General features: G+C 41.7%; 1 protein-coding gene, 1 long non-coding RNA gene and 2 pseudogenes across 2 annotated transcripts; 1 reads left to right on the top strand and 3 right to left on the bottom strand.

Moving 5' to 3' along the window:
• Window positions 1–74399: 74399 nt before the first annotated feature.
• CAP2 (cyclase associated actin cytoskeleton regulatory protein 2) lies at window positions 74400–236798 on the top strand. The gene is made up of 13 exons (XM_054492451.2): window positions 74400–75026; window positions 102822–102943; window positions 107873–107973; window positions 143089–143166; window positions 187063–187206; window positions 187536–187621; window positions 193729–193834; window positions 220055–220244; window positions 221747–221922; window positions 223602–223725; window positions 223827–223909; window positions 230530–230670; window positions 235380–236798. Exons 2-13 carry the CDS (start codon window positions 102823–102825, stop codon window positions 235461–235463), a joined length of 1434 nt encoding a protein of 477 aa, XP_054348426.1. The 5' UTR covers window positions 74400–75026; window position 102822; the 3' UTR covers window positions 235464–236798.
• Window positions 181079–181183, bottom strand: LOC129039639 (U2 spliceosomal RNA; annotated as a pseudogene).
• LOC129038921 (uncharacterized) lies at window positions 181235–191167 on the bottom strand. Its single transcript, XR_008503253.2, has 4 exons — window positions 191007–191167; window positions 188470–188588; window positions 183086–183224; window positions 181235–181862 (listed from the first exon to the last, which is right to left on the bottom strand). It is a non-coding gene; the product is annotated as an uncharacterized LOC129038921 (long non-coding RNA).
• Window positions 211715–212459, bottom strand: LOC129038920 (large ribosomal subunit protein uL30-like; annotated as a pseudogene).
• Window positions 236799–243793: the final 6995 nt, after the last annotated feature.

Below are 243793 nucleotides of genomic sequence, written 5' to 3' on the forward strand. Positions count from 1 at the left end.
TGACCATAAGAAATTGTGTTATTATTTACCTATTTATTTGCTTGTTGTCTGTCTTCCTCTTTAAAAGAATGTAAATTCTATGAGAGCAGACACTGTTTCTTTCATTTCACTGCTGTTTCCCCAGTACCTAAAATTGCACTTGTAACTTAGAAAGGACTCGATGAACAGTTGTTAAATGAATGAAAGAATGAATGAATTCTGTAGCAACTAACCTTGCACACATATATAGCATATATTTATGAACTGTAAGTGTAGTCATGCCTGAATATGTAAATATTAATTAATTTTTTTTTTTTTTTGAGACAGACTTGCTCTGTTGCCCAGGCTGGAGTGCAGTGGTGCAATCTCAGCTCACTGCGAGCTCCGCCTCCCAGGTTCACGCCATTCTCCTGCCTCAGCCTCCCAAGTAGCTGGGACTACAGGTGCCCGCCACCACGGCTGGCTAATTTTTTTTTTTTTTTTTTTTTTTTAGCAGAGATAGGGTTTCACCGTGTTAGCCAGGATGGTCTTGATCTCCTGATCTCATGATCCGCCTGCCTCAGCCTCCCAAAGTGCTGGGATTACAGGCATGAGCCACCACGCCTGGCCTAAATTTTTATCTTAAAGAATAAATTGCCTACGTTTATGTGTCCTTTACATGGTATTATTGGAATTCTTAAAGAATTTATATGTGTATAGGCATATCTCGAAGATGTTGCAGGCTCAGTTCCAGACCTCTGCAATAAAGATATCACAATAAAGGAAATATTGCAATAAAGCAAGAGTCACACACATTTTTTCTTTTCCAGTGCATATAAGTTATGTTTACACTATACCATAGTCTGTTAAGTGTGTAATAGTATTATGTCTAAAAAAACCCAATGTGGGCCAGGCACGGTGGCTCACGCCTGTAATCTCAGCACTCTGGGAGGCCGAGGCTGGTGGATCACCTGAGGTCAGAAGTTCAAGACCAGCCTGGTCAAACAGTGAAACCCCGTCTCTACCAAATATACAAAAATTAGCCAGGTGTGGTGCGGGGCACCTGTAATCCCAGCTACTTGGGAGGCTGAGGCAGGAGAATGGTGTGAACCCGGGAGGCAGAGGTTGCAGTGAGCCGAGATCGCGCCATTGGGCTTCAGCCTGGGCAACAAGGCCGAAACTTCATCTCAAAAAAACAAAATAAAACAAAAAATAATGTACATACCTTAATTTAATAATGCTTTGCTGCTAGAAAAATCTGGCACAGAGACATAAAATGAGCACATGCTGTTGGAAAAATAGCATTGATAGGCTTGCTCAACACAGGTTTTCCACAGTCCTTCAATTTGTAAAAAGTGCAGTATCGCAAAGCACAATAAAGCGAAGTGCAATGAAACAAGGTGTGGCTGCATATTACCTATACATTGCAGAAGTGATACTAAGTATTTATTTTAAAAGGAAATGCTGGTTTTCAAAGGGTTGAGAACCACTGTCCTAAGTGCTGATGAGTCTCTATCCTCCAAGCATCAACTCATATTTGTCTGACATTCTACTGAACAGCCTACCCTCAGCTATTGCACGACATTCAAAGTTCAACACCTCCAAAACAAAACTCATCATCTGACTCCACAAAACTTCCTCCTTGTGCTTGGCTCCCAGGTGTTATGCTTTTGCCTACTATCTCCATGCCCAGCATCATTTAATCAGTTGTCAAATACTATCTTTGTACCTGCTTGACACCACTTGCAATTATCTATTCCTTTTCTTCCCCGTTACCATGTTGTAGTTTACATGCTCATCATCTTGCCCCGGTACCTTGCAACGTTTTCCTCTGGAGTCTTCTGCTGCCTTTGTGCCACTCTTATTTACTCTCTAAATAGCATTTATAGTATGTATATCAAATAACGCACAGCCTGTTGTGGGACTTTTCAGCCTCAATAGTCGCATGAGCCAATTCCCCTAATAAATCTCCTATCTATCTATCTATCTATCTATCTAATCTATCAATCATCTATCATCTGTCATCTCTCCATCCATCTTTCTATTTATGTCCTACTGGTTCCGTCTCTCGAAAGGACCATTACTAATACAGATTTTGTTATCAGGAGTGGTACTAGACGAACAGAATTTTCTTTTTTTTTGAGATGGAGTTTCACTCTTCTTGCCCAGGCTGGAGTGCAATGGCGCAATCTCTGCTCACTGCAACCTTCGCCTCCCAGGTTCAAGCGATTCTCCTGCCTCAGCCTCCCAGCTAGCTGGGATTACAGACTGCACCACTGCACCTGGCTAATCTTGTATTTTTAGTGGAGGTGGGGTTTCTCCATGTTGGTCAGGCTGGTCTCAAACTCCCGACCTCAGGTGATCCACTCGCCTTGGCCTCCCAAAGTCCTGGGATTACAGGCGTGAGCCACCATGCCCGGCCGAGGAACAGAATTTTAAGGTAAATTTCCTTAATTGGTTCTGGGGTTTCTGGAAGTGGCTTGTTAATTTGATTAAACCTAAAAATGCTGGGGACTCTACTTCTAGTAGTACAGAGGGCACTGATAGTCCATGGCCTGAACTGTTTTAGAGATATGCAAAATAAATGCATTTGATACTTGTAATTTACTACTTATAAGAGGCAAAGAATTTAATGACGCTATACATAATATTCTCAAACATTTGTGGAAAACCAAGAAATATAATTGTGTCCAGAATTGATTCCTTCCGGTGGGTTCTTGGTCTCACTGATTTCAAGAATGAAGCTGCAGACCCTCGTGGTGAGTTTTACAGTTCTTAAAGATGGTATGTCTAGAGTTTGTTCCTTCAGATGTGTCCGGAGATTCTTCCTTCTGGTGGGTTGATGGTCTTACTGACTTCAGGAGTGAAGCTGCAGACCTTCAGAGTGAGTGTTACAGTTCTTAAAAGTGGCGCATCTGGAGTTGTTCGTTTCTCCTGGTGGGTTCATGGTCTCACTGGCTTCAGGAGTGAAGCTGCAGACCTTTATGGTGAGTGTTACAGCTCATAAAGCTAGTGTGGACCCAAAGAGTGAGCAGCAGCCAGATTTATTGCTAAGAGCAAAAGAACGAAGCTTCCAAAGCACAGAAGTGGACCCAAGCGGGAGCGGGTTGCCACTGCTGGCTCAAATGGCCAGCTTTTATTCCCTTATTTGGCCCCACCTACATCCTGCTGATTGGTCCATTTTTACAGAATGCTGATTGGTGCATTTACAAACCTTTAGCTAGACACAGAGCGCTAATTGGTTCATTTTTACAGAGTGCTGATTGGTGTATTTACAAACCTTTAGCTAGACACAGTGCTGATTTGTGCATTTATGATCGTTTAGCTGGACAGAAAAGTTCTCCAAGACCCCACTCGACCCAGAAGCCCAGCAGGCTTTACCTCTCATGATGATGTTGGTTGGTTGGTCCTAGTGTCACTGGATAGAGTGATGAAGGAAATGGATGATCTCCCGGATTGGATTTCCTGACTCCCAGTCCGTGAAAGTGACTTAAGAGTTTCTAGGTGTGTCCTGAGTCAGAATCTTCTCTACTGTAACTACAAGTCTGAAATTGCTAAAAATCAAACACAAACCCTCATCACATGACTGGTTGAATTGCAAGAAAAGCTGAACTCTTAGCCTCACAGACTATCTACTGTTAAAGTGAGGGCATTGATTCAGTAAACAGTGGAATTCTGCAAATTGTGATGAAGACGTGTAGTAAGACCCTGATGAACCTGATGAGTCTCACTGGCCAGAAGTGACCTCCCCATTTCTACTCCCACCCTCAGAGGCAGCAGTGTCCCCACACACGTGGTATCAACCTTTCTGCTCCCTCTGAGGGGATTAACCGGAAATAGTAATGGCTTCCCCTGAGGCAGTAGCCATACAGGATAATGCTGATTCTCCCCAGGACGCAACCCCACCACCCTTTTTTGCTTCTAGAACTGTAACTAGACTCAAGTTTCATCAGGACCCTAAAGGCGAAATACCAAGTGTGAGTCAAGAAGAGGTGTGCTACACTCCAAAAGGGCTACTTAAGTTTTCTAATTTATAAAGCAGAAATACGGAGAACACGTGTGGGAATGGATATTAAGGGTGTGGCATAACGGTGGAGGGAACCCACAGTTGGATCGGGCTGAAATTTATTAATATGGACCCACTAAGCAGAGATTCTGCATTTAATGCTGCAGCTCAGGAGTAAGAAAGGTGCTAACAGTTTGTTTGGCTGAAACATGGATCAAAAGACATCCCATCAACAGCAAGTTAGAAATGGCTGATGTCCTATGGTTTACCGTAGAGGAAGGGATTCAAAGGTTGATAATGCTAGAGTGAATTTGCCATGAGAAACCTCACCCACACTAGGAGGGCCCAGAAGACATACCTTTCACCAATGCCTTGAGAAATAGATTTGTAAGGAGAGCCCCCGAATCCCTGAAGAGCTCTGTGACTGCTCTTCTCTGTAGACCATACCTTACAGTGGGAACTGTAGTCACTTAATTGAAAAACATAAATGCAATGGTAATAATTAGATTCCAAGATGGCAGGTCCCAAGTGCTGGCACTCAGTGGTCAAAGGCAATGTAGGGGTGGTTACTGTAAAAACAGCAGAGGCAAGGCAACAATTGCTACCCTACCTACCTTTCTCTCTCTTAGATGGGCAGAGATGACTCATGTAGTTCCTTTTATGAAAGAATCCACGGCTGGGCGTGGTGGCTCATGCCTGTAATCCCAGCACTTTGGGAGGCCGAGGCAGGCGGATCACGAGGTCAGGAGATCGAGACCATCCTGGTTAACTGGGTGAAACTCCGTCTCTACTAAAAATACAAAAAAAAAGTAGCCGAACGTCGTGCTTGTACTAAAAATACAAAAAAAAAAAGTAGCCGAACCTGTAGTCCCAGCTACTTGGGACGCTGAGGCAGGAGAACGATGTGAACCTGGGAGGCAAAGCTTGCAGTGAGCCAAGATCAAGCACTGCACTCCAGCCTGGGCGACAGAGCGAGACTTCGTCTCCAAAAAAAAACAAGAATCCACGATCCCACTTCACTTTACCATCGTAACCTAATCACCCCCTCATTAGGCCCCACCTCCCAACACTGTTGCATTGGAGATTAAGTTTCCAACACATGCTTTTGGAGGGACATTCAAACCTTAGCTCAGACTTAATGGAATCACTGCATATCTGTCATGGGCTGAGTAATTTAAGCTTGGAAAACCCCCCAAAACACTACAATCCCTACTTAGCGTTGTGAAGCTCACAATCTTGTGCGAAAATGATGGTATCACAGAAAGTTAGAGCTGGAAGAGACTTTTGAACTTTAATCCAGTCCATCATTTTACAGAAGAGGAAACGGAATAGAGGATACACCCTGAAGGCAAGTTGTAGTAGAACAGGACTAGAACCTAAATTCCCTGGTAGGAACACTAGAACACATACACACACACACACACAAACACACACACTTGTGCCTGCACACACACAGAGAGTAAGAGAGTGCAATAAGTGCATGCAGCCTTACTGGTTAGCCAGTAAATGAAACCCTATTTAAAAACGGAAATACAGCTGGGTGCAGTGGCTCACACCTGTAATCCCAGCACATCAGGAGGCTGAGACGGGCAGATCTCTTGAGGTCAGGAGTTCGAGACCAGCCTGGCCAACATGGTGAAACCCCATCTCTACTAAAAATACAAAAATTAGCTGGGTGTGGTGGTGCACACCTGTGGTCCCAGCTATTCGGGAGGCTTAGGCAGGATAATTGCTTGAACCTAGGAAGCGGAGGCAGTGGTGAGGTGAGATTGCACTCCAGCCTGGGTGACAGAGTGAGACTTCGTCTCAAGATAAATAAATAAAATAATAAAAGCTGGGAAATACCAGTGAAGTAATTGAGATCAATGTGCAGCCTTGGATAAGTAACTTAAATTATTTCTGCCTCTGTTTCCTCACTTATAAAATAGGGATGATAATGGCTACCTTTCAGGGTGTTCTGGGAAAGATCAATGATGTATGTAAAACACCCTATCAGCTAGGGATGCTTTTGGCTGCAAGGGACACAAAATCCAACTGATAGTGTTCTAAACAAATAAAGGTTGATTTTTGTCCTATTAAGAGCATGGAGGGGTCAGGCGCGGTGGCTCACGCCTGTAATCCCAGCACTTTGGGAGGCCGAGTCGTGCGGATCACGAGGTCAGGAGATGGAGACCAGCCTGGCTAACACAGTGAAACCCGGTCTCTACTAAAAATACAAAAAAAATTAGCCAGGCATTGTGGCAGGCGCCTGTAGTCCCAGCTATTCAATGGCGTGAACCTGGGAGGCAGAGCTTGCAGTAAGCTGAGATCACACCACTGCACTCCAGCCTGGGCGACAAAGCGAGACTCTGTCTCAAAAAAAAAAAAAAAAAAGAGCATGGAGGTAGGTAGCTGCTGGCATTTATTAGTCCAGTGGCATGGGTCCCTGAAAGTTTCTTGGCCTTTCCTTTATGCTTGTGGCTTCATGATGTCCAAATAATATGAAAGTTCCAGATGTCATGTTTGCATTCAAAGTAGGAATAAGAGGAAACGAAGAAAGACTCTCCTAGGCACATCTATCCCTTGTCCTGGGGACAGTAGTTTCACCTAGATATGCCCCAACAGGATTCTGCTTATGTCTCATGGACCTAGTGCCATCATGTCATTACCCTAGCTAGATGAAAAGCTATAGGAAGCTAAATGTTTGGCTGTTAAGCCTCCGGAGTGGGGATGGCAAGGGAAAGGGGGTTGGGAATAGCTTTTTAGTAGCCAATGAATGGGACCTGCCATAAGAAACTATAATATAAGAGGCCTATTAAAGGGCAGTTTTTGGAATTTTTAGTAAACCTTTGAGGCTTGCCATGAACCTATCCAGGCATTTTGACTTTCAACAATGAACTTTCATTGCAAAGAGTTAGTAAGAAAACATGAGCTTGTTTTGGTGTGCAGTTTGCAGCTCTATCTCATCACTTACTTTTCACATTTTATGGATTTCTTGAAATTGCCCTGGGATTATGGGAATTTGGTGACTCAGGTCATGAAGTCCATTATTTTGGCTTTAGCCTTCAAGGTAAAGATCTGATATTAAGCTGGTCTTTACATCTATTTTTAACATCTTGGATTTGGAGGTAAAGGCGATTGTATGGAACCCCAAAACACATTCAAGATTGTGAAATAATGAAAATGTAAGTGGAGGCATGAAGAGTCAATGTGTTCTTTATCATCCTTCGCAGCTTAAGTAAATGACTGACTATTCTCAGAGTCAAAAATAATTCAGGATTTAATTGGCAAAGGTATTTTAAGGTTCTGTCTTTTTCTATTTTTCTCCTGCCTTGGTAAAGCTATGAGTTATGTTGTAAGCACTGAGCATCTTGAAATAGTAGTTACTAAGACAACGTATTAAATTAAGAATTAATTGGATTTGTAAAAAGTCTCCTGTGTGTACATACAAATCATTCTCATTTTACCTTGGCATAATATCCTCCTAAAGAGAAGCCCATATATCTTTGGATTCTGAAAATTATCATTTTCATACCTCCATAAGCAAATAGAATCCTTTTAACATATAAAGGATCTCCTTCCTAGGGAAAAGTTACTTATTATATACTCGTTAGTAGGTCTCCAGGCTGGCTTCCACCAAATTGTAATAAATCATTGCGTTTTCTATAAGTTGATTCCCCAGTTCCCATGATTATTTGCCGATAATGTCCAGGCATGTTTTCCGTATGCTTTCCTTAATTCATTGTGAACACATGAGATTCCTCTAAAGTGGTAAATTATGCATCTCAAATCTGAGCTCTGTAAGGGCTGGCAAGTGCTACTGATGATATGAACTATGTAGTCCAGTATGTTGTTGCAGTTGTCTATGGAAACAAACGTAAACTTTCCTGTCAATGCAGAAGGTTAGGGTCAGAAGGCATCTTAAAGAGCGCACAACACATCCTATTTATGTTATAAAGAATCAAAAGCATAGATTTTTGTGGGGTTTTTGTTTTGTTTTTTGTTTGTTTAGGGGGACAAGGTCTCGCTCCGTCACCCAGGCTGGAGTGTATGATCTCAGCTCATTGCAGTCTCAACCTCCCCGGCTCAAGCAATCCTCCTACCTCAGCCTCTCGAGTAGCTGGGACCACAGGCACAGGCTACTACACCTGACTAATTTTTGTACTTTTTGTAGACATGGAGTTTCACCTTGTTGCCCAGGCTGGTCTTGAACTCCTGGGCTCAAGCAATCTGCCCACCTTGGCCTCCCAAAGTGCTGGGATTACAGGCATAAGCCACCGCGCGCCCAGCCTGCATATCTTTCAGTAGAGATAGTATGGCAATACGCTTCTCCCCATAGGCTTCATTCCCTACCTCTGCTGGAATGTGAGGCACTATGCTAGATCTTAGGGATACAAAAAGGACTCAGATACAACCTTTCCCTAAAGAGCTCATGATCTTAGGAATCTGCAAGAGGAATGAGAAAGGTGAAGGGCCCTGATTTAGGTAGATGTCAACTCTGCCCATCTAAGGGAGAGAAAGGTAGGGAGGGTGGTGATTTAAATTAAATGAAGCCTCTTCTCTTGTTCATTCTGTCTTCTCTAAACAATCTTTAGCAGAAGGCAAAGTGATAGCTTTATATTCAGAAGACTGAGAAAACAAATTTTGACTCAGCTATTTACCCCTTTGCATCTCAATTTCTTTATCTGTAAAAAGGATGATAGTAATACCCATTCTCTAGAATTATGACAAGATACATAGAAAAATAGAGCCCCTAACGTGCATTTTAGGGAGAGGAGAATGTACTATTCTTCAGGTGGACTTCAGTAAATTTTATTTTCCTTATGTTTATCCAGCCTAGTTTTTCTCCCTCAAATAATTTGTCCTTCAAGGCTAAGATAAAACTTCCATCAACACTCTTCCTCTTGTGCCTCTCAGATCTGGTGGCTTCCAGGGCTGCTGGCAACACAAACCCCTTAGAAATCACAAGAGTGAAGCATAGGTTAGGGGTGTGGGGTTGGGGTAGCTCAGTAGGGTGTGTGGAGTAGGGAGATGGAAAGAAGGTTGTAGCTGCAATCATTGCAGGCTCCTCAGCTGTGATTAGGATGTGGCTTCCAGCTCTTCTGTCTCTAAAACAGACGATGAATAGAGAGCCTTCAGACTCAGCACTCGGTTTTCACTCCATCCTCACTTCTCATCTCCCACCACGAGGGCACAAACCAGGGCTTCTTTAGCATGGTTTAGGCAAGTGCCATGCCCTCCCCTTAGAATAACTGGGCACTTCATAATTCTTTTTTATTATAAATAATGATGATTTTCTTCATTATAGAAAGAATACATGTTATTTTTAATCAAAAAAATCGAAATACACTTTTTATGATTTTGAAGCTTCACCATCTTTTAAATGCAAGCACATAAGTGAATTGTTGAAAAAAGTTTTGATTTTTTTTTTTTTTTTTTTTTTGAGATGAAGTCTCGCTCTGTTGCCAGGCTGGAGTGCGGTGGCACGATCTTGGCTCACTGCAACCTCCACCTCCCAGGTTCAAGCGATTCTCCTGCCTCAGCCTCCTGGGTAGCTAGGACTACAGGCGCCTGCCACCACATCCAGCTAACTTTTTGTATTTTTAGTAGAGACGGTGTTTCACCATGTTGGCCAGGATGGCCTTGATCTCTTGACCTCGTGATCAGCCTGCTTTGGCCTCCCAAAGTGCTGGGATTACAGGCATGAGCCAACGCGCCCAGCCGAAATATATATATTTTTAATTAGCTTAGTGCAGTGGTGTGTGCCTGTAGTCCCAGCTACTTGGGAGACTGAGGCAGGAGGATTGCTTGAGCCCAGACGTTCGAGGCTACAATGAACTATGTTCATGCCACTGTACTCTAGACTGGACGACAAACTGAGACCCTGTCTCTGAAAATAAAACATAAAAATAAAGAAAAAATTAACAAAAGCAAAAAGTTTTTAGTTTAATGATTTGCTAAAATTAAATCGATAAATATCAATATTTCATCACCACTGTCTCATGAAAACTTTTTTTTTTTGGCTTAAGCTTTTAAGCATCACAATAATAATAGTTGTATTCAGAAGATTCATTTGCATCATTTCAGGTATGTTGGTTGGATATATATATTGTGTATATTTAGTGTGACATTATTTTTAATACTCACAAAGTTGGGAAACAATGAATAAACATTATGTCAAGGACATTTTTTTTTTTTTTGAGACAGAGTCTCCCTCTGTCGCCCAGGCTAGAGTGCAGTGGTGGGATCTCGGCTCACTGCAACCTCCACCTCCCGGATTCAAGGGATTCTCCTGCCTCAGCCTCCCGAGTAGCTGGGAATATAGGTGCTTGCTACCACGCCTGGCTAATATTTTGTATTTTTAGTAGAGACGGGGTTTCACCATGTTAGCCAGGATGATCTCAATCTCCTGACGTTGTGATCCACCTGCCTTGGCCACCCATAGTGCTGGGATAACAGGCGTGAGCCACCATGCCTGGCAGGTCCAAGATTTTTTTTAAAAGACATCTTTGGCCGGGTGCGGTGGCTCATGCCTGTAATCCCAGCACTTTGGCAGGCTGAGGCAGGTGGATGACGAGGTCGGGAGATTGAGACCATCCTGGCTAACACGGTGAAACCCCGTCTGTACTAAAAATACAAAAAATTAGCCGGGCGTGGTGGCGGGCACCTGTAGTCCCAGCTACTTGGGAGGCTGAGGTGGGAGAATGGCGTGAACCCAGGAGGCGGAGCTTGCAGTGAGAGGAGATCATGCCACTGCACTCCAGCCTGGACGACAGAGAGAGACTCTATCTCAAAAAAAAAAAAGACATCTTGGCCTGGCACAAGGGCTCATGCCTCTAATCTCAGCACTTTGGGAGGCCGAGGCAGGAGAATTGCTTGAGGCCAGGAGTTTGAGACCAGCCTAGGCAACATAGTGAGACTCAGTCTCTAAAAATATTAAAAAACTAGCCGGGCGTGCTGGCACACACCATGGCCCCAGCGACTCAGGAGGCTGAGGAGGGGGGATCGCTTTAGCCTGGGAGGTCAAAGCTGCAGTAAGCTATGATCACACCAGTGCACTCCAGCATGGGTGACAGCGTGAGACTAGTCTCAAAAAAAAAAAAAATCTGAACTCACAAATCAACTCCATTGTGGAGGTGATCAAATTATAGAAGAAACAGTAGCACACTTACCACTAGTTCTGTGGTCTTCTTTGTCTGTCTCTGGTGCTCCACCATATATCACTTTCTCAAGGATAAATGTGCACAGCTGAGACTTTGTCCCGCTCACACACTGAGATGTAGAATAGAGGAAATTATTCACATGGGTCACCCATTTGGGGCTTTTAAATGATCAGATTATTTATCTATAGAAAATTTTACTCTGAATTACCTAAATATCTGCCTTGGTGCTTTGATTCATTTTATAAGTGTACCCACAGGGGAAGATTGAGTCATAGTTAAAAGAATGTTTGTTTATCTACTTATGTGGTACACTAAAACAGGGAGGCATCTTTATCCAAATCTGAGTTGCTTGGCAACTGAATCAGCTTTCCATTTCTAGTTTACCAGCTGTGAATGGAGCCTTATAGAGTCCAAGAATCACACTAATACTCACATATTCATGGGAGGCCTAGACCCAAGGTCAGTAACTGAGCTACAATCTCAATAGAATCTATATTTCCTGCATTTATTATTTATAAGTCACAGCCTCCCAGATTTGAAAGACGTCTTAAATGTATTGGAAGAGGCCTTACTTTTTTTTGAGATGGAGTCTTGCTCTTCCACCCAGGCTGGAGTGCGGTTGCGCGATCTCGGCTCACTGCAACCTCTGCCCCCCGAGTTCAAGTGATTTTCCTGCCTCAGCCTCCCGAGTAGCTGAGATTGCAGGTGCCCATTACCACGCCTGGCTAATTTTTGTATTTTTAGTAAAGACGGGGTTTCACCATGTTGGTCAGGCTGATCTCGAACTCCTGACCTCGTGATCTGCCCGCTTCGGCCTCCCAAAGTGCTGGGATTACAGGAGTGTGCCACCGTGCCCAGCCAGAAGAGGCCTTACATATTAATCTAAGTGCCATCCTGTAGTTAACTTCACTGTGGAGTTATGGGCCAACCTCAGCATGGACATCTGCCAATTTTAGTTCTAGCATACTCGAATTTTAACAGATGATGAGGTTTCATACTATTAACCATGTGCCTATTTCAACATTTTTTTGTTTTCTGATTTTTTAAAAGGACATCCATTATGTTTTCAATGAAGAAAATCACTATTGCTTATTCCATCTTTGGACAGTTTTTACTCTTAAAAATTATTCCTTATAATGGGACAAAATCTGTCTATTAATTCTCCCAGACAATCATAGTTTATCTCTTGGTGCCTTATAGATCAAATGTAATACCTTTCCCATAAGACAGGTTAGCAATATGTTATCCTCATCTAAGTTTTTCCTTCAGGCTAAATTTTCCCAATTTCTTCAATCAAACCTCATACATAGCGTCAAGTCCCTTCACTACTCTGATCAGTCATCTCTCAACTCAAATTCATTTTTGCGTATTGTTTTTGAACCAGGACTCTGGAAGTAGAATGCAACCTTCCAGAAATGACAGAGTGAATTGGGACCATGCCCTAACTTGAATAATACCATTCTCTTGTGAATGCAACTCAAGATTGCATGACCTGCTTGATACAAACAATCTCTAAAGTTGATAGGTATTGGATTTATTGAAGATGAAAACCTCTGTCACTTAAACGTAGTCTCCTCCACCATGTTCATACACTTTGGGATTTTTTTGGACTCAAAACAAGACCTTAAATTTATCCTGCTAAATTCCATTCTATTTAATTCTGTCCCTCATATCAATATATCAAAATCTCTAGATTCTTTCCTACATATATCCTTTCTTTCAGCTCAGTGTCTTGCAAATAAATATATGATGTGCCACACCTTTTATACATTTACCCAAGTAGATGACAAAAAAATTTAAGTAGATAACAAGGATAGAGTCTTATGCTAAGCCTTGAAACTCAATGCTAGTGATCCATTAATCTACCCCTTGATTATTGCCATTGAAGCGGTTGCAAATCCTTACGTCTAGCCCATAATCCTCTACCTTCATGAGGAACAAACTATGAAGAACCTTATCAAATACCTTGCAGGAACTAGAAAAAGAGAAATAAAATATATCGGCTACCTCCTGCATTCAGTTATCTTTATATCACCTCATTTAATTAATTTGTGTTTTTTAAACAAAGATTTAGTGAGTACATATTATATGTCAGGTGCTATTTTAGGCTCTGGGTATATGCAGCAAAACTTCTTTTTTTTGGTATTATCATACATTCAAGTATTATCCTCATTTTGCAGAGTAAGAAAATGAGACTCAGAAATGTGAACTACCTCACAAGTGAATATATACTGTAATAGCATCAGAGCCAGGATCCACACTTAACCATGTAAATTTCTTTTTCACTGATGGATCTCATCTCTGAAGTACACACCCACTGTAGCTACCTAATCCTCAACAACTTCAGTTTTTCAGCTTTTGCCTTCTATGCATAATACTTTTTTCTTTTTCTTTTTTTTCAGATGGAGTCTCGCTCTGTCACCCAGGCTGGAGTGCAGTGGTGCGATCTCGGCTCACTGCAAGCTCCATCTCCTGGGTTCAAGCAATTCTCCTGCCTCAGCCTCCCGAGTAGCTGGGACTATAGGTACGTGCCACTGCGCCCAGCTAATTTTTGTATTTTTAGTGGAGACGGGGTTTCACCATGTTGGCCAGGCTGGGTCTTGAACTCCTGACCTCGTGATCTGTCCGCCTAGGCCTCCCAAAGTGCTGGGATTACAGGCGTGGGCCACCGCGCTCGGCCCAATTTTTTCTTTTTTATAATCTTTGTCCACAAAGTTTATATCTTAACCCTAAGTAGTGAATAATGATGGGAATTATATGCATCACAGTAAATTGATAGGAAAAATATTTGGGACAACCAGGCTACTAGTTTATACGGAATCACTAGTCTTCCGTGTTTTCCTTGATGCAACTCATTTTCTGGTTCTATTGTTATCCTCTTACCGTGCATCCACCTCCCTCAAAATGAACAAAATCTCCCAAGGCAGGGACAGGTAAGGTGAAGCATATTCAATTTCATATCTAGAAGGAATAAAATGTGCCTCAATTATAGTGAGTTATTGTCTATATCATAATCCAAAGTCATGCCTTGGAGAAGAGGATGAAGGTTAAGGATTTCCAGGGCTACTTTTAGTTCCCAAAGAAACACTAAAGTTGTGTTTAATGCCAAAGATACCAGCAAAGCAGTTCAGAATCTCATCTATCTCTTTATTCTTTTATAAACAATTGTAGAGACAGGATCTCACTCTGTTGTCCAGGCTGGAATGCAGTGGTGTGATCACGACTCACTGCAGCTTCCAACTCCTGGTCTCAAGTGGTCTGTCCACCTCAGCCTCCCTGGGACTGCAGGCACATGCCACCAAGTCCAGCTAATTTTATTTATTTAAACTTTTTCTAGAGATGGTGGTCTAACTAGGTTGTTCAGGCTATTCTCATACTCCTGATCTCAAGCAATCCTCCTGCCTCAGCCTCCCAAAGTGCTGGGATTATAGGTGTGAGCCACTGTGTGTAGCCTTATTTGTCTTTATTCTTTTAGGTGACAAAATTCAGTTTATGTCCTTCATCTTTCTCAATTATTCTTTTTTCCCTGACAAAAATCATAATTAACTGGATTTTTTTTTTTTTTTTTTTTTTTTGATGGAGTCTTGCTGTGTCACCAGGCTGGAGTGCAATGGTGTGATCTCGGCTCACTGCAACCTCCACCTCCCAGGTTCAAGCGATTCTCCTGCCTCAGCCTCCTGAGTAGCTGGGACTACAGGTGCACACCACCACACCCAGCTAATTTTTGTATTTTTAGTAGAGATGGGGGTTTCACCATGTTGGCCAGGATGGTCTTGATCTATTGACCTCGTGATCCGCCCACCTCGGCCTCCCGAAGTGCTGGGATTACAGGTGCCCAGCCTAACTGGATTTTTTAAAAGTAACTAAAATTTGGGTCATTTTTTTTTGTAAAAGTAAAAGGCATAACAAAAAGGGAGCCTCCCAACCTTTCAAGTCTCTTTGTGCCTCTCAGAAACAATTGTAGATAATAGTTATCTGCATGCTCTCCACACCTAATTCTCTATGCACATACGTATATGTATGTGTATATTTTTTGGACAACTTTCCATATTAGGGCAACTTGTCACATTCTTTTTAATGTGTGCATTATATACTCCTGTACAAATGTAGTACTATATTTGATTTAACCAGATTCCTACTGATGGATATTTAGCTCTTTTCCAAATCTTCACAATGAAAAGCAATTATTTTAACTTAACTGATCAATTCAAAGTATACTTATAAGGCACATACTAAATGCCAAGCTGTGTTCTAAGCACTTTATAAAAGTGCATTTATTTAATCTCTAAAATAACTCATTGAGGTAGGTTTTAATATTATCATCCCTGTTATACAGATGAGAACACCGAGGATAGAGTGAAGTAACTTGTTACTGGTCACACTGCTAGTAAAAGTCAGAATTCAACCTTGTTCTGGCTCAAGACTCCATGCCAACCTTTGGTAGGCTTTGATGCCTCTCTGTTGCTGCAACACAATTGTCTATTCCCAAAGTAGATCAGCTGCTTAGGCATAAGGAATGAAAGATGCTTTTAGTAGCCAGCATTAGCAATGCTGTGAAAAAAAACTAGGAAAGAAGATTTAAAAATTGACAGAATGGATCAAGACAGCCACTCCTATTCCACCCTACCACACCCATTCCAACAACCTCTGCAAAGATTTTTAAAAGGTTAGACAGACCAAATTCCCCTGCAAATGTGACAAATTTCCCTGCAAACATGAAATTGCTTCTACCAGACACATTGAGGGAGTGGAGGTGGCAGCTCAAAGAACTCTGGTTTTTAAATTCTGCAGAAAGACAGTACAGACAAGGAATGCAATTTTGTACAAAGCTTCACTGGAGTCCATGATTTTAAGTTAAGGGTAAACACAATCTAATCAAGGCCTTTTAAAATAATTTGTTTCAAGAAATCTTTTTATCAGAGCTGTTTTCAGTCAGAGGAGAAACAGTTTTGTTGCTGAAAAGCTCAAAAGCCAAATGCATTAAATCCTTTTTCCCAGATGCAAAGCAATTGGTTCTCTGGTGCCAATTTTTATATTTCTTAAGAACGTGGCCGGGTGTGGTGGCTCACACTTGTAATCCCAGCACTTTGGGAGGCCAAGGCGGGCAGATCACGAGGTCAGGAGATCGAGACCATCCTGGCTAACACAGTGAAACCCCGTCTCTACTGAAAATACAAAAAATTAGCCGGGCGTAGTGGCGGACGCCTGTAGTCCCAGATACTCGGGAGGCTGAGACAGGAGAATGGCGTGAACCCGGGAGGCGGAGCTTGCAGTGAGCGGAGATCGCGCCACTGCACTCCAGCCTGGGCGACAGAGCGAGACTCTGTCTCAAAAACAAAAACAAACAAAAAACAAGAATGGCATTGCATGCTGCCAGTGGTAACACTGTTTGAATACTGTTTGAATCTCAGTACTGGCAATACTGTTTGAATCTCAAAAGACTTGAGAACCCTGCCAATGTTTTGGGTTTTAAACTTGAGAAAGCCCACCTTCCCATTCCCAAGGGGTAAATATGAAACATAACTTTCAGTTCCTCTTTGTACATTCAATGCTAATTAGCTCAGTGCTCTAATTTTATTTCTGGCCTTTGGTACAGCTGAAGCTTTGCTGGTGTATTAGTAACGACATAAATGTTTGCACATTTCTGAGAGTCTGCGGATATGAATCACCTTGAGAGAAATAGCTTTGATCACAGCATGAGAGCTACATTTCAACAGTTTCTTTACTGTGTTGATGTTATTGGTGGTAAAAAGGGAATTTGAACTTTAGAATGAAAAAAATAGAAGATAAATAAAAGAGAGGGAGCTCCTGCAAAGTATATTAACTCTTAGATCAGGCAGTCCAAAGAGAAAAAATTCAGAAAATTAATGGCTCATTTGGGAGACACAAATTAATTTGATGATCTGATAAAAGAAAAAAATAACATTTTCCTAGGTTTAGAAGAATTTGCAAATAAATATTCAGAAATGTCGAAAATCTTTGAAATGTTTCTTGACATTTCGTTTGACAACCCCAGAGGTCAGACCCACTGAGGGTTCAAAGGCTGTTGGCCTCCCACTTCCATCTGATGGTCCCTCATATCTGATATGTCCCCTCCCATCTAGTGTGCTCTCATTATACCACATGAGACACACACTCCAGGAGGGGATTTGAGCTCTCAATAGCCATTTTGTTCTTCTGCTCTTGCAAGTGAAAGATGAATCTTCACATCCAAAAATTAAATATACATCATTGCTCTGTTTGGAATGACATTTCATAAGTCTACATCTACATCAGAAATACAAACTAAGAGAATAATTACCAAGGCCTGGGAAGAGTGGTGGGGTGGAGATGAAGAGAGTTTGGTTAATGGGTACAAACATACAGTTAGATAGAAAGAATAAGTTCCAGTGGTCGACAGCACAGTAGGATAAGTCTAGTTAATAATTCATTGTGTATTTCAAAATAGCTAGAAGAGAAGATGTGAAATGTTCTCAACACAAAGAAATGATAAATGTTTCAGGCAAGAGATCCTGAATACTCTGATTTGATCATTACACATTGTATGCATGTATCAAAATGTCACATTTACCCATAAATATGCACAATTATATATCAATGAAAATATTTTTTTGCCTGGGGGTAGTGGTTCACACCTGTAAGCCCAGCACTTTGTAAGCCGAGGTGGGAGGATCGCTTGAGCTTAGGAGTTCGAGACCACCCTGGGCGAAATGGTGAAATCCCATCTCTACAAAAAATACAAAAATTAACCGGGCTTGGTGGCATGTGCCTGTAGTTTCAGCTAACCAAGAGGTTGACGTGGGAGGATCATGGGTCACCTGAGCCCAGGAGGTCGAGGCTGGAGTGAGCCATGGTGGCACCACTGCAGCCAAGCCTGAGTGACAGAGCCAGACCCTGTCTTAAAAAAAAAGACAAAAGAAGCATTTGTTTTTTCTTGGTTTTATATCATCTATGTAGAAAACATGTTTGTGAAAGACTTTGAAATGTACCACAAGATTACTGAGTGACTTCAATGGAAAACAGTGTTCTGCTTATGGTGTGCCCTTGGGTTATCTGGTTCTATGGAGCATGTGTCTTTCATTGTCTTTGAGCTATCTTACAATTATGCAAGTTACAGATAAAAGATTTTGCAAACATTTTTGTCAATAAACCTGCAAATAAATTCCACCTGGTGGAGACACAATTGATTTATCCACCCTCAGAAATAGCCAGTTTTGCATCTATTTGCAAATTTATTTCATGGCTTATGTATATATCTCCTCTTTTCAAATTCCCTTTGGAATCAGTTATAAAAAATCTTATTTTTCATTGAATTGATTTCATTTTGAGGCTTCTTTTAAAATTTCAATCAGTACATCCTTGAAGTAAGTGGAAACATTTGTGTCATCCTTGTAATATTTGAATATCCAGAACAGACAGAAGACCAGAAGTTTATAGGAATAGAATTTGTTAACTTCTTACAGAAACTACAGCTAATGGGAAATAGAAGGGAGAGACTCAGGGAGAAGGATGAAGGTTTGTTCAGCCTAATGGTGAACCACAGCATACCCTGCCTCCACAGCAATCTCTTTACCTCTGACTTTTATAACAGAAAAAAAAAAAAGATATTTCATTAAATTTTCAAACAACGTGAAGCTAGAAAAAAATAGTTAATTGTTTGGATGATAAAACTGGGCATTCAAAAATATTTTGACTGTCTGGAAACATTGAATCACATCTCAAAGAATGAATATCACTTGGCATAAATGTAAAGTCCTACCTTTATGTTTAAAAATTCAATTACATGAGTAAAAAATGGGGGAAAATATGGTTTTTTTGCTTGTTTATTTTTTGTTTTGTATTTTTGCTTTTTTTTTTTTTTTTTTTTGAGATGGAGTCTTGCTCTGTCGCCAGGCTGGATTGCAGTGACGTGATCTCGGCTCACCGCAACCTCTACCTCCTGGGTTCAAGCGATTCTACTGCCTCAGGCTCCCAAGTAGGTGGGACTACAGGCGCGCGCCACCACGCCCAGCTAATTTTTGTATATTTGGTAGAGGCGGGGTTTCACCATGTTGGCCAGGATGGTCTCGATCTCTTGACCTTGTGATGTGCCCTCCTTGGCCTCCCAAAGTGCTGGGATTACAGGTGTGAGCCACTGCGTCCGGCCGAAAATATGGTTTAATAAAATCCCATTTGATAAGAGAGATTTTAGCTGAATGACACTCCAAATGATCTAATAATATAATTTGGTTGCCATAGATTTTTTTTTTTTTTTTAATGGAGACGGAGTCTCACTCTTGCCCAGTCTTGCCCAGGCTGGTCTTGAACTCCTGAGCTCAGGCAGTCCGCTTGCCTCGGCCTCCCAAAGTGCTAGGATTACAGGTGTGAGCCACCGCGCCCAACTTTTTTTTTTTTTTTTGAGACGGAGTCTCTCTGTTGCCCAGGCTGGAGTGCAGTGGTGCCATCTCCCTCACTGCAACCTCTGCCTCCCGGGTTCAAGCAATTCTCCTGCCTCAGCCTCCTGAGTAGCTGGGATTACAGGTGCCCGCCACCACGCTGGGCTAATTTTTGTATTTTTAGTAGAGACAGGGTTTCACCATGTTGGTCAGGCTGGTCTTGAACTCCTGACCTCAGGTGATCCGCCCGCCTCGGCCTCCCAAAGTGCTGGGATTACAAGCATGAGCCACCGCGCCCGGCCACCATAGATATTTGGTTACAAACTCCACCCAAGCACAGCATTAGCTCCTGGTCAATCAAAACCCATGTGTTTTGTTGCATTCTGTACTGAACAATTTAAGGATATACTGGTAAATAGACAACATCCAGATAAGTGCAACCAAGATATGGAAAGGGCTTTATAAACCATATCATATGAGAGTGATTGTGGAAGAAATTTTGAGTTATTGGGTTGCAAGAGATTTAGGGGAGAGAGGTAGGTTGCCAATTGAAAGAAGATTCCTACAGATCTAAACTAGGACCAAGCAGTGGAATAAATAAATTTTAGGTCAATATAAGGAAAAATACGGAGTTGGAGCTCCTGCAGAGAGTCCCCACCAGGGCACTGCCTAGTAGAGCTGTGGGAACAGGGATAGTGCTCTCCAGACCCCAGAATTATAGAGCAACCAGCAGCGTTTAATCTCAGCCTGGAAAAAACACAAGCATTGGACTGTAATCACGAGAGCAGCCCATGGGCTGTGCCCAGCAAAACCATGCGAACTGGGCTGCCCAAAACCGTGGGAGCCTACCTCTCATACAAGTGTGCCCAGGATGTGGAGTGTGGAGTCAAGCTAGATCATTTTGCAGCTTTAAGATTTAATATCTACCCTGCTGAGTTTCAGACTTGCATGGGGCCTGTGTTACCTCTTTCTTTTGGCTGATTTCTCCCTTTGGAATAGGAATCGTTATCCAATGCCTGTATAATCATTGTATCTTAGAAGTAAATAACTTGTTTTTTATTTTACAGGCTCACAGCTATAAGAAACTTGGCCTTGAGTCTCAGATGAGACTTTGGACTTCAGACTTTGAGTTGATGCTGGAACAAGTTGACTTTTGGGGACTATCAGGGTGGAATGATTATATTTTGCAATGAGAGAAGAACATGAGTTTTGGGAGGGCCAGGGGTGAAATGCTATGGTTTGGATATTTGAGGCTTCCAAATCTCGTGTTGAAATTTGATCTCCAGTGTTGGAGGTGGGGCCTAATAGGGTGTGTTTGAGTCATGGGGGCAGATATCTCTGAATGGCTTGGTGCAATCCTTGTGGTAATGAGTTGAGTTCTTACTCTATCAGTTCCCATGGGAGCCGATTATTAAAACGTCTGTCACTTCCCTCTCTTTCTCTCTCACCATGTGGTCTCTGCACACATGCTGCCTCCCCTTCTCCTTCCACCATGAGTGGAAGCAGCCTGAGGTCCTCACCAGAAGCTGATGCTGGTGCCATGCTTCTTGTACAGCCTGCAGAACCATAGGCCAAATAAACCTCTTTTCTTATAAATTACCAGCCTCAGATAGTCCTTTATAGCAACACAAATGAACTAAGACAAAAGCCAATACTGGGATCCTAAATATGTACATTTGTATAACGTGAATTCATAATTTACTTGTGATTTTTAATGTTTAAAACCCATATATGATATCATTTCTCTAACAAATTATTTTAGTTATTTGAATAATTCAACCAAGAATGATAGTCTTTTGGTAGGCACAGGAGGTACAATAGGTGGCCCAAGGGCTTTCTGCCTCACTGAACATGGTACATGTATCTTTATTAAAGGTACCTCCCCAAATTCCAAGCCTGAAAAAGATGATGAACTTCTAGTCAAGAATAATGTGATTGAAGATAAAATAGAATTGTTTACCTGAAGAAGATCGGATTCTTGTGTCCAACCTCACTCTCAATCTAGTGGGGACTCATTCTACTCAATCTACTCTGCACTCATTCACATTTCTACCTTTGCCACAATTATTCAAGGGTACCTAGCGTCAGGATGACTGATACCATTTGGGATACTGATAATAGTGGTATAGCAATTCCTCTACAACACTTGTATACCCTGACAGTAATTTCTGGTACTGTTGAGGAAATAAAAGTCCTCACCTCCTAGGCAATAAAGACTGGAGCTGTAGAAACATTTTCTGCCCTGGACCTTACCCCACAGTGAAGGCCTTTACTTTGCCCTATACCAGCCACTAATGTCAATGGGAGCTTTCCTGCCAAAGACTTTCTTCTATGTCGCCCTGGCTCCAAAGTACTGTGCCAAGAATTTATTCTTGTTTTGTTTTGTTTTTGAGACAGAGTTTCACTCTCACCCCGACTGAAGTTCAGTGGTGTGATCTTGTCTCACTGCAACCTCCGCCTCCCAGGTTCAAGTGATTCTCCTGCCTCAGCCTCACGTGTAACTGGGACTACCGGTCCCCGCCACCACGCCCAGCTAATTTTTTGTACTTTTTAGTAGAGATGGGGTTTCACCGTGTTAGCCAGGATGGTCTTGATCTCCTGACCTCGTGATCCACCTGCATTGGCCTCCCACAGTGCTGAGATTACAGGCGTGAGCCACTGTGCACAGCCAAATATATTCTTAACCCCTCCATCAGATTACTCATGCCAATATTTTCACAGCTTAATTTTTTTAAGCTGTAAAAATTGCTACTGTCTACCTTGATTTTGGTGGTGGTGGTGGTGGTGGTGGTGGTGGTTGTGGTGGTGTTAAATTAGGGAGAAAAACGACATGCAAGTGAAAAAGCAAATGGATCCATTGCAGCGTTCATGTTGAGTATGAAATGGGGGAAATTTGTTTCTAGGTGTGTAATGTAGTCAACTCTAAAAATTGATGCAAATGGTCAGAAGTATGCTAGTAGTTATTTAAGTACTCTCCAGAAAAATAAAAAAATAACTGATTTGCAACCTAGGTGCCCATCAACAGAGGATTAGATAAAGAAAATGTACATATACATCATGGAATACTAAGCAACTGTAAGCAAAAATGAAATCATGTCCTTTACAGCAATATGGATGCAGCTGGAGGCCATTACCCTAAGCAAATTAACACAGGGACAGAAAACCAAATACCACATGTTCTAACTCATAAGTGAGAGTTGAACACTGGGTATACACAGACACAAAGATGGCAACAATAGACACTGGGGACTACTAGACAGGGAGGGAGGGAGGTGGGGACTGAAAAACTACGTTGGGTACTATGCTAACTCCCTAGGTGATGGGATCAGTCATGCCTCAAACATCAGCATCAGTCAATGTACCAGTGTAACAAACATGCACATGTACCACTTGAATCTAAAATAAAATTTGACATTTTTAAAAACTAAGAAAATAAGTGATTTGTAACATTTTCCAATTTCTGTGGTAAAAATACTTCCACGGTGGTCAATTTCAAGCTACTAAAATGAACATCATTGAACCTGGGGTTGAGAAGAGACGTGCTAATAGGCCCTTATGAGTCAAGTGAGCCCCCTCAATTGGAAGTGAGGGCACCAATTTTGGCCGGTACTTAGGGGAAAAAAATGCCTATGACATTTGACTCCTGGAGTGAATCATTTTTCATAAAAGATTTTATAGAGTTATTTAAGGCTGGTTTGGACCTGGCACATTAAAATAAAGCAGTATTTGTTTATTTTTCCTGTCTTCTTGCCAACTATTTTGATCAGCTGTCCAAATTTGCTTTCTTTCTAAAAAGCATTTTAAGAATGAGAATTGCATCTATTCTAATATTTATCTTGAAGTGCTTCCCATCATTGTGAAGTTTAATCTGTATTTTTATATCAGGAAGAAACTTTAATAACAAAGCTATGTGGTTGTAAGAAGAAATATAATTTTATATCTTTTTTTTGAGACGGAGTCTTGCTCTTTCACCCAGGCTGGAGTGCAACGGCGTGATCTTGGCTCACTGCAACCTCCACCTCCATTCTCCTGCCTCAGCCTCCCAAGTAGTTGGGATTACAGGCCCGCACCACCACGTCCTGCTAGTTTTTGTCTTTTTAGTAGAGACGGAGTTTCACCATGTTGGTAAGGCTGATCTCAAACTCCTAACCTCAGGTGATCTGCCCGCCTCATCCTCTCAAAATGCTGGGATTACAGGTGTGAACTACCATGCCCGGCCAATTTTGACTTTAGAATTATTCAAATACCAGTGATACTCCTTCTTCCATAAATACACACATAGTTTGATCCCATTTAATATAATGACATCTGTTGTTTAAGGTTGGTAATAATTCGGAGGTAAAGAAAAGAGTGGCAAAATCTCTTGGCTCAATATTCCATTCCCAACCACTTCTTCCTTGCCTTCCTGAAAAGAAGCTGGAAAACTAAACTTTCCAAGAATCCTCTGTAGCTAGACTGGACAATTCCATGTTTAACAGGCCTGTCCAATACCATGCAAGTTGAAGCCTACTTAGGGATTATGAGAATGTTTTCCTGGCAAAAAAGAACTGATACAACTGTCAGCATCTTCTCTCTACCTTCTCCTTTTTTTCTGAGTTGAATGTGAGGATAATGCCTAGATCGGTGTCAGCTTAGATCATGGGGCAACTAGCATGATGATAAAAGCCAACACCATAGGATGGTAAATTAGAAAGAGAGATTAGTTGAATCCCGATAACACTGTCAAATCATTGACCAAAATAGAGTGTCTACATCTAGATATTTCATTATGTGAAAAAACACACCTGTTTCCCCTATGTTAAAACACAGCTGTTTCCTGTTTTAACACCCTATGTTAAAACACACCTGTTTCCCCTATGTTATCCTCGAAGTATAATATTAATTAATTAATTTATTTATTTATTTATTTTGAGACGGAATCTCGCTCTGTCGCCCAGGTTGGAGTGCAATGGCGGGATCTCGGCTCACTACAACCTCCGTCTCCTGGGTTCATGCCATTCTCCTGCCTCAGCCTCTCGATTAGCTGGGACTACAGGGACTCGCCACCAGGCCCAGCTAATTTTTCATATTTTTAGTAGAGATGGGTTTCACCGTGTTAAATGGTCAGGATGGTCTCGATCTCCTGACCCGGTAATCCACCTGCTTCAGCCTCCCAAAGTGCTGGGATTACAGGTTTGAGCCACCGCGCCCAACCAATTTATATTTCATAAAATTCACCTACTGTTAAGTATACAAAGTCAATGAGGTTTTTTGTTGTTGTTGTGGATTTTTTTTTTTTTTTTTTGAGGCAGTCTCGCTCTGTCTCCCAGGCTGGAGTGCAGTGGAGCAATCTCGGCTCACTGCAAGCTCCGCCTCCCGGGTTCACGCCATTCTCCTGCTTCAGCCTCCCTAGTAGCTGGGATTATAGGCGCCCGCCACCACGTCCGGCTAGTTTGTTTGTTTTTTTTTTTTAATAGAGACGGGGTTTTACCGTGTTAACCAGGATGGTCTCGATCTCCTGACCTCGCGATCCGCCCACCTCGGCCTCCCAAAGTGCTGGGATTACAGGCATGAGCCACCACGCCCGACCACAAAGTCAATGAGTTTTATAATTTTTTTTTTTTTTTTTTGAGATGGAGTCTGACTCTGTCGCCCAGGCTGGAGTGCAGTGACATGATCTTGGTGCGCTGCAACCTCTGCCTCCTGGGCTCAAGCAATTCTCCCACCTCAGCCTTCTGAGTAGCTAAGACCACACGCGTGAGCCACCACACCGGGCTAACTTTTGCATTTTTTGTAGAGACAATGTTTCACCATGTTGGCCAGGCTGGTCTTGAACTCCTGGCCTCAAGTGATCCACCCACCTTGGCCTCCCAAAGTGCTGGGATTACAGGCGTAAGCCACCGTGCCTGGTTAAGTTGCATAAATTTATAAAGTTGTGCAACCATCATGATCCACTTTTTCCTTCAAGTTAATTTTCAGTCAAGCCCCATTACTACCACTGGCCCTTGGCAAACACTGATCAGCTTTGTGTCTCTAAACTTGCCTTTTCTGGAGATTCCATATAAATAGAATCATACAGCATTTAGTCTAACATCTGGTTTCTTTCATTTACAGTAATGCTTTTGAGGTTTACCTATGCTGTGACATGTACCAGTATTTTACTCCTTTTTAATGTGGAATACTATTTTATTTGTATAGATATAGCTTAATATTTTTTAGCCATTTGTCTATTAATTGATAATTGTGTTGTTTTCAGCTTGGGTCTATTACCAAAAATGCTGATATAAACATTCATGTATAAGTCTTGATGTGAACTTATGTTTGCATTTCTCTTGGAGAGATTCCTAGGAGTAAAATAGGGGAATCACATGGTACATTTATGTCTAACTTTTACAGAAATTGACAAACTTTTACAGAAATTGACAAACTTTTCCAAAATGACTGTAGTATTTTATATTCCCACCAGCAATGTATGAGAGTTGCAGTCTTTCCACATATTTGCCAATATTTCATATTATTTGTCTTTTTAAATATAGCCATTCTTAGTAAGTATATAGTGGCTTTTTTTTCTTTTTTTTTTGAGACAGAGTCTCTATCACCCAGGTTGGAGTGCAGTGGCTCAATCTTGGCTCACTGCAACCTCCGCCTCCTGGGTTCAAGTGATCCTCCCAACTCAGCCTCCCAAGTATCTGTGACCACAGATGTGCACCACCACACCTGACTAATTTTTTGTATTTTTGGTACAGAGAGGCATTTGCCACGTGGCCCAGGCTGGTCCTAAGCTCCTGAGGTCAAGCGATCCGCCTACCTTGGCCTCCCAAAGTGCTAAGATTACAGGCATGAGCCATGGCCCCAGCCTAGTGGCATCTTACTATACTTTCAATTTTCATTTCCCTAATAACTAATGATGTTAAACACTTTTCCATGTGCTTATTAGCCATTCAAATGTCTTCTTTGGTAAAATGTCTGTTCAAGTCTTTTGTCCATTTTTACTTTAAAACTTTTGTATTGATTTTTATTTTTTGAGATTGGGTATCACTCTGTCACCCAGACTGGAGTCTAGTGGCGTGATCATTGCTCACTTCAGCCCCGACCTACCAGACTCAAGTGATCCTCCCACCCTCAGCCTCCCGAGTAGCTGGAACTGCAGGCATGCGCCACACATGCCCAGCTAATTTTTTAAAAAATGTTTTGTTGATTTTTGTACATTGACTTTGTATCCTGAGACTTTGCTGAAGTTGCTTATCAGCTTAAGGAGATTTTGGACTGAGACAAAGGGGTTATCTAGATATACAATCATGTCATCTGCAAACAGAGACAATTTGACTTCCTCTTTTCCTAATTGAATACCCTTTATTTCCTTCTCCTGCCTAATTGCCCTTGCCAGAACTTCCAACACTATGTTGAATAGGAGTGGTGAGAGAGGGCATCCCTGTCTTGTGCCAGTTTTCAAAGGGAATGCTTCAAGTTTTTGCCCATTCAGTATGATATTGGCTGTGGGTTTGTCATAGACAGCTCTTATTATTTTGAGATACGTCCCATCAATACCTAATTTATTGAGAGTTTTTAGCATGAAGGGTTGTTGAATTTTGTCAAAGGCCTTTTCTGCATCTATTGAGATAATCATGTGGTTTTTGTCTTTGGTTCTGTTTATATGCTGGATTACATTTATTGATTTGTGTATATTGAACCAGCCTTGCATCCCAGGGATGAAGCCTACTTGATCATGGTGGATAAGCTTTTTGATGTGCTGCTGGATTCGGTTTGCCAGAAATCACAAGCATTCTTATACACCAATAACAGACAAACAGAGAGCCAAATCATGAGTGAACTCCCATTCACAATTGCTTCAGAGAGAATAAAATACCTAGGAATCCAACTTACAAGGGATGTGAAGGACCTCTTCAAGGAGAACTACAAACCACTGCTCAAGGAAATAAAAGAGGGTACAAACAAATGGAAGAACATTCCATGCTCATGGGTAGGAAGAATCAATATCGTGAAAATGGCCATACTGCCCGAGGTCATTTATAGATTCAATGCAATCCCCATCAAGCTACCAATGACTTTCTTCACAGAATTGGAAAAAACTACTTTAAAGTTCATATGGAACCAAAAAAGAGCCTGCATCGCCAAGTCAATCCTAAGCCAAAAGAACAAAGCTGGAGGCATCACGCTACCTGACTTCAAATTATACTACAAGGCTACAGTAACCAAAACAGCATGGTACTGGTACCAAAACAGAGAGATAGATCAATGGAACAGAACAGAGCCCTCAGAAATAACGCCACATATCTACAAATATCTGATCTTTGACAAACCTGAGAAAAACAAGCAATGGGGAAAGGATTCCCTATTTAATTAATGGTGCTGGGAAAACTTGCTAGCCATATGTAGAAAGTGGAAACTGGATCCCTTCCTTACACCTTATACAAAAATTAATTCAAGATGGATTAAAGTCTTAAACGTTAGACCTAAAACCATAAAACCCTAGAAGAAAACCTAGGCATTACCATTCAGGACATAGGCATGGGCAAGGACTTCATGTCTAAAACACCAAAAGCAATGGCAACAAAAGCCAAAATTGACAAATGGGATCTAATTAAACTAAAGAGCTTCTGCACTGCAAAAGAAACTACCATCAGAGTGAACAGGCAACCTACAAAATGGGAGAAACTTTTCGCAACCTACTCATCTGACAAAGAGCTGATATCCAGAATCTACAATGAACTCAAACAAATTTACAAGAAAAAAACAACCCCATCAAAAAGTGGGCAAAGGATATGAACAGACACTTCTGAAAAGAAGATATTTATGCAGCCAAAAGACACATGAAAAAATGCTCACCATCACTGGCCATCAGAGAAACGCAAATCAAAACCACAATGAGATACCATCTCACACCAGTTAGAATGGCAATCATTAAAAAGTCAGGAAACAACAGGTGCTGGAGAGGATGTGGAGAAATAGGAACACTTTTACACTGTTGGTGGGACTGTAAACTAGTTCAACCCTTGTGGAAGTCAGTGTGGCGATTCCTCAGGGATCTAGAACTAGAAATAACATTTGACCCAGCCATCCCATTACTGGGTATATACCCAAAGGACTATAAATCATGCTGCTATAAAGACACATGCACACGTATGTTTATTGTGGCACTATTCACAATAGCAAAGACTTGGAACCAACCCAAATGTCCAACAATGATAGACTGGATTAAGAAAATGTGGCACATATACACCATGGAATACTATGCAGCCATAAAAAAGGATGAGTTCATGTCCTTTGTAGGCACATGGATGAAGCTGGAAATCATCATTCTCAGTAAACTATCACAAGGACAAAAAACCAAACACTGCATGTTCTCACTCATAGATGGGAATTGAACAATGAGAACACATGGACACAGGAAGGGGAACACCACACTCTGGGGACTGTTGTGGGGCGGGGGGAAGGGGGAGGGATAGCATTAGGAGATATACCTAATGCTAAATGACGAGTTAATGGGTGCAGCACACCAACATGGCACATGTATACATATGTAACTAACCTGCACATTGTGCACATGTACCCTAAAACTTAAAGTATAATAATTAAAAAAAAAATGTTTTGTTGAGACAGGGTTTCCCTATGATGCCCAGGATGGTCTCAGACACTCTTGGACTCACGCAGTCCTCCTGCCTTGGACTCCCAAAGTGTTGGGATTACAGATGTGAGCCACCATACCTTGCCCAGTCCATTTTTAATTGAGTTGTTTGTCATATGTTTGAGCTGTAAGAGGTTTTTGTTTGTTTTTGAGACAAAGTCTTGCACTGTCGCCCAGGCTGGAGTGCCATGGTGCAATCTCGGCTCACTGCAACCTCTGCCTCCTGGGTTCAAGTGATTCTCCTGCCTCAGCCTCCCGAGAGGCTGGGATTACAGGTGCCCGCCACCACGCCTGGCTAATTTTTTGTATGAGAGACGCGGTTTCACTATGTTGGCCAGGCTGGTCTTGAACTCCTGACCTCACGATCCGCCCACCTCAGCCTCCCAAAGTGTTGGGATTACAGGCGTGAGCCACTGTGCCTGGCCACTGTATGAGTTTTTTATAGATTCTAGGTACACGTCCATGAGATATATGATTTGCAAATGTTTCTCTGTGGCTTATCTTTTTATTTTCTTAATGTTGTTTTGGAGGCAAAAGTTTTTTATTTTAATGAAATCCAATTTATTGATTTATTATTTTATGGCTTGGGCTCTGTGTCATATCTGAACTCTTTGCTAACCCAAAGACATGGAGATTTACCCCCTTATTTATTTTTTTTTTCTTGAGACGGAGTTTTACTCTGTCACCTCGGCTCACTGCAACCTCCGCCTCCCAGGTTCAAGAGATTCTTCTGCCTCAGCCTCCTGAGTAGCTGGGATTACAGGTGCCCACCACCACGCCTGGCTAATTTTTGGATTTTTAGTAGAGACGGGGTTTTGCTATGTTGGCCAGGATGGTCTTGAACTTCTGACCTCAAGAGATCCACCCACCTCAGCCTCCCAAAGCGCTGGAAATACAGGCATGAGCAACCACGCCTGGCCCCCTACGTGTTTTTATAGAGGTTGTACCACTTCAATTCTTTTAAGGCTATGATGTCTTTTGAGCTAATTTTTGAGTATAGTGTGAGATAAGATTCCATGTTTGTTGATTTAGATGTATATGTATAATCTATTGAGGTATTGCTTTTTTTTTGTAGTGGATATCCAGTAAGCCTCATCACTATTTGACAAAAAGACTTTCCTTTCTCCATTTGTCGTGACACTTTTGTTGACACCTTCATTTCTGCATTCTCAATTCTATTTCATTGGTCTATGGCAGAGATCACAAAATATGGCCAGTGGCCTAAATCCAGCCTACTACCTTTTTGTTTTTTTGTAACATTTTAATAACATAGCCATTCCCATGTGTTTCCATGTGTCTGGGCTGCTTTTGCACTATAATGGCAGAGTTGAGAAATTGTAGCAGAGACCACAATGCCTCAAATATTTACTCTACAGCCCTTAAATAAAGTGTGCCAACTCCTGATTTATGAACTTATCATTATGTAAATACCATACTGTCTTTGTTACTGTAGCTTTATAAGTCATGACATCAGATAGTGTAAATCCTCCAACTTTGTTTTTAATCAAAAGTGTTTTGGTCATCCTAGATGATACTTTGTATTCCCATATAAATTTTAAGATCAGCCTGTCAGTGTCTACAAAATAGCATGCTAAGATTTTGATAGGGATTGTGTAGAATCTATAGCTTAATTAGAGGAGAATGACTATCTTGACAATACTGCTGCCCCTCTGTATTCATGGGGGATTGGTTCCACAACAACACCCATCCCCCACTCGGCAACCCCTGAAACCCTCACATCCCCCAGCTTTTTTCCCCTGCTACCAAAATCCATGGATGCTCAAGTCCATATAAAATGCCATACTATTTGCATATAACCTCTGCAATCCTCCCCTATAGTTTAGATCATCTCTAGATTACTTATAATACCTAATAAAATCTAAATGCTATGTAAATAGTTGCTATACTGTGTTGAGGGTTTTTTGTTTTGTTTTGTTTTGTTTATTTGTTTGTTTGTATTTTAAGAGATGGTGTCTTGCTCTGTTGCCCAGGCTGGAGTGCAGTGGTGAGATCATAGCTTACTGCAGCCTCAAACTCCTGGACTCAAGCAATCCTCCCACCTTAGCCTCCTAAAGTGCTGGGATACAGGCGTGACCCATTGTGCCCAGTTGTATTATTTTTTATTTGTATTATTTTATTGTTGTATTATTTTTAATCATTTTTTCTGAATATTTTCCATCTATGGTTGGTTGAATCATGGATGTGGAACAGGCAGATATGGAGGGCTAACTGCATCTTCCAGTTCATGAGTATGCAGTCTCTCTGTTTATTTAAAGTTTTAGTTTTTCTCAACCATGTTTACTTTTCAGTATACAAGACTTTGACGTTTTTTGTTAAATGTATTTGTAAGTATTTTATTATTTGTGACGTTATTTAAAAAGAAATTGTTGACTGGGAGCAGTGGCTCACGCCTGTAATCCCAGAACTTTGGGAGGCTGAGGTGGGGAGATCACGAGGTCAGAAGATCAAGACCATCCTGGCTAACAGGGTAAAACCCCATCTCTACTAAAAATAGAAAAAAATTAGCCGGGCGTGGTGGCGAGTGCCTGTAGTCCCAGCTACTTGGGAGGCTGAGGCAGGAGAATGGTGTGAACTTGGGAGGCAGAGCTTTCAGTGAGCTGGGATCGTGCCACTACACTTCAGCCTGGGTGACAGAGCGAGACTCTGTCAAAAAAAATAAATAAATAAAATTAAAAAAAGAAGAAGAAATTATTTTCTTAATTTCATTTTCAGGTTTTTTATTTACTTCTACTATATGGATACACGATTGATTTTTATATATTGATCGTGTATCCTGCAAACTAGCTAACATAGTTTATTACTTCTCTTTTTTCGTGGATTTTAAAGGATTTTCTACATAGAGAAATAAACACAAATAAACAGTTTTACTTCTTTCTTTTCAGCCTAGACTGGATGCATTTTTTGTTTTTGTTTGTTTGCTTTTTAACTTGCTGCAGTGACTAGAGAATATATTGACGAATATATTGAAGAATATATTGTTGAACAAAAGCAGTGAGAGTGGACATCCCTGCTTTCCCCCTGATTTTAGGGGGAATGTTTTCAGTCTTTCACTATTTAATATGATTTTAGCCATAGGTTTATCATAGATCCCTGTTATCATGTTGAGGAAATTCCCTTCTATTTCTAGTTTGTTGAGATTTTTAAATTTATGTATGGGTATTGGATATTTTTCACATGTTTTTCTTCATCAATTGAGATAGTCGTGATTTTTTCTATTTATTATTCTATTAATATGGTATATTACATTAATTTATTTTTTTAGGTGTTGAACCAAGCTTGCATTCCTGAAATACATCACACTTGTTCATGATATATAACCTTTTTAATACACTTGAATTCTGTTCTTGAATTCATTTTTCTAATATTTTGCGAATTTTTTTTTCATGTATGTACATGATACTGACTAATCGTCTTTTCTTGTGATTGTGCTATCTGGCTTTGCTGTCAGGGTAATATTGGTCTCATAGCATGAGTTTAAAGGTGTTCCCTCCCTCTCTATTTTCTAATAGTTTGGTGAAAACTGGTATTACTTTAAGTATTTAATAAAATTCACCAATGAAGCCACTTGGACCTGAGCATTTTTTTATAGGAATACAGTATTTCTAATTGCTAATTAGATTTCTACTAGAAATTACTGGCTCAATTTCTCTTTTTGTTTTAGGTATACTCAGATTTTCTATTTCTTCCTCAATTAATTTTTGGAATTTGTGTCTTTCTGCAACTCTCTCCCCATCTGCCCAATTTCAAAGTTTGTCTTATTAGTTAGCATAATATTGCTTATAATATTGTTTACACTCTTTCAAATTTTGATAGAATCATTAGTGATAGCCTCTCTTTTGTTCTCAATTTTGGTAATTTGTGTTTTCTGTCTTATTTTCTTTGTCAATCTACCTAAGGGTTTGTTAGTTTTATTGTATTTTTGATTTTATCTATTTTCTCTATTTTGTGGGGGCAGTTTTCTGTGTCAGTGATTTTCGTTCTAATCTTTATTATTTCCTTCTTACACTTGCTCTGGGTTTAGTTTTCTCTTATTTTTCTAGTTTTTTAAGTTGGAAGCTTAAGTTATAGATTTGTGCACTTTCTTCTTTTCTGATACTAGCTTTGCTGCAGATTTGATGATATTTCTTAATGAATTCAATTTAAAACTACCAGGTAAAACAGTACTTATATGTAAAGTTTATACCATGGTAAGATCATTTTGACAGCTAATGTTTAAATTACAAATAATATTAAAATGCTTTGCATATCTTCTGTGCTGGCAAAAGCTAAAATAAGAAGGAAGATTTGCATTAATATGCTAATTTTCAGCAGATGTATTTTCTGATCTTAAACTATGAGATAAGACTCTGATAGGATTCTATAAATGCCTTTCAAGCAATGAATATGGTCTGTGTTTGTTATTTGATACCAATATTTGGCAGTACCTGTCTGCGTAAAAAGCCATTTTCAAACATGAAATACAGAAAGTCTCATTACAGATCAGCATAAACATAAGAACATTTGCAGTTGACTGATGTTAGGGAATACTAAATTTGAACCCTAATTAAGCAAAATGTCATCTCAGAAAAAGAATTGCAATCTTGTGATTAGACCTGTATTACAAAATGTTCTTAATTATTATGATTATATTTTGAATTTCATCAATGAAAAATGCATGAAAATTTATTTTCTCATGTTATATAGATAACATCATACATAAGATCCTTGATTGCTTCTTGGCCTGCAAAACCTAAAATATTTATGATTTGGCACCTGACAACAAGAGTTTGCCAGCCCCTGTCTAAGATAATATCTGCCTAACAAATTAAAGGTTTACCCCATCTGGGAAATGATAACATCTCTAGCACCTCTAGAATTTTTCATACACAGTGTCTGGCATTCAAAGAAAAATTACTAAGTATTTTTAGCAATAAAATCAAACTACTAAAAGCCAAGAGAAAAAAAGAGACAATAGAAACAGAAAGATATGTATTATAGATACTGGAGTTATCCAATAAAAATTTTGTTCAGGCAAGTATATATATTATATATAACATATTTATACTAATATAGATTATATAATAATATAATATATAATATAATATAGTTTATAATACTACTTATTAATTTATAATACAATTTATATTTATTAATTTATAATACAATATAAATTATATCCCAATTATACAATAATTTATAATATGATTTATTAATATAAATATAACAATTATATCATAATATAATAATATATAATATATATTAGCAGAATCTTTTAAAGTTTATTTCAATAATTTTGGAGAACAAGTGGTTTTTGGTTACATAAATAAATTCTTTGGTGGTGATTTCTGAGAGATTTTGGTGCACCCATCACGCAAGCAATGTACACTGTACCCACTATGTAGTCTTTTTTTTTTGAGACAGAGTCTCCTGTCACTCAGGATGGAGTGCAGTGGCGCAATCTCGGCTCACTGCAATCTCCGCCTCCCGGGTTCAAGCGATTCTCCTGCCTCAGCCTCCTGAGTAGCTGGGACTACAGGTGCCCGCCACCATGCCCGGCTAATTTTTTTGTATTTTTAGTAGAGGTGGGGTTTCACCGTGTTAGCCAGGCTGGTCTCGATCTTCTGACCTCATGATCCACCTGCCTCAGCCTCCCAAAGTGATGGGATTACAGGCGTGAGCCACCGTGCCCAGCATATGTAGTCTTTTATTCCTCGTCCCCATCCCACCCTTCCTCCTGAGTCCCCAAAGCCCATTATATCATTCTTATGCCTTTGCTTTTTCATAGCTTAGCTCCCACTTACAAGTGAGAACACACGATATTTGGTTTTCCATTCCTGAGTTATTACACTTAGAATAATGGGCTCCAGCTCCATCCAATTTGCTATGAATGTCATTATTTCATTCCTTTTTATGGTTGAGTAGTATTCCATGATGTATATATACCACTTTTTTTTTTTTTTTTTTTTTTGAGACAGAGTTTCGCTCTTGTTGCCCAGGCTGGAGTGCAATGGCATGATCTTGGCTCACTACAACTTCCACCTCCCAGGTTCAAGCAATTCTCCTGCCTCTGCCTCCCGAGTAGCTAGGATTACAGGCACCTGCCACCATGCCTGGCTAATTTTTGTATTTTTAGTAGAGGTGGGATTTCACCACGTTGGCCAGGCTGGTCTTGAACTTCTGACTTCAGGCGACCTGCCCACCTTGGCCTCCCAAAGTGCTGGGATTATAGGCATGAGCCACCGCCCTTGGCCTATACCACATTTTTTTAATCCCCTTGTTGGTTAATGGGCATTAGGCTGTTTCCATATTTTTGTAATTGTGAATTGTGCTGCTATAAACATGCATGTGCAAGTGTCTTTTTCAAACAAGTCATATAATGACTTGTTTCCTGTGGGTAGATACCCAGTGGTGGGATTGCTGAATTGAACGGTAGTTCTACTTTAAGTTCTTTAAGGAATCTTCATACTATTTTTCATCGTGGTTGTACTAGTTCACAGTGCTAACAGCAGGGTAAAAATGTTCCCTTTTCACCCCATCCATGTCAACATCTATTTTTTTTTAATTTCTTAATTATAGCCATTGCTGAAGGAGTAAGGTGCTATCTCATTGTGATTTTAATTTGCATTTCCCTGATAATTGGTGATGTTGAGCATTTTTTCTTATGTTTGTTGGCCTTTTGTATATCTTCTCTTGAGAATTGTCTGTTCATGTCCTTTGCCTACTTTTTGACGGGATTATTTGTTTTTTTCTTGCTGATCTGTTTGAGTTCCTTGTAGATTCTGGATATTAGTTCTTTGCTTAATGCATAGTTTGTGAATATTTTTTCCCATAAGAATATATTTTCGAAAAACAGTGAAAAATAGAGAATTTTCTTCAGATAATTGGAATATATGAGAAAATTTCCCAACCATCACAAAATCTAGAAGAAAGAATAATACTTCTGTTAGTAATTTGTGATATAACACCATAATGCTCTTTTCCAACTTTTTGATCTGCTTACTCTTTCATTATTTCTTTGCATGAGAATAATTGATAATATTATTATATATGTAGACAATAGTTGGATTATTCAGTCTTTCCTCTAACGTGATTGTTCATTTCCCACATTAATAGTAATTTTGGGTGCCATTTCCTCAGAAAGCATCAGACTTTGTCAGGGTAAACTGCGTAAAATACATTAAAATACGATTGAGTACAGGGGCCGGGTGCTGTGGCTCACACCTGTAATCCCAGCACTTTGGGAGGCCAAGACGGGCGGATTACCTGAGGTCAGGAGTTCGAGACCAGCCTGACCAAGGTGGTGAAACCCCGTCTCTACTAAAAATACAATAAGTAGCCGGGCATGGTTGTAGGCACCTGTAGTCCCCGCTACTCAGGAGGCTGAGGCAGGAGAATTGCTTGAACCCAGGAGGAGGAGGAGGTTGCAGTGAGCCGAGATTGCACCATTGCCCTCCAGCCTGGGTGGCAGAGCAAGACTCTGTCTCAACAAAAAAAAAAAAAAAAAAAAGAAAGAAAAAAATACAGCTGAGTACATTGGGATACATAAAAATTTGTGACTTCTTACACAGACATACTTGCTCTTTATGGCACTGCTATTGGTTTGTGTTCTACAAATGCAGAAATTCTTGATAAATTTTATTTTACACAATTTCCATTAGAGAAAAAAATCCATAGTTGTATGCACTGTGTAACTGAGTATATGCATGACAGGAGAGAACTTTAATATGGATTAGATGTTCATGGGAACCAAATCTTCCATTTATAATTTTTATTTTATTTATTTTATTTAAGTTTATTTTGAGATGGGGTCTCACTCTATCGCCAGGCTGGAATACAGTGGCATGATCATGGCTCACTGCAGCCTTGACCTCCTGGGCTCAGGTGATGCTCCCACTTCAGCCTCCCATGTAGCTGAGACTACAGGTGCACACCACCACACCCAGCTAATTTTTTTTTTCATTTTGGTAAGGACAAGGTTTCACCATGTTGCCTAGTCCGGCGTCGAACTCCTGAACTCAAGCAATCTACCCACCTTGACATCCCAAAGTGTTAGGATTACAGGAGTGAGCCACCATGCCTGGCCTCATTTATAATTTTTAAATGTTTGATATTTGGAAGAACTTTCCACAGATTGTTTTTGCCTCTCTACATTTCAATCTTTATTTTTCCTCCACTATATATTTGCTCCGAGTGTTGTCTAAACTATGATATGTTCATGTAGTGATACAATCTCTGCCTCTGCACCTCTCATGTGTCACGAGAAAGGATGATTTAGCAGAGTGAACAGTAGAAATATTCCTAAAATCTATTCCCACATCAGAACAGCTACCAATAATTTATATATAAATGAAAGTGACTATAAATCACATAAATATATCCTTCTAAACCTAAATTTAATGTATCCCTAGGTCAACTTCTTCTTGGCTAGATCCCAAAATTGAATATCATCACCCTTCCTTCCTTGATAAAGTTGGCACAGGTGTGTCAAGTGATGATTTCATCAGTCCTACAAACTAGAAAAGTAGAGGAAATATGCCTTTAGAGCAGCATTGTCAAAGAGAAATGTAATGTGAACCATGTATGTACATTTAATTTTGAAGTAGCCACATTTTAAATAAAACAGGAAAAAGAAATTAATTTTAGTATGCTTTATTTAGCCTAGTACATTCTAAATATTATTTCAACATGTAATCAAATTAATTTTTTGTGAAACTGATTTTTGAGATGACTTTTTTGTGCAAAATCTTCGAAGGAAGTTGTAATGGAGAGAAAGTTGGAATGGAAAGAGGCAATGAACTTAACTTATTGTTATTGAAAATATCTTATTTTTAAAAGGTTACAAAAATATATTTCTTTGGGAGTACATTGTCTGCAACCCCAGCCAGGGACTTGGAAGGAACTGAGGCAAATGAAATGTCCTTAAGCTTAAGCTTCATTAGCTAGAAGGATAAAGGAGAAACAAATATTATTGGCAAAACCGCAATTACTTTTGCACCAACCTAATAACAACAGGTATGCACTGGAGACTAGGGAGCTGAGAAGACAGAGGACAAGGATAAGAAAGAAACACTCTACCATTTGCATTTTATCATTCTGATGTTTGTGTCACCTATTAAAAATTAAATTTGGGCTGGGCGCAGTGGCTCACATTTGGGAGGCTGAGGCAGGTGGATCACCTGAGGTCAAGAGTTCGACACCAGTCTGGCCAACGTGGTGAAACCCCATCTCTACTAAAATACAATGATTAGCTGGGCATGGTGGTGGGTGCCTGTAACCCCAGCTACTTGGGAGGCTGAGGCAGGAGAATCACTTGAACCCGGGATGCAGAAGCTGCAGTGAGTGGAGATTGTGCCACTGCACCCCAGCCTGGGCGACAAGAGCGAAACTCAGTCTCAAAGGATAAAAAATATAGGCTGGGCGTGGTGGCTCACTCCTGTAATCCCAGCACTTAAGAAGGTCAAGGTGAGTGGATCACGAGGTCAGGAGTTCGAGACCAGCCTGGCCAGCATGGTGAAACCTCGTCTGTACTAAAAAAATTTTTTTTAATTTTTTTTTATAATTTTGGGCATGGTGGGGTGTGCCTGTAATCCCTGCTACTCAGGAGACTGAGTCAGTAGAATTGTTTGAACCCAGGAGGCGGAGGTTGCAGTGAGCAGAGATCATGCCACTGCACTCCAGCCTGGGCAACAGAGCAAGACTCTGTCTCAAAAATAATAATAATAATGATAATAATAAAAGTAAATGTTTTAATTGAGGTCAAATATTACAAATTGGAAATGAGTGGCAAATACATTAGGCACTAAGTGAACACTGCTAGAAGCCTAACTGAAAAAAAAAAGTTGACAACCAGTGAATAAAGCATCTATCCAAGAATTCTGAGGGCTATCCATAGACCCTAAATGCCAAACAAGTAGTAGGATAATCATTCCATTTATTATCAACCCTCAGTCTCTCTCTCCTTCACAAATATTACACTGAAATATATCTAAGTATTGCATAATTCAATTCTTAATTTAATTACATGGATACAAAAATTCTGCTAATATTAATTCAGAAAGTGGAGAACTTTAAAGTTGCGCTATGGCCCTAGCCTCATTTGTCTACTAAGCAGGTAAAACGTGCCTAGTACAAATTGAGATGTGCTATAGGTGTAAAATACCTACTGTATTCAAAGATTTTGTAAAAAATTGATCTCAAAAATTAATTTCACAAAAAATTAATTTGATTACATGTTGATATAATGTTTAGAATGTACTAGGCTAAATAAAGTATATTAAAATTAATTTTCTTCTTTTTCCTGGGTTTTTTTTTTTTTTTTGGAGACAGAGCCTCACTCTGTCGCCAGGCTAGAGTGCAGTGGTGCAATCTCGGCTCACTACAACCTCCATCTCCCTAGTTCAAGTAATCAAGTAATTCTCCTGCCTCACCCTCCCGAGCAGCTGGGACTACAGGTGCACGCCACGACGCCCAGCAAATTTTTGTATTTTTAGTAGAGATGGGGTTTCACCATATTGGCAAGGCTGATCTCAAACTCCTGACCTCAGCTAATCTGCCCTTCTCGGCCTCCCAAAGTGCTGGGATTACAGGTGTGAGCTACCGCACCCAGCCTCTTTTTCCTGTTTTATTTAAAACGTAGCTACTTCAAAAATTAAAGGTACATGCATGGCTCACGTTACATTTCTATTTGACAATGCTACTCTAAAGGCACATTTCCTCTACTTTTCTAGTTTGTAGGACTGATGAAGACATCACTTGACACTCCTGTGCCAGCTTTATCACTTTTCAAGAGAAAGTTAAATTCCAAAATACCAAGAGCAAAAAAACTCCCAGAATGAGAAAATTACATATCTATCACTATAATTGAATAGATCTATTAAAGTGTTATACAATTACATTGTTTCACAAGTTTGAAATCATCTCAAGAATTCTCTTTAAAGTAATAAGTAGTTTCTCCAAATAGTTCATTCTAGTTTTTTTTATTACCAACACACTTTATGCCTCTCTTAAATATCTTAAATTATATAAAATGAGAATGATGAATTTTTATAATCTTTAGAAAATAATCTTATAAGGAAAAATTTATAAGCAAGCAAAAAAAAAAGACATACAAAATCTGATTTTTTAAGGAGTCAAATTCATTTATAACAGTAAGTAGTGTACTGGCTTACCCTTCAATATCAGTCTACAGATAAAAAACTTGGCTGGGTGCGGTGGCTCACACCTGTAATCACAGCACTTTGGGAGGCCGAGGTGGGTGGATCACGAGGTCAGGAGTTCGAAACCAGCCTGACCAACATGGTGAAACTCCATCTCTACTAAAAATACAAAAATTAGCCAGGCGTGATAGCGTGTGCCTGAATTCCAGCTACTCAGGAGGCTGCAGCAGGAGAATTGCTTAAACCTGGGAGTTGGAGATTGCAGTGAGCCGAGATCGCACCACTGCACTCCAGCCTGGGTGACAAAGCGAGACTCCATCTCAAAAACAAACAAACAAACCCTTAAGGCAAGGTGCTTCAACATATAAAAATTATGATAATATACTACATTAACAGAATGAAGGAAAAAAGCTACATGGTCATCTCAATTGATGTAGCAAAAGAATTCTCGACAAATTCAGCACCCTTTCATGACAAAAATACACTCAACTAATTAGAAATAGAAGAAAATGGCCGAGCGCGTTGGCTCACGCCTGTAATCCCAGCACTTTGGGAGGCCGAGGCGGGCAGATCACGAGGTCAGGTGATCGAGACCATCCTGGCTAACACGGTGAAACCCTGTCTTTACTAAAAATACAAAAAAAATTAGCTGGGCGTGGTGGCAGGTGCCTGTAGTCCCAGTTACTCGGGAGGCTGAGGCAGGAGAATGGTGGGAACCCAGAAGGCAGAGATTGCAGTGAGCCGAGATTGTGCCACTGTACTCCAGCCTGGGCGACAGTAAGACTCTGTCTCAAAAAATAAATAAATAAATAAGTAGAAGAAAACTAGATGCTGGGCATGGAGGCTTATACCTATAATCTTAGCACTTTGGGAGGCTAATGAGGGAGGATCACTTGAGCCCAGGAGTCTGAGACCAGCCTAGGCAACATAGTGAGACCCCATCTCTACAAAAAGTAAAAAAAAAAAAAAAAAAAAAAAAAAATCAACCACATTTGGTGGTGTGCATCTGTAGTCCCAGCTACTTGGAAAACTGAAGCGGGAGGATCTCTTGAGCCTGGGAGGTCGAGGCTGCAGTGAGCAATGATGCTGCCACTGCACTCCAGCCTGGGCGACAGAGCTAGACCCTGTTTCAAAAACCAACCAACCAAACAAAAAAAAAAAACAAAGAAAATTACCTCAAAATAATAAAGCCTATATATAAAAAACCAACAGCCAACATCACAGTCAATGGGGAAAGTCTGAAAACTTTAAGATCAGGAAAAAGACAAGGATACCCACTTTTGTCATTTGTATTAAATATGGTGCCAGTAGTTCTAGCCAGAGCAATTTGGGAAGAAAAAGAAACAAAAGGCATTCAAATAATGAAGAAGTAAAATTCTCTCTGTTCACAGACAACATGATCTTATATGTGTAAAACCCTAAATGTTTCATCAAAAAAACCTATTAGAACTAATAAATGAGTTTAGTAAAGTTGCAGGATACAAGTTCAACACTCAAAAATTGGTTGCATTTCTATACCTTAGCAATGAATAATCTGAAAAGAAAATTTAGAAAATAATTCCATTTATAATAGCATTGAAAAGAATAGAATACTCAGGAATAAACTTAACAAAGGAGACAAAAGATGTGTACCCTTAAAAACTACAAAATGTTACTGAAAGAAATCAAAGAAGACACCAATAAATAGAAAGACATTCCATGTTCATGGACTGGAAGACTTAATATTGATAAGATCTCTACCTGAAGTGGTCTACAGGTTCAATGCAGTCTCAACAGAAATCTCAGCATTGTTTTTCCAAAAATAAAAAATCCTAAAATTCATACAGAAATCTCAAGAGACCCAGAATAGCCAAAAAATCCTAAAAAATACAAAGTTGAAGTTTCCCTACTTCACTATTTCAAAACTTACTACAAACCTACAGTAATCAAAACAGTGTGATACTGGCATAAAAACAGATATCTAAACCAATGGAATAGAATAAAGAGCCAAGAGATAAACCCTTGCATATATGGCCAAATGACTTTTGACAAGGGTGCCATTTAATGGGGAGAAGATTTTTTTTTCAGCAAATGCTGGAAAAACAGAATATCCAGAAAAAAAATAGTTACACTATCCCATATACAGAAATCAACTCGAAATAAACTAAAAACCTAACAGCAGAAGCTAAAATGATAAAACTCTTAGAAAAAAATATATAGGGGGAAAGCTTAGTGACATTGGATATGATAATGATTTTTTAGATATGACAAAAAAACCACAGGCAACAAAAGAAAAAATAGGTAAGATGGACTTTATCAAAATTCAGAATTTCATGCATAAAAGGACACTACTAGCAGAGTAAAAAGGAAACCCACAGAAAGAGAGAAAATATGTGCAAATCATGTATCTGGTAAAGGATATCTGGACTAGTAAAGAACCTCTACAACTCAACAACAATAATGAAAAACGACCCAGTAAAAAAATAGGCCAAGGACTTCGGTACATATTTCTCCGAAGAAGATATGCTAATGGCCAATAAGCACATGAAAAGTTGTTCAACAGCACTAATCAATAGGGAAATACAAATTAAAACCACAATGAGATGTCACTTCACAAACATTAGCATGGTCACTATTAATAAGAAAGAAAACAACAAAGGTTGATGAGGATATGTAGAAGCTGAAACTCTTATGCACTGTTAGTGGGAACGTAAAATTGTGCAGCCATTCTAGAAAATGGTATGGCTATTTCTTTAAAAAATTAAACATAGAAATACCATATAATCCAGCAATTCCACTTCTGTATATATAGCCAACATAAATGAAAGCAGGGACTCAAACAGATAGATGTACACCATGTTCATAGCAGTATTATTCTTTTTTTGTGTGTGTGACAGTCTCAGTCTGTCACCCAGGCTAGAGTGAAATTGCACGATCTTGGCTCTTTGCAACCTCCGCCTCCCAGGTTCAAGCAATTCTCCTGCCTCAGCCTCCCTAGTAGCTGGGACTACAGGTGCACACCACCACGCCCAGCTAATTTTTGTAATTTAGTAGAGACAGGGTTTCACCATGTTGGCCAGGATGGTCTCAATCTCCTGACCTCGTGATCCACCCGCCTTGGCCTCCCAAAGTGCTGGGATTACAGGCATGAGCCACCGCGCCCAGCAAGCAGTATTATTCTTAACAGCCAAAAGGTGGAAGCGACCAAGTGTCAATGGATGAATGAATAAACAAAATATTATATATACATACAATGAAATATTATTCAGCCTTAAAAGGAAATTATGGCACATGCTACAATACAGATGAAACTTGAAGACATTATGTTAAGTAAAATAAGTCCATCACAAAAGGACAAATATTGTATGATTCCATTCATATGAGGTACCCAGGGTAGTCCTATTCATGGAGACCGAAAGTAGTATGGTGGTTGCCAGGGGCTGGGGGAGGAGAGAACAAGGAGTTAGTGTTTAACAGATAAGAATCTCAGTTGGAGAAATGAGAAAGTTCTGGAGATTGATGCTGGTGATGGTTGCACAATGTGAATGTACTTAATTGTACACTTAAAATTGTTAGCCTGATAAAATTTATATTTTGTGTATTTTACCACAAAAAAACTTAAATGGGGAAAAATTGTAGGCTTTTAAGAAATTCTAGTATCTTTCATTTTAAATTGTCTGAATCTACTTTTAAACAAAAGTAAAGCACTAATTTCAAACTTCATTTTAAAAAAATTCATTCTAAGCCCTGGCGATACTAACAATTGCTTATTTCGTGAGCGCAACCAATTTAGAACACGATTTCAGTTACCTGCTTAAAGACCTGATTAGGAAAGTGGAAGGGATCATGACAAACTCAGCAGAAACCCCTCAAACATTCTTTTCTTGGTATGGTAATGGCAAGAGTCACATGACCAGCATACTTCAGCGTGGCAAGACCAATCACTTGTTGAGAGCTTGCCTGAAAATTGTGTAAGGCTCTCTTAGAAATTAGCATTACCTACTTCTGCTTGGTGGCATATTTTTTTCATGTACTTAGGAGCTTCATTTGGGTGCATTTATCGAAACTGGAAAAACTGGAAACTGGAAAAAGTAGCAGTTAAAAAACATTTGACTGGGCGTGGTGGTTTGCGCCTGTAATCCCAGCACTTTGGGAGGTGGATCACCTGAGGTCAGGAGTTCAAGACCAGCCTGACCAAAATGGTGAAACCCCATCTCTTAGCCTGGCGTGGTGGCAGATGCCTGTAGTCCCAGTTACTCGGGAGGCTGAGGCAGTAGAATTGCTTGAAACTGGGAGGCAGAGGTTGCAGTGAGCCAAGATCATGCCACTGCACTCCAGCCTGGGCAACAAGAGTGAAACTCCATGTCATAAATAAATAAATAAATAAATAAGATGGTTACACTTTTAGTGAGTTAAAGAGCTAAGATTTTTTTTCCAGGCTACATTGTGTTTTCTTCTTCAGATAAACTTTTTAAAATTGAAATACAATTCATATATCATAAAACAAACCTACTGAGTGTACAATTCAGAAGTCTTTATTATATTCAGAAAATGGTGCGTCACCACTGTCCAATTCCAGGACATTTTCATCAAACCCAAAAGAAACTCCATACCCATTAACAGTCATTTAATTTTCTCCCACCCTCAGCCCCAGGGAACTACCAATATTCTTTCTGTCTGTATGGATTTGCCTACTATGGACATTTTACATAATTGGAATCATACAAATGTGGTCTTTTGTGCCTGACTTCTTTCACTTAGCATCATGCTTTCAAGGTTCATCTGTGTTGTATTCTATATTAGCACTTCATTTCTTTCCAGGGCTGAATAATAATATATTGTTGTATGACTATATCGCAATTTGTTTATCTACTCACCCATGGTTAGATATTTGGGTTGTTTTGGATATTATGAATAATGTTGCTATGAAAATTAGCATACAAGGTTTTTTTTGTTTTTTGTTTTTTGTTTTTGAGATGGAGTCTTGCTCTGTCACCCAGGCTGGAGTGCAGTGGTGTGATCTCGGGTCACTGCAACCTCCACCTCCCAGGTTCAAGCGGTTCTCCTGCCCCAGCCTCCTGAGTAACTGGGATTATAGGTGCATGCCACCATGCCTGGCCAGTTTTTGTGTTTTTAGTAGAGAAGGGGTTTCACCATTTTATCAGGCTGGTCTCAAACTCCTGACCTCGTGACCTGCCCTCCTCAACCTCCCAAAGTGCTGGGATTACAGGCATGAGCTCCCATGCCCAGCCAGCATACAAGTTTTTATCTGGTCATATGTCTTCACTTCTCTTCAGTAGATACCTAGGAGTGGAATGACTTGGTCATGGGGCAAATCTATGTTTAACATTTTGAGGAACTGCCAAACTGTTTCCAAAAGTGATTAGACCATTTTACATTCCCAACAGCAATGTATGAGATTTCTAATTTTTTATATTTTCACCAACACTTGTTATTGTCTGTCTTTTTATTTTAGCCATCCTAGTGGGTGCATAGTGGCATTCCGTTGTGGTTTGATTTGAATTTCCTTAAAGACTGATGATATTGGGTATCCTTCCATGAGCTTATGGACAATTGATGTATCTTCTTTAGAGAAATACCTTTTCAAATCCTTTGCCCCATTTTAAATTATTTTATTTGTCTTTTTAGTGTTGGATTATAAGATTTTTTTGTATGTAGATACTAGACCTTTAATATATATATGACTTGCAGATATTTTTTGCTATTCTTTGTGTTCTTTTCACTTTCTCATTAGTGTTCTTTGAAGGTTTTAATTTTGATAGTCTAATTTATCTATTTTTGCTTTGGTTGCTTGTACTTTTGGTGTCAAAAGTAAGAAACTTGCCTAATCCAAGGTCAGAAAGATTTACACTTACTATTTTGTAAGCAAAACTGCAGGGGTTCGGTCTAGGTTTGACTGCTTGCTGCACAGAAGGCCAATCACTGAGACAAGGAGTATTGCCAGGGAAGAAGACTTCCCTGCATCAGGTGATGCAGTTGAGGAGATGGGAGATCAGTCTCAAATTCACCTCTTTAACCAATTAAAATCAGAGGTTTATATAGCAGGGAAGAAATGTAACTATATGCCGGAAAACAAGAATAAAGGAAGGGTAAGGAAGAGGAGTTGGTCAACAGGAAGTAGGCAGTTGCTTAGGCAATCATGATGGGTGAGGGGTCTGGGCTCTCATTGTCCAAATGCAGTGATATGGTAAGTTTCATTTCCTTGATACTATCTGGGAGGCCTGATGTTTGGTTTCCTAAGAAAGGAACTCAGATAAGGAAAATGTAACTTTCTCAGGTTCCAAGACTGGGATGGTCAATTTCTATGTTTATTCAAAAGAAATCATAACATCTGTTTTATGGGACAATTGGGTCAGTTTCGTTTTCTTTTTTTTTTTTTTTTTTTTTTTTTGAGGTAGAGTTTTGCTCTGTCACCCAGGCACCCAGGTTGGAGTGCAGTGGCACGATCTCAGCTCACTGCAACCTCCACCTCCTGAGTTCAAGCAATTCTCCTGCCTCAGCCTCCCAAGTAGCTGGGATTACAGGTGCCTGCTACCATGCCCCACTAATTGTTTTATTTTTTAGTAGAGACAGGGTTTCACCATGTTGGCCAGGCTGGTCTTGAACTCCCAACTTCAGGTGATCTGCCCACCTTGGCCTCCCAAAGTGCTGGGATTACAGGCACAAGCCACAGTTTCATTTTCTTCTAAGAGTTGTATAGTTTTACATCTTACATTTAGGTCTTTGATCTATTTTGAGTTAATTTTTGTATATAGTGTGAGTTTTTTAAGTCCAAATTCATTCTTTTGCATATGTTTATCCAGATATTTCAGTACCATTTGTTGAAAAGACTATTCTTTCTCCATTGAATTGTCAAAAATCAATTGTCCCCAGCCTGGGCAACACAGTGAGATCCTGTCTCTAAAAAACAAAGAAACAAACAAACAAACAAACAAAATCTTTTTAAATTAGCCAAGTGTGGTGGTTGTAGTCCCAGCTACTCAGGAGGAAGAGGTGGGAGGGTTACTTGAGCTGGGGAGTTCAAGGCTGCAGTGAGCTGAGATTGCACCACTGTGCTCCAGCCTGGGTGACAGAGCAAGACTCTGTCTCAAAACAATAAAAATAAAAATAAATTGTCCATAAATGTAATGCTTTATTTCTGGACTTGGAATTCCAATCCATTGATTTATTTTCTAGCCTTATGCCAGTACCACACTGTCTTGATTTCTGTCACTTTTTAGTAAGTTTTGAAATCAAAAAGTGTATGTAATCCAACTTTGTTCTTCTTTTCTAAGATTGTTTTGACTATTCTGAGTCCATTGCAATTCCAGAAGAATTTTAGAATCAGCTTGTCAATTTCTCCAAAGAAGAGAGTTGACATTCTGATAAGGGCTGTGTTCAATCTGTAAATCTATTTGTGGAGTCTTGCTATCCCAACAATATTAAGTCTTTTGATCTGTGAATATCATATGTCTTTCCATTTCTTTTTTTTCTTTTTCTTTCTTTTTTTTTTTTTGACGTAGGGTCTCACTGTGATGCCCAGGCTGGAGTGCAGTGGTGCGATCATAACTCATTCTAGCCTCAACTTCCCAGGCTCAAGGGATCCTCCTGCCTCAGTCTCCTATGCAATTTCTTTCAATAATGTTTTGTAGTTTTCACTGTACAAGTATTGCACTTTTTTGTTAAACTTACTCCTAAGTATTTGATTTTTGATGCTATTTAAGTTGAATTATTTTCTTAATTTTATTTTCAGATTTTCCATTGCTAGAAATAAAATAGCCGTGCCCGGTGGCTCACGCCTGTAATCCCAGCACTTTGGGAGGCCAAGGCAGGCGGATCACAAGGTCAGGAGATCGAGACCATCCTGGCCAACACGGTGAAACCCTGTCTCTACTAAAAATACAAAAAATTAGCCGGGCATGGTGGCAGGTGCCTGTAGTCCCAGCTACTTGGGAGGCTGAGGCAGGAGAATGGCGTGAACCCGGGAGGCGGAGATTGTAGTGAGCCGAGATCGTGCCACTGCACTCCAGCCTGGGCAACAGAGCAAGACTCCGTCTCATAAAAAAAAAAGAAATAAAATAGAAATAAAATTTACTTTTTATATGTTAATACTGTATCCTTCAACCTTGCTAAAATGCATTAGCTCTAGTAGTTTTTTGTGCGTATCTCTAGGTTTTTTTATGTACAACATCATGTCATCTTCAAGTAGAGATAGGTTTACTTTTTTTTCATCTAGATGTCATTTTTTTGGCCTAATTGTCCTAGTTATAATCTTCAATACAATGTTGAACAGAAGTGGTGAGAACTGACATCTTTTTTTTCCCCCTGATCTTAGGGAGAAAGCTTTTAGTCTTTCACCATTATGTATGATGCCAGCTGTGATTCTTATAAGGTGAGAATGTTTCCTTCTATTTCTAGTTCTTAAAATGTTTTTCTAAAATCATTAAAGTCAGTTGGATTTAGCCAAATGCTTTTTCTGTATCTGTGGGGATGATTGTGTTCTTTTTGCCCTTTGTTCTATTCATGTTGGTCTATTACATATTTTTTTTTATGTTTAATCAAGTTTAGATACCTGGGATAAATAACCCATGGTTATATATGTTGGTAGATTCAGTTTGCTAGTATTGGTTGGGGATATTGGTCTGTAGTTCTCTTTTTCTGTGTGTGATGTCTTTGTCTGCTTCTCTATTTCATTGATTTCTGCTCCACATTATTTTCTTCCTTCTCTTCGCTTTGCATAAAGGAAGGACTCCTCCTTCCTAGGCCTCCCAAAGTGTTGGCTTACAGGCATGAGCCACTGCACCTAGCCACTGTTCAAGTCTTCTATTTCCTTTCTGTTTCCTTGCAGTTGTTCTCTTCATTATTGAAAGTGGAGTATTGAATTCTCCAACCAAGATTTGTTGAATTATCTTTCTCCCTTACATTCTGTCAGATTTTGCCTCATATATTTTGGGAGTCTATTGCTAGGTGTAATATGTTTATAATTGTTATATCTGCTTGATAATTGACATTTTCGTTATTATGAAATACCCTCCTTTTTCTTTTCTTTTTTTTTTTTTTGAGATGGAGTCTTGCTCTGTCACCTAGGCTGGAGTGCAGTGGTGTGATCTCAGCTCACTGCAACCTCCGCCTCCCAGGTTTAAGGAATTCTCTGCTTCAGCCTCCCGAATAGCTGGGATTACAGGAGCGTGCCACCACACCCAGCTAATTTTTTTGTATTTTTAGTAGAGACGAAGTTTCACCATCTTGGCCAGGCTGGTCTTGAACTCCTGACCTCGTGATCCACCCGCCTCAGCCTCCCAAAGTGCTGGAATTACAGGCGTGAGCCACCACGCCCAGCTGGTCCTCCTTTTTCTTTAGTAATCATTTTTGCCTTAAATCTACTTTGTCTGTTATTAGCATAGTCCTGACAGCTGCCATACTATTCATGCTATACTATGCATAACATATTATGCTATGCTATACACAAATATATACATATTATATGTATATATATGCAATACCTTACGCTACACATAACATGTACATATACCTTACGCTACACATAACATGTGTATATACATAAATATACACCTATATACATACATATATATTATGCTATGCTATAAACAGCTGGTTACTGTCTGCACAGAATTTCTTCCCTATCCTTTTATTTTCAAACTATTTGTATATTTAGATCCTGTTTTACAAGAAAGTATATAGTTGGATCACTTAAAAAATCTATTTTGCCAATATCTGCCTTTGATTGGAGTGTTTAATCCATATACATTTAATGTAATTACTGATAATATAGAATTTATGTCGTTAATTTGCCTTTGTATCTACACATTTTTTGTGCTTTTTTATTCCTCTATTCATCCATCACTGACTTCCTTTGCATTAAATAGATATTTTTTGTGTTGCATTTTACTTCCCCTTCACTATGTATTTTTTAGTTATTTTCTTAGTACTTACTCTACGACTTATCATTAACCTCTCATTTTATCCAAATCTAGTTTGGTTTAATACCAACTTAATTTCAACAGCCTAAACAAGTTTTGCTCCTATATAGATCCATGCCTTCTTTGTGCTGTTTTTACAACAGCATATCTCTATATATTATAGATCCACCAACACACACAAATTTATGATTATTGCTTTACACAGTTGTCTTTTAAATCAAATAAAAGAGTGTTAAAAAAATCAAAAAAGTTGTCTTTTATATTTACCTATGCAGTTACCTTTCTTGGAGACCTTTATTTCTTCATGTGGATTTGAATCACTTAACTGTCTGGTGTCCTTTCATCATCTCAGTCTGAAGGATTCCCTTTAGCATCTTTTTTTTTTTTTTTTTTGAGACTGAGTCTTGCTCTGTCACCCAGGCTGGAGTGCAGTGGTACAGTCTCGGCTCACTGCAAACTCCACCTCCTGGGTTTACACCATTCTCCTGCCTCAGCCTCCCAAGTAGCTGGGACTACAGGCGCCTGCCACCACGCCTGGCTAATTTTTTTGTATTTTTAGTAGAGACAGGGTTTCACTGTGTTAGCCAGGATGGTCTTGATCTCCTGATCTCGTGATCCGCCCACCTCAGCCTCCCAAAGTGCTGGGATTACAGGCTTGAACCAGCATGCCCGGCCCCCTTTAGCATCTCTTGTAGGGCAGGTCTACTAGTGATGAACTCCCTTCACTTTGATTTATCTGGGAATGTTCTATTTTTTTTCATTTTTGAAAGACATATAATTCTTGGTTTACTGCCTTTCTTTCACAACTTTAAATGTATCATCTCATTGCCTCCTAGCCTTCATGGTTTTTGATGAGAAATCAACTGTTTTCTGATGTGAAATCTCATTGAGGATCCCTTGTGTGTGATGAGTAATTCTTTCATGCTGCTTTCAAAATTCTTTGTCTTTTGCTTTAGATACTTTAAATGTAATGTGACCAGGTTTGGATCTCTTTGAGTCTATCTATGTGGAGCTTCAAGCATGTGTAGTTAATGTTTTTTCTTAAATTTGGGAGGTTTTCACCCATTATTTCTTCAGATATTTTTTCTGTTCCTTTTTCTCTTTCTCCTCTCTTTCTGGACCTCACATTATATGTGTGTCAGTTCACTTCAAGGTATCCCACAGGTCTCTAAGAATCTTTATTTTTAGTCATTCTTATTTTCTTTTTGTTTCTCACTGTATAATCTCATTTGTCCTATCTTCAAATTTGCTGCTTGCTCAAATCTGCTGTTGAGATCCTTTAGTGAATTTTTTATTTTAGCTAGTGTACTTTCAACTCTGAAATTGCTATTTAATTCTTTTTTACTTTATTTCTTTTTTTCTCATCCCCCCCAACAGCTGCACTCCAGTGAGGTGGTTTGTGGGGACTTTAGGGCTGGTGTGAGGTGGTAAGCATGGCAGGGGGTGAGAGCTGCATGGGGGAGGTAGAGGGATGCTGGCAGCAGCAGCAATCTAGTTTTTAAAAATATATTTTCTGTCTCTTTATTGATACTCTCTAATGAGACATTATTCTCATACTTTCCTTTTAGTCCCTTAGATATGGCTCCCTTTAGTTCTTTGACAACATACTTAAAATAGTAACTGAAAGTCTGCATAGTAATTCCAAAATTTGGGCTTTCTCAGTGACCATTTATTTTGACTACTTTTTTTCCTGTGTATGGGCCACACTTTTCTGTTTTTTGTTTGTTTGTTTTTGTATTATGTAATTTTCTATTGAAAACTGGACATTTAAAATAATATAACATGGGGCCGGGTGAGTGGCTCACACTTGTAATCCCAGCACTTTGGGAAGGGGAAGCTGAGGTTGGCAGATCACCTGAAGTCGGGAGTTTGAGACCAGCCTGGCTAACATGGTGAAACTCTGTCTCTACTGAAAATACAAAAATTAGCTGGGCATGGTGGTGCATGTCTGTAATCCCAGCTACTCGGGAGGCTGAGGCAGGAGAAGTGCTTGAACCCGGGAGGTGGAGGTTGCAGTGAGCCGAGATCATGCCACTGTACTCCAGCCTGGGCAATAGATTGAGACTCAATCTCAATAATAATAATAATAATAAAACATGGCAACTCCAGACATTAGGTTCTCTCCATTTCCCAGGTTTGTTATTGTTGCTCACTATGGGTTTTTTGTTTGCATGTTTATTGACTTTTCTAAATTAATTTCGTAAAGTCTGGATTCTTTGTCATGTGTGGCCACTGAAGTTTGTTCTTGGTCCACTTAGTAGCAGCTAATGATTCTACATGGATTTCCTAAATGCCAAGAACCAACAAGTCTCCCCGTCTTTGCTGGGGGAGGCCTCTCCATGTGAACATTGTAGCATACCTTCTTCATGTCCTGCTTGCACGGAGCCTCACGTGCAGCCATAGGTGAGAGCTTAGGGCCTTCTCAGGTCTTTCCTGAGTGCGCACAGAGCTCTGAGCATGTTCAGTGTTTCCTATGCAGGTATATGGCCTTCTAGATTCCCAAGACTATGTCAGAGCTTTCCAAAGTGTCCATAGACAGCTCATTCTCCAGTTTTTCCTTTTAAACTTTTGGTTACCCTGTCGTTCACCCCAACAGTTATCTACCATCTCAGGCAGCTGCTATTTTAAACAATTGCTGCTGATTGCTTTTGTCAAATAACTTTAGGAAAAACTATGTTCTCTCTGGGAAAGTTCCAAATCAGGTCAAATAAAGACAAGATTTGTGAGTGGGATCTTGAGAGAATCACCAGACAGGTTAAATAATGACAGTTCTCTAGGAACAGAGCTTTGATGGTGCACCAATCCCATTTTGTCCGTCCAGTGCCTGCCAAGCACTGTTTTCACTGTGAGTTTGGGCTGTTGGTTTTTAAGATTGCCACAGAGCTGAAGTAGGGAAAGTGGGAATAGAGAAAATTAAATTGCCACAAAGCTCAGTATTTTTACCAGATGTGGCCACTTTTCTTGAAGAAAAACTCCCCTCTGATTGCTGCAAGCCTTCAGTTACAGTTAATTTCAAGTTCTGAAAAAGTTGATTCTGAATTTTTTCCCAGGGTTCTAATTACTTTTATTGATGGGAGGATTTTTAGAGGTCCTTACTCTGCCATTACCACCAGTATTCAATTCATGTTTTACTGTACTACAAAATTAGTTAACCAATGACAAACATTTCAATTAGAAACCAATATTTTGTATATTTGGCTCTAAATTAACTCCTCAAGTTGCTAAAGTACTACATAAACCCCCTTAGAACTAAGATAACAAATAGACATTCCCTACATATATTTTTCTCTAATGGAAATTTATTTCTAGATCTTTAATTTCTTAGTTTTTATCTTTTTTAAAATATTTATTTATTTATTTATTTATTTATTTATTTAGTGACAGGGTTTCACTATGTTGCCCAGACTGGCCTCGAACTCCAGGGCTCAAGTGATCCTCCCACATCAGCCTCCTGAGTAGCTGGAACTGTACAGGTGTGTGCCACCATCCCCAGCTAGATCTTTAATTTTAAAGTTTAATGACACTTCACTAAAATTTAAATATTTCTGAATGGCAGCATTGATGTGCATTCACTTGATTTAGATAATCCCCTTCTTCCATTTGTTGGACCTCAGTAGTCTAGGTCTTAGCTCTCACCTCCGTGGCTTCATCATTCCCATTCTTGTCCCTGAACAAGACATAAATGAGCTAAGGCTCTGAGCTGACCCACAGTGGGAAAGATATCATTGTTCTGGGAAGGATCCCTGATTCTGGGCTAAGAATCAAGTGCCCATTCTATTTATCTCTTTTTGGAGTTCTTTTTACCTACTGTCAACCATTTTTTAAATTGTCTAAAGGTTGAATTTCCATAACCCCTTACAGGTTGCATTCCACCACCTCCTCTTCTCCCCTTTAACAGTGAATTAAAAGTGTGACTTGTTAATTAACAAATTGCAGGAATTTTTCCTCTCTTAGCCTTCCTTGTCCTTGCCTCCTCAGTAGAGCTCTTTTATTATGAAGCAATTGCTCTTTCATCCATCACTGGATTGGCTTAGTTATAAGGAAGGCATGTTTAACTTTCTCATTCTGAGAGCTGCTCTTTCTAAGGTGCTTGGACCACTTCTTTTTCCATGAAATTTTTTCTTTTCTTGGTTTTTATAACATTGCTCTGCTCTCCTGGTTCTTTTTTATCATAATATTGTATTTCCCTTTCCTTTCCTCGTTGACCTTCCAAACTTGAAAGAAGGACTTTCCCAAGGTCCAGTCTTCCGTTATTTACCTTGCCTCCCTTTGTGCTTAAAGAGCTCACTGACTCCAGAGATCCAGACTTCAGATATCTTATATGGTGTCATGCCAATTACCATTTTTTCAGCAATATCTTAAGGAACCTCCATTTCTGTCCCAGAACATGCTCCTGAGCTCAGATTTATACTTCTAATTGCCTGTTACACATGTCCACTTGGCTGTTCTCCATTCCTTTCAAATTCAGCAGAGCTAAGTCAACTCATCACCTTGTCCTCTTCTCCACTAATCCTATCTCATCACAGTTTCCCTCTTGATTTTTCTGTTTCTGTTAACGATGTCATAATTTTCTCAATCCTTTGGATTTCAGAGCTAGAAAAATATAAAAAAATTATTTTTTAAATCTCTGGCTATTGGTCTTTAATACATAGTATTTTAGTTTGCTTGATTCTTCTTACAAAGTTTATTTTTTGTTTCATCTTTTTGCTGGGAGATTGGCAGTATTTAATACAAATTGTAATGCACACATTTTTTGACTCAACAGTTATATTTAAACTAATTTATCAAACAACTTTATACAGCTGGGAAAAGATTTATACATACAGGTGTGTTAATTTCAACATTAGTGAAATAGGAAAAGTTTGGAAATAAAAATATCTATAAATGAGTGACTGGGTCTGTATGTACCAATATGATATCTAAGACATTCTGTTGCATTAAAAAAATCAAGTAATAGGCCGGGCGCGGTGGCTCACGCCTGTAATTCCAGCACTTTGGGAGGCCGAGGGGGGCAGATCACGAGGTCAGGAGATCGAGACTATCCTGACTAACACGGTGAAACCCCGTCTCTACTAAAAATACAAAAAAATTAGCCAGGCATGGCAGCATGCACCTGTAATTCCAGCTACTCTGGAGGCTGAGACAGGAGAATGGCGTGAACCCGGGAGGCAGAGCTTGCAGTGAGCCCAGATCGTGCCACTGCACTCCAGCCTGGGCGACAGAGCTAGACTCCATCTCAAAAAAAAAAATCAAGTAATAATACTACATGCATGCTATTATTTCATTTTGTAAAACAAACAAAAAAAAAGATGTACACATAGCATGCATACATACTTGTATATGCATAGGCATTTTTTGTGTAATGTATTTTTCCACATATTTATTTATTTATTTATTTTGAGATGGAGTCTCGCTCTGTCACCAGGCTGGAGTGCAGTGGCACGATCTCGGCTCACTGCAATCTCCGCCTCCCGGGTTCTAGCCATTCTCCTGTCTCAGCCTCCCGAGTAGCTGGAATTACAGGTGCATGCTGCCACGCCCGGCTAATTTTTTTTTTGTATTTTAGTAGAGGCAGTGTTTCACCGTGTTGCTTCGGCTGGTCTCGAACTCCTGAGCTCAGGCAATCCACCTGCTTTGGCCTCCCGAAGTGCTAAGATTACAGGCATGAGCCACTGCGCCTGGCCTATTTTTCCCCATTTAAAAAATTAAGGTAGTCAGCAGGGTACGGTGGCTCACGCCTGTAATCCCAGCACTTTGAGAGGCCGAGGCGGGTGGATCACGAGGTCAGGAGATTGAGACCATCCTGGCCAACATGGTGAAACCCCGTCCCTGCTAAAAATACAAAAATTAGCCGGGTGTGATGGCGGGCACCTGTAGTCCCAGCTACTCGGGAGGGTGAGGCAGGAGAATCTTTTGAACCCGGGAGGCAGAGGCTGCAGTGTGCCGAGGTTGTGCCACTGCACTCCAGCCTGGCAACAGAGTGAGACTCCATTTCAGAAATAATAACAATAATAAGGTAGTCCAGGCATGGTGGCTCATACCTGTAATCCCAGCACTTTGATAGGCAAAGTAGGAGGGTTGCCTGAGCTCACGATTTCGCGACTGGCCTGGGCAATAAAGCAAGACCCCCATCTCTACTTAAAAAAGAAAAAAATTAGCTGGGCATAGTGGTGCCCACTTGCAGTCCCAGCTACTTGGGATGCTGAGGTGACAGGATCACTGGAGCTGGGGAAGTTGAGGCTGCAGTGAGCCCTGATCGTGTGCCACTGCACACAATTGTGTGCACACTGAAAAAGGTATAATTTATATACAAGAACATCCACCTATTAGTGTACAGTTTTGAGTGTTTTCACAAATGCATCCATGTGCAATCACCTTCACAATCAACACACAGTACAGTTACATCTCTCCAGAAAACTGCCTTGTGCAACTTTGTGGTCTACTCCAGTCCTCATCCTCAACCCAGGGAAGCCTTTGATGTGTTTTTTGTCCTATATATAGTCATGCTTTGCTTAGCAACAGGGATACAGTCTGAGAAATGCGACTAGGCGACTCTGTCATTGTATGATCGTCATAGAATGTACTTACACAAACGTAGATGGTATATTACACACTTACGCTATACGGTATAGCCCATTGCTCCTAGGCTACAAACCTGTACAACATGCTACTGTACTTAATACTATAGGCAATTGTAACATGATGGCAAGCAATTGTGTCTCTAAACAAATTTAAACATACGAAAGATACAGTAAAAACATGGTATAAAGGATAAAAAATGACACACCTATATAGCGCACTTACCAATGGAGCTTGCAGGCCTGGAGGTTGCTCTGGGTGAATCAGTGAGTGAGAGGTGAGTGAACGTGAAGGCCTAGGACATTACTGTGCACTACTTTAGACTTTAGAAACACTGTACACTTACATTATACTAAATTTATAAACAATATTTTTCTTTTTACCACAATGAATTAACTTTAGCTTACTGTAACTCTTTTAATTTATAAACTTTTAGATTTTTTAAAACTTGTTAACTCTGGCTGGGTGTGGTGGCTCAGGCCTGTAATCCCAGCATTTTGGGAGGCTGAGGTGGGCAGATCACAAGGTCAGGAGATGGAGACCCTCCTGGCCAACATGGTGAAACCCTGTCTCTACTAAAAATACAAAAAATTAGCCGGCTGAGGTGGTGGGCACCTGTAGTCCCAGCTACTCGGGAGGCTGAGGCAGGAGAATGGCCCGAACCCAGGAGGCAGAGGTTGCAGCGAGCTGAGATTGCGCCACTGCACTCCAGCCTGGGCAACAGAGCGAGACTCCATCTCAAAAACAAAAACAAACAAAAAAACAAACAACTTGTTAACTGTTTTTAACTAACACCGTTTAAAACACAAACACATTGTACAGCTGTATAAAAATATTTTCAGCCGGGCACTGTGGCTTACGCTTGTAATCCTAGCACTTTGGAAGGCCGAGGCAGGCGGATCATGAGGTCAGGAGATTGAGACCATCCTGGCTAACATGGTGAAACCCCATGTTACCCATGGGGTTTCTACTAAAAATACAAACAAAATTAGCCAGGCGTAATGGCGCATGCCTGTAGTCCCAGCTATTCGGGAGGCTGAGGCAGGAGGATTGCTTGAATAGTGGAGGCGGAGGTTGCAGTGAGCCGAGATTGCACCACGGCACTCCAGCCTGAACGACAGAGCGAGACTCCGTCTCAAAAAAAAAAAAAAAATTTCTAGGCTGAGCATGATGGCTCACACTTATAATACCAGCACTTTGGGAGGCCAAGGCAGGTGGATTGCTTGAGTCCAGGAGTTCAAAACCAGCCTGGGTGACCTGGCAAAACTCTGTTTTTACAAAAAATAAAAAAAATTAGCTGGGCATGGTGGTGCGTGCCTGTAGTCCCAGCTACTCAAGAGGCTGAGGCGAGGAGGCTGTGGTGAGAGGATTGCTTAAGCCCAGGAGGTGGAGGCTGCAATTCAGCCTGGGTGACAGACTGAGACCCCATCTCAAAATAAATAAATCATATTTTCTTTCATTATATCCTTATTTTATAAGCTTTTTTCTATTTAAAAAATTTATTTTGCGAACATTATGTATCAATAAAAAATAAATATTTTTTCTTTTACTTTTTAAACTTTTTTGTTAGAAACTAAGATATAAAACACATACATAAGGCTAGGCCTACACAGGGTCAGGATCATCAGTATCACTGTCTTCCACGTCCACTTGTCCCCCTGGAAGATCTTCTGGGGCAAAAAAAAATGCGTGGAGCTGTCATCCCCTATGAGAACAATGCCTTCTTCTGGAATCCCACGTGAAGGACCTCCCTGAAGCTCTTCTTGAGGAGTAGGTTTGTTAACACCAGCATCATGCTGTTGTGCTAAATTGCAGCTGCTACAAAGTCACTAGTAACTTTTCAGCTCCATTATAATTTCAGGGACCATTATCATGTATGAGGCCTGTCTTTGATAGAAATGTTATGCCAACCACGACTGTAGATTTTGTTTACCAGAATGTCATAGAAATGGAATACAGTAGACAGCCTTGTAAGTCTAGCTTCTTCAAGTTAGCATATTTAGGCTCATCCCTCTCATTGGCTGTATCAGTAGTTTATTTTAATCACACGGTAGCATTTCATCTTATAGATATACCACAGTTTATTCCCCAGTTGAGGGAAATTTGTGTGATTTTCAAATTATAGCCATTTTGAATAAAGTCACTGTAAACATTTGTGTACAGGTTTCTGTGTAAACAAGTTTTTGTTCCACTTGGGTAAATATTGAGGGGTAGGATTAATGAGTCATATTAAGTATATAAGAAACTTGCCAAACTTCTTCCTGAAGAGGCTGTACTAGTTTGCTTTCTCACCATCAGTGTTTGTAAGTTCTAGTTATTTCACATCTTCTCCAGCAGTTACTATTTTCAGTTTTTTTAATTTATATTTATTTATTTATTTATTTATTTATTGAGCTGGAATCTCACTCTGTTGCCCAGGCTGGAGTGCAGTCGTGCGATCTTTGCTCACTGCAAGCTCCGCCTCCCAGGTTCACGCCATTCTCCTGCCTCAAACTCCCGAGTAGCTGGGACTACAGGCGCCCGCAACCATGCCCGGCTAATTTTTTATATTTTTAGTAGAGACGGGGTTTCACCATGTTGGCCAGGATGGTCTCGATCTCCTGACCTCGTGATCCGCCCGCCTCGACCTCCCAAAGTGCTGGGATTACAGCCGTGAGCCACCGCGCCCGGCCTTTTTTTTTTTTTTTTTTTTAATTTCAGCCATTCTAAAGGGTGACGTCTCACTGTGGTTGTAATTTACATTTCCCTAATGGCAGATGTGGAGCATCTTTACTTGTGCTTCATTTATGCATAGGCATCCTTAAGACACACACACACACACATACAATTATGATTGTGTACAGTGTCACCATGGGAAGTATTTGCAGTAGCTGGGGATGGAAGACTTTTACATTGCACCTTCTACTCTTCTTTATGTGCCATTGAAATTTTGTCAAAAGCATGTTAATTTTGAATTTTTAAAACAAGGTAACTTTTTAAAAAATTTCCTCGCATAGATAAAACCATCTCTGTGCTTTGTGAATTCTCTAATAGGGCTTCATATGCAAAATATAAGGAGAGTAGATTACTCAGATAACCACAGGGTAATCTAGGATTCAAAGGCCGTTGTGTTCAATTCTAGAAAAAGTTCTCTCCTATCCATCTCTTCTTTGTAACTCCCCTAGTTCAGACGTCATCATAAGATAAGACAATGTTATTTATTTCACCTATTTCAAAAATCCATAACCCACCACTTTGATAACTTTAATAAGAAAAATGTCTGGGCGCGGTGGCTCACGCCTGTAATCACAGCACTTTGGAAGGCCGAGGTGCAGATCCCCTGAAGTCAGGAGTTCCAGACCAGCTTGGCCAACACGGCAAAACCTCTTCTCTGCTAAAGATACAAAAATTATCTGGGTATGGTGGCACATGCCTATGGTTCCAGCCACTTGGGAGGGTGAAGCAGGAGAATTGGTTGGACCTGGGAGGTGGAGGTTGCGGTGAGACAAGATGGTGCTGCTGCACTCCAGCCTAGGTAACAGCACAAGATTCTGTCTCAAAATAAAAAAAAAAAAAAAAACCATAGAAGGGGAGCAATATAAACTTTTAATTTTAATTTCAAAATTCAACCCTCACCACAAAGAGATACCATAACACACCTATTAGAATGTCTGACATCGGAACACTTGAACATACCAAGCGTGGGTGAGGATACAGAACAACTGGAACTCACATACAAGACTGGTGGGAATCCAAAATTGTACAACCAATTTGGAAAGCTTTTTGGCAGTTTCTTTAAAAGTTTCAGCCAGGTGCAGTGTCTCACACCTGTAATCACAGCTACTCGGGAGGCTAAGACAGGAGGATCACTTGAACCTGGGAGGTGGAAGTTGCAGTGAGCCGAGATCACACCATTGCACTCCAGCCTGGGTGACAGAGCGAGTCTCTGTCTCGAAGATAAAAAAAAAAAAAACAGTTTCAAAATACTCCTACCATATGACCCAGTTATTCCACTCCTAGGTATTTACTTGAGAGAAAGAAAGCATACGTCCAAATACTTGTTCACAAAAGTTGATAGCAGCCTTATTTGTAGTAGCTCCGGACTGGAACAATTCGCCGTCGACATGTGGATGAATAAACAATATGAGATACAGCCATAAAATGGAATACTACTCAGCAACTTAAAATAATGAATATGGATAAATCTCGAAATAATAATGTGGAGTGAAAGAAGTCAGCCAAAATATGAATACAAACAGTATGGTTCCCCATATCTAAAATTAGAGAACGTGAAAACTAATCTATAATGACAGAAACTGCATCAGTGGGTGCCTGGGGATGGGAGAGGGGCCACAAAGGGCATGGGAACACGATTACAAAGAGGCTCAAGGAAACTTTTGGGGACAATGGATGTATTCATTATCATGATGCTGGTGATGGTTTTCTAGGTGCATACAGATGTCAACACTTAAATTATCTAATTTAAATATGCACAGTTTATTTTATGACAATTGTGCTTTAATAAAACCTGCTATCAAATTATGCTTTACTCATGCCTGTAATCCCAGCACTTTGGGAGGCCGAGACGGGCGGATCATGAGGTCAGGTGATCGAGACCATCCTATCTAACATGGTGAAACCCCGTCTCCACTAAAAATAAAAAAAATTAGCTGGGCGTGGTGGCGGGCACCTGTGGTCCCAGCTACTCGTGAGGCTGAGGCAGGAGAATGGGGTGAACCCGGGAGGCGGAGCTTGCAGTGAGCCAAGTTCGCGCCACGGCACTCCAGCCTGGGCGACGGAGCGAGACTCTGTCTCAAAAAAAAAATTATGCTTTAATAAAACCTGAACCTTAACAATATCTGCCAAGTGTTTGACTTCCTTATATAAAATCAATAAACAAGAAGCCCTCCTGCTGGCTTTAGACTATAGGCCTGTGGGGTTTTTTTGTTGCTTTTGTTGTTTGAGACAGAATCTTGCCCTGTCACCCGGGCTAAAGTGCAGTGGCATGAACATGGCTTACTGCAGCCTTGACCTCCCAGACTCAAGGGCTCCTCCCACCACAGCCTCCCGGGTAGCTGGGACTACAGGCGTGTGCCACCACTCCTGGCTAATTTTTATATGTTTTGTAGAAAAAGGTTTTCTCCATATTGTCCAGGCTAGTCTCAAACTCCTAGGCTCAAGTGATCTACCCTCTTTGGTCTCCCAAAGTGCTGGGATTATAGGCATGAGCCACTGTGCCCGGCCCAGGCCTGTGTTTTTTAAAATCTCTGAAGCATGAGATAATGGTGATGAGGAAGAAGTGCTGGAGATGCATGGAGTGGCAGAACCCTTTTCTCCTCTCAACTGTTTCTCCTACAACCTATTGGTCAGCTAAATGCTGTAGTGTCCAAAACAGGAGCCATTAGCCACATGTGTCCATTGAGCACTTGGAATGTGGCTAGAGAGGAGTTAAATATTTTATTTTATTTTACTCAATTCATAAATTGAACTAATTTAAAATTTAGTTATAATAGCAACATGTCTAGTGGCTGCCATGTTGAACAGAGCAACTATAAAGCACTTCTTGCTAGAAGTCTCTTTATCATTGTTCTGTCCCTGTCCAATTGCTATTTTATTTTATTTATTTATTTTTGGGGGCCGGGTCTGGCTGTATTGACAGACTGAAGTGCAGTGGTGCAATCACAGCTCACTGCAGCCTCAACCTCCCAGGCTCAAGCAATCCTCCTCCCTCAGCCTCCCACATAGCTGGGACTACAGGTGCATGCTACCACACTCAGCTAATTTTTGTATTTTTTGTAGAGACAGGGTCTCACCATGTTTCCCAGGTTGATCTCAAACTTCTAACATCAAGCAATCCATCCACCTCAGCCTCCCAAAGTGCCTGGATTACAGGCGTGAGCCACACACCTGGCCCTGCTATTTTAGTTTTTTGTGTCCTCACAAAAATGTAGAGGAGACTTCTTCTATGAAGGATAAAGTGGGGGGACAGAAGGAAAAGCACACCTGAACTCCTCCACCAACTTGGACATGAGCACCTCCATCATCACGAAAGTTCTTTTGGTGGCCGGGCGCGGTAGCTCACGCCTGTAATCCCAGCACTTTGGGAGGCTGAGGCGTGTGGATCACCTGAGGTCAGGAGTTCCAGACCAGCCTGGCCAACATGGCGAAACCCCATCTCTACTAAAAATACAAAAATTAGCCGGGTATGGTGGCTCACTCCTGTAATCCCAACTACGCGGGAGGCTGAGGCAGGAGAATCACTTGAACCCGGGAGGCGGAAGTTGCAGTGAGCAGAGATTGCGCCTCTGCACTCCAGCTTGGGTGACAGAGCAAGACTCCGTCTCAAAAAAAGAAGAAGAAGAAAAAAGAAAGTTATCTTCGCCCCTGCTGCTCTCAGTTTGCTGACCATGTTTGAACATGATAGATTTGAACCAACGTGAGAAATGAAATTTGCTGTCTGCTTACTTCCAAAGCCAAGAACTGAAGAGTGATTGAACTGCACTGACTGCCTGTCTTAAAATACACAAAGCAAATGCTCCCATGAGTCAGCCAAGATCAAGCCCCGCTCGAGAACGCAGACTGTTCATCACTGCTCCAGAAACCAGGGCAAAGACATCTGGGACTTTAGGCACTAGGGCTGGATTGCATGTGGAGAGCTGAAAAACTACAGAATGTGCTCTTACATAATGGCTAAGGTTCCTCCACCGATAAATGCCAACTTTCCAGTGGACCACGGAAAACTGTCTATTTTGGGCCACTCTGTGGGAGGCCATGGAGCTCTTACTCATGTTGTGAAGAATCCTGGAAAGTGCAAATCTATGGCAGCATTTGCTCCAATTTGCAACCAGTTCTCTCTTTTTGGAGGGTGGAGGTGGAGATGGGGCAAAAATCTCTCAATGGATATTTGAAATCAGATCACAAAAATAAAAGGCTTACGATGCTACCATTCTTAGAAAGTTTCTATTCAGGTTCTGGTTAGACGTAATCAAGGAAATGATGATGAAACATTTCATCAAGATAGCTACTTCCTTACACCAACTGTTTTTAGATTTCAAGAGGCTTATAATTAGTTACTTTTCTTTGCAATCTTCATTAACGACCACATCAGACTTCATGCAAAATACCTGAACGCAGGAAATATCAGACACTGAAGTCTCTTCTGAATTATATGTTACAATAAAGGAAAATGCAGTTATTGTATTTGAAAATATGAGTTTTATGACCTTAAAAGATCTTCATTCATAGTAGAATCATCTTCCAAATAAATATACATAATACAAACAACAAAAAAACTTCAAATGTATACTCATGATTTTAGAAAGTGTATCAACCTTCAAAATGTTTGAATGGCCCCATCCAGTTACTTAGACTTTTCTATAGTTCCTTTATTTACTTACTTATTTATTTATTATTTATTGAGATGGAGTTTTGCTCTTGTTGCCCAGGCTGGAGTGCAATGGTGCAATCTTAGCTCACTGTAACCTCCATCTCCCAGGTTGAAGCGATTCTCCTGCCTCAGCCTCCCAAGTAGCTGGGATTACAGGCATATGCTACCACGTCCAGCTAATTTTTTAAAATATTTTTAGTAGAGATGGGGTTTCACCATGTTGGGCAGGCTGGTTTCGAACTCTGGACCTCAAGTGATCCACCCGCCTCGGCCTCCCAAAGTGCTAGGATTATAGGTGTGAGCCACCGTGCCTGGCCTGCTTTATTTATTTATTTATTTATTTATTTTTAGATACAGAGTCTTTCTCTGCCACCCAGGTTGGAGTGCAGTGGTGCAATCACAGCTCACTGCAGCCTCAACCTATAGGGCATAAGTGATCCTCCCATCTCAGCCTCCTGAGTAGCTGGGACCACAGACACTGTGCCTTTGCACCTTGCTATTTTTTTTTTTAATTTTCTGTAGGGACAAAATCGCCCTCTGTTACCCAGGCCAGTCTTGAACTCCTGGGTCCAAGCAATCCTCCCTCTTGGCCTCCCAAAGTGCTGGGATTACAGGGATGAGCTACCTCGCCCAGCCAATTGCTTTTTTAAAAATGTGGAGCAGATAGGTCTTACTTTACAGATTTCTTTGACACTTTTTATAAAGTTGTAGTAAATTATTCAAGATTTGGCTGAAGATGAGTTTTGTTGCATAAAGAATGAATTTTCACTGTTGCATATGTGAGAAGTAAGAAATTAATCACTTTTTTTTTTTTTTTTGAGACAGAGTCTAGCTCTGTCACCAGTCTGGAGTGCAGTGGCATGATCTCGGCTCACTAACACCTCCGCCTACCAGGTTCAAGTGATTCTCCTGCCTCAGCCTCCTGAGTGGCTGGGACTACAGGCGCACCACCACACCCAGCTAATTTTTGTATTTTTAGTAGAGACGGGGTTTCACTGTGTTGGCGAGGATAGTCTCGAGCTCCTGACCTCGTGATCGCCCACCTCACCCTCCCAAAGTGCTGGGATTACAGGCATGAGCCACCGTGCCCTGCCCATCACTCTTTTTTTTTAGAATCAACTTAGATTCAAGACCCTGGAATTTTTCTTCTTCATTAGGTCAGAAACTGGAAATATCAACTTTATTCCATTCTGTGCCATAGAATTATCTCTTCCCAGATACTGCCCCTCTTCCCAGGCATTTTGCAGAGATGCCATTGAATTTATTTCGTCACTACTAGGAGAAATCCACAGAATTGTAGTTAGGTGGCTACTGAAGTTTCAAAAATGCAGAATTTCACCCATTAATGCTTTTATTATTCTTAAAACATGAAATTAAAAAGGTAGCCTCACCAGACTCTTTCAATTTCAATTCAAGATTACTTTCAGTGAGACCCGCCATGTGGTCATGGAAAGTCGACTTGAAAGATTTTGTTCCAGCCAGGCCCTGGCTCCATGGGCCAGTGATGCCCGCAGCCCGGCCAGCCATGCTCACCATCCCAGCACCGTGGGCTGTCTTGGTTCTGTCTGTCCTCACGGCCGCATGGTGCATTCTGCCTTTCCTGCTGCCTGCTCCTGGGCCTGCCTGCATGTGCACATTGCTGTGGGGCTCCACGGGAATCCTCACCTCTTTTGTCTCAGTCATTGCGCCTCCAGTTTGCCAAGTGTCCAGCTCTTATGAATCCCTGGAAAGTAGAAGCCTGGGGAAAGAGCCAACACCAACGAGGGCCCCAGTTCCCTTCTTCACACCACCGTTCCACTCACTATTAACAGATTTGATGGGGCCCATAGAACTTCTGAAATGCTATGAGCGAACATATGCTGTCTCTAAAGCATAGAAAACCCAGCTGCTTCTGATCTAGTACCATATGAAATCTTATTCAAAAGAACAGGAGTGGCTGGGCATGGTGGCTCATGCCTGTAATTCCAACACTTTGGGAGGTTGAGGCAGCAGGATCACTTGAGGCCAGGAGTTTGAGACCAGCCTGGGCAACAGAGTGAGACCTCATCACTACAAAAACTAAAAAATTAGCATAGTGCATGCCAGTAGTCCTAGCCATTTGGGAGGCTGAAGTAAGAGGATTGCTTGGGCCCAGGAGTTTGAGGCTACTGTGAGCTATGATCCCACCACTGCACTCTACCCTGGGTTACAGCATGAAACCCCATTTAAAAAAAAAAAAAAAAGGAAGAAAGGGAGGAAGGGAAGGCAGGAAGGAAGGAAGGAAGGCCAGGTGTGGTGGCTCATGCTTGTAACCCCAGCACTTTGGGAAGCCAAGACAGGTGGATCACTTGAGCCCAGCGGTTTGAGACTAGCCTGGCCAACATGGCAAAACTCCATCTCTACAAAAAATACAAAATTTAGCTGGGAGTGATGGCACACACTTGTAGTCCCAGTTACTCGGGAGGCTGAGGAAGGAGGATTGCTTGAGCCTAGCAGGTAGAGGCTGCAGTGAGCAAAGATTGCACCACTGCACTCCAGCCTGGGTGACAGAGTGAGACCTCATCTCAAAAATAAAATAAAATAAAAATGTAAAGGCTTTAATAAATTTTAAGAGAAAGAAAGAGAAAGGAAGGCAGGAAGGAGGGAGGGAGGGAAAGAGAGAAGAAAGGAAGGGAAGGAAGGAAGAAAGGGAAGGAAGGAAGGAAAGAAGGGAGGGAGGGAGGGAGGGATGAAGGGAGGGAGGGAGGGAGAAAGGCAGGGCAGGATGGCAGAAGCTAATTAAGATATCGCTGACAAATAAAAATTGTATACAGATGCTCCTTGACTTACAGTGGGGCTATGTCCCAATAAACACATTGTAAGTTGAAAATATTGTGAATGGAAAATGCACTTAACACCCCAGATAAACTAATGGTGAAGTCAAACATCCTAATTCAGGACTGTCTGTGTATTTACCCAAGGTGTACAATGTGATGTTTCTATATATGTATACATTGTGAAATGGTCACATCAAGCTAGTGAACATACCCATACCTCACATACTTACTTTTTGTTGTGGGGACATTGAAGATCTACCCTCTCAGCAATTTGCAGGTATATAATACATTATCATTAACTGTGGTCACCATGCTACACAATAGATCTCCAGAACTTGCTCCTCCTCTCTAACTGAAACTTTGTACCCTTTGACCAACATCTCTCCATGCCCCACTCTAGCCCCTGGCAACCACCATTCTACTCCCTGCTTCCCAGTTCAACCTTTTGAGATTCCATAAGCTGAGTCTTTATTGTAGCCTCAGATATTCTTGTGCGAGCACTGATGAGATGACTACCCCAAAGCCTGCATGGTGTAATCAAAGTGTGCATGCTGATACATTTCCTTAATTCAGGAGTTTCCCGCGTGTGATCAAGTTCTCATGTCGGCAGCTGAGAAAGCCACTGACAGCTGGGGAGCTATTTTCTCCTTTAGTCACAAGATGATAGAGATAATCCTGGATGGGAAGTGTGGGGGAGACAAGGAGAAGAATGTTCGTTGTTCTGACCAGAATTGGTAAGGGGGCTCCTAGAGCTTCCTTTCCTATAGACTCAGCGTCTAAATAACTCATGATGTTATCCTGTACGTTCAATGAGAAACAACTGGATCAGATCAACAAAACACTTGAGGTATCAGAAAGAAGGATCAGGTTTTAAAAAATCAGCCTTATTTTTGTTTTTTTGTTTTTTTGAGATGGAGTCTCACTCTGTCACCCAGGCTGGAGTGCAGTGGCGCGATCTTGGCTCACTGCAACCTCCGCCTCCCAGGTTCACGCCATTCTCCTGCCTCAGCCTCCCCAGTAGCTGGTACTACAGGCGCCCGCTACCTCGCCCGACTAATTTTTTGTATTTTTAGTAGAGATGGGGTTTCACCATGTTAGCCAGGATGGTCTCGACCTCCTGACCTCGTGATCTGCCTGCCTCGGCTTCCCAAAGTGCTGGAATTACAGGTGTGAGCCACTGCGCCCAGCCCAGCCAGCCTTATTGTTATTTTTAAGGATCATTGCAAAAATATTTCATCTAGATTGCATTGTTGCCAAAAACTGAGGAATGCATAACACTCAATAGAGTATTGTTTTCCAAGTGTGAAGTCTGGCCAGGACAATTATTCAAAGTTAATCCCTCTTGTTTTGGTCGTCAACAAAACAATGACTATGGAACTAAAACAGGCAGAAACTTGGATATCTAGAGTTGGTCTTCGTAAAATGTTTGTACGTACCCTGATTAGGAATCTCCCTGACTGGAGGGAGAGTTACTGTTTTGGAATTTTCCACTGGCTGTCTTAGAGATTCCATGGAATTACAGATTAATCCACTCTTTATTTTGTATATATTAAACATTATAAATATTCTGTATTTAATGGTGCTAGGTATATAATATGCACAATATATACAATATTAAATTCATAATACACCACTGACTTTCATTTATTGTTTAAGATTGCTTTTGGACAATCAAAGTTTCTTCTAGACAATGCATATTTTCCCTATTTTTTCCTAAGTGGTGTGTGTCACAATATTCACTTCAAGTGATATTTATTGAGAGCCTTCTATGTGCCAGGTGTGTGATATTTGGGCATTTGTTTCACTTCAAAGGCGGTTGTTAATTTCGGCTAAGTTCTGGGTAGACTTCTCCACACCTCTCAGTTTTCTTTCTTTGCCCTTTCCTGATGCCCCATTTCTAGCAATAGTGTAAAAACATACTTCTGCCATGATTAAATGAGAGGGGCAGGATTCTACTCAATACTCACAATTTTATCTTTAAAACTGAAATCTAATGCTTTTTTTTTTTTTAACGCAGTCTTGCTCTGTAGCCCAGGCCCAGGCCAGAGTGCAATGGCATGATCTCCGCTCACTGCAACCTCTGCCTCCTGGGATCACGGAATTCTCCTGCCTCAGCCTCCCAAGTAGCTGTGATTACAGGCACCCGCCACCACACCTAGCTAATTTTTGTATTTTTAGTAGAGACGGGGTTTAGCCATGTTGGCCAGGCTGGTCTCGAACTCCTGGCCTCAGGTGATCCACCCGCCTTGGCCTCCCAAAGTGCTGGGATTACAGGCATGAGCCACCACGCCCGGCCTGAAATCTAATTCTTGATTTCAACTATAGATTATGGCTTCTCTTTTAACTTACAACTACAAAATATACCACATGGAAGAGATATGAAGAGAAATGAAAGAATACACAAATACATGCTGTTAGGATGATGTGATATATTTATCTGTTCTATATTTTCATTACTTTTAAGATTCTATATTAAAATGGAAAATAAATAAACTTGCTTTCTTACTAATAAAACCTAACCATTGGCCTCAGGCAATTTCACCCTCTGAAGTCTTCTTTATACTCAGAGTACAAGTGTTAAATATCATATTGGTAACTTTTTCTGGATTCAAATTGGCTACAGTTCTCTTACATTCTCTCGAATAATTTCTCTTCCTCAGACTGTCTCTAAATTTTGACGTCTGGCTTTTCTCTTATTAATTTTGCTATCAAAACCATTACTGTATTTCTTCTCAATAATTGGAATTTTTATAAAAACATATTAACTGCTTTTGGCAATCATTTTATTTCCTACATTGTTTAAGATAAACTTGCCGGCCGGGCACGGTGGCTCACGCCTGTAATCCCAGCACTTTGGGAGGCCAAGGCGGGCAGATCTTGAAGTCAGGAGATCCAGACCGTCCTGGCTAACACGGTGAAACCCCGTCTCTACTAAAAATACAAAAAATTAACCGGGCGTGGTGGCAGGCGCCTGTAGTTCCAGCTACTCGGGAGGCTGAAGCAGGAGAATGGCGTGAACCCCGGAGGCGGAGCTTGCAGTGAGCTGAGATCGTGCCACTGTGCTCTAGCCTGGGTGACAGAGCGAGACAACGTCTCAAAACAAAACAAAACAAAAAGATAAACTTGCCTATTTCTCTATAAGTCCCGACTTTAAATCTGGATTTGTTTCATTAAGCAAACTAATAAAACTATAGACTCACCACTGATTGCATATCATGAACTGTCCTTGTTCAGGAACACTATGTATAGCTGTGCGGGTGGCTTACGGATGAATGGAGGATACTTGCTAACAGGTGACAAGAGGAAGAGACACCACATGGGCTGGTAGCACTGGTAGCAGCCCTTTCCTTAGGATTGAGTAATGACATAAAAGACATTTGAGATATCTATGGCCTTGCTTTTAGGCAGTTACGGGTTGATAGGGGACACTTAAGAAACAGAAAGCAGAAGAAATTTAAGATAGTAATTTCTTTCTAATTTAATGAATAAACTGTAAATTTCAAAGGTATTTAAGGAAGAGATGCAAGTGGACTGAAGCATTCAGGTACAGTTCTAAAAGTCAGTAGCATTTAAAAAAGATGATTATGTTTGTTAAGATCAGTGGTCTTATCTATTTTTAGTTACATAAAATTTTTATGTGGGGACAATCTTACCCACAAGGTAGATTATTAGAGACACACACAGTGGTTTGAGTGGTGTCAGGCACCTCCTTCCTCTTCTCAAATACTTTCTTCTAACCCACTCTGACTTCAATACCTGGAATTTAGTTAAGGTATGGCCATCATAAGATGGTCTTTTAAAAAAAGAAGATATTTCCAAAAGGCTAAACATACCAAACATGATCTACCCAGATGATTCTGATTAATGAGGCTGTTTGTGCCTCAGGTCAAACAGGCCCTCGGGAGAAGATTTGGAGAAGAGATCATAGAAGCCGGGATGCCATCTACAGCAGCCTGTGGTTTTGTTTAGTTTGGTTCAGTTATCCGTGGTCATCTGTAGTCTGAAGATATTAAACGGAACATTCCATAAATACACAATTTTAAATTTCAAACTGTGCTCCATTCTGAGTAGGGTGATGAAATCTCAAGCCATCCTCTTCCATCCTGTCCATTTGTGAATCATCCCTTTGCCCAGTATATTTATGCTGTCTAACAAGCTTGTCCATCTTGGGGCCTGTGAGCCACACGTGGCCTAGGATGCCTTTGAATGTGGCCCAACACAAATTTGTAAACTTTCTTAAAGTATTATGACTTTTATATATATATATATATATAATTTTTTTTTAGCTCATCAGCTATCATTAGTATTTTATGTGTGGCCCAAGACAATTCTCCTTCTTGCACTGTGGCCCAGGGAAACCAAAAGATTGGATACCCCTGCAGTCCAGGCTATCTGCCTGTTGACATCATCGGCTCCTGCATCCAACCATAGCCATGGTAATGACTCCATGATCCAGTGTCACTGATATGGTTTGGATCTGTGTCCCTACCCAAATCTCATGTTGAATTGTTATCCTCAGTGCTGGAGGTGGGGTTTGGTGGGAGGTGATTGGAGCATGAGGGCAGTTTCACATGGTTTGGCACCATCCTCCCTTGGTGCTGTCCTTACGATAGTGAGTTTTCGTGAGATCTGGTTGTTTAAAAGTGTGTGGCACCTCCCCCCTCCCCTTGCTCCTGCTCCTGGCACTTAAGATGCCTCACTCTCCCTTTGCCTTCCACCATGATTGAAAGTTCCCTGAGGCCTCCCTAGAAGCAGAAGCCACTATGCTTCCCATACAGCCTGCAGAACCATGAGACAATTAAACCTCATTTCTTTATAAATTACCCAGTCTTGGGCATTTGTATATAGCAATGCAAGAACAAACTGATAAAATCACCCAAAGCAGGTGACTCGTCTTCTGACATAATCATCAGAAGATGAATAGTAGCCTGACGCGCCATCACAATGCCTACGTCATTCACCTCAGCTCATTAAATCCCACAGGCATTTTATCATCTCACATCACCACAAGAAGAAGAAGGGCAATTGTTATCACTGATCTCTTACTGTACCTAATTTATAAATTAAACATAATAGGTACATATGTATAGGAAAAAAATACTGTATAGAAGGTTCAATACGAATCTGTGGTTTCAGGAATCCATTGGGGGTCTTTGAACGTATCCCTCGTGGATACGGGGGGACTACTGTACTGTATAAGCTTTATAGAATTTTGAGGTCCTGGGTCACCTCCTCTGTTGAGATTCTAGCAAAGCCCCTTATAAAAAAGAGTTCATTAAAAAGTTTTATTTCGTATAAACAAAGGTAAAAGAGCAGTAGAATCATTCTAACCATAGGTTAAATAGGGAAAAAGGATTTTTCCCGTGTCTACTGTGTTATCAGCCCTTGAGTTCAGCCTTGGCTGTTGCAGTTGGAGTGTAATCCATGGGGACAAACTCAGTGCAGAGGAGGTGGCTCAGAATGCAAGGACAAGGGCACAAGGTGGAAGAAGAGACCAGAATACTTTTAGCAATGACAAGGAAGGAGACATCAACTCAAAAGAAATATACAGGACAAAGGAGATGACGGGAGAAATTTTGAGGTAGAGGGGAGAAAAGTTGAAGGAGTAGAAGTTAACACAGTTATCGGCCTCTTTGTCTGGCACATCATGAGATCATGGGCTAAGGAAAAAGGCAGGTTTGGGCTGGAATCTCAAGGGGAACTGTAAAGATTTAGAAAAGCCCAGCTACTGTCCTCTTCTTTCAATTCCACTATTTTCTGACCTAATCCTGTACAAGAAAATGTTATCAATAAATATGTAGTCAGTGATCTTCATGTGTCTGGCCTGAGAAAATAGCGATTAACCAAACAGACCTAATCCCCACTTTCTTGGAATGTATAGGTCTAGTTGGAAAATATGGACAATAAGTATCAAAGAGTTGTGAGGAAGAAGTGTTCACTGGGGGCTAGACCTTTTGGGGAGACATCATATAGCAGACAGATGCTATGATAGGGCTAGTTCAGGGAAGAGTTCAGGCTTCAAGTTGAGGCTCGTTACTTTCCCCTCCAGACTAGCGAATTATTTCTTAGTGGATTTCCCTGCCTCCTATCTCTTTCCAGTCCTATATACCACCACCAAATTAACCATTGTTATCATGATTATGCTCAAAAATGGTCAATAGTCCCCCAGTGCCTACTACTTAGGCTTCAAACATTTTAGGCTAAGATTGAAGGCCTCTACCAGCCAGGGCCTAACCTTCCTTCCACACCTGGCTTCCACAACCCTCCATTCCAGCTAAACTCACAGACTGTCCTTTATACATGCCATCCTTTATTACCTCTCCACTTTTGTCTCTGCCCATCATCTTGAGGGTTTTTCCTCCACAATCCACTCTTAATGTCTCATTTCCGCATGAAGACTCAACTCTCATGTCCATCAGAAAGTGTTCTCTGATCCCCAGTCTAGAAGCAACTTTCCTCTCTTCTGAACATCCATGGAAATTTGTTCAGACTTCTTTTAGAATATTTTTTACGACATTCCTAGAACTGTGGTTATTTTTATACTCTTCACATCTTCCTACTATATTATCAACCTAAAGACAGGATTTGTGGCTCATCCACTCTTAGACTCCATAATACCTTATACTCCAATAAAAAATAGATTTAGCTGAGGAAATACTCTGCTAATGTTTGTTGAAGTTAGTGTTAAAAAAATGTCATATGAATGGATGCTTGGAACTTCCCTGTGGTCCTGCACACATTGATTCTTGTGGATATATATTTTTTCTGCATTTCTGGAACACAAATGTTCTAAATGCATACATACTTCATCCATCCATCCATTCATTCATTATTTAATACAAACATATTGAATGCCCGCCATATGCAAGGTATCCACAGGATAGGGAGGGTGCTGGCTCTGGCTTTATGCAGTGTAAGCACTCATTGATCAATGTTTATGTCATTTTGTTTCCCTTCTTTCCAGACAAAGGGAAGCAAAGACTCACTGCACCTCATTAGTGTCAGCAGACAGCAATGTGTAATTGGAATGACCTTTGTATAAGTGCTGACCTATGGGGTCAGAATAAGCCTTATAATGTACAGAACCAACTTATGTGCAATTTTAACATCGACAGAGAATATTGGCATTTAAGAAATTCATCTCACATTTATTGTTTGGAGATTTTACTTTCAGAAGATATCAGTTACATTTCCCCTCTTTTTTTCTCTTCTCTGCAATTATTTTCCTGGCATTCATTCAATAAAGAGCTTCAAGTCACTTTTTTAGACTGAAATAAACTTTGATGAAAATTGAAAATCAATGCTTTCCTTCTAATGACGTTAAGAGAAAAGCCTCCAATTTTATAATTATAATCAATATATAAAGGGGAAGTGGCCACAAATATGCTGCACATCTTAAGAAGCCGAGCGGGTTTGGTTACTCTGATTTTTAAATAATCGGGACATTTTAAAAGTTGCTGTTTATAAAATACTTTTTAAAAATGTCATCACACGCAGTATGAGTGCACCCAGTCTTGATGCCTCGCTAAAGCGTTAGCTGTCTAGCCCTTCTCCTCCCAGAGCCTTTACCCTCATATCGGGTCTGGGGACACACATGCCGTCTCTTGATTCCTAAGGATCCATTACACATTTCTCTGCACAAATCTTCGGGGATCCAACCTATCTGTGCCTCCTTCAGCCAGGAGCCTCCGGATCTTTCCAGACTTCTTTGCAATACTGCCTCATGCACCGAATCCATTTCTCGCATAGCCTGGCGCTTGGCAGGCAGGCTGGCGTTCCCTGGCTCTGCCTTCCCCATTTCCCTGTCTTTTCTCCCACGGCCCATCTGCCCCTCCTTTCCTCCACCCCCTTCTCCTCTCTGCTCCCCTTTATTTCCACTCCCCACCCGCGTGGCTTTGCTCTCCCTCTCCCCCCTCAGCTCGTCTGTATTTGGAGCTCCGGAAGCTGCCGGCGACTCTCCCCTGGAGCAGCGTGACTGACACCGGTTCCTATTCAGCTGGGAGGAGGGAGAGGGGAGGACAAGGGGAGGGCCGCGGGAGGAGGGTGCGAGTGGCGGACCACGGATTTGCGTTGCCGAGGACGGGACCCCAGGGCAGCGAAGCAGGTAATCCTGCAGCGGTCGGGGCCCAGCGAGGCGGGGAGGGGTCGGGGTGCAGGTGCGGGGGGCGCCTGGCGGCGGGCGCTGGCAAGTTGCGCCCGGAGGGTGGGGTGGGGAAGCGGCCGGGACGCGGCGGCTGTGGCGGCAGCGCGAGGGGAATAAAGGCGGCGCGGGCGCGGGGCGCGGGGCGCGGGCGCGGGCGGACTCCCATCTGGGTCAGCGGAGCGGCGCGCCCTGCCCCCGCCTCCCCAGCTCCGGCGTCCTGGCCGCTCCGAAGGCGGGGTGCGGGCAGGAGCTGCCTGGGGTTGGCGGGCGGCCGCGGCCTCCCCACCCCAGCGCCGCCGCCCGCCTGGCCGCTCTAACTTTGGGGGGTCTCGTCCGCCGGGCTGTGAGTCCTCCAGGGGGGTGTGGGTGGGAGTCATTGCGCCGGCTCTGACCAGAGCCACCTCGATCAGAAAGTGCTGGAAAGAAACAGACCTGGCTTCCCCCGCTGCAGAACCTGACTTGAGGAGATGAGTCACTTCTAAAAAATGCAGAGGCAACTGAGACTGGGGGAACGGCTCGGAAAAACGACACCCGCCGCTGGCTCTCTGACTGCTTTGGGTAGAGGGGTGTTCGTGGAAGTAGCCGCCCTATCATCACTTTTAGGGCCAGAAATCAACCTGCAGATGGCCTTTTCTTTATTCTCATCAGAGTAGTGTTCGCTGCAAGTTGTAGCAATATTTGAATGGATGCATTCTTAAAAATGAGTATGTATGGGTGACTGCATTTAGGAAATTGAACCAGGACTAGGTCCAAACAGCCAGAGTGGAGATGAACACTTGGTAAAAACATCTAGGACCTTTGGTTTTATAGTCGTGGAAATGCAGAAGCTTCTGGGACTTGAGCACTGTAGTTTACTGAGTACTCCTATTTCCTTACTGCTTCTGTAGATTTCATTTAAGCAATGTTCCTCAGAATTCTTGGCAAACTATCTAAGCCCACTTAGTGTAAAATTACAACGGTAGAGTGAACTTTAGAGAATTGGATTTATAGTTACTAGAGTCTAATTAGACTGCAAGCCTCTTGAGAGCAAGGATGGGTTGTTTGGTAGTTCCTACAGCACCAAACAGTATTTGGCTCACAGCATGTAATGGATAGACAATGAAAGTGTGTGAAATAGTTAATTCAGTACCTTAAGTGTAGATGGAGCATGACTTCTTGAATATACTGCATATTTTGCAAGGAAAGGCGACTTCTCCATGAATCCCGAAATTTAAAAAATTCTTAATAACATTACAATCAAAATGTCATATAAATACTTCTTAAGGATAAAGAGAAAAAGAAGTTGACCATGAGAAATCAGAAAGGTGATTATCAAGGTGGTTTTTGCTAGTAGGAAGTAAGTTTTTGTTCCCCATCGTTAATGTGAGAAGTAATTTAATTTGTTGATACAGGGTAGGGTTTGGTAAACCTTTGAGTTAAGAGCTAGATAGTAAACATGTAGGTTTTGCAGGCCGTATGGTCTCCTTAGCAACTACTCAGTTCCACGGTGATAGTTTGAAAGCAGCTAAAGACAATACCTAAAGGAATGGTATGTTTGTGTTTTACTTTATTTACAGACGTTGAACTTTTCACCAGTAACAAAATATTATTCTGTTTTTTTTCCAGGCATTAAAAAATGTAAAAACTATTCTTAGCTTGAGGGAGGAGCAGAAAACACAAGAGTAAGAGAGAAGGGAATGGATTTGTCCTTCTAGTAGTAGTTTGCTACTCCCACTGATTGATTCTGTGCTAGAATCTGGAGAGGAGTCTATTGAAAGGATTAATGGGCCACATTCTCTTGAGTGCCTGTTATACCTTGGTAGTTAAGTTAAATACCCTCCAGAAAAGCATTAACTTATTTTGAGCATTACGGAGTTTTGTTTTGTTTTGAATATTTCCTAACATCTTTATGCATGAGGTTTTGTTTTGTTTTTAATTTATTATGTAACATTTTATATGTAAAAATAATATGCTAAGTCTAGGTAAGTTATGAACATTATATTCAACCGAACACCTGTGAACTCATCACTAGGTTTATAAACTAGGGCTTAAGAACTAGATAGTTGTGAAAAGATAGCTCATAGAATGGGAGGAAATATTTAGGAATCATGTATCTGATAAGGGACTTGTATCCACAACATATAAAGAATTCTTACAACTCAATAATAAAAAGAAAAATAATCCAATTTAAAAATGGGCAAAGGATCTGAATAGCTGTCTCCAAAGAAGATATACAAATGGCCTATAAACCCATGAAAAGATACTCAACATCATTATTCATCAGAGAAATGCAAATCAAAACCACGATGGGATACCACTTTATACTCACTAGCATGGCTATAATCAAAAAGTCAGGTAATAACAAATACTGGTGAGGATGTGGAGGAACTGGAACCTTTGTACACCGCCGATGGGAATATAAGATGGTGCCCTCACTTTGGAAAAGTTTGGCAGTTCTTCAAATTAAACATAGTGTTACCATATGACCTGGCAATTCCATTGTAAATATATGTCCAAGAGAAATGAAAACATGTGCTCACAAAAAAACCTCTACACAGATGTTGACAGCAACACCATTTATAATAACCAAGAGGTGGAAACAAACCAAATGACTATCAGTTGATGAGTGGATAAATAAAAGGTGGTATATCCATACAGTGAGATATTATTTGGCCATAAAAAGGAGTGGAGTACTGATACATGCTACAACGTGGATGAATCTTGAAAACATTATGCTAAGTGAAAGAAGCCAGTCAAAATATCACATACTGTATGATCTATTCATTTGAAAATGTCCAGACCAAGGAAATGTATAGAGCTAGAAAGTAGATTTTTTGTTGCTTAGGGCCGAAGGGGCTGTAGGTGGGTTGGGTAGGTAAGTGATAGATAAAGGTCACAGGGTTTCTTTTTGAGCTGAAACATGAATATATCCTCTAATCGACTGTAGTGATAGTCGCACGTATCTGTGAATACACTAAAAACCATTGAGTTGTACACCTTTAATGGGTGAATTGTGTGGTATGTGAATTACATCTCAATAAAATTGTTAAAGAAAATAAACAGAAAACTAGGGGAAAAAGTACTAGATTGTTAGCATCCAGTTGCATCTTTGTGTTTTTCCTCTGTGCCTGCTCTCATGTCCCTCCCAACCCTGAATTTTGTGTTAATCATTCCCTGGTTTATTGTAAAACAGTTTTATCACATGTGTATGTATTCCAAAACAATAGTGTTTAGGTCTGTTTTTTGATTTATGAAAAAAGGTATTTATAATCTCGCATTCTCTTTTGAGATGGAGTCTCTCTCTGTCACCCAGGCTGGAATGGAGTGCACAGTCTCAGCTCACTACAACCTCCGCCTCTCGTGTTCAAGAGATGCTCCCGCCTCAGCCTCCTGAGTAGCTGGGATTACAGGCGCGGGCCACCATGCCTGGCTAATTTTTGTATTTTTAGTAGAGAAGGGATTTCACCACGTTGTCCAGGCTGGTCTCAAACTCCTGACCTCAGGTAATCTGCCCTTCTTGGCCTCCCAAAGTACTGGGATTGCAGGCGTCAGCCACCGCACCCAGCCTAATCTCGCATTCTTAAAATTTAACATTAGGTCATTAAGAATTACCCACATTGGGCTGAGCGTGGTGACTCACGCCTGTAATCCCAACATTTGGGAGGCCGAGGCGGGCGCATCACGAGGTCAGGAGATCGAGACCATCCTGGCTAACGTGGTGAAACACCGTCTCTACTAAAAAATACAAAAAATTAGCCGGGCATGGTGGCGGGCACCTATAGTGCCAGCTACTCGGGAGGCTGAGGCAGGAGAATGGCGTGAACCCGGGAGGCGGAGCTTGCAGTGAGCCAAGATCGCGCCACTGCACTCCAGCCTGGGTGACAGAGCGAGACTCCATATCAAAAAAAAAAAAAAAAAAAAAGAATTACCCACGTTGTTGCATGTAGGTATGTAATATTTCTTGGCAAATATTCCATGATTTATTTCACCGTTCTCGTTGACAGGCATTTGGGTTGGTTCCCATGTTTTGCTATTACAAAGAATGCTGCTTTGAAGACTTTTTTCCATGTGTCTTGGCACACATGTGCGAGAGTTCTTCACTGTGAATGTGCCATGTATTTTAATGGGAAAAAAAAAAAAAAGAACCTGATTCTCCTTTGACTCACACATTGATGGCATGTAACCACTTACTCATTTCCCCAAACCAAGATAAAATGATTAGATCTGACATTCTGACTTCTCATCCTATTTACATTCTAGTTGTAAGTGTATTTCCCAACGTTTTAAGAAGTGTGGAAAATCTAAAATTTCGCAACTGAATTTCACAGCAGAGCCTTTTAACCCAGTCACTCACGGACATCTTCATCTCCTTATATCACCTGGGTTTAGGATGGGAGGGAGGACAACTTTATCATTACATCAAAGGAACATTACTTTAATCAAAGTACATGAGTGGTTACTAAACCTCATTAAAAGTTGCCTCGTATTGTATATCCTGCTGGGTGGTCTAGTATTTCCGATATGATTTAGTTAGGTAAATCTGATAACAATGAACCTTGGGCAGATCTAGATCTGTCGTTGACTTAGGCAGTGAGCTTTTGCCGTTCATTCAGGATATTTCTCCTTGAACTTAGAAGGGGGAAAGCACCTTAAAGTCAGAACAAACCATTATGAGGAATTTTAAAATTACTTTTACTATTTTAAGATATATATAAAATTTATGATTTTAAACTTTTTTTTTTTTTGAGATAGAGTCTTGCTCTGTCGCCCAGGCTGGAGTGCAGTGGCGCGATCTCCTCTCACTGCAAGCTCTGCCTCCTGGGTTCAGGCCATTCTCCTGCCTCAGCCTCCCAAGTAGCTGGGACTACAGGTGCCCACCACCATGACCGGCTAATTTTTTGTATTTTTAGTAGAGACGGGATTTCACCGTGTTAGTCAGGATGGTCTCAATCTCCTGACCTCATGATCTGCCCGCCTCAGCCTCCCAAAGTGCTGGAATTACATGCGTAAGCCACTGCGCCTGGTCGGATTTTAAACATTTTTGAGCATACTATTCAGTGACATTAAGCTCGTTCTCACTGTTGTGTAACCATTACTATTGTCCATCTCCAGAACTTTTTCATCATCTGAAACTGAAACTTTGTACCCACTAAATATAACTCTGGATTCTCCTCTTCCACAATCCATGGCAACCACCATTCTACTTTCTGTCCCTGAATGTGCCTGTTCTAAGTACCTTATACAATATTTGTCCTTTTGCTACGTGAGCTTTGTTTGTTTGTTTTTGAGACAGAGTCTTGCTCTATCACCCAGGCTGGAGTGCAGTGGCGCCATCTCGGCTCGCTGCAACCTCCGCCTCCCGGGTTCAAGTGATTCTCGTGCCTCAGCCTTCCCAGTGCTGGGATTACAGGCGCGTGCCACCCCACCCAGCTAATTTTTATGTTTTTAGTAGAGGCAGGGTTTTGTCATGTTGGCCAGGCTGGTCTTGAACTCCTGACCTCAGGTAATGCACCTGCCTCGGTCTCCCAAAGTGCTGGGATTATAGGGATGAGCCACCACGCCCGGCCTAAATGAGCTTTTATATCCGGGGGAATTCCATCTTGTTTTGTTTTGTTTCTGTCTTTAGTAGACACTTTTCCCACTTTAGGAAAAAAAATGGCTTCTTTCACTAAGAAATTATGTGAAGCGATTGTTTCCCTTTCAGTATACAGCCCTATACAGAAAAGGACATAGGACGTTGTCTAAAACCAGAAGAAGAAATTACGACTATTATGAATGGGGTCTTCATCTGCCCCGTCTAGTTAATTAGGCATCTAATAATCCTGGCTTCTCATTGAACACTTAGCCACCTGCAGAAGGTGCACTAGCCCCTAATTCTTAAAATTTCACATTTACCTGATACATGGAGGAAGTAAATAACCTTTGATGTTCCTGTTAGCCCTCAGCTTTTCAGAATGTAAAGGCCATTCTGCAATATAGAAGTCTGATCTAAAATCTCTTTTGTTTTGATGGGAAGGGGTGTTCTGAGGGGCTGAAGGAGGGTTCCAAGAGGCTGAACATAGAAGGGAGGTAAGCTAAATGGCAGTTCTGAAGAGGAAGATGGTTCCTGGAGAAGTTAAGATGCTGGAGACACCAAAGACAGACCTGTAGTGGCTGGGCATGGTGGCTCACGCCTCTAATCCCAGCACTTTGGGAGGCCAAGGCAGGTGATCACAACGTCAGGAGATTGAGACCATGCTGGCTAACGTGGTGAAACCCCATCTCTATTAAAAATACAAAAAAAAAAAAATTAGCTGGGCATGGTGGCATGTGCCTATAGTCCCAGCTACTTGGGAGGCTGAGGCAGGAGAATCGCTTGAACCCGGGAGGCGGAGGTTGCAGTGAGCCGAGATCATGCCACTGCATTCCAGTGTGGGCAACAGAGTGAGACTCCATCTTACAACACACACACACACACACACACATACAAACAAAACACACCTGTAGTACATAGACAGCTTTGTTGTCCTATTATTGTGCACAGTTTAATGAGAAAATAACCTCTGTTACTTTGCATCATTCCATTTGGAACTCCAGAGAAATTCTGGGATCCATTGGTTGACTTACTCCCCCTTTGTTGAGTGACTGCTATATCCCTAGCATCTGGGGATGCAAAAATGAAGATCAGTGAAGGAAGACAGAATGAATAGAAGATGACACTTAAGCTGTAAACATAAGTCTCGAAGGATCTATTCGGATGATTGTCATCATTTCCTACTTTGTTTCTATTTAGTTTTAGTCAGAGAAGAATCACTGGATTCTTGGCTGGGCACAGTGGCTCATGCCTGTAATCCCAGCACTTTGGGAGGCTGAGGTGGGCAGATCACAAGGTCAGGAGATCGAGACCATCCTGGCTAACATGGTGAAACCCTGTCTCTACTAAAAATACAAAAAAAAATTAGCCAGTTGTGGTGGCAGGTGGCTGTAGTCCCAGCTACTTGGGAGGCTGAGGCAGGAGAATGGCATGAACCCAGGAGGCAGAGCTTGCAGTGAGCCGAGATCGCGCCATTGCACTGCAGCCTGGGCAACAGAGTGAGACTCTGTCTCAAAAAAAAAAAAAAAGAATCACTGGATTCTTATGAAAATGAATTATTTTATCCTAAGGCAACAAGAACAGTTAAATTGGACCACACTAAGAAAATGAGATGATCAGATTTTTCAGAACCAGGTAAAATAGGCTTCCAGGTGGTGCATGTATAGTTCGGTCTGGTTATAGTGTGATATACCGGAGTTGGAGGCATCCATTTGTAATCTTAGTTTCGAAGCTGCTGTGGTCTGAATGTTTGTGTCCGCCCAAAATTCATATGTCAAAATCCTCACTGCCATTGTGATGGTATTAGGAGTGGAAGGCGTTGGGAGGTGAATAGGTCATGGGGCAGAGCACTCATGAATGGATTAGTGCCCTTATGAAAGAGAACCAAGAGAGATCCTTTGTTCCTTTTGCCAAGTAAGGACACAGCAAGAAAGTGCCATCTATGAGCCAGAAAGTGGGCCTTGATCTGCCTTGATCTTGGACTTCCCAACCTCCAGAACTGTGAGAAATAAATTTCTGTTGTTTATAAGCTATCCAGTCTGTGGTGTTTTGTTATAGCAGCCTGAAAGGAACTAACATAGTAACCTATGTATTACCCAAACTGTGCAAGTCATAGATCAATATGATATAAGTGTGATTTTTCCATCGAATGTATACTGTCCTGGTATTGCTACTCACCCCTCTCCAGTGGCAGGAAAACCAAATGTCTGGCCTAATGAGTTAGGTTGATTGATGGACAGGTTCAACTAATTGGTTACTTGACATGAGGTAGGCTAAATGCAGATAGTCTTTCTCTCGTCAGTCATGCTAGAAGTTGTGGCTAGAGATTTTCAGGGTACAATGCAGATCCACAATTATTTAGGCAATTTTTTTTAAGTTTACATTTTTATTTCTCCTCCATTTGAATTTCTTCTCTGTTTCTTAGTACTCCTCTCTGTGTTCAAAGTTCTCACTGTAGACAACCCTTCACTCCCCCTCCTTCCATCTTGCTTCAGAACACCCTCTCTCTTCTTTAGGAATTCACTCCCCTCAATGCCTCTTTCTGAATGAAAGGTGGACAATTATCAATTCAAAGTCTTCAGTAATTGAAAACTTTAAAAAGAGGCTTGTTAGTAGTGTGAGTCTCTATATAATATATAATTGGGGATGGAACTCATTTTTATGCTTCTTATTTTGGTTCAGCAATCTTTAAACTGTGTGCATTTACTATATGCAAAGGCTTGCCAAAGGTGCATGTGCACAGGTGCTTTGAGAATATAAAGGTCCAAATCCTCCTCTTCCGTATGTGCTTTTTCCTAAGACTAATCTTGATGAGAATGGACCTGAAATGGGGACACAAGTTCTCTTTCCCATCTGCTTTTCTGTAATCACCTTCCTCTCGCTTTCCTTGTGAAAAGCATATGTCTACCCCATTTTCCTAATCCATTTTACTGAACGGTTTATGTCTAACCCATTTTAGTAAATTGCTTTGTCCAAGGATGTAAAACTCTAGGGGATGGGGAGGACAAAAAGGGGGGAAATTTCTGAATATAAATTTTGTTTCAGGGGTGAGAAAGCAAATGACTCTAATGCCTGCACAGAGACCCTTTTGCAAATCATGGGTTTTCTAAATCTATCTTAAAAAACAAAAAGTGAAGCCCAATCTAATCAAATAGTAAACTGATATTAAAGGATAAACTCTAAAAGAGAATGAAATTTTCACTCTCATACAAATAAAAAATAGACATTTTCAAACTTATTTAAAAAATGAGAGAGCCAGAAAGGGTTTGCAGTCAGTTTAAAGGAGATCATTTATAAGAATGCTGGAATGAATTTGCTTAATACATATAAAACTGGCTTCTTCCACAATGGGAGAGGGAAGGTGATTGGACTTCTACAGGATAAAGTTTATTTGCATGTCTGTATGACTTGCTTTACTGTCAGTTTTCTGCAAGTTAACTTGTATCTCTACAGAGTTATAAAATAGCTTAGTCAAATGCAATGGATGACTGAGATGACCCAGATGAATAAGTATTAGGGTACTCATGAAATTTGTCTTCTCAATTTTTCCTTACACTGACAATTAAAATAAGTTTTGATATTTCACTACCATGTGATGTTGGAGTTCAAAAAATCAAGTGACATTTCTATAACAAAATTCCTCCCATTTCCATCTCCTCATTAGTTTCCCAGCATTACATTGATAAAAACAAAATATAAGAATTAAATTGATGCTCAACCTTGACTCATTTTATTTATTTTTATTTTATTTTATTTTTTATTGAGATGGAGTCTTGCTCTGTCGCCCAGGCTGGAGTGCAATGGAACGATCTTGGCTCACTGCAACCTCTGCCTCCTGGATTTAAGTGATTCTCATGCATCAGCCTCCTGGCTGGCTGGGACTACAGGTGCGAGCCACCATGCCCAGCTAATTTTTTTGTACTTTTAGTAGAGATGGGGTTTCACCATGTTGGCCAGGCTGGTCTCAAACTCCTGACCTCAGGTGATCCGCCCGCCTTGGCCTCCCAAAGTGCTGGGATTACTGGCGTGAGCCACTGCGCCTAGCCACCTTGACTCACTTTAATAAGTATACACATCCACATATCCATAAAGTAATGAAAAATAAAGGTGTTCAAAAGAGAGAGATTTCCAGTAAAGTTGCTTTTTATTTACTTTTAGTAATTATTGTCAAAATTTGTAATATTTGTGTTGTTTTCTAAGTCACATCCTACTAATAGTAACAATGGTATCAGAATAGCTTTTTTTAAAAAATGTTTTGACCATTGAATTAGAATTTAAATTTAAATAATGTTTTTGATGCAGAAAAGTATGGTAGGCTAATGAGTAAAATAGACTAAAGCATAAAATATGTAAAATTAGGATAAACTTCTGTAGGGCAAGAAGCGTGGAAATATAAGTTCAAGGAGAAAATGGAATTATGCAAAATTTGTGACTATTAAAGAGCAGCCTGTTCCAGTATTCTTTTAAAATGAGTAAGAATGAATTTCACTGGACATATGAGATAGTTTTATATGTCCATATTTACACAGTGTTGGAAGTTACATTCTTTGTGACTATTCACATTTTGGTGACAATTTCTATATGCCAATCTAAAAATGTGCAAGAGGCTTTTACAAAATTCTTTTAGGGTATATACAAGTAAAAAAATTGAAGACTCCTGTTGTAGCTCACCCTGCTGCTATTTTCTGACCAAAAACCAAGGGTCAGTAATTGTGGCAAAAGCTTTCTAGCTCAGTATTGGTAAATGAACCAATTCATTAATTGACATAGTTCTAGTGACTCCTTGTTTTACTGGATGTCCCTAAGGAAGACATTTAAGAATTAAAGGTCTTGGCCGGGCACGGTGGCTCACACCTGTAATCCCAGCACTTTGAGAGGCCGAGGTGGGTGGATCACGAGGTCAGGCGTTCAAGACCAGCCTGGCCAACATAGTGAAACTCCAACTCTGTTAAAAATACAAAAAATGGCCGGGTGCGGTGGCTCATGCCTGTAATCCCAGCACTTTGGGAGGCCAAGGCGGGTGGATCATGAGGTCAGGAGATGGAGACCATCCTGGCTAACACGGTGAAACCCCGTCTCTACTGAAAATACAAAAAAATAGCTGGGCGTGGTGGCGAGTGCCTATAGTCCCAGCTACTCGGGAGGCTGAGGCAGGAGAATGGTGTGAACCCGGGAGGCAGAGCTTGCAGTTAGCCCAGATGGCACCACTGCACTCCAGCCTGGGCGACAGAGCAAAACTCCATCTCAAAAAAAAACCAAAACCAAAAAACAAAAAAATTAGCTGGGCTTGGTGGCACGCACCTGTAATCCCAGTTACTTGGGAGGCTGAGGCAGGAGAATTTCTAGAACCTGGGAGATGGAGGTTGCAGTGAACCAAGATCGCGCCACTGCACTCCAGCGTGGGTGACAGTGTGAGACTCCATCTCAAAAAAAAAAAAAAAAAAAAATTAAAGGTCTAAGTACTTATGACACCTCTCAAAAGAGGATAACAGCCATTACATTTTATTTATTTCTTTGTAGGCAGTTATATCTTTATTCATCGTTATTGTTCTCCTCTTTGGAGGCACTCACCAGAAGGTATTGTATGAGTGTGTGTGTATAACAGACAGACAGCACTACAGTATTCCCCCCTTACCCATGGGGGATACGTTCTAAGACCCCCTGTTGATGCCTGAAAGCATGGATAGTACCAAATCCTATATAGACCACGTTTTTTCCTATACATACCTACTGTGATAAAGTTTAATATATAAGGCTGGGTAGAGTGGTGCACGCCTATAACCCCAGCACTTTGGGAGGCTGAGGTGGGTGGATCACCTGAGGTCAGGAGTTTGAGATCAGCCTGGCCAACGTGGTAAAACCCCAACTCTACTAAAAATACAAAAATTAGCCAGGTGTGGTATAGATGCTTGTAATCCCAGCCACTCGGAGGCTGAGGCAGGAGAATCGCGTGAACCCTGGAGGCAGAGGTTGCAGTGAGCTGAGATTGCACCACTGCATTCCAGCCTGGGCGACAGTGAGACTCCGTCTCAAAATTTAAAAAAGTTTAATGTATAAATTAGGCATAGTAAGAGATTAACAATAATAACTAATAATAAACTAGAACATTATTTCAATATACCGTAATAAAGGTTACGTGAATGTGGAGTCTCTTTCTTTCTCTCAAAATATCTTATTGTACTGTGCTCACCTATATTCGGACCATGGTTGACCATGGGTAACTGAAACTACAGAAAGTGAAACTGGGCAAAGGGCAACTACTCTATTTGGATCTGTAAATGTATAGCTTTCACCAAGTTTGGAAGTTTTTGGTCATGATTTCTTCTTTTGTTTTGTTTATTATTTTTATTTTTATTTAAAGCACAAAAGCATAATGTTTTGTTTTTTTGAAACAGGGTCTCACTCTGTCACTCAGGCTGGAAGGCAGTGGCACGACCTTGGCTCACTACAGCTTCGACCTCCTGGGCTCAAGTGATACTCCTGTCTCAGCTTCCCAAGTAGCTGGGACTATAGGCTCACGCCACCACACTCAGCTAATTTTTAAGTTTTTTTGTAGAGACGGGGTCTCCCTATGTTGCCGAGGCTGGTCGTGAACTCCTGGGCTCAAGCGATCTCCCTACCCCAGCCTCTGAAAGTGCTGGGATTATAGGTTTGAGCGACCACACCCAGCCTGAGCAGTGGTTTATATCTACTTCAGTTTGCAAAGCCTTTGGGACCGTCCCACACATGCACAGCTCAGGGACTTGTGCCGGTTCATACACAGAGCCAGGGCATCCCCTTCTTTAGCTCTCGTCTCTCTGGGATTCTCGCCACACACCTCTACCCCAAGATCCTTTTTTCCTGTTCTTCTGGAAAGATTGGATTTCTTTTAAAGTTTAAGCTGCTTATGCTGCTGTAGTACAGTTCTCTAAGACTTGGGGCCATCCTCAGGACAAAGTAGCAAGAGGAATAAAATACCAGGAATTCTCCCCATACTCTGTGGACCACGGGGTCCCCTGTTCCCCTACTTTTCTGTCAGTAAGCCCAGATTTCTTTTTCTTTTCTTTTTTTTTTTTTTTTTTTTTTGAGGCAGAGTTTTGCTCTTTTTGCCCAGGCTGGAGTGCAATGGCGCGATCTTGGCTCACTGCAACCTCCGCCTCCCGGGTTCAAGCAATTCTCCTGCCTCAGCCTCCTGCATAGCTGGGATTACAGGCCCATGCCACCACGCCCGGCTAATTTTTGTATTTTTAGTAGAGACGGGGTTTTACCATATTGGTCAGGTTGGTCTGGAACTCCTGACTTCATGATCCGCCTGCCTCGGCCTCCCAAACTGCTGGTATTACAAGTGTGAGCAACCTCACCCGGCCCAGGTTTCTTTAGAAAAAACCTTCAGGTGCCTGTGCTGCTGCTCACTGTTCTGCCACACAGTTCTGTGACTACAGCAACGCTTGGGAGAGAAAAATGCAAACAAAACCCAAAACCTGGGCTTTCCTCACACTCTTCTATTAGCCAGGGCCCCCTTTCCAGTTCCTCTGGCCAAAAAGAGGAGTTTCTGTTGGAGTGTTCACTACCTGCACCCCCACCCAATTCTGATTTAAGGTCGACCCAGAAGAAAAAAATGAGAAAGAAAAACAGCATTTTACTCCCAAATGGGTTCCCTTTTCAATTTTGATTCTTCTCAATTCATGTACTATTGTTTTGTCTTTTGGAATCAGATAGTTGCCTTTTGTGTTTTGAACACAGTTTGGAGAGAGGCAGAAGTGGGCTTCTTCCTTCTTGAGTGTCCCTGGTAGCCACTTCCTCTTTTTGAAGCTTTCTCTTGTTTCCTTTTTCTCCTCTGTTTCTTCCACACCATTCTTTTCTTTCCACTTTACCCACTTTCTCTGTTTCCCCTTTTACTTTGGGCTCCCAGTTTCAAAGGGCAAAAAAAGAAGAACCTGTAGTTTTTTACTGGTCAACAGCATGAGTTGAAACCCCTGATTGATTGTGTTGAAATAATAAATTGAAGCTGGGTGTGGTGGCTCATGTCTGTAATCCCAGCACTTTGGGAGACTGAGTCAGGAGGATCGCTTGAGCCCAGGAGTTCAAGGTTGCAGTGAGTTATGATTGTGCCACTGCACTCCAGCCTGGGCAACTGAGTGAGAACCTGTCTTGAAAAAAAAAAAATGGCCGGGCGCATTACCTCACGCCTGTAATCCCAGCACTTTTGGAGGCCAAGGCAGGTGGATCACTTGAGGTCAGGAGTTCAAGACCAACCTGGCCAACATGGTGAAACCCCGTCTTTACCAAAAAATATAAAAATTTAGCTGGGTGTGGTGATGCACGCCTGTAATCCCAGTGACTCAGGAGGCTGAGGCAGGAGAATCCCTTGAACCTGGGAGGTGGAGGTTGCAGTCAGCTGAGATCCTGCCACTGCACTCCAGCCTGGGTGACAGAGCAAGACTCAGTCTCAAAAAAAAAAAAAAAAAAATCAAAGTCAAGTGTGAAAGTAGACCCAGGAAGCTAGAGACACATGAAGAAGCAAAAGGGGGCTGGAGGAATGCTTGGGCCAAATTGATCACCTGGCTATTCTATTTTACGTCAAATGATCACACTTGGATTTGTTGCTAATTTCTATTCATAAAACTGGCCCAGCACTTAAGAACTGATCTTTAGGGCTTTTCTTTTTTCATTTTATTTTAAGAGAGTTGCTGAATCTTTTATTTAATTGCATATAATTGCAATGAATGCTGGTAAATTTTGAGATTACAAGGAATTTCAACAAACCTTATTACTCATTGTCTAAGTCCATTAGTATTGCTATAAAGGATACCTGAGACTAATTTACAAAGATAAGAGGTTTATTTGGCTCACAGTTCTGCAGGCTGTAGAAGAAACATCTGTTTCTGGTAAAGGCCTCAGGCTGCTTCCATTTGTGGTGAGAGTTGAAGGGAAGCTGGAATGCGCAGATTACGCGGCGAGAAAAGAAGCAGGAGGAGGGGAGAGGTGCCAGGCTCATTTTTTTCTTGCCACTTTACAGCTCACAAATGGATGCCAACCTCTTTTTAACAACCAGCTCTCTTGGGAACTAATAGAGCAAGAACTCACTATTGTGAGAATGGCACCAAGCCATTCATGAAGGATCCACCCCCATGACCCAAACACCTCCCGCCTCCCACCTCCCATTAGGCTCTACCTGGGGATCAGATTTCAACATAAGTTTTGGAGGAGGTCAAACAAACCAGACCATAGCACTCATCATTACAGAGAGACAAGGCATTCTTCACATTGAAATGACAGAATTTAATAAAGTAAAACATTTCTAGTCATGAGAAGTAACTGACTATATGAAATGATAGCCTACTTTTTTTTTTTTTCTTTTTTTGAGACGGAGTCTCACTCTGTCGCCCACACTGGGGTGCAGTGGAGCGATCTCTGCTCACTGCAAGCTCTGCCTCCCGGGTTCATGCCATTCTGCAGCCTCAGCCTCCCGAGTAGCTCGAGTAGCTGGGACTATAGGCACCTGCCACCACGCCCAGCTAATTTTTTGTATTTTTAGTAGAGACGGGGTTTCACCATGTTAGCCAGGACGGTCTCGATCTCCTGACCTTGTGATCCGCCAGCGTCGGCCTCCCCAAGTGCTGGGATTACAGGCGTAAGCAACCGCACTCGGCCCTATGATAGCCTCTTTTATGCTTTCAGTCCATGGTGCTTTGATATCCCCCTGCTTGCAGTCTGCGGTGATTTTGCAGTGTGCTTGTTCTGTGGTGTGGTTTGAGAAGTGTGGTGTGTGAGGCCGTGCGTGGTGGCTCACACCTGTAATCCCAGCACTTTAGGAGGCTGAGGCGGGTGGATCACCTGAGGTCAGGCGTTCGAGACCAGCCTGGCCAACATGGTGAAACCCCATCTCTACTAAAAATACAAAAATTCGCTGGGTATGGTGGTGGGCACCTATAATCCCAGCTACTCAGAAGGCTGGGGCAGAAGAATCACTTGAACCCAGGAAGCAGAGGTTGTGGTGAGCCGAGATCATGCCACTGCACTCCACTCAGCCTGAGTGACACAGTGAGACTCTGTCTCAAAAAAAAAGGAAGTGTGATGTGTGAGATGTTACTGTCATTGTGTCTGGAAGATAGAAGAGGTAGTAACACTTGCCACGATAACTCAGGGATTGAGCACTCACTGGGTACAGATCGCAGCGATGAGTGCTATGGACCATTCAGAGGGAAATTATAATAATGATATGTAGGCATCACTTTGTAGTTGCAAAGTTCACTTCATGGTCTCCTTTCACCTTCCCAAGAATCCTGAGGCATGTATTATCATTGGGTAGCTAATACTTACGACATATTTCCAGAAGGCCCCTGAGCTTTAGGTCCCTACTCGTAACTGCCAACTGTAGGCACTTCAAATGCAGATCCTCTAACTCTGAACTCCTCTGCCCTGGGCACCTCTACTCCCTATCTCTATTTTGATTGGCACCACCTTCCCTGAAGCAAAACATCTAAGATATCCTAGCTTCTCCCTTTCCCTCCAAACCCCAACCATTTAATCTTTTCTCAAATCTTGCCTAATCTAAACTTCCCTTAGATCTTCTTCAACTTGCTGTCACTTTATTCCCAACTCCCCTCCCAGCCCTCACTACCACCCCTTCTACCTACTCATCAATCCCTTGTTTCTCATGCTCTGTTAGATAGCTCCTGGTGCATAATGAATGTTCAATTATATTTACTCGTCATTCATGCTTCCATGCCTTTGCATATGTGAGGCATAGGCGCTGGGATGCCTTTACTTATTTTTCTTCTTCTGAATACCATCCTCTCATCTTTGAGACTTAATTTGGTTCTTATCATAACTTTGGTAGCCTCTCTACTTCCCAGGGCTCAGTTGCATGTCTACCTTTCTTGAGCTCCCCTTCCCATGTGCTCCCACCACATTCCTGCACACCTCTGTTACAGTAATTCTCAAAGTGTGGGCCCTTGTACTCTGAAGAGTGCTTCTTAAAAAGGCAGATTCCTGGGAATACCTAGAACTACTACATCAGTATTGCTGAGAGTGGGGCCCAGGAACCTGCATTTAAGAAGCCTCACCTCTCCCCCAGTGATTCTTACACAGAGGAAAAAGAGTGGTGAGAATCAATGTTTTATTCTCTCACGTGCCTTGGCCCATACAACTAGTTCCAGGAGTGGGGAGTATGGCCACTTGGAGCAGTCTCTGGGTAAGTTTCACCACCACTTCTGACCGTTGGGAGATGAGAATAGCAAAGTTACTCAGATTTAATGTTTTTTTTTTTTTTGAGATGGAGTCTTGCTCTGTCGCCCAGGCTGGAGTGCAGTGGCATGATCTTGGCTCACTGCAGGCTCTGCCTCCCTCGAGTAGTAGCTACTCGAGCTACTTGGGAGGTTGAGGCATGCCATTTTCCTTCCTCAACCTCCCGAGTAGCTGGGACTACAGGCGACCGCCACCACGCCTGGCCAACTTTTTTGTATTTTTTAGTAGAGATGGGGTTTCACCATGTTAACCAGGATGGTCTTGATCTCCTGACCTCGTGATCCACCCGCTTCGGCCTCCCAAAGTGCTGGGACTACAGGCATGAGCCACCATGCCCAGCCAGATTTAATGGTTTTTAACTGTATCTTTACAAAGAGGCACAATCCTTTTTCATTTGTTTGTTTTTAAACCTTTTTTGAGTTATAATTTTATATGCCATAAAATTGACCCATTTTAAATGTCCTAACCTACTTTCTATCTCTATAGATTAGCCTTTCCTGGATATTTCTTATAAATGGAATCATACAATACACAGTCTTCTTGTCTGACTTTCATTTAGTGTAATGCTTTTGAGGTTCACTTGTTTTGTAGCATGTATCAGTACTTCATTCTTTTTTATGGCTGAATAATACTCCATTATAATACATATGCCATATTTTGCTTAGCCATTCACTGGTTAATGGACATTTGGATTGTTTCCATTTTTTGGCTATTATGAACAGTGCTGCTATGACATTTATGCACAAGTCTGTGTGTGAAAATATATTTTTGTTTCTCTTGAGTGAAACAGAGTGGAATGGCTGGTTCATATGGTAAACCGGTGCTTAACTTTTGAAGAAACTTCCAAACAGTTTAAACCAACTGCCCCATTTTCCATATTCACCAGCAATGCCTGAGGGTTCCAATTCCTTCATATTCTCACCAGCACTTTTTATTATCTGTCTTTTAGGTTGTAACCATCCTAGTGTGTGTGAAGTGGTATCTGATTGGAGTCTTGATTTGCATTTTCTTAATGACTACTGATGTTGAGCCCTTTCACATGTGCTCTTGGCCATTTGCCTGTCTTCTCTGGGAAGATGTCTATTTAGATATTTTGCTGATTATTAAACTGGCATGTTTGTCTTCTTATTGAGCGTAAAAGTTTTTTTATATATTCTGGATACAAGGGGAGTAACACATTTACTTGATAAAGGGAGAATGGTTCACGACCCCCCTGCCCAGTCTGCAGTGGCCTGGCCAGCAGGGTCTCCATGGCTCTTCTTTTCTCCCCTAGGTGGCCCTTAGGGGACTCCTAGAAGCAGTTCATTGAAGTCTGCCTCCTCCATGGCGTAAACAAGCACAAAGGGGCAACGTGGGGACACAGGAATAGAAAGAGCTTCCTCAACTGCATAGGTGCTTAGAAAGGGCTATAGAGGGGCCTGGGGAATGGGTTCCTCTTCAGTGAAGGGTTTCTATCTTGTGTTTAGCTAAGCGAGTTTCCACTCCATGATAGGGGAATAGCATAGGGTTTATCCTGGTCCTGGTCAGCATTCAGAGTGCTTTATTTTATGGCTCTGCCTTACTCAGCCCCATCACCCCAAGTCAGTGCACAAAGCCAGGCTTCGGGGTGTACTTAGCCTTCTCACTGGGCTCCCTCCTGCCTCAGTAGCCCAGTTCTCTGTGGCCCAGTGCCATGGACAGCTGGCCAGCCCCTGGTGGCTGAACTGCCTACTCCTCAAGGAGACTGTGCCTTGAGGACACAGTCTGTGTCTCATCCACCTGTGTAGCCGCAAGCCAGTACCGAACGTAGCTCAAAACATCTTTGCAGACAATTTTCTTAAGCCACTGAATGAGGAAGAAGGAATGAATTCATATATTGGAAACAGGAAAACTGAGACTCAGACAGATTAAGTAGTCTGTCTACTAGAAGACTCAAGACCTCCAGAATCACATGGGTTGTCAGTGAAGGGGCTGGGTCTCAAATTAAGGTTCTCTAATCCCCAGCGTTCTTTTCCCACTACATTAAGTTACGAGTCCTAGCCTTTTATCTTCAGACATTTCAACTTAGAGAACAAATGCTTAAACTACGAGGCAGATCAGAGATGGTTCTGAGGGGTGATACCTCCGGAGTGGAGGGCGCAAGTGGGATGGCGAGGTAATTGTACATGTGGTTTTGATGGAAACGTCAGGGAGTAAGTATTTCTAATTTCAACTTAGAGGAGGAATATTTATATACAAGGCAAATTAGGGATGGTTCTGAGGAGTGAAACCACCACAGTGGAGGGGGCAAATGGGATGGCGAAGAAATTGTATATGTGGTTTCGATAGTCGATGGAGATGTCAGGGAGTAAATACCTCTCCAGAGATTACTCTGATTTGTGAGACACTGCAAGATCTCTTGGAGGAGCTGGGATTTGGGGAGTGAAAGTAACGGTGCTAGGAAGAACCTTAGAGGAAGCAGAATCATGGCATAGGAGAGGGATAGGGTAGGACATGTTTGGGACTTGGGGAGTTGTCCCTGTGGCATGTGGGCATCTCAGGAGCATGGGGAATTGTAGCTAGAGAGCTGGGGTGAGATCTTTCTGAAGGTCAAGCTGAAGCATTTTTCTCCTGCAGTGAGACCTGATTAGAGGCCCTAGAGGAGTCAGTTGGCTAACCAGGATCTCATACATGTTTTCTCCAGTTTCATGAAACATTGAGAGTGTTCTTTTCCTTATATAACTTTCTGGTCTCAGCTATTCTGATTACACCATCTCAAAAATCAGAGACTCTTGAAACATCTTTGCAATAAAAAGAAAATGGTGCTTTTTGTTTGCTGTTTGGCGAGAAGCTGGCTCCAGAAATGCTCTGTAGGAGAGTAAGCAAAAGATACGAAGGCGGGCACCTTGGCAACGTGAATGTATCTCTTAGTTAAACAGCTCCCTGGCTTGACTGAGCAGGGTTTGCTTTCAGCCCCCTCACACTACAGTAGGGCAGGAAACGTTTTTTAATCAGCCTTAGTTTTCTAGATATGAGCATGGTGCCTAGCAGATAGTGGGAACTGACTGATTGAGTGAATGAAACAAACATATTCAATGAGCCAGTTAAAAAATGAATGAATGAATACTGTGATGGTTTGTTTCTCCTATACATACCATTACCCAATTAGTAATAGTGAATCGCAGGGTTACTTCTCCCAGTGCTTGGTAATTTCCTGGGAAATAAAAGAAAGTCACTGATACGGTTACAGTAAAGAGAATTTAACAATTGGCCAGGCGCAGTGGCTCACGCCTGTAATCCCAGCACTTTGGGAGACCGAGGCGGGCGGATCATATGAGGTCAGGAGTTCGAGACCACCCTGGCCGACATGGCGAAACCCTGTCTCTACTAAAAATACAAAAATTAGCCTGGCGTGGTGGTGGGCGCCTGTAATTCCAGCTACTTGGGAGGCTGAGGCAGGAGAATCACTTGAACCCAGGAGGCGGAGATTGCAGTGAGCCAAGATCGTGCCACTGCACTCCAGCTTGGGTGACAGAGTGAGACTGTGTCTCAACAAAAAAAGAGTTTAACAATCTAGGACAGTCTGATTTGATGGTAGTTTACCAAATATTTTAAATTTTGATGGACCTGTAGAGAAATTAGTCCATTGTAACTTTATTTTTTGCAGAGAGTTCACATATAAACCAGTTGCCCAGCCTCACTATGAGAAAAGGTTTGAGAGTCTCCAGTTTCCTGTCACTTCAAGTCTATTTCCTTTTTTTTTCTTTATTTCTTCTTAAAAAAAAAAACACTTAAAAAAAGGGGGTACATGTGCAGAACGTGCAGGTTCGTTACAGAGGTATACTTGTGCCATGGTGGTTTGCTGCACCTATTGACCGATCCTCCAAGTTCCCTCCCCTCGGTCCCCACCCCCCAGTAGGCCTGGTGTGTGTTGTTCCTCTCTCTGTGTCCATGTGTTCTCAGTGTTCAACCCCCACCTATGAGTGAGAACATGGGGTATTTGGTTTTCTGTTCCTGTGTTAGTTTGCTGAGGATGATGGCTTCTAGCTTCTTCCATGTCCCTGCAAAGGACGTGATCTCATTCCTTTTTATGGCTGCATAGTATTCCACGGTCTGTATGTACCACATTTTCTTTATCCAGTCTATCATTGATGGGCATTTGGGTTGGTTCCATGTCTTTGTTATTGTAAATAGTGCTGCAATAAACATATGTATGCATGTGTCTTAATAGCAGAATGATTTATAATCCTTTGGGTCTATACCCAGTAATGGGATTGCTGGGTCAAATGGTATTTCTGGTTCTAGATCCTTGAGGAATCGCCATACTGTCTTCCACAGTGGTTGAACTAATTTACATTCCCACCAACAGTATAAAAGTGTTCCTGTTTCTCCACAGCCTCACCAGCATCTGTTGTTTCCTGACTTTTTAATAATCACCATTCTGACTAGCATGAGATGGTATCTCATTGTAGTTTTGATTTGCTTTTCTCTGATGATCAGTGATGTTGAGCTTTTTTTCATGTTTCTTGGCCACGTAAATGTCTTCTTTTGAGAAAAGTCTATCTCCTATTTAATCTTAGATTCATGATCTTCAGAAGCCCTTGGATCTGGGTCTCCCTTGCAGAACTGGAAGAGAAACACTCACTACCATTATTTCTGTATTTTTTGTTCTAGTGAGGAGAACTTTCAGCTAGCAATCAGGAAACCTGAAAGACCCACCTCTTTTATTAACATGAAAACGTTATCCAAGTAGCATTATCTCTTACTTGTTTTGTGAACTTGTTGTGAGGAATTTACAAAACCCTTTAGACAATGCGGAGTTTTGACACAATTTGAAATCCTGAAGAAAAAGGAGCCATGGAAGAGACCCAAAGGCTTACGTTAGAGGGAGCAAGTGTGCTCTTTCAAGTCATGGGAGGGAGCCACTGTGGTTCCAAGTAGGAAAAACTAATCTAGCATCTTCTTTTAAATGAAAATTTCTCCTATGAAAATCTGGCTTTCAGCCTGATCTGGGATGGTGCCAGTGAGTGGGTAGGCAAAGAAAAGGCAGTGAGTGGAGCTAATTAATTAGTCAATCAAAAAGTATTTATAGTTCTCTAGGTATAGGGCAACATGCTGGACTCAGTGGGAAATGCAAAGAAGAGTAAGATCCAACCTCAGCCCCTGAAAAGCTTGCAGCTGGTCTCCCTGGGAGGCGAGGTGTACAGGTGCTGACAGGAAAGAAAGCACAAGGCAGGTTTTTAATTGGGCAGTATGTCTCACAGATGCAAGATAGGTAATCCAGGCACATAGGCTGTTATTCTAGGCTTATCATCATTTACATTGTGCCATGGAGTGTCAGTGTTCAAAGCATCTATGAAAGCTGCTTTTATAACTGGTTAGATTGAGCTAGTTAAGGGCTTAACAGACCCTTCACCAATGAGCATAAGATGGGTTGGGTGAAGAAAATATGAGGGATGAAGGAGTGCTGCTATTTTCCAAAAATGACCCCAAAGAGATTGGGCCTTCATCCTTTGCTGTTTAGAAGCAAAAGAGTCATTGTAAAAATGTTCAGAGGGAAAATATGTGATGAAAAAAACGAATTACATACTATAATTTTCATTTTATGGTAACCGCACGTACACGTAGACCTTAGAAAACTCTTTTAAACATGTTAGAGGAATAAGTACATGGACAGAGGAAAATGAAATGTTGGGGACAAAAATAAGGCTATATTGACCTCAAATTTTCCGTTAGTCATTTCCATTGACCAGATCTTCTAGAAGACTGCTTGACATTTCAAATATAACTATTCCCACTGACAACAAAATGAGATGGGATGACTGAATAGCTGCAGCTAACGTTTATTATTGACCATGTTCCAGACTTTCTCTACCTTTATACTTAATGGCAATCCTGTGTATAGTATACCTCCTGGCTCAGATGCAAATAGTCATAACTGTGTTAACACTGGATATCGATCACAGAAAAATTGTGATCTAACACTATTGGGAGGACAAGACAAAAGGCAATATGCATATAGGTGGTAGTGGGGACTGGGCAAGAAAAAAGTAAACCCGTGTATTTTTGGTGGCAGCTCAGTAGATAATGCCCCAAACTGAAGAAAGCCAAACAAGACACAGAGATAGAGTCATGCTATTTAGAGATGAGGGGCGGGGGGGTGCGATTATCAAAGAAACAGTTAAAATAATTAAAAATGATTGGCATTTATGACACAGAGTGGAAGAGTATAGAACTATTGATTCTTTAAATTATGTGCATGTCTAGCTGTGATAAAAATAAAAATTAGGCTGAATGCCATGGCTCATGCCTATAATCCCTTTATTTTGGGAAACTGAGATGGGAGAATTGCTTGAGCCCGAGAGTTCAAGACCAGCTTGGACAACGAGACACTGTCCCTGCAAAAAATGAATTAAAAAAATTAACCAGATGTGGTGGCATGCACTGTAATCCTAGTTACTACGGAGGATCTTTGGTGGGAGGGTCCCTTGAGACCAGGAGGTGGAGGCTGCAGTGAGCTGTGATTGTGCCACTGCACTCCAGCCTGAGAAACAGAGTGAGACTCTGTCTCAAAACAAAAACAAACAACCTTGAAAAGTGAGGGGAAAATTCAGATAAGAAAAAAAAATGACCAAAAAGGAGCATGGGTGCACTTCTCATTATAATGAAACTTAAAAGAGAATACAAAAAAATTAATTCAAAACAAGGAATTAACATTAATCTCGAGTACAGTTTTTTAAAACTGATTATTATTATTTTTTTTTCTGAGACTGGGTCTCATTTTTTCACCCAGGCTGGAGTGCAGTGGGGTGAACATGGCTCACTGCAGCCTCGACCTCCTAGGCTCAAGAGATCCTCCTGCCTCAGTCTTCCAAGTAGCTGGGACTGTAGGCGTGTGCCGCCACACCCAGCTAATTTTTCAATTTTATGTAGAGATGGGTTTCGCTATGTTGCCCAGGCTGGTCTAGAACTCTTGGGATCCAGCGATCCACCCGCCTCCGCCTCCCAAAGTGGTAGGATTACAGGCGTGAGCCACTGGCCCCGGCCCCTAAAACAAATCATGAAAAGGAGAAGGTTGTGCGATGTTATGTTCCTTCCTCTTTTTTCCACACACACTCACATTCTGGTCAGGTGTTTGTGTGTATCCTTTGACCTTTCCTTGTCATTGGCTTCTACTTGAATAGGATGACTAGCGAAGATCTGGGGGGCCAAGTTTGAGCTGTGTCATCTAACCCAGTCTCTTCATTCTCCAGCTGTGAATCTGGCTTCACTTTGTTCTTCACTGGGTTCTTAGAATATCTTCTTTCCTGCCATCTTGCTGTATCCCCCTATGCTGCTGGCCTCCTCAACCAAACTCCTCGGTCTATCCCCCTGGCTCTGACTCATTCCTTACCCTGACCTTGTTGTCTGTATTTGCTTTGACTACCCTATGAGTTTCCTCAACCTAATTCTTAATTCCTGGCTGCCACCTCCTTGTCAAAACTTGGCTAAATCCACTTTGGAATGCTAAGGCGGATGGGACTGCCTGGGAAGAATTTGGAGAATCTGCAGCTCCGCTCTTTCCTCATTCTTGAGAGCCAGGCTAGTGACTGAGGGTATATGGGGAGAGAGACGGGGAGAGAGACAGAGAGAGTTTGGAGAGAAGGCAGCATGATCATACCAATCATCTTGGGCCCCATCAGTCTCCTTGGGAATGCTAACATGTCTCCTGGTATAGTCTTTCTTTTATTTATACTTCAGTTTATCTTAGAAACTGTTCTGAAAGTTTTAAACCCGGAGACATCTCTCCAACTTCCTTGCATGAGCTGTATTTTGATCGCTTTAGAGGCTGTGGCAGGATTTCAGTCTTGCTCGTGGTAATTTTACATGGAGTGACATCTGAGTCGCTTTTCGACTGCATTCCACACCAATCTGTCCAGCCCTGCAGTTTGTGGGCTGACTCCTGTTGTCTTTCAACATACGGAGCACTATGAGATAGTGCGAGTTTGGGTCTTGTCAGGGAGTCTGATTAAGCCACAGTCAGAGACGGCAGTCCTAAGTGTGAAATGTAACAGGCCTTCTCAAGACAGCTTCATCTGTGAGCTGCTGGAGATGGCTGGTGCTGTTCTGTTGGGAATAGGGGCTTGCTAACAAAGCAAACATTTTTTTTTCTATCGCAGGCTAGGTCTATGGTGGTAACATTTGGCAAGTTGAGTAACAGGGAACATAGATAACTGTGAACAGATGGGCAACTATTAAAAGATTTGAGGGGCTTTCATCATTTCTCAAATGGCCTTCACCCACCTACAGGATACCCAGCTCCCTTGCAGGAGGATTACGTAAAGGATTCAATTACATTTCTCTTTCCTTTTTTTTTTTTTCCTTCAATTGCGATGGAAGCACAAGCTCTGACGTGAAGAGGAAAAGAATAGATGAGAAATTTCTAATTTTGAATCCCCTTAGGATTAGATGCTGATTTCAGCTGTGCAGAGAACACTGCCCCATATTTTGCAAGAGTAACTGCTGCCAGTTTCAGGAGAGATGACTTTCCAAAATAGACAGTAAACTCCGCCCTCCATAGCTGATGACCATCTGACATTCAGACAGAATTACAGAGCTATACAAGTTTTGATAAGTATAACCTTGCTTTTGAAAAATGGCAGTGGCACATCATTACTGTGTTTAAGCTCAAAACTGATGGACTACAAAACACATAAGAGAAATGTATTGCCCGGCCCCAGCAGAAACATAAAATATTTATCCATCTGAGAGCAATTAAATTTATTTACCCCTGCTTTAGGACAGCAGTGTCTCGGATTCAGAAGCATGCTGTTCCTCTTTTGCTCAGAATGATGCTTGGAAGGTTCTTAAGAGGGAGAAGAATTGCAGGCACTGATTAAGAGGAGGCTTGTTGTCTTCTCTTAAGGAGCAGCAGCCTGATTTTGCCAAAAGCAGCCATAAATTGATATGGCCGGGGTTAAGGTGGCTATAAGCTAGATCTCAGTAACCTGAACAAATTAGATTGGGTTTCATTCCTCAGAGGTTGCCTTAATGACATATAAATTCTAGGGCCAATAATCTTAATATAAGTTTATAATTTTAGTGGGTACTTACCCTATGCACACTCATTTAATTTTCTGTTTGGAAGCGGGAAGCATGGATACCCTGCCCCCTCGCCATTTTTTTTTTCTAGACAGAGTCTTGCTTTGTCACCCAGGCTGGAGTGCAGTGGCGTGATCTCAGCTCACTGCAACCTCCACCTCCTGGGTTCAAGCAAGTCTCCTGCCTCAGTCTCCCGAGTAGTTAGGATTACAGGTGCCCGCCACCGTGCCTGGCTGACTTTTTAATTTTTATTATTTTATTTTATTTATTTATTTATGAGACAGAGTCTCACTCTGTCGCCAGGCTGGAGTGCAGTGGCACAATCTCGCCTCACTGCAACCTCCGCCTCCCGGGCTCAAGTGATTCTACTGCTTCAGCCTCCCGAGTAGCTGGGATTACAGGCGTGTGCCACCACACCCAGCTAATTTTTGTATTTTTAGTAGAAACGGGGTTTCACCATGTAGGCCAGGCTGGTCTCGAACTCCTGACTTCGTGATCCGCCTGCCTCAGCCTCCCAAAGTGCTGGGATTACAGGCATGAGCCACTGCAACTGGTCACCCTGCCCCATTTTTATCCCCAGTCCTCTGATCAGCTTTAGTCCCTATTTATCCCAGCCAAGAGTACTGGGTAACTGAAGATCCCTGTCTCTACACACCACCCCACCTAAGACTAAATTTTGCTTAAACATACCCAGCAGCCTTACAAAAGGGAAATAACCATTTGTCATATTTTAAATTAAAACCCTACATTCAGAATAATTATAATTTAAAATAATTCAGCAACAGAAACACCAAAACAAACCAATCAGTAATAAGTGGAAAACAATTAGCTCTTGGGGGTGATGGCCTCTTTGCCTGCTAAATGATGCTCAGATTCATAAACTCAGTTCTCCTGGGCTGGGCTGTTTGGTTTTATGTAATTGAGTAAACAAGGATTATCGGTGGGTTTAGTCTCCCCTGGAGAATTATACTTTAACAGAAGGAATTATTGGAAATAGTGAAAATATGTTCCCACCATTAGCAGAAGAGCTGGCAATATTAATTTTTCCATATATGTTTTGTGAGCTTTTAAAAAGTTAAGTGCTGTACATAGATTGTGTCATATAACAAGGAAGCATCCACACAGGCACTTGGAAGCAGTATAAAGGGAGTGAATATTTGTGTATTACATATTGGGCTTGTAATAATCACTAATGGAATAGAAAATAAGCTCAATATAATGCCAATTTTTTTTGGTTCCAAGTTTTAGGTTCTTTTGAATTTCACATATTTTTCTGATATTTAGAAATACTCTGTAGGTAAATAAAAGACGCATGCACACACATTTATAGCAGCACAATTCGCAATAGCAAAGATACGGAACCAACGTAAGTCTCCATCAACCAATGAATGGATAAAGAAAATGTGGTATATATGCACCATGAAATACTAGTCAGTCAAAGAAAGGAACAAAATAATGTCTTTTACACTAACTTGGATGGAGCTGGAGGCCATATTATTCTAAGTGAAGTAGCTCAAGAATGGAAAACCAAATATCATATGTTCCTCACTTATAAGTGGGAGCTAAGCTATGAGGACGCAAAAGCATAAGAATGATGTAATGGACTTTGGGGACTCGGGGAAGGGTGGGAGGGGGATGAGGGACAAAAGACTACACATTGGGTACAGTGTACACTGCTCAGGTGATGGGTGCATCCAAACCTCAGAAATCACCACTAAAGAACTTCTCCATGTAACCAAAAACCACTTGTACCCAACCCCAAAACTACTGAGATTAAAAAGCAACAATAATACATACAATTTCATGGTTAAAAAATAAAAATAAAGCCATCCCCAGTGATTGTGTCTTCCTCCTCGCTGTTGTTGAGACTGATGGTGTTGGTTTGCTCATCCTCCCTGATGCTCACGCAGCCTCCGTTTGTGCCTGTGCTTTTCTAGAATGGCCAACATGCAGGGACTGGTGGAAAGACTGGAACGAGCTGTCAGCCGCCTGGAGTCGCTGTCTGCAGAGTCCCACAGGCCCCCTGGGAACTGCGGGGAAGTCAATGGTGTCATTGGAGGTAGGGTCACAAACTGTTGTCATTCCTGGTCTTCTTGTGGGTCACTTCATTTTGTTTCCATCATTTCACTCTCAAGGAACATTTCTATTATCCTTCAGCTTCCCTACTCCTTCCACTGTATGTGACCATAACATTAACCAGAGGCAAGCAATCCCTGAAAAAGAGAAAGGAAGAAAACCTTTCAACCCACAATCCACAAAAATTATCAGTATCTGTGCCTTTTAGAGACAGGGTCTCGCTCTATCATCCAGGCTGGAGTGCAGTGGTGCAATCGTAGCTCACAGTGACTTCAAACTCCTGGGCTCAAAGCATCTCCCTGCCTTGGCCTCTGGAAGTGCTGGATTACAGATGTGAGCCACTGTGCCCAGCCTCAGTGCCTTTAAGAGCATATTCGTCTTTCTTTCGTTTAGTGTTCATACTGCTGTCCCGCACTCAATGACTAAATATATTATCTACATAATTATCAAAAAAGAAACTAATGTTCTCGATTAGAATGTAAATTGGAAGGAATTATCATTCTGTAGATTTTCATTTTAAAAAGAGCAAATCACTAAATTTAGGAACTGAAGTTTTGAAGGAAGCTAGTCTTATGCGAAGGCAAATATGACCTTGATGTGACATAACTACGTCACAGTGTTTTACCTTTGCCTATTCCTAACGAAATATGCTTTTTTTTTTTTTTTTGAGATGCAGTCTCGCTCTGTTGCCCAGGCTGGAGTGCAGTGGCATGATCTCGGCTCGCTACAACCTCTGCTTCCCAGATTCAAGTGATTCTCCTGCCTCAGCCTCCCGGGTAGCTGGGACTACAGGCACCTGCCACCATACCCAGATAATTTTTTGTATTTTTAATAGAGACGGGGTTTCACCATGTTAACCAAGATGGTCTCGATCTCCTGACCTCGTGATCCGCTTGCCTCGTCCTCCCAAAGTGCTGGGATTATAGGCGTGAACCACCATACCTGGCCAACCAAATACGCTTTTAAAACTATATCCTAATACCATACTGTAAAACATTTTTTAATTATATCATCAAAAATAAAAAGTTGGCTACTTTCCAAAAAGGGTACCACATATGGCAAGCTCTCCAAGTTATCTACAATAATTTTTCCAATTCCTTCTTGACTAAGGGACAAATAAAAATTACAAATAATTTACTTAATAATTTTTTTAACAAATAAAAATAAAGGACAACCAATTAAATTTGAATTTCAGATAGAGAACACTTTTTCAGGGGGTATAAGGATGTCCCAAATACTGCATGGGCTATACTGCGTGCTATGCACCTACAGCAAACATTTAATTCATTGCTTCTCTGAAATTCAAATTGAACCAGGCAATCTGCATTTAATATGGCAACTCTGTTCTTGTCACATGGGCACTTCCTCCTTATCTGACCCATACTGAATCCTGTCAGGTTTTTTTGGGCTGAGAAAAGCCGTGGGGAAGAAGGGACTTCAGAAAAAGCTTTCACCAGGAAAGACCTACATTGGTGCTTCTAGAATTTCAGGCGAATTTGGACCCGTGCCTGTATTACATACCATGGGACAAAAATTACTGTGTGAGCACAAATGTGCTGGCTGGTTTATTTCCCCCCTGAACATAATGAAAATTAAAATGCTTTGAATGAATTGAAAGGGGGTGTTGTTTTAAGGAAGGCTGCCAGGAGCCTGTAAGTTTTTTTCCGCACCAACTGAGACACATCTATGATTTCATTTTAAGCCTCTTTTTGTTAACTGTATACAGTTGGTATATGAGATTCAATAAACCTTATTTGTAAGAAAATATTTTCACCCTCTCTTCAGTAACTTTGTTTCATTATACTGTTGGCATCAGATGATTAAAGACATTTCTCTAAACTACTGACCACAAATGTGAAGCCTGTGAATACACAAAACAAAGTTAAAATCCAACTATCAGGAGATTATATAGTATTATTGAGTAAAGAAAAAAACCTCAATAATTTGAACCTCACTTATTCAAAGAGGTACTAGACTGAACTTGGTACATTGTAAAAAAAAGATTTTTCTAGGAAAATTAATAGGCTAAGTAGAATTAGAGAGTATGTAATTAAATTATTTAAATTATTTAAGTGTTTAAACAAATATTTTCTCATATAACAAATCATTCCAAACCAGTTATTAAAGCAAAGCTCCTCTAAAACAACTTAGCCCGTAATTTACTATCCTACTTGAAATGAAGTAGGATAATTAGTAAATTGTCTGAATGATATCCATCCTTAAAACATTTTACTAATCCTAAACAACACCATTTCCATTTCTTCTTAATTAGTAAGTTTTGACAATTTTCTAAATTCTATTTTTAACATATCCGCAGAACAACCTTTTACCTTACATGTAAACATCATTACGACAATGTTATAACAAAAGTTATTTTTTTTTAACTTTAAAAGAAACTTAAAAATGTTTAAAATCGGGCTGGGAGCAGTGTCTCACGCCTGTAATCCAGCACTTTGGGAGGCCGCGGTGGGCGGATCACGAGGTCAGGAGATCAAGACCATCCTGGCTGAGACGGTGAAACTCCGTCTCTACTAAAAATGAAAAAACTTAGCCGGGCGCGGTGTCGGGCGCCTGTAATCCCAGCTACTCGGGAGGCTGAGGCAGGAGAATGGCGTGAACCCGGGAGGCGGAGCTTGCAGTGAGCCGAGATCGCGCCACTGCACTCCAGCCTGGGCGACAGAGCAAGATTCCGTCTCAAAAAAAAAATAAATAAACTTTTAGAAAGAACATAATCCTTACAAATGCATAATAGGCGTAGATCAAAGGACCACTCTATTATGATCCTGGTATTATGATGTGCTTTAGAAGGTGAGTGTTTTTTTTCTCTGGTGATAATCAGTTAAGTTGCGCTCAACAGTTGAAGAAATATTTTTGCTTTTTTATAATGCGACAAACACTGTGCTAGGTGCAAGATAATTGAAGATGAATTATACACAGTCCTAATGTTCCAGAATCTTTGGTCTCAATGCATTACTATTCATGGCCCCAAATTCTTTGATTAAGGGATGCTCAAAGGATGCAGTTTGGGGAGAAAGACAGGTCTGCCCGCAGGAGGTGTGAACAGAGCTGAACGATGAAAGGAAATTGGAAAATATTCCCTTTTATCATTGTACCTTCTGCTATGTAGAGGACTCTGTCACTTTTCTGAAACTTTCTCCCACTTTAAATACTCAGCAGAGACCCCCTCTCGGGCCTCTTCCATAGCAACAAACAGGTTTATCTGTCTCCAAACGGATCCATAAGGAGCCTTTGGGCTTGTGTCCTTTTTATGTTCCAGAAGTTGTTACATACTGTACTGTGAGCTTTAAGATAACTCAGCTTCAACGTCTAGCTTCAATATCCTGCTCAGAAGTTAGAACACACCTGCAGAGAGCTGTAAATAACTTGTTTCCATCACCCTTTGGTCCTGTGGAAATGGGTAATTGGGAGAAAGAGAAAAAGAAAGACACTCTCCTAATAGTTTTGTGAGCGTGGATGATATATTTGTACAACATGAGAAAAGGAATCCTAGGTTTTGGTTAGAGTTTTCATAGTTTCTCAGTATTGTATTTCTCAATATTAGGGACATGAAATCAGGGACTTAGATTTTTTTTCTGTTAATTAAAAGGCAGGGAAGGAAATGCAGAGCACACCTGTTGGGCAGTTGCCACTTGAGCTTTGCCAGTAATTTGGCAGCTCTGAACCCAACAGGTATGGGCTCAGCAGTCAATTTCATTCCCACTATGGTTGTCCCCCCACCCGCTGGGGAGTGAAGAAGGAAGAAAATGAGTGAAATCAGCTTTCTTTTCCTCCTTGCCCAGAGTTCATTATTACCTTCTGATTGTCATGGGTAATCTTGGTAACTGTTTGTGAGGTCATTATAGCATCTGAGCAGGTGGCTATGGAAGAAGGGCCACTGGCTTTGGATGAATCGGCCGGGTTCAGGTTTTGGATCTGCCTTTTGTTTGGTCTGTAACTCTGGCCCTGTCAGGTGCTGTGTTTGCAGCCATTACCTCATCTGTGATGGTGCTACCTACCTCCCTGTGTTCGGAGGGAATGAAATGAAATTATGTAGCGTCTTTACTCAGGAGGATGAAAAATAGGACAACAGTGTTTTCCTGAGCTGTTGAGAAATGTTTAATAAACATTGATGGAGATCCAGGCACGGTGGCTCACGCCTGTAATCCCAGTACTTTGGGAGGCCAAGGTGGGCCGATCACTTGAGCCCAGGAGTTCGAAACCAGCCTGACCAATATGCTGAGACCCTGTCTCTACAAAAACTACAAAAATTAACACAGCATGGTGGCACGCATCTATGGTCCCAGCTACTTGGGAGGCTGAGGCTGGAGAATCACTTGAACCTGGGAGAAGGAGGTTGCAGTGAGCCAAGATCACCACTGCACTCCAGCCTGGGTGACAGAGTGAGACCCTGTCTCAAAAAAAAAAAAAAAAAAAAAAAACCCAAAAAAACAAAAACATTGATTGAGTGAAGGAATGACTTAGCAAATGAATTAGTGAGAATGACATTGATGATATTAAACTTCTGTATTGCCTATGGCAAGACAGTCCCAGGTTATCTTTTTTTTTTTTTCTTGAGATGGAGTCTTGCTCTGTCACTCAGGCTGGAGTGCAGTGGCACGATCTCGACTCACTGAGATCACCTCCACCTCCCAGTTACAAGCGATTCTCCTGCCTCAGCCTCCTGAGTAGCTGGGATTAAAGATGCCCACCACCACGCCTGGCTAATTTTTGTATTTTTAGTAGAGACGGGTTTCACCATGTTGTCCAGGCTGGTCTTAAACTCCTGACCTCAGGTGATCTGCCCGCCTCGGACTCCCAAAGTGCTGGGATTACAGGTGTGAGCCACCGTGCCTGGCTAGTCCCAGGTTTTCATTCAACGGCCAGGGAATAACAAACTGCTCCTTTCCCTAAGGTGTGGCACCCTCCGTGGAAGCCTTTGACAAGCTGATGGACAGTATGGTGGCCGAGTTTTTAAAGAACAGTAGGATCCTTGCTGGGGACGTGGAGACCCATGTAAGTACTTTCCTCCCCCGTTCTCATTAGAGAGTTTAAACTTACCAGCCCAGCCTCTGCGAACTCTAACAGCCTGAGGAGATCTTTATTTACTTATTTATTTTTTACTCTGGCTAGGCAGATTGTGGCTAAAACATTCATTTACCCATTTATTCATTTAATTGTTCCTGCAACGCCTATGGATAGAGTATTGTCCAGCACTGTTCTGGAAGCTAGGAGCATGGGGGTGAAGAAGATAGGCCACATCCTGTTCTCACAGAACTTCCACTTTAGTCTGGGAAACAGATGATATATACAAATATATAAACGAATTCAGGTAGTTATAAGTATGAAAAGAATAAGAAAGCAGAGTCATGATTTAGAGTGCTGGAAGCAGGGCTATTGCTTGAGATAGGAAGGTGTATCCGAGGTGACACTGAGCAGAGATCTGATGGTGAGAGGTAGTGAGCTGTGGAGTGATGTGGGGAAGAGAGTTCCAGGCAGAGGGAACAGCAAGAGCAAAGGCTCAGAGCAAGCTTGGTGTGTTCCCAGCAGAACAGAAGGCCTGGGAAAACATAAGGGAGAGGGGTAACAAGGGCTCAGAGTACAACATGCTCTTCTAGTCACAGTGAAGGACTTGGCTCTCCCTCCCACTGTGATGGGAAGCCACCCGGGGTCACCGGGCAGAGGACTCAGGGCAATTTGATTTATGCTTTAAGAAAGTTCCCCTGGCTGAGCTGACTCAGTCACCAGCCACCCTTCTTCTTTCTGTAAAATGCGGCCTGAGGATATCACCTCATATCCATTGGGATGGCTACTATCCAAAGAACAGGAATTAACAAGTACTGGTTAGGATGGGGAGAAACTGGAGCCTCTACACACTGTTGGTGGGAATGTAAAATGGTGCAGGCACTGTGGAAAACAGGATGTTGGCTCCTCAAAAAAAAAAAAAAAGAACTACTATATGATCCAACAATTTCATTTCTATGTATATCCCCCAAATTTAAAAGCAGCATCTCCAAGAGACACCCATGTTCATAGCAGCATTATTCACAATAGCCACGAGGTGGAAGCAACTCAAGTGTGCATTGACAGATACACTAAATGTGGTCTGTACATACAATGCAATATTATTCAGCCTTGAAAAGGAAGGAAATACTGTTACATGCTGTAGTATGGATGAACCTTGAGGACATTATGCTAAGGGAAATAAGCCAGACACAAAAAGACAAATACTGTATGATTCCATTTATTTGCAGTACCTAGGGTGGTCAAATTTGTGGAGACAAAGTAGAATGGTGTTTGCCGGAGGCTGGAGGGAGGAGAGAATAGGAAATTGTTAAATTAGTACAGAGTTTCAGTTTTCCAAGATTAAGAAGTTTTGGAGATTGTACAACTATGTGAATATACTTAACACTACCGAGCTGTACACTGAAAATGGTTAAGATGGTAAATTTTGTTATGTATATCTTACTATAATTTTGAACAAAGTACAGCCTGAGGAAAAGCAAAAACACAGAATTCGATAATCTCTGGATTGGAAGAGAACTTTAAAAGTACCTAGGTTAGCCTGCCAGTTTTAGACACTTTTCATATTTTAAAAAATATTAACATCATCTCCGGGGTTAGTCATTGTTTGCATGCATTTAGTGAAAATCTAATGTGATAGCCAAACCAATTAAAAACATAAAAAGAAATGTATCACTGGGTTCTTCTTTTTCTTTGGCCTTTGTTTCTCACTAAGGATTGAATTCCAAATCCATCTACCTATAGATTTCTCAGCAATGACAGAATCCTGGCAAAACCATTTTCACTACAGATTCACAGAAAATCTGATTCTTGAATAAAGTTGTGGTTTGGGGCTTTTAAAAAAAAGTATAAAGGGATTCTCTCTTTGCTCGCCTCCCAATTACACATCATATGCAATACCCAACACCAGTCTCCCAGGGGATCCAGTGACTCCGGTTATGCCGGAGGCTCCAAAATTGTAATTAAATAGGTGCTTATCTCATCACGTTGCAATGTATTTGTTTGCCACATCTAAGAAAAACAAAGATACTTCTCCATTTCTGTTGAAGTACCCCTTGGTGAAAGAGACAAGCCTTGATATATTTGAGTTCTGGAAAAACCTGGGCACTAAGAAGCGTCTGCATCAAATGTATCCCACAGCTCTATCGTTACTACTCTAGTCTGTTCTTTTCCTCAGTGTTTTTGTTTACAAGAAACCTTGTATGCAGCAAGAGAGTGGCTGAGCCTCTTGTATTCTGAGACATGATAACTCCTGAATGCTAACATACACAAAGGAATATTATCTGCAATACACTGAAAAAGATGCTTGAGTGATTGATGAACATTTTCTCTCTTGAACGCTATCACAGTAATCCTTGTATCATTATGGTTACTATTAATTAATGCCAACATTAGGCTTCTGAGGTACACAGTACATTATAACTCATTAGGAGTATCTCAAAAATTCTAGACAGAAGCTTTTTACAAGAGAATAATGAGACCTGTAAATAAGTATATTTAACTTTGCATTTTTTAAAAGAGTAAGATTTGTATGCTGTCTTCAAATTGCACAGTAAATAGTCCCTTTAAGTTCTTTTTAGAACAAAGTGAGTTATAAAGTGTAGCTTAATACTAAGTTTTTCATCTCTTCGTTCATCAGGCTGTAAACAGGATGACTCAGATGAAGGAATATTCTCAGTAATGAATATGTAATGCTTAAGAAAATTTATGTTCTCCCTAGTTTTTAAAAAATAGAGGAAAGGAAGGAAAAGAATAAAAGAGGGAAGGAAGAAAGACAAGCAAGAAAGAGAGAAAGAAAGAAACACTTGTCATCTGAAAGTTTAGACTCCAGCTCTACAACACAAAGAAAAGTACAGGCAGCTATAGTCCATCTGCCCATGACTTTAATACTTTGAACATGCCGTTTATTTTTTCTCTCGCTTATAGAACCATGTGTCATTGGCATTAAGCTTGCAGCTGTTGCCTCTCACATCAGCCAGAAGTGGGGGTTGAACTTTATTCCGAGAACACACCTGTTGCCTAGAAAAAAAGCCCTCACATACCTGATTGTACAGGATGGAAATTTGAGAGTGACACAAATGTGCATCATGTTAAATCCTGTGCCTGTGCTTAAAAGTCATTTCACAGATACCAGTAAGGAATAAGGGCAGCCAAGCCATGATTTAACGTCTGTCTCAATGTGTTGGCTGCTGGTTGGGCTTAATTTACTGAACACTCAATAGCCTATTGACAGAACAGACCACAAAAAAGGGGAACTAATAGCTACAATTAGGAATCTCTGCTGAACCGAAGAGCATAACAGGTTTAGAAAAGATTAGAACTTGTAAAGCCTTCTTGTGTGCAACCTAAACCAAAGGGCTTATTTAAACTACTCTTCAACCCAAGAAACTTGACACAGCTTGCACCCCTTTTAAAAAAGAATAGATAATTTTATGCATAATTGCACGCATGCATGATTTTTTAATAGATATTGGGTAAATAGAGTTCTCAATGTCAAAGAAGCAGATCCTCTAGAAACTGGGCCTATATAATACCTAGCCCTTGGTTGGACATCATTTATCCATAAATAGATTTATGTGACTTTGGGTTTTTTTTTTTTTTTCGAGACAGAGTCTCGCCCTGTTGCCCAGGCTTGAGTGCAGTGGCGTGATTTCAGCTCACTGCAACCTCCACCTCCCGGGTTCAAGCGATTCTTCTGTCTCAGCCTCCTGAGTACCTGGGATTACAGCCGCACGCCACTACGTCTGGCTAATTTTTGTATTTTTAGTAGAGACGGAGTTTCACCATGTTGGCCAGGCTGGTCTTGAACTCCTGACCTCATGATCCACCCTCCTCAGCCTCCCAAAGTGCTGAGATTATAGGCGTGAGCCACTACACCCAGCCATTAGGGGTTATTTTTTAACAAAGCTATCCTATTGTTAGGATTCATGGCGGAACTGATCTCAGGTCTATTTCTAATTGATGTGACAAATAGGAAGCAACTGCAAATCATAGCTTTTCCTAACCCAAGTCCTTTTTGGAGATTTCTAGAACTTACATTGTAAATGTTTGTAGGAATCTGGAATATTTATTTCCTGTTCTTGATTGAAATGGATTTAAAAAACTGTTGTTACCACATGCTCTCACTAATAACTGGGAGCTAAACATTGAGAACACGTGGTCACAAAGAAGGGGACAATAGACAGTGGGCCAATTGGAGGGTGGAGGGCAGAAGAAGGGTGAGGATCAGAAAGTACCTGTCGGGTGCTATGCTTATCACCTGGGCAATGAAATAATCTGTACACCAAACCTCCGCGACACAAAATTTACCTGCATAACAAACCTGTATGTGTACCCCTGAACCTAAACTAGAAGTTTAAAAAAAGATCTCATTAAAAACAATAATTATTATTAATTATTTAAAATGAAAGAACCACAATTTGAACAAAAGGGCAATAAAATTCAACTAAACGTAACACACATAAAGCATGCTATGATTAAATCCATGCTGTCTAATGTTCTGTCTTTGAGTTCCCTGACCTCTATGAAGGATGAACACTATCAGAAAGTTATTAGAGCCTCACTTTTGACGGGTCATAGTCACTATGCTAGATGTTCATAGTCTTTACCATTTATTTAAATCATCTACAAAACAGGTTGCTCATTTTGTGCCATGCTGTTTGGTTAATGAGTTCAAAGAGTGGCAAAATGAGAAGTCTCTCTTCCTCTGACTCGCACTGGCAGTTTGTATTAATATTTGGATTTAGAGTGGCCCTGCTTTTGACAGCATGACCTTGAGCTAGTCCCTTCATCTGCTCCTTAACAAGGCAGGACAACATAATTTATCAGGGCCTCTGTCTCTCAATAGCCCATGCACCTGACTCATCAGTTCTCTCTGCCTGAAAGCATGAGGGAGCTATTCGGTTTCCAAATGAAGAGCTTGCAATAGGGTGGCCTCATCACCATTATAAAGAGCATCTTCAGTCATGCCAGGGAAGATGCCCTGAGAAACAAGCAGAAGGAACCATGTCAGAAAAAGGATACACAGAACACTAAAGACAAAACATCTTTCCACTCTCCTGTGGTGTAGACGAATATCAGTCTCCTTCATCTAAAAGGACCCGGAGGCCTCTACCAGTCTGTGCTTTCTGGTCCTACGAGTTGTCACATCTTCCTTTACATGAATCTTATCTCTGTAACATATAATAATCTTATCTCTGGGATAAATAATACAGAATATCTGCATGTTTATCTTATGGATGGTAACTTGTATTCTTTCAGTTCTTTTGATTCTCGAAAATATTTATGGATCATTTGTACTCATTTGAAAAGTGACCATTTACATTTTTGGCGCTTCAGAATCTGTGTCTTTACAGGATCCGCATCCCAAAAAATCTTATCAGAAGGACCACTATGGGGCTGACTCTGCAAACCAGCCCATTCCACGTCGATCTCCTCACCTCCCCACTCTGCCTTCAGCCAACTTGCTCTTCCTATGAACTTCCAGTTTCCTGTTCACTGTTTTAATTTGAACGTTAATTTTTATTACCACTAGATGTGGAATATCTTGGCAATTGCAAGCCCGAAGAATCTGTACGTCTTTCAATTTCACCAAATGGCAGAGATCCAAAAGATGACTTGCATCAAGAATTCTGCCTCTAGGTTTCATCCAGGCTTTAAATCGGGCATCTTCTTTCTTACTGTCTTAGCCATGAATGATAGCCAGAATTTTTAGAGAAGGAAGCATTTAAAAGTCATCCATTCCAGTTATCCACCCATCCACCCCCTTGCTTGCTTGCTTGTTTTCTGTCTTTTTTTCTTGCTTCCTTCTTCCTTTCCTTTCTTCTCCCTCTTTTCTTTCTTTTCCTTTCTTTCCATTTATTTTCATCCTTCTTTCCTTCCATACTTCCTTCTCTCCTTTTCTTTTTTCCCTCTTTTTTTCTTCCTCCCTTCCTTCCTTCTCCCTTTCTTTCTTAGCTTTTATTTTCTTTTACTTCCTTCCTTCCCTCCTTTCTCTTCCCTCCCTCCCTCCCTCTCTCCCCCCTCCCTCCCTCCCTCTCTCCCTCCCATCCATCCATCTATCTGTCCTTCTATCTTCTACAGAGAAGGAAACTGCAAATTAGAGAGGCTAGGTGATGTGCGTGGTGTGTTAAAGATCTCAGCAATGCAGTGGCAGAGCCAGGAATCTGGTCTCCAGAGTCTCTGTCTGTCACCTTGGCAGGCGCCTACTTTAACCTGCAATAGGGTGGCCTCATCACCATTATAAAAAGCATCTTCAACCATGCTGGGGAAAACACCATGAGAAGCAAACAGAAGGAACCATGTCAGAAAAAGGATTTACAGAACACTGAAGATAAAACATCTTCTCTTCCTGCTCTCTCCTTGTGGTATAGACGAACATCTGACTCCTTCATCTAAAAGGACTCTAGGCCTCCACGTGTCTGTGCTTTCAGGTCCTACAAGTTGTCATGGCAGCTGTGTCTCCCATCACCCTTGTGGTAATTGGCTGACTCGTGAGAAGCAAGACCGCACTGACCTGCCTCCTTCCCTCTTTCTAGACCTCACTCCCTCTTTCTAGAAGACGAGGATAGGTCTCCATGACCAGGCTCAGGCCTAGGGCAGAGGAGAGGGTGGAAGGCTACTGTGCCTCTTAGTGACCAGGAGAATGCTGCCTCCAGGACAGAACTCTGTCCCTCATGGTCTTCATTTCTGCTCCTTTGTACTGGCGTGGGCTCGGCCTGATCATTACTCACTATGCTGTTGGCAACAAATTTGCAGAATTCAGAAAAGTCACAGATAGATCAGCCTCTGTTATCATGTCTTCCCAAGAACGTGGAGAAGTTTTATTCTCAGCGTAGAACACATGGTTTGCTACCAAACATGCTTTGATTCACAGCTCATCTCCTGCTAAATCTCAGGCCTTAATTGGACATCCCTGTGACTCCTTTTTTACTTAAAGTTTGTTTCTAGAGCATACAATCCGCATCTATCTCACGGAACATCCTAATTTCATAAACACACTTAGAGCTTTGGGGACTGGCCAATAAGAAACCGGACTTGGAATCAAAACCAGACTTCGAAGGGCCACCAGGCCTGACCAACCACAGGATTGCCCATTTACTCTACCAATGAAAAAAATCACCAAGACACCTTGCTGAAACAATGAATCAGATTCCATGAGTTGAAAAAAATCACCAAGACACCTTGCTGAAACAGTGAATCAGATTCCATGAGTCTCTAAGCTTGAGATGATACCTGCCCTTTTTCTTTTTCCTGGACAGCAAATATGCTTTCTGCCAAACTCTTGCTTCAATGCTTTTCTTTCTGCTTTTTTAGTAACTTAATTTCTTTTTTTTTTTTTTTTTTTTTTTTGAGACAGAGTCTCACTTTGTCGCCTAGGCTGGAGTGCAATGGCGTGATCTCAGATCACTGCAACCTCCGCCTCCCAGGTTCAAGCAATTGTCCTGCCTTAGCCTCCTGAGTAGCTGGGTCTACAGACCCGCACCACCAAGCCCGGCTAATTTTTGTGTTTTTAGTAGAGACGGGGTTTTGCTCTGTTGGCCAAGCTGGTCTCGAATTCCTGACCTCAAGTGATCCGCCTGCCTCGGCCTCCCAAAGTGCTGGGATTACAGGCGTGAGTCACTGCACCTGGCCTGATTTAATTTTTTGAGTAAACGTTTGCATGGGTTAAAAAATTGAAGCCAGGAAAAGCACCACGTGTACTTTGTGTAGTAACGTGTACTAATGTACGTGTTCATCCCATTTCCCTCCATACCCCTGAAGGTGACGACTTTTCAAGTTTCTTATGTATCCTTCCAGTGTTTGTTTTTGAAAATACATTTATTCTTATTTTCCTCTTATTACTAAACAGTCACCTCATTATATACACTGCTTCACACCTTGTTTTCTTCACTTAACAATATATTCTAGAGATCTTTTCTATCAGTCCATCTAGAGCTTCTTCACTGTTTATTACGGCTTCAAAATACTCCTCTGTGTAGTTTATCACAGTTTATTTGACCAGATCCCTGTTGCTGGACATTGGGTTGTTTCTAATCTTTTGCTACAGTGCATAAGCATGTATGCACAGAATTTTCTATATTCACAAGTATATCTGAGGATAAATTCTCCAAAATGGGATTCCAGGGTGTATCAGTCAGGGTCCTGGAAGGATACTCATGGATAGATCCTGTGAGTCTCTAAGGTTAAGATGACTAAACTCTTAATCTTGGCATGGTTAAACTAAGGAATCTTTCCCTTTCTTTGTTTCCTTCCTTCCTTCCTTGATAGAGTCTCACTCTGTCACCCAGGCTGGAGCACAGTGGCACGATTTCAGCTCACTGCAACCTGTGCCCCCTAGGTTCAACTGATTCTCCTGCCTCAGCCTCCCAAGTAACTGGGATTATAGGCGTGTGCCACCCTTCCAGCTAATTTGTTTTTTCTTTTGTGTTTTTAGTAGAGACAGGGTTTTACCATGTTGGCCAGGCTGGTCTTGAACTCCTGACTTCAAGTGGTCCACCCGCCTTGGCCTCCCAAAGTGCTGGGATTACAGGCATGAGCCACCACACCTGGCCCAAACAAGGGAATTTGAGGAGAGTTTAATAAAGGGACTATTTCCAAAGCTGTGAGCAGGCAGTCAGGAAACAAGAAATCATAAAGTACCCAGGACTACCAATCACAGGAATCACTGCTACACCGAGGTTTGCAGAAGAAGAGAGAGGGAGGCGGGTATCAGAACATTCCGCAGAGAGACACAGCCATGCAGTGGAGACCAGCAGGAAGAACCAGGGGAATAAAGGCCACCTTCTGCTTGCCTCCCTTGCTCCAGTCTCCTGTCAAGCCTTCCAGTGACTGAACCCAGTGAGAATCCAGGAGCTAAGGAGCCTGTGGATGCTGATGCCATCTATGTCAGGGGTCCCCAACCCTGTTAGGAACCAGGCTGCAGAGAAGGAGGTGAGTGGCGGGCAGGTGTGCGGCCAAAGCTTCGTCTGTACTTAGAGCCACTCCCCATCCCTTGCATTACTACCTGAGCTCTGCCTTCTGTCAGATCAGTGGCGGCATTAGATTCTCAGAGGAGCGTAAACCCTATGGTGAACTGCCCATTCGAGGGATCTAGGTTTTGTGCTCCTTATGAGAATCTAATGCCTTATGATCTGTCACTGGCTCCCATCACCCCCAGATGGGACTGTCTAGTTACAGGAAAACAAGCTCAGGGCTCCCATAGATTCTACGTTATGGTGAGTTGTATAATTATTTCATTATATATTACAATATAATAATAGAAATAAAGTGCACAATGAATGTAGTGCACTTGAGTCATCCCCAAACCATCCTCCTGCTCTGTCTGTGGAAAAATTGTCTTCCATGAAATTGACCCTTGGTGCCAAAAAGTTTGGGGACCGCTGGTCTAGTGGTCGGCCTGGAGCACAGAGCAGGGTGCAGCAGGGTAGAGAGTGGGTCTAGAGCAGCAGAACAGGGATAGGCAGGATGCTGGGTGAAAGGAAGGGCATTGTGCTTTTGAGATCTATTGTGAATTGCCTTCCATGGGGAATATTCCTGTTATACTTTCATCAACAATGGATGAGTGTGTCTGTTTCCCCAAACTCACCTACAGAGGGGGATGTCAGTGGAGTTTTGCCAATCTGATAGGTGACAAACGGTGTTTCTGTGTTGTTTTCAATTTGTATTTTTCTTACAATGAGTGAGGTTGAGCACTTTTTCGTATGTTTAAGGATCACAGGCTGGGCGCGGTGGCTTACACCTGTAATCTCAGCACTTTGGGAGGCCGAGGCGGGCGGATCATGAGGTCACAAGATCGAGACCAGTCTGGCCAACACAGTGAAACCCCGTCTCTACTAAAAATACAAAAATTAGCTGGGCGTGGTGGTGCATGCCTGTAATCCCAGCTACTTGGGAGGCTGAGGCAGGAGAATTGCTTGAATCTGGGAGGTGGAGTTTGCAGTGAACACAGATCATGCCACTGCACTCCATCCAGCCTGGGCAACAGAGCGCGACTCCGTCTCAAAAAAATAAAGAGTCACTTATGTCACTTTTGCTGTGAGTTGTTTATGCATTTCTTTTGTCCACAGGCGGGAGCAAGAAAGTCATTGGTTTATCATTGATTTCTAGAGAACTTTATGTATTGGAGATATTAGCCTCTGTCTGTGGTGAGAGATACAAATATTTTTCCCCATTGTCATTATGACATTATGACTAGATTATAACATTGCTGGTCGGGCGTGGTGGCTCAGGCCTGTAATCCCAGTGCTTTGGGAGGCCAAGGTGGGCGGATTACAAGATCAGGAGTTCAAGACCAGCTTGGCCAATGTGGTGAAACCCCGTCTCTACTAAAAATACAAAAATTAGCTGCGCATGGTGGTGGGTGCCTGTAATCCCAGCTACTCGGGAGGCTGAGGCAGGAGAATTGCTTGAACCTAGGAGGTGGAGGTTGCAGTGAGCCGAGATTGTGCCACTGCACTCCAGCCTGGGTGAAAGAATGAGATTCCATCTCGAAAAAAAACAAAAAAAAGACATTGCTTATGTTGGTTTTTTTGTTTGTTGGTTTGATCATCCAGAGTTGGTTTTTTTTTTGAGACAGAGTGTCTCTCTGTTGCCCAGGCTGGAGTGCAGTGGCACGATCTTGGCTCACTGCAAGCTCCGCCTCCCAGGTTCACGTCATTCTCCTGTCTCAGCCTCCTGAGTAGCTGGGACTACAGGTGCCCACCACCACGTCTGGCTAATTTTTTTGTATTTTTAGTAGAGACGGGGTTTCACAGTGTTAGCTAGGATGGTCTCGATCTCCTGACCTCGTGATCCGCCCACCTCGGCCTCCCAAAGTGCTGGGATTACAGGCGTGAGTCACTGTGCCTGGCCCAGAAGTTTTTTTATGTAGTAGAATTTATTATAAACATATCTTTTTTTTATGGCTTCTAGAGTGTGAGTTGTCATTTAAAAGGCCTTTTCTGCTGGGCGCAGTGGCTCATGCCTATAATCCCAGCACTTTGGGAGGCCAAGGCGGGCAGATGACGATGTCAGGAGTTGAAGACCAGCCAGACCAACATGGTGAAACCCCATCTCTACTAAAAATACAAAAATTAGCTGGGCGTGGTAGTGCGCACCTGTAATCCCAGCTACTTGGGAGGCTGAGGCAGAAGAATCGCTTGAACCCAGGAGCCGGAGGTTGCAGTGAATCAAGATCGTACCATTGCACTCCAGCCTGGGCTACGGAGCGAGACTCTGTCTTAACAAAATAAAGAGAGAGAGAAAAAAAGGCTTTTTCTTCTAACACTTTCATGGCTTCATTTTTGACACATAAATTTGATCCACATTTGAGTTTATCTTGGTGAATGATGTAAGGCATGGATCCAACTGGTTTTTTTTTTCCAGATAAGTTACTGCAATTCCCATCACTAACATCAATCAGTCCATTTCCCCCATGGATCAAAATGCTGCCTTTATCACATGCTAAACACCTGTATGTCTTCAGATCTGTTTTTGGACTTTCTGTTCATTCCGTTGTGCTGTTCATGTCTCAGTTCCAACTGCTTCAGTCACTGAGGATTTAGAGCAGCAGTACTCAACCTTTTTTGGCACCAGGGACCAGTTTCATGGAAAACAGTTTTTCTATGGACCAAGGAGAGGGATTGCACTTTATTTCTATTATTATTATGTACTCATCAGAAGATAGAATCAATGAGAGCCCTGAGCTTATTTTCCTGCAACTAGACGGTCCCATTTAGGGGTGATGGGAGACAGTGACAGATCATCAGGCATTAAATTCTCATAAGGAGCATGCAACCTAGATCCCTCGCATGCACTGTTCACAATAGGGTTCACGCTCCTATGAGAATCTAATGCCATTGCTGATCTCACAGGCGGTGGAGCTCAGGCGGTAATGCAAGCGATGGGGAGTGGCTATAAATATAGACGAAGCTCCAGTCACTTGCTTGCTGGCTTACTCACTGCTCACCTCCTGCTGTGCACCCCACTTCCTACCAGGCCATGGACCAGTACTAGTCTGTGTGTCCTGGGGGTTGGGGACCCCTGATTTAGAGTAGGTTTCATGTGTAATAGAGTTAATTCCCCCCATGGCTCTTCCTATCCAGAGTTCTCCTGGATGGTCTTGCTTGTCTTTGCCTTTTTATTAAAATCAGCTTCTCTGTTTCCAGAAGAAAAATGTTGGAGTTTTTATTGGAATCGGTTAAAATTATAAGTTAGTATTAAAATGTTCACGTCTGTGTGATGTTGAGTCTTCCTGTCCAAAACCAGGTTATGTCTCTCCATTGATTCAAGTCCACTTTTGTATCCTTCAGGAGTAGTATTAAGTTTTTCTGCAGAGTTTTGGCATGATTCTTGAGTTTATTTTGGAGGACAGGGGTTGTTATTTTTAGTAAATGGGCTAATTTTGTCTATGTATTTTTGAATTGATTGTTCGTATATGTGAAGGCTGCTGATTTCTGTGTGTTAATTTGTGCCTGGCTGCCTTTCTGAAGTTCACTTTTGTTGTTGTTCATTGGAGCTTTTCAGTTGATTATCCAGCACTTTTTAAGTATATAGTTATTTGCAAATAGTAATTACTGACCTCTTCCTTTTTATACCTTTCATGTCTTTTTATTTACTATTACCTTTAAGACAGTATTTTAAAAATATTGACAGAGGCTTATCTTTTAGCAGGAATGCCAGCCCATTAATATGATGCTTGTTTTGGGCTGGAAAAAACTGTGTGTGGTGTGTGTGTGTGTGTGGTCATTTTAATGTTCAATTCTGTATCTCCCATTTTTTTTTTATTATACTTTAAGTTCTAGGGTACATGTGCACAACGTGCAGGTTTGTTACATATGTACACATGTGCCGTGTTGGTTTGCTGCACCCATTAACTCGTCATTTACTTTAGGTATTTCTCCTAATGCTATCCCTCCCACATCCCCCCACCCCATGACAGGCCCTGGTGTGTGATGTTCCCCGCCCTGTGTCCAAGTGTTCTCTTTGTTCACTTCCCACCTATGAGTGAGAACATGTGGTGTTTAGTTTTCTGTCCTTGCGATAGTTTGCTCAGAATGATGGTTTCCAGCTTCATCTGTGTCACTACAAAGGACATGAACTCATCCTTTTTTATGGTTGCATAGTATTCCATGGTGTCTCCCATTTTTAAGCAAGAAGATTGTTTAATTTTTTTCAAAGGTCTTTTTCAGCATCTATAGAGATGCTAAAAATATAACTTTTCTTCTTAGATCTTTTAATAAATTACATTAATATATTAATATTTCTTCATATTGAGTCATTCTTATATTTCAGGAGGCTATTTAGTTATATCGAAGTGACCTTTCTAAACTTTATCTCATGTTTCTTTCAAGATGTTTAAGGAATTTCACAGTGGCAAAGAGAAATACGAAATTTTCTGAGTTATGTGAACTAATTTGTTCAAGAAAAACATGCTGCCTTTGAAAAATCCTTATGTACTTTCAAGCTTTATTATTAATATATTATTAAATATCAAGTGCATTTTAAAATACTTTTTAAGTCTTAAGACCATTATATGTACACAGTACATAGGCTTATTTCAGATCCTCTGTCCAAATGAAAAAAAAATTGTCGTTTTTACTTTGAGACAGGGTCTCACTCCTTTCGCCCAGGGTGGAGTGCAGTGGCACGATCAAGGCTCACTGCAGCCTCAACTTCCTGGATCAGGTGATTCTCCCACCTCAGCCTCCTGAATAGCTGGGACTATGGGTGCACACCACCATGCTCAGCTAATTTTTCATATTTTTAGTAGAGACAGGGTTTCACCATGTTGCTCAGGCTGGTCTCGAACTCCTAGACTCAAGCAATCCTCCCACCTCGGCCTCCCAAAGTGTTGGGATTACAGGAGCGAGCCACGGTGCCTGGCATTAAAAATATACATTTTCTATCATAGATTCATAGTTAAACTACAGCCAACAGATTTGAAACGTGTAGCTGTCGAGAAAAAAAAGTTCAAATTAACTTTAAAATGCATTTTTTTCTGTTATCTACGTAACCTACACTTTTCAAATTTAAAATTTTAAAAAAAACAACAACAATAACTTGTAGGAATTGTAATGAACTCTTGTTGCGTTCACTTCTTTGCAGAAGTCATTATTGCCTGTACAAACAAATTAAGCAGGAAGAGGAGGAACCTCCATAATGACATTAGCCTTTCCTGGCCTGTTTTCAGTAGGAAATACTTTAGGGCCAATTAAATTCTTTGGTTGAGTAAATCAGGCAAAGCTGAATCCTCACTGGAGTTGCTGAATCTGAAAGAGATTCCTCTACTCCATAGAGCTCATGATATAATGATTGGAATATTGCACTAGGGGAGGGAAACCTGGGTTTCACCTCCAAGTTGACCATGAACTTAGTGTGCAGCCGTGGATGGGGTTCTTGATTCTCTGGGTCTTTGAATCTGCACATGATGATGTTTGCCACCAGGGAACCTGTGGAGCACCTGCCCTGGTTCTTCCTTTCTGTTCTATGTTCACTGACATAAGCAAAATGGAACAGACAACATGTGCAGGGGTGAATTTGTGAGCATGCCCAGGGCTGCTGTGCTTGGGGTGAATCACATTACCCTTGGGTACCTCTTCACTTGCATCTGGAAAAAACCGATTGAGTCTCACATGCATGATATGCCTCTGTGGAAATGCATGGCATGTATCTACAGCTCAGTCCATGCCAGAAGTTCCTGAGAGCTGGCTGGGTGTGGTGGCTCAGGCCTGTAATCCCAGCATTTTTAGAGGCCAAGTGGGGGGAATTGCTTGAGGCCAGGAGTTCAAGACCAGCCTGAGCAATATAGTGAGACCCCATCACTAATTTTTTTTTTTTTTTTGAGACAGAATATCACTCTGTCATCCAGGCTGGAGTGCAGTGGCAGCATCTCAGCTCACTGCAACCTCTTCCTCCTGGGTTCAAGTGATCCTTGTGCCTCAGCCTCCCGAGTAGCTGGGACTACAGATGTGCACCACCATGCTGGGCTAATTTTTGTGCGTTTAGTAGAGATGGGGTTTCGCTCTGTTGACCAGGCTGGTCTCAAACTCCTGACCTCAAGTAATCCACCGCCTCGGCCTCCCAAAGTGCTGGGGTTACAGGCATGAGCCACTGGGCCCAGCTGACCCCATCACTATTAAAAAAATAAAACTCTTGAGAGTAACCAGCAACTTTCTTCCTAACATTTTCTCCTCAAAAATACCCTTTCATTAGCTGAGCGTGGTGGCACGCACCTGTAGCCCTGGCTTCTCGGGAGACTGAAGCGGGAGGATCATTTTAGCCCAGGAGTTCCAGGCTACAGTGGGCCACGATCACGGTATTGCACTCCAGCCTGGGTGACAGAGGAGGCTCTGTCCTAAAAAAAGAAGAAAAAAATATGCTTTTAGAGGATTGTTTCCAATGTCCTGAATTAATCATGTTACTGAATACTGCAGCATATATGTTCTTTGTCTTGCCTCTTGCCTTGCCACCTTTTTTCCCTATCTTTCCTTCTTTCTACAACTATGCCCATAATTGGAAATTTGTTGTTGTTTTCTATCTAGACTTCGAGATAACTCTATTGTTTGCCTGGAGGCTGCTTCAGCAATACTTTTGTACACAAGGAATGACCTCTTTACATATCATTTCATTTAGCTTATCTTGTTATTTCTATTCATGCACCCATTACCACAAAACACACACACACACACACACACACACACACACACACGTGCGCGCACGCACTCCCTCCACTCATCTATGAATTCCTCATGATATTGTATTGGCTACATGTAAGAAAAAACAGTCTCAGTCAAATGTGTGGGCACACTGGCTGAAGCATCACTCTGATTCTAGGGAATGTGTTTGCAGATTTATTATATTACTATGCATAAAGCAAGTACAGAATATGTTTTCCAACCTTCAGTATTTTTTTTCCTTTTCTGGTTGTCTTTACATTGTGGTTTAACACTGTTAGTTTTAAAACATGCCAGATTTTACACACACACACACACACATATGTTATAACACATTACACACCAAGTCTTTTTCATGTATCAAATATAAGATGTTTTAGTGATATAAAAGAGAACTCACATGTGTTTGCAATACAAATCCTTTCCCTTTTAGAAAACACTTTGAAAAAAAATATTTTAAATAGTGAGGTACTTGGAATGCTGATACTTGACTTTCAATTGCTTTAGTTAAAACAAATTAATATAGAGGTAAAGTAGCATGATTTATAACTTTGGGCCCACCTGTTGAGAGTTGGGGTTTATTACAAGGTTCCAGAATTATGCTCTTTTCTTCCAGCCCTCTCTCCGTCTAGCACTGTGCCCATAATAGCTAATAAGTGTTTTCTAAATAAATAAGTGAAAACAAGTATTTAAATGGATGAATCAAACTATTAAGGAACAATGGAATCAATGGACAGATGAATTTACTGTGGCTGACAGCTTGAATCAAGCCAAACCTAGACCAGCAGTTAAAAAACAAATCATCAGCTAGGCGTGGTGGCTCACGCCTGTAATCCCAGCATTTTGGGAGGCCGAGGCAGGCAGATCACGAGGTCAAGAGATAGAGACCATCCTGGCCAACATGGTGAAACTCCGTTTCTACTAAAAATACAACAATTAGCTGGGTGTGGTGGCGTGCTGGGACCTGTAGACCCAGCTACTCGAGAGGCTGGGGCAGGAGAATCACTTGATTCCGGAAGGCAGAGGTTGCAGTGAGCCGAGATCGCGCCACTGCACTCCAGCCTGGCGACAGAGCAAGACTCTGTCTCAAAAAAAAAAAAAAAAAAAGTCATCATGGCCCAGGTTTTAAGTCATGAAATTAGCAAGTGAAATATTGAGAAACATAGACTATTATCAACACCTGTGAAAAGAAGGGGAAAAATACGTAGACTATTAGATTGCCATGTCTCTACAGATTTTTGTTTTTCTCTCTCCACACACACATACACACACACACACACACACAATACGTGTCCTGATTTTATCACAGCTGTGACAGTTTATCCAGTACCCGCCTCATTCCCTTCATTCTCATTGCTCTTCTGTAGTTGAGGAAAGTGAGCCATTGAAAGACTGGGGCTCTGAGGCAATTTAAGAAAGTGAGACAAAGATTCATAAGTAACCTGAAAATTCATCAATATATTGACTTATAATCACTGCCAATAGAAACACCTTTAGCTCCACCTGAGACAAGATATTTATGTCAACCTTACTATAAGTATTTTATTATTTATTTGGAGACAGAGCCTTACTCTGCCACCCAGGCTGGAGTGCAGTGGCTCAATCTCAGCTCACTGCAACCTCCACCTCCCGGGTTCAAGCAATTCTCCTGCCTCAGCCTCCTAAATAGCTGAGATTACAGGCATGTGCCACCACACCCAGCTAATTTTTGTATTTTTAGTAGAGAGGGGGTTTCACCATGTTGGCCAGGCTGATCTTGAACTCCTGACCTCAGGTGATCCACCCACCTCGGCCTCCCAAAGTGCTGGGATTGTAGGCGTGAGCCACCATGCCTGGCCTCTATAAATATTTTAAACTGAAGGTCAGAGTTAAGAAATAGAATTTAGTTTGGTTTTCCAGTTTGGATTGGGTTGTGGCATGTTGCTTCCCCCTCAATTGTTAACATTCAAAATGATAGCAATCGGGCAAGAAATGACTTTGGAGTCTGAAAGGGTAAGTTGGGAAATTACTTTTGATGGGGACTTTACTGTGTATTTCTAATAATCAAATCTCCCTGGTCTCAAGAGTCTTTGGCTGTATTTATATCATTGTAAACATCTGGATGGAAAGTGAAAAATTCAGTTGATTATCTCAATATATACAAATACAGGCAGTCCCAAACTTCTCAGTGAGATCCCCTCTCCCCAAAGCTCATTTGTAAATTATTTTTTAGAAACTTGGAAGACATTTTCCCATAGACATTTCCCATAGACCATGGGTGGTTAGGCTCCCATGGAAAGATATCAAACAGCACCGCTGCCCGTGCTGTGCACAGAGGCTGCAGCTCGAAAACTATTCACTAACGGTTTGTACCATGAGATAAGCACAGAAATTGTGCGTTACACTTTGAAAACTTGTGTAGCAGTACAACAGAGGAATTAAGTCTGCTAAATCTAGTAATTGAAATAACTTAGACTTGTACTATACTTTGTATTTCAGTTTTTTAAATTTCATTTTTCTAGTACTGCATTTTTACTTATTTTACAAAGGTATCAGTCTGTGATAGATGAGACATTATGAAGAAAAACCTTCCCTATAGGTTACTGAGCAGTCCTTACATAATGCAAAATACTAAAACATTTATTTCACCATGCTTTTAGGTAAATGAAACAAGAAAACAATAACATGAAATGAAAACCAGTCATTTTTTATGAATGCTGATTCATTTTATGAATGCTGATACCTGGGGGAATGTGAGTTTAATTGGAGAAAGTCAAAGACATAAATAGGGATTTCTATGTGTATTTTCAGCTGACTTTGGGTCTGATTCCTTTCTACTTTCGATACCAAACAAGATTTTTCTTTTTTCTTTATATGAGTATATAGTTATGCTGCTTTGGTGCTTAGCAACCATTATTAGGGTTACCTTGGAATTCACGAGTGGGACAAAAAGACAGGAAAAGAGATTTTCTGAGGATAACCGAGTAGGAATTGAAAGAAAGAAGAGTAGGGAGGTGGTATATGCACTTAAGAGAGATTTGTCTTGTTAAAAATAAATTCTGGAGGGATATTCATTGAATTACTGATGGTGGTCACCGTTGTGGGGTGGGATTATTGAGTGTTTTTACAGTTTAAACATCCATGTCTTTTGAACTTTTTACAACAAGCATGTGTTGCTGTTATCATCAGAAGAGGGGAAAAGGAATATTTGGTGCTAGAATAAAAATCCGTGGAATCAAGATATTGCCTGAAAGACAGTTCACTGAGCAGCAAAAAACAAAGTAAAGAGAAGATGTGGGCACGAGCTGGTGCAACCAATCCTGCACAGCTTGGCTGCGTGGCAGCCTAGTGGCCAGGGGTCCCAGCTGCCTGGGAATCCACGGGGAATGAGGAACTAGTGTTTAGCAAAGATCTTTCATGGTTGAGCGGTCATAGTGAGTTCTCAGTGCAGATGAGTTGATATTGGGTGGACTTGGTTCATGAATGACCAAATCTGATTCTTAGCTGTTTTATTTAAGAGACAGTCTCCCTCTGTCACCCAGGCTGGAGTGCGGTGGCATGATCATAGTTCACTGCAGCCTCAAACTCCTGGGCTCAAGAGATCCTCCCACCTCAGGCTCCCAAGTAACTGCGACCACAGGCAGCTAATTAAAAAAAAAAAAAAAAGTTTGTAGAGACAGGGGGATCTCACTATGTTTCCCATACTGGTATTGAACTCCTGGTCTCAAGCAGTCCTCCCACCATGGCCTCCCAAAATACTGGCATTAAAGACTTGAGCCATCGTGACTGGCCCTTAGCTAAATTTTACAGTCACTAGAGATTAACTTTCTTTTCTTGCCTTATTTTCATTTTCCATATTAGTAAGAGAGGCAATTTTTTAAAAGGGGAAGGAAAACTGGCATTTGTGGAGGGTCTGCTAGGTATCAGGCCCTGGGCACAGCTATCAACAAACATTACTTCCTTAATCATTAGGAGAACTTTGTTTTTCTGAGACGGAGTCTTGCTCTGTCGCTCAGGCTGGAGTGCAGTGGCATGATCTTGGCTCACTGCAACCTCCACCACCTGGGTTCAAGCAATTGTCTCGCCCCAGCCTCCGGAGTAGCTGGGATTACAGGCACTCGCCATCATGCCTGGCTAACTTTTGTATTTTTGAAGAGACTGGGTTTCACCATGTTGGCCAGGCTGGTCTTGAACTTCTGACCTCAGGTGATCCACCTGCCTTGGCCTCCCAAAGTGCTGGGATTACAGGCTTGAGCTACCACACCCGGCCAAGAGTTTTTAATGTATCTTTCGAGGTAATGAAACCATGCCTCAGAAAGGTTGAGTAAGTTGGGAATGGCTATGTGTGTAGTAAGGGGTAGAGTTGAATTCTATCCCAGGCCTATCTGAAGTTCATGCTTGTGGTTTCTCTACTACATCACACTGCTTTACAGTAATTTCAGTCTTTCATTATTAAGCAGTAATTACTGAGCTTCTGTTGTAATAAAGGCCCTTCTATATAGGCACCTACTGGCTTAGTCCTCTGGAATATGTCTTCTATGTGGAGACACAAGGCATATATACATGCATGAAAGCTTGGATAAGAATATGACTTAAATAACACAAAATGAAAGGATAATGCTGTAATGCTTAGTGTCACGGTGGATTCTAATATAAGGAGTACCTTGTTGTCTCTGATTTTTCTGAGCGGCCTTAGTAGCCAAGTGTCCTTTATTTGTGAAGACCCAAGATTCATCAACCATGAAGGATTTGCTGGTTCTCTAAGTCAAAAGATTTGGCTTAAATATGTTGATAAAGTGCTTCAGATTCCTTAAGTGATAGAAAAACAAGTTACAGAATTTGGAGAGGAGCCAATCTGCCAAGTGTTTTGTGGCTATACAATGATTGAATTTGAAAATGCAGTTTATTCAGGAGAATGGTTTTGTTCAGAATATAAACTTCTAACAATATTCATGCCTGTCAGAAAAGCAAATGGATTTGAACATGCAATGGTGTTTTCTTTCTTTTCCTATTCCCATGCCCTGATAACTACTCACTGTTTTAAATTCTTTCCAGTCTTTGATCTTTTAAAATATAAATTGCAATAATAAATTATTTAGAAGAGTTCAATGTTGGGCTTTTTAAGTTATAGTGATTGGTCTTACATTATAGACTTTGCAGACTTTTCTGCACATACTGTTTCTGTAACCTGCTTATTTAACTTAGACCATGTCTTCTGGGTCTCTTTCCATGTCAATGAGTTGAAGTCTACATTATCTTTTTTTTTTTTTTTTTTTGAGACAAAGTCACTCTGTTGCCCAGGCTGGACTGCAGGGGTGCGATCTCAGCTCACTGCAACCTCTGTTTCCCAGGTTCAAGGGATTCTCCTGCCTCAGCCTCCCGAGGAGCTGGGATTACAGACACCCACCACCACGGCAGGCTAATTTTCGTATGTTTAGTAAAGACAGGGTTTCACTATGTTGGCCAGGCTGGACTCGAACTCCTGACCTCAAGTGATCCACCCGCCTTGGGCTCCCAAAGTGCTGGGATTACAGGCGTGAGCCACAGCGCCCGGCCTGCATCATCATTTTTAATGACTGTATAGTATTTCTTCACGTGTGACACCATAATTGATTCAAACAATCAAAATTATATGTAGGTGAAGTAATGTATGTATGAGAATTTAGGGCTTGGACTAAGGTGACACAAGTGAACATTGCAGGGTGTGACCTAAAGAGAGAGCACCTTTTAAATTCCATTCCATGGGCTCCTTGCTAGCTCTACCCTGGTCCTATCCCTGCAAGGATGGTTATCTAGTAGTATTTATAATCATTTAAAAAGTTAGTGTCATTTGACTTGTTTTCAGTTTTTACCCTATTGTAAACCAAATTGCAGTTAAAAGCCTTGTACAATTATTTTATTATTATTATTTTTTTTTGAGACACAGTTTCATTCTTGTTGCCCAGGCTGGAGTGCAATGGTGCCATCTCAGCTCACTGCAACCTCTGCCTCTTGGGTTCAAGTGATTCTCGTGCCTCAGCCTCCCAACTAGCTGGGATTACAGGTGCCTACCACCATGCTTGACTGATTTTTTGTATTTTTAGTAGAGGCGGGGTTTTGCCATGTTGGCCAGGCTGGTCTGAAACTCCTGACCTCAGGTGATCCACCCACCTCGGCCTCCCAAAGTGTTGGGATTACAAGCATGAGCCACCATGCCTGGCCAGTTATTTTATAGTTATGTAATTATTTTCTCAAGGAAAAGTCCTACAATTAGAAATTCCTGGCCAATGGCAAGTGGTCCCTAATATTTATTGCCAAATTATTCTCCCACATATATGTTGTACTGATTCATACTCTCACAGTGTCTTAAATGCTTTAGGCTATTTGGTGATAATTATGAACTAGGAAAATAAGAGTTTTAGGGAAATGGTGCATGATTTGAATGCACATTAATATTCATGACATTGATTGTTTAAAAATACTTTGCCGTCTGCTGAACAAGCAGGAAAATAAAAACAACCCACAGAAATCATCGTTTTTGCAAAAGAAAACCATTTATCAGTTCTACCTTTTTTTTTTTTTTTTTGAGACGGGGTCTCGCTCTGTCACCCAGGCTGGAGTGCAGCGGCACAATCTCGGCTCACTGCAAGCTCCACCTCCCGGGTTCATGCCATTCTCCTGCCTCAGCCTCCCGAGTAACTGGGACTACAGGCGCCCACCACCACGGCCGGCAAATTTTCTGTATTTTTAGTAGAGACGGGGTTTCACCATGTTAGCCAGGATGGTCTCGATCTCCTGACCTCATGATCCGCCTGCCTCGGCCCCCAAAGTGCTGGAAATACAAGCGTGAGCCACCACGCCCGGCTCCAATTCTACCTTTGATCTATTTGATGTACCAAGAAATTTGTTTAAATTGCCTCTTTGGGGTTGGATATGACATATTTTGGATGGGGTTGGTGGGGCATTGAGGTCACCTTAACTGAAACCAATAACGCAGCTGAAATATATAATAGAAGATTCTAGGTCTGGATGTAGAAAAGACACATTGGAGCTGTTTCTCAGTGTCAGAACTGTGCACTGATGTAAATACTTTTGTGAGCTGGAAGTTGCCAAGGCAACAGTCCTATTAATGAAGAATAAACCTCATTTATTATCAGTGCCTGAATAATTATTTTTTAAATAAATGTACCCAGTGGTCTAACATTGACATTCTCAGTCTACCTACTCATCTTTCCTTCCCAGATTGCAAAACTATTTAGCCTTATTCAATAAGCATGCCTCCTTTCTCCGCCAATGAGAGTAAAATCATGGAAAAAAATCAGTAAAATGTAAAGGCATTAAAAATGTTAATTTTTAACAATTATCTAATATAAAATTATTGCCCTTTTGATTAGTGCTTTGGCTAAGGCAGAGCCTGAAATCAACTGTGATTTGGTTGGTATCTGAGCAGGCCAGAGTCTTTAAATTAACTTGTCTTTTACGATTTAATGGAATATTGCCAACATATTTGTTAAGTAAGTGGAGTGTGACATTACTGCTTCCTTCCTCCCGTCAGACTGTAAATTTAGACTCCATTTTATTGTGCGCACATGGACACTTCAGAAAGGCAGCTGTGGCTGAGTTGTAGCCTTTATGAAATCTCTTGTCTTGAGGAGCCCGAGAATTGTGTTAAGGGAGACAGTGGTTCCAAATGACTGAGGACCAAGCAGTTTACTTTCTGGATTTTAGAGAAAAGGAAATCTTCTATCAAAAAAAAAAAAATAACATTTCCCTTTTCATTTTCTTTTTTGTGAAAATGTTTCTTGTGTTTTGTGAAGCTGAGCAAATGGGTAAACTTACCTTTTCAACCATGGGTCATATCAACAAACCTCCTGTCCAGGTTGGATGTTTGCTGTCTGCTCCACACAGTTCACACCTCATCACTTGTTACTCACATGCACTAAGTGATTCTGTGTTCCTGTCTTGTTTCCCCTGATTTATATCTAATTTAGCATCTCAGCACATAGTAGGTACTCAGAAAATACTTTCTTTTTTGAGACAGAGTCTCGCTCTGTCACCCAGGCTGGAGTGCAGTGGTGTGATCTCTGGTCACTACAACTTCCACCTCCCGGGTTCAAGCGATTCTCCTGCCTCAGCCTCTCGAGTAGCTGGGATTACAGGCGCCCACCACCACGCCCAGCTAATTTTTCTATTTTTAGTAGAGACAGGGTTTCTCCATATTGACCAGGCTGCTCTCAAACTCCTGACCGCAGGTGATCCACCCACCTCAGCCTCCCTAAGTGCTGGGATTACAGGTGTGAGCCACCACGCCCTGCCCAGAAAATACTTTTTGATTATAAAATTGTGTAATAGATTTCTGTTTCACTCAGGTCTTTTCAATAGATTTTTTTCTGATAATGAAAAAAAATGTTTGACATAGGAAAAATGGACAATCCATATTTGAAAAAGAGAACAAAAACCATTCAGAATCCCACTACTTGAAGGTAACTTCCACTGATACCATGGCGTGTTTATTTCATAAGGACATTTTTTGAAAGTCTAAAAAACCCAATCATTGTACAGTCTGTTTTCTCCTTGATAAGATTTAGAATCACAATGTCATCTGTGCTGGCTGTGTGTATAGGGCAAGTGACACCTGCCAAGCACTAGCAGGGTATAGGTAGTTCAGATGAGATATTAAAATGCCGACTAATGATGGGACCAGTCACAGACCAAGAAAAGCTGGCCCTTCTGTCTCACCATGGCAATTTCAGATTCAACCACAAATAGCAAGCAATCTGATTTCTCATTTCTTAACTCTTCGCGTTAGACTGTGTTACTGACAAAACAGATTTTACCCTCAGAATAAGTTTTAGTACAAGCAGACGTATATGTTCCTTTGTCGATGGCACTTCTGGCTTACTTCTTTGTGCCGTTTCCTAATGGCACTCTGGGAAGAGAGTAATTTCCCAAACTTATCAGGCAAAATAGGAAAAAGTCCCTGGGAACCCAAGAAGTCATAGCAAAGAAACATTCCGTACTTCTTTATTTTATTCTTGGCTATGACAGCACAAAGGGGGCAGTTTGGATGTTGGTTTAATGCCCCCCTCCATCTCTATGACATCTCCAACCATCCCCAAATAAATATGCTAAAAATAACAATAATAAGCACAAAGAATAAAATCTTATGCAGTTAGTATAAGCATCTTTAGAGGACTTTGCTATTTTTAATAAGCAGAAGCAATCCAAGAAAAACAGAGCACTTATCAGAGAGTTTCTTAGTGACTTCCCATATCACAGTTTCACTGTCTTTTCCCCCAGATAACTGTCTGTAAGCCCCTCTCACATAAGTGTTTATCACACTCACCCTCACCTCACCCGTAGTCTCCCCACACATGTCGGTTCATGGGGAGATGAACTGGAATGGAAGTTCTATAACATTGCCTGAATAAGTCCTTTCTAGTTTTAAAAAAAAGTGGAGGAGGGGGCCACATATTTTAACTCACAGGACTGATAGCAAAAGTTGGGAAGATACAGGGATGTTATGGCTTCTCCATCAACTACTTATAAATCAACATTGGTTGGATTTAACTTTTAATAATTTATACTCCATTCAAATCCTGACCATGTTGTTCCATTCATTCTTCCATCTGCTCAGCAGATCTTGAGCACCTGTTTTGTGGCAGGCAATGGGCAGGGTGAAAACTGAGATTTGAAGGTGAGGTGGGACTTTGAAGTAGAGACTTGGAAGAACGCTAGAGGGAGCAGACTAGGACAAAACCAGTGATGGCATGGAACACTACTGATGACTTTGGAGAACTTCTCTATTGAGGTCTAGATGGTGTAGACTAAGGAACTGCCTTTTTCCTGCCTTACCATTATTGATTCATTGCATGATTGGTATCACTTGGAACTGTGTATCGGGAAAAGACAAATACCTATGAAATCCATCTGCGTCTTGTTTTTGAGGATGGTCATATGCCCCATCTGTTGTTCTTTGAGCCCTCACCAGTAAAGTCAGCTCCCATAATTAATTTTCAGTCACGTTGCCTTGACCACAGTGAACAGAATCCTTATCAAACGGTTAATATGTGTAAGTTGTCTGCTATATGCAAAACCCCGTGCTAGGCTCAGCAGAGGATACAGAAGAAGGGAACAGGAAATCTTGGCTCTTTAGGGATGGAGAGTGTCATTGAGGAAGCAGTGAAGACACTATTCCCACAAAGTTAACCCACAGTGGTAATTAGTATGGCATTAGGGAGAGGGCAGTAGGCTCAGGTCAGTAGACCCAACTCTAATCCTACATTTGTCCACCAATCTTGGGAAATTCACTAACCTCTCCAGGTCTTGATTTCTTTTTTGGAGAGGCAGAGACCTGTCTCTGGGTAAATAAATATATTTATTGTCCCAGGGCTCTTTCTCTTTTTATCGTTTCTTTCTTTTTTTTTTTTTTTCCTTGCCCGGGCTGGAGTGCCATGGCATGATCACAGCTCACTGCAGCCTTAGCCTCCTGGGCTCAAGCAACCCTCCCACCTCAGCCTCCTGAGTAGCTGGAACTACAGGCAAGTGCCACCATGCCTGGCTAATTTTTTAATTTTTGTAGAGACAGGGTTTTGCCATGTTGCCCAGGCTGGTCTCAAACTCCTGGGCTGAAGAGATCCACCCACCTCAGCTTCCCAAAGTACTGGGATTACAGGCATGAGCCACTGCGTCTGGCTCAGGGCTCCTTCAAGCAGATCCCTGGGATGCATGGGAGACCACCTTGACTGGAGCAGAGGGTAGTTGGAGAGGAGTCGTGGCCGTGACGCTAGAAGATGAGGGTCCAATTGTACAGGGCTTTGGAGGCCAGGCAAAATTCTAGACTCATCCAAGCCTTTTATAAGAAATGAGAGCTCTTGAAGTGATTATAAAAACATAAGTGTCCAGGCGCTGGCTGAGTAGGGATGTGATGAGGCATTCTGTCCTCGGCCTGCAGCCTCTGCTCCCAAACACCATTAGCACATTTTTACCCCGGGCTCTTGTTTTCTTTCCTTTCACTCTTCTTTTGTAATCTCCCATTATCATGACTGCCCTGTGCTCAGCAGAGAGGCAAAGTGCTCATGTGGCTGCTTTATAAATACTTTTGGGTGGTGATAGTTCCCATGACTGGCTTAACTCTGCCCACTTGTCTTCTTCCATTAGGTAAGTGGTAGTAGCTCTGAAGTCAGTCTTGCTGATATGTTTCAAAAGAACATTGGCTTGACGCAATTATATCCAGCTCTCATGATCTGCATTGTTTTCATTTTCTTTTGCCAAACTTTTCCGTTTTCTATGCTTCAGATCTCTCTCTGGGCAATAAAAGAGAACTTGGAAAGAATCAGGATTTAGGAATTCTTGCTTCAGCTTTGACACTTGGGCAGAGAGCTTTATTTTTTCTAGACGTTCATCCCGTCACTTAAAAAAAAAATGCGAGGATTGAACGAAATGAGCCCCTTCGGATGGTATGAGTGCATGGTTTTGTTACAGTAGGTTGTTAGTCAGACATGAGCAGGGCAGGAGAGCCCCCACTCCAGGAATGTCAGGCCACCATCAGATGATGGTCCAGAGGTTGTTAACTGTCTCGCTAAAATAATAATTGGTTGCAGCTGGCACCAAGGAATGGCAATCTCCCAATAGATAGGAAACACCTAAACTAGTGATAAGGCCCTGATAAGATCTAAGCTTATAAGGAGACTCAAGCATGAGCACTAAGAGGCAAAATGGTGGAGTTTAACTGGTATATGACCTTCCTCTAGGAATGCTCTACTGGTAAGGGAAAAAAAAATGCCTCAAGTGAGCATGCACACAACTTAAATAACACACCACATGTGGTCCCTCCCAAGGGCTGGCAGGTGTGCATATGGACAGCCCACCCCGAGGGAAGAATCAGGGGAGAAGAGACACAGACCCAGGAAGAATGCTAACATGTAGAACCCCAAATCAAAGGGCAAATCACACACTTGAAACTCTCAAGTCACCTGCTTGGCCCTCTTCCAAGTGTACTTTACCTCCTTTCATTCCTGCTCTAAACTTTCTTTTTTTTTTTGAGACAGAGTCTCGCTCTGTCGCCCAGGCTGGAGTACAGCGGTGCAATCTCAGCTCACTGCACGCTCTGCCTCCAGGGTTCATGCTATTCTGCCTCAGCCTCCCAAGCAGCCGGGACTACAGGCGCCCGCCACCACGCCCGGCTAATTTTTTGTATTTTTAGTAGAGACGGGGTTTCACCATGTTAGCCGGGATGGTCTTGATCTCCTGACCTTGTGATCCGCCCTCCTCGGCCTCCGAAAGTGCTGGGATTACAGGCGTGAGCCACCGTGCCCAGCCTAAACTTTTTAATAAACTTTCCCTCCTGCTCTCAAACTTGCCTCAGTGTCTCTCTCTGCCTGTGCCCCTCAGTTGAATTCTTTCTTATGAGGAAGCAAGAACTGCGTGTTTGCTGCTGACTTGTACAGATTTGCTGCTGCTAACAGTTTTGTAGTGGATGCCCTCTGAGCTGTTTTGTTAATTCATCTGCTAATGAAAATGGAATAGAAATGAGAGACAAAATATATGAGGTATCATTTAGGCCAGTGGTTTTGAAAGTGCAGTGTCCAGACTCGAAGCATCATCCTCACCTGAGAACTTGCAGAAATGCGAATTCTCGGGCCAACCCAAATCTACTGAAACCGAAACTCCGGAGATGCAACTCAACAATCAGTTTTAAGAAAGCCTCCAGTTGATTCTGATGGTCACACAGAACCACTGATTCAAGCCTTCTGAGAGGTGCATAATATGTCAACTCAGATATCTTTCTTAATCTGAAAAGATATAGAAATGGGGTTGGTGCTTATGTTCATGTTTACAAAATCAGGCATCTTCAGTCTTGTTTTAAGCAAAATCATGAAATGGGTGAAATTTATCTTTAGCATTCTATTACCTCTTTTTGGGGCTAATTTCTTGTCTCAATTTCATCTGTCAGGTTCTTCTTTACCTCTTCATTGGCAGAAACTCTAGGAACTTTTCCTTTAGGGTAGAGTAGAGGACCCTAAACAACAAATCTGAAAACACAGTGTCTCTAATTACGAAAAACAGGGCATCAGTAGACCAACTGGGGAGGTATGTGAGGATGGCATTGGCAGTAGGGCCTGCAAATTGCACTGAGTACACAGATGCCCATTCCCCCATCTTTAGAGGAAGAGGGGCCCCTTCCCTTTGCTGTCTGGTTTTCAAGAAGAGGGCTGATGCAGTTTCAGAAGGATCTGGAAATGCTTTTAGCACAAGCACCCAGGGTGGATGCTTTTTCCATCTTCCAAGTATTGCCTGTGGCATTTCCCCCCGTTGTGCCTGTTCATTTTGCCATCCACATGGGACTTTGCAGCCTGTAGTGCTTCCAGTGAAACAATGCAAAGCTTTGATGAGTATCCAGAAATCAACTGGGCTTCCCTAGGGAGCCAGCTGTCTTTCCTGAGGGGATTAGATGGAAATAAGTCATATTTCACTAGTGTCTGCTGGCTCCCAAGGATGGTTTTAAACTGATTTCTGAAATTCATTCCCCTATTCTTCGTCCTAAGACCACACAGCAATGGATGTCCCACCAGCCTGTCTGAGAACCCCGGTTACTGGTGTGAGAACTGATAAAGTTCAAACAGAATGCACAGACTTGACCTTGCCAAAATTATCCGTTTCCTCTCTGCACACACATGCTCACAGGCAGATAGATGCACATGTTCACCCACAAAGGTTGCCCAGGCTTTCTGAGCCCTGCACACATGTGATGGACAAACTCAGCAAAACCCCTCGATTATTTGTCGTTACTGAAAACCCCTACGTTTGGCTTTTTCTTTCACAGTGTTTTGAACTGCCTGAGTGAGCCAAATTCTCCCTTTCAAGTTACCAGACTCAGCAGGTTCAGTAAAATTGCTCCTAAATAGGATGCTGTCTGGTTGAAGCGACTCATGGAACTTTCTAGAAGGAAGAAGCAAGTGGATCGGAAGTTGGAATGAAGGTCCTTTGACATGTCGACCGATAAGGTTAAAAACGAATGTAGATTTAATTATGCCCAGAGTTCCAGGAAGCTGAAAGAAGTACACAGTGGAATTCTCAGAAAGGTTTTGTCTACATAAGCAAAATGGAAGGGAGAGTTGAAGCAGATATCTCAATATTGGGCCATTCTCCACCCCAACCTCAACTTTTGTTGTTCCCATGAAACACCATTTGGAGGAAGAGACTAATTAATGAAATTGGCCATCTTTGCTCATCAGACCTGCCAGAAAATTGCTCTATTAGCAACAGGCTAAATGTTGTTACTAGGGAAAGTAAAAAGGCTAATGATCATGCTCATCTTGGGATAACTACAAAAATATTGTTAATGCCACCTCTGAGCTACAATTTTAACTGCGGAAGTCAGAGCATCCGAATTACTGTTTCCACAGCAACTACAATTCAGTCGGCTCTGCAAGACTTGTCATAGAAGAGGACGTTACCTCTATATTATCGTTGCTGGGGAAAAGTGCACTTATTTTATTTATAGCCAAGCTGTGCAAAGTTGTATTTTGTAGTCTTTTATTTGGAAACGTGGTCATTAGAGACCGACAAAAGTCCTTCTGAATCACTGAAATACATGTTTTGATACATGGAAAAATACTGCATAGCTCAGAGCTTCCCATTCATAATGTCATAATGGCCTCCAGGACAGTGAGATTTGAAAGCCCTCTATTCTTCCCTAATGAATATTCAAAATTTGAGATCTTGAGTAGTATAGTCCCAGCAATCAGGCTACCAGGACAAAGAGAAAGAAGATGGTGTACTCCAAAATGGCTTTGAGAAAAACATGCACTAATTTAAACAGTCAGGAGACTTATATCTGTTGTGTTAATGATGATTGAATTTGTGATTTTAAATGTAAATAGTCCACAAATCTTGGTTTGATTTCAAGCATTTTCTTCTCAGTGGGAAAAAATATCCTTGGATGAGAAGTGACAAGGAATGTTAGAAACAAGAATAAGGTGTTCATTCATTTCATTTATATTTTGGAACATTTGTCAGATGCCAAAACGTTAATACGAAGTGGTTTGACAAAAACTAGTCATTTTCCAGTTAACACATTTACCCTTCCAGCCCAGAAAATTATCTGATATTGACACGGGGATGAAATTAACCTAATCCTCCTGTTATTTTGTTATTTTGGTGTCTGTTTTTGAAAATGTATTAAGCTGGTTCTTGCCTATCTACTAGAGAAGTCAGTCACATCCAAGATTGCAGAGAGATAGAAACTGCCCATAAACAGATGTGGAGCTAAAAAGGAGATTAAAAATGAAATTATTTATAGAAGAATATAAACTCATGACCAAATAAAACCGAATCACAGAATTTTTCCCTCCCCACAAAGTAGCAAAAAAAAAAAAAAAAAAAAAAAGAATTAAAGAAAAACACCTCACTAATAGTAAGCAAACAAAAAACCCATAACCTAAAGCAATACATTTTAGTAACTGGTGGCTGAGTGGCTTTTGATTTCTAACCCTGTCCCCAAACCCCCTTAAAGACATTCCTTAGGGGAAGTGAAATCAGGAAAGGAGAATAGGAAGCAAGAAAAAAACACCATGGACTGCTTCTGTTCATAGATGTAAAGCCCTCATGTCTAGGTTCTGCATCGGAGAAATGATCTAAAGTCGGAAGGGACCACTCCATCCGAATGGCGTCTGTTCCAAGTAGGTGGAGTGAACCCTGGTTTGGGGCATTTAGCAAATTCCCAGAAGAATGAGCAGCACTTGAAGACACAAATAAAGACTGGACATCGCCTCAGCCAAATTCTTCCTCTCCCTGTTCTAGCAGGCCTTAAAGAATAGAGAGCAGAAAGCGTTTAGCCCCCAGATTCTGGCTTGAAAGGGCAAAGAAGCTGATCTCCAATATGATGGCAAGGAATCACCCACATTTTATCAGAAAAATTAAAATATCTGAAAAAATTAAAATATGTGCAAGATGGAAAGAGCCAATGTGGCAGCTACAAGTAATGTGTCAGAAAGGAGGCTAGCATGCATAGTAGAAAGACATGGGCTTATCCTTGAAGAAAACAGTATTTAAGGAACAGAAACAGTTTCCTCACAATGGCTTAATAAGAAGATAACTTGTACTCTTAGAATTTAACAAGAGTAAAAAAGTATTTTTAAAATAGCCTAAAGACAAGGTGATAAAACAAGAATGAAATGAAAAGGGAAATTTAAAGTCTGACAAATCAAGAATTAAATACATTAATGCAAAAATGATATATAAATTAGAAATGGTAACATATATGAGACCTGTTGAAAATTTGTTTACTAACAATAGAAAAAGTATTCTTATAATCACAGAGAATACAGATAACAAACAAGGAGATTAAAGACAGAGAGACTCTAAAAGATATTAAGACATTCAAATATTCTACACTATGAGGATAATAATTGGGTCCCTGAATAGAGACTCTAACAAAAGGAACAGAAGAGACACTGAAAGATGTAATAAAATTTCCCAGAAATGAAGAAAGGACCAAATCTATTCCAGGAATGTTCAAAACGCAAACATATCTTAGTTAAGCTATTAAACCTCAAGTATAAAGAAATAATTGTTGAGATACCAAATCAGAGTAAGTCAATTTCCTACAAGGAGAAAAAAATCAAGCTAGTCTCAGATGTCACCATTGCCACATCTGGGGCCACGCTCTCTGAAAATGGAGAGAGAAAGTGACCCAAGGATATTATATCCCATCAAGATCTTGTTAAAATATAAAGACAACAGGGGGACATGCTTCAACCTGAAACAACTAAAACAACTTTGAGAGCTTGTTGAAGAAAATACACAATGATGAATGCCTGGCCAATAAAAAAAAAATAAAAATAACTCAGAAATGGAGAAGTTATGGTGAGAATCATTAGGTTTGCTTAAATGCAGAACTAATACTTAACAACTATGTACACTAATATTACAGATCGAATATCAATGCTATCAGTTTGGAGAAAATAAAAATGATAACTAAAAACTATGGGAGATAGGGATCAGAGATGGAAAAAGTGTAAGTACTTATGTTCTCATCTTTCCCAGCAAGAAGTCAGCCAATACTATCTAGAATTATAACATGTCATTTTAGAATGCAAACACATAATTATCCCAATCTCAACATTTTATAATCTTTTTTTTTTAACCTTAGAATGATCATTTAGGACATAAAAACTATTATGTGGCAGAAACTTTTCTTTGAAGTTTAATGGTTCTTTTTCATTTTCATCTCTACTATTCAATCATAATTAAAATGTATGCTTTTTAAGTCTCTCTGCATACATTCTTAAAAGGTGGTTACAATGATGTTCATTTAATGATTATTTCTAGGTTATGAGGCATTTTTTAAAAAACTTTAATCTTTGCTGGGTGTGGTGGCTCATGCCTGTAATCCCAGCACTTTTGGAGACCAAGACAGGAGGATTTCTTGAGCCCAGGAGTTTGAGACCAGCCTGGACAACATAGCAAGAACTTATCTCTACTAAAAAATTTAAAAGTTAGCCGAGTGTGGTGGTGTGCGCCTGTGGCCCCAACTACTCAGGAGGCTGAGGCAGGAGGATTACTTGAACCCAAGAGTTGGAGGCTTCTGTGAACCAAGATTGCACCACTGCACCGCAGCCTGGGTGACAGAGTGAGACCCTGTCTCTAAAACAAACAGACAAAAAAAGAAAAACAAACAAAACAACAACAAAAAAATCCCTGTAATCTTTGAAACATTCTTTTTTTTTTTTTTTTTTTTTTTGAGACGTAGTCTCCCTCTGTCACCCAGTCTGAAGTCTGAAGTCTGAAGTGCAGTAGCACAATCTCGGCTCACTGCAGCCTCCGTCATCCAAGTTCACATGATTTTCCTGCCTCAGCCTCCCAAATAGCTGGGACTACAAGCGTGCACCACCATGCATGGGTAATTTTTGTATTTTTAGTAGAGACAGGGTTTCACCATGTTGGCCAATCTGGTCTCGAACTCCTGACCTCAGGTGATCTGCCCACCTCGGCCTCCCAAAGTGCTGAGATTACAGGCATGAGCCACCATGCCTTGCCTAATCTTTGAAACTTTCTGCATTAAAAAAAAAAAATTATTCCAAGTCGGTATGCTTTATCTTACAAGAATAACTGCATGAATTTTCTGAAAAACTAGAAAAAAATGCCAAAATGGCTAATCCTGGGTGATCTGGATATTTTTTCTTGGTACACTTCTGTAATTTTTTTAATTTAAAAAATTAACAAGGCCAGGCGCGGTGGCTCACGCCTGTAATCCCAGCACTTTGGGAGGCCAAGGTGGGCGGATCATGAGGTCAGGAGATCGAGACCATCCTGGCCAACACTGTGAAACCCCGTCTCTACTAAAAATACAAAAAAATTAGCTGGGCGTGGTGGCGGGTGCATGTAGTCCCAGCTATTCGGGGGGCTGAGGCAGGAGAATGGCGTAAACCCAGGAGGCGGAGCTTGCAGTGAGCCGAGATCACGCCACTGCACTCCAGCCTGGGCGACAGAGCGAGACTCCCTCTCAAAAAAAAAAAAAAATTAACATAACAGAAAAAGAAAAAAGAACCGAAAAAAAAAATTAACAAATCAGTTGAATGAGTCGAGGGTGAAGGTAAGAGAATATGTGTTTGAGGCCATTCCTGCTTGCACGTCTCCTTATGGGGTGTTGAGTCCAGGTGGGGCCCCCTCTACCAGGGCGCAAATGGCACTGAAATCTCTCCTGGGCCCATCTTAATGATTAGAAGCCACTGGCTTTCAGTGAGCATATCTAAATGGGGATGACTTAAGGGACAATTCTCTTTCCTCTAGAAGGTGTAGAATAGAATTTGGGCACAGTGTGAAAGAGGATAAGAGAGAGACAGGCTTTGAAAACAAGTGCACTTTGGGGCTCAAACATTTTTTAACAGCTTTATTGAAATATAATTCACATGTCATAATATTCATCTTTTTGAAGTGTATGATTCAGTATATTCACCAAGTTTTGAAACCATCATCACTGTGTATTTCCCGAACATTTTCACCACCCCCAAAAGAAACCCCATACCCATTAGCAGTTCACTCCCCATTCCTCCCTCCCAGCAGCCCCAGCGCCCACTCATCTGTAGTGGTTTCTGTCTCTATAGATTTGCTTCTCCTGGACATTTTATATAAATGGGATCATACAAATGTACTCTTTTGCGACTGACTTCATTCACTCAGCGTAATGTTTTCAAGGGTCACCTATGTCGTAGCAGGTGTCAGTACCTTGTCTCTTTTTCATGCTGAATAATATTCTGTTGTATGGATATATCACATTTTGTTTGTTCATTCATGAGTTGATGGATATTCGGGTTGTTCCCATGTTTTGGTTATTATATGATGCTGTTACGAACATTGATTTACAAGTTTTTGTGTGAAGATATATTTTCATTTTTCTTGGGTATATACCTACGGGTGGAATTGCCAGATTATATGGTAACAATGTTTAGGAGTCAAACATTGAAACTGCCATCTTCCTCTTTGTTTCCAGGCAGAAATGGTGCACAGCGCTTTCCAGGCCCAGCGGGCTTTCCTTCTGATGGCCTCTCAGTACCAACAACCCCACGAGGTAAGAGAGTGTCCTGAGAGGGAAGGTGTCCCAGGGTATGGGCAGTATAAGATGGAAAACAAGGAGGCAACAGAAGCATTTATTATAGTCGACCTCCTAAAAATGAGACTTATAGCATGTGTAGGTTCTGTCTCTAATCTGTATCATGGTATAGAACAATTCTTCTCTCTCATAATCTCATTAATAGTAGACAAGTTGTTTTTTTTAAAGTATGCCATTTGCGGAAAAAAAAAGAAAAAAAGCAATGTGTCTTCTTACTACTAATATATCATTATGGCCAAATTCTTACTGTAACAAATGGACATTACCAGTTTAAAAGGTGAGTTGACTTGTGTGATCTTTATACTAGTCTCACAACCTTTTTATAATCAAGGAAGTGTTTATAACTAATTTTTAGCTCAGATTTTGAGCTGCTTTGTTACCAAAGACTGTTCACATCTGTGATCATCTCTAACCTCCATGTATGGATTTTATTAGCTCCTATTTCCTAAGTAGCATAGATGGGCTAAATCAGTGGCTAAGTGTTTTGTGTTTATGGGTCATCTACAGAGCCTCATTGCAGTTTCTGGTTCATCAGGCCTGGATTGTGTCCCAAGATTCTGCTTTTTAATAAGCTCCTGGTTGATGCCCATGCTGCTGATCCTCATTCTCAAAACACCAAAATTGGAAAGAATTTTCATGACTCTATAAGAACTTAGGTGTAGTCCACCTCGCCTTTCTCTTCCACCATAAATATGAATGAACTTTTCTTAGGTTAAAGATATTTAGAGGTGTTAGAGGATCTGATGCTAACTGCAACAATATTACCAATGTAGTAATTTTAACAACTTTTAATCTATCGTAAAATTACCAAGTAAGGCCTATGGTAAATTTTAATACAGAAGGAATAAAACTGTGAGAACAGATGTTAAGAGCAAAGTAATGGTTGGCGGAGGTCTGTCTCATTCCCCAGGCCCTGTAAATTTCCGATTCTCTAAACCAAAGCGTGATCACCACCTGCCCAAACTACTAACATTGTATCATGCAAATAACTGCATTCCCTCTACCAAGGGTTCATAATAACAACTTTTGACCATGCTGATTGTGTCACAAATGAAATTATTCATTAAAAAGTAGTCCTACTACCAGCACACTTTGTTTTATCAGAAAAAAATAAAAATTGTTCTTTTGGCTAAATATTCTGCATCTGAAGTTTAAGAACATTTATATAAATAAAAAATAAATTGAGCATACGTTATGACACAATAGCTTAAATGTAATAGCTCACTTTGAATTATAAAACAAACTCCTGAAATTGAAGATTTTGAGCTAAGAATCCTGGGAATCCAGAACTTTGACCTTCAGGGGATGACACTCAGCTCCATAAAGGGGCAAGACCGGAGACCCAAGACCCTCCCTGGAACGGACATTCCCAGCCATGCTTGTGCAGTAGAATCACCTGCAAAATTTTAAAAAATACCAGTACCTGGGTCCCAACCCAAGGGACTCTGACTTCATTGGTCTGAGGAGTGGCCTGGGCTTTGAGATTTCTATGGGCTTCACGGGTGATTCTGACTTTCAACCAGAGCTGTCAGCCCCCACCCGAGATGGATATATCGCCTCCCTCCACGTGAAAGGAGTTAGCTCACAGCCTAGGTAGGAGGCTCTGTAGGAATGAAAATATTCCGTGTTCCACCATGGATGCGTTTTCCTCCTTGGTCTTCTCAACCTCTGCTTTGCAAAAGAGCGAAGTAAAACTGGGAAATCACAAAGATGTGTTGTAGATTCAGCCTTAGCCTGCCTTTTCTGTGAAGTGGGAGGAGAGGTGGTCCAGCTGAGATTCTCAGGTAGAAGAAGAACTGTGACTTTCTTCACTGGGTTACCACTCCATCCCTTCCCTAAGCCTCAGAACAAGAGGCCTCTCCAGTGGCTTTGCAGGCCTTAGACAGAAAAGCCACTCACTAAATATTGGATGAAAATGTGAGTGAATGAACAATGAATGAATGCATTGGATCTGTGGCATTCCAGCGTGAGCCATGGTCAGGGACGCTGTGTGGCTTAGCATGTGGCTGTGCAGATTCTTGGGTCATATCTACAGTTTCCCTTTCTTACTCTACTGCATTCTCTCTTTTTTTTCTTTTCTTTCTTTAAAGATGGATTCTTGCTCTTGCTCTGTCACCCAGGCTAGAGTGCAGTGGTGCAATCCTAGCTCATTGCAGCCTCGAACTCATGGGCTCAAGTGATCCTCTCACTTCAGCCTCCTGAGTTGTTATTACAGGCATGAACCGCTGTGCCTGGCTCTATTGAATTCTTGATAAAGGGGAGGGAAACTTGTTCCCAGGGAGGCATGCACTGGAAATGTCTGGCAGCACTTACCACAGTGCTCCATGTGCAATAAGGCCTGGACCAGGACCAGCAAAATGCAGAGCAGGCTCATGATGCCTACCTCCCTTCCTGGCCCTCCCCTCTACTTCCCTTTCCTCTTTATTCAGAACACCGTCCTACTATTCCACCTGAGAGAAAAGCAGACCTGAGTGATCACCACATGTTATTCAGAACCCCTGTCCACTCCAGTGTGGATGGTACAGGCTCAAGAGGCTGAAGAAGAGACCCAGAACCAGCAAATGAGACGTGGGGTTTATTGGGGACTTGCATACGGGGGAGAGAGTCCAGTAGCAGAGGGCTGGACAGGAGAACTACAACCACTTGCAAAAGGCGTGTAACTTATATAGCATTTTCATGTAACATCCTCCCTCTAACAACCTCCACCTGGTAACCTTCATTTAACCTAAAACAAAAGGCCTCCATCCCCCATATGGCCAGTGTTCCACGGCATTCCCCGGGAAGCACCAGGGGTTCAACTGTTCCTCATAGAAAAGCAATGGATCTCCAGGTTGGCCGCTCCCAGATTCCTTAGTTGCAGACTCTGAACACACATTCAGGTGGATCTGCCGTACAAGATCACTCTCAGGGTATGCTCAAGTCATTGCTGTCAAGTGTGTCTGTCATACACAATCGCCACAGTGGTGAAAATAGCCTATGACCAGACCTTAATCCACCCAGTATGCATTCTAGAAGATGCATCTTAAAGATCAGTATCATAATGCAGATCATATTTTCTCATAGGAACAATTATTATAACCGTTTGTGTCTTACTGTCCTCCTTCTTTCAGGAGGAAGAGAATTAACTGCTGTAATTTCAGCTCTCATTGACATACAACAGTGATCCTCCAGCTTTAGCGTGCATGACAGTTCCCTGGAGGGTTGTCAGAACTCAGACCGCTGGGCCCCACTTACAGAGCTTCCAATTCAGTAGGTCTTGGTTGAGTCCCAAGACTCTGCAGTTCTAAAATGTCCCCAGGTGATGTGATACTCCTGGTCCAGAGACCACACTTTGGATCCTGTGCTGTATGGATGGCTCTCACTTTTACAATTCAAGCTCAGATTTATTTCAGGTGCTTCAGAATTTCATTTCCAACTGTCTCTAGACCACTGCTTCTCAAACTTCAGTATTCATCTGAATCATCTGGAGATCTTGTTAAAGTGCAGAGTCTGATTCAGTTGGTCTCAAGTGGGGTGCAAGAGTCTGTAGTTCTAACAGGCTCCCCGGCGATGCTGGTGCTGCTGATTTCTCACTACACATTGAGCAGCAAGACTTTAGTCATTGCCATCCAAAATCCCAACAAACACAGAATCCCTTGGTAGTCAAATCTCGAATTCATATTCTCTTCTCCTACCATTTCTGTAGCAAAGTAGGCCGTGTTATGCTGCAGTAACAAACATCTCTAAAATCTTAGTGATGGATAACTGCAGAGGTTTATCTCTTGTGCACACTATATAGCTATCTGTTGCAAGTCAGCTTAGTATCTAGTGGATGAGTTACTAAATAACGACTCATATAATTATTTACTTAGTGTTGTAACAGGGCTCTGAGAGAAAAGAGTATAGAATGAATCTTTAATAGGAGTTTTGGGCATTGGGGAGGGAAGATCTTCCAGGGCTGGGGAACCTTCCAGGGAGTCCCTTGGATCCTGCTAATGAATGCAAATGACCACTCTTGCTGCCACAGCATAAGGCAAAACTAAACCAACATGAGTGGTCGGTTGTGGCTCATGTCAGCCTTGTGAGACCCTGAGAGAGAACCTAGCTCTCCCTTGGCCCAGAATTCTGATCTACAGAAACTGTGAGATGATAAATGGATATTGTTTTAAGCCACTAAGTTTGTGGTAATTTGTAACACAGCAGTAGAAAACTAATAGGGATTCTCTCAATTCCCTTGTTGCTGAACTCTAAGGTAATGAATTTTGTAAAACTTTTTGTGGGTACATAGTAGGCATATGTATTTATGGGGTTCATGAAATGATTCGATACAGGCATGCTATACATAATAACCACATCACGGGGAATGGGGTATCCATCCCCTCAAATATTTATCCTTTGTGTTGCAAGCAACCCAATTATACTCTTAACGTTTGTTTGTTTTTTTGAGACGGAGTCTTGCTCTGTCACCCAGGTTGGAGTGCAGTGGCGCTACCTTGGCTCACGGCAACTTCAGCCTCCTAGGTTCAAGCAGTTCTCCTGCCTCGGCCTCCTGAGTAGCTGGGATTATAGGCGCATGCCACCACACCCAGCTAATTTTTGTATTTTTTAGAAGAGATGAGGTTTCACCATGTTGGTCAGGCTGGTCTTGAACTCCTGAACTCGTGATCCGCCTGCCTCGGCCTCCCAAAGTGCTGGAATTACAGACGTGAGCCACAGCCCCCGGCCTACTCTTCATTATTTTAAAATGTGCAATTATTATTGACTACAGTCACCCTGTTATGCTATCAAATAGTAGGCTTTATTCATTCTTTCTAACTATTATTTTCTTACCCATTAACCATCCCCACCTCCCCGCCTCAGCTCCCCGACTACCCTTCCCAGCCTTTGGTAACCATCCTTCTACTCTGTATGTCAATGATTTCAATTATTTTAATTTTTAGATCCCATAAATAAGTGAGAACATGCAATTTTTGCCTTTCTGTGCCTGGCTTATTTCACGTAACATAACAATCTCCAGTTCTATCCATGTTAAATTTTTTTTTTTAATAAGACCACAGGCCACAGACCAGAATGTGCCCTTCAGTTCCTCCACCTTCACCCTTCCATCTATCCTGGCAGAAGCCGGATAAAGGATTCATTGACAGCCCTGATTGACAATGGTGACCCCCAATTTCAAATTTCCTTCCTCACTTTGGCAATGAGGAAACAGGTCTCTTGCATTCTCTAATACTAGGACATTCCAACATTTCGGCCTTGACCCACAGAAAAAAGGATATTTTACTTCACTACCCAGTTTCACAAAACAGTATTCTTACCATGTGCGCTGCATTCTGACGTTTTTCTTCTAGTCTATTCTGTGCTGTGGTCATGACCCACTGAACTGATCTTAAGACGCACTAGTGGTGACACCTTGCAGTTCAGAAGCACCTTTCTCATTGATTTATTACATGCTCATGACATAAAACACATTACACAATATTTGCAAAACATCTCAGCTTTTGTTGTCTCCCCTTGTTGTATTTTACATAAATAACCTTTGAGCAAAAGAATGGCCCAGTTCTTATAGTACTTATAGTTCTTATAGTCTAGAATTTGTCAAGCACATCCTCTTCCAGTTGATGGAAGGATTCTCACACGGAAAATGGCCAAGAAGCCCCCACCCTGGCTTGCTCAACTGTTCATTTACTTTTACAGCAGGTGAGCATAGGGAAAGTATGTTATTTCTAGTTCTCAAACATAAAAACAATATTCAGTGATACATTAATAATCCAGCCCCAGGATGCAGACCTGGGCCCATTCCTTTATTCACTATCCAGAGTACTTTTTGCAGAAACTACATGTCAGAGCCACACTACACGTCATTTATAAGAGTTGTGTATCAAAATAAAATTGTAGGAAGTGTTTAGTCGACATGAACAAGTGTTTTTTGGCCTGAGGCCACCTCACCTCACCTGGGAGAGATGAGAAAACAAGAGTGTTAACAATTTTAACCATGGGTGACTCCAAAACTCTCGCCCGAGCTGCAGAGGTAACCTTCTGTAAACCACGGATCTGATGCCTTGATGGGCACCACCCCAAGGAAGACTATCATTCGGGGAATTCCTGGGAGGTCTCCCACTGATGTCCCACCAGTCTAACCCTGAGTAGTTTGCAGGAGCAGAAGAGAAGCACCCAGAGGGTGGAGAACTACAGCTGATGGGCCATAAGTACAGCAGGCTTTCTGCTGCCTTCACACTTTCCTTATTTTCTCCAGCATTTCTTGTGCTGCTAAGACCTCACAGTGAAATGATCTCTGTGTGTGTGTGTGTGTGTGTGTGTGCATTTGCATGGAATCAATATGTACCTGCACATAGAGAGTGTGTGTGAGTGTGTGTGTGTGTGTGTGTGTGCATTTGCATGGAATCAATATGTACCTGCAATAGAGAGTGTGTGTGAGTGTGTGTGTGTGTGTGTGTGTGTGTGCATTTGCATGGAATCAATGTGTACCTGCACATAGAGAGTGTGTGTGTGTGTGTGTGTGTGTGTGTGTGTGTGTATTTGCATGGAATCAATATGTACCTGCACATAGAGAAAAAATTAATCTTAAGTTTTTCAACTTCAGGGAAGATGATTTACGGTCATTGGCTGCCCGGTAGGTTTTATTCTATCTAGGAAGTCTGAGTTCTGTATTCCTCCATAAGGGGGAGAGAGAGAGAGAGAGAGAGAGAGAGAGCGTTTCTACTATCCTCCCTCTCCTTTTCTTGTCTTTATTTGAACTTGTACTTTAAAGAGAAATAGTGCCTTCCTGTGCATAAAGCAGGCATCTAAAACTGATTCTCTTTCCTTTCGTTGTTTATACAATCTGAAAAATTAGAAGGAGAAGGAGGGTTAGCGACCCTTCTTGGCCATTCCTCCATCTCTGAGTGAATGCACATGCCCAGCACAGTCTTCCGCTCAGCACTTTCTTGATAAGGATTTTTCTAATGCATGGAGCAGTTATCAAATTTGTTAATAATTTGTTCACATTAAACTAAGCAAAAAAGCCTAGCGGCAGTGATCTTAGGACTTAAGCTAATTATTTAGATGCATGAGAGATCCAGATTATTAGTGGGCGTGAATATGTTCGGGATTTTAATAAAACATTAATTTGTGAGGGTGGTCAAGAGCAGAAACTTTGGACTTGGGCCTACTTAGATTTGAATTTCACATTTTCTACTCATTAGCTCTGCTAATCCAAATGCGAGAAAAACAAATTCATCTATGTCTTCTAAGTTTGAGAATCTTCTATCTTTTTCTCGGTATCTACTGGAGAATTAACTTGTTAATCCACTGACCCACTCTAACCAAACCAACTTGTCAAGTTACCCACTTGGAGGAAGGCAGTGAAACTTTCTAAGCCCGTGTTTTCTTGTCTTTAAAATAGGGATAACAAATAATTCCTACCCCAAAGGGTTATTGTGAGGATTAAATGAGAAAAAGCAGGTGAGGGTCATGTGACTGAGTAGAAAAGTTCATTATTAGTCAATGTTGTCTGACTGCTTTAGCAAAAAGTCCCCAAATCTCAAAGGCTTAACAGAGGAGATTTTTTTTCTTGCTCACATAAGGTCTGCTCCAGTGTTTTTGGTTGACAGTCTTCCACATGGTCGTTCAGGGACCAGGCTTCTTCCATCTTGGGGCACCCAACTCCTCTAAGTCCTCAGCCATTGAATTGGAAAAGAGAATGGAGGAAGGTTTTATGGGCTGGGCTGGGAAATGGCCTATGTCACCTCACCTTCATTCAGCCTTCTGGTCATTCCTAGCTGCAAAGGAGGCTGGGGAATTTAACCCACCTCTATGCCTGGAGGAAGAAGTAACAGATTTGGTGAGCATTTGGCCAGTCCACCAGAGTGAGTCACTTGGTTTCGCTAAAATGAGCTCTTTCTCTGTGGAAATGTATTGTCTTTCCAAAAACTCGTAGGGATTTTCCAGACTAATACCCCATTTCTCTAGCTGTCCAGGGAAAGACAAGAAAGACTTTGAAATCTAACAGCTGAATTTTTATTGCACTTGGGTATAAATAGATGTATCTATGTATGTATGCAATATTTCAAAATTTCTTTTAATTACAGTGAGTTTATCCTTTTTGCCTATAAAATGTTTTACCATAACTATAAGGTGTCAAGTTATTGTCCAGTATTTTAAAATGCCAAGCAAAGTAATCACGTGACTGATCTCAGCGCATACCTTGGGTAAATTACTTGGTGCTAGTGGCAGGTCTAGAAATTGCAAAGGAAAAGCAAACGAAGGAGCACAGAGCCAAACTCCCAAGTGTTTCTTAAGTCCATGCCCAGAAAATGTCATAGCATTGCTCAATCAGAATTGCTGAATCTTCCTGAAAGATTTGGCCATGATTAGTGCTGCTAAGTTCTGTTGTCAAGGGCCATATGACAGATAACATCATGCAATAAAGTAATTCTGGCCCTAATGTAAAATGAAATGTCTATTTTGAAATATTGCTATGAAGTTGGGTTTTTCTTAATACAAAGGCATCAAGAAAATATTCTGTTGAGTAACTACTGTTAATTATATGTGCACAGCAAGGATTTTTAATGGATTTTAAAATATCTGTTTCATTGATCTTGGAAGTAGGAAAAAACTACAAGAGAAGTAAAAGGTAAAAAAGTTAGGCCGGACGCGGTGGCTCAAGCCTGTAATCCCAGCACTTTGGGAGGCCGAGGCGGGCGGATCACGAGGTCAGGAGATCGAGACCATCCTGGCTAACACAGTGAAACCCCGTCTCTACTAAAAATACAAAAATTTAGCTGGGCATAGAGGCAGGCACCTGTAGTCCCAGCTACTCGGGAGGCTGAGGCAGGAGAATGGCGTGAACCCGGGAGGTGGAGCTTGCAGTGAGCCAAGATTGCACCACTGCACTCCAGCCTGGGCGACAGAGCCAGACTCCATCTCAAAAAAAAAAAGTTTCATTCTTTGTATCACGCTCCGTTATGTTTCCGTTTAGCCATTTAGCCGTCGTATTTCCCAGTGATCTGGATTGACAGTTTCAGGAAGGAGTAGCACCTTAGAATCTAAATCAGTGACTCACTTTATGAGCTTTTCCAAATTACCTTGATAGTCTCACTTCATAAATATGCGTAAGTTTCTGCTCTGTTGATAGTGCTGAATGGGTTGGCTCTCTTCACTACCAACACAAAAGCACCCAAAGGCAATATATGCTTTTAATTTCTGGAGAAGTGTATTAGTTTAAGTTCAACTAAAATATCTGCTTAAATATAATTTATGTAGTATAGGTAAAAACCAATTGCATTCTGATACTTACAAGATCGCTTTTATGTAAACAGCAGCTTTCTGAGTAGCAGAAGGTGGAGAAGTGAGGCAAAAAGAAGCCTTTTTTCCTTTTCCTATGAGCCTTCCAATGGCAAGAGAATTACCTTGGTAATGACATGGTGGCTAGCATGTGAGGGCTGCTGCCCGTGCTGGATGTAGATGCTGGTTAACACACAATAAAACACCAGGGAAGGAAGGAGAGGCAGGGGTTTGTGTGATATCATCAGGGTCTGCTTGAGTTGACAGCCTGAAGCTACCCAGTCAGGGCTGAATCCCAACAGGAAAGCTAATCATTAGTTTATCAGGATGCAGAGAGGGAGATAATCAGAAAAGAGAGTAATTCTGTCATTCTTCTGCCTAGACTGTTTGCTTTAGCAACATAAAGCTGTGGGTGAGCCTGTGAGCTGTGACTATGAGTTGGTAGCTTTATAGGTATTTAGAAACCCAGGACTGTGGAGGCAGAAGGGATTTGCTAAGATCCTGTCCTGTTGGAACATCACTCATGGTGACCTTTTTTTTTTTTTTAATCTGATAAGGCACATTAGCTCATCTCTCTTTGTATAAGACATGAATTAGATAATGAATGGCTGCCCAAAGGAAGTGAGGTGGTTATCACACCCTGGGGATTCGAGAGATTATCTGAGGGGTAAAGGTTAATAAAGAAGGATAATATCCTTTGTTTGATCAACTGTTCCATATTAAGTTCGTTAGAATTCCAGACTGCCTTAATGGCAAATGCTACATAAATGATAAAACTGTGTATGTACTAATATTTGACTAGGGAATTTTTTATTCTCCATTTAGTTAAATATTGAGGTCACTTTGTGTTTTTAATAAAATAATTATCAACGATATATCGTTTTCCACTGTGAAGCTCAATATTTGCTTGCGTAGCCACCATCAATCTGATATAAAAAGTTGTAAAGGTTGCAAGTTTTTCTCTCATGACCTGAATCAAAAAGTAATTTAGAAAGAGGTCACTGTGTCATCCAACAAATCTTTTTAAAAGCCAAACATATTTTGACCTTTTATTTGGATTTGCTACTTGTTAATTGTTTCAGCAGCCTTAACTTAGATCCTCTTTGCAGAACATAGCTTCTGTCATCTGTACAAAGCTGTATATGTGAAAATTGAAGGCAAGGAGAAGGTAATTCCAGCTGGCATTCCAGTCTGGATCTGCTGTCATAAATTACTTAGCAGAGGGCATGGTTCGTTACTTTTTATGGTCATGTTCTATATTTGTATGTGCTGGGGGGTGGATCACATGACAAAACCATCATTTGATATTAGTGTTTATGTGCACCAACCAGTGAGGGCTCGATTGAAGCTTCACTGTGCAGTACTTTTAATTTGTATATTTAGCTCTTAATTGAAAATGCAGGCACTTCCATAAGTACTAAAACTACAAATAATCTAAATAAATGTTATGTAATTGTCTTTAGGAGAAGACAAAGTGCTGTATACCAAGCTAATTGAAATACACTCTGCCTTCCAGAGATTTGAAAACATAAAATTTTGAACTAGCTAGTCAACATGGCCAGAATAATAAAGGTCAAAGTTTACCATTTTCCATTTTTTAGCCCCTCCCCTGATTAGCTGATGTCTGTTTATTTAAGAGGAAAGACATTTTTCAAACTAATCAAGACAGAGGAAAAAAAGTTTTTTTTTGTTGTTGTTGTTGTTCTATTCTCCAAATCCCTTCCCCTAGTGCAGCTTCATACTTAAGTTTATAGTGGCAAACACCTCGAAAATGTCCTTCTTGTTTGATTTTTTTTTCCCCATAACTAAACAGGAAAAAAAAAATGGTCTTGTCAGGTTTTGGTGCATCCACTGCTTTGAGAACTAGTGTTTCCATATCTGGAATCGTTTGTTAGATAAATTTGCCTGTAAGTAGTTGCTTCAGATCTTTGTCAGGCCTTGTTCATCTTACATACTGCAGCCCTCTTTAATTTCCTCAACTCCATTAATGTATTCTTCAGGCTTTTCTTTCACTAAGTATTTATTGCATGCCTACTCTATAGTAGTCAGAGCACTTAGCACATCTACATCTATTATTTCATTTGTATGAGAACATACTTTGGAAAATAAGGTCGGGGTGATGTTATTTGAACTTCCTCAGCACCTATGTAGTAGTCTCTGTCAAGCAACAAGTAACTTCTGAAATAACTGTTATTTTAGAAACACTTCTACTGTTATTTTTTGTGCGTATTTTCCATCCCCTCAACAAGATTTGCAGAGCCTCAGGGATCTTTAGAGTTGATATCTAAATGTTGCTTTTCTGACATATTGTGGTCTTCACAATATTTTTTATTAGATGCCAAGTTTGATGAGAAGAGAGGCTCGGGTTCCGAGTCACTTGTTTTGTTTGAGGAATAAAAGCTAGGTTCAGCTAGCCACAGTAGCTCACACCTGTATCCCAGCACTTTGGGAGGCCGAGGCGGGCGGATCACAAGGTCAGGAGTTCGAGACCAGCCTGACCAACATAGTGAAACCCCATCTCTACTAAAAATACAAAAATTAGCCGGATGTGGTGATGTGCGCCTGTAATCCCAGCTACTCAAGAGGCTGAGGCAGGAGAATCACTTGAACCTGGGAGGCGGAGGTTGCAGTGAGCTGAGATCGTGCCACTGCACTTCAGCCTGGGCAACAGAGCGAGACTCCGTCTCAAAAAAAAAAGAAAGAAAAGCTAGGTTCATGGATTACAGTGGTGCAGGGAAGGGAACTGAGTGAAGGAGGGACATTGTCGTTTGGTGATGCTGTTATCTTTTACTGAAAAGGAACTTGATATTTGGAGGTGTATTTGGTAAGGACTTAGTTATCAATTGACAGCACAACTGGTAACATGTAAGTCCTAGATCAGCCTTGAAAGAGTATTCCTTATGGGAAATGGGAAGATTAGAGAAGAACAAGCGAGATGGTGCTGGTGAGGCATTTCATTTCAAAGGTTTGTTTCTCTTTCACCCCCTTTTACTAAATGAATGCTTTTGAGGGGACCACGGAATGGTTCATTTCTAGATGTGTGGCGCTAACGATGAGAAATGACGGCAACCAGATTTGGGTGACAGATGTCGCTCAAGCCTTCAATGATTATAGAATATAGGTTCTGGGAAGAATGTGCTGATTAAATTCACATGGGCTGTGGAGATCCAGCTGGCTTGATATTTAAATGCTGCTGAAAAATGTTCCAATTAGATGGATTCTTCCCTGTGCAGAGTTTTCATGTAAATTGTGAAAAACGGTACTTTCTTCAGGCAGTGAAATTGTTGTGAACGTCCGATGTCAGTCCTCTGAAGATGGTAATTATGCAGCTTGAACTACAGAAACTGCAGCGCAGAAGAACTTCAGGGTTTATCCTGTCTCTGTGCAGATGGACCCTCTATATAGAATAATGACCAACACATCACACAAATTGGATTTAAATGACTTGAACAACAGGAGTCCCATCATTTTCTTTGGCTGAATATCCTATAGTTGAATGTGTACAGGATTCCTCTTGGATAGTCATAATTGGATTATATTTCCCATACGAGCAGGGTTGTAATTTGAAGCTTCTTATTTTACCAGCTTGACAGCAAATTAAGCACAGACAGGACAAACTATACATCATACAAACCAAGATACAACTAAAACCTTTCTAATTATTTAAAATGGGAAAGTGTGGCTCCACGTCCTGTAAAGTGGTTAAAATATGGTGTTCACATTGATTATAAGAGTTGCTAATGAATTCTAATTGCAATACAGCTCATAAAAAAATCTATATCATAACTTACCTATCTGAAGCTGATGATGGATAGCCATAGTAAATAATCATCAATAATAATTTTATTTGACTCTTTAGAATTTGAAATGTCTTTTCATAGAAAAGCACTGGACCACTCATATTTTTTAAATATTTTTTGTAATTAAGTGAGAGCTCTTGTCTTTTCCTCTCTTGACAGCATTTCTCTGGCCTGGACAGATATGTTCAAAATCATTCTGTAATTCTCTAATACCACACTTGAGATTGGATTATCTTTTTCAGAAGTAACAATCAAAGAATCACAGCATTCTGAGGCTGTACCCAGGAGTGCACTGGGGAGGGCTCCCTTGGCACTGGTCTTTTCATTCAACTTTTCTTTGTTCTGCCATCTCCCAAGGCTTAAATGGGAAAAGGAGACAGACGAGAACAACGGGAAGTATGTGAGGAGAGAGGATAGAGAAAGATAATCCTATCCCTGTGGCTTGTCAGTTAGAATGTGGGAGGGAGTTGTGAGCTGATCATGTGGCTATGCACCTTAGAACTTTTTCCCACAATACTTCTCTGAACCGCTTTGGTCTTATTTTCTTCCTTCTTTTTTTTTTGAGATGGAGTCTCACTCTGTTGCCCAGCCTGGAGTGCAGTGGCGCAATCTCGGCTAACTGCAAACTCCGCCTCTCGGGTTCAAGTGATCCTCCTGCCTCAGCCTCCTGAGTAGCTGGGACTACAGGTGTGTGGCCACTCCCAGCTAATTTTTTGTATTTTTAGTAGAGACAGGGTTTCACCATGTTGGCCAGACCGGTCTCGATCTCCTGACCTCAGGTGATCTGCCCACCTCGGCCTCCCAAAGTGCTGGGATTACAGGCGTGAGCCACCACACCCGGCCTTATTTTCTTCTTTCTTTCTCCATCTTTTGCAGCCTCCAAGGCAGGGAAGCTGAAGTGTAGATGTTAATTAGTAACAAGGCAGTAATGAAAGAGTGTAACTGTGAGATGCAGGGCTGCCTGCGCTGTTACAGCATGTCATCTAGCCACTTTCATTTCCTTGACTTATTTTTGCACCTTTATTTCGAGTCAGGTTACCCTAAACTTAGTTGTTTCCTTTACATGGACTATCTGTGTCCAGTGCTCATAACGAGTGCTCAGAAAGAGACAAGATGAATAAACCATCCAAAACCAGCCAGACCCCAGATATTTGAGATGATTAAGATCTTTTCCCAAGATCACTTATTAAATGAGTCTCTGAAAACCTCCTCTTGTCTTTCTGTCTGTGGAAAGTCAACCCTAATTACTTTTTACAGTAAGAGAAACTCAAGGAGTCTGGAAGAGGGTTTTCTCCCCATACTTAGGGGATGCACAGAGGAGATTCATACTTAACAAGATCATCATTAAAACCTCCCCATAATTATGTCCTGACCTATGGATTGCTTATGAAAAAGATATTGTTCCCATGTAGATAAGGAATAGCATAGATCTTTGTGATTAATTTTGGGGGAAGATCTATTTTTCTTGAAAAGAAACTGTGATTTAAATGTAATCCTGTCATTTAGGTTGTTTCATACAACTGTTAGTTTTTTCTTAATGATTACAATTTTTAACTTTGCTTCTGTTCTTTGTTTAGTTGTTCAGGTGTGTCCTAAACAGAGTTTTAACTTATGTAATTACTAATTTTACTTGTTGCATTTTCCACTTTTCATATATATGAAATATATATAATATATAAAAATATATTAATTATATATCTTTAATAATCATTATGTATAATATATAAAATTTTATGTTGCTTGGGGCATAAACATTTATTCTTTTAGATAGGCTGTATCTATTGCAATCCTATAGTAACCCCTCAGTTGCTTTTTTTCCTTGAGACAAGGTCTTGCTCTGTTACCCAAGCTGGAGTGCAGTAGCGTGATCTTAGCTAACTGCAACCACCGCCTCCCAGGCTCAAGTGATCCTCCCACCTCAGCCTCTCGAGTAGCTGGGACCACAGACGTGCACCACTACACCTATTTTTTTTTTTTTGTATTTTTAGTAGAGACAGGGTCTCTCTAGGTTGGCCAGGCTGGTCTCAAACTCCTGAGCTTAAGCAATCCACCTGCCTCAGCCTCCCAAAGTGCTGAGATTACAGGCGTGAGTCACCACACTGGGCCTCTCAATTACTTTTTATTCAGAATACTTTTTTAATCTGATAACATTATAAATATCCCTTTTCGTGTTGTTGATGTGACCTCCTACCTTCCCTAGAACCTTATCTAATCAATCCTTTCCTTCTTTCTCTCCCTACTGGATCCTTCTGTTTAGTCTACAAGCCAAATCAGTTTTTTCTGTTTAAAAAAAACAAACCAAACCAAACAAAAACAACTTCCTTCACTGCCTAAAATGTCTCTGTCCTCCTCTTTACTGCCAGCCTTCTTAGGAACACTCTGTCCTCCCTGATGTCATGTCCTCACTTCCCTGTCACTTTTTAATCTCCTGTCCTCTGTCTTTCCTCCTTATCATTTGACCAAAAAAGACTTTCCCAGTGCCCTGCCTGCTTCCTAACTGTCCTCATTCCATTCAGCCTCCTTGAAGAATTTTTACTGCTGACCATCACCCTCCTCAAAGTTTTTCCTTCTCTTGGGTAATAACACTATGCTTTCTGTCTGTTTTACTTCATTTCTTGCTCTGACTTCTCTTCTTCCCTCTATCCCTTAAGTGTACATATTCCTTTAAGATTCATTCTATGTCATCAGAAGAGGACTTTCTCAAACCTGGTCTCTCCCCTGTCAGTTTCATCCATTCCCATGGTGGGGTCCGTCACTCATATGCTGGTGGTGCCCACTTTATGTCTCCAGCTGAAGGCTCATGCCCCACGGCCCTGGGTCTGGGTGTCCTCCAGGAGCTCAAATGCAGTGCGTCTGTACCACACACACCTCCCCCAAATGCTGGGCTCCCTTCTCATTCTTTCTCCCAGTTCATGGAACCTCAAGCCACCCTGTCTCTTGAACTAGAACTCCTAAGTCCTTGTGACCCCTCCTTTCCTTCACCCCTCACATCCAGCCAACCTCTGAGTCCTGATGATGCCCTAACCAGGAGAATCTATGGGATGTGGAAACTTCACTTCATTCCCATTTGCTCCAATTTGGAAAGGAAGGGAGGATGAGAGTGAAGAAGAGGAGAAGGGAGGACGGAAGTAAAGATGAAAGAAGGAAAAGAGGCAAGGAGGAAGGAAAAAAGGAGGGAAAAAAGGAAGGGGTAGAAGGGAGAAAGGAAGAAGAGAAAAAGATCTGCTTTTTAATTTTTTTTTTTTTTTTGAGACAGAGTCTCGCTTTGTCGCCCAGGCTAGAGTGCAGTGGTGCGAGCTCGGCTCACTGCCAGCTCCGCCTCCTGGGTTCACGCCATTCTTCTGCCTCAGCCTCCCGAGTAGCTGGGACTACAGTTGCCCGCCACCACACCCAGCTAATTTTTTTGTATTTTTTTTTAGTAGACACGGGGTTTCACCGTGTTAGCCAGGATGGTCTCGATCTCCTGACCTCATGATCCGCCCTTCTCAGCCTCCCAAAGTGCTGGGATTACAGGCGTGAGCCACCTTACCTGGCTTAATTTTTTTAATGTAAGGATATTACAAGCTTGCTTTTTAAAAATCTGTGAAATGAAGAAAAGACATAGAAGAAAAACAATCCCACCACTCTCTGACAGACACTACAGTATGGCCTCTTCAACCAGTCTCTGCCTCAAAGCTTCCCCTCCTCCAGTCTGTCTTCCATTCTTATCATCGTAACTGTTGCTACAAAAGAAACCAAACAAGCAGAAAACAAAGCAAATCAGGAATGCTGCCATAATCCGTTGCCTATGCAATCAATTCCAGACTGCAGAGGATGACATTCAAGGCCCTTTGCAACTTATTTCAGCCTCTGAGTCCTCTCCTCCAAAACTTCTCCCCCACAGCAAATCCATTATCCCAATCACATTGGACAACCCAAGTGCTATGAACATGTATAATGTGTCTTTATGCAAGGGCCCAAAATGTCCATCCTTCTCTTCCTAATTTGTATATTTTTCATTTTAACAGGTGTAGTGTATTCCATAATTTGATTAGCTGGGCTTGGAGACATCAAGAACTGCTTTCTCTAAAGCTCAAAGGCTAACGAGGGCAAAAGATAAACCTAAACCTGGTATATTGTAATAAGGGCATTGTAATAAGTACTGAACTGGTGGGGGGCCCTAGGTGGCAGTCCTGAACACTGCATAGGGATTGGGGAGTTGGAGAAGAGGTCACAAGGAAGGGGCCCCTTGAACTGGGACTTGCAAGAGAAGCAGGATTCATGCATGAGAAATTGCGCCTGACAAATGGAAGCGTCTGAAGTGTCTTTGCTCTGGTATTCACACAAACAGATTCAATCTCAGTCCATTCTCCCCCACCCCATCTGCCAAGATGACTTGGTGCTAAATGTGGTTTTTTTTTGGGGGGTTTTTTGGGTTTTTTTTTTTTTTTGAGACAGCGTTTGCTCTTTTTACCCAGGCTGGAGTGCAGTGGCACAATCTCGGCTCACTGCAACCTCTGCCTCCTGATTTCAAGTAATTCTCCTGCCTCAGCCTCCTGCCTAAGTAGCTGGGATTACAGGTGCATGCCACCACACCTGGCTAATTTTGTATTTTTTTTTTTTTTTTTTTTTTTTTAGTAGAGACAGGGTTTCACCACGTTGGCCAGGCTGGTCTAGAACTCCTGACCTCAGGTGACCTCGGCTTCTCAAAGTGCTGGGATTACAGGCGTGAGCCACTGCACCCAGCATAAATATGTATTTTTTTAAACAAGATTGTTGAATTTTATTTTTTAATCCCGTCAATTAGTTTCTAAATCTTTTTAATAAGCAAGTTTAGGCTGTTCACATGTGCTTTTTGATATGTTATTTGTCCTGAAGCCCAAGTAAATGTATCTTTATTGTAGTCATTCTTGCTTTCTCTTTTAATTTCTGTGGTTTTTATGGCAGATTTTAAACTCTATTTCTTTCTGAAATTGGCCAAAGGATAACCTTAAGTAGTCTGATGTTAACATTTTAACAATAATATATTCCGGAAAAACCATTTTAACTGCTTCTATTTATTTCAATTAACTAAGTAAACTTGGATTCTTTTCTAGGAAACAAAAAGAATCTTTTGTTCATCTTCAGCTGTTCATTATTTGTAATTATTATCTGAGATCCTTTTTGAGATTCTGCTAATACCTGATAGTTCCAAGAATTTATTTGCTAATTTACTAACCATTTCCATTATATTCTGTTAATCCTTGCATAACATTCTGATTCATTTGTTTCTCAAATATGTCCTTATAAATCTCTGTCTAGTTTTGTTTCCTACAGTGGCAAAATGGATACGTTTCTATGTGATGCACTGTTCATATTTTTAATTGGTCAATTTTTCCAAGTCTGAAAATATCCTTCTCTGTCTTCAAAGAACAAAATGACCCTGGGCAAGTACCTTCTTTTGGCCTTGTCATAGCTTTTCCACCCCGTCCTCTCCTCCTCCAAAGTCTAAGGAGAGAAATCTAATTACTATTCCATGTCATTAAATACCAGCTCTCTTTACCTGTGATCACTTTAAAACTTTGCCTTGGCCTATTTCTTTAAGGTGACAGGCATGCATATGTAGGGGAGTTCAGGCATGGGAAGTCACCCACCACTGAGTGAGTGGCTTTCTCTGAATTCTCATGATGTTCGTGCCAAAATTCTATTTCAGTTCAATAAATTTTCTGTTATCTCTGTTCCTAATTTTATACTCATCACAGTCCTTTCCTTTCTGTCCTTCAAAGCTTGAGCTTCCTTATTCTGTTTTGTAGGTGTATTCATCAGCTAGGGCTGCTGGAACAAAATAACACAAAGTTAGTGGCTTAAACAACAGAAGCGTATTCTTTCATAGTTCTGGAGGTTAGAAGTCAAGGCGTAGGCTGGGCGCAGTGGCTCACGCCTGTAATCCCAGCACTTTGGGAGGCCGAGGCGGGCAGATCATGAGGTCAGGAGATCGAGACCATCCTGGTGAACATGGTGAAACCCCGTCTCTACTAAAAATACAAAAAATTAGCCGGGCATGGTGGCGTGCGCCTGTAGTCCCAGCTGCTCGGGAGGCTGAGGCAGGAGAATCGCTTGAACCTGGGAGGCGGAAGTTGCAGTGAGCCGAGATCGCGCCACTGCACTCCAGCCTGGCGACAGAGCAAGACTCCATCTCAAAAAAAAAAAAAAAAAAAAGTCGAGGTATGGGCCATCCCTTAGATGGCCCAAGGGAAGACTCTCTTCTGAGACTCACTGCTGACTTCTTGAGGGTTGCTGGCAATCTGGTGTTTCGTGGCTTGTAAATGCATCATACTCCATCTTTATGTTCACGTGGTTTCTCCCTGTGTGTCTACATTTCCCCTTTCCATAGGGACACCTAGTCGTACAGGACTAGGGGCCCTCCCTACTGCAGTACGACCTCATCTTAACCAATTACATCTGCAACAACCCTATTTCCAAATAAGGTCACATTCTGAAGTACTTAGGGTAAGGACATCATGATATGAATTAGTGGGGGGACACCACTCAGCCCATAACACTAGATTTGTCAGGCATTGTTCTACTGTTATTATCTGTGTAATGCAGGCGTCATTTGGGCCAGTTGTTCTAGCGTGTCCTGGCTTACACCATCACATATTCCTCTGTACCAGTAACTGCTTCTTCTGTCTCTCTCTTTGGAAGCTTTCATCGTGAGCCCATTCAGACCTGCTCAGGTGGAGAGCTCCAGGCCCATTTGCCCCTTTAAGTTGCAAAATTGTGTTTTCATAGGAGTCAGGCTGCCAGTTGGTGGGGTTTCATTTATTCGATTTCTGTATCGTTTATGAAGCCTATCATACTGTTTGTTGTCTTGTTTTCTTATTTTCTAAAATCTTACAGATAACAATACAAGGAGGGATTACCATCTGTAAAACTCCTTCCCAAAAGTGCAGGGTACATAGATAGCATTCAGCAATTTTCTTGAATTCTTTTCTTTCCTCCATTGTTTTCCTGTCTAATTTTTGTGGACAGTTATATGAAAATCTAGGTGACTTCCTGAGACTTCATGTGCACACGTAGAACTCACGTAAAAACGAAGGAGCGGCACTGGTGTGCATTTGGTCACACTCCAGGGAGACATACCCAGATTACACCAACTCCTCAGGGTGCAGACAAGGTGACGTCAAAGGACACAGTTGGACTGGGATTCATTCTTACAATGGGATAAGGCAGGGCTTAGGCCCCTGTGAGAAAGAACCAAGTACTGGTTCCTAAAGGAAAGGTATGAAGGATGGGAGTGCAAACCCTCATGGAGCCCCAGGGCCCCTTGATAAGAGAATTCTCACATGCCCAGCTCCACCACTGTGCCACAAAGCCTTCCAGAAGCCCAACCATCAAGGCTGCTGAGAGATTCCTCTCCCTGGTGTGGCTGACAGGGGTGTTTTCCCTGGCGTGGCTGACGGGGGTGTTTTCACACCAGGAGCCACCAGCCCCCTGCTCAGTGATAAGGAGCACTCGTGAACTCTGCACATGAGCACCCTGAAAAAACCCAGAGGAGCTTGCCCTGGAAATAGCCCCATAGGTTCTCTCCTGTGTGCTTCTTGTCTGTTTCTGGTCACTCGTGCTTGGAGTTGTATGAGTCCAGTGAGAAGAGTCCCAGAGAGCAGAGTGGCAACTGCTACACTCCCAAGCTTATGTCCTTGGTCTGCCAGCCTGAGATGAGAACTACTTTTGCAGACCAAAATGAAAGACCACGGACTCCCTTTTTTTTTTTTTGCAGAACAAAATCAAAGACGGATGGACTCTATTTTTTTGGCAGACCGAAATCAAAGACGGTGGGCTCCATTCATTTCCTTTCCAGAGCTCTTCCCTGATAGCGAGGATGTTGTGGGCAGAGAAAGATAGAAAAGAATCATTTCTATAGCAGTTTCATGAGTCTGTGTCTGTGTATTCAATGCTTGGGTGGGGCTCCCCCTTCTCACGCAAGGCCTTGTCACAAGCTCCTGTGTCATGAATTGTTGGAAGCTGCAGCCTGGCTCAAATGACCACAGGGGTGCCTCTTTGTCAGACATACGCTGTGCATCTGGCGGCATCGTGAGGGTAATGTGATATGGCTCACAATTTTAATTTTAACAAAAAAATACATCTGTCAGACTCATTTCAGCTGACAGGATAAATATCATATTTCATTGCCAGTTTGTAAACACCTCACTTTTCATCTCTATCTAACATGTTTCCTGGGTGGTTTACAAATTGAAAAATCAAATGGAATACATTTGGGGCTGAGCATGTGTGCTATGTCAGTCAAGTCTGAGGGTAGTGTTTATATGGAGCCGGGTCCGTGCAAGCAATACATAGGTGGCTGACCAGGAAATGTGACGGTGGCAGATTTGTCTTATGTAGAATTGTCTGTAGTAAGAAAACCCGGTAGAGAAAGTGGTTTTGAGACCGTTCGGCAGCTGCCTTGGACACCTGGAGCCATTTCTTTTACAGATGAAGATGCATTGTGTCATTGTCTCAGGATCCTCGTCCTGTTGCTTCTCTGGCCACAAATTATTCTTCACCAAAGATGATTTTATTTCACTGTCTTTGAAAATCATTCTTTATAGGTAGAATATGAAGGTTCTCTGAAGTGATTCCAAAATGCAAAACTCAAACACTGTTGTCCAATTTCTTTAGTTGCAACAAGAGAGTAGAAGGGACAGTATTTGTTTTGTGATGTTGGGACGTTCATCAGGGAGAGAATTTGAGATAAGTAAAATAGCAAATAGAAATAGTGAAATAACTAGATTCCCAGTCCTGAGGGTTTTTTTTTCTCAGTCCTGTTATAAACAGCACTGATGGCATTTTATGTGAATATTTATGAGGGACCTTTTAATTAAAGGATCTCAAAATTCTCTTATCACCTGTTAGTTAATTTTCACAATGTCATGCTAGAGCGCATGGGTAGTAATGTTATATGCCATGTACAGGTGGAGAGATCAAAGCCCACAGATGTTCAGTTACAGAACTTGACAAGAACCTGCAGTGATCAACTGGGCTTTTTCCAGCCTGGGGCACCAGCCTCTGGTTACCGGTGCCACCCGGCTTTCCCAGGCTTGGTAACCAGTGAGAATGAGGTCTAGGGCTAGCTGGAAAACAACAGGAATGGTGACTTTGGACTCACCCCAACCCTTTCCTGCCATGTGAACTCCCACCTCCCACCCACTCATCTTCCTTTCTTGTCAGTCTGTTTATTACTCTGGGCTGATTTCCACTGACCCCGGAAAAGGATTAATTAATAACTATAGGGGTTAGTAATTATTGACAAGGTCACATTTTTCCAAAAAGTATATGCATTTTCAAATGGAAATCTAAACGCCAGCCAGGTCTTCCGCAGGCTTGGCTTCCTGCTGTCCTGCTTCCAATACTCTTTTCCTTCATTGTTAGGAACCAGAGATGCATAAGAACCTTCTACAGAAGTAGCCCTCAAACTACCTCTCCACGGCAGGCTCTGCCAAAACACCACTTAGTGCAGAGGCTTCTGAGGATGAGGAGGGGAAGGATGGAATGGAAGAAGGACATCCTGTTTGTGTTCCCACAATCCACAGCACTATAACTCTCAAAGGGTGAAGCAGTGAACATTGGGTGTACCAATTCTGAAAGCCTAAAGTCCCTCATACACAACAATCACCTATAATATATTTGTGGCCAAACATGTTCTAAAATCCAGTAAAATAAGCCAGGCATGGTGGTGTGCACCTGTAGTCTCAGCTATCTGGGAGGCTGAGGTCGGAGGACCCCTTGAGCCTAGGAGTTTGAGGCCAGCCTGGGCAACATAGCAAGACCCTGTCTCTCAAAAAAAATACATTAAACAAACTAATGAGATAGAAAAACTGCAAAATCTTGGGAAGTAGAATTCAAGGAAGTTGTGATAGTTGATAATTTAAGCTCAAGTAAATTTTCTCAAGGGAAGAACCTAGATAAATAACTGACAGTGGGTCAGGTGTTGTGGCTCATGCCTGTAATCCCAGCACTGGGAGGCTAAGGCGGGCGGATAGTTTGAGCCCAGGAATTCAAGACCAGCCTGGGCAACATGACAAAACCCTGTCTCTACTAAAAATACAAAAAAATTAGCCCGGCATGGTGGCGTGCACCTGTAGTCCCAGCTACTCGGGAGGCTGAGGTGGGAGGATCACTGGAGCCCAGGAGGTCCAGGCTGCAGTAAGCCAAGATCACACCACTGCACTCCAGACTGGGTGACTGAGCAAGACCCTGTCTCAAAAAATAAATAAATAAGTAAATAACTGACGGTGTTTATGCATGGCCAGGATATCATATCATAAGACAATCAAGATTATTCTTTAGAAATCAGCCTCAAAATACCATTGATTAGATGTTTAAAGGCTAGGGATCTAAACATGTTTTCTCTTACCCACTCTGTTGCTATAATCCAAAGGGCAACTGAAGTCACCCTTCCGCTTAGGATCCAGTAAGATGTGCTGGAACCCTCATTCCGTGTCCTGTGGACATGCCAGGATATCTGGAAGTGCTCACGCAACACACTGTCACGGTCACCCCGGCTTCCAGGCTGAGCCGCTGCGGAGGACTCAGCTGTGTCTTTTCTGCTCATGGAGCCCTGCAGTTCTCCTTGATTGCATTGGCAGGAGGCACTTGCAGTTTTAAATAGCAACCTCCAAGCAAGGAACTCAGAATCATCCTCTGTGTGCCCCACTGCCATCACTTTTCTTGCTCACCTCATTCATTAACTCAGCACTTAATTGCTGAGCACGTACTATGTGCCAGGTGCTGAAGATACTGAAGAAAAGAAGCCATCCTCGTGCCTGCTGGAAGCCCTGTCCCTTACCTGCCTTTCGGAGCCGTCTCCTTCTCCCGTCCCCTCTTGCTGTGGACTTCCCCAGTCACTTATCAAGCCCCTGAGAAACACTCCCAATTGGTGTCTGCTCTGACTTGGTGCTGTCCCCTTGCGCCTGCCTCTGACTCTCTCCTCCCTGACAGGTCAGTTATTCTAAACTTTCAACTAGGCCACTGCTCTGCATTAAATCCTCTCAGAGCTCCCCAAGAGCAAATGCCTGTCTGGCTCAGCAGCCTCATCACCCAGAATGCCTCCAGGCTGGTTTGTTTGTTTGTTTGTTTGTTTGTTTTTGAGTTGGAGTTTTGCTCTTGTCACCCAAGCTGGAGTGCAGTGGCACCATCTCGGCTCACTGCAACCTCCGCCTCCTGGGTTCAAGCGATTCTCCTGCCTCAGCTTCCTGAGTAGCTGAGATTACAGGCACCCACCACCACGCCCGGCTAATTTTTGTGTTTTCAGTAGAGACGGGGGTTTCACCATGTTGGCCAGGCTGGTCTCGAACTTCTGGCCTCGTTTTGTTTTGTTTTTTGTTTTGTTTTGTTTTGAGACAGGCTCTTACACTGTTACCTAGGCTGGAGTGCAGTGGTGCCATCATGGCTTACTGCAGCCTCAAACTCCTGGGCTCTAGTGATCCTCCCACCTCAGCCTCCCTAGTAGCTGGGACTACAGGTATGTGCCACTATGCCTAGCTAGTTTTGTTTGTTTGTTTGTTTGTTTGTTTTGTAGAGACAGAATCTTGCTTTGTTGCCCAGGCTGATCTCCAACTCCTGGGCTCAAGTGATCCTCCCGCCTCAGCCTCTCAAGTAGCAGGGATACCCAGTTAGTTTCATTTTAATTTTTGTAGAGATGAAGTCTCACTATACTGTCCTGGCTGGTCCTGAACTGCTGGACTCAAGTGATCCTCCCACTTCGGCCTTCCAAAGAGCTGGGATTACAGGCATGAGCCACCACATCCGACCTGATTCTTACTCCATGCCATTCAGGAAAATTTGTTGTTTCCTGAGCATAGCTTGGCTTTGTGCTCTTTTTGGTATCTTTGTCTGCTGTTCTGTCAGCCTTTCCCTTCAGATTTCTTCTCATCTGTAAGTAATAAGCAAACACCTCCCCTCTGGATTGTCCTACCTGGTGCCACCCACAGTCAGACCAGCAGCCGCCCAAGCCCTTGATGGCTCGGTCCCACAGCCCCACTGTAACCATTTGTTCATGTGACCATCTCATTCATCCTAGCTCAGGGCCAGGAAAATGGTAATTGTGATAAATTTAGTCATTTATTGTAATTCTTCAGTGAATTTCACATCTCGTTTTTTTAAAAAAACCCACTCATATCACAAGCCCACATTCAGCTCAGAAACAAATGTTAAATCGGCCTAAACCTCACTTTCCTCTGCTGAAAAATGAGGATAATAATACTGAATTATAAAGTCACTAAGAGAATTAGCATCTATCTTTGTGGAAGCCATAGTTTCAATCACATCAGAGCATCTCCTTATAGAGCTGCAGTTTGTGTTAGTTCTGTTGTCATCAAAGTTTGCACGCCAAGTTAGCACACTTGGTCTTGAATTATACCCTCTGGACATCTAAGGGATTCATGGACATGAACATGGTCTTGAATTATACCCTCTGGACATCTAAGGGATTCATGGACATGAACAAGCACCGGCTGCTTCATATCTGTTCCATGAGGTGGATATTCTCTCAGTTAATAAGGGGCAGAGTCAAGACTAAAATCCAAGACTGACTCTGATGCCCATGCTGTGTGGAAACTCCACTGTGCTGAGGGGTCTGTGCTGGCAGGACATCCTACCATTACCCATTTTGCCTTTGGTCCACTCCTGCAAACACAGGAAAATACCTCCACCAGAAAGTCTACAAACTACCTTTCCTTCCAAAATTAATAAAATTGATGGCCACCATGAGCCACAGAGAAACTGCCTTTAAAGAAAATCAGGCTGGGTGCAGTGGCTCACGCCTGTAATTCTAACACTTTGGGAGGCTAAGGCGGGCACATCACGAGGTCAGGAGTTCAAGACCAGCCTGGTCAACATGGTGAAACCCCATGTCTACTAAAAATACAAAAATAAGCCGGGTGTGGTGGCACGCGCCTATAATCCCAACTACTCAGGAGGCTGAGGCAGGAGAATTGCTTGAGCCTGGTAGACGGAGGCTGCAGTGAGCCAAGATCATGCTACTGCACTCCAGCCTGGGCAACAGAGCAAGACTCTGTCTCAAAAAACAAACAAACCAAAAGAAAAAGCAAAAGAAAATCAGAACACAGTAACTACTATTCAGTACAGTTTCCAACAAGCAGCAGTGTTAAGTCCTCAGAGTCCCACATGGTGCCCCAAAGGGTGTTGAATGACCAAATGTCCCACAGTTGGCATTATCCAGTGTCAGCTACCATCACGGGGAGAGTTCAGTTGCTACTACACTCTTCCATGCGCCTCTCTGCTTGCCTGTTGGGATTAGCTTCTTGAAATGTGTTGCCTTGCCCCTTACTAGCTAGGGTTTTGCATCCATTCTCTCATTTAACAAACACTAGTTGAGATTCTATTTGCCAGATCCTGGTCTGGAGGTGGGAAAACCGTAGTGAGCAAAACAGATCTGCCCTCCTGGAGTTTGTAATCTAGTAGGTCCATCATGATAGTTGTGCCATTTAGCCAGATCTTGAGTTCTCCACGGGGGTGCTAACGTCCTCCAAAAGGGCATTTTGGAAATGCGTGAGGTTGTCAGATACAGGAGGTTTCTTTTGGCATTTGGTGGGCAGATGCCAGAAGCTCAGCAACACACAACACAATGCATTATCCCTCCTCTTACTTGACTGTCACCCGCCATGTATGCATGTAGGTGAAAAACATTTTCAATCATCTGAGCTTCGAACCTAATTTCATTCCATATTCTATATTAATATGCATAGTAATTTTAATATATATCCTAAATTACCCTGGAATGCAGCTGCAGTGCAAATTGAGGGAAGATGACACTTTGTTTTCTTCTGAACTTTACCATGTGTTATTTTCCATGTCAGAAAATGGCATCTCCAGATATCTCCAAAAGACTTCTTGTATTTGAGTTGCTAAAACGCTCACCTGTATGAGTCCACATCTGTGGCTATCTCTTTCTGCAGGATTCTATGTGCAGCTGCAACTTTTGGACTACATCATATCTTCCTGGTGTTGTTGTGGCCAAGCATTTATGTCTTAAAATTACTTTCCTTTTATTTCTCCTTTATTTTACAATTGGACACCATATGGATTTCTTAAAGTGATGTGTACATGTAGTTTATATTATCTGTGAATTTCTTTCAGGCTAGAAAATAGAGGATTATAAAACACTTGCAATTTTAAAATGGAGTATTGGGTTGGGTGGGGTAGAAGTCACAAAGCTAGGTGTTTCTGCCATGTCAACAGCACTCCTTTGCGGGCAGAGGTCCTGCCCATGAGTTTTCGGTTGTAGTCCTAAGATTCTGCATGGGTCCAATCAGAAGAAACAGAATGAGAGCCTTGGAGAAGGATCCTGGAGGCCTCCTACTAGGCCAGGATTGCTGGAGTTTGGGGACTTTGAGGAGTCCTGGAAGAGAGACTGGGGCAGCCAGGGCAGCAGGGGGTACCCAAAGGGCTTGGAAAGTGGCTGTTTGCCAACCACTACAAAGGATCATGGTGCCTTAACAGCTGGTGAAGCTGCCCTTGTGCCCTTTGGCTGAATGCCAGCTATAAGCTCAGCCCTCCTGCTGACATGTCTGTTTCCCGTGCAAGTAAACTCTTCAGGCTGTGCCCATAGCTCCACTGGGTAAACCAGAGGACGTGTGCTACTAAAAGAAATCTGTATCTCTTTCATTCTTCTTCTGCCTTGAGAAACTCAGTGTCATTAACATCATGCCCCAGAAATGTGAGTTTCTGATCCTGGGGTTCTTCTAGCACCCTTGCATTGAACTTGAACAGCTTTTCCTAAGGACTGTCCCCCAATGCCCCAGAGATTGTCAGGGTGCCCCATCTGTTCTCCACCTTTTCCAGTATGTCCCAGAGTCACGTAAGTAAATTGCCTGAGATTCTCAAAAAGAGATGACCTAAGTTTCCACCCCATTCAAAAGGGCCTGCATTGTAAGCATGTCCTTCTTACCGCATATCATGGGCACCGTGTTCTCAGTTCTTTCATCAGCTACAGTGTTTAACTCAGCAATAACTATTCCATTTTGTCCAGCTATCCATGATATGCTTTTTCTTCAGTATTTGAGGTCAGTAAAATTGCTTGAATAATTACAATAATAGCAGCTGTCATTTTTAGTCCTCTATCATGTGTCAGACATGATGCACATACTGTCTTATGTAATCGTCATCAGAACCTTACAGATGACATACGAAGAATACTGGGGCTCGGACTAGTGTGAAAGATACGGTTTAAACCCAGATGTTTCCTGTTCCGAAGCCAATGCTTTTTTTGTTTTGCCTAAGAGTATTAGCTGTGGGAGCCAGACATATCTGGGTCCAAATCTCAGTTCTAGCCAGATGATCTTGGGCAAGTTACTAGGTATTTCTTGATCTTGTTTCCTCACTCATAAAACAGGGATAATAATGCTAATGTTTCCACCAAAGTTTTATGATGTTTACATAATATATAGAATACAAAGTACAGTGCCTGATTTATAGTAAGCAATCAGGAAATTTTCATTTCTTCCCTCCCCACAAACTGATCTGAAGATGATAGTCATCCCACAGGACTCTCACAGATTTCTGCGGGCTTCCTCACATGACCTGCTGATGAGGACCAAATAAATCCCATTGTCTATCCAGTTCAGCTGCTCTTGGCCCCAGCCTTGTCCCTGTGTTTATTCTGGAAGGAGTACTTAATGTGCCAGGAGGAAGGAAAGGGTTTGACCTTACTGGTCTTTGCAGGAACTGTGTTTTGTACTTTGCAGTACCCATGTGTGATGCTGGAAAGGTACATCTTAGAAACTCAGAGAAATCTTCTATAATCAACCATGGGAAATGGTTGTCTATTTTTTCTCTCTATAAATTTCCCAACTTCTTGTGATGTTTGCCAGTGGTGGGGTGCGTGTATTTTGATTTTAACTTTGTATTTTGGGGTCACCAAAAAAAAAATCAAAACACAAGTACGTCTATGGGCTGGAAGTCAGAAGGAGCAGAACTGAGGGAAGGTAACTGAAAGAGAAAAACAAGACTGGTGAGGCACCAGAGGGTCCAGCAGGAACATGAAACTGCAGCTGGCAGCCTTTATTCTGTGCTACCAATCAGCAGCAGGCATATTATATCCTGGACTATGTGCCGGCGTCCAAAGTGGCTGGAATTGAAAGTGAACTTTAGCCTATGCGTGGCTGAATTCAGGTCAGCCAGTTGGGGGGAAAAGCAGATTTTATCCCTGTCCACTTCCTGATTTCTCCTCATTGATGTTCCATACTCCCTTCTGATCAGCTGCTAGCATGTGACAGGCTGGCTGGATCAAACAGCATCAACCAAATGTTCAGTCAAACATTGTAGTCAGCTAAATATTTTCACATAAGCCTTTTTTACATTAATAAAATCTGCCCTGCTCCTCTGACCCCTTTGTACTGCTTCACTCCTTCTTTTCATAGTACGATATCTTTAATATGTCTGTTGTTTACTGTCTGTTTACTGCTTGTAAACCCCAAAGGAAAGACCTGTTTTCCCCACTTATGTATCTCAAGTCCCTAGGACTATGCCTGGCACCTAGTAGGTGCTCAATAAATATTATAACAGATAAAAAGAACAAGAAAACATGAGGTCAGAGTTAGTGGACATCAGGCAGAAAAAAATGTTTATGAAGGAAAACAGAGGAGGACATAAAAGACAATATCTGATCATTTTATTCACGTATGAATAAAAAATCTGTATCAAAACAAGGTAAACTATTACCATCTTTAGAGAGGTACATTTTATTTCTCATTTACCCAGATCAGATTGGACTTTTCAGAAGCTTAATTTTTGTCACTTCAGTGTTAGTTTGTGTATTCATTCCCTTGTTCATTCATTCCTGTTACATGACACTATGTTTAGTATAAAAATGCAAGCTAGACCACCAGCATCCACTCATATAACCCAAATAAGCCACTTTAAATAGTGCACCTCTCTCTCACTTCAATTTGTTAAAATACGATAGAGATGAAACCAAGGCTAAAGGCTGTTTCTCTCTACAGTCCAACAAGTTTTAGGATATAATGAGTAATTGACCTGGGAAATTAAACAAAAATAATTTTACCGCCAACCACAGACTGTACCCATAATGGAGGCTGACTGTCTCACAGACTTTTGCTGCTGGCCAGAGTGAATGACTCAGCACAAGTCAACCCCAGGAGAGAAACAATACAGAGCTCACCCCTGGCTGATTGAGGGCCAGAAGCGCCATTCTTGTAGGTGAGGAACAGAGCATGTATACATTGTGTTGTTCTGAACTGGAACTGAATTGTACTGAATACAGGAACATATAGCACATTTATGAATCATGTGTACTGGATTGAAAATGTGAGAAGATGCTCCCAAGCAAAGACACACTGAGGAGTGGAGACCAGAAAGGAACTGAGCTGAGGGGGGGCAAAGAAAAAAAAAAAAAAAAGCAAGCCCATCGCAGCTGCACTGCAGATATTACTCATCAGTTGTGGCCCCTGGGAACACCTGGTTGAGGGCAGCCGAAACAGTATGTCTAAATTGGAATTCCTGGTCTTTGCGCTAAAGCCTGCTCCTTCTGCCATTTCCCCCATCTCAGTTGATGGCAACTCCATCCTTCTAGTTGTTCAGGTCAGAGACCAAGGAGTCATTCCTGACTCCTCATTTGCTTTGATACCCCACATCCGGTCTAAAATCTACTTTTCACAATCTCCACTACATTCACTCTGGCCTGAGCTACTTTCATCTCTTGTCGGAATTATTGCAGTAGTCTCGGATACGATGTCCCTAGTTCTGCGTTTACCCTCCAATAATCTATTCTCAATACAGCAGCCAGAGCGATCCTTAGAAAAGAAAACCACATCACGTTATTCCTCTGCTCAGAACTCCATGGCGATCTCCGCTTCATTCAGGATAACAGCCAAAATCCTTTCAGCAGTTCCCATGATTGGTGCCCCAACACCCTGTCATTTTCTCTCTGACTTCAAACCCTGGCCCTTTCTCCCTCAGTCGCTCCATTCCAGCTACACGGGTCTGCTTGCTCCTTAAACACTGGAGGCACATTCCTACCTTGTGATCTTTGTAGTGGCCGTTTCCTCTCTCTGGGGAGCCCTTCCTCCAGATGTCTACATGGCTAATGCCACTTCCAGATATTTATTCAAATGCCACCTTCTCAATGAGACCTGCGCTGGCCATCCTATTTTAAATGGGAACTCACCCCCCATATATATTTCTGATCCTCCTCACTAGGTTCTACCTTTTTCCCTGTATGGTTTTTGTTACATGCTATATAATTTAGTTATTTATTATAATTATTTCTCTGGGTCTGTCTCCCCCTGTGATGGTTAATTTTATGTATCGACTTGACTGGGCCCTGGGGTTTCCAGATACTTGGTTGAGTATTATTCTGGGTGTTTTTGGATGAGATTAACATTTAAATTGGTAGACTGAGTAAAGTAGATTGCGCTTCCCAATCAGTTGGAGTGCCTCATCCAATCAGTTGAAGGCCTGAATAGAACAAAAGTCTGACCCTCCCTTAAGTAAGAGAGAATTCTTACTGACAGCCTTTGAGCTGGGAAATTGGGTTTTCTGTTTTGTTTTGTTTTGTTTTGTTTTGTTTTGTTTTGTTTTGTCCCCTGCCTTTGGACTCGAATTGAAAGATCATTGGCTCTTCCTGGATCTCCAGCCTGCCAGCCTTCAGACTTGGACTGGAACTTACACCACTGGCTCTCCTGGGTCTCCAGCCAGCTGACTGCAGATCTTGGGACTTGTCAGCCTCCATAATCACATGGGCCAAATCCTTGTCATAAATAAATAAATAAACACATCCTATTCGTTGTGTTTCCCTGGAGAACCCTGACTAATACATGCCCCTTGCCACTTAAACAAAAGAGGGCAGGGACATCAGAGTGCTGTCTGTATTGTTTACTGCTGTACCCCAGCACCTCGACCAGCTCTGGCACATAAAAGTCACCAGTATATATTTATTGAATAAATGAAGAAACAAATGAACCAGCAGGTGGCAAAATAACTCTCTTTACCAATAATAGTGAGCAAAATTGTCTTCATTTTATTACACAGTCATGATTTATAAGCTTTACATCTAAGAACTGAGTCAAAAATCAAAGAATGGTCCTTCCAGCACATGCCTCATAGAAAGTAGTTCTGGTTGTACATCACGTTTCATGCTGGATTTATACACACCGTTAGCCACACTTTCCCTTTGGGGTCAATGTCAAAATCCAGGCTCAGCAGTCTACAAGCACTGATAAGACTTGGAATCCATGGGATTTATGGCATACGGAGCTATGGGACTCCTCTGGACTTGGAAGTGGCCAAAAATCCCCCTTGGACAACAAAGAAGCATCTCAGCTCAAGACTCAAAGATGAAAGGTCATTGGCCATGAGTGTGTGCTGCAAAAGAAAAAGACTGCAGTTTAGTGGCTTTTTTCCTTAAAAAGCCTGCTTTTTCACACAAGTTTAGGTGCGTGAAAGAGAAAGCAAGAAAATACAGAGAAAGGACAGGAAAGAGACCGTAACTGTCAATGGTGGGAGTTGTTAGAAGTGAGGACAGGGCTGGCCAACAAATGACCTGCAGAAAAGACAGCAACAGAGGACAGGATCCCAGTGCAGTGGGGGGATGGCTATGCCAGCAGCCCATCCAGAGATGTTTATAGCTCCTGAAAGCAACTGCTGTGTGTGTGTGTGTGTGTGTGTGTGTGTGTGTGTGTGTGTGTGTGGTAAGTGAGGGAAAACAGGCTGCTTTACCTCTGTTAAATGCCCTTAAAAGCATCTCCATGGTTATAAGTGAGACAACCAGAGAGGAAGGGGCAAATGAATACACGGTAAGCAGCCCAGCAGGCCTCCATGAAACCCTGAAGCTACCCCACAGGCCTCTTATAGCAGCATCTCCCTGGGTCTGTTCACAGAATACCAGTTCCTTAGAAAACTGGGTGATATTAAAAGCTCCATGGATCAAAAAGCTTGAAAAACATCAGATTAAGCAAAGTTAAATAGGTTTCTTTAGTATCTTGTTCAGTATTCTGAAGTGAATTGTGGGCCACCAAAAGAGGGGGTTCCATATGCAGAATCCTTCCAACCTTGTTGACCAGGAAGCACGGCTCATGTTGAGCTGCTCACCAAATGAGCTAGTGCTCTATGGGATGCATTGCTCTGTTTTTTTCTTTTTTTTTTTTTTTTTGTAAAGATGCGATCTCACTCTATTGCCCAGGCTGGTCTCAAACTCCTGGGTTCAAGCCATCTGCCCACCTCAGCCTCCCAAAGTGCTGAGAATACAAGTGTGAGCCGCCACTCCCGGCTGTTTGCTCCTGAGAATAACAAACAATGGAATCTTAGGAAGATGATGTTACCCTTAAAAGAGAAAGCAGTTTCCGATTAAGGATCATTGGAGCTAAGTATCAGTGGCTCGGTACAATAATGGCTCATCTACCCTGTGGGATATCTTAACACTCACAGGGGAGTTGTTGAAATTCTTTGCATCTGCTGAGTTTGAGGTGGAAACTGTAGATTTACATCCTGTCAGCCACGTTCTACATAAATGAATCTCAGAGAAAAGATCTGGCCATCCCTCTACCATGGGCCACTTAGGAGAGAGACAGTGACCCAGCAAATTCAGTTGACGGGGCTGGGACCTTCAAATGGTGGATTTGGTAGTTTAAACTGAGATTTATCATTAGAAAGTAGAGACAACAGATGAAAACCAATCAGCATGGTATTTGGCATATAGTCAATGCACATCAAATGTTGACAGAATGAAAAATGAATTGCAGTTCAGAATAATTTTTTCTTGCTATTTCAAAGAACTAATTTCTGATCACTCTACATTGTCATAGATTTTATAAAGTTGATGAATTCAAATGGTTTCAGCAGTTTTCTCCAATGTTTGTCCCTAGGGATTACTAGTGAAGTCCCTCTGGATTTAAGTAAAGCACAAGTGAGAACTTCTGCTCCTCAGCTTTTATGTGCCGAATCTCACAAAGTGAAATTATAGGTGATTATAAAATTTATCGCTGTCAGAAGCCAGATGATACCTCCCCGATAGGGTAAGAGTTGGTATCTTCTCAGCTGAACCAGTAAGCTGAAATAAGAACAAAACACAAAATGAGATCTTCTTAGCCACCTGATCTGTTCTGTTATACTTGTTGTAGACAACTAGGTTAAGCTTTGGTTTTCAACTTAATTTTCTCTCCAAAACGTCTGGTTTCTCTCTGCAGCAATTTTCTATGTTGTTGTCATTGCCTAGTATTGATCCACTACTTCCTTCCTGGATCTCAAATAATTCAGCTAATCCCATGCCCCTGCCATGAATCCAGCATTTTCTGGAACTCATGTTGTCAAGGCCCCTTATACAAGGGAAATACACTAGAGCCTCCTCTGTCTCCCATATTCATTAGTTAGCTGCACACTGATGCATGAATGGAAAAGATATGTTTTCTCTGACTGGACTGTTAGCTTTTTGCACTACTAGTCAAGTATCTATCAGAACAACTATAATGAAAACTATAAATCTCAACCTGAGGGAACAGTTAATGTGAAGGGTTTTCTTGTTTGTTTATTTTGTTCTGTTTTTATGGTCTCCCAAGCCCTGGTGTTGCATTAAGATTCAGGATATGAGCTATTGTGAGGCTATTGTAACATCCTGGGTCATTGTGTTAAACATTTCCATTTCCATTCAACTTGACTTTTCCTCTCACATAATCTATCCTTCGGAAAAGTGTCAAACATTGACAGCATAGAGAAAATTGTGGCCCACACATCATGTCAACAGAACTGTGTTCTTGTTCTGATGTATAACTTGTAGGTTTTAGAGTGAGCACTCCCTCAAATTCTGCAGCACAAAATCTAGAAATGATGAGAGATGGGAATCACATCTGTGAACAATGGCAAAGACAAAGAATAGTAAATGGGAAGTGACAAAAAAAAAGTCTACTGTTCATTGTGTCAGTGGCCCCAAAATCCTAGAGAAGGCTTTGAATGATTCTGACAAGTTAAAACATATTGATAATGACAATGTAGATTATTATCTATCTGAAGGGTACAAAAATGACTTCAGAGAAGGCTTTTTAGCCTATGATTTGCTGAACACTTTTGCAGAAAAGGCATTGTATTAAAAATGCCCAATTTGAAACTGCAAGTGTATTGTTCTACCTTTATAGAGCAGTAGAGCAATCTCATGTCAAACTTCAGTTCTGCCCCGGAGGTCTTATCTAAATAGTTCTACGTCTCAGGCTCCAGATCGCTTCCTTTCTAGTTCTCCTGAAGATGTCAGTAAAGGGGCATCGTAATGATGATCCTGGGCCCCCATGAAAAATTAAATTAAATTATAAATGGGAGCCTGTCATCATTATTATGTTTTTCTGTATGTCTAAAATAGCTTGTTTTATTTTATTTTATTTATTTGTATTTTTTTGAGATGGAGTCTTGCTCTGTCGCCCAGGCTGGAGTGCAGTGGCACAATCTCGGCTCACCGCAAGCTCCGCCTCCTGGGTTCACGCCATTCTCCTGCCTCAGCCTCCTGAGTAGCTGGGACTACAGGCTCCCGCCACCACACCTGGCTAATTTTTTTGTATCTTTAGTAGAGGTGGGGTTTCACCGTGTTAGCCAGGATGGTCTCAATCTCCTGACCTCGTGATCCGCCCACCTCGGCCTCCCAAAGTGCTGTGATTACAGGCGTGAGCCACCGCGCCCAGCCAGCTTGCTTTAAAAACAAAAACTGTTACTGAAAAAAAAATGTGCCAGTGAGATTGTTGAAAGATTAGCATTAAAAATTAAAGTAGGGGCTGGGCACGGTGGCTCACGCCTGTAATCCCAGCACTTTGAGAGGCTGAAGCGGGCGGATCATTTGAGGTCAGGAGTTTGAAACCAGCCTGACCAACATGGTGAAACCCCGTCTCTACTAAAAACACAAAAATTAGCCGGGCATGGTGGCACACGCCTGTAATCCCAGCAACTCAGGAGGCTGAGGCAGGAGAATCGCTTGAACCCGGGAGGTGGAGGTTACAGTGAGCCGAGATCACGCCATTGCACTCCAGCCTGGGTGACAGAGCAAGACTCCATCTCAAAAAAAAAATAATAATAAAGTAGGAGTTTATGCATGTTAAAAAGCTTCTCTCTGAGATACCAGGACAATGTAACTATCCAAAGCAATGCATCCTCTGGAAGACCAAGCCACCAGGTTTTATATTCTTGAAGAATGATTTTTAAAGAATATAAGCAAATATAGCTTGAGCACGGTGGCTCACGCCTGTAATCCCAGCACTTTGAGAGGCTGGGGTGGGAGGATTGCTTGAGCCCAGGAGTTCAAGACCAGCCTGGGCACAACATAGGGAGACCCGGTCTCCTCAAAAAAATCAAAAACTTAGCCAGGGCTGGTGGCACATGCCTGTGGTTCCAGCTACCTGGGAGGGTGAGGCTGGAGGATCTCTTGAGCCTGGGAGATTGAGGCTGCAGTGAGCCAAGATTGCACCACTGCACTCAGCCTGGGTGACAGAGTGAGACTCTGTCATAAATAAATAAATAAATAAATAAAAGCAAATATAGTATATAAGGAATATAAGGAACATAAAGTTTAGCAACCCTAAGATAAGGAATATATATGAACCATTAAGTCTTATAAAGATGTAAAAATATTTCCCAAGGAATCTGTTATTATTCAATATAATGGCAACTGCTGTAAAATCATGTACATGAGTGGTGCTCACTAGGTTTTGCAAACATTTTAAATTGTTTAAATTGTACAAGTGTTTCTGAAAATATCTCCATGGGCATATTCTGAAATCTCCAAAATATTCCTGGACAGTAAAAAATTTTTATTTAATGGGACTCAACAAGAAGGGAACTAGCCAAGGGAAATACCTACAATTGCACCAAAGCAAAAGTTAACTCAATTGAACATTTCTCATTTGTAAAAAATTGCTGCTGACTTTAAATGGTGAAAATAATTGCCTCAATTATTAGAATGTGTCCAAATATATATGTGTGTGTCCAAATATATATATATATTTATTTTTATTTTTTTTTTTTGAGACGGAGTCTTGCTGTGTTGCCAGGCTGGAGTGCAGTGGCACGATCTCGGCTCACTGCAAGCTCCGCCTCCCGGGTTCAAGCGATTCTCCCGCCTCAGCCTCCCGAAATACTGTTCCTGATTTGGATAACCTTTGCTTGAGAAAACTTTATTCTTCTTCACCTGTATAATTTATTCTGGCAACTTCTGAATGTGTTTTCCTAAAGCTTCTTCCCTGATTGGAAGGAGGTTTAATATTTTGTGACACATGCAAATTTAACAGCCCCTATGTGACATATTTTCTACTTTTGAAGGTGTGAAACTGGTTAAAATGTTTTAAAACTTTTCCCTTAATTGGAAAGGAAATGTATATACATGTTAGAAGATTTAGAATATATAGATAAGCCAATAAAATTAAATAAAAGTTCTATGTTGACACTTTTTGATGTCTATCTTTCCATATATTTTCCGTGCTGTGCACTCACACACATACACACATGTATCCAATGGAATAAACTGGTGAAACTTTGCACAAAAACACGTAAGCCAAAGTGATAATGATTAATATTTGGTAGTGTGGTTTACTAATGCATACTGCTTGATATGAGCTTTCTTGGAATTTTAAATGTAGGTGGAACCCAAACCTTTTTCAAAATTTTACTCTAATGCTATTAAGTTTGTTTGAGTTGTAGTGGTAATGCAAATGTCATTACCTTGGAATCATTCTTTCTCAAATGATAGAGTTCTCACAGTACACGCCAGGAACGTACTGATGGGATTTTATTTGTGTGCTTGTTTGTTTTCATTGAACTGTTTGAATTAAACTCTCAGAATCATTCTTGATGGTTTGAATCGCCATTACTTAAAAAGTAATTATTATTATTTCTGAAAATATCTCCAGTAATTACATCTACACTTGATCTTAGCCAAAAGGCCGAGAAGCGATGAATAGTTACATCTACAGGAAAAAAAAATGAACACCAACTTTTAGCACTGCTTTTTTTTCCATGTGGTGGAATGCAGAATGTTTATTGTTTACTTATGTTTTACATCTGTATTTTTCAGTGTTTCACAAAGAGCATATATTGATTTTTATAATCAGAAAAAGAAATTCGTTAAAAAGAAGTAACAATGACTGAACCATTTTCCACCTGATACAGAACTTCATGAGAACCATGGGTTCCAGAAATAACAGGCCTATTTTGTTTTGCTCGGTGATACATCTTTGAGGTCAAACTCCCAGAGTTTGTGCCGTCTCTTACAAAACAGCATGAGTGGGAATCTGGTTTTCCTTTTTGGGTAAAGTTTCTACAAAGCTTGCTGATAAAACTCATTTTACTTTTGCAAAACAATTCCCTTACTTTGGGAGCTAAACAGAGATGAAGCTGATAACGGGACTCAGTTCTTCAACTTTAAAGCAGAAGCTAGGGTCATAAAGACATGGAGTCCTAAAATACTCTTCCAAAGTACAGTCACATCCAGCTAAGATAACCCTTGGAAACGTTTGCTGAAAACGTGCAGTTTGTTCATGCATCTCTTCCTTGTTGGCCCTTTCCACCTTCTTTCAAAGCCACAGAAACTAGGGGAAGGCCAGGGAGCAGGTTCAGCTCATCTTCACACGAATTCTGAGAAATTATTGAGAATCAAAGAAACCTCAGTGAGACGTTAACAAAAAGTAATCTGAGTGACATCTATGTAAAAGTCATTGCAGAGCACACTAGCTGCTAGACATATCCGGGGAGCTACCACCAATGCACTCCCTTGACAGAAAACCAGGACACCTCTTAGATGAGCTCCTTCTTTAGTGGAAAACCCTTATGTAATTTTAATTGACATCAGTGCAAATTAGCCTGTATTGAGTGAGTGTGCCTAATATATGCTTAATACTGAAACAAGTTGAAGTACCTCATAGACCCCCCATTGACTTTTCGTCTGACATCCCACACAACCAGCTCCAGTTTTGATGGAAGTCACACCATCACTCTAATGTTCTCTTCTATTTTTGATTCCAGCCTTGAAAGTCAGGATGAACTGGTGAAGATAAGACTTCTTTAAAGTACAGGAGAAATCTATTGGCACAGAATAAAAGCACTAATGTTTATTAGAGTTGTGCAAATAGCTGTTGTACTTAGTTCTCTCAACATTGCTTTTTTCTTAATGATGACAATTCTTCACATAATTGCCAAACTAAAGCAAAAGAAAACTTTCTCAATCTTTATGATGCTTTCATCAGATAACCAATATAAAGTATCTTCCAGAAGACTCTGTCTCCTCAGACTTTAGAGTTTGTTCTAGGGAAGTTAGAGATAAACAAAGATGGCCTTAATAAATCTCTCTAACGTTATAAATATACAATTTCTGGTTCTTTTTCCCCTTGGGGCAGTGGGCCAGGTATCATCAACAATTCAGATATTCTGGCCTTTCTCAAAAATGTCATTACATTAAGAAAATTATGACTTAGCAAATTGTTGGAGAAAATTAGGATGCTTTTTTTAGTAGTTCTGCCATCATTAAAAATCAGCTGCCTTCTGGGGAAACTGATGCCAAACCTTTGATCAGGTCTTGAATTTGGACTGAAAAGAATCCCCCAAAGAAGGAGATGTTTGCTTTCTAAAGAATGAAGCTCCAGGGAGGGTATTTAAAACTGATTTTTGGCAGCCATTAACAAACAAGTATGACATAATTGTGTTTGGGGCCAGGAGTGTTTAGAGGGGTTTTTGTTTGTTCTATTGTTGAGAGTTTGGAGGGAAGGAGTCCCTGAACTGCCATTACCCGTGTATTGGTTTGCTAGGGCTGCCCTAACAAAGTACCAGAGACAGGTAGATTAGAAACAACAGAAATTCCTCACAGTTTTGGAGGCTGGAAGTCCAGGATTAAGGGGACGGCAGGGTTGGTCTCTCCCCACGCCTCTCTCCTCTGTGTGTGTCTCTGTCCTCATCTCCTCTTCTTATAAAGACACCAGTCAGGCCGGGTACAGTAGCTCACACCTATAATCCCAGTACTTCAGGAGGCCGAGGCGGGCGGATCACAGTTCAAGACCAGCCTGGCCAACATGGTGAAACCAAAACCCCGTCTCTTCTAACAATACAAAAATTAGCTGGGTGTGGTGGCATGTGTCTGTAATCCCAGCTACTTGGGAGGCTGAGGCCGGAGAATTGCTTGAACCCAGAAGGTGGAGGTTGCAGTGAGCCAAGATCGTGCCGGTGCACTCCAGCCTAGGCAACAAGAGCAAAACTCTATCTCAAAAAAAAAAAAAAAGACACCAGTCATATTGTATTGAAGCCCACCCTAATGACCTCATTTTAATTTAATCATTTCTTTAAAGACCCTATCTTCAAATATGGTTGCATTCCCACCATATTTAAGATTCTTTCTCCAAATATGGTACTGGGGGTTAAGGCTTCAGCATATGAATTTGGTTGGCGGGTGGGTGCACAGAGTGCAGCCCCTAACAACTCTGATTCAAGGTCTTTTCACCAAATCCAGAAGCCTTTTGCTTTGTAGTGGTCAGAAGGGAAAGAGAGGAGACAGGAAGATATTCGTGGCTTTTCCACAAGAGCTGACTAGCTTCTGCAGCAAATGTTTTTGTTTTTCCCCTCCTTCAGTACGGGATAGCTAAAAAGTCCACTCGGAACCTTGAGAGCACTTTGCTTTCTTTCCCTGTATTTCTTTGTTTCCCCCAAACAGAAGTGTGCCTCTGTCCCTCAGCATATTGTCAGTTAGGAAACCGCTCTCCTTGTGTTTGCATATAAGGGATGGGAAAGAGCTAGTCAGTGAACTTGGCCAATTAGAGGCTTTGTAACTGGCAGATACCTTGGAGACCACCAGCCACCTGTTGTGCACCCACAGTATACCTGACCCTTTACCAAGCACGACATGTTCTCTCATTTACTCCTCCTAGCATCCCTGTGAAGCAGGTACTGTTGTCAACCCTAGCTTGCAGATGGGACAAGGGAATCTTGGACAAGTTTGGTAATTGGTATAAAGTCCCAGAGCTGAGTACACTATGGAGCAAGGATTTGAACCCAAGAAGTCTCATTCTAGAACCTTTGCTCTTAATCGCTTCTTAACACCTTTCCCTAGTCTTATTGCTAGAGAAGAAACCTGTATGTAGAGAACTAACCATATGTTTCTCAGCACCCAGTATCAAGAATTGTCTCAGGGCTTCCCCAAAGACCTAGCTTCTAGCTCCAGCTCCACTAATCATTGCTAGCTGGTCTTGACATAGTAAATTAACCTCTCTGAGCTTGTATTCCATATGTAAAATAGGAGAATTGGATTACGGCCATGTTTCTCAAACTTTTAGGCTAGATCCATAAAAAGAAATACATTTTATTTGGCAACCCAGTACACACACACACACACACCCACACACACACACACACACACACACACACACACACTTCATAACCAAAACAAGTGTTTAATACCAAAATATCCATCCTCATTACATGTGAATGCCCTCTGATATTTTCTATTCTAATCTATTTTCATGATTTTTAAATACTAATTGTGACCTATTCTGTTGGATTTGTCAAAAAGCTAAACTAGGTGACCCAGTTTAGACTCCTGGAATCCTAAAATCCTGTTGATCTATGTAGATGTCTGTTTGGAGCTTCTCATATCTTGAATGCATATTTATTTTAAACAAATGAATATCACATATTACAGGGGACAACATCCTTTTTACCTCTGGTATGAGTTAACTGCATCATGGAAATAATAATAATTTCTTCTATTTATTGTGTGCCTCCCATGTGCCAGGGCTTTAAAATGCAGTGTCTCCTGTAGCCTGTAGGTGGTAGGTATTCTCTCTGATTTACAAATGAGGAAACTAAGGATCTGATTAAGTAATTTGCTGAAGGGCCCGTAGGCACCAAAGCTGTATGAACCAAGTCCATTCTAATTCCAAAGCCTTTCATTCAACATTCTTTTCAGAGGAGGGTATATAAAGGGTTTAGAAGGAGAGGTAAAGTCTAAAAGCTACCGCAGCTGCACATAATTTATTTCCTAATAGTTTTCTGTCCCTGGCAGAAATGACTGTCCTCTGGGGTGTGAAGCCACCACTGCAGCAATGATTGAAATCACCTGGGAAGCTTAAACGATCCCTCTGCCCTCACCCAGGCCACCCCCGGACCGGTTAAATCAGAATTGCTAGGGGTGGAACCCAGGCCTTAGTGGTTTTTAAAACCCCCAAGGTGGTTCTAATGTGTAGCCAAGGCTGGGAACCATTGCTCTGAAATCTCAGAAATTAAAGAGCTGTAAGGAGCTTTTCTATTTTACCTCCTGCAAACAAGATTTACTAAAATACTGCTTAAAGCTCTTTAACTTCTTCCACAGAGCTGAAGTATAGGACCTTTGCTGTTTCTTTGGAGCACACACAAAAATCTGATAAACAACCTTGTATCTGCTTTTCAACACCTAGAGAAATTAGAGAATGCTAAGGATGTAGATGAGGAGATGTTTAAAGCAACTGTGGTATTCTGGAGAATCTAACTCCGAGATACTTCATAACTCAGCTCATGTCATTTTGTTTTTTATTTTTTATTTTTACTTATTTACATATTTTTTCAGACAGGGTCTCACTCTGGCGCCAGGCTGGAGTACAGTGGTGAGTCACAGCTCACTGCAGTCTCAAATTCCTGGGTAATTCTAATTCTCCCAGGATTGGAGTCTCCTGAGTAGCTGGAACTACAGGTGCACACCACCGCAGCCACCTCATTTTTTACATTTTTTTGTAGAAGTGGGGTGTTGCTGTGTTGTCTGGGCTGGTCTCGAACTCCTGGCCCCAAGCAATCTTCCCGCCTCAGCCTCCCAAAATGGTGGAATTACAGGTATGAGCCACCACACCCAGCCAGCTCATGTAATTCTGAAAGTCATTTTTGTATGAATGGAGAAGTCAGTTGTTGAATTAGCAGAATTGAGTGTGACCTGTAGCCATAGGCCAAGTGGACTGGGGACAATGTAGAATACCAACAAAGACTAAAGTCACTATAAATATGATAAGCCATTACGTTTTCTTAAAAAGGGCCGGGCGGGGTGGCTCACAGCTGTAATCCCAGTATTTTGGGAGGCCGAGGTGGGTGGATCATTTGAGGTCAGGAGTTCAAGACCAGCCTGGCCAACCCCGCCTCTGCTAAAAATAAAATTAGCTGGGCGTGGTGGCAGCCACCTGTTGTCCCAGCTACTCAGGAGGCTGAGGCAGGAGAATTGCTTGAACCTGGGAGGCGGAGGTCGCAGTGAGCCGATATCGCACCACTGCACTCCAGCCTGGGACAGAGTGAGGCTCCGTCTCAAAAAAAAAAAAAAGGTTGTGGGGGCCTCAGTGAAAGATTTCCACTTTTTCACATGGATTATGGTAACTGTGGTGAAACCAGGAAGCCTCTCCCAAAGCATTTTCCCACAGGAATAGGATGATGTCATTTTACTAACCTTCCGGTCTTACCCAACTTTATACCAGGATTATTGCAGGGTGTGATCTATTTGCCATTTGAAATATAAATGATCAACACTCAATTTCACTGTCGTCTATGAAGGAGTCTTCAAAATGGGGGCTGTGCCATAGTGCTGGGTTTTTTCCACATCTCAAGCCACGGCATTAATAACGTTAAAAATATCTGCAATTTTCATACTTCAGACAGTAAAAGCACAGCATTACCATAACCAAGAACAAATGCGTGCTATTCTCAAAGATGATCGTATGTTTCTTTTAGACCCCTTAACAGATGGCAGGTCCTGAATTCTCCTGCTTAGGCCAACATGGATAGAGGTGCTATGCGTCTGCTCTGTCTGTAGTAACAGCCCCCGATGTTTGACTGCTTACAGAATGACGTGGCCGCACTTCTGAAACCCATATCGGAAAAGATTCAGGAAATCCAAACTTTCAGAGAGAGAAACCGGGGAAGTAACATGTTTAATCATCTTTCGGCCGTCAGCGAAAGCATCCCTGCCCTTGGATGGATAGCTGTGGTGAGTCCAGGTGCAATGTTGCCTCTTCACCTCATCACACATTTGGAGTATTTAGGAGAACTAGTAGCTTAGCTACCTTCACACTCCTTGCACTGAAGGAAGCTTCTTCCTAGGCTGAATGCATCTGCTTTCTCCTACCCTGTTTAAAGTTCAATGCTTTCTGTTCTGAGATGCTGTAGAAAGTGTTTTTATCAACCTTTACAGAGCAACATGTGCCTCCCACTTTCAAGTCCACACGTCTCCATTGCTTTTCTTCTTCTTTAAGGCATTTTCTTTCTTATCCTATTTTTTTTTCCTTCTATGCTTGGGTGACGGTCCTGTTTTCTCAGTCCCCCAAACCCGGTCCTTATGTCAAGGAGATGAATGACGCTGCCACCTTTTACACTAACAGGGTCTTAAAGGACTACAAACACAGGTACGTACCTTCCTTTACTCAACAAATTTTCAGTTGATTACTTGTTAGATATTTGTCCCTGAAACTCAGTCCAGTTAACTACTGATTCCTTTCCAAGGCTCTACACTAATTTACTATAAACTTTAAAGGAAAATCTAATCTTTGCAGATAAAGTCAAGTGGAAAGTGGAATCAATTATCCGGATAATATATGGGTTTTAGAAAGTTTACCTCAGTTCTCTCGTAATGAATAAACTCTCCCCACTTGAATGCATGTCACTATCTTATGTATTCCCTCAATAATCAGAGAGCTTGGTGATGGAGCAGCCCTATATGGTACAGAACCTTTATCATGGATCAAAGTAGAGTTGGAGGGTGAGCTATAGAAGAGAGGAGGAATCAGGAAATGAAGTGTGAATCAAAAACAGAAATGAGATGAAACAACAAACCAGAGCAGTGAGAAGGAAACCAGAGACTCAGTTAATATGAAATACAACTGGGGTGGACGCAGAGACACCTGTAAGACTAGCAGCCATTCAGAGTGCTGCTGAAAGTATAGATGAGTCTAAACCTAGGGGCTTTGCCTGGTGAACCAGCGTGAAAGGACCTTGCGTTTGACAGCACAAGTAATAGATCCCAGAGTAACTTAAACTGGAGTCACAATAGAAAATAGGCCCAAACGGAGACATGGCAGAGCTGAAGAAATATCCAGGAAAATGTTTCCTAAACTATTTAAAGGGTATCATGAGATTCCTCCCCCCTCTGATAAGGTCGTGCCTTATACTCTAAACAGCTGGCTAAATGTGATGTGGCTGGTGCCTAGGAACTAAGGGAAGGGATGAGGCAAATATAAGAGCAACAAGGTTCTACCTGCTTCTGGCCCTGGACTCGAGAGTGGATCTCCCTCTGAGCTCTTAGATGGCAGCAACAGAAGTGACCATTGGTCAGCAAATGCAGAGGCACCTGGGGACGTCTCGTGTTGACCCAGACTGTTCAGGTGGAAGGAAATTAAAGAACCTGCATTATTGGATTATTGCTTCAATTCACCTTCTTTTTTTCTTTCTTTTTTTTTTTTTGTGAGATGGAGTCTCACTCTGTTGCCAGGCTGGAGTACAGTGGTGCGATCTTGGCTCACTGCAACCTCTGCCTCCCGGGTTCAAGTGATTCTCCTGCCTCAACCTCCCAAGTAGCTGGGACTATAGGCATGCACCCCCATGCCCAGCTAATTTTTGTATATTTAGTAGAGATGGAGTTTCACCATGTTGGCCAGATGGTCTCAATCTCTTGACCTTGTGATCCGCCCACCTCAGCCTCCCAAAGTGTTGGGATTACAGGCATGAGCCATCGTGCCTGGCCTCAATTCACCCCTTTATTTTACTAATGCAGATCTGAAAATTAGAACCAGAAGAAAAGGATCTACAACAATATAAGACAAATTTTATATGGAATATAGAAAAATTGCATAAAATATATAAATAAATACCTAGTATACTTCCAGGCCATTAATTAATAGTACATATTCAAAATTTTCATCACTTTTTTTGTAGATTTTTTTAATTTTAGAAATATTGAGTAAATACAAAAGAATATTTATAAAATACACACGAGATGTAAAGGATTACAATACAAAAAAATACCTATACATCCATCCCTCAGGTTAAGAACTATGTAACAATATTTTTTTTTACTATAAAAAGCAGGCCAGGTGTAGTGGCTCATACTTGTAATCCCAGCACTGTGGAAGGCTGAGACAGGTGGATCACCTGAGGTCAGGAGTTCATGACCATCCTGGCCAACATGGTGAAACCCTGTCTCTACTAAAAATACAAAAATTAGCAGAGCGTGGTGGCAGGCACCTGTAATCCCAGCTACTCAGGAGGCTGAGGCAGGAGAATTGCTTGAACCTGGGAGGCGGAGGTTGCAGTGAGCTGAGATTGGACCACTGCACTCCAGCCTGGGTGACAAAGTGAGACGCTGTCTCAAAAAAAAAAAAAAAAAAAACAGAGCCATATCCAACAGTTCCACTCCTAGGTGTATTTCCAAAAGAACTGAAAACATATGTTCACCCAAAATCTTGTAGACAATATTCATTGCAGCATTATTCATAATAGCCAATAGGTGAGAACAACCCAAATGTTCATCAGCTGATGAATGGATAAATAAAATATGGTATATCCACACAATGGAATATTATTTGGCTATAAAAAAAGAATGAAGTATTGATACTTCATTCTTTTATTCGGGCAACAGCATGGATGAACCTTGAAAATATTGTGCTAAGTGAAAGAAGCCAGGCACAAAGGCTACATATTGTATGATTACATTTATATGAAATTCCAGGATAGTCAAATCTATAGAAACAGAAAGTAGATTAACAGTTGCCTAGGGCTGGAGAAATTTAGGGAAAACTTAAACTTTTTAAAGTTTAAGGTTTTTTTTTTAAGTTTTTAGTAATGATTCCCTTTTGGGGAGTAATTGCTAATGGGTATAGGGTTTCTTTTGGGGGGTGATGAATATGTTCTAAAATTGATTGTGGTGGTGATTGCTCAACTGAGTGATAACTCCGCTGAGCTAAACTATGGAATTGCACACTGGAAATGGTTGAAGTGTATGGGATGTGAATTATATTTCAATAAAGCTGTTATATTTTAAAAAACAAAAAGAAAAACAAACAGCCATTGTATTCCCCTCACAGAATTTAGTCGTTCCATGTTGCTTTTAGGAAGAGGAGCTTTAGCAGACAGAACTCCTAATTCCAGGGTCTTCAGTGCGCCTCTTTTCCTCTTAGGGGCTCTGCGCACCCCGAGAAAACTTTGGTTAAAACAATTGTGCTCAGTTACAGACCTTTTGCATCAAGGCAATTGTGCCCAGTGATATGCCTCCAAATGTTGCCGTGTTGTATTAGAGACTTTAGAACTGTGCAGCACGCATGAGAAAGGCATCAGAAATGCAAGATGGTCTGTTCATCTGACATAAAAATAACATTTCAGAAAAGAGCAAGTTTCAGTTCCCAAACCTGGATATCATATGACAGTATGAACATACACCCATGGTGACTTCTTTTGTTCCAGATATACAGACACACACCTACACATGCCAGTTCAGGACAGCTCAAGCACTACCTAGGTTTCTGCCTTTTTACCTTCCACCCTTGGAGACTATTTTAATTAGTATCTCAGTTCATCAGCTCCTGTCCTTCTCCCAGTCCCTCCTTGAGTATATGTTGGGGCTGTGGGTGTGAGGGGTTCTCCCCAGGTCGCAGCATAGTCAAAAGGGTTGGGCTTTTCTACATGCTTTTGTTCACAAAGAGGGTTCAGTATTTGCCCCTCAGTGTTAACTCTAGCAATTAAGTAGAAAATGTACTTCCAGTAGTACCAAAGATGATTCAGTTAAGCTCAGTGGACCACCTCAAGACTGTACAAGAAGCCGAAGAAATGCAGCTGGAAGTGCAAATGCATTCGTTTTACTGCTAGGAGTAGTCAAAGCACTCCCAGGTCACCCTTGAGCTTCTGAAAGCGGACTAAGCAGCATACTCCACACCATGCAACACCCATTTACCGGTGGACTCAAGCCCGTGTTGCCATCTCTGTGTTGCAGTCATCTGTGAGTCGCTGCTGCCCACTGGGCAGATAGGACCGTAGGTAGAGGAGTAGAAAGGCAGACTTCCTTGAGGTTTAAACAGGACTGTGAGCAGTGGAATTTGTATCTGTGCAACGCTTACCACCAGCTTGACTGCTCATTGGCTGTTTTTCTCTTTCTTTTTTTTTTATTTTTTTTGAGACACAGTCTCGCTCTGTCACCTAGGCTGCAGTGCAGTGGCACGATCTCAGCTCACTGCAATCTCCGCCTCCTGGGTTCAAGCAGTTCTCCTGCCTCAGCCTCCTGAGTAGCTGGGACTACAGGCATGCACCACCACGTCCAGCTAATTTTTTTGCATTTTTAGTGGAGACGGAGTTTCGCCATGTTGGTCAGGCTGGTCTCAAACTCCTAACCGCAAATGATCTACTTGCCTCACCCTCCCAAAGTACTGGGATTATAGGCGTGAGCCACCCTGCCCAGCCTGGTTCTTTCAATATATGAATACAGCAAGTCATTTATTTTAGCTTTATAGAGGTGTGGCCTCTCTGAGTCATAATCATTAAAATTCACATTCCCCTACCATAGCTTCTTCCAGAGTATATGAAACTGAAAATAGGTTTGCAGCTCCTAATGTGTATTTGGGTCCTGCTCAATTTGTTACCCCTTAAAGACTGATTTCAGGTAAAAGGGCACCATACTCTTTGTCCTTATTACAAGTTTTGCTAGAACGTTCTTCAAGTCAAAATAATACTGCATTGGTTAAAAAAAAAAAAAGAATTTGCCCATACAGACTTGAACTTCATCCATTGTTAAATTTTTTAATGGAAAATATACTGAATTAGACGTGGTGGCTCATGCCTGTAATCCCAGATCTCTGGGAGGCTGAGGAGGGAGGATAGCTTGAGGCCAGGAGTTCGAGACCAGCCTGGGCAACATAGTGAGACCCCCATCTCTACAAAAAAATTTAAAAATTATCTGGGCATGGTGGCCCACATCTGTAGTCCCAGCTACTTGGGAGGCTGAGGTGGGAGGATCACTTGAGCCCAGGAGGTTGAGGCTACAGCAAGCTATGATCTCACCATTGCACTCCAGCCTGGGTGACAGAGCAAGACCCTGTCTCTAAAAAAAAAAGAAAAGAAAGTATATTGAATGTCAACATGCTATTTCTATAATGTCCACAAACATACATGTGTGTTGTATGTACATACACATATAAACATAGACATATATGTGTACATTTATATTGAAGTAATGTTCATGCTCTAATAATAGCTATGTGTATACTGCTTCCTATGTGCAAGGCACTGTACTAAGACCCTTACAAGACCCTACAGACTTAGGAAACTAACAAGAGAGACCATTGGAGCTACACTTAGTTTTTGAGTTTTGACTGTGAAGGTGAGATAAAGCGACAATGAGATTTTTCATACATTTGATGAATATAATCAGTACATCTAAAAATGTAGAACAAAACCACACTCACATTTTTTCTATTTGTGGAGTGAATATTTATGACTTCGGTTCCCAATTTCACTCTTTATAAATGGCATGCCTTAATACAATAGGATTCTAAACATGCTGGTGGTACTTTAGGGCTTTTCAAGGAAAACAGAATATGTCTAGAGACAAGTCATTATTACAAGAGCTTTAATAATAGAGATTTCCATTCGTGATTATCTTCAGATTAATGGCCCAGGAACATAATTAAATTTTTCTTAACTCAAATGTCAATTCTATAAGTGAGAAAAAATGTATTATAGGTTAAAATTGCCAAAAGGAAATGCAACTATTTTTACCTATCTATAAGTTTAATATTTCTAACAATTCTTTCAATCTTGTATGTTAATCCCGTTATAAAAGGTAAGCATTTTACTAGCCCTTAGTTCAATAAAATAGAGATAAAAATACTGGTGATGCCTTGCCAGGTTTGTATTGTCATTCAAAGTATTAAATTAAGGGAATTTAAGTAAATGTCCCTTTAGAAGTAAGGAGTGTTACCTGTTTGTAAAAGATCAATTTTCTTCCTATACCAACTTCTTTGTCAGTCATAATGGCTAAAATTCTCCAATTTGGTTATACTTTTAACCAAATAATTCAACAGAATTATTAGAAAATGAACCCAATGACTTTTTTTTTCTTTTTAATACCGTTCTCATTCCTGGGAGCATATTGTCTCTCATTTTGCATCAGAAGCAGTGCAGAAAGAAACAGTCTCCCCTCCACACCCCCGTCACATGAGGGCTGACTGGGACAGTGCGAGGACACCCTACTCAAGTCAGCTTAGCTCTGTTGGGTCCCCTCTCTGTGGTCCCTCTGCTCCATACCCAGAGCTCAGGGCATCCGGCCACCTGCCGCCTCCCCTCAGGAGAGTACTGGGCCAGTTTCCTCCTAGGGTTCCCTTCTGAAGCCCTTCACGGTGACTGGGCTGCAAGGACAATTGCTCCGGGCTCCAGGGCCCCTAGTCACTAGATAACCATGTGCCCCACAATCTTTTTAAAATTTTATTTTAGATCCTAACTCTGCTTTCTTCCACTCTCTTTCACAACAAAGTGATTTGCGTCATGTGGATTGGGTGAAGTCATATTTGAACATTTGGAGTGAGCTTCAAGCATACATCAAGGAACACCACACCACGGGCCTCACATGGAGCAAAACAGTGAGTACCAGGCCTTCCTCCACGTGCGTAAAAAAAAGCCACAACTATATATACACCCTGTGGCCCAGTAATCTCACGCCTTAAAACTTACCTCAAGGAAAATATAAGATTAAATGTCCATGCAGAGGGCCAGGCGCGGTGGCTCACGCCTGTAATCCCAGCACTTTGGGAGGCTGAGCCGGGCAGATCATTGAGGTCAGGAGTTCAAGACCAGCCTGGCAAACATGACAAAACACTGTCTCTACTAAAAATATAAAAATTAGCCAGGCATGGTAATGCACATCTGTAATTCCAGCTACTCAGGAGGCTGAGGCATGAGAATTGCTTGAACCCAGGAGGCAGAGGCTGCAGTGAGCCGAGATTACACCATTGCACTCCAGCCTGGGCGACAGAGCAAAACTTTGTCAAAAAAAAAGCCCATGTAGAAACTGTTTATGGAAATGTCATTTGTTGTAGGAGAAATTTCGGAGCTCCCTACATAACATAGAAAAGAAAATGGCTGGCCGGGCGCAGTGGCTCACGCCTGTAATCCCAGCACTTTGGGAGGCCGAGGTGGGCAGATCACCTGAGGTCAGGAGTTCGAGACCAGCCTGGTCAACATGGTGAAACCCCATCTCTACTAAAAATACTAAAATTAGCTGGGTGTGGTGGCGCATGCCTGTAATCCCAGCTGCTTCGGAGGCTGAGGCAGGAGAATCACTTAACTCGGGAGGCAGACGTTGCAGTGAGCTTAGATCGTGCCACCGCACTCCAGCCTGGGCCACAGAGTGAGACTTCATCTCAAACAAACAGCAATTAAAAAAAAAAAGGAATTGCCTAAGTTGTCCACAGTAAGAATGCAATGAAACACTCTACAGCCATTAAAATGCTTTACCAGTTAATGTTAAGCGATAAAGTCAATTGCAAAAGTTTATGAGTATTAAGATGATGTATATGTTAAGAAATTGCATGATAGAGGCTGGGCATGGTGGCTGTAATCCTAGCACTTTGGGAGGCCAAGGTGGGTGGATCACCTGTGGTCAGGAGTTCGAGACCAGCCTGGCCAACATGGCAAAACCCCGTCTCTGCTAAAAATACAAAAAACAGCCAAGAGTGGTGGTGCGCACCATAATCCCAGCTACTCAGGAGGCTGAGGCAGGAGAATCGCTTGAACCCGGGAGGCGGAGGTTGCAGTGAGCCAAGATAGTGCCACTGTACTTCAGCCTGGGTGACAGAGCAAGACTCTGTCTCAAAAAATAAAAATAAAAATAAATAAATATGTGATAGAAATTGAAGGGAACAAGAAGGTTTGAAGACAGGTGTACATGGAAAGCTATGCAGCCATAAAACAGAACAAAATCATGTCCTTTGCAGCAACATGGAAGCTGCTAGAGACCATTATCTTAAGCGAATTAACGCAGGAACAGATTGCCAAATACCATGTGTTCCCACTTACAAGTGGAAGCTAAATAATGGGTACACGTGGACATAAAGATGGGAACAACAGACACTGAGGACTGCTAGAGATAGGATGGAGGGAGGAGTCCAAGGACTGAAAAACTACTTACTGGGTACTGTGCGTACTACCTGGGTGACGGGATCATTCACACCCCCAAACCTCAGCATCACACAATATACCCACGTAACAAACCTGCACATGTATCCCCTGAACCTAAAGTAAAGGTTAAAATTATTCCAAAAAAAAGAACAAGATAGATGTCATTTTAATGAGGTGGAATTATGATTAAAATGTCCTTTAAATGTTCTTAACTTCTCTTTTAGTGTTCTAAAGTGTATTGAATAGTATTTTTGAATACCTAGGCGATCCTAGGACTTTGGTATCTTAGTAGCAGCATAAGATCGCGGCCTGTGTCTGTTCCCACTTTAATTCCCATGTGAGATGTTGCGCTGACCTTTGCCCCTTTCAGCTTTATCTCTCACATCCTTCTCCCATGTCTCACTGTGTGTTCCAGCAACCCCTCGCTCCTTGTGGTATCCTGAACAAAGTCAGTGCTTGGATTGCACCAAATGAAATTGATGTTGTTTCAAAATTTACCGAACTCATATTGTGTAACCTTTATTGCAATGTCCTGAACCTATATCCTGCTGTATAACCTAATTTCCCCCGGGGAAGTACCCCTATGTCTTCTGTAAGGCTCACCTCACACATCACCTCTTTAAGAAACTTCCATTGATCTCCGTCAGCTCCCCATCAGGGTTAAGTGGCTCTGCTCCCTGTCTGCCTCCTTTGCATCTTGAGTATACCTCAGTCATATCCTTAGCATGTGGAATGGTGCTTTACTGTGTGCTTTTGGGGCTCTGCCACTAGATTGGAAACTCATCTCTTGTCTCCAGCCCCTAGTATAGTGCCTGGCACAGAGTAAGTGCTCAGTAAATGGTTTGAACTAAATGACCATGAGGTGACTCTTAGAATGTTTCTTGCCCTTTTGAATCTCTGCACCTGCTTTTCATGGAAACTCCTTTCCATTAGAAATTAATGTTACAGTGGACTTAGAGACTTGAGGGAAAGGGTGGGAGGGGGCTGAGGGATAAAAGACCACAAATTGGGTGCAGTGTACACTGCTCAGGTGATGGATGCACCAAAATCTCACAAATTACTACTAAAGAACTTACTCATGTAACCAAACACCATCTCTTACCCAAACATCTATGGAAATCAAAATAAAATAAAGAAATTAATGTTAACTTGAATGAAACAGCTTCTTTGTGAATTCCATTCATAGGTAAAACTCACTGTCCTGAAAGCAGTACCCCAGCACCTAACCCTCCATGCTGGATGTCCCTGTTGGTATAGTAAGCAGGCTTCATGCTAAAGGAGAGTTTGTGGTTTTTCAAGAGAGTGTGGGGCCTTCTACATTTGTTTTCCAACACTTATACCAATGTTAACATTGACCCTTCAAGACCAATGTTTCTTTTTATATTCTACTTTGCCTATTTTCTCCTATAGCACTGAAATGCACAGTGCAAGATACAACTAAGTGGATTATTTTTTTTTTCTGACCACAACATTGTGACTTTTGAGAAGAGAGTTCAAAAACATGTGAAGGGTTTTAATAAGTAAGGGTATGTGTGGATATGGATGGGTGTTTATGTAGACTAATTGGAATTATTTTTTATCGATTTCCAATGAGATAGTGTTTTGTTGTAGAGCCATGTATCATAAAGAGAAAGTGTCACATCTTTGCAATGGAGTTAGATCATTATTAGAGAACAGTGAAATGAAAATCAGGAGCCCTTGGCTCTATTATTATTTCATGGTAGACAAATGCCAGAGGAATGAGAATCCATTTATGGAAAATAGTGTCAACAAATGCTAGCCTGTTAATTCTCTAATGGTGCCCATGGAAAATGAATAGAAAATTACTTTTCAATGGTTTGAATACCTTTAATGCAATGTGCAAAGCTGAGTAATTGTGTTTATGAATATAAAAGAGAATAATTGATTATTAATTACAGAAAAATATCAATGTAGTTGTTTTCCTTTGTTCTAAAGTGAATACTTATGTTCAAGCTTCACAAAACAGTACTTGCTCTTACCATGTACAACACATTCAGATATTTTATTTTTTATTTCATTTTTTATAAAATTCTGGCTGAGACCCAATAAATTGATTTCATGACCCCACTAGTGAGTCACATCTCACATTTTTAAAAATGTGTTATAAGCTAGGTGTGGTGGCTCATGCCTGTAATCTCAGCACTTTGGAAGGCTGAGGCGGGTGGATCACCTGAGGTCAGGAGTTTGAGACCAGCCTGGCCAGCATAGCAAAACACTGTCTCTACTAAAAATACAAAAATTGGCCAGGCATGGTGGCGGGCACCTGTAATCCCAGTTACTTGGGAGGCTGAGGCAGGAGAATCACTTGAACCCGGGAGGCGGTGGTTGTAGTGAGCCGAGATCGTGCCACTGCCCTTCAGCCTGGGCAATAGAGTGAGACTTGGTCTTAAAATAAATAAATAAATAGTTATAAAACGTGTTATATTTATACAAAATAAATATGATCCATAGAGCACATCAGGCATCATGGATCGCCATGACAGCTGTTATTTATATTATACATATTATGTGCTCACATAATATGCCAGGGGAAAATTCTATTCAAAATGGTAAAAGCAAAGCATCTACTTCACGTCTTTAATGGAAGAGTAAAATGATAAAGTTTTGGTCAGATATTAAAAATGACGAAAAATCTTTTGTCAAGCTTTCAAACGTATGCCTAGAAATGTATTTCCTGATTTTTTGTCTTATTCTTCCAAGGTTTGGGCAGCTATTAAAAAGTATATTATAACAATTATATTTTTGAATTTTAAAATCAAATTTCTTTTAAATTATTAAAAACTACTTAAAAGATTCCGAAACATAGTCCATAGCATAAATCAAGCTAATTTCTCCTCTCTTACTATGGCCTGTTGACATTCCAGCAAAATGAAGGATAAACAGTTATAGCCAGAGTTGCAGCATTCTTGCAGAGAAGAGAAAAGGACTACTAGAATCATCTGATTGAATGGTCTTTGGGAGGAAAAAATGAAACAAGACCATTTCATTTGTTTGCCCACTGATCACAGCTCTGTAAAAACTACATATTTATAAAAAGGTAAATATCATGAAAGAATGTAGAAAGATGTGGTGTTGATGTTCACGGACACTACAGTATTCAGAGATTTTTTTTTTAATTTAACTTTTTTGTTTTTTTGAGGCAGGGTCTCACTGTGTCACCCAGGCTGGAATGCAGTGGCACAATCACGGCTCACTGCAACCTTAACCTCTTGGACTCTAATGATCCTCCTGCCTCAGCCTCCCAAGCAGCGGGGACCACAGGCCTGCACCACCACACCTGGCTAATTTTTTTTATTTTTTGTAGAGACAGAGTTTTGCCGTGTTGCCCAGGCTGGTCTCGAACGCCTCAGCTCAAGGAATTTGCCCGCCTCGGCCTCACAAAGTGCTGGGATTACAGGCGTGAGCCACCACATCCGGCCCAGAGGTTTTTAAAAAAAAACCCATTCCATCTTAACAGACACAGTCCATTGCACAAAACTCCTACTTGCACCGTGAAAAGTTTATGAGGACTTAACATCTCAAGTACTTTCAGTAATTGTTGTTTTTTTCTATTTCCAAATTGGATTTTGAGATTTGCACTCTGTGGGGTTTTTAGTGACTGACAGCATGCTGTTTGAGACCTGGACTGTCCAAGGGCACGTGGCTGTACAAAATCATCCTTCCCTGAGTTAACAGTTGGAGCTGAAAGTCCCTGATCCCATCTCCTAACCTCTGCCTCCAGACCGCAGCTGTGTCAGGCAACTGCTGCCCTGTTCAGTTGTCAGGGTAAAATGCCAAACTTTGAGACCAGTGATTTGAAGAGAGTCTACGTGTGTGTGCAAGTGTGCCGGGTGGGGTGGGGGTGAGTTGGGTGGGAGGAAGCAGCTGTGGAGTTATCTGTCTGGAATGTCTTCTTACATTTACCATGGTAAATGGAATCTTGTCATTTCTATGAGCTTTCTTCCAACATTAAGACAGCTGTCAACCAGAAAGACCCCACACCAGAAACTACTTGCCGTTTTCAGTTAGTTTCATCCTTGGGACCGGACCTCTTTTTCATATGAGTTTGTGTCATTTCCTCAGTGCTAAGTTTCAAATGCACTTTGTTGAACAAATTGATCTTTTGGCATAAACCCATTAGCAGTACTGTTACTTAGGATCCCTCGCAGTTGGTCAGAACTGTAATATTCCTTGGCATTTCCTTCAAATCAGATAACTAAAGTCAAAAGACTAAGGCTTAGTCTTTACACTTATAATTACTGAAATAATTGATTTTTTTCCTACAAAACTGTTCATTTCTGTGAATCTATAAATGCAGACTATTATTCTGTTCTAAAAAAGGTCTGTTCAGAAAATTCTGCTCAGATAAAGGTCATGTAAAGAATTCTATGATTAGGATAAATATGATTTATTTTATTAACTTTCGGTTGTTAAACTTGTTGACATATTTCTGTCCTTTCCTATATTTCTGAATTACTTTAGCTTTGGGATCAAATAGGATATAATTATTTGTAGAGTAGAATAAAACTGCGCATGGATGAATGTATATACAGTCTTATGTAATAGTGATGTAGTTCTATTTTTTTTGTTGTTACTGTTTTTTGTTTTGTTTTGTTTTGTTTTTTTGATACAGAGTTTCGCTCTGATGCCCAGGCTGGAGTACAGTGGCACGACTGCAGCTCACTGCAGCCTTGACCTCCTGGTCTCAAGCAATCCTCCTGCCTCAAGGCCTCCTAAGTAGCTAAGACGACAGGCGTGCACCAACATGCCTGGCTAATTTTTATATTTTTTTTGTAGAGACGTGATTTCATCACATTGCCCAGGCTGGTCTCAAACTCCTGGGCTCAAGTGATCTGCCTGCCTTGGCCTCCCTAAGTGCTAGGATGATAAGCATGAGCCGCTGCACCCAGCCAATGTAATTCTTAATAATACGGGTTTTAAAAATCCATCCTATACACTATCATCCATCCTAGCCTCTCCTGAACCTCCAGGAAAATGCAAGTCGTTGGGGGTGGTTACAATTATAGACAAGGTGGCGTTTCATTTTTCCCAAAGCAAAACGCTTTAGGATCACTTCTTTTCCTCCAGGTAGATATTTCTTTTCTTTTTGTTTCTTGGTGTAAAGGCCAAATGTCTGTTAACAAAGTGAAAGTTTAATAGCTTACTTTTGATCAAATTAAAACTCAGCCAGAGGGTATCCTGACTTATTATAAATAATGTAGACTCTGTGGCATGTCATTAAATATGAATATGTATGCCTTGTACGTTTTCAAGTCTTCAGGCCACTTTACCTTCCTCTTGCTATTTACAAGAGAAAACTGTTCTTAAGATTTTATATCCAAATTTTCATTTAGAACTTGTACCAAACCCACACCTTAGGGGTATTAATCAAAGTGAATGGACAGCGCCTCAGATGATGTGCTGGATGAGACAAAGCTCACTGTTCTCTATGGCTCTTCCCCTGGAGTAGCTCTGGCCAGTGTACCTGACCACAGCTGCGTCGTTCTACTTAGTTCAGTTTGGGCTTCTAGGTCCCTTCTGGGGCTCTGGGTGGCCAGTTACTCTCATTCTCCTATGGAAGGGTTCCACATTGCTCAGCAGGGGTTAGAAGTGTCATCAACTGGCTGGGCGCAGTGGCTCATGCCTGTAATCCCAGCACTTTGGGAGGCCGAGGCAGGCAGATCACGAGGTCAGGAGATCGAGACCATCCTGGCTAACACGGTAAAACCCTGTCTCTACTAAAAATACAAAAAAAAAAAAAAATTAGCCGGGCAAGGTGGCAGGTGCCTGTAGTCCCAGCTACTCAGGAGGCTGAGGCAGGAGAATGGCATGAACCCAGGAGGCGGAGCTTGCAGTGAGCCGAGATCGCGCCACTGGACTCCAGCCTGGGCCGCAGAGCGAGACTCTGTCTCAGAAAAAAAAAAAGAAGTGTCATCAACTAACAAAGGAGCCTCAAATGCACAAATAGATAATAAAGTTAGGTTGGAAGTGGCTGTGAGTTCAGCCTGACAGAGACCACATAATTAAACCAATATGGCTTAAGCATCTACTATGCACTGAGTTCTGGGCAAGGGGCTAAGAATACAAAGATGGGTAGATGGCATTGTGGACACGATTCCTGTCCATGGAAACGCACATTCTAGCTGAAGAAGATAAGCAATGCACCATGACAGAATAGGGAGAGCAGTGTGCTAGGGAATCCACACAAGGCATGACGCTTGCATACACCAGGACAACGTGGAAGATATGGCCCATCCTGCAGTGCAGCGTGGTTCTGGGGCCGACAGCAACCTGGGCACTTGTTAGAAAGCTCAGGCGCCTTGACCGGGTGCAGTACCTCAAGCCTGTAATCCCGGCGCTTTGGGAGGCTGAGGCGGGTGGATCACCTAAGGTCAGGAATTCGAGACCATTGTGGCCAACGTGGTGAAAACCTGTCTATACTAAAAATACAAAAATTAGCTGGGTGTGGTGGTGCAGACCTGTAATCCCAGCTACTCAGGAGGCTGAGGCAGGAGAATCGCTTGAACCTGGGAGGCAGAGGTTGCAGTGAGCCTGGATTGCACCACTGCACTCTAGTCTGGGCAACAGAGCAAGACTCTGTCTCAAAAAAAAAAAAAAAAAAGAAAAGAAAAAAAAGAAATCTCAGGCTCTCAGGCCCCACCTCAGCCCTCCTGAATCACAACCTACTTTTCAACAGGATTCCCAGGTAATTTATATGCATAGTGAAGTTCGAAAAGCACTGCTCTACTGTATTTAAGTTGGGCCAAAGGAGTTGTTATAGGGAAATCATTCACTTTTACACATTGATTTATTTAGTAATTCACTTCCTTGGTAACTATTTATTGGCTACTTACCATGTACCAAGCACACACCAGGCATTATATTTATACTAAGTTCTTCCGTGAAGCAGCAGGGTTTTTATTATGATGCATAAATAAATAACAGCAATACAAAGCTAGGTTGGAAAATAACCCTTGTGAATTAGACTCCTTCCTGCGTGGGCAGGAAGAGACACAAAAGGGCTGACACTTGATTTGGATCTTGAGGGTGAGCAGGAGTTCCCTAGGCAAACAGTAAAGGGAAGGGCAGTTTTGGGGCAGAGAATTCAGCATATGTATGTAAGACATGAACAATGTACTTTGAGAGAAAGGCTGGTGGTTTTGCAGAGCTGAATGTGGCAAAAGGTGAGGCCAGAAAGGCAGGTTGGGGCCAGATGGTGAAATCCTCATGCATTACGCTAAGAAGGTGGGGCCATGTGGTGTTTGAAGTTGTTTCTTTTGCCATAGGTTTTGTTGTTTGTTTTTTGTTTTTGAGACAGAGTCTCACTCTGTCGCCAGGCTGGAGTGCAGTGGCATGATCTCGGCTCACTGCAACCTCCGCATCCTGGGTTCAGGTGATTCTCCTGCCTCAGCCTCCAGAGTAGCTGGTACTATAGCCATATGCCACCATGCCTGGCTGATACCTCAGGTGATCCACCCGCCTCAGCCTCCCAAAGTGCTGGGATTACAGGTGTGAGCCACCGCACCCGGCCTGAATGGGTTCTTAAGCAGAAAGTAACACACTGTGAATAATGACTTATGAATTGCATAAGATAGACGGAGAGGGGAAGAGATTAGAGGCCCTGATACGTGTTGGGAGACTTTAGTGGATGGCTAGAGGGTGAGGTAGTTAGTGTGTGACCTAGAGTGTGACAATGGCAATGCAAAGAGATGGAGTGACTCAATGCACTGAGTTGGAGGACGAGGGACGTAAAATCTAACACAAAATTTCCAATCTGGAAGTCTGGGAGAGAATCGTGGTAATATAAAAATAGGGAAATCACAAGGAGGAGCTGGTAGAGAAGGAAGAAAAATCTTCACCTGGGGTTCACTGCATTGTGTTTGAGGTGCAGGAGGTATAGGAGAGACGTCCAAACACGTGGAGTCAGGAGATGAGATTCAGATCTGGAATTCGCTAAAGGGGGAGACCCCGATGTACGTGTTGGGAGTCATCTACCTAGAAAAGACCAGCAAATAAATAAGATGGTTAAAAAAGAGAGAGTGAGATCAAGGATAAAACCTTGGAAAACACCATTATTTCAAGAATGGGGTAAACTAATCAAGGAGACAAGAGATAGGAGAACTAGAAGAATGGAGGGTCTCAAAGCTATAGGAAAAACAGGCTGGCCAGTGATACCAACTGCAGTAAGCTGTGGTGAATAAGGATTGGACAAAGGCTGTCATCAGCCATGTTTACCATGCTATTAGTAACCTTCCAAGAGCAGTTTCTGGAGGACTGGAGGCAGATGCAGTTTTACAGAATTAAGGAGTAAAAAGTTTTTGTAATCAAAGTACTTTGGGAGGTCGAGGCGGTTGGATCACAAGGTCAAGAGATCAAGACCATCCTGTGGTGAAACCCCGTCTCTACTAAAAATACAAAAATTAGCTGGGCGTGGTGGCGTATGCCTGTAGTCCCAGCTACTTGGGAGGCTGAGGCAGGAGAATGGCTTGAACCCAGGAGGCAGAGGTTGCAGTGAGCTGAGATCGCACTACTGCTCTCCAGCCTGGTAACAGAGCAAGACTCCGTCTCAAAAAAAAAAAAAGGAGTAAGAAGTTTTCCTGTAATGAACTCTTGATTATTTCTGGACCAGTTGTCTAATTTGATGGATTATTTCTTATGGCTTCAATTTCTGCCTTTTGAAATTCGGGGTATTTGGAATTTTCATTTTAATCTGTGCTATATCTTCAATAGAATAAGTTTAGGTGAAAAATAGTCAAATATCTCCAATTTCACACACAGTCATTAAGAGCTGTACTGTGAAGCTCTAAGTAAATGTGTTCTATTCAGAACTGTTTTTATTATCTCATAAATACCTTTGAGTTTTAGTGTCAGTTGATAATGTTGCAGGGAAGGTGAACCCCAAAAGTGGGACTTAGCTGAGAGGGTTCTTGGCTTTGCCCAGGCGAGAATTCAAGGGTGAGCCAGTGGTGTTAGACAGCAGCTTCTATGGCAGCTGCAATGTGCAGCAGCAGCAGAGGGACCATAGGAACTGTGCCCAGAGTAGCAGCTCAGGGACCATTCTGCCATCATATTTATATTCACTTTTAATTATAGGCAAATTAAGGGGTGGGTTATTCAGAAAGTTCTAGAAAAGAGGTGATAACTTCCAGGTCATTGCCATGGAAAGGGGTAGTTAGTAACTTCCAGGTGTTGCCATGGCAGTGGTCAACTGACATGGCCCTGGTGGGCATGTCTTCTGGAGAGGTGCTTTCACCTCTTTCCCCCATTGCAGCGAGTCTTCAGTCTGATTTGGCATTCAAATCCTGCCCATCCCCAGTCAAGCCTGCCTCATACCTTAATAAGAATCTATAAATATTTTAGAGTATTTCTTTTTTTTTTTTTTTTTTTTGAGATGGAGTTTCGCTCTTGTCACCCAGGCTGGAGTTCAGTGGTGGCATGATCTTGGCTCACTGCAACCTCTGCCTCTCATGTTCAAGCGATTCTCCTGCCTCAGCCTCCTGAGTAGCTGGGATTACAGGTGCGCGCCACCACACTTGGCTAATTTTTGTACTTTTTTTAAAATAGAAATGGGATTTCACCATGTTGGCCAGGCTGGTCTTGAAATCCTAACCTCAGGTGATCCTCCTGCCTTGGCCTCCCAAAGTGCTGGGATTACAGGCATGAGCCACCACACCTGGCCATTTTAGAGTATTTAAATCTCTCTCTCCATCAATCAAAATAGTAGTAGCTTTTAAAGCTGCCTACTTTAATGGTCAGTATTATTTTATTTACCAGAACTTTTTCATAATCAAGAATTCAAAGCTCTCTAAAATAAGGGCTAGCAAGTTAATATACATTTCTAATTTATTTAAACCATCATTCTGGGAAAATGTATTCATTTAAATTCCTTAATTCATGGTGTTGAAGGCAATCTTGCAACTGAGTGTGTCCTGTTGCCCATTCTTTCCTCCATCCCCTCTTAGGAACATCAGGAGGTGGTGGTTTAGGGGGGCAGGCAGAGATGCTCCCCAAATCAAAGCAGGGCGTCACTGTGTATGAGGAGAACTTGAGTGACCCCAGCTGCCGGCACCCCTGTATTGTCATTTGTCACTGAGATGCCACACTCTGCGTCTAACTGCCCAGCCTTTGCTCCCCAGTCCACCCCCACTTCCTGAGGTGGAGCCTCCCAGCAGTCACTGCCACAGCTGAGTGATTTGCTCCACCTCACTGTCCCTCCCAAGCCTGGAGTAAGAAAGGGCAACAGCAGATGAAGCCCTTGGCCCATCTCTTTGGGGTCATTCAGGAGTGGCAAATAATCTTTCTTTAACAATGAGTTTTATCTTGTCACATGGCCAAACTCCATTGAGACCCTCTTCCGAGAGGGATCAATTCGAGTAATACTCTTTTCAGGCCAAAGGAGCAGAGTATAAAGGCATAAGTGAGTATTTGGTGTGCATGTTTTTGTAAACAGGTCTGAAGGCAACCAAAAAGACATTTTTTTGAGTAGTAGTGGTTTCGTGAAAGAAGTCTGTAGCATCCGAAGATCTGGCTTTGAAAGATGACAGTGATGTGAATCTCTAAGTTCTTATGTGATTATTAACAATTCCATTTCATTTATCGTAATGACAGTGTTCATGTCCCCAGCTCCTAGAATCCCCTTCCTCTCGCTTCCTTACATCAAATCCTGTCCATCCTTCAAGGTCTACTGAAACAGTCCTCACTCAAGAAGCTTCTCTGGGCTGGGTGCAGCGGCTCATGCCTGTAATCCCAGCACCTTTGGGAGGCCGGGGCAGGTGGATCACTTGAGGCCAGGAGTTTAAGACCAGCCTGGCCAACATGACAAAACCCCATCTCTACTAAAAATATGAAAATTAGCCAGGCGTCATGGCACATACCTGTAATCCCAGTTACTCGGGATGCTGAGGCAGAGAATCACTTGAACCTGCAAGACAGAGGCTGCAGTAAGCTTAGATCACACACTGCACTCCTGCACTCCAGCCTGGGTGACAGAGCAAGATTCCATCTCAAAAAATAAAGAAAAAAGAAGCTTCTCCAACCTCTGCTTATCACCATGCCCGCCACAAGCTGGAAGTTATCCTTCCATCCTCAGCAACTGCATAGCACTTCTTATACTCTCCATTTCTTTTGTGATGCTTAGCATTTGCTACCTTATACAGCAGTTATTTTCTCATTCAGTAACATGTTTATGAAGCACTTACCATGTTTCAGGCACTGTGCCACATTGAAACATGGAAGTCCCTCCTAAGAGAGTTCCAAAAACCCTACAAAAGGAGGAAAGACACATTTTGGTTGAGGCTTGAAGGCTGTTTTCCAGATTGTCAATTGGGCAAGAGCCTTCCAAACTAGGCACACCCTGAGCAAAGACTCAAAGTCTGGGAGCCAAGTGCCTGCCACATCTGGGAACACAGAAGTATCCTCTCTTCCTAAGCTATGAGCTCATTGAACACATTTGCTAAATCCACTGTATTCATTTGTCATCACAATGAAATTTCCAAAGCGTTAGTCCATTAACTATAGATCATGTCTGTTTTTCAAAAGCTGCATAAAAATGTGTCTTTTTTTTTTTTTTTTTTTTTTGCGGAGTCTCGCTCTGTTACCCAGCCTGGAGTGCAGTGGTATGAACTCAGCTCACTGCAACCTCCACCTCCTGCGTTCAAGCTATTCTCCTGCCTCAGCCTCAAGAGCGGCTGGGATTACAGGCACGCACCACCACGCCCGGCTAATTTTTGTATTTTTAGTAGAGACAGCGTTTCACCATGTTGGCCAGGCTGGTCTCAAACTCCTGACCTCAGGTGATCCTACCTTCTCTGCCTCCCAAAGTGCTGGGATTACAGGTGTCAGCCACCGCACCCAGCCAAAATGTGTCTTTCCTTCTGTCCAGTGATAGGAATGGAATGGACAATGCCTTTTATTCAGGAACACCCATCGGCCGCCCACACCTCCTCTGCTCCTGTCCCTTGTCACCCACTGCCTTTCATTCTCAGTTGGTATAAACTCAGGAAACAGAAGGTAGTATTAACTTAAGCAAAAACTATTTTCTTAAAAAGGGAAATGGGGGAAGGTGCCGATTATCTTCTAAAGGTAAAACAAACCTTTCATAAAACAAAACACACAGGCTGGGCTCAGTGGCTCCTGCCTGTAATTCCAGCTCTTTGGGAGGCTGAGGCAGGCAGATCCCCTGAGGTCAGGAGTTTGAGACCAGCCTGGCCAACATGGTGAAACCCTGTCTCTACTAAAAATACAAAATCAGCCAGGCATGGTGGCGCATGCCTGTAGTCCCAGCTACCTGGGAGGCTGAGGCAGGAGAATCGCTGGAACCCAGGAGGCGGAGATTGCAGTGAGCTGACATCACTCCACTGCACTCCAGCCTGGGCGACAGAGCAAGACTCTGTCTCAAAAAAAGGAAAAAAAATAGAACACATAGGCAAGCCCTGGCCACAGTTTATTGGTCCAGTCTGCACCCTTGATGCAAACTGAGCATCCCTAAATAAACAAAATGCATATATAATATGGAGCCAAAGGTAACTAATCTTTCTAACAGCAATTATTTTGCCTTAACCTCCACCTCTACTATCTACTAAGTATAGATAATTGGAGAAAGTACAGTCGTTTCTGTATGCCCCTGAAATCTGAAAGAAAAAAACCTGAATTTAGTGGTAGTTCAGACTTAGGCCCTTCTGGCCAAATGAAGTAGCTGTTCAGCTAATTCAAGCCACATGTCCCTCTTGGTCTTTATATAACTGTTGGGCCTCTTGAGTTTGTTTCTTTGATGAGTATACTCTGCTATCTTTAACCCTGGAAAGTTTTCCCATGGAAAATTTAATTTTATCTTTCCTTTTTTATGAGAAATTGTATTCTCAAGCTGGCAGACAAGAAGAAAAGACAGTCTGGAAATTCCAGATTTGATCTAAATGTCAGCAAGCCAAACTAATAATTATGGCCACATATCAAGGCAATTTATGCAGAATATACGGATCACTTGAGCATATTAGATTGTGTTCATTATATTCTTTTTTATTTTCGTTCGTTCTTTCTTTTTTTTTGAGACAAATTCTTGCTCTGTCGCCCAGGCTGGAGTGCAGTGGCATGATCTCGGCTCGCTGCAGTCTCACCTCCCGGGATCAAGCGATTCTTGTGCCTCAGCTTTCTGAGTAGCTGGGATTACAGGTTGTGCCACCATGCCCGGCTAATTTTTATATATTTTGTAGAGACGAGGTTTCACCATGTTGGCCTGTTGGCCAGGCTGGTCTCGAACTCCTGACCTCAAGCGATCCACCTGCCTTGGCCTCCCAAAGTGCTAGGATTACAGGCGTGAGCCACCATGCCTGGCCGTGTGTTCATTATATTCTTCTGGACTCTACTCTGAGGGATTGGTCTGCTTTTATCAAAAATTTTTACTTTGAGCATGTAGAAAAGAAATCACCACCTATGTTTTTAGAAGGGCCACATCTGGGTATACAAGTAGCGGTTTGAGTACCCATACAGGCATTCTGTTTTTGACTTCAGTACGGTATTTAATAAATTACCTGAGATATTCAACCCTTTATTGTAAAATAGGCTTGGTGTTAGAAGGTTTTGCCCAACCGTGGACTAATGTAAGTGTTCTGAGCACTTTTACATTAGGCTAGGCTAAGCTATGAGGTTCAATAGATTAGGTGTATTAAATGCATATTTGACTATTACAATATTTTCAACTTATAATAGGTTTATGGGACGAAACCTCATTATAAGTCAAGGAGCATCTGCATGAATTAAGAGAAAAACAAACATAAAAACACTAAGTTACTGGTTTACAGGTACTAATATAGACAGCACATGTTATTCCCAGGCTGTTTTCTGATTTTAAGCTGTTGTTACTTCTCCAAAGCAACTTTGCTTTCTGTTCTGTCTTTTTTTAATCTACTGCCAAAGCTCAAATCTTTCCAGGTCATCAAAGGAATGACATACAGGGACCCACAGGAGGATGGGAGGAGTGGAGAATCATGAAGCCATCAGAAATCATCGACGAAACCATGAGATCTGAGTTTTTATGACCTTTCCTCTGGTCTTTGTATCTTAGGATAAGGGCGTTTGGAGCTTTGCCTCTGAAGAAAACGGATCCAAATGAGCCCCACAATTCCTTCATATTTGTGGGACTGTCTTTTTATTTCAACTGTATTTAAGTACCGTTAGTACTTTCATGGAAATCTGAAATTCCAGTAGTGTTCTGTTTTCCCCAAACTGACTTTTTAAAAATTATTAATAAACATACATTTAAAATATTATACAGCACTTCACTGTGGTATTACTAACAATTCTGTGTTCTTGGAAAGGCCCCCAGAAACTTTGTTTTTATTGACAGAAGTCTCAAAATTCTAAGAAGTGGAGCCGGGTGCGGTGGCTCATGCCTGTAATCCCAGCACTTTGGGAGGCCAAGGCAGGAGGATCACTTAAGCCCAGGAGTTTGACACCAGCCTGGGCAATGTGGTGAGACCCCATCTCTACAAAAAAAAAAATTTTTTTTAATTCCTATAAGTGATAAAAATAAGAGAATGTAGACAAAAGTCATAAATTCAATTCAGTTACACTCACATTATACAGGATGATCATCTTTTAGTTTTATGTGCAGCCTTTTTACTTGACTATAGTTGTCTTCTAATAAAAGTGTGCTATAAATATGAATGTAAAATTTGCAAGTTATTATAGAAATTAATAAATTTGGAAAGGTATCAGTTTCACTGAGTTATTGATCAATGTACAGCTTGCATAAAATAGAAAGAAATTAGTTTTGCATTGAAAATATAAACACACCCTGGCTGGGCGTGGTGGCTCACGCCTGTAATCCCAGCACTTTGGGAGGCCAAGGCAGGCGGATCATGAGGTCAGGAGATCGAGACCATCCTGGCTAACATGGTAAAATCCCGTCACTACTAAAAATACAAAAAACTAGCCCGGCATGGTGGCAGGCGCCTGTAGTCCCAACTACTCAGGAGGCTGAGGCAGGACAACGGCGTGAACCTGGGAGGCGGAGCTTGCAGTGAGCCGAGATCGTGCCACTGCACTCCAGCCTGGGTGACAGAGCAAGACTCCATCTCAAAAAAAAAAAAAAAAAAAATATATATATATATATACACACACATATATAAACACACCCTACAATATGAATTTGCAAAGGAAGACCATCTGATTTATGTGTATAAAACATTAGGTCTGTTCTAAAACTGGTAGTTCTTTCTTTTAATCACTCCCTCCTATTATGCTATATGAGAGGCTTATCATGTTCATGTTTTATGTTCCATATTACACAAGGCCATTTGGGATTCTTTGTCTTTGGAAAAATTAATAAACAGTATTTTATTAAAATATTCAGTTGTCACTTTGGGAGGCCGAGGTGGGAGGCTCTCTTGAGCCCAGGAGTTCGAGACCAGCTTGGGCAACACAGTGAGACCAAAAAAAAAAAAAGTTCCGTTGTAAAGCATTGTTAGTCTCTATAGTTGTAGCATGAAGATGTAAGTGTACTTGTGATTGAAATGGCTTTGTGATTTTGAAACTGCTTTTAGTTTTTGAGACAGGGTCTCTGTCTCCCAGCTAGAGTGCAGTGGTGCCATCATAGCTCACTGCAGCTCAATCTCCCGGGCTCAAGCAATCCTCCCACCTCAGCCTCCCAGCTCCCAGGTAGCTGAGACCACAGGCACATAACCACCACACCCGGCTAATTTTTTTACTTTTGGTAGAGACAGGATCTCACTATGTTGCCTATGCTGATCTCTAACTCCTGAGCTCAAGTGACCCTACCACCTCAGCCTCCCAAAGTACTGGGATTACTTTACTGGGATGAGCTACTGCACGGGCCTAAACTGCTTTTAAAGTGTATAATTGGACACCTATAAGTTGTCACTGCTACCTAGAGATCATTAATGGTGAGCCGGGTGGTTATTGGGCCAGGATGGTTCAGAGATGGGCAGTTAAAGAGAATCTAACCGACAAACAGAAGGGAGTATGTGTTTGTGTCCATGAAGGACAGTTCAAGGAGGGGCTCATAAAGGAAGGATGAGAGAGAGGGAACACCCATGAACAGTGCCACGGCATGTCAGCTGTTTCATTTTGTGGCTTTATGTACAATCTCCACAAATATGTAAAGACAGGTGGTTCACAACAGTACTACCACTAAGCTAGCTCTGTGGAAGAAACATCTTAACAAAAATTGTTCCGTGAGCAACATAATCCACCTGTTCCAAGAGACTGTCAGGTGATATTTTTTTCATTTTTTTGGTCTCCCGCTTTTTTTTTTTTTTTTTTTTCAATTTGAGAGCAGGTACTGTTTATTAACTGACCAGCTTAGAAAAATAATCATGGTGGACACCTTAGCTCATTCTTCTAATAAGCCTATTGATCTGGTCCTCCCTGTTGCCAGCATCTCCACCTTCTACAAAATGGGTGGTCTTTTTCTTCATTCTGCCTAGTGGAGAAGATAATTTGAAGGGCCACAGGAAGTTATTTGCTTCTTTGAAGCGTTTTCCAATGGTATAGATCTCATGAATCAGATCCTCCCTGCAGATGATACCATATTTACCGAGAGATCGAGCCATCAAAGCTTTGTCTGTCAAAGCAATTTGCTTCTTACTGATTTTGCCATAACCACACTTATAGATTAGTTCATTTACTGACTTCAGACTTGGGTACCCCCATGCAATGTATGGCTCTACAATCCTCAGCATGTTAATTGAAGCCTTGTTGAGCTTCACAAAGGTTCTGTTGAAGATTTGACGAAGGGAAGAAGCTGCAACACCTTTCAGACCTTTGGGCTCACATCATTGATACCTCTGATCCTGATGACAAACGCCAATTCGGGTTCTGCAGGTACATAGAAGTTGCCAGCTTGTCTTGCCATCCTCGCCATTCGAATTTCAGTTCTGTACATCTGCCTATATTCCTTGTGATAGTGCTTCGCTTTTTCATAGATAAGCTTCCTCCTTGCCTTTCGAAGCATCTTTTGGGCAAACTTCTTTCTCAGGCACTTGATCTTCAGCTCTGCGAAATTCCTTCGCTTTTTCTTAAGGGTTTCTGGCACAGCAGGAAACTTCTTCTCTTCTACACCTTCCATGGTTCCAGCCAGAAAAAGAGTGGTCTCTGCTTCTTAAAAATGGGTAAGAACACTAATAGGTTGCCTGACCTGTACTTAAAGTTGGAGAACAATGTTGTCTATATACATTCCCCCCATGCTTAAAGCCCTTCAGCTTCTCCTTTTAGGATAAAGATACCTGCAAATCACCCAGACCGTCCTGAGGAGAGCTGGTCACTTCCACCTTTGCACCCCAGCATCCCTCATTCACGTGATGTGTGACTCATATCACACTTCATCTACAATTACTTCTTTGTGGGTTTGCCAACACCACTAGATTATGAGCTTCTTAAAAAACAGAACGTATGTGTGTTTCCTTGTCAAGTACCCCATTCCCAGCAAGGTAGCCCTCGGTAAATGTTTGTTTAGTGGACTGACAAAGCAGTCTTAGTTATTCAATTCACTTTCAATCCAACTATTAAGAGTTAGATTCTACTCAAACCAAATTCTCTACTAACTCTATTGTTGGGTTTGAAAATTTTTTTTTTTCTTTTTTTTGGAGGCAGAGTCTTGCTCTATCCCCCAGGCAAGAGCGCAGTGGCGCGATCTGGCCTCACTGCAACCTCCGCCTCCCGGGTTCAAGTGATTCTCCTGCCTCAGCCTCCTGAGTAGCTGGGATTACAGGTGTGTGCCACCGTGCCTGGCTAATTTTTGTATTTTTAGTAGAGACAGGATTTCACCATGTTGGCCAGGCTGGTCTCGAACTCCTGACCTCAGGTGATCCGCCAGCCTCAGCCTCCCAAAGTGCTGGGATTACAGGCGTGAGCCACCGCGCCCAGTTGGGTTTGAAAATCTTAGAGTTTAGGTAGGGCGCAGTGGCTCACGCCTGTAATCCCACCACTTTGGGAGGCCAAGGTGGGTGAATCATTTGAAGTCAGGGGTTTGAGACCAGCCTGGCCAACATGGTGAAACCCCTTCTCTACTAAAAATTCAAAAAAATTAGCCAGGCGTGGTGGCGGGCACCTGTAATCCCAGCTACTGGAGGGTGAGGCAGGAGAATCACTTGAACCCAGAAGGTGGAGGTTGCAGTGAGCCGAGATCGCGCCACTGCACTCCAGCCTGGGTGACTGAGCGATACTCCGTCTCAAAAACAAAAAAAACCAAAAAAAAACTGGAAGTGGTGGCTCATGCCTGTAATCGCAGCACTTTGGGAGACTGAGGTGGGCGTAACACTTGAGGTCAGGAGTTCAAGACTAGCCTAACCAACATGGAGAAACCCTGTCTCTACTAAAAATACAAAAAATTAGCTGGGCATAGTGGTGCACTCCTGTAATCCCAGCTACTCGGGAGGCTGAGGCAGGAGAATCACTTGAACCTGGGAGATGAAGGTTGCGGTGAGCCGAGATCACACCATCGCACTCCAGCCTGGGCAACAAGAGCGAAACTCCATCTCAACACCTCCCACCAAAAAAAAAAAAAAAAAAAAAAAGAACTTGGAAGTGTTTTCCCTTTCATAATAAAATCTAAAGTAATAAAGCGATTAGTATTTCAAGAAGTAACAATTAATGAAAACAAATTTTGATGTACATTAGTATAGAACTATATTAAATAAAGTATACTTGTATATAGTATATGTATCCAAAAAAATCACAAACCTTCCACACGCTGCATATTGGTTTCATTATTTTATAGCTACTGTTCATATATTTAAAAATAGAGGAGGCAGCTGTTCCCAGGACAGCTGAAATTAACTTAGAGAAAGGGATTTGCAGTACAGTAGCTTTTTAAAAAGTCTTTGTGCCAATTTAAAAAAAAAGTATATAATTGAATATCTGCTCTCAAAATTAATCTTAATAGACCTTAAATGCAGCATTTTTAGGCGTTGTGCTGTGTTCTTGCAACAGAAGTGAACTTTTGTACTCTGAATATGGGCATTTAAAATCATAGATGTGCAGCTTTTCTTTTTTTTTGAAACGGAGTCTCCCTCTGTCACCAGGCTAAAGTACAGTGGCGTGATCTCAGCTCACTGCAACCTCTGCCTCCTGGGTTCAAACGATTCTCCTGCCTCAGCCTTCCGAGTAGCTGGGATAACAGGCGTGTGCACCACACCCAGCTAATTTTTGTATTTTTAGTAGAGATGGGATTTCACCCTGTTGGCCAGGATGGTCTTGATCTCCTCACCTCGTGATCCACCCACCTCGGCCTCCCAAAGTACTGGGATTACAGGCGTGAGCCACCGTGCCCAGCCTTATTTTTTTAAGTTGTAAGCCGTTGTTACAATGACTCCAATAGAATGTACTTTTTCATTATTCCCAGTCTGAGGTGCTAAGATACTTAAGTGACTCATTTCATCAACATAACAAAGTTGTTTTTTAAAAAAGCATTTGTGTATGGATCACTGCTTCTTAACTAAGGTTAAGTCTGTCTCCCTTCAGGCTCCTAGGCCAGGATACCTCCATTCAGTTCTCAACTTCACTTTCCTAGCCATGTGGCTTTGTGCAATCACATGACATCAGAATCCTGTAGGTCCTGGAAGCTTTTAGATGTATGATTCTACATTGTAGAAATAAAATGAAACTAATTGTTAGGATAAAACATACTGTAAAAGAATTTGTTATTAAGAAAAGCCTTCTTTTGAGAAGGACCAGAAATATTCTGATAATTTACAAGTAAACATCTCTTATTTGGTGTCTTTGTTGAATTCTCTATGTGCAGATCCAACCATATAGCTTGTGTTCATTCTGCAGAGGCACGAATGCAGTCTGCAGGCTATGGCTGCAGTTTCTCAAGACTCTCACTGGTAAATGGTAGGGAAGAGAACCCTGTCATGTCTTACCCATCTCAGTCAGGTTCCTGGGCAGGTACTGTTAGTTCAGAGGCTCTTCCTAGCCCTCGTTCTTGGCACCGCCTAGACAAGTTTGCCCATCTGGGAGTGATCCTTTTGTATCTCTAGACTGACCTAACTCAGATTGTAAAGGATACAAAATCTGCCCTGTGCCCATGTCCCCTCTCCTGTGAGCTCTGCTGCCCCACAGAGCCTGTTCTCCCACAGTTGCCCACTGGGATGGAGAAGTAGTGGATCACTCGATGGGCACCCAAGGCTGCAGGCTCTGATCTGATCCTTTCCTTCTCATCCAGTCTAGACAACCTGGTACATTACCTCTGCCATGAAAGTCTAACTTTAAAAGGAAATCACCCTGAGGGGTCGTGTTGTTCAATCTCTAGTCTCCAGAAGACAGGTCACAACCCTATCTTAGAACAACTTGAGCCCTAGACGGAGAGTCAAGATCTGGGTACATGCACCCCACTACTGCAACCAGTGGGTACTCAGGAAAAATGAACAAGGCAAGAGACCAGTTTCTAGAAGCAGGGCACAGAGTAACAACAAAACCAGCATCCAGGGTGACTTAATTGTCAAAGCACAAGACATCTTATATTCCCATAGGATCAAGACTGGTTCCAGAGGTGCTGTAGGAGCTCAGTCAACTGCTAAAAGGCATCGGGGGATGGAACAAGGGGTTGTGGAGATAAAAACTGAGCCAGATATTGCACCACTTCCTAATACTTCTGTCATATGTATTCTAGCCAGAGGCCCACAGGCTGCACTACATATGAGTCAAGGTAGCCCAGACCTTCCTTTAATTTGGCTAATGACTTTTTTTTTTTTTTTGAGATGGAATCTCACTCTTGTCACCCAGGCTGGAGTGCAGTGGCGCGATCTCGGCTCACTGCAACCTCTGCCTCCCAGGTTCAAGTGATTATCCTGCCTCAGCCTCCTGAGTAGCTGGGATTACAGGTGCCCGCCACCACGCCAGGCTAATTTTTGTATTTTTAGTAGAGATGGGGTTTCGCCATGTTGGTCAGGCTGGTCTTGAACTCCTGACCTCAGGTGATCCGCCGCCTCGGCCTCCCAAAGTGCTGGGATTATAGGCGTGAGCCACCGTGACTGGCCATGACTTTTTTTTTAAGTCCAAATATAGCAGAAAAGATTTCCCTGAAGAAGACTTTAGAATCAAGCGGATATGTGATTCAATAATGTCTTTACCATTGGCTGGCCATTTAATATTGAATTTAAACAGCCTTTCTAATTTCCTGCCGTATTTTCTGTTAAAGAGATATTTCAATACAGTCCCAGTAATATCGTTGTCATAATTAAGATTAATTTCAGCACATAGGAAAGAATGGTTATTCCCAAACTTGTCTACAGATTGGAATCACCTAGGGAAGGTCAAAAAATACAGATGCTTATTTCGCTGCCTCCTCCACCCACAAGAGTATTTCTGTGACACAGCCTAGTCGTCTTTGGAATTTTTGGCCTCCCAAAGTGCTGGGATTACAGGCGTGAGCCACCGCACCCAGCTAATTTTTGTATTTTTAGTAGAGACAGTGTTTCACCATGTTGGCCAGGCTGGTCTTGAACTCCTGACCTCAGGTGATCCACCCGGCTCTGCCACCCAAAGTGCTGGGACTACATACAGGTGTGAGCCTCCGCGCCCAGCCTCCTCTGTGTTTTTTCTTGGGACATCTGAAGACAGTGTCAGGCTGTAATTCCACTTGTGGCCAGACATAGGAGAATGTAGAAAGTTCCCATGTCGTGTGTTGTAATCTCCCACAGAATGAGAAGAGACGAAGGCAAAGATAAGTGACTCTGCAAGGGGCAGCTCATGGAGATCCAGTGAAGGGAACATCTAATCAGTTTGATTTCGAGTCCACTGTACGGTAAAGCCCCTGAATGCTAATTGAAAAGTAACCTTGGAAACAAGAGCCCGGTATTGTGCTCTTGCTGGGGCCGATATGGGAATGAGCCAGGACATACAAAGGATTAGTCCAAGACGGAGTTTCAACTGGTCCTGAGTTCCCTTATTTTTTGGCTTTTATTTTCCACTTTGTAGCATTAAATCCTTTGTCTCGTGTTCCTGGGCCAGCCATCTGAATGTATCAAAGTTCCAAAAAGTTGAATATGTGGCTTTTTAGTTTCAGTGTCCTTTAATGGCTCTTGGAGAGAGTCTCTGAATTCTGAGAGCTGGGGAACCATCTAAATCATTCTAAAATTTAGAAGCCAGCATCGTCTTCCCTTTACACAAAATAGGACTATAAAGCTGCACGGTTTCAGATGTTGGGGGAAGGGGCTGTCCCTTCACCGGCTGTTATGAGTTATGATGTGCTTATGAGTAAAAGTAATACTTCATGGTTCTCAGTGTCTGAGGACTAGAATACTGTTTGATGCCCAAAGCTTATATTATACTCTCTTTCTGATTCAGAGCAAATTTTCAAATTTTATCCCGGTAACATAGAAAACATTTCAAATACTGGTGAGAAAAATCGTCTGTCTCAGGAACTGTGAAATAATTTTCTACTTGACCTAAGAAACCTGATGGAATTAGGCTGCTCTTTCTTAGAAACAAAGACCATTGCAAATTAAATCTTCAGGAGATGAGCCCTCCAGCCTGCAGGGTTTCTGAAACATGCGTTCTGAATAAGACACTTATATTTTATTTTCAGGGTAATTCTACAGTTAATAGGAATTATATAAGTACTTTGAAAATAGCATGTTTTTTTTTGTTTTGTTTTGCTTTGAGATAGGGTCTCACTCTCTGTTTTCCAGGCTGGGGTACAGTGGCATGATCTCGACTCACTGCAACCTCTACCTCCCAGGCTTAGGTGATCCTCCCACCTCAGCCTCCTCAGTAGCTGGGACTACAGGCATGCATCACCATGCTCAGCTAATTTTTTGTATTTTTTGTAGAGACAAGGTCTCACTTTGTTGCCCAGGCTGGTTTCGAACTCCTGGGCTCAAGTGATCCAAGCGATCCACCCTTCTCGGCTTCCCAAATTGCTAGGATTACAGGCATGAGCCACCATGCCCAAGCCAGCATGTTTTGTTTTGTTTTGTCTTTAACTGAAAACTACTACAGATTAAGAATCGCTGATTTTGATACTGCATAATACTAAATTGTTTATGACAATAAGGATATTCTGTTTTCATTAATATTTGGCACTTACGTAATGTGTTACCTTTCATATTTGATATTGAAAATTGACAAGTCCAAGCCACATTTCCATTACTCCCAATTTTTTAAGCTTCGTGACTGTTGAATTTTTTTATAGTTCCCTATTATAGGTATACAGTTCTACTTGAGGGTTCAAAAGTAAAACAGGGCCAGGCACAGTGGCTCACACCTGTAATCCCAGCACTTTGGGAGGCTGAGGCGTGTGGATAATTTGAGGTCAGGGGTTCCAGACCAGACTGAGCAACATGGCAAAACCCTGTCTCTACTAAAGATACAAAAATTAGCTGGGCTTGGTGGTACATGTCTTTAAGCCCAGCTACTCGGCAGGCTGAGGCAGGAGAATTGCTTGAACCTGGGAGACTGATGTTGTAGGGAGCCGAGATCACGCCACTGCACTCCAGCCTGGGCAACAGAACAAGACTCCATCTCAAAAATAAATAAATAAAAGTAAAACAGTATATAGGCCAAGTTTGTGGTATATGTGTGTTTCTATCCTATCAGTTTTAAGTTCTGTGAAAATATCACAGATATACAATATTTTGGATATTTTCCAAAATATTAAAACTGGTACTTTGGGAGGCCAGGGCAGGAGGATTACTTAAGACCAGGAGTTCAAGACCAGCCTGAGCAACATAGTGAGACCTCATCTCTACCAAAAAAAAAAATTAAAAATTAGCCAGTTACAGTGGCACATGCCTGTTGTCCCAGCTATTCAGGATGCTGAGGCAGGAGAATCGCTTGAGCCCAGGAGTTTGGGGCTGCAGTGAGCTATGTTCACGCCACTGCACACAGCCTGGGCAGTAGAGTGAGACCCTGTCTCCTTAAAAAAAAAAGCAAAACTGAACTAAAGCAAGTCCCTCTCTTGTCTATCACATCTTATTGCCATTTGAATTTGTTAGGCTTTCATACTAAAAACAAAGGTTGTGCTTTACGTAGCAGTGAAAATAAGAATAACCATAGCTCTTGGATCAGGAAGAATCTAATTTTCAGTTGGTTCACTAACAGCCAACATTTGATGAAAAGTCATATGGATCCTGGACCCTCATTACCTTCGGGTTTGACAAGCATCCCGGTCACATATGCTCCTTATTTGGGGGTCAGTCTGCGGCAGGCATATTTGGAAAATCAGGTCCAGAGAGTTTCTGTATCTCTCTCTTTCACTGCTTAAAAAGGTTCGGAAACATCCAATCACCACTGAATATTTTTACCCTTCCCCACACCCCATTGGTGGTTACAGTTTCCAGTGTCTCAAAAGAGCTAATCGTTTTATCAATTGGATCACTTTTTTCTTGTGATTCTAAATTGGCCAAGGCCCAGTGTCATTTAGATCCTGAGCCTTGGACCTGGACATGGGAGTATGGCTCGTTTGCCTCTGATTTGGCAGCAGGACTCATTGCCGCACAGATCCGACTGACAGGGCCACACAGCTAAGTCATGTTCCACGTTCCCAAGCTGGAGCTGCCATGGTTCAGATCCTCCCAGACAGACCCATGATGCACAGGTGTGCCCTCTGGGAGCCTTTGCTCAGGCTTCAACCCCACTCCCTCATTGGCAGCAGGTTTTGACTCTCTTGGGCAAAATCCCAGCAACGGCGCAGTCTCAATGCAACGCTCTGTCTTCTGTCTTCTCAGGGTCCTGTAGCATCCACAGTATCAGCGTTTTCTGTCCTCTCCTCTGGGCCTGGCCTTCCTCCACCCCCTCCTCCTCCGCCTCCTCCAGGGCCACCTCCACTTTTCGAGAATGAAGGCAAAAAAGAGGAATCTTCTCCTTCACGCTCAGCTTTATTTGCCCAACTTAACCAGGGAGAAGCAATTACAAAAGGTGAGAGAGAAAACAAGACCTTGAAGCTGCCTCCCTTTCCCTCTGGCTCCCAGACACAAAAAGCCGCTGGAGCCCCAGTGATGGATACACCACTCCATCCCTGCCTCCAGCGTGCAGGGAGAGGGGGAGCTGGTGCTGGGAAGACAGGAGCCTGCCATGTTCCTTATGTCCATGCAGACGGGCTCAGGGGGCACTGTGTAGACCAGAAAGAAGTATTCGGAGACTCTGGGTTCTAAATGGACCACTGTGCTGCATCCTTGCTTTAGCCCCCGGTGCTTCCACATCATTGTCCACAACCAAGGCACCAAGATCAAGTGAAATAAAAATAAAAATGGCAGGCTAGGCATGGTGGCTCACACCTGTAATCACAGCACTTTGGGAGGCCAAGGCAGGCCTATTGCTTGAGCCCAGGAGTTCAAGACCAGCCTGGGCAACATAGTGAGACCCCATCTTTACCAAAAATAAACAGAAATTAGCTGGGCACTAGCTGCTAAGGAATCTGAGGTGGGAGGGTCACTTGAACCCAGGAGGTAGAGGCTGCAGTGAGCTGAGATCGCACCACTGAACTCCAGCCTGGGTGACAGAGTGAGACCTTGTCTCTAAATAAATAAAAAGTAAATAAATAAAAGTGGCAAACATTAGCTCCTCTGTCCTGAAGCAGTGTACAGGCTTGTCAAAGAATTATATCCCACTATACTGGGCTTGGAGCTAAGAATCCAAAATTCTAAATTTTTCTCTGGCTTCAACTGGTTCTGCTGTGCCCTGTGAAACTCATTTGCAAAGTAAAGGAATGGATTCATAAAGTCAATTCCATATCCTGATATATACTCACTGGAGTGCCCTAAACTTTTAGGCTGTGTCTGGAGAATGATTTAGCTGTAAGAGAAGAAGTAAGACATGATCCTTTTTCGTGAGGTGGTTTGCTCTTTGCAGAATTTTTATCTATCATTTTATCTCCCAACAGAAGAGGTTCCTCAAATTAAAAAAAAAAAAAAAAAAATACTTGGCTGGTGCAGTGGCTCACGCCTGTAATCCCAGCACTTTGGGAGGCCAAGGAGGGCGGATCACCTGAGGTCAGGAGTTTGAGGACCAGCATGGCCAACATGGTGAAACCCCGTCTCTACTAAAAATACAAAAATTAGCCAAACATGGTGGTGCATGCCTGTAATCCCAGCTACTTGGGAGGCTGAGGCAGGAGAATCGCTTGAACCCAGGAGGCAGAGGTTGCAGTGAGCCGAGATCACGCCACTGCACTCCAGCCTAGGTGACAGAGCGAGACTCCATTTCAAAAAAAAAACAACAACAACTTACAGTGCTTCTATCAACTCTAAACTTGTACAGGACTCAGCTCCTGCATCCTGACTTGGAGAAAGCACTAGACTGTTTTGAAAGTGGCATTACCAAAAGTTCTTGTGCTCTTTATTTACATCATGTTGATCTAGCAAGTTAGAAACATTTCCCTTTGCATAAAATAAATGTGTCCATGTGTGTTGTCCTTCTAGGGCTCCGCCATGTCACAGATGACCAGAAGACATACAAAAATCCCAGCCTGCGGGCTCAAGGAGGGCAAACTCGATCTCCCACCAAAAGTCACACTCCAAGTCCCACATCTCCTAAATCTTATCCTTCTCAAAAACATGCCCCAGTGTTGGAGTTGGAAGGAAAGAAATGGAGAGTGGTAAGTGAAGCATTTTAACCTTTATTTTCCTGACACGCACCAATGAAAGGACCAACAGCCAAACCATTTACCAAGATCTGAAGGATTTCTTTTTTTAAATTTTTTTATTGATACATAAGATTTATACATATTTATGGGGTACCTGTGATATTTTGTTCATGCATAGAATGTGTAATGATCGGCACTTTGGGGGGCTGAGGTGGGAGGATCACCTGAGGTCAGGAGTTCGAGAACAGCCTGGCCAACATGGTGAAACCCTCTCTCTACTAAAAATACAAAAATTAGCCGGGCATGGTGGCACGTGCCTGTAATCCCAGCTACTTGAGAGGCTGAGACAGGAGAATCACTTGAACCCGGGAGGTGGAGGTTGCAGCGAGCCGAGATCACGCCACTGCACTCCAGCCTGGGTGACAGAGTGAGACTGTCGCAAAAAAAAAGAATGGGTAATAATCAAGTCAGGATATTTAGGGTGTCCATTACCTTCAGTATTTATCATTTGTATGTGATGGAAACATTTCAAGGCCTCTTTTCTAGCTATTTTGAAATATTTAAGACAGTTTTGTTAACTATAGTTACCCTACTCTGCTGTCGAAAGTTACAATTTATTCCTTCTGACTATATGTTTGTACCCATTAACCACCAAAGTGAAGTGACAGAGGCAAAAACCACTGGCTAGAGTAGAAACCAGGGTGTTTCTGAACGCTTCCATAAATTTTCACAGGTTCTCATGCATTCTTTTCTTCAACTTTTTAAATTATTTTGTAAGTGGTGGTAAAATACACGTAGCATAAAATGGACTGTTCACCATGTTTAACCGTCCAGTTCAATGGCATTAAGTCTGTTCACATGGTTGTGCTGCCATCACCACCACCCACTACAGACCTCTTTTCATCTTGCAGAACCAAAAATCTGTACCCTTAAACAATAGCTCCCTATTTCTCCCCCCACACCCCTCCCAGCCCCTGGCAATTACCATTCTACTTTCTGTCTCTATGAATTTAGCTATTCTTTCTATAAGCTTTTAATCAGGCAGCAAGACGGACCGTTAATATATGGAACTGGGAAGTCTGTGCCCCACTCTGATTTGCTGTGAGATGTTTCGTTCAGTCCCATGGATGGAGGGATTGATACCTCTGTACCCTACTGCTGCCACCCCCCACTGCCCGGGCTAAGTGTGTGAGCAGGACATAGACACTTCAAATGGGAATGAAAGCTGGTGTCTCCTGCTGATCTGGAGGGCTTCCCTAAAGATGAAGGACCAAAGTCCCTGGAGAGTTGTCATCGCCTTGAAAACACAATGGGCTTAGACCACTGCCGTGACCCTTCACCAGCCTCTTTGCCCAACTCCTGTTTGACACAGCAGGTTTTGCTGCAGCATCAAGTCCAGACTTGGCATCAAGCCCTCAGCAAAAAGCTCTCACATCCCTGCTCCAGCCTCCCACCTGCTAGGGTGCCTGATACCTGATGTTTACAGATACTGACTTGCTTCCAAGAAGTGGTTCCGTTTTTCTCATCCTAACAATGACAGAGTAAGACCTATGGTTTCATCTATAAGGAGATTGTTCCAAAAGAATATATTGCAAAGCCATACTTCATGCTGAGCTCATGGTAATTTCAGTGTGCAGTGGATTCTGTTTATATATGCTGATGTTTAATATTTGTATTTGTCTTAATTCTAGGAGTACCAAGAGGACAGGAATGACCTTGTGATTTCAGAGACTGAGCTTAAACAAGTGGCTTACATTTTCAAATGCGAAAAATCAACTCTTCAGATAAAAGGGAAAGTAAACTCCATTATCATTGGTAGGGCAGAATTATGGCTCTATGGTTATTATGATGTTTTATAAACAAGCTGTATGTATTTAGTGGAGTTGGTTTTTTGGTGTGTTTTTTCTCCCCCCCAGACAACTGTAAGAAGCTCGGCCTGGTGTTTGACAATGTGGTGGGCATCGTGGAAGTGATCAACTCCCAGGACATTCAAATCCAGGTAAGCAGAGCCTTTCCAACCACGCTGTAATAAGCAGCCTTTCCAACCACGCTATAATAAGCAGCCTTTCCAACCACGCTGTAAGCTGCGGCCTTGCACAGACCACTCTGCCTCCAAGAAGCAGCCTTGCGGCCAGACGCGGTGGCTCACGCCTGTAATTCCAGCACTTTGGGAGGCCGAGGCAGGCGGATCACGAGGTCAGGAGATCGAGACCATCCTGGCTAACACATTGAAACCCTTTCTCTACTAAAAATACAAAAACAAAATTAGCTGGATGTGGTGGCAGGCACCTGTGGTCCCAGCTACTCGGGAGGCTGAGGCGGGAGAATGGCGTGAACCCAGGAGGTGGAGCTTGCAGTGAGCCGAGATCACGCCACTGCACTCCAGCCTGGGCGACAGAGTGAGACTCCATCTCAAAAAAAAAAAAAAAAAAAAAGAAGGAGCCTTGCTCCCCCATGGCCACCTAAAATACTATTCCTGTTCCCTCTGGACACAGCTCTATCATCACGTCCTTGGTAGACCCCTCTCTTACTTCTCAGTGTTAGTTCTTTCTTTTCTATCTCTTCTAACAGATCCCATTTTGTGTTTCCATTACTGGCATACCATCTCAATTTCAAGTACAGCTAACTGGCCAGGCATGGTGGCTCATGCCTGTAATCCCAACACTTCGGGAGGCCAAGGCGGGCGGATCACCTGAGGTCAGGAGTTTGAGACCAGCCTGGCCAACATGGTGAAACCCTGTCTATACTGAAAACACAAAAATTAGCCAGGTGTGGTGGTGGGTGCCTGTAATCCCAGCTACTTGGGAGGCTGAGACAGGAGAATCACTTGAACCTGGGAGGCAGAGGTTGCAGTGAACTGAGATTGCACAACTGCACTCCAGCCTGGGCAACAGAGAGAGACTCCATCTCAAAAAAAAAAAAAAAAAAGGACAGCTAAGTAATCTTTATAGCCCCAGAAACTTGCACAGTACCTGCACATAGTAGGCGTCCAGTAAATGTTTGATGAGTATATGATTTGAGTGAATCAACTAATGCATAAATAAAAATACTGTGAGACTCTCCTAGTATGATTAGCACCATTCCAAAGAGAACTTTTTTCTCAGGAAAAATTGGTCCTAGATCATGAGGGGGAAAAGTTTTTCTAAAGAATCAGTGAGATCATCAGAAAAACAACCTGAGAAGTAGGGTTGGAGTTGAATTTGCAAAACAGAAGAAAATCTGTGAATTAAAATCTTTAATAATTTTGATTTAGCCACATGGAATTTTATGATATGCCAAAATCTAAAGGACTTCTTGGTTTTGGCCAATTATAACTTCTATCTTTTTCTTTCTTTCTTTCTTTTTTTTTTTTTTTTTGAGACAGAGTCGCTCTGTGGCCCAGGCTGGAGTGCAGTGGCGCAATCTTTGTGCACTGCAACCTGCACCTCCCAGGTTCAAGTGATTCTCATATGCCTCAGCCCCCCAAGTAGCTAGGATTACAGGTGACCATCACCATGGCCCAGCTAATTTTTTCTATTTTTAGTAGAGACAGGGTTTCACCATATTGGGCAGGCTGGTCTCAAACTCCTGACCTCAAGTCCGCCTGCCTCAGCCTCCCAAAGTGCTGGGATTACAGTCATGAGCCACGGCGCCCAGCCCCAGTTTAGTATTTCTGATCACTACATTTATCCATTTAATAACACTGCTTTCTCTCCAAACTATTATGCATGAAAATTTTAAGGAGGTTGCTCATCTTCAGAAAAAGCCCGGTACTTCAAGGATGATCATGGTTCATAGAAACCTAATGAGACCACACTTTCTGAAGAGCTATTTTCGATAGTGGGAGTTCCTATGTAAAGAACCACGCTATTTCCCACTTTACATTATTTTTAATTTTAAAAAACTAGAAGTAACAACAGTGAAGTAATATTTGATGGCAGAGGTGAGAGTACATGTTTAGCCATAGTCATGCAATCATAGTGTGTTACAGTTGACAAGCATCTTGGAAACAATGCAACCTAACACACATACCACAAACACACCTTAATTTTAGAGAGTTTATTTCAAGCTCCCTTTCATTCTTACAGAAATTAAGCTTAGGTAGCAATGGTGAAACCATATATAAGGAGTTAGCATTTTTTTTAATGTAAATACATCACATCCAAAATATACAACCAAGTAAATTAAGTATAAAACGTGAAAATAGAAAGTTCTAAATATTCATCATGTTTTTTGGAGGGAGAAAAAAATCTTAAACCAAGAAGAAACAGAGGAAATTTTCAAACAGATAGGCAGATATGTCTACCTAAAAATTTAAAACTTCTGAATTCCATACAATGGAATACTGTGTAACCATTTTTTTTAAATTATACTTTAAGTTTTAGGGTACATGTGTACAATGTGCAGGTTTGTTACATATGTATACATATGCCATGTTGGTGTACTGCACCCATTAACTCGTCATTTACATTAGGTATATCTCCTAATGCTATCCCTCCCCCTCCCTGCACCCTACAACAGGCCCCGGTGTGTGATGTTCCCCTTCATGTGTCCAAGTGTTCTCATTGTTCAATACCTATGAGTGAGAACATGCGGTGTTTGGTTTTTTGTCCTTGCGATAGTTTGCTGAGAATGATGGTTTCCAGCTTCATCCATGTCCCTACAAAGGACATGAACTCATCCTTTTTTATGGCTGTATAGTATTCCATGGTGTATATGTGCCACATTTTCTTAATCCAGTCTATCATTGTTGGACATTTGGGTTGGTTCCAAGTCTTTGCTATTGCAAATAGTGCCACAATAAACATATGTGTGCATGTGTCTTTATAGCAGCATGTTTTATAATCCTTTGGGTATATACCCAGTAATGGGATGGCTGGGTCAAATGGTATTTCTAGTTATAGATCCTTGAGGAATCACCACGCTGTCTTCCACAATGGTTGAACTAGTTTACAGTCCCACCAACAGTGTAAAAGTGTTCCTATTTCTCCACATCCTCTCCAGCACCTGTTGTTTCCTGACTTTTTAATGACCACCATTCTAACTGGTGTGAGATCGTATCTCATTGTGGTTTTGATTTGCATTTCTCTGATGGCCAGTGATGATGAGCATTTTTTCATGTGTCTGTTGGCTGCATAAATGTCTTCATTTGAGAAGTGTCTGTTCATATCCTTCACCCACTTTTTGATGGGGTTGTTTGTTTTTTTCTTGTAAATTTGTTTGAGTTCTTTGTAGATTCTGGATATTAGCCCTTTGTCAGATGAGTAGATTGCAAAAATTTTCTCCCATTCTGTAGGTTGCCTGTTCACTGTGATGGTAGTTTCTTTTGCTGTGCAGAAGCTCTTTAGTTTAATTAGATCCCATTTGTCAATTTTGGCTTTTGTTGCCATTGCTTTTGGTGTTTTAGACATGAAGTCCTTGCCCATGCCTATGTCCTGAATGGTATAAAAACTCTCAATAAATTAGGTATTGATGGGACCTATCTCCAAATAATAAGAGCTGTTTATGACAAACCCACAGCCAATATCATACTGAATGGGCAAAAACTGGAAGCACTCCCTTCGAAAACTGGCACAAGACAGGGATGCCCTCTCTTACCACTCCTATTCAACATAGTGTTGGAAGTTCTGGCCAGGGCAGTCAGGCAGGAGAAGGAAATAAAGGATATTCAGTTAGGAAAAGTGATGCAAAAAAAGCAAACGGAAATGGGAGATAGTTACAAAGAATGCAAGAGTGATGTTGTAAGTAAATGGACAGGAAGACATCACTATCAATGGTCTCAGCTATTTAATGTAAGTTTAATGAAATTCACCTCAAAATCTCAACAGAGTTTTAAATGAAAAATGGTCTTAAAATTCATTTGGAAAACAAATGGACAAGAATAGCTAAAACAATGTGAAAGATGAATAAGGTGAATGGACTTGCATGCCTGATATTGACTCATTGTAAAGTGCTATATTGTTAGTGGTATACAAAAATAGATAAATGAAACAGACTAGCGAACCCTGAAATCAATAGATGCATAGATGGAAATTTGTATTTTAGGACAATTGATTATCCGTGTGGGAAAAAAATACACTGAATTCTACCTCACATCATACATAAAAGTAAAATGCTAATTGTGAAAAATAAATACTTTTAAACTTTGATAATAATATGTAGAAGAAAAATTTTATGCCTCAGAGTAGGAAATAAATTAATTAGGGTCAAAAAGCACAAACCATAAAGAAAGGACTGGTTATTTTAACTACATTAAAATTTAAATTATATGTTAAACAGAAGACATCATATGAAGCTGAAAGACAAGCCATGGACTGAAGAAAGATATTTGCAATGCAGATAATTGAAAAGGATTTGTATCTAGAATTTATAAAGGATTTAATAAGAAAAAGGCTGCTGGGCATGGTGGCTCACGCCTGTAATCCCAGAACTTTGGGAGGCTGAGGTGGGTGGATCACCTGAGGTTGGGAGTTCGAGACCAGCCTGACCAACATGGAGAAGTCCCGTCTCTACTGAAAATACAAAATTAGCCGGGCATTGTGGCGCATGCCTGTAATCCCAGATACTCAGGAGGCTGAAGCAGGATAATTTCTTGAACCCAGCAGGCAGAGGTTGTGGTGAGCTAAGCATTGTACTCCAGCCTGGGCAACAAGAGCGAAACTCCATCTTCAAAAAAAAAGAAAGAAAGAAAGAAAGAAAAAGGCTAATAATCTAATAGAAAAATGGGCACAGAATATTAAGGCAATTCAGACAAAAAAGAAAGTCGTTGATAAATATATGAAAATATGTATAACCTACCTAACTAGTAGAAGTATAGATGCCAATGAATACCACAATTAGTGATGTCTTCTCACACTCATCCATTTTGCATTCATACTGTCCTTACTTTGCATGGTGCTAGGTTAACTGAATCTTATGCCTATAGGAACTACGATTTGAGGATTGCCTATATACTAAGTCTGTTGCTATAGGATTGCTAAGGAAGTGAAACAATGAGAACCCTGATACATCAGTGTTGGGGGAGTAAATCTGTGACATTCACTGCAATGCAAATTGGCAGCATCTAAGAAAGTCACATTCATAGTCTGTGACTGAGTAATTTCACTCTTAGTGTATATATTAAAGAAGCCCCAGCACGTGCGCCAAGGAGACATATGTAAAAATGTTTATTGCAATATCATTCATAATGGCAATAAAAACAATTTAAATGTCCACCAATTGGTAAGTTAGTAAATAAATCCTCCCAATAGGATACTAGTTGGTAGTTTACCTAGTATAGCAGCTAAAATGAACCGGCTGGGCGCAGTGGCTCACACCTGTAATCCCAGCACTTTGGGAGGCCAAGGCAGGTGGATCACCTGAGGTTAGGAGTTCAAGACAGAGGTGGAGGTTGCAGTGAGCCGAGATGGCGCCATTGCACTCTAGCCTGAGTGACAGAGCAAGACTCTATCTCAAAAAATATAAAAATAAATAAATAATTTAGAAAAGACATCTAGAAATTACCAAAACATTACTGCAGACACATTCTTGAAATATAGATATATGTGCCGTATTATTATTTGTGGTAGAGCCCTATGTGTACCTGACCTATGTGTACCTTTTGCACTGGGGCTCAATTCCAACTCAGTATTCAGTTTCTGTGGAGTGAGAGGAGGAAACAGAGAACTAGAGTGACCTGGCCAGACTCCCCACAAGGAATTCTTTACATCACTCACACCGTCAACAAGAGTTGCTCCTGGTTTGCAATCCAGCCTTTTCTCCACGGTGAAAGGAGATGTCTTTATCGCTTTAATTACCATGACAAGAAGGAAAATTATAGAGTTGTAATATGGTCTTTGGGGGAACAGTCCGCCCTTATGGAGATTTTGGGGGGATGTCTGAAAACTGATTGTTAGAAGAGAAATTTAAAACCGATCAGAATTTTTATAGCACTTCGATATTTGTAAACAACACAAAGAATTGCCTCCTCTTTTGTATGATCCTACTTATCTATATAATGAGTGTCCTGAGCCAAGCCCCCAGTTTTGTCTCCTGAAATGAATACATTTCAGAATACCTAGCCATTCATCTCATGTAAGCCTCAAATTCAGCCACTGAGATTTTTATCCGGCAAAGGACTTATGTGAAAAGAATGGTAGTGTTTCTTATTTAAGTTCAGGAAAAATCTACTGTTTTTACTCAAGAATAGTTTTACTTGTAAGTGACAACATTAGAACTTGTTTTAATCCTAGTTTCATAGAGATTTGTCAAAAGTAAAATTTCAAGCAAATGAATATGAATGCATCTTGTTTCTTTTATCATGAAATCAAATACATGTTTGGAATCTACTAACAGGGTTGTGAGGCTTTTTCTGAACATCTAGCTGCTGTTTCCAAATTAATCCCTTAATTTTGTCTCAGGAAAGAGACGCTGAGGTTTGAGAATCCCCTTGTGTGGTCTTTTCATTCTGTCCCCGAATGACACCTATCCTATTCTGCCTGAAGACTTTGCCATTAACCCACCTCCCCAGCTTTGACCCAGTGAATTCTAACGCTTGGTTAAGCCCAAGCTAAAGCCGAGAGGAACTGAGATTGTATTTATTCGAGGGCATTGTTATTTCTGTTCCTTTGCTTTGGTCCCAGGTATTTTTTCCTATTTCAGGTAATGGGGAGAGTGCCAACAATTTCCATTAATAAGACAGAAGGTTGCCACATATACCTCAGTGAAGATGCATTAGACTGTGAGATCGTGAGCGCCAAGTCATCTGAAATGAACATACTTATCCCTCAGGATGGTGATTATGTAAGTACCTTTCAAAAGGCTGTCAAGAATTTTTCTGGAGCCTTCATTATTAACATTCTTAAGAGATTGATTAATCAGCTACCAACCTGCGAGCTTTATTTGTAGCATAATTCACAGGCAGGCGAGGAATTCAGGGAGCTGTCTTCCACATCTCTTCCCGCCTATTAGCTTCTTGACTGTACTCACTCCTGGATTTCCAATTCTTAAGGTAGTGTACTAATAATTCATTTAATGGACCAGCGTTTACCAGATGCACAGCATGCATCTGAGTTCGTATTATGTAGGACTAAATATTTTCCTTTGCTCTGGTGGAGGTAAACAGGAAAGAAGGAGAAATAAATACTTAGGGGAAAAAATGTGAGGACAGAGAAAGGACAATAAGTAGGGCTATTTGTGCAGCTATGCTTAAGTGAGAGGTTAAGTGTAAGAATCGGGAAGTTTTATGAAAATGCCAGTTCCCAAATCTTCCAGCTGGAGGTTGGATTCAGGAGGCCTGGAGTGAGGCCCAGGAATCCAGATTTTTAACAGGCGTATATCCCTTAAGTCCATCCAATGGCCCTTCTGAGAAACACTAGCCTAAGAGACTTGGCCACTATTTATTTTCTCAGCTTTCTCTCCTCAACAAAGCACTTTCTCAAAGAAGCGTACACGTATTCTCACATTTTGAAAAGGGCGTATGAATAAGTAAGTACATTTCCTGGTTCATGAAGTGTGATGGATTGAAAGTGGGGAAATAAATACAGAGAAGGCCAAGCACGGTGGCTCACCCCTGTAATGCCAGCACTTTGGGAGGCTGAGGCGGGCAGATCACTTGAGGTCAGGAGTTTGAGACCAGCCTGGCCAACACGGCAAAAGCCCGTCTCTACCAAAAATACAAAAATTAGCCATGTGAATCCCAGCTACTCGGGAGGCTGAGGCAGGAGAATCACTTGAACCCGAGAGGTGGAGGTTGCAGTGAGCTGAGATTGTGCCATTGCACTCCAGGCTGGGCGACAGAGTGAGACTCAGTCTCAAACAAACAAACAAACAAAAACAGAGAAAGTTCCCTCTAAGTCTGCCTGTGCAGGGAAGGGTGGGAGAAAACATAACTTAGCAGGCAAACATCTGGAAGAGGCGCTTCCTCAGCCTAAGGGGTCAATTGCCAGGGGCTACACAGCAATCAACACACAGGTTGATCTCCTTAAGCAGACAGTGTGACTGCTGCCACATTCTCCCTTCCCCACCTGGCAGTAAGTTCTTCAGCTCTGCTCAGCCACGTGTCATACATTACAGGCCAGAATTCATCATTTCAGTTTAAAAAAACCAAAACTCTGCAATCCTCAGGCCATGCTTTACTAGTAAGTGTGTATGGACAGTCTAACCCTGAGATAGAGAAGAGTCCTCTCTTGGGCCCTCCACCTAAAAAAATTCCTGGAGAGCTGATGCCAACAGCTTCAGTGTAGGAGAGCCAAAACTTAGAGGGAGGCCTGGCCTTTGCAGCTGTTTAAGCAAAAGGCTCAGCTGCATGGGACCGGATCTGCTAAGAAAACCAGTGGGATTTGGATGAACACTGCAGACTAATGAAGCTGGAATCTATGGGCGTGGGACCCAGGCACCTGTAATTGTTAAAGCTTCCCAGGTGATTCCAGTGGGGAGCCAACATTGAGATCCACCAGCCTAAAGGATGAGTGTAAGTCAAAACCTGAGCATTCATGCTAAAAACCAAGGTCTTGGCCGGGTGCAGTGGCTCACGCCTGTAATCCCAGTACTTTGGGAGGCCAAGGCAGGCAGATCACGAGCTCAGGAGATCAAGACCATCCTGGCTAACACAGTGAAACCCCGTCTCTACTAAAAATACAAAAAATTAGCCAGGCGTGGTGGCACACACCTGTAGTCCCAGCTACTCGGGAGGCTGAGGCAGGAGAGTCACTTGAACCTGGGAGGCAGAGGTTGCAGTGAGCCGAGATCACGCCACTGCACTCCAGCCTGGGCGACACAGCAAGACTCCATCTCAAAAAAAAAAAAAAAACAAGATCTTGCCTCTTATAGGTCAATTACCTTGTGGCCCTCTTCACGTGTTCTTGGTTGGAGCTGGTAGGGAACAACACAGAGGACCTGCCATGGGCATTATGGTGCGGGAATGGATGGAGGAGATGATTCATCCTGAAAGAAATTGGTCTCCCAGAGAAGACTCGTTAGCATATTACTAACCCCTCACTGCCAGGAACAGATTTGGGACAGCTGTAGTGCAATTACTATCAAAGAGGTGTCTTCATCTGGCACATTCTCTTCTTGGCCTGGTTCTTGAGAACAAACAGCAAGCCTCGTCTACCCATCCAGAAGAACCCCAGAAGGAATATTGGCTGCACAAACACACACGTTATTCAGATTGTGGGTTCTTTACTTCAAGATTTTTCCATTGCAGATTTTACTCAAGAAGAATACATCACTCATTATAGCAAGGGCTTTGCCTTTTATTTTATTTATTTATTTGTTTGTTTGTCTGAGACAGGGTCTTGCTCTGTTGACCAGGCTGGAGTGCAGTGGTGCAATCATGGCTCACTGCAACGTTGACCTCCTGGGCTCAATCAATCTTCCTGCCTCAGCCTCTCAAGTAGCTGGGACTACAGGCGTGTGCCACCACACCCTGCTAATTTTTGTATGTTTTGTAGATACAGTGTCCCTGAGGACAGGCAGAGACAAAGGAGAGGGTGGGATTACCATCCCCACTTCTGGGACTCCTTCCCTGCAACTCTGCCAAAAGAGATGCCAAATCAGAGTGGCTCTTCAGCAGCACTACACTGTGTAAGGCTTGTCCTTATACAGTGGGGTCTCGCTATGTTGCCCAGGCTGGTCCCGAACTTCTGGGCTCAGATGATCTGCTGGCATCAGCCTCGCAAAGTGCTGGGATTACAGGTGTCAGCCACCATGCCTGGCCCAGGCCTTTCCTTTTGAATGAATGAATGGCTTCATCCCAAAGAAACAGTTGGATCCTACATCTAGGAAGATAGGTACCCATGTGTGTTCCATGGAAACACCACAGCTTATGATCATGGGCATCAGCTTATCAGACACATGAGGTTTCAACAAGCACTGCATGGACTGGAAGTCCGAGGAGGCCCAGAAGACAGGTCCAAGGCCTCCTTGCCTTGGAGAGGTTTTCTATCTTCTTCTGAAGGTCTTCTGTCCTTCTTCCTTGCCTTGAAGGAGGTCTCCTAGCCTCTTCTGAAATGACTGGAGTATCACTGTCTGGGAAAGGAGAATGTTGACTCAGACTACTTTTATTTTGACTATTCTCTATTACTCTTTGTGTGTACGTGTTTGTATGTGTATTTTCTAATGGGAGAAGTAGAGTGCCTTGGTGAAGGGTAACAAACATGTATATAACCCTAAGCTCATTTTTATAGTTTATCAAAGAGTAGAGAGCTACCTCTGGGATAAAACCTTTCTACTCCATGTGATTGGAACCAGCAGCATTGGCATCACCTAGGAGCTTCCTGGAAATGCAGATTCTCATCCCATTCCCCAGACCTACTGAATCAGAATCTGCATTTTCATAAGATCCTGAATCGGAATCTGCATTTTTTTTTCTGAGACAGAGTTTCACTCTTGTTGCCCAGGCTGGAGTGCAATGGTGCCATCTCGGCTCAGCACAACCTCTGCCTCCTGGGTTCAAGCGATTCTCCTGCCTCAGCCTCCCAAGTAGCTGGGATTACAGGCATGCGCCACCACACCCGGCTAATTTTGTATTTTTGGTAGAGACAGGGTTTCTCCATGTTGGTCAGGCTGGTCTTGAACTCCCAACCTCAGGTGATCCACCCACCTTGGCCTCCCAAAGTCCTAGGCTTACAGGCATGAGCCACGGAGCCCAGCCAGGGAGAATCTGCATTTTAATAAGATCCTGGGTCAGAATCTGCATTTTATTATTATTATTATTATTTTATTTTTTGGAGACGGAGTTTTCACTCTTGTTGCCCAGCCTGGAGTCCAGTGGCATGATCTCAGCTCACCGCAACCTCCGCCTCCTGGGTTCAATCGATTCTCCTGCCTCAGCCTCCCGAGTAGCTGAGACTACAGGCGCATGCCACTATTTCTGGCTAATTTTTTGAATTTTTTTAGTAGAGATAGGGTTTCACCATGTTGGCCAGGCTGGTCTCGGACTCCTGACCTCAGGTGATCCACCTGCCTTGGCCTCCCAAAGTTCTGAGATTACAGACTTGAGCCACTGCACCTGGCCAGAATCTGCATTTTCATAAGATCCCAGCTGATTCATGTGCATGTTAAAGTTTAATGGAGAGTAGTAGGTAAGATAGAGCCCAGATTTGAATTCTGGCTGTGCTGTTACTGGCCACATCATTTGGGGCCAGTTGCTTACTCTCTCAGGCCTCTGTTTCCTACAGATGGCATCCCCAAGAACTCCTAGCTCATAGGGTTATTATAGGAGATCTGCTGAGTTCATCTATGTCCAGTGCTTAGAAGGATGCCTGGTTCGTTCTAAATGATGCTTTTAGCTTTAATGATGATACTGGCTTGAAGTCACAGAACTGACACATGACATACGCAAGTCTCCACGTGACAAAGACCTCCCCATGACGCAGCTTGCAATTCAATCGAATTTCTTTGCCTATCATGTGGCACAAATCAGCCTCCCCATCTGTTTGCAAAAAGAAGCCTTAGTTTAAATAACTTTGTTGTAGTTTAAATACTTTGTTGTTCTTGCCTTTTTCCAGAGAGAATTTCCCATTCCTGAACAGTTCAAGACAGCATGGGATGGATCCAAGTTAATCACTGAACCTGCAGAAATTATGGCCTAACTTCCCGAGAGACCGAACCCCCTCACCTGAATCCCCCGCTATCAAACAAACAAAAAAGCAGCAGTAAAGAGCTAGAAGTTGCAGTAGCCCCTACTGCTTTAGCTTTGGCCTCCAACGATTCTGTGCTATAGACACAGCACTGTTTCTGGCACACCTCGTGGGCATTTTGAAATATTTAATGTTTCCTCATGATTTGCCTTTGTGTGTGATTTTAGTTCCACATGATGACTTGTGAACATTATGGATTTAAAGGAAAAAAAAAGAATTCTGTTCCCCTCATATCATGAACACAGTAACTGATAGGTAAAAAGACTGCATGATTCACTTTTACACTTATATTTCATTGCTAGTTAAAAAATAAAACCTTTGAGAATCTAAGATGTATATTTTTACCTTTTAGGCAATTTCAATATAATGTAGAAGTAGCAGTGTGCCCTGAAAAATGTACACGTTTTTTCTTATTGTTACCACATGTTCACCTTTATCAGCGTGGATACTGTCAGCATGAGTACGTATTTCAACCCACGCTTTTAAAAGACATAAGAGTTTATATTAAGGACCAAATTCAGTTCCTTGGTCCTTGGAAGACCTATATTCTCTGTAGTTACTGAAAACTGAAAGTCAATTCTAATTATTCATCTTACATATTTTTCCACCATGTCATTTGAAAACTTACTTTTCTTCTGCATAAGAGATTCTTATGCCAAAACATTAAACAGAAGAAATCATTTTTTGCTATGTAATACCTCGCAACTTTGCTCTAAAATCAAGCTCAGTTATTATTTTCCAAGTTTGAACATGTTAAATATCAGATGCCTTGTAAATTATGTCTTTAATGTTTTCTTATAGACTAATTTCCTCTTTTCCACCTGCCAGACTTGCTAACCAGGCTCGAAAATGAACATGAAAAAGCCATACATGTATTATTTCTCCTAAAACCTAAGGCATTATCTGTTGGTTTGGCTTGCTGCTCCTATTTTGTAGTCTTGATAGTAGATGCTTCTTCAGCATAAGAGTAGCTATGATATTCCTTTTTATCTTTTCAGTACATAGTGCTGAAAAATCTGCAACTTCTTGGATCACATTTAATGAATTATAGTATAATGCTTGCAGGCCCAGTACAAGCATATATATTGTGCCTCTTACAGCCTTTGGAATACATTGTTTCCATTTTTTAAATATCTTCTATATCCATATAGTATTCAAATTATTAATGCTCATGTACCAAGGTTTTGCTATAAAAGTTTTGTCTGTATGAATAATGTGGCTTTAGTAAATAATCATTTTTCAACTGTAAACTTATTCTGAAATAAAGTAAAATTCTAATTGTTTAAATACTGTGATGAATTCTGGATGTTAAAATGATTTCTTTTCGACTTTGATTTGCTCCTTGCTCATGTGTCAGACTTAGAAAAGACAGCTGAGTCCTTCGGGTTGAATTAGAGAATTTATCCAGCATGCCATCAGCTTCCCTGATGAATGATGTCTCCTTTGAGATAGATATCAGATAAAGCCATTTGCAATTGGATTTACTGTCAGAAAATTCTAGAATTCAGTTTTGTAAATCAAGTCCTCTTTACTGAGAAAATCTTCCTCATAGATCTTTGTTAATGTAAACATCCCAGAACATAAGTGATTTTATAAATACCATATATACCTTATAAACATATAACTATAAATAGCATAATGTATAAGTAAACTCCTAAAAGAAAAAAAACTGGGAAGATCCTAAAATGGATATATTATATACCCATAATATAGTGATAATTTTGTATTGAGAAATAAATCCAACCATAATTCTTAGAATCTGTCAACTTGCCTCATACTTGACATCAGTCTTTTAGCATGCCTCACCATATGTATTGAAAATCTGGACTTGAGGCTCAACGATTATTTTACCAGCCCTGTATTCCTTAAGCCAGAGGTCCCCAACCCCCGAGCTGTGGACTGGTACAGGTCCGTGGCCTGTTAGGAACTGGGTGGCAAAGCAGAAGATGAAGGGCTGGCAAGCCAGAATTGCCACCTGAGTTCTGCCTCCTGCCAGATCAGCCACAGCGTTAGATTCTCATAGGAGTGTGAACCCTGGTGTGAATTGTGCACGTGAGGGATCTAGGTTGCGTGGTCCTTATGAGCATCTAAGGCCTGATGATCTGAGGTGGAACAGTTTCATCTCGAAATTATGCCCCACCCCCACACCCCGTCTGTGGAAAAGTTGTCTTCCACAAAACTGGTCCTTGGTGCAAAAAGCTTGGGGACCACTGCCTTAAACCATCTACTTAAGTAACATAAGAGTAGGTTGAATTTGTTGAAAAACCTTTGGCAATGTATAAGCAATTACCAAAAACAATGCTGCATCACCAGTGTGCCTTGTTTCGTGCACCTTTTGAACTCCTGTGTTACCAATGCTATGACCTAATAAATATTGTAAACGCATTAAGAAATCTGTACTCAGCAGAATTGCTGTCACATCCATTCCCAAAAAGTCAAAATGAAAATCAGTGTCAGGGCCGGGCGTGATGTCTCACGCCTGTAATCCCAGCACTTTGGGAGACCGAGGTGGGCAGATCACTTGAGGTCAGGAGTTCAAGACCAGCATGGCTAACATGGTGAAACCCCGTTTCTACTAAAAAAAATACAAAAATTAGCCAGGTGTGGTGGCACACGCCTGTAATCCCAGCTATTTGGGAGTCTGAGGCAGGAGAATCGCTTTAACCCAGGAGGTGGAGGTTGCAGTGAGCCGAGATTGCGCCACTGCACTCCAGCCTGGGTGACAGTGCAAGACTTTGTCTCAAAAAAAAAAAAGACCAGGCACGGTGGCTCACGCCTGTAATCCCAGCACTTTGGGAGCCCCAGGCAGGTGGATCACGAGGTCAGGAGATTGAGACCATCCTGACTAACACAGTGAAACCCCGTCTCTGCTAAAAATACAAAAAATTAGCCGGGCATGGTGGCAGGCGCCTGTAGTCCCAGCTACTCGGGAGGCTGACGCAGGAGAATGGCGTGAACCCGGGAGGCGGAGCTTGCAGTGAGCCGAGATCAGGCACCCCTATATCTCGTTACTTTGTAGCATTACAGGATAAAAGTGACAATTCAAAAGAGGCCTTTGTTGTCTTGAAAATTCATTTTTTGATAATGCTCTCCCCTTAGATAGTCTATTACTGATAGTCGACCTCTCACAGCAAGTCATCTTGAAGTACGGCTTCAATTCTAACCACTCCTCCCTACATATAGAACTGGCAAGAAATACGTATAGTTTGATTCACTTATTCTCTCCTTCACTGAAAATGTCTGCTGCAACTTCTTAGACTCTAGATGGGTTTATCTAGGGGATCCCTTCATTTTAAAGATGAGAAAGCTGAGACCCTGGGCTAGAACACAACGCACACCTTTGTATAACTACTGTAGTTTAGCTTCTAGTCTCAACATATGCCTCAATCTCAGAGGTCATCAATCCAGTGGCTTCATCTCATACTTCATCAGTTGAGATTCTCGACACTGCCTTCATCTTATTAAACTCCCTCTGATGTTGTGATTCACGATGTGCTTCTCTGGCTCCCTTCCCTCCTACCTTTCTTGTTTCCCTCTCAAATGCTCAAATACCTAATCTCAATACCTCTATGTAGATGACTCCCAAATCCACATTCCCAACCCAAATCCACCTCCCCAGAGCCTTCACTCCCAAGTGTCCACAGAGTATTTCTACCTGCCTGTCCCAAACTCATGCAACATGGCTAAAATTAATGCACATCTCTCACACATATCTATCTATTCCTTATCTGCCTTTCCGGTTTCAGTCAATGGCCCCCTCACATTTATCATAGATTTAAAACCAGCCATTTGCTGTAATAAAAAGTACGAAAGAGGCCAGGAGTGGTGGCTCATGCCTGTAATCCCAATACTTTGGGAGGCCAAGGTGGGCAGATCACGAGGTCAGGAGTTTGAGACCAGTCTGGCCAACATGGTGAAACCCCATCTCTACTAAAAATGAAAAAATTAGCAAGGCGTGGTGGCACACACCTGTAATCCCAGCTACTAGGGACGCTGAGGCATGAGAATTGCTTGAACCCAGGAGGTGGAAGTTGCAGTGAGCCGAGATCGTGCCACTGCACTCCAGCCTGGGTGACAGAGTAAGACTCTATCTCAAAAACAAAAAAAAAAAAAAAAAAAAAAAGGCCAGGTGCAGTGTCTCACACCTGTAATCCCAGCACTTTGGGAGGCCGAGGCGGGTGGATCACCTGAGGTCAGGAGTTCGAGACCAGCCTGGTCAATGTGGTGAAACCCCATCTCTACTAACAATACAAAAATTAGCCGGGCGTGGTGGTGGGCGCCTGTAATCCCAGCTACTCGGGAGGCTGAGGCAGGCGAATTGCTTGAACCTGAAGGCAGAGGTTGCAGCGAGCTGAGATCACGCCATTGCACTCCAGCCTGGGCGACAAGAGAAAAACTCCGTCTCAAAAAAAAAAGCAAAAAAAAACAAAAAAACGTGAAAGAGAATTAGATCTTGGAGAAACCATGGTTCAGTCTTGAATACATTTAATGCACGTTGTCTCTGTGACATTTAATTGGAAATGGAGAGTAAGCAGTTGGATCTGTGAACCCCAAAATACTGAGACAGGTCTCAGTTAATTTAGAAAGTTTATTTTGCCAAGGTTGATGACACGCACCCATGACACAGCCTCAGGAGGTCCTGACAACATGTGCCCAAGGCAGTCAGACCAGTTTGGTGTTATACATTTTAGGGAGACATGAAACGTCAGTCAACATATGTAAGATGAACATTGGTTCGGTCTGGAAAAGCAAAGAGGGGGCTTCCAGGTCATAGGTAGATGCATATCTACCTATGCATTTGTAGAGACAAATGGTTACATTCTTTTGAGTTTTTGATTAGCATCTCCAAAGGAGGCAATCAGATATGCATTTATCTCAGTGAGCACAGGGGTGACTTTGAATAGAGTGGGAGGCAATTTTGCCTTAAGCAGTTCCCAACCTTGACTTTTCCCTTTAGCTTAGTGATTTGGGGGGCCCAAGATATTTTCCTCTCACATTTCCCCAATTTTCTTTTTTAAAATCTTTTGGATAAAGCATTTTAGAAGAAAATGAGTCTCTAGTCTCTGGTTTCATCTGATTTATCATGGCTAGGATGGTTTATTCCTAGATAGGCAGTTCTTGAGTTATTAGGAAAGCTCATTTTTGAATATTATGAAGTCTCATGTCCTATGAAGAGAAAATAGGGGGAGGAAGGAAGAAAACAACAACCACAGCAATCCTGGAAAATGGATATAGGCCACATTACTCTGAAGTCCATACCTCAGTAAGCAGGTATGAAAGTGGCTTATGTATGTAAATAGGTTGCTGTTATTTTCTTCGGAGATTTAAGTTGTCTAGCTTTAGTTTGCAGGGCTTTACGAAAGCACAGCTTAGTTTTCAGTGACTCCAAATTAGAAAAGTTGGGGGAAAAAAAGAAAAAAATTGAAAACATTATTTTGAAGACTTGTAGCCAAGAAAAATTAGAATTCTGTCCAAACTGCAGAAAATAATAAAAATTGAAAAACATTAGGCAAGACTAGAATCGAACAAAAGTATACTATAGTTTTTAAAACATAATTTTTCTTTCTCCTGTTTCTCATTTTTACTAAAGACAAACCATGATAGGACTGGTTTGTTTTATTATACTTGGCCTAATTATTTGTATACAGTACAGCAAGAATAATTATTTTTTACATAGACTTTTAAATTGGCCTTGATGGAATGTTGTTCCATAGAAGGAATCTCAGATAAGACTTTTTTAAAGCCAAGCCCAGCCATGGATTTGTACCATCAAATACCTACGAGTTGGGTGAATTCCTCTCCTCCTGAGGTTCCAAGATATACTTGGGGCTCCTGGGTCTGTAAGAAAGTGGCATTCTTTACTTAGCACAGGTCAGGAACCCTGTACAGGGACTGTGTAGACAAAGAAATGAGGCCAGTTTTTCAAGGGGCTTTTATTGGCTCCATAAGTCAAGTTTGATTCCTTAAAGGAAAGCACACCATTCCAGACAAAGCCTTGGTAAAATAACCAGTTTCTCCAATTGTGTCCTATTACAAATGAAAACAGATTCTTACTGCACTTATGCAAATAACTGTATTGTCATAAGTTAAGAATACTCACAAATAGTTGCCAAATTCTGTAGAAATCAGGTAGAGAGAAACAAATATGCTCCAAATTTTGTTCATGGAAGTATACTTTACTCAATTGTTAAAAGCTGTAAATAGCTTAAATGAAAGTTTTCTCGATTCTGAAAAACAAACAAAAAAAGGTTCAGCAATGTTTTAAGTAAAAAGTTAAAAAGATTAATTGAGACTTCTATTAGTTTATCTATGCAGTCAATTCTGTTCTGCTTGATATTTATGAACATTTCAGCTCTCCATGCGTCCTGAAAGTTTTTCTTCTATCTTGATGTTACAGTTTTCAAAGTTATCAGAAACCTGCATTAAAGAACACCTGTTAGAGTCTTATAGCTGATTATAAAACCACCCTCTAAAGAGGACTAAAACGAAACAATTTTCTGTGGATGACAAAAAGTGTTAGGGCAGCCATAGTCAAAGTCACAATTTACAAGGAAATTTGTTACCTCTGTGGCACACAATAATTTAACTTAACAATTACTGATAACATACATTAAGTCATATCAGAATTTTAGGAGCTTCCCATTATTTTGGAACACATACCAATAACATAGTTATACAAATACAGCCCAAAGAAAACCAAACACCATTTTATATTTGGCAATGCTTCCTGTATAATTTTTGTACCAAATAAGCCAAATATGTCATTTTTTAGACTTTAAGGAACCTATTAGGAATATCTTAAAGGATTAATTAGGTCAGTAAAAGACATAATTTATAATTTGATTTTGGAAGTTTGTCAAATACCAAAGGTTTAAAACATTTTATATAGGTTGGGCATGGTAGCTCATGCCTGTAATCCCAGCATTTTGGGAAGCTAAGGAGGGCAGATCACAAGGTCAGGAGATTGAGACCATCCTGGCTAACACGGTAAAACTCTGTCTCTACTAAAAATACAAAAAATTAGCCGGGTGTGGTGACATGCGCCTGTAGTACCAGGTACTCGGGAGGCTGAGGCAGAAGAATCGCTTGAACCCAGGAGGTGGAGGTTGCAGTGAGCCGAGATCATGCCACTGCACTCCAGCCTGGGCAACAGAGCAAGATTCCGTCTCAAAAAAAAAAAAATTGATATTACAAAATAGGATCACAGGTCATTGTAAAATAAGTCATTCATTTAATCAAAGTGATAACTCAAGGACTTCAAAACAAGGCAAAAACTTTCATTCTTTGACAGAGGAGACTTAATTTTCCAAATAATAAGCCCTTATAAATACAGCATGAAGTCAATTAAATTTGTTGTCCAAAATTTTATAAACAATCTATAAAAGTTTCATCTTGATCATAACATATAACTTCCATAAACCTTTATACCCTTTATAATCCTTATTAAGGAGTAAGTTAATGCCAAGAAAACTTTGTTAATCTGACATAGGGACCCTTCACATTAATTATTAATCTATAGAGAAACTGAACTTATTTTATCTCTCAAAATTGGCCCTTATAATGTCTTATGACCACCTCTTCTGCAATATGCCCTGGGTCTTGAGGAGTTGAATAGCTTTAATTTCTGGCCCTGTGTCTCAAGAATGCAGTTTATTTTGATTGGCATCTTCTACTGGGCCTAAAGACAAGGCTTTAATTGCTGTCAGTGTTTAAGATTTAGCAGGACTTGCTGTTCTTTTTAGACCCAGGAGTCAAAGCCCTGTAACTCAATGTCACAAAGACTTTAAAAGCACATACCTGAGATACAAGGAGGTAACAACCTTAATTACCTTAATTTAAAAAAAATGTTTAAATCTCTGTTTTCCCTAAGCAAACCAAACTTAATAATAGTAGCATAAGAATTATTTCAATAAAACATAAAATCTGTTAGGCCAGTTACCAAAAGACAAAAGAAAAGACCTTCTACAGTGCACAGAATATGATGTTGGAAAAAAACGTTTCCTTTATATCTTTAAGAAAACATTGTTACCATCAGGCCACAACAAACAGAACAGAACTCAAGGGAAAAAAAAAAAGACTCGTATGAGCTGAAAATGAGTTGAAGGAGAGTGTTACTATTTCGTGGCTTTTAAAAGTGAAGAGAACACCCAAACTGGTGACATGCAATAAAAGTTGAACTTTGGGTTAAAATTTTAAAAATTAAAATCTCTTATAATTTATTGCATAAGGTTGGGCGCGGTGGCTCACACCTGTAATCCCAGCACTTTGGGAGGTCAAGGCGG

Source organism: Pongo pygmaeus, chromosome 5, assembly GCF_028885625.2.
Source record: "Pongo pygmaeus isolate AG05252 chromosome 5, NHGRI_mPonPyg2-v2.0_pri, whole genome shotgun sequence".
In the NCBI taxonomy this organism is placed as follows: domain Eukaryota; kingdom Metazoa; phylum Chordata; class Mammalia; order Primates; family Hominidae; genus Pongo; species Pongo pygmaeus.

Coding starts and splice junctions, on each gene's coding strand:
- CAP2 (XM_054492451.2), top strand. CDS start 102,823: ATGGCCAACATGCAGGGACTGGTGGAAAGACTGGAACGAGCTGTCAGC. Junction 143,167..187,062: donor AGTACCAACAACCCCACGAG/GTAAGAGAGTGT, acceptor GACTGCTTACAG/AATGACGTGGCCGCACTTCT. Junction 223,910..230,529: donor CCCAGGACATTCAAATCCAG/GTAAGCAGAGCC, acceptor TTCCTATTTCAG/GTAATGGGGAGAGTGCCAAC.